General features: G+C 42.5%; 2 protein-coding genes across 6 annotated transcripts; both read left to right on the forward strand.

The window, feature by feature from the left end:
- The first annotated feature begins 1,879 nt into the window (after positions 1 to 1,879).
- Positions 1,880 to 243,234, forward strand: RAPGEF5 (Rap guanine nucleotide exchange factor 5). Of its 5 annotated transcripts, none has more exons than XM_054020202.1 (26): positions 1,880 to 2,239; positions 39,403 to 39,453; positions 39,819 to 39,925; positions 45,544 to 45,665; positions 47,267 to 47,435; positions 62,577 to 62,643; positions 78,126 to 78,174; positions 105,112 to 105,188; positions 111,489 to 111,614; positions 150,777 to 150,892; positions 151,268 to 151,356; positions 186,345 to 186,423; positions 190,415 to 190,559; positions 193,261 to 193,358; positions 195,288 to 195,318; positions 196,244 to 196,322; positions 199,600 to 199,749; positions 202,586 to 202,683; positions 204,400 to 204,522; positions 207,492 to 207,670; positions 212,537 to 212,627; positions 216,310 to 216,360; positions 217,451 to 217,538; positions 224,993 to 225,057; positions 236,491 to 236,545; positions 239,547 to 243,234. In XM_054020202.1, the coding sequence occupies exons 1-26, from the start codon at positions 2,048 to 2,050 to the stop codon at positions 239,663 to 239,665; spliced, it is 2,616 nt and encodes an 871-aa protein (XP_053876177.1). In that variant the 5' UTR covers positions 1,880 to 2,047; the 3' UTR covers positions 239,666 to 243,234. The 5 variants fall into 5 exon arrangements, with proteins under 5 accessions (XP_053876177.1, XP_053876175.1, XP_053876176.1 ...); XM_054020200.1 differs by having other exon boundaries at positions 1,881 to 2,239; positions 150,774 to 150,892; XM_054020201.1 differs by having other exon boundaries at positions 1,881 to 2,239; positions 105,115 to 105,188; positions 150,774 to 150,892.
- On the forward strand, positions 82,515 to 84,505 carry LOC128832658 (myb/SANT-like DNA-binding domain-containing protein 1). The gene is made up of 2 exons (XM_054020205.1): positions 82,515 to 83,431; positions 84,423 to 84,505. Exon 1 carries the CDS (start codon positions 82,656 to 82,658, stop codon positions 83,397 to 83,399), a length of 744 nt encoding a protein of 247 aa, XP_053876180.1. The 5' UTR covers positions 82,515 to 82,655; the 3' UTR covers positions 83,400 to 83,431; positions 84,423 to 84,505.
- Positions 243,235 to 288,358: the final 45,124 nt, after the last annotated feature.

The following is a 288,358-nucleotide window of genomic DNA, read 5'->3' on the forward strand; positions in this document are numbered from 1 at the left end:
ACCCTTAGTCATTCCTCATGACTGCTGATTGTAGGGCAGCATAGCCTGAAACAAATAGGGCACTTGTCTAGACTACAGGTTCTGTCGGTATAATTTATGTCGTTCAAGGGTGTGAATAAGCCACCCCCTTGAGTGATGTAAGTTACACCGACCTAAGTGCCAGCATGGACAGCGCTATTTTGGCTGCTGCCTCTCAGGGAGGTGTTTTTATTATGCCAACGGGAGATCCCTCTCCTGTCGGCAGAGTCTTCACCAGACGTGCTACAATGGTGCAGCTGCATCAGTGCAGCTACGCCACTGTAGTGCTTCTAGTGTAGCCTAGCTGTAGTGTACAGCCCCTGTGGCTCTTGCCAGCTCCAGGGGCAGAGTTAATGTTGCAAGATAGGGCTGGTGTGTGCCTTATCTCTATATTTCCTGGTTTTCAGAGGTTTAACTATTGGCACATTCATTGTTCTGGCAGGGCACAAGGCACTGCTGGTCATCCATAACTCTGAGCAAATAAGAAGAACCACCCTTTATCTCAAGCACTTTGCACTCTAACTAGACAAGATGGATAAGGGGTATGAGAAAGCAATTGAGACAGACAGATTAACATGACCAAGATCATGTGAGAAGTCTGGAATTGAAACAAAATTTCCTGAGTTCCAGCCTTAATCACAAGACTATCTTGCCTGTCTACAGTTAGAGCAAGTAAATTGTCACATGATATCATGGGTTCTTTTCCCATCTCTGCCAGTGACTAGTGCCTCAGTGTCCCTGGCCCTAATTCCTTTTTACAGGACATAAGTCCAATTGAAGTCAATCATTTACTTATATAGGGGAAGTTTTACTCATATTTGTAAAACATGGATAATACCTCCCTCCCTAGAGTTCTGAGAGGCTTAATTCATTAATGTTTGTAAAGTGTATTGAGATTTGGGGATTCAAAATCATCATAGCAGAGCAAAATACTCAAACCTCATTTCATCAAGGCTCCTTACTTCCCAAAGCCCTGTCTATGCTAGGATTATGCTGCTAATCTTTCCCACCATTGTCACCAGTTTCAGCTCCACCAGTCGGTGTAATGGGGGTGTGTGAGCACAGACAAAGACTCCAGGCTGCTGATGCTAGAGTTTTAAGCACTATGTCATCCAAGCCTGCTCAAAGTAGGTGAAGATGACATGGCTAGAGCTGTGTGAATAACTGATTAAAAAAAAAGTTTTAGGCTGACCCAAAATGAAAATGTTTAGGCAAAACAAAAAAGTCTAAAAAAATTCCATTTGGGTCAACCTGGTTTGGTTGACCTGAAACAAAATATGTGTGTTTAGTTTTCAAAGGGTATGGTGGTTGGGGTGGATTTTTTTTTTTGGGGGGGGGGAAATCTTTGCTTTGATAAAATGGAAGCCCTATTCAACACCAAAAGTCATTTTGAAGAGAAACATCACAAGGTTTGATTTTGAAAATGTCACAACAGAACATTGAGGCTATTTTTTTTTTTCATTAAAGGAATGGTTTGGTCAACCCACATCTGCATTTTTCAGCTGGGGGTAGGGGGAAGGGGTTTTGGCTGAAAACTTTTGCCCAGCTCTCTCTAGCCATGGTCCTCCTGGCACGGCCGCTGGTCCCTTGTCTTCACTACCATTCCCCCCGTTAGAATTGCAGCTGTGCTGGTTAATCGGCAAACCGATTGCGTAGGACAGGAAAAGGTGGGTGGACGCTGACAGCCAAGGAGTTAACAGGACTTTATTCTGATTGCTCCCCGCACCTCCTCCACCCTACCACTCACCTGCGCTTTATCACTGCCAGAGCCACTGAGCGGGCAGGGAGCAGCGTCCTCAGGGGAGGTGCAGGGCGAGAAGGAAAAGGTGGAGAGAGCTTGGCGCGGGAGCATTTCCTGCACCTGTGGGATGACTCAGCGGGCCCCCCAGCCCCGTGCGCAGCGCAGAGGTGCGCGCCGCCGGTGGGCAGGGGAGCGCCCGGAGCCGTGAGTGACAGCGGGGAGCGCCGCGCTCGCTCGCTCCGCCGAGGGGCGCGCGTGGGGAGCCAGCCCTGGCCGGAGGGCTGCGGGATGGCCGTGGGCTCCGGCAAGATGCAGCCCCCGTGCGACAGCGCGGAGCCCGCCCTGAGCCGCAGGCCGAGCGCCAGGCACCACGAGCCGCAGCAGCAGCAAGTGCAGCTGCGGCAGAAGCTGAGGGAGCTGCCGGCGCGGCTGCGGAGCGGGCTCACGCTGCGGAGGAAGAACCCCGCCGCCGGGGGCCGGGTGAGTGAGCAATCCGCTGGCCCTGCCCTGCCAGCAGCTCCCCCCGCTGACAGCTCAGGGAGACCATTTCCTGCGGAGGGGGGCTCCCACTAACTGCCCCTTTCCTCCCCCGTGCACAAGGGGGTCGGCTCGAGGGGGGTGGGGCTCTCCGGTGAGTCACCAGTGCAGGTGTCCTGCTTCTACCTAGAGAGCTCGGTGCCTTCTCCGGCTCCAGCAATAACCGGCTCTGATGCGTTTCCCCACCTGCTTCTGTGATCTGCAGAGAAGTGGGGTTTGCTGCATGCTTGAACGGCAGAGGCTGTGTTCAAATGCTGGCCCAGGTCTGGGTGTCTTGGTTTGGTCTGCCCCAGTCTGGTGTAAGCTGGGCCCCGCCAAAAGTGCTCCGGTAAGGGGGCTTTTTGGCTAGCACACTAGTCAGCGAGCCCTCTCTGCTTTAGCCCTGGAGTAATGCTTCATGGATGCACAACCAGCAGGAATTACTCTGAAGTTAGAAGTAGGGCTGCCTAGGAAATGGCTTTTCCACCCTGCAGCATTTCAAAAGATCAGAATGTTTCCTATTGGTACCAACCAGGCCTTTTGACATTTCTTGCGAAAAAACAAGTGAAGTGGCAAAGGGAGGAGAGAGACCTACTCCAGAATAGCTAATAGTCCAGTGGTTAGAGCACTTATCGGAGACTCAGGTTCAAACGCCTGGTCTGAATCAGTGCTTTATTCACTAGCTTATTGACTACTGTTGGCCCGGGTCTCTCTCCTGGAGCAGAAATTCCATCCTAGAACTGAGAGACCCTTCCTGATGAAAGTTGTGGCTTCAACCAATCAGCATGTTCTAACAACAAAGTGCTTTGCTGAAAAATTTCTGGCCAGTTCTAGATATAAGGGACTTCTGTGGCACTGGAAAAAGCTCTTAAAGCACAATAATGAATTTTCATGTTCCTAATTTAGTCTTTATTAATCTGTGAGATAAGAATGTATTCCCATTTTGCAGTTTGGGCCATCAAAGCATAGAAAAAGCTAAAATTATTTTCCGAGGTTCACTTAGCGAGTAAGTGACAGAGCCAAAAATTCATAGTCATGTTCTGCCAACTAGACCATACTCTTCTCTGTGCCAGTGGCACAGCAGGTGTTAATTCAAGTCTGTTTATAAGGTCCTAATGATACAAGCTAATACAGATGGGTGGGGAGCTCCACACATGTGCAGAGGTTTGCCTGCATGGATCAATGTGGAGAAGTGCGTTTAAATCAGTATACTTGATTACTGGGTTTGTTTACTCATTATCTGGTATGTATTTTAAAACAAACCAGCAATATATCTGAAGTGGATAAATAGGACTAGTTAGACATACAGCTATTCATGCAAATCTTCATATTTTTATCTTGTTTCCCTCTAATATGGAACCCTTGCAAAAACAATGTATCAAAAGGACACTGCTAATGTGTTCCAAACAACTTTTAGAAAGTAATTTCTAATAATTTCTTGGAAGATTTGAAGCTCAAGTCTTTTACATTTCCAGCTGTTCTTATCCTCTTTCACATAAACTCAAGGGCAAATAAGGGGTGGGAGCGGGGAATAAGGGCATTCTCTAAGGGTATGTCTGCACTGTTTTTAACTCAAGTTAGCTAACGGGTTAAAATAGTAGTGTAGATATATGGTGGCAATTTGGGTTTGCAGCTTGACTTCAACCCCGGGGTCCCCTACAGGCTTTAGTTTAGGATGCTAACCTGAGTTAAAGTGAGTTGCTATGTCTTCACTGGTATTTTAACCAAAGTTAGCTAAATTGAGATAAGAACACACACACACACACACCCTCTTTTTCTTTCTTTTTTTGCAGTGTGGATCTACCATGAGACACTGCCCACACTCTGCTCATTCATGAAACCACAATGAGATTCTACCTACAGCAGATTATGAAGATCTGTTAACATGATTTCCCTTTTTAAAATCTTGCATGCTTTAATCAAACTTTAAATCGTTAACTTACGTTGTAAATATTTGGGGATCTGAGTTCCCCACGTGTTTTCTCGTTAGGGTTTTATTTCACGTCTCTCAGCTATTGTTTCATGCTGTCTCTAGACTCTGTACCATCTAGCCCCAAACTGCTGTTTTGACTCTTGCACATACTCACGAACAGCAGAAATATACCACTAAAGAGGAGATGACACTTAGTTGTCATGTCATCAATACCTTTACATAACAATCCAAATGCTGCTGTCAGTCGGCCAGATTGCTATCTCCTTTGATTCACCTTGCAGTTTTTCTTGAGCTATCTAGCTTGGTAGAAGAGAGTGGGAGCTGTGGATTTTGGGAGTCCAGGACCCTAAATAATCCCATAGATCTCTGGGATCTGCATAGAATGGGTTCATGCTGCAAGAAGAGTTGCTGCTGCACTGTATGCAGGATGGCTCCAGCAAGAGCCATGTGGCCAGTGCCTGGGTTCTCCTGATCCCATGCAGTAGTAGTGATCGCTGTTGTATTATTTGTCTGGAAATTTCTGGGCTCGGGGGGGACAGTGTTGTTGAGGAGCAAGATAGTGCCATTCTTCCATTCCCCCAGGACTCTATGGGTGTGTCTACACTGCAGCTAGGAGTGAGCCTTCCAGCTCACATACGCAGACGTGCGATAGTGTTTCTTGAGCTAGTGTGCTAAAAATAGCAGTGTGGATGTTGCTACTGGCAGGGCCAGCTCTAGGTTTTTTGCCACCACAAGCAAAAACATTTTTGCTGCCCCCCACCCCAGCCCTGGGCTCTCACCCCGCCCCACCAGTGCTCCCCCCGCCGGTCCAGCCCATGCCCTCCTCCCACCCCACCCGCACCCCCTGCTGCCCCAGCCGGTCTGGCGCTGGCAGGGTCGGGGTAAGCAGCGGGGCTCCTGGGCCGCGCCTCAGCTCAGGGTCCCTCCAGCCAGGGCTCCCGCCTCCAGGACCGGTCGGGATCCAGGAGGGCAGAGTTAGAGGACCGCCCCGGCAGGGGACTGAGGAACTGGGGCAGGGTAGCCCCAGAGGGAACAGAGCCCCAGAGAATGGGAGGCGGGCCCCGCATGGCAGCGCTCTGCCTCTATGGCCCCGCTGCTGCTTCTGGCTGCCCTGCCGCAGCCCCTGGGAGGCTCGGGCTGCTTTGCCCAGCCCTGGCGGCGGCGCTGGGGGGGCGGCCGCCTTGTGGCACCTGCAGGCGGCTCAGTGTGCCCCGTGGGCGGCTCCCAGCGTGAGTGTCCCCTGCTCTGAGCCGGCCCAGCCATAACGTGGGGGCGCTGCTCCCCTGTGGCGTGAACCTCAGTGGCCCCAGGGCGCCCCCCCCCCCCCCCGTGCACGACGCACTGCTGCTGCCAGGGCCGGCTCCAGGCTTTTGCTGCGGAAGAAGAAGAGAAAAAAAAAGATGGCTGGAATGCCGCCCCTGAAAATGTGCCGCCCTGAGCATGTGCTTGGTTTGTTGGTGCCTAGAGCAGGCCCTGGCTGCTGGGGCAGCAGTTCAGGCTCTTAAGCAGGAGTTCTCAAACTGGGGGTCAGGACCCCTCAGGGGGTCGTGAGCTGTCAGCCTCCACCTCAAACCCCACTTTGCTTCCAGCATTTATAATGGTGTTAAATATATAAAAAAGTGTTTTTTATAGTTTATAAGGAGGGTCTTACTCAGAGGATTGCTATGTGAAAGGAGTCACCAGTACAAAAGTTTGAGAACCACCACTCTTAAGCATACCCAACCCCAAGTCTGAGCTTGGATGGCTACCCTGAGTCTCTGCTGGAGCTGCAGTGTCCACAATGCTAGCCTGAACCTGCTAGCGCGAGTCTGTCTACCCCGGTTCGGATGTTTGTAGTGTAGACATACCCTATGAAGCTCTACCCCTAAGCAGTTTCAGCAGAGTGACAAGAAAGATCCTAAAAAGGTGTTACTTACACATGTCTCCTTCTGTATAGCTATCCCCTTTCTATGTCTGGTGTGCGGGGAACAATCCGGCTTCATCAGATATAAGCAGGTGCATTGCTACTAATTTGGTCTTAGGGTATGTCTCCAGTAGTTGGGGGTCTTGGTAGACAGATATGTTAGCTCTGCTCAAGCTGCAAAAAAATAACAGTATGGCCACAGCGGCGCAGGTGGCAGCTAGGATTAGCCACCTGAGTTTATACCTAAGGTTGGTTGGGCTTGTGCTTAGGTGGCTATCTAAGCATGCTATGTCACCATGCATGCCCATACTGCTATTTTTAGTATCCTGTCTCGAGCAGAGCTGTCGTGTGTCTCTCTGTCTGCACGGGGAAGCACACTTCCAGCTACTGTGTAGGCATACCCTTAGGTATTGGGTGGAACTGTTCTCAAGTGAACTCTGACTCACTGAAATCCCTTTTTGTTTGTTGCTTACTTTTCTAGGAAGGCATCCTGTCCCACTGAATAGGGCATGGACTGGGAGTCATGAGACCTATGTTCTGTTCCTGGCTCTGACTCTGACTTGCTTTGTGACCTAAGGCAAATCACTTACTTCTCTCTGAGTTTCCCTGTATATAAAATGGGGATAATGGTACATAACCATGCTTTGCAATCTATCAGTGATAAAGCACAATATAAGTGCTAAGGCTTTTGCAGTTTTTTTAAGGTTGCACGTCAGTAAGTGCTGCTGGAATTTTCTTTACCCCAAATGCTTTTTTTCCCTCTAATTAGAGAGAAATGTATAAAGAATGGCATAAACTCTGCAAACAGATAAAAATATTGACTTTTTCTCTTATATCTTTGATCTGCCAGTCTTGTCCGTGCCCCATTTAGGCAACAGAATATTCAAGGACTAATTCCAAACTTCCAGGCTGTGACAGGAATGACTGAGAACTACTTTAGAATTACTTTGCATATGGTGATATAAAATATGCATGTTCCACTCAGTTCAGTGGAGCAAAAAACTGGACTATATATTTCTGACCTGCATTGATTCTCTAAAACCTAGAGGTTTAGATTCTCTAAAACCCAGGATTTCCCTAATTTCAGAGACTGGTAGAATTTAGAGCTGAAAGAAAAGACCTATTAGAACAAGGCTTGGAAAGGCTCGATAACCATTTCTGGACTGCAGATGTTAGTGTTTCATTGGCCTATGCAAATCTGGTAAACAACTAGGCCAAAGTAGAGCAGACTGATTCTAGATAACTCTTTTCACGACCATCCAGATTAAAGAAAAGTTTTTTCTTTGGTGAGAGGAACCCACAACTGCATTTTGCTGATATTTTGCTCTACTGGACTGAGAGGAGTCTCTCTGGGCATGTCTCCTCAGCAGTTAGATACCAGTGGCTGGCTCATGTTAACTGACTCAGGTTCACAGGGCTTGGGCTAAGGGGATGTTTAATTGTGCTGTAGAGCCTGAGCTCTGGAACCCTCCCCAGTTGCGAGGTCCCAGAGCTCAGGCTCCAGCCTGACCTGAATGTCTACACCACAATTAGACAGTCCCTTATCCCAAGCCCTGTGACCTGAGTCACCTGACTGCAGATGTTAAATTGCAATGTACACATAGCCTATGAGGCCAGTAATGTTCCTTTAGACCCAGGGCCTCTGAGAATGTTTTATCCATCTGAAGTCCCCTAAAGGACTAGAGGAAACAAAATTCAAGTCATCTCTTCTTTGACTTTAAACAAGTCAAGAAAGACATGATGCCTGGTTCAGATTTGTACAGGTCAGCTCTGACTCCTCTTTCTGCATTCAGGTAATAGGGCTTTTATACTCAGAGGTGCTGAAAACCTTACAGCCTCAGGCCTGTAAGTAGCAAAATCCAGGCCCATACTGGTACCTTTAAAGAGCACTGAATTGTTTACACTCAAGGAGAACACTGAATAGGGAAGAATGGAAGAAAGAAGTGATCATTTTAAAAAATATTGAAAGTTGAATGGTAATCCTTCCTCTTGACTTTTGAGTGCATTCTGTTTTCTCCATTCAGTGTTCTAGGGTCCAGTCCTACAACCACCTGGGAATGGAAATAACTTTACTCTCATTAATATTGATTGTAGTCAATAGGGCTACTTGTGTGAGTAAAGTCATCGCTATATCTGTTTGCAAGTTCTGGCTCTGGGGGATTTCTGTTAGATTTGGGGCAGAGATTGTACTTATTTGTACCTTGTAAAGCACAGTCACACTGTTGGTACTTAAAATAAAAATGTTGTTGGATTTTTTTTTTTCCGTATTGGAAAAGGAAAGAAAATTTGAGGGTTTTGTGTGCATAGTTGCTGGAACTGGAGGTCAGGGGGGTGCTGCCACACCCCCTGGCTTGAAGTGGTTTCCATCATATACAGGTATTACAGTTTGCTTCAATGCCGGTCAGCACCCCCATTGTACGAACAGTTCCAGCACCCCTGGCTTTGTGTTCTTCATCTTAGTTAAATGAGGCACCAAAGAAAGAATATGGTGTGTGTTCTGCACCATACAGTTTAAGGGCAAGAGTCTTCCATCCAGGAGGCAGTTCTCTATTGCATGGTTTGTATTTGTTAATTTGTAGATCTTCCATTGCATTCAGGTTATGTTATGTTCCTGGAACAAGTTCAGAACATACAGTACAGATTGTGGATTAGAGAGGAGGGGAGAGCTTTGCCCTAAATATCTTAGTTATAAACACTATTGGCTGTGTTTAGATAATTGGTGTTATTGTTTTTCTGAATGAGGGCATTAATGAAGGGTGTAAGGTACAGTATTCTGTTCCCTGGAAAAACACCAAAATCAATGTGTAAAATAAAATACTGAACTAACATTGTGGGTGATGTAACTGTCAGCATTAAAGAGGTGGAATGACTAATACTGGTGGCACTTGCTTTAAAGCCTGAATTTTACTGACTTTGAAGTTCCACTTAGTAACAATAGCAGGTATTATTATGTGACTAAAGATAAACTATATATACTGCTGATTTTTTTTCTTATACTAATTGGCTTATTATATACTCCTACTAAATGTTTCATCGTATCTTTTAATTTAGCAGTGCTGTAACTGGTGACACATGAGATGTTGAGTAATGATTAAAATATTGGTGGGCTGGTGACCACAATAGCTCCTGGAAAACTAAATCTCCAACTACTAGAAGCTGGGACTGGACGACGGGGGATGGATCATTGGAATATTGGCCTGTTCTGTTCATTCCCTCGGAAGCATCCAGCACTGACCTATGTCAGAGGCAGGACGCTGGGCTAGATGGAGCACTGGTCTGATCCAGTATGGCCATTCTTATGTAACTTCCGTGTCTATATTTTTGACTTTTTAAATACAAACTGTTTCATATTGTCATATGGGAAATATTGACTGGCTGTGATACATAAATACAGTAGAATCTTGCTAAGTAACCAGTCTGGATGCTGGGGTGATTAGTAGGGTTCCTTCCCTTAGTCGTGGAGTGGTTCCACAGCTACCTCTAGTCGCTATTTTAATCCTGAGACTGCCATAGGTTCCATAGCCATAATGTGCCCTCTCCAATTTGCAATAGAACCTCCAGCATCACCTCTGCCCTGTCCCTTGTTTGTCCATCCATACCATACCCCCACCTGAACTGGTGCTGAGCAGACCCAAATATGGGGGAGCACAAAGGCGGACTAAACCCACTTTTGTTCTCCTCACCCTAAGATTCTGACTCAGGCTGCACATGGCCTTCAGTGAACTTGGCCTCTTCATTTTTTTGCTTAAAGCAGATTTCTTTTATCCTGCACTATTAAGAACACCTTCACTTAGTAAATACATTTGTAGCATTCTTTCAGTTTTACTTTCTGTATTTGTCTCTGATTGGACGATAAAATGAAAGTGACTATATTATTTTTCTTTTAGCATCTGTTCCTAATTGACATCACCTACAGGTTCTCATGCAGTGCTGCAGTGTTTGGTTTGGAAACCCACTAGGGGAATGTTTGTATAAGAACAAAAGATCTGTTTCCATTGAAATTAAAAATAAAGTAATGGAAATTCTTTCATTAGGCCTTAACTTTTGTAGGATCTTGTTGAGTATTTTTGTTCAAATCTGAGCTGACAGTGTCCCTTAAACTACATTTCTCAAAATAAATGAACTAAGTATGCTTTGTGGAATAGTATTATTGATAATTTTTTTATACTTTGTTGACTTGAAAAATGCACAACACTTGTTAATTCATGGGAAATTTCTCAGATGCTGGTGTGAATGAGCAAGATTCTATGGCATATTTTTTTGCAACAAATTGTGCTGAGATTAGTGTTAACTCATCAAGTATTGGATGCTAATGTTTTCAGCTGGAAGTGCCGTAGTAATTCTGTATCTTGAGGAAATTGTACATCAAGATGTACATTTTTGTGCTAATGATAATGTTGAAAATAGGCAGTAACTTCTTAAAAAAGTGAAGCAGAATATGCCCCCTTTCTTTACTGAACAGATGGAAACTACTGTAATGAAACAAATGCTTTCCCCCACAATAAAGCTAGCCTATCAAAATTAAAATGATATTCACATACCAGGAACCAGTTTGTTTATGGAAAATTAGTTTTCATATCTTTAAATGCCTTATTTTCCTTGGCTGGATTGTTCATTGCAAGTTTATATGTTTGAGTTTGAATTAAAGATACTGATGTAGATCAGTAAACCTGTAATGATAACTACACCAATCAGCACGAGTTGGCTAAAACAACATATGAAGTTAAATTTGCACCCTTCCTGTGAAAACCAAAATAGGTATGTTGCAAGAAAATAAGTGGGATTGTGCTCTGTAGAATCTATGCCAGCCCCCCACATACCTATGTTCATGGGGTGGACCAGCTCTGCATTCCCTCCATGGTTTCTATGCTAGTTCCTGGGTTGGAATAGGGGCCATAAGCACTGTGAGAGACAGGGCCGGCTCCAGGCACCAGCTTAACAAGCAGGTGCTTGGGGCGGCCAAGGAAGAGGGGCGGCACCGGGGGCAATTTGGGGGTGGCAGTTCCCTCGCTCCCTCTAGGAGCGAAAGACCTGGAGCCGGCCCTGGTGAGAGATGATGTGGCCCAATGTATAGGGCACTGCCTGGCTCTGCCATTGACCTACTATTTGACCTGGGACAGATCACTTCAACTCACTGTGCTTGTTTTTCCTTCCACCCTTTGTTTATCAGTCTAGACTGTACCCTCTTTAGAGTAAAGGCTGTCTCTTACTGTATGTTTGTACATGCCTAGCACACTAGGGCCTTGATGTTGATTGGGTCCTGTAAGTGTTATTGTAATAAGAGGTTCAGATTTTTATTATTTTTATGTGGGGAACCATATAATCATGGACCCAGTGACAATTCCCCTGCCTTGGCACACACGCCTCTGCATGCTGGACTATGCAGGGATGTTCATAGCACAACTCTGCTGCATGGAAGTGGTTGAGTTTCTATGCAATTAAATTCTGAAGCCAAATTATCCGAAGTTCTGCTGCATTATGGGCATCTCAGTTTCTCATAGCTCATGGCCCATTTTCACCCTGGGCATTTTGTACTGTTTTTAGTCTGTGTTATATTCTTTATCTACATGACATTAGTTGTCTGTCAAAACATCTTTTCCAATAACTGTGCTGTCAGTGAAAGTTCCAGCATCAAAATAAAGGCAATGGTGGTGGTGAACACAAGGCTGGAGCACAAGGGCATACTGTTCTCTTTTACTCACTAGCATAAGAGGTTCTGTCTGTTAGTATAATACTGTTTATCTCAACCTAGCTTATTGTCTGTTTGTTCAGAAGAGTTTGACTTTGTCAAATGATCTAGCTGCAGCCATTTACATAAAAGGGTGTATATGTAAATAAATGAGCCTGGCTCAACTCCTACAGTACACTTTTTATTCTAACTGATTATTTTTTCACTAATTATTGCTTAGAGAGCACTTCTAATTGGTTAAAAGTCAGGTTTTTTTGTTATATTGTAGAGAAAACATTTTGCTGATTAAGAGTTTTTTGTTTTGCCAATCCATATAAATTGGTAGAAACTTGTTTATCCTACCAATAACAGAGCCAGATTCTTGTCTCTCACTGGTTTAAAACTGTGTAATCCCATTGACTTCAAAAAGTACTTTGATGCCTTCTAATTTGTCCTTTTTTTCCCCTCAAATATAAATGCAATTTCCCCTCCCTTTTTTCGTCTATTTAAAAAACAAACAAGCGGTGTCCATCTTTATTTTGGTCTTTGACTCGGACATTTATGATATTTGATACTTGGTGCATCTGTGGTATTTTTTTATGTAGTATTTTCATAGTGTTAAATTTGGATTAAATCTATAAAATAACTTCACAAATAGCCTGTGAACTTATTTTCATAAAGTAACATCACAGCCCAAACAATCACTTAATACCCTGTCCATAGACCTTGAAGTTTAGCTGTTATGCAAGATTAATAGAACCAATCATGAAGAAATATTGATAAAAGATGAAACAGTATTTTGTATATATCTTAGGACATTTTAAACCAACAGCAAGATATTGAGTCTAAACACCACACCTTTTGTTTTTATACTCTTTCTCTAAGTAGAGTAATACAAACTGTATCTCTGAGTGCTATAAAACTAATATCTAATATCAGAAATACAGGGCAAATTCCGGTCCTTGCCCTGGATGAGTTGGTCCGCTTCAGGTGCACAGTGCTGCTAGAAAACTGGCTTAACCAGCTACCTGATGTAAAGGAAATCCATAGACTCAACATAGTGGCTCTATGCCAACCCATCCTGTCCGTAATACAGGGGGTATTCCTGGGAGAAGTCCTGGCTGTGGTGCTTCTGCACTCTGGCCATTTTACAATAGGGACTGGACTATTCCAGACCAGCTATAGGATTTGGGGGCAAAGGTAGTCCATGGACTCTGACACAGATTCAGTGACCTAGGTGCCTTGGAGGTATAGCTTTCATCTCTCTCTGCCCGCCTGTCTCCTTTCACTGGAAGGGGGCTTCATCCCAAGGGAAGGCAGATAGTGCCAAATCAGGGCAAAGTTTCCAGGAAATTAGGCATGCAACTCCTGTGCTACTTTGAGCCATAGTGTATCAGATCTCAAAAACTATAGTAGGTAGGGTTGGATGAATACATATTATTTTTTTACTTTATTTCTTTAGACTTGTATCTGCATGTATTAAAAAGGAGTGCCTATCATTTGCTGTAGGTTCTCCTCAATAACTCTTATCTACTAATCACCACCACTATTTCAGCTGACTAAAGTCAGTACTAGGGGCACCATGCTGCAGAATGGGCACTATTTTGGAAAAGACTTAAAATCGAGGTCCTGACCATTTGCGATTGCTAAAGATTTCATGGCAATTTTCTCAAGAATATGGGTGTTTAACCTGGCCAAATTCTGACTTGAGTAATTGCGTTCCACCTGCCTAAAATTCCCCATGTAATTTCAGATAGTAAATGGCTATCATATCCATGATATATTGCTGTTGTGTGCTGTTAAACAGCTGCTGCATTTCCACTCATAGGTGGGTGCAATTCAATAGTGCGTGAAGTGATTTTTAAATATGAAGAGGCAGGGAGAAAGATGAGTGCACAATCAGAAAACTGTCAAGGGTGTGTGTAAGTATAAACACACACACACAGACACCTACATATAACTCTGTGCGTGCATGCATGTCCATGCATGCACATATATAAAATGAATTCGCTATTGGCAAAGGCATAGATTAGGAGAATCCATTAAAACAACCACTCTGGATCCCTCTTTGTGTATGCTCTTGCTCTCCTTTGTGATGAGGTTTAATTTTTGCATTTGTCTGTCATCCCGATGTGCGCTGGGCAACTAAAGTAGATTTCGTGATGCATGTGGCCTGCAAGTCCATTACTGAATCGAGTACAAGAGGATACTAGCTTTGTGTTTGACCCTCCTTTAAACCATGATAAGTGTAAGCTTTAAACAAACAAAAGCAGAATCTCTAGCGGTTATTTGCCAAAGAAGAACATTAAGAATGCAGCGTGTTTTTACCTAGATGAGGGATATCTTGGGTTAGGAAAGAGAAACTATGAAATGCTTGGCTATCAAAACCCTGTCCATGCTAGTTCTAAACTATTAGCTGTGATCATGTTGGGTAAATGGTTGTGAAGCAGTGCTTGACTAGGATCTTCCAACAGTATTTGCTGGCCTGGCTTGCTTTTGAAGTGTGGGCAAATACATTTAAAAAAAATCTTATTAGCCAGAATTGCCATAAATGCTTTTGAAAATGTTACCCATAGCCAAAGTCTCAATTTCAAAAGTGGCGTAGGCGTTTAGGCTCCTAAATTCTTGTCTACATGGCTCCACAGTGCAGATTATAGGGGTGTGAATTGCAGCACGTACTAAAATGTTTGAAACACTAGCTGGATCTACACAGGGTACTTGCAGCGCACACTAAAGCATTGTGCTGTAATTCTTGCCCGTGTAGCCAACGCTGCACGGCTATGTAGACAAGCCCTGTCATAAACATATAGCTAAGGGTAGCATAAAATCCCCCTTTACCCTGTAAAGGGTTAATTCCTCTTTTACCTGTAAAGGGTTATGAAGCTCAGATAACCTGGTTGGCACCCGACCAAAAGGACCAATAAGGGGAGAAGATTTTTTGTTTGTGTCTTTGTTTTGTTCTCTTCGAGTCAGTAAGGAACCAGGGCAGGAAAAATACATCTCCTTAAGCATATCTGAACTAAGCATCTAGTATTGCAGATATCGTAAGTAATAGCAAAGAAATGCGTTAGATTATCTTTTGTTTTAACTTGTGAATTTTCCCTGTGCTAAGAGGGAGGTTTATCCCTGCTTTTGTAACTTTAAGGTTTTGCCTAGAAGGGAAATTCTGTTTTTGAATCTTTTGTTGTTCTGTAAAGTACTTACCATCCTGATTTTACAGAGGTGATTTTTACTTTTTCTTTCATTATAATAGGTTTTTTTTTTTTTAAGAATCTGATTGGGTTTTAGTATCCTAAAACCCAAGGGTCTGATCTGTGCTCACCTTGTTACCTATCTGGTTGGTAGAGTATTCTCAATCCCCCCTGGAAAGGGGGTGAAGGGCTTGGGGGGATATTTTGGGGAAACAGGAACTCCAAGTGGTCCTTTTCCTGAATCTTTGTCTAACTCACTTGGTGGTGGCAGCATACTGTTCAAGGACAAGGTGGAATTTGTGCCTTGGGAAAGTTTTTAACCTAAGCTGGTAAAAATAAGCTTAGGGGGTCTTTCATGTGGGTCCCCACATCTGTACCCTAGAGTTTAGAGTGGGGAAGGAACCCTGACATGGCCCCAAGTCACTTCTGAAAATAGGACTTAAACACTTTTTAAAATTTTGCTCTACATCGGTAGGTAGTGGTACGCAATTGTGTTAGATGCGAACACAAACTATATTATAATTGTAGCTATGATTGAAAACTGTTTTAATCGATTAAGGCTCTAATTTAGAAATTGTCAAAGAGAATGCACACATACAAAGATTCTCTTACAAAAGAGCAATGATAGATGATCCTACAGGTAAGGAAAAAGTGTCAGGAGATTTGGTCTGCATTTGAGTTCTCCCACAAACTTGAGTGACTTTGGACAAGTCCTCTAATCTTCTTGTATCTTAGTTTCCTCGTATATGAAATGAAGTTGAGAATACCTCCATAACTGGAGTGTTCAGAGGCTTAATTCATAAATACTGATCTTTGAAATAAGGTGAACAAACTATATAAAATGCAAAATGAATATCTTGGTAAATGTTTTTATTGTTGAGTTGAGGAGAGAGATACTTAGCAGGTATTTAGTTGTATTATCTCATTAAACAGACAGTACTAAAACATAAATGAGTTGCAAATTAATTTTATTGATGCTATTTATCTAATTTTGTTTTTCTCTGCACTTGAATGAATCATGACAGATCAATAGTGATCCTTTCGATTAGCAGGACAGAAATCAGAGCCGTTGGCACTCTAAGGTGAACGTCAGGAACTCTGCCTGTTTTCTATTGCAGTGTCTTCTCTGTCCTTACTAGTGTATATGTAATGCCGACAGACCCCAGTCGTTTTTGTGCAGGATCGAACCGGGGACCTCTGAAGCCTCTACCACATGAACTAAAAGCCACCTGGCTGTTAAGCGCGCACACACCACGCATACTCCCCTCCCTACCTCTCTCTTCTCTCCCCCTCTCTTCCCTCCCCTCCCCCCCCTGGATGGGACTGAACACCACACCCAGAAGGTGTGTAGGTTGCATATACACTGAGAAATTATCAGAATTTCTATTTTTAAAAGAACATATTTTCTTCAAATCCATTATGCTCTAATTTAATGTAGCAATACATGTATGCATGAGACTAGGAAATTTGCTGTTCTTTGAAACACTAATAAATAACTATTAAAAAGAGGTACAGACACAAGTACTGCACACACACCTGTAATTATGCTAGTAGATAGACAGGTAACATAGGCATTACCATACTAGATTAGACTGATTGTCCATCTTGTCAGTATCCTGTCTCTGACAGTAGCCAGCAGCAGCTGTAAGGTGGTTTTTTTTTTTTGTTTTTTTTTTTTTTTTTTTTTTTTTTTTTTTTTACACCTTCCTTTGAAGCATTAGGCAAATGTTGGGTAACCTGTCTCCCACACTGTTTCCTTCTATTCTTCTATAATTAGAGACTTTCTTAAACTCTGAAGTATGATGTTAAATACCTATTACAAAATCTGTTGGCATTAGTCACTATAATTCTGGATATTCCTGTTACTCTTATAAATGTCCAATCCATTTCTGAATTTTGCTGTGTTTATGGCTTTGACCACATCTTGTGACAATGAGTTGCATGGCTTAATTATGTGTTTGTCTTTTATCAAGGTTGAATTTCCCACCTTTGAATTCCACTGAATGTCCCCTTGTTCTTGTGTTCATTCGCTAGATCATTCATTATTTTTATATAGTTTTTTCATGTTCCCCCTTATTCATCTCCTTTCTAAAGGAAGCAATCTCAATCTTTTGAGTTTTCCCATCCCCTAATAATTTTGATTGGCCCTATTCTGAACCCCCTCTAGTTCTGCAGTATCCTTTTTGAGACAAGTTGACCAGTACTGCACACAGTATTGAAGATGAGGCTGCACCATGGATTTATATAATGATAGAATATTTTCTGTATTATTCTCCATCCTGTTATTTTAGCATCCTAACATTTTGTTAGCTCTTTCTGACAACAGCTGCACAATGAGCCAAGATCTTCAATGAGTTATCTACAGTGACATCCAGGTCCCTTTCCTGAGTTGATAGTTACCTTAAAATTCTCAAATGTGTGAGTAGTTTTTCCCTCCAGTTAGTATTACTTTGCATTTATCAGCATTGAACTTCATTTGGCATCATGTTACCCATTTACCTGCCTTGGTTAGGTCCCTTTTGAAATTGCTCACAGATCCGTTGCTCTCTGGTTCTGACTAATTTAAGTAATTTTCTTATCTAAATTTTGCTACCTCACTAGACATTCTCTCTCCCCCCCCCCCCCGTCATTAATAAATTTATTAAATACACTAGACCAACCATGGAATTTTGAGGTACCTTGCGGCTAACTTTTTGCCATGGACTGTTTAATCCTGCGCAATCTCCAGTCTCTTAGCCAGTGTTTGAGGTATTACGATACTTTGCCTTCTCACCCCATGACTACTTAAAGTCTTTAGTGGCCTCTGGACAGGGACCTAGTCTAAGGAAATTGTTAACTGGTTCTCCTTTATCCACTACTTTATTGATTATATTCAAAGAATTCCAATAGATTAGTGATCTGTGAGTTTTCCTTTGCAGACACCATGATGGTAGAGTCTATCACTTCATTGTCTTCTGAATTTTTATCCTTCTATTTTTAATTTCCATTTCAACCAGTTTAGCAGGTACAGCTATGAAATGTACAGGGTTGTAATTCTCCAGATCATCCCTTTTTAAAATATAGGTACAATGTTGGAGAATAACAGCTGTCTAGTACAGTAGCTAATTTTAGCATATTTTTGCTAGCATTTCAGTTCATACCTGAGCTCCTTCAAAGCTCTTCTGGGCCTGGTGACTTATTGCTATTTAAAATAATCAATGGTATAGTAAATACTTTATACAGATAAATACTCAAAATCCAATCTCCATACATTGAAATCAATGGGGTTTATTCCAATGTAACAGACTGGATTTTGACCTTATCTGTGGTGTTCTTTCATATTTAACTTTTTTTAAAAAAAAAGTGGGAGGCAGAAAAGCATGTCTGGTTCAGCATTGTTAGAAGCGAATACGCACCTAACAATATACATACTCAGTGTAGCAGTATTGTATATTGGTAGGTGCAAAAGCAAATGGCTTGACGTTTTTAGAAGTTAGATACTTCCATGTTATACACGAGTATAAAATTGTTTAGGCCAGGGGTCGGCAACCTCTGGCATGCGGCTCGCCAGGTAAGGACCTTGGTGGGCCGGGCCAGTTTATTTACCTGCTGATGCGGCAGGTTCGGCTGGTTGCAGCCCCCACTGGCCGCGGTTCGCCGTCCCAGGCCAATAGGGGCTGCGGGAAGCGGCACGGGCGAGGGATGTGCTGGCCACGGCTTCCCGCTGCCCCTATTGGCCTGGGACGGCGAACCGCGGCCAGTGGGGGCTGCAACTAGCCAAACCTGCTGCATCAGCAGGTAAATAAACTGGCGTGGCCTGGCCCGGCCCGCTAGGGTGCTTACCCTGGCGAGCCACGTGCCAGCAGTTGCCGACCCCTGGTTTAGGCTGTGCTGTCCTGTAACAGCACAAATGCACATAGCAATGGGACTTCTTGTCTGAGTATGGAACAAATCTTACTGCCCTGAATCTGTAGTACTGTTCTACCCAGGTAAATCTACAAATTTATTTTGTGAAATTTGTGTACACAAGTAAATAAGTGGAGTAGAATCTCTTTTGTATAAAAAAGGTTGCTTAAAACAGTATCTTATTTTGAAGATCTGGGCCATTGCTGCATATTAAAAGGGATTTAGGTATTTGAAATCAATGGGAGTTAGGCATCTAAATACTTTTGAGGAGTTGGGCCAAAGTAACTTGAATGATAGAATATCAGGGTTGGAAGGGACCTCAGGAGGTCATCTAGTCCAACCCCCTGCTCAAAGCAGGACCAATCCCCAGACAGATTTTTGCCCCAGATCCCTAAATGGTCTCAAGGATTGAACTCACAACCCTGGGTTTAGCAGAATCCTCAGGTGTTGCTGAGGAGATTACCCCCGCGCCTTGGAATCCACGGTCAGAGGTGAGGTAGTGGTGGCGGCCCCCCCTAGAACTGCATGCATCTCGGCGTAGAAGCGGCATATCCGTGGCTCTGACCCAGAGCGACTGTTTGCCTCCTTTGTTTTTTGATAGGCTTGTCTGAGCTCCTTGACTTTCACGCGGCACTGATCTGAGTCCCTATTGTGGCCTCTCTCCATCATGCCCTTGGAGATTTTTTCAAAAGTTTTGGCATTTCGTCTTTTTGAACGAAGTTCTGCTAGCACTGAATCCTCTCCCCATATAGTGATCAGATCCAGTACCTCCCGTACGGTCCATGCTGGTGCTCTTTTTTGATTATTGGCCTGCATGGTCACCTGTGCTCGCCACGCTGGGCAAACAGGAAATAAAATTCAAATGTTCGTGGGGCTTTTCCTGTCTACCTGGCCAGTGCATCCGAGTTCAGATTGCTGTCAAGAGCGGTCACAATGGTGCACTGTGGGATAGCTCCCGGAGGCCAATACCATCGAAGTGCGGCCAAACTAACCCTAATTCGAAATGACAATATCGATTTTTGGCACTACTCCGCTCGTCGGGGTGGAGTACAGAAATCGATTTTAAGAGCCCTTTATTTCGAAATAAATAGCTTCGTTGTGTGGACGGGTGCAGAGTTAATTCGATTTAACTCTGCTAAATCCGAATTCAAGTCATAGTGTAGACCAGGCTTAAGAATTAGCTACCTTCCAAATGTAACCAAAAGGGGGTGGGGGAAATGTATCTTTCAATCCATCATCTGTAAGGCAGAGCTGCTACTTGAAACAAAACACACTGACACAATACAAAGATTCTTTTACCAGAGATGTTCTAAAAATATATTTCCAGACGCTTTTGTGTTGCACCACTGACAACTATTCTTTGATCTCTGTTAAACTCGCTATTAAAGTGAGAGAGACAACATGGCATATTGAAGCATAAGCAAGGTGTAGCTAACATGAGACAAAGCTGCTAATGTAGTACTTGGTTTTGTATTAAATACCAGTTGTTTTCACACTAGAAATGAATAATAACTATGAAAATGATTTATGTCTGTTCCTGAACAAAACAGCCTTTTCAGAATCTATTTACTGTAGTTGCAGAATAGACCTAATTCTGCTACTCACTAATTTCAAAGCATATTATGAGAGAGTTTATGGCAGGAAAATAGTGGTGGAGGAAGAATCCACAGTAGTAGTATCAAATATTCTCCCATGCTGTAAATTAAAGATAATTGTGGTACTGTTACTGAATCATAGAGTACATATATATTTACTGAAGACATTGTGGTAAATTATGAGATTATCAAAACTGAATTATTTTCTTCTTTCTATGGTTGTTTAAGGGAAAACACATATTTAAATTGAGAAAGAGAGGCGGTACAAGAGGAAGCTACAAATATTGGCGTTTTAGTCCTGGTTCTGATGCTCTTGATGTGGATAAGAAATTAATTTCTTTGGGCCCAGTCTTTTGCAGTGTTCATAGTTTGGTGATGAGCCCAATATAAAAACATAAATAGAGATGCTTAGCACATTCAACTTCCATTGAAGTTGCTACATAAGTAGTACTTGCCGCAAGAGGTAGTTGGAGAGATTTTTGTCAGAATATGCAGTTACATCAAAATCAAAACCTTGTGTGAAATCAGGTCGGTTTCACTGGAACTTTGTTTTGGAAGGTGGGGAGGGAATAGAGAAAATGTTCCAACAGCCTATATTTTCATTTTTGGAATGAAATGTTTTTATTATTTTGAAATGACTTTCATTTAATTTTTTTGTATTATGCAAAATTCAAAATAAAAATGAAACATTTCAGCATTGTCAAAATGGAACAGTTTGCTCCACCTGAATGATTTTTCCCTCTGAATTTTCCTTTGCAGAGAATTTAGAAATTTTAGTTTTGTTCCAATTTGGAATTAAGGAAAATGTTGAAATCTTAAATTCTTCATGAAATGAAATTTCCATTCACCACACAGCTCTACCCAGCTCTGTGCAGGATTGAGATTCTATACTTCTCTATAAAATAGGGACAATACCTGCCTACCTACTAGTACAGTTAGCTTTACATTAATAAAGTGCTTTAAAGGTTAAAAGCGCTGCCAGTGGCAAATACTTCATTTTTGCTATAACTTATTCTTAATAGATATGAGGGTTGACACTAGGTACATTTTCTGAGAACAATAATCATTTGAACGTGGTAATTTCTACTGATTTCTGAATATCTACCATTTAACTCTGACCACTAATAAACAGTAAAATTACCTGTGAGAGTAAGAGATGGCCCAAAATGATCTGAAGTCCCCAGTACTCTGGGTTTTTGAGGTTTAATAGCAAAGGATATAACTTCATTTTGGGCCCTTAAGGAAGATTTTATTTATGTATTGTACTAATGGGTGGATTTCAAAATGTTGGAGTTGAATTTCTTTCAGCTGGAAATCAGTGGAGTTGCTGCCACTTACACCAGACCTGAATCCATTTCTTAGGGTTGCTATCCATATAGGCCCAATACTTTGAGGATCTGGGTCATAAAACCATAAACCACTCAATGGCAGTAATAGTTTAAAAAACATCTTAGGAAAAGGAACATACTGTGTGCTGCCATGAAAGCTTGGAACTTTACACTCCATGCTTCTAAATATCTCAAGTTGAAATGTGAATTATATTGACAGTCCCTTTAAAAATGACTTTAATTTGATTCATATCCTACATCGAATTACTAAACACAAAAAGATTCTTGAATGTAATGTTACTTAACCCTTACCATAATATCCTAGTTTATACAAAGGTTCTGGAGCTCTGTTTTACTTCTCACTATAACATGCTTTGATATTTTTGAAGGATGCTATAAAATAAATGGTATTTATGAGTAAGTGTATGTATAGAGGTAGTCTTATCTTGATTCACATGGATTTATGCACTTATTTTCTTGCGTGTTCTGTGTTGTATGTGATAGCTCTTAATGTCAGAGGGATGCGGTGAATTGGGGCACTACAAGATACGAAGTATGTGATAGTAAAAAGTAATTAATAGTTTTGACCTTTAAAATCAGTTACTTCACTGTCTGGCTTTCTTCCTTCCAGATTAAAATGATTAACAGTCTGGATATGTAACTCTACTGTTAGGGTTCCTGCTGTGCCTGAAATGAGTGGGGACTCTCCTGCTGGTTTGTTACACTACATTATCAAGTCTTCCTTGTTTTAGCTGGAAGAATCATTTTGAGGGCTTGGAAACCAGCACGATTGACATCCTATGAAACAAGAGACTGAAATGTAACCAGTTGAAAGAAGTTTTTTAATAACTAGAAACCCTAAAAGCTTTCTCTGTGAAAGATTCAGCACAGTACTGCTGATTCCTATACTTTTTTCGTTACAAATTTAGTAATATTTAGCCTTTCCCTCAGTACTACTGTTCGAGTTAACTGGAAATTGTACTCGGGTGTCCCAAATGATGCAGTTTGCCTTTGGAACAAAGTGCCTGCTGCTCAGATTCCTCTGCCTACATGAGAGACTACCTCATTCCCTTTGTGACTGCCTCAAATTACCTGTGATGAGTCAACATACTTGAGCTGGAGTCCTGTGCTTTAGAAATGTGGGGGACTATTGGCAAATGGTTCTTCATGAGACTTTTAATGCAGGCGTTTTGGATAGGAGGAAGGAGGTGAGGGTTGATACTTGTGGGGAGGGTTGGCATTATTTCATTTTCATTTTTGGTTGGATAATACTGGTTTTATGGGTGGGGAATAGCTGGTTGGTGGTATGGTGTTCTTAAGATCTGTATTGCATTTTAAATATTTGTGAGAGGCACTTAAAGATCTGGATAGATGCTTTTTATGTTGTGTATAAAATGGAAAATAAATAAATATACATTAGGGCTGTTCCTGTAGAATGGATGTAATTCGATTACTAGCTACTAGAGCAATGTATAAAACATTCAGTTGGTGACTACTTGGAGGATGAAGGGATAATCACTTGCAGTCAGTGTGGATTTACCATGAACAAATACCAAACCAGCTTGATTTCCTTCTTTGATAAGTTAGCTAGTGTGGTGGATAAGGGGAATGTGGTGGACGTAATATATCTGGACTTCAGCAAGGCTTTTGACACAGTCCCACATGCCAGTCTCCAGGAGGGACATGGACTGATCACATTACAGGTAAAGGGGGGGGCATGACAAAAAGTTTGGGGACCACTGATGTAGGGCTTGAGCATCTACACTCATTTGTAACCCCAGGTTAAGAATTGTTGAACTCTGGTTCCCAACCTGGGACTATAGCATCTACGCTGCTATGCAGGCCCAAGTCCAACCACCCCTATCCCAGCTTCCTAGCGTCCTCCAAAAATGTGTCTGCTCTAGCCCTTTGTTTGTGGTGCAACGTGGGAAAACTTGACTTACCACCAGCTTGGCTGCCCAGAGGACAAAGAAAGTTGGCCCATGAGATATGTTTGGCAAACTCCCAGATCACGCGTCCAGTGGTGGGAGGGGAGCTGTGTCTACAGTGCAAATCAATAGGACTTCACCCCTGGGTCCTAGACTGACTCAGGCTCGAACCCTCCACCCCATGTAGTCCAAGGACCCTGGGTCCAAACCCTGTGTTAGCACAGTTTGTGTGTAGACAGAAGGGGGATTAGGCTTGAGCCTGAGTTTGAACCTTAGGCTTACATTGCAGTGTAGACATACCCCGGGAGTGCAAGGGCAAAACATGGGGGTCGTGCAAGGGAACTGTATATAGAGGTACTTCCCTTGCCCCTGTCATCCAGCACTACACCCACTTAATCTGGATTTACACCAGTGACTGCTCCTAATTTGGCCCCTAATTCTTTATTTCCCTTCTACTCCAAGGTTTTTGCTTTAGGACTAGTCTACACTGGCAACGCTAAAGCACTGCAGCCGCAGCGCATTAAAGTATCTTGAGTGGTCGCCGTGCAGTGCTGGGAGAGAACTCTCCTAGAGCTCTAAAAAAACCACCTCCACAAGGGGCGTAGCTACCAGTGCTGGGTGCACAGCTTCCAGTGCTGGTGCACTGTCTACACTGGTACTTTACAGCACTGAAACTTTACACCCCTTAGCAAGAAAGTTGTAGCGCTGTAAATTGCCAGTGTAGACAAGCCCTTAGCTTAGTGCTTGACTGCTTTGTATCTGTTTTCTTTTTTTAAAATACACTGTTGTCTCAGGTTTGGCAGTGCTTTGAAAACTGACTGGGATCTGCAGGAGCAAAGCTCCATGATTAAACACATGGGATGGTACTTGCATTAAAGTAAGAGGCTTGGCTGGGACTGCAGTTAACTTGGCTCTCAAAGCTTGATGTACCTTTTGTAAATGGGATAGTTGAAAGGTATGTCCCTGCTTTGGCCTGTTGAGATTTGGGTATGGATTTTTTTTGTTTTTGTTTTTTTGCTGTCATTTTGCATTTTAACTGAACCAAAGTCCGAAGGTACTGCTGGTGCAGGAGGAATGTAAACAGTGACATGTAAGAGCTTGTTTATTGGGTTTTTATGAAGCTGATAACCTGTGCAAGTATTTTCATTAATGAAAATGTCAGGTTCAATTTGCATAACTCATGTGTGAGCGAGTGGTAAACGAGGCTTTGTACAGATATTGCTGAGGAGACAAAAGGGATGGATGTTACACCTGTATACAATAGGTGGGGGTACATATTTGCCCAACATCCTTATAAATGCACCTATTGAACTTGGTAATCTCCTTCCCTCCCCCTAATGTGCAAGATACATCAATGCAAATCCTGCTATTTATTGGAGAGCAAGATTAAATGTAACATTCTTAGCACTGGATTGCAGCTTAGATGGTATGAGAGTTGAGAAATAATAAAACTCCACTGCAAACTACTCATAAATAAGGGGATGATTCTGTCAGGTAGGTCACTGGTTCCTGGGGCAGGGCTGCAGCAGCTGTCAGCCCCGTGGCTGCTGGACCCAGTGGCTGCTGGAACAGCTGATCGACAGCCAGCCCAGCCCCGAGGCCTCTGGGGCTGCAGCAGCTGCAAGACCCAATAGTGCTTTCTTTGTCCCCAGTCTACCCAGGGTATTTTTAGTAAAGTAAAGGACAGATCATGGGCTTCCATGAACTTTTTTGCCTGCTACTTGTCCCTGACTTTTACTAAAAATGCCCGTGACAGAATCATAGCCTTACTACACCACCTGAAATCATTGGACTGAAAATACAAATTCTGCAGTGATAAATTTCCTTATTTCAATGGACATTCTTTCTGAAAAAGGTGTGTGTGAGAGAGAGAGAGAGAAAAGAGTCATTTTTATAATTACACATTATGCTAATTTATGCCAACAGTGCCCGCCTCTGCCTTGTTTGTTCATTTCTCCTCCAATCGTGTGTGTGTGTGTGTGTGTGCGCGCGTACGAGCGCTCCATGCTGCCCTTACTCCTGGAACGCCTTGGTAGAGTTAGCGTGTTGGCCTTACTAACCTCTCCTCATTCAGATGTCTCCACAAGATGCACTAGTATTGTGAGCCATACAAGAAACTGGCCAACAAAAGACTCTAACATTTTAATTTATACTTATGTACTCACATAACTCCATGAAAAGATTACCAGAATAACAAATGTCTGTGGAGAAAAAGCTAGAATTATGTCTGAAATTAGATTGTTTACAATCTTTGGTCATGTCTTGTCCTCTGTACCTTTTTTTTAGGCACTGTAATTATTAATAACTTAGTGATTCTGCATAATATAGTGTAGCACCTTCCAGATAAAAATAAATAAAATAAATATGTATTGCAGTTCAGGTATGGGTTGCCAACCCTCCGGTATTGCCAGATTAATCTTTTTAATTAAAGATTGTCATGTGATGAAACCTCCAGGAATATGTCCAACCAAAATTGGCAACTCTAATTCAGATTAATGATGTGAGTCACTGTGTCATGACTCAGGAGACCTAGGTTCCAGTTGGAAGAGAGTCTATCGTGTCTCTTAGGTAACAAATTTTAAAAGAGAAACAAACATGGTATGCAGCAATTTTCCGAATGACTAGTGTACTATTAGCTGTTCTGGAGAAGCAGGAGGCTGCTGTGTACTCGAGGAACACTGCTGCTGTCAGTCAGGGAAGGGCAAGACTGACATTGAGCTCCTTATGCAAGATCGCAAAAGATGCAACTGTAAGCACAATCTGGGCACAATCCACTCACCTTTCATAGGGCTAGCCAAGCAGGGGGGTAGAAATAGTGGATTAAATTTGCCTGGCCAATTTAAAATCATATAAAATATGAAAAGCATGGAAATTCTTTGGGTTTTTTTCCTTCATATTTAAAGAGAATTCTTACTGCAAAAATTATGTTGGACTATGAATTTAAAAGGTCCATCTATATTTTAGGAATCATAACAGGAAGAGGCAAGAGGAGAAAATCCATATTTTGTATTTTTGTTTCTATATTGTAAGGTAATTGCCTTTTTCCAGAGCCTATTTGGTTTGTGGTTACTCAAGATTCAAACTAGGTGAGATTGACTTGCTTTAAAAAACAAAACCTAAAGTGGTTTCTGGTAACTTTGAAGGTATGGGGTTAAATTTTCCACCTAGTCTTAACTGGTTCTTCAGTTTTATACTTTCACTTTTGGCTGAAGTTATTTCACTTATGTCTAAGTATGATTATTGATAGACCATGGTAATGCCCAAGCTGTGCTGAGCACTTTCCAAATACACCTCTACCTCAATATAACACAACCCAATATAACACAAATTTGGATATAACAGGGTAAAGCAGCGCTCTGGGGGGCGGAGTTGCGCACTCCAGTGGATCAAAGCAAGTTCAATATAATGCGGTTTCACCTATAACGCGGCAAGATATTTTTTTTGGCTCCCGAGGACAGCGTTGTATCAGGGTAGAGGTGTACTGAGGAAGACCCATTCCCTGCCCCAAAGAGTGTTCAATCCTAAAAACACAGACAGATGAAGGCTGGGGAAAGAGATGTAGCACACAAGCCAAGAAGGCAGGTGATTATAGTCACATGCCTATTAGTTACAAGTTTGGAGGCTGCTTTTTTAAAATTTAAAACACAACATTTCCTTACCCCTAAATCTTTTTAATCAATTCAGTCTTCTCCTCTTTCTGCTATACCAGTTCTCAGTTTCAAAGTCTTTAACCTCTTGACTGGAAGGGAAACAGACACAGAGCAAGTTCTGGTGTGGGTTGGGGCTCTGCCTGAGGGGTGTTTGTGCTGGCTGGAGCCACATTAGTCCAGGGCTCCCTCACCCCTGCCTCCCAGTAGAGGGACATGGAGTATAGGCCTAATCCTGCAGTATCTACTCAGGTAGAAACTCTCATTGTTAACTCGTGGGGGTTTTGCTTGCAAGATCAGACCTAATATACATGCTAAGTATTACTTGGTTATTGTGGGTATTTAGCACATGTTTCTAAGTTGATGGAATATTGTTTAAAGATAACCTGCAAAGCAATAGAACAACTTTGTGAACTGACAAATATAAAGCCATTTTCAGGCTTTGGATAGGTGTCGGAAAAGCCTAATGTAGCAGTTCTCAAACTTCATTGCACCGTGACCCTCTCTGACAACAAAAATTACTATTTGCCCCAGGAGGGGGTACTTAGTCTGAGTCCACCCATGCAGGGGGGCTGACGTCCAAGCCCCATTGCCCCAGGTGGGCGAGCTGGCCAAAGCTGAAACCCAAGGGCTTTAGCCCTGGGCAGGGGGCCTGTAACCTGAGCCCAGCTGCCCAGGACTGAAGATCTTGGGCTTCAGCTTTGGCCCCAGGTGGTGGAGTTTGAGCTTTGGCACTGGGCCCCAGCAAGTCTAAGGCCAGCCTTGGCCACCCCATTAAAATGAGATTGTGACCCACTTTGGGGACCCAACCCATAGTTTGAGAAGTGCTGGCCTGAAGGGTCTCTGTTATATGGTATAAAGCTCTAATGCCTTTTTGTTTTTTGTATATCAGACTTCTTAAATTTATAAGAACCCTCTCTGCAGTGAGAACAGCTACTTTTAACAGCTGGTGACCAATTATTGAGGCCAAGAATAGTTATTTCAGTGATAAATATTGGCTTCCCAGCATGTGTAGAAGGCAAAAGAAGTCTCTTCCTCTCAGACCGCTCTCACAGGAGGAAGCCAGAATACAGACCCAGCCCCCTGGTGAGCTATGGTGTGTGGCTGATCAACAGAACTGTGTTCCTCAGCCCCAAAAGGGGATAAAGCAGCGTGTTGCTGTAGCCTGTTCCAGAGGAGTGTGCTGTGCTTTCTCATGGAGACTTCACTTTTGTTCTTCCTTAATGTAAAATGAAGTTATTTTAGAGTCGGGTCCATGCTTTGTGCTAATGAGCCACTTGATTATCTTCAGAAAACTTAAAATCTCATCTGGAAACCCTGAGTGTCAAAAACTCAGCATATTATGAATTTTTCATTTTATAGCTTTTTGGCTGCTCATGTCACACCTCAATGTGACATTTTGAAAAGTTCAAAATTTTAGAAGTAATATTTAATTTAATTTTATATTTGATTTTCAATAAATATTCACGTGGAGAACTGTTCCATTGATACTTCCTTATTATGTATTGATTTTGGAGGTGGTGTCCGTCCCCCCCGCACTTTGTTTATTATGAATGGGGGTCTTTTGGCAAAAGGACAAAGCATATTCTACAATATTGCATAAATTAGATCTTCTGAAAGCCAAATTGCTTCTGCACCAACTGTACTTGCTGTACCTTAGCAACGAAGAGCAAAATCTGTTGCCACACGAGGACAGATTGGAATTCAGGACACTGCTCTTTGTATCCTAGGTACAATTATGCAACAGTAACATTTCTTTTGTTACAAACTGCACATATCTATATATAAGCTTGTTTTGACAGACACCGTAGCAAATATTCAGGTTTAAACATGGCTATAGTGATATCTAATAATGTATAGCAATTATTTCCTCTCCCCTCCCCCCGCTCCGCGTGGCATTCGGAATAAATGAACATTTTATCGTACAGAAATTACTACCTTTTAATGTTCCCTGTTAAAGAGGGTGTGTCATGAAGATACAACAAAGCTTCATTTTAAAATTCCACCTACAGCCCTGCGGTGAAATGGAAATTCTCTAATTATTTTGGCTACTTGCTATGGATTTTTCTTTTTGGCCAATTATTCACAACTCTAGCAAACTATATTAATTAAAACCACAACTGGCTGATAATTTTATTAGTTTTTAGCATTATAATGGCATTAACAGTTTTAGGATTTGCTATGAGAGAGGCAAATCGGACTGGAATATAAAAAATCAAAGTAATTATTCTTCACAGGAGAATAGGTATTCTTGTTTTGATTTGATTTTTGTGTGTGTGGGAAGGGAGGACAGAGGGAATACCTATTTTCTAGAAGGGACCGAGGGAAAGTAAGTAAATAATCCTCCTGGATTGTGGTGTGTGTGGTTTTTTTCTTTTAAAGTTGACAATATTATGGTTGAGCGTGACTGGTAGAGGGGGGGAAAATAGCTCTAATACGTATTTGAATTTGGAAGTGAATTTTGGTTCAGCCATATTTGTGACTCTCTCTTTTGTTTGTTATCCATGAATGTCTGAACACTAGAGCATGAATATCTGTGAAAGTGAATTTTTAAGAATGAATGCTCAAATGTTTGCTGAAAGTGAATCTTGAATTTATTCCCTTCCAATAACACTAGCAATTTCTGTTTGGATAGTTGCTTCGGCTTATGTTGGACTCTGACCTCCTGGTAACCGGACCCTGCTTGCCTGACTCCTGGTTTGCCCTCTGGCCTGTCATGGACTCACTCTGTTACCAGATTTGCCCGACTCCCACTCTGACCGCTAGGTCTGACTGCTCACAACCTGGTCATGACAGTCAGTCTGCCAGAGGACTGCCAGAGCTTCCCTGTTGCTGGGAAAGGCTCCAGCATCTCCTTGTGGTGGGGAAAGGGTCTGGCAGGGGAGAGGCAGTGGGGAAAGACTCTAGTAGCTCCCCCCCGCCAGAGACTTTCACTCTTGCATGTAGCTACACACCAGTGTGGACACAGCATGCTGTTCACTGTGGCATTTAATTGCACATGTAGTTCCTCTATCCTACATGCTGCTGTCAGTGTAAACAAGGCTTTAGTGTCTCCTGCTGAAGCTGTTCCGCTTTTCATAAATAAATGGTCATTGGAGCAGGGACTGACCTTGGATCTCCCACATACCAGATGAGTGCCCTAACAACCAGGTTATGGAGTCATTCTCGTTCTATCTGGCCCAATGACAGTAGATAGTCACTTTGAATCTAGCCCTCTAGAAATGCCTGAAAAAAGTCCATTTGGGGTCAAGCAAAACCTATTTATTTGACCCAAAACCTGTGGCTTGATTTGTTGAGATTTTTCAGAGTTTTCTGTTTTGGTTTGACCTGAACAGATTTCCCCCCCACCCCCAAATCTGAAGAGCTCGATGTGGCTCAAAAGCTTGTCTCTCTCACAAAGAGAAGTTGGTCCAATAAAAGAGAGTACCTCACCCACCTTGTCTCGCTAATAAACCAGAAGAGTTATTTTCCCAACTCGGATTACCACCAGTGGAGCTGCTCTGGTGTTAGCCATGGCAGAATAGCTTTCAGTGGGGGGAAAAAAGAGTTAGAGTAGACATAGCTAATGTGAACAGACACATGGCTCCTGCCTAGAGATGAGGCCAAACTAAAACCCCATGTCTAAATACACACAAATTTTGGTTCAGCTCCAAATTGTGCAGCTCAGTTACATCAAAATATGGAGCAGAATCTGTTAATATATCTCCAACTTTTCCAGCAGATACATGAGAATTACCATAGTGGATCAAACCATCACTCTTATCAAGTCTGGTACCCTGCCACCTATGATAGTATAATACTTGCTGATTCAAAGGAAGATGCAAATCCCCTCATAATTCACCTTGGTTGTTGAGCAGTACTGTATACCTGTGGCAGGAGAATTTCTTCCCAACTCCTACAGCAATCTGAGTGCTGAAACAAGATATTCTTACCCTTATCTGCAGTTATACATGTAAAAATAATGGCTCAGACCCTCAGTTGGTGTAAACTGGCATTGCTCCACTGTCTTCAGTGGAGTGATGCTGATTTATACTAGTTGAGAATCTGGCTCATTTTTATTAGTCATCAAACTAAAAAAATCCAGCTTCAGTAAGACTCTCTGATCTCCTCTGGCAGTGAATTCCAGAAGCTGACTACATGCTGCATAAAGAAGTATTTCCTTCTGTTTGTTTAAAATTACTGTCAGGTAATTTAATCAAGTTTTTCCTGTGCTTGTGACACCAGCATGAAAACAAGGGACTTTCCATGTTTCCTGTACCCTTTGTAATCTTAAAATACCTCCCTGAAATCCCCTCTATTTATTCTCCATTTTGGGCTAAATCTTGACTGAATATAGCCATATCGTGGTAGTATACAGTATTTCTCAAAAGCTTGCGGAAGAGGTGGTGGTTCAGGACTTTAAAAGGGATTTGTTTTCTTTTTGGCAAAAGGTAGGGGACATGTCTGGGTTGACCCTCTTTCTCTCCTGATCCAGTACTGACAACCATATTACTTGTATTAACTATTGTGTATATTAAAAAACAAGAGACTTTCTCAAAGTAGACTTGCAAAAATGAAATTTATGCTGATCTATATCTATCTGTAGATATAGATATAAAACCTACTATAAAAAAGATATTTAGGTTGAAAATTCAAGTACTTGAAAATTAGGAAACACCAGAATTAGGTCTTTAATTGCACAATCTTATACTGTTTTTCCCACAGGACCCCCAATCTAACAGGACAGGCAGCACTTGGAGAACAAGACAGCTTTTAAATACTTTTTATCCTCATGATTCAATGCATGGCCCAACAACCAAAACCTTACTTATGGCACATCATCTAAACTTAGCTTTAAATACAGAATTATGCATTTCCTCTGTTTGCTGTGGTGGTCATCACCAGAGTCTGAGTGCTTCACAAACATTAACAGATCTATCTGGTAGGCTAGCTGTGAAGATAAGAATATTGTTATCCCAATTTTACAAAGAGGGAGACTGAGACAAAGACAAAGTGGCTTGCCAGATGTCACACATTCCAAATTAGAACTCTGGACTTTCTGATGCACAACCTTGTGTTCATTCCTTCTGACCTTACTGTCAGAGGTGCTGAGAATCCCATTGACTTCTGTAGCAGTTGTGAATTCTCCACACTTCCAGAAATTGGACCTGAGTTTTCTCACACTGGACACTCAGACAATGAGGAATGCACAATTACTGGCCACCTGCCAAAATTCTGTGGCAGAGCCAGGGAACTCAGTTCTGCTGGGTGGCCTTTTATTGCCTTATTTAAAAAGTCATCTTTGTCTTCAGGCATTCACCTCCTTCTCTGCACACCTTCCAGCTTCTAGATTAAATGAGGCAGCGGTCCTATAGATAACAGCCTTGCTCACTACACAATTAAGACTAATTCCATTAACACTGTCCATCCTGTGCATTGAATGAGGCTGAGGTCTTGTGGGGGGGGGAAAAATCAAATGAGCATTAGTATTGCTAACTCAGACATTCAAAAATCAGGAGTCAGGCCTCCCCAAAACATGGTATTTAAAAATAAATTAATTGCCTTTTTTTTGCTTGCCTTTAAAGGGCATTCAGGTAATATTTTAAAGTTTTTCTCTGTAATCATAAGCACTAGAAATGTCAGTGTTTGTTTTTTAAATGAAATCTGAGATTCTCACCTAATCGTACATGATGAGCTCTGGGGATTTAAGAAGGACTCATGATGAAATTGCGAGAGTTGGCAACTGTAAAGAAAGAAAGGATATGAAACAAACTTTAGTTAAACAAAGTGCTTAACTGATAACCCATACCACCTTTGTTAGGATTCTCTGAATTTTGATTGCTTAACTAAAGAAAAAGGACTTTAGAGTTAAAATTTACAGTTTTATTAACTATCCTTAGCAACAGCAACTAATAATATAGGAAATGAGAAGGTAAAAATAGTACTGGACTATGAGATTTATTTGGGCATAAGCTTTCGTGGGTAAAAACCTCACTTCAGATGCATAGAGTGAAAGTTACAGATGCAGGCATTATATACTGACATGGAGAGCAGGGAGTTACTTTGCAAGTGGAGAACCAGTGTTGACCGGGCCAATTCAATCAGGGTGGATGTAGTCCACTCCCAATAATGGATGAGGAGGTGTCAAATCCAGGAGAGGAAAAGCTACTTCTGTAATGAGCTAGCCACTCCCAGTCCCTATTCAAACCCAGATTAATGGTGTTAAATTTGCAAATGAATTTTAGTTCTGCTGTTTCTCTTTGCAGTCTGTTTCTGAAGGTTTTTTTTTTTTTTGTTCAATGCTAGTGACTTTTAAATCTGTAATAGAATGACCAGGGAGATTGAAGTGTTCACTTACTGGCTTATGTATGTTACCATTCCTGATGTCCGATTTGTGTCCATTTATTCTTTTGCGGAGGGACTGTCCGGTTTGGCCAATGTACATGGCAGAGGGGCATTGCTGGCACATGATGGCATTAGTGGATGTGCAGGTGAATGAGCCCTTGATGGTGTGACTGATGTGGTTGGGTCCTCTGATGGTGTCGCCAGAGTAGATATGGGGACAAAGTAGGCAACGAGGTTTGCTACAGGGATTGGTTCCTGGGTTGGTGTTTCTGTGGTGTGGTGTGTAGTTGCTCGTGAGTATTTGCTTCAGGTTGGGGGGTTGTCTGTAAGCGAGGACTGGCCTGCCTCCCAAGGTCTGTGAGAGTGAAGGATCATTTTCCAGGATAGGTTGTAGATCGTGGATAATGCGCTGGAGAGGTTTTAGCTGGGGACTGTATGTGATGGCCAGTGGTGTTCTGTTATTGTCCTTGTTGGGCCTGTCCTGTAGTAGGTGATTTCTGGGTACCCGTCTTGCTCTGTCAATCTGTTTCCTCACTTCCCCAGGTGGGTATTGTAGTTTTACGAATGCTTGATAAAGGACAGTAAGCTATCTAAACTAATACCTGCCACAGGGGGCTACAGTGTTGATAAAGCTAATTCAGTCAGGGGTGGATGTGGTCCACTCCCAATAGTTGATGAGGAGGTGTCAATACCAAGAGAGGGAAAACTTGCTTTTGTAGTGAGCCAGCCACTCCCAGTCCCTATTCAAGCCATGATGTTAACTTGTTCACTTTCAGAGCTGCTTTACAACAGTCTTGTTTCCAAACAAGGACACAAGTTGTAACTTTTGTCACAATCTTTAAAGCACGTATGTAAGCATGTATATTTCCTTCTAATTGGGTATCCATTTCAGGAAGTAGTTAATTGACTGATTTGGATCATCACCCAAGAGAGAGTCCGCGTGTTACTTATCACCAGACCTTTGTTCAGCTGCCAGATTTCAGCTCAGTTATTGTTCACACTAGGAGCTGACACTGCAAACATAGGTGGAATGAAAGATGGGCAGAGCAGAGCAACAAGCAGTCTTTAGCCCAAGCCTTCTGGCTCAGGCAGACAGCAGCTACAGTCTGAGCTCTAGCCTGCTAAGCAGGGCACAGTGTAAGCAATTGGCAAGTCTTTAGCCTAGCCTCCTGGTTAAGGCAGACAACAATCAGTTTAGGGGCTTGCAGCCTTCTGGCTGGGGCAAGCCACAAACAAGGCACAGGCCATCTGGCCTAGGGTAAGTAGGCCGCCACCCCAGGGTTGGGATTGGTGGCAGGGGGACCCGGTCCCACCCTACTCCACCAGGTCGCAGGGCCAGGGACCTAACAGTGGCGGGGGTCCTGCTGAAATATGCTGACTTGTATTGCGACAGCACAACCTGACTAATGTCTGGTGCCCCTGGGCTACCTCCTCCCACAGTCCATGGTTGTGGCTCCGTAGTCTGCAGGCCCTCGGTCTCTTCGGGGGTAAGTGGCAGACAGCAGTCCCAGCAACTCTTCCCACTTTCTCCTCCATGGACAGCATGCTGCATGGTGAGAGGGTCTTGTCCAGAGTCCTGCAGTGGGCTAGAGACACTTGCCTCCTTTGCTGGCTCTGGACTAACTAACCTAATGGGCCTACCTCTTATACTTCCTGTCCCTCCCCCCTGCTTCCAGCGCAGGAGGCAGGGCTGGCTTGGCTCCACCCACCAGGGAGAGTGCAGTGGTCCCTCCATCTCAGGCTCAGAGGGAGGCCATTCTGCCTCACTATAGTTACATTTCTGATTATTCCTTGTGTTCTTATAAATACACTATTTTGTTTCAGTCCCTTTCGTTTACTGTCGCTTTCAGCACAAGTGTATTACACTACCTTGGTAGCATAAACATGCTTGACTGTAAATATTTGCCTTACTTCTTCATTTTGTCACTAAACTAAAAGAAATCAATATGAACACTTCTTTCCTTAGCAAGAACAGGAGTACTTGTGGCACCTTAGAGACTAACAAATTTATTAGAGCATAAGCTTTCGTGGGCTACAACCCACTTCTTCGGATGGGTTGTAGCCCACGAAAGCTTATGCTCTAATAAATTTGTTAGTCTCTAAGGTGCCACAAGTACTCCTGTTCTTTTTGAGGATACAGACTAACACGGCTGCTACCCTGAAATCTTTCCTTAGCAGGATTGTCCATGAGGTAAATCCTGTCATTAAAGTTTACAATATTCCTCCCTTTTATACATCATTGATTCACTCAGGTTCCCTATTTTCCTACAACTGTATCTGGCAACATAATATCCCAGTGTTTGATATCTGTTTTTAAAATTAATCCACAAACAGGGAGAAAAGGGAAGTATCTTTGGTTTCACCAACAGTACACTCTTGTGAAATGCTGCAGAAATTCTGAGTTTCCTCACTCTTTGGAAAGTCTGAAGAAACCTTGCCGTTGGGGTTTTTTTGGTTTTGTTTTTTGTTTTATTCTCACACCTTTTAAAAGCCTTGATGTCTGGACAGTTCTTAAATAGAAATATCTCATAATTTTGAGGCTCTATTCATTACACAACACTTCTGGCATTTCCTAACTTTCAGGGGTTTGACTTTTGCAACCTACATCATTTTGTCTTTGCAGTGTTTTTCTCTCTTAGCTTATTGTTTAGGAAAATGGTGGATGGGAGAGATGCACTGCTGGGGCTGTGTGCTGGTTTGAGAGGTAGGGGTATAGCCTGGTCTGGCCCTGCCTTCTCTACTACAGCTGCTTCAACATCAGCTGGGCTGAGTCTCTGCTCCACCTGCTTCCCAGTGTTGTGTGCTGAATTGAGGCACCAAGGCAGGTGTGAGCACAAGACTTTAGTGTTCAGTTTTTTTGCTGTTATTTCTGACTTGTTGACAAAATTAATATGTGCAGCACAAGCTGTACATGGGAAATGGCAATTTTACCTGCATAAAACTCAGCAATATCTGCACAACATTTAATAGGACCAGCAAAATGCATCTCCATCACCCTAAGGGTACCCCCTTGCTTGTTTACAATTGCCCCCTGCAAGCATTGGAGGGTGAGAAGTTCTTTTTAAAAAATTGCATTTTTTTTTTAACATGGAAACTGTTACATGAGTTAATCATAGGGGATGCCAACTCTACTTGTAATTGTTTTGATAATGCAGAGATAATTAAACCAATCAAGTGGGCAAAGGCAGATCAGGGGTGGGTTCCAGCCCTGAAAGAGGGTGGTACTAACTGGGAAGGAGTTGTCCAAGGCATCTGAAGGGTGCATTGATCTGGTTGTTTATCTCTTTGGGGGCTTCCATTGTTGGAATTTCTTTTTCAGTCAGAAACTGAAAAGACTTTCCTCCTCCATCTCACCCTACGATCTCAGCCTGGTCTACACTACAGAGTTAGGTCGATGTAAGCTGCCTAACATTGACCTAACTCTGAAAGCGTCCACACTAAAATGTTGCTCCCACCGACGTAACTCGCCCACTACACCAACTTAATCACTCCACAAGAGTCGATGTAGTTAGATCGACATAGTGTCAGCGTAGATACTGTGCTGCTTACATCAACAGTTGCTGCCTTTCAGAAGCTGTCCCCAAATGCCCCATATTGACAGTTAAATCGGTGCAAGCGCTCCTGGTGAGAACACGCACTGCTGACGCCAGGAGCGTAGCATGGACATGTAAAACTGATTCAAGTACCGTGGTGGCTGTATGTTGATGTAACTTAGGTCGACTTAATTTTGTAGTGTATACTTGCCTCAGTGGAACATTATTGTCCTTGTCTTGGGTTGAATTTTCCTTGGAATGAAAGGAATTAGCCATCTTATGTACTCGAATTTACTAGCCAACTGACAAATAATGTTATAGTCACTGTTAACTTTGGAATACAGGGGAAAATATCAACTTATAACCTAGAATATACAGCTACAATAAGTGAGGTTTGTAGCTACTGAATTGATAAATACACAATGAAGGATTTGAGAACAAATCAAGTGAAGCATTACCACATGCTAATAACATGCATATTAGAAAGAGTAAATAGTGGTGTTATGGTGTTTGGATATGGGGGAAAGGAAAATAGATTTAGCCTCATTTTGTTTGTCTCCATACTGAGCTTCCTTCTGTCACATAAGGAGCATAGAACCGCAGTAACATTTGTAACGTTGTACTGAGCTTTGAAAATGTAAGAAGTGTTATCTAGTTGTTGTTGTAGTTGTATATTGAGTTCTATTTTTTTTATATATATATATATAAATAAAAAAAATTAGGTGTTTCTGAAATGAGTTCAATAATTCCACTGTTTTCATGAGACTTTTTATTAAAATATCTTGTATGCAAATTGGGCCATTCTTGAAGTAAGGAATTAATAATCTTGCCTACAACTTGGACTAAGATGAACAATGCAATACTTATACTGTTCTGCCAGCTCACCTTGATCCTGACCTGCTATTATTCCAGCTCTGGGATTCTTTTAGGCAGTATTTGTATACTGAGCTGAATTGTGTGGTGTTCCACTTAGAGGAACACAGAAATTGCCATACTGGATAAGACCAGTAGACCTCTAGTCCAGTATCTTATCTGGCAGTGTCCATAACTAGATGCTCCAGAGTCAGATGTAAGAAACTCACAGCAGGCAGATTTGGAATAATCTGCCCTCTCACATCTGATCTCTTGATCTCTAGTAGTTAGAGTGGGTTAAGCCCTGAAGCATTAAGTTAAATATTCCTTCCAAAATTATTATTACTGTTAACTCTGGATATATTTTATTTCCTATAAACATCCAGTCACTTTTGAATCTTGCTAATTTCTTGGTCTCTGTGTCTTCTTGTGGCAATGAGTTCCACAGTTTGTTTATGCATTTCGTGAAAAATATTTGCTTTTACCCATTTTGAATTTTCCATCTTTTCAGGCCATTGAATGTCGTCTTGGTGTGTGGTGGTTGTTTGGTTTGATTGTTTCCTGAGAGAGAGTGGGAACATGTGTTCTCTCTTCTCTATACCATCCATTTGTTTTATATACTTTCATCATATCACTCTTAATCATCCCCTTTCTAAGGCAAGTAATCTCAATTTTCAATCTCTCCTCATGTATGAGTTTCTTGTTGCCCTTCTCTAAACTCTGCAATATCCTCTTTGAGATGGGGTGACCAGTACTGCACACTGTGCTCTAGATGAGGGGATGCTATTGATTTACATAAAGCATTATCTCACTATTCACCATCTCATTCCTCATGCCTCCTGATATCTTGTTGCTTCTGTGACCACAGCTGCACATCTTCATTGAGCTGTCTACAGGGACACCCAGGTTCCTTTACTAGGTGGACAGTCAATTTAGCAATATGAGGAGTTTGAAATTTTCCCTCCAATGTGCATTACTTTGCATATATCAACAATGAACTTCATTTGCCTTCATGTTGTCCATTCACCTCGTTAGTTTAGGTCTCTTTTGAAGTTCATCACAATCTGCTCTGGTCCTGAATAACCTAAATAATTTTGTATCCTCTGCATTGTGCTACCTCATTGCTCACCTCCCTTTTCAGATCATTTAAAAAATACTGGACCTACTACAGTCTTTATGATGTGAACAAATGTGCACAAAGGACTAGAATGAGGCCACACAGGATACCTCTGGTGACTTATAAATGATTTTAATCCATGTTTCAATAGATAAATGACCTACCTTTCTCTTACTCCTATTTTTGGTTACAGATAATGACTTTATCCATCTATCTTTTACAGAATTTGTCCAGACGAATTTCAAATCCATATCTGGAAAACCCTTCAAGCAAGGTATTTTTAAAACTTCATTTTAATTCCACATGCTGAAAGACTTAGAAAGAAGAATATATATAATATATATATATATATATATATATATTTTGTTTCATTTGCTTAATCTTTGCTTTTGAGTAATTTATGAATATAGCCTGCAGTTAGAGCCACTTGTACAATTTTTGGCTTGTTTACATTATCTATATTGGTAAAAATTTTCTAAATCTATTTAACTACTGTGGTGTAAACCCAGATGTAGACTTATATCACACCACTTTTAATCACATTTATACCAGTTTAATTTAACTCAATACCTTTTTGTGTATTTAAGTGTTCTAACTTTCTGTATCTAGATAAACAAGCAATTTGTCTTTTCATTTTAGATTTATGGAGAGAGTTCTTCATGTGCTGGGAGAGCTCTCAGGAATATTTTTACAGTTCAAGCTTCTGACTTGATTAAAGACAGAGTGTACCTTACAGGAATTTGCAGGTAACAGAGTTAATTTGCTCTAATTAACTTGCATTATTTTTATGCAGGGTGGATAAAAATCAATGATTTAAAAAACATTGGATTTTTTTGATAAAATGCTTTTTGAGGAACATAAGAACAGCCATACTGGGTCAGACCAAAGGTCCATCAGCCCAGTATCCTGTCTACCGACAGTGGCCAATGCCAGGTGCCTAAGAGGGAGTGAACCTAACAGGTAATGATCAAGTGATCTCTTTCCTGCCATCCTTCTCCACCCTCTGACAAACAGAGTCTAGGGACACCATTCCTTAGCCATCCTGGCTAATAGTCATCAATGGACTTAACCTCCATGAATTTATCCAGTTCTCTTTTTTTTAAACGCTGTTATAGTCCTAGCCTTCACCTCCTCCTGAGGCAAGGAGTTCCGTAAGTTGACTGTGCACTGTGTGAAGAACATCCTTTTATTTGTTTTAAACCTGCTGCCTATTAATTTCATTTGGTGACCCCTAGTTCTTGTATTATGGGAATAAGGAAAAGTGACTTACTTATCTACTTTCTCCACATCACTCATGATTTTATATACCTCTATCATATCCCCCCCCTTAGTCTCCTCTTTTCCAAGCTGAAAAGTCCTAGCCTCTTTAATCTCTCCTCATATGGGACCCATTTCAAACCCCTAATAATTTTAGTTGCCCGTCTCTGAACCTTTTCTAGTGCTAGTATATCTTTTTTGAGATGAGGAGACCACATCTGTACACAGTATTCAAGATGTGGGCGTACCATCGATTTATATAAGGGCAATAATATATTCAGTCTTATTCTCTATCCCCTTTTTAATTATTCCTAACATCCTGTTTGCTTTTTTTGACCGCCTCTGCACACTGCGTGGATGTCTTCAGAGAACTATCCATGATGACTCCAAGATCTTGTTCCTGATTTGTTGTAGCTAAATTAGCCCCCACCATATTGTATGTATAGTTGGGGTTATTTTTTCCAATGTGCATTACTTTACATTTATCCACATTAAATTTCATTTGCCATTTTGTTGCCCAATCACTTAGTTTTGTGAGATCTTTTTGAAGTTCTTCACAGTCTGCTTTGGTCCTAACTATCTTGAGCAGTTTAGTATCATCTGCAAACTTTGCCACCTCACTTTTTACCCCTTTCTCCAGATCACTTATGAATAAGTTGAATAGGATTGGTCCTAGGACAGACCCTTGGGGAACACCACTAGTTACCCCTCTCCATTCTGAGAATTTACCATTTATTTCTACCCTTTGTTCCCTGTCTTTTTAACCAGTTCTCAAACCATGAAAGGACCTTCCCTTTTATCCCATGATAACTTAATTTACATAAGAGCCTTTGGTGAGGGACCTTGTCAAAGGGTTTCTGGAAATCTAAGTACACTATGTCCACTGGATCCCCCTTGTCCACATGTTTGTTTGACCCCTTCAAAGAACTCTCTCTAAAGATAGCTCAAAGAGATCTCATCATGGAATTGGAATTATAAATTCTAATTCTATAGTATGAGACAATATATTCATGTAAAATTTAAGAAAAGTTTTGTAACTGAGTTCCAATAGTTCATGGATTAAGGACCCAATTTTATGGGGTTCCAGGGGTTTCTGTATAAATTATTTAGGTTAATCTTTCTATCTACCCAATGGGGCTCAGTCTAGAACAGACGTGGGCAAACTATGGCCAGCGGGTCACATCTGACCCGGCCCCTGAGCTCCTGGCTGGGGAGCCTAGTCCCTGGCCTCTCCCCCGCTGTCCCCCCTCCCTGCAGCCACACTGCTGCGCGGGCTGCAATCTGGCCCGCCGCTCCCGCTGGGCAGCGTGGGGAGAGCAGCTGGCTCTGGCCGGGTGTTGCGGCTGCGAGCTCCTGCTGCTTGTAAGGGGACAGGGAGCGGGGGGGGGGGGCAGTCAGGGAGGAGGGGGCGGTTGGATGGGGCAGAGGTTCTGGGGGAGCGGTCAGGGGATGGGGGACAGGGAGGGTTGGGAGTAGGAGTCCCAGGGGCCCTGTCACGGGGCGGGGATGTGGATTGGGGTTGGGAGGGCAGTCAGGGGAGGAGGAGCAGAGGGCGGTTGGATAGGGGGTGGGAGTCCCAGGGGGACTGTCAGGGGACAGGGGTGTGGATAGGGTTTGGGGCGGTCAGGGGACAAGGAGCAGGGGGGTTGGATGGGTTGGGGGGGCAGTCAGGGGGCAGGAAGTGGGAGGGCTGGATAGGGAGTGGGGGCCAGGCTCTTTGGGGAGTGCAGCCTTCCCTACCCGGCTCTCCATACAGTTGCGCAACCCCAATGTGGCCCTCAGGCCAAAAAGTTTGTCCACCCCTGGTCTAGAAGATACACAAATTTGCAGGGGGACAATAGGGTTGAAGTCTGTTATTTCTAACCTCTATATATTTACTTATTTATTTATTTAAAAACATTTTTGCTATTAACAAGCATGTTATCTCTGGAGACACAAATCCACAGTTTGAGAACTGCAAAACTAAGCATCTCTGATGGTATCTTCTAGACTGAGCACTGAGTCCCATTGGGTAGGTAGAAAGACTAACCTAAATAATCTAGGGTTACCATACGTCCGGATTTCCCCGGACATGTCCGGCTTTCTGGTGCTCAAATCCCCGTCCGGGGGGAATTTCATGTCCGGGGAAATAGGGAGGCATAAGCCAGGGTCCGCCCAGCACAATCCGCCAGGTCTGCAACGCAGCCGCAACGCAGCCCAGCTGCCCCAGCTACAATGCTCGGGTGGGGAACAGGGGGGCTCGGGCTTCCCTCGTGGGCGGGGAACCCCCAACCACTGGGGGACCCTTCCTGTGGCCCTGTTGCCCCGCGCAGCTCGGAACTCGGCGCCGTGGGAACTGTTTCTGGAGGGGACAGACAGGCTGGGGAACGTGCTTGGCGGTAGGAAGGAAGCTGCGGCCGGGGCTGCAGGGACCTGCGCTGCCGAGCGTGTGAAGCCCCCAGCAGGCAGAGGCTGCCAGGTGAGCAGGGGCGCAGGGCAGGCAGGGGCATAGAGGCTGCAGGGGTGCGGGGGGTGCAGGGGCTGCAGGGCGAGTGGGGAGCAGGGAAGCACTTAGCAACCTGCAACCAACCTCAGAGCGGGAGGGGGAATGCAGGGTGCTCAGAGGAGGGGGCAGGGGCTTTGGGAAAGGGGCGGGGCTGGGGGTGGGGAAGGGGCGGAGTTGGGGCAGGGCCAGGCCCCCGTGGAGTGTCCTCTTTTTTTTTTTCAGTGTTGAAATATGGTAACCCTAAATAATCTATACAGAAGCCCCTGAAACTCCATAAAATTGGGTTCCTAATCCATGAACTATTGGACCTCATTTACAAAACTTTTCTTAAACATTACATGAATATATTGTCTCATAGTATAGAATTAGAATTTATAATCCCTATTCCATGATGATATCTTTGAGCTATAATGTAGCTTTAATTAAGGTATCTTTAGATAGCTTTTCCCCCCAAAAAAGCATTTTATCAGACACATCCGATTTAAATAAAATCTGATTTTTATTTTTATTTTTTTTTAAAAATAGTTGATTTTTATCCACCGTGGCAGGAGATAATGCTGCCTGCTTCTTGTTTACAACATCACCTTAAAGTGAGAACAGGCATTTGCATGGCACTGTTGTCACCGCCGTCGCAAGATATTTACATGCCAGATGCACTAAAGATTCATATGTCCCTTCATGCTTCCACCACCATTCCAGAGGACATGCGACTCCATGCTGATGATGGGTTCTGCTCGATAATGATCCAAAGCAGAGCGGACCGATGCATGTTCATTTTCATCATCTGAGTCAGATGACACCAGCAGAAGGTTGATTTTTTTTTTTTTTCTTTTTTGGTGGTTCGGGTTCTGTAGTTTCTGCATCAAAATGTTTTTTTTAAGACTTCAGAAAGCAAGCTCCACACCTCGTTGCCCTCAGATTTTGGAATGCACTTCAGATTCTTAAACCTTGGGTCGAGTGCTGTAGCTATTTTTAGATATCTCACATTGGTACCTTCTTTGCATTTTGTCAAATATACAGTGACAGTGTTTATAAATCAGACATGTGCTGGGTCATCATCTGAGACTGCTATAACCTGAAATATATGGCAGAATGCAGGTAAAACCAAACAGTAGACATACAATTCTCCCCCAAAGAGTTCAGTCACAAATTTAACTAACGCAATATTTTTTTTAACGAACCTCATCAGCATGGAAGCATGTCCTCTGGAATGATGGCTGATGCATAAAGGGGCATACGAATGTTTAGCATATCTGGCACATAAATACCTTGCAATGCCAGCTACAAAAGTGGCATATGAATGCCTCTTCTCACTTTCAGGTGACATTGTAAATAAGAAACAGGCAGCAGTATTTCCCATAAAGGTGAACAAACTTGTTTGTCTTAGTGATTGGCTGAACAAGAAGTAGGACTGAGTGAGCTTGTAGGCTCTAAAGTTTTACATTGTTTTGTTTTTGAGTGCAGTTATGTAACAAAAAAAAATCCGCATATGTAAGTTACACTTTCACAGTAGAGGTTGCACTACAGTACTTGTATGAGGTGAATTGAAAAATACTTTCTTCTATCATTTTTTACAGTGCAATTATTTGTAATTAAAAATGAATAAAGTGAATACTGTACACTTTGTATTCTGTGTTGTAATAGAAGTCAATATATTTGAAAATGTAGAAAAACATCCAAAAATATTTAATAAATTTCAATTGGTATTCTATTGTTTAACAGTGCGATTAATTGCGGTCAATTTTTTAATCGCAGTTAATTTTTTTTAGTTAATTGTGTGAGTTAATTGCGATTAATCGACAGCCCTAGTTTGTTTACATAGTGATTCTGAGTGTAATTTACAGAATATCTTGACAATGAAATTAAGACTCTCCAGCCACATCATGCTACAGTGCAAGTGTTCTTCCTATTTTTGGTTATGCAAAAATCACAGGTTTCTATTTTAATAACATTAATTCATGTGTTGTGTTTAAAAATGAAATGCAGATTTTGTTTATTTTTGTCGAATTTAAAAGTGAGGTTATTGCTTGCTAGTAATGCAGTGACACAAAGTAAATCCTAGTAAAAAGGCTCACCCCCCAGTCCCAAGTCAGGACCATTTATATAATTCTTAGCTCTACTGCTTACATCTATATTTGAAGAATTTCAAGCATGAGGTTGAAGGTTCAAATGACTTCAACTGTTAATATGGTTTGAGATGGCTATTCCTACTTTAACATTCATTTATAAAAAATATTATATATACACAGCTACATCTCACATAGCCACTGATGAGGTGAAATATAATTTTTAATTGTCATGTGACATCCTCGTCTGTTGTAATGCAAAGGGTTTGCTCATCTTAACAACTTACAGGTACTTCAGTTTGTGGAGAATAAATATATTGCTTTATGTCCCAATTGGGATGCCTCTGAGTTACAGGCAGCTATCTATGGACATCAGATGTTCATCATCCCATGAGATAGATAAATACATTTGCATGCCCAGTTAATACCTGCTGCACAATGTTATGCAGTACACCTTATGACTGATTTTATATATAGTCAAACACTCATGTTGTGGAATACAATATAAATTTTAAATAAATGCCCTGCTTTTTTTTTTTTTTTTTTTTTTTTTTAGGAGAAGCTGTGTTGGATCAGAACTGGTAGACTGGCTGTTGGAGCACTGTCCTTTTGTGAAGTGCAGATCTACAGCAGTTGGTGTATGGCAGCTCCTACTGGATATGGGAATTGTGTTATCAGGTCAGTGTTATGGAAACAAGTCCTACCAGGTCAGTAGGGCATTTGTACATAGAATGAGATTTATGTTTGCCGGGACAGAGGAGGAAAAAGAAAAATATAGATTGATTTTGATTTTTGTTTTTAATTAGGAGGTCACATCCTTTAATATTAATATGGTATAGACTTATCCATGTGATGTTTCACTTAATAAATACAAGATATGAACTAGTTCAGATGCAGTTTTCTCTCTCCTGCTTTTGGAAATGCAATTGCCTGTTTGCCAGTTTGCAGATCATGTGCATGTCTGTCAACCTATTTTTTTCTTCAGATGCTTTGCATTGTTTTCAAAAAGTCAGCAGTTGCTTTGTCACTATAAATCACTGGTTCATCAGGTATCTTCTTTAGTAACTAGTGTTTTTTTTCTTTTTTTTCTTTTCCATAACTAGAGAATACAGCACAGTAGATTAAGAGGTATTTTTCTACTCATTGATAGCCATGTTGGGCCAAATTCACCCTTCCTCTCTCTGTGTTGCCCCACTGACTGCAGATTAAGCTAGGGCAGTTTGGCTCAGAAGTCTGGGACACAGGTGTTGATGTTGATATCAGTAGCCACTCTCAGGGATTTTTCCATGGGAAGACAGCTTCACATTGCATCCAGGGCTCCATAGCCACTGAATCAACGCACCGCCAGCCCATCCTGTCCATGCGTGCCCCTTTCCTATCCATGACTGTGCTAGTGAATTGTCCCCACTCCTTTCAAAGTACAGAGGAATTTAGAAACCTTGTGTTTATGTAACCTACTGGTGAATGTATGTGTTAAAGGTTCTCTTTGTTGCCAGATCTGCTGAGGATAGGAGTCTATTACAGTGCAAGCTAGGAAGCCTTGACTCATTAGCTGTAGCAGCTCATTCTTTTAGCTGTGGAGGTCTTGGTTCATTCCCTCCTGTGTCAGTTAAGAATGATCATGCTATCATATTCTCCTGCAGGATGGGCATTATGGTGCTGAGGGCCCTGTGCCCTGGCTCTTGCTGGCAGAAGTGGCATAATGCGGGACAGAATCTAGCCTGACCTCTTTTTTAAAAAGGGGTGAATTTACAATATGTGCATTGTGAAGGGAGAATGAATATTTAAAGTATTTGACCCCTTTGTTTAACTTTAGGAAAAAAAGAAAAATCTTAGTTTTCCCTCCTCTTCTTTTCATGTATCCTCTTCTTCCTCATGATCTTGCTATACTGCAGAAAGGCATTCACCAGAAGAAATGAGCTAGAAGCTAATGAAAAACAATGCTCATAAATTTGATGGGTGAAAGACCTCTCTCATACAGCTATGTCCCTTAAAGGCAGAGCTCTCTCTGTTCCTGAAGTATCCAGACTCCATTGTCTTAAACTCCAGGAACCTGGATGTTCTGTTACTCTGAGATTTTTTTCCTTTTGGCTGCATCACCTGGATAAAATTAATTAAAGCCGGACCATATCTGATTGCTTCAAAGTTCAGTTTTAAGCATTTTGTCCTTGATGGTTGTCAAATTAAGCATTAAGTTAGTACTGAATATGTATATATAGTTATAAGTAAAGTTGATAGAAGAAACTTTAAAAGGTATTTCATTTTATTTTTTCTAACAGTGGACAGACAACTTTATTTTCAAGACACTCATGTTTTCTACCAGTTCTCAGCTGATGAATGTACTTATCTTTTCTGTGAATTCGAAAGAGATGAAGGATGGCAAAATGGTGTAAAACTCTTACTGCAGCTAGTGCCTCTTACTTCATCCAGGGCTGCTATATGCAATCTGTAAGTACCTCCTCTTTGTAACTTTTCCTGAATGTAAATGCCTGGATTATAATGACAGACTATATACAAAATTATATATACATGTAACAGCTTCCATCTGAGTGTTATTTCTTGTATCAATAGGTTTGCTAAACTCAGCATCTAGAAAGTCACTGTGGTCAAATGTGTAGGACGCCAGAGTGGGAGTCAGGAGACCTGAGTCCTAGTCCCAGCTCTGGCACTAACTTGTTCTGAGGCCTTGGGCAAGTCATTTCACTTTTTCTGTGCTTCTGTTTTCATCGTCACCCTTTGCCTGTCTTGTCTATTTAGAGTGTAAGATCTTTAGGGGGCAGAGACAGACTTTGGGTAGTCCTTAGCACAATGAGGCCTCAATTCTGGTATTTTCATTGCAAGTAAATATTATTTATAGATGAGGCTAAGATTTTGTCATGGTTATTTTTAGTAAAAGTTATGGGCAGGTCACGGGCAATAACCAAAAATTCACCGAAGCCTGTGACCTGTGCCTGACTTTTATTAAAAATAACTATAGTAACTCCTCACTTAATGTTGTAATTATGTTCCTGAAAAATGCAACTTTAAGTGAAACGATGTTAAACAAATCCAATTTCCCCATAAGATTTAACGTAAATGCGGGGGGTTAGGTTCCAAGGAAACTTTTTGGGGGCAGACAAACGGCATTATATACTGTACAGTACTGTACTGTGGTTTGGAAGTGTCCCTGGCTTACCCCACACAGGCACAGCCCGCTGCAGGCAAGGACACTAGGAAGCACCTTCGCAGCAGCGGCAGCTTCCCTGGAGAAGAACAAGCGCTGACTTTGCCAGGGGATGCTCCAGGCCCGCCTCTTCCTGTCCCCACTCCACTCCAGGCCCATCTTCTCCCACCCCACTCCACCTCCTCTCCAGAGCAGCCGCATCCTCGCTCCTTTCCCCCCGCCCCCCACAAGTCCTAAGTGCCGCCAAACAGCTGTTTAGCGGCGCTTAAGACTTTCTGGGAGGGAGGGAGAGGAGGCGGAGAAGAGGAACTTGTGTAATGCTCCCTTGTAAAGTTGCTGCTCTTCCACAGAATCTTACAAGCAGTGGACAGAGCAGTCAGCCAAAGGACATTATAAGGGAGCATTGCACAACTTTAAATGAGCATGTTCCCTAATTGAGCAGGGACATAACTTTGAAACAATGTTAAGCAGGAGGACGTTAACTGAGGAGTTACTGTATGACAAAATGGGGAGGAAGGAGGGTCCAGCAGGGGCTCCAGAGTTCTCCCCCTCCCCCCCGACCTACAGTGTCTGAGAGCGGGGGGTCCCTCCTGCTGCTGGCAGCAGCTTGGAGCTGTGGCGTCTGCTCATGGCAGCTGGGAGCTGTAGGGTCTTGCTCGCCTCCTGCGGCAGCGGCTTAGGGCTACCGGGGAGGGTACCGCTGCACATGGCGGCTGGAAGTTGCAGAGGGGTCCTGTCGGTTGAAGTGAAAATGTCACAGAGGTCTCTGGAAATCAGATTCTGTGACTTCCGTGACAAAAATCTTAGCCTTATAGTTATAACTATCCTCTTTGCTGTTAAAGAGAAACTCTTTTCTGTAACTTCTTTCCTTCCTTCTCAGATTTTAAGAGGATCTTCACTAAAGCAAATTTTTAATAGAAAATACTAGAAATGAGCATAAAGGGCCCATATGAACAGGACAAAACTTTCAAACTTATGTCCCTACATTTGATCATATACAGTAAATGTATATTTAGGCATTAAAATAAATGGCCTGACTTTTAGAGGCACTGAGCACTTCTGCTTCTCATTAACCTTAGTGGGACTTCATCTTGATTTCAATGGGAGCTGTGGTCCTAAGTACTTCTGATAATCAGGCCATTTATTCATGGTGGTTCACCTGAAGGTTCTCAGTCAAAAGGATACACCAGAAAGTTCTGATTCATAGGCTGTGTGAAGTTTGATGGGAAGGGATATGATTGGATAACAGGTAGGATCTAGCTAAGGAGGCATTCCATTCACTTGAACATTGCTAGAAAAGGCCAGTATTTTATAGTCTGCAGTTCTAGTATTAACTGTCATTTCTAGTGCAGGCAGTTACCCGTCTTGTGTTGTACAATTATTTATTAATGTACCTCTCCAGCTTTTTCCTGCTCAGATTCTTAGAATGTGGTTTTCTTTTGGGAACATTGTCACTGAAGATTATTACTCGTGCGGCTTTGCCTGTCATACTGAGGGTTTTTTTTTTCTGAAGGAAGAGAGTTTTGAACCAGGGTGGTGGTCTCCAGAGTATGATATTAAATACAAAGTAGGTTCATCCAATTTCAAAATTCTCAGTGCTTGGTGTGAGTTTTGCTAAAATATAATTGTAAAAAGAATAACATGCCATGCAGCATGATGGCCAAAGTCACTGATTATCCTAGATAAATGACAAAGTCATGTCTTGACTTGATGAAAAATAATTCTAAAAACAATAATGTAAACTGAGATCTGTGAAAGCCTTTATCTATATATGTGCTATATCCTTTTTAAAATAAATGCTTCCACCTTGCTCAAGTTGATTGACTAAACCTGCGTTTCTCAGTCTGCCACCAGGGGCTTTTCTTGAGGCTACAGCCTCCTAGGTGGTGATTGGGGGCGGAGGGAGGCAAAGGAGCGACCCCTCCCCCGGGGCCGCCAGCAGGGATTGGGCCCTGCCCACTCTAGAGCCACAAACGCTAGAGGAACAAGCAGCTGGTGTGAATTCCCCACCTTCCCGACGGTGGTGGGGCTTAGGCTTCCAGCTTGAGCCCTCAGTGGCAGCTGGAGGGCTCTAGCTCCCCTCTCCTCCCTGCATTGCCCCTGGTCCCCACTGCCTCCTCTGACCCTGGGCTTCAGCCATGCAGCAGTGGGCTGTGTCCACTGGCCACAGGCCTTTGGGCTCTGGCTGTGGAGCCACAGAATCCGGCTGCTGGGCTTTGGCCACATGCTCCGTCCCCCTGCTGCATGGTGATGGTTACTGGGCTTCGGGCTTCAGCCCCTACCCTCAGCTGTGAGGTGGTGGGTGCTGGCCCCAAGCTCAGCCCCCCTCCATCACCCCAGCCCCCAATGCCTCCTCCACCCCTCATCCATCACTCCTGGCTTCCGCTGCCTCCCCTGACATCCCCCAGCTGCATGGCCCCAGGCTTGCCCCCGCTGCATCCTCCAGACCCAGGTTTAGGCCATGGCTGCAGGGCTTTGGCCCTGGGATCACCCCTGGTCCCCACTACCTCCTCTGGCCCCTCACCCCCCCCCATCCATCTCCCCCGAGGCCCCCGTTGCCTCTCCCAGTCCCCCATCCAGGGCTTAATTTGTCAGTTGGCTTGTCAGGACTGAGTAAATCTGCTGTGAAAAGTGATATTTGTACCTTTTTTAATATCACTTTTCACTACCTTCCAGCTAGCTAGCTAGTCTGCTGCTGTGAAAAGTGATAATAACAAACATACAAATATCACTTTTCACAGAAGCAGACTTACTACTAGCAGTCTAAAAAAAAAAAACACCCCAAAACCAGGCAACTGAAAAAGCAAAAGAAACAACAACTAAAAAGACAAGAACATGCAAAGCACCTTATTTGTGTTTCTATTCTAAATCCAGTAAAAAATAGAGATAACTGTACATTATTTTTATTATTGAGTCTGCAAAAATAAAATCCCACATAAATAAAGTACAATGATTTGGACATGTATAGGGTCCTACCAAATTTACGGTCCATTTTGGTCAATTTCACAGTCATAGGATTTTAAAAATCGTAAATGTCATGATTTCAGCTATTTAAATCTGAAATTTCACAATGTTGTAATTGTAGGGGTCCTGACCCAAAAAAGGAGTTTGGGCTGGGGATCGCAAGGTTATTGTAGGGGGAGTTGTGGTACTGCTACCCTTACTTCTGCGCTGCTGCTGGTGGTGGCGCTGCCTTCAGAGCTGGGCAGTTGGAGAGCGGCGGCTGCTTGCCGGGAGCCCTGCTCTGAAGGCAGAGCCGCTGTCAGCAGTAGCGCAGAAATAAGGATGGCATGGTATGGTATTGCCACCCTTATATCTGTGTTTTTGCTGGTGGGGCGCTGCCTTCAGAGCTGGGTGCCTGGCCAACAAATGCCGCTCTCCGGCTTCCCAGCTCTGAAGGCAGTGCAGGAGTAAGGGTGGCAATGCCGTGACCTTCTCCCCTAAAATAACCTTGTGACCCCCCCCAACTCCCTTTTAAGTCAGAACCCCCAATTTGAGAAATGTTGGTCTACCCTGTGAAATCTGTATAGTATAGGGTAAAAACACACAAGCCTAGATTTCACGGGGAGGAGACCGGTCCATGATGCGTTTTTAATGGCCATGAATTTGGTAGGGCCCTATATATTTGTATATTTATTTGTTTTTCCTGAAGCTAATGAAGTATTTTAGGAAAAATTGTCACGTTTATGAGGCCACCAGAAATATTGTGTGGGAATCCCTTGACTAAACTGAGCTCACTAAAGAGAATGAAGGATGAGTGGAAGTATGGGAGAGAAGGATGAAGAGAGATAGGGAGGATAAATGGATCAACACTTTCTCCTTCCCTTGCTTCATTTGTTTTGTTGTTCATACTAATTTTGGTATTCCACATCCTATTTGTTTCAAAGATTAATTTGGTGCTGTAGCCCTACTCAATCTCTGATGTAATTCAGTTGATTGATAGCTTTGCACCAGGAATGATTTGTTCTATAAAACTTATGGGTGGGCTACTATGCTACATATTATTTTGTTGACTTATGCAGATTTGAGCCATATGTTAATTCCATAGGAAAAAAACATTAAAATAAAATGAATGACCAAAGTTTGTGGAGTCCTTACCCACCAATGTGAGCACTTATGCATATAAAAGAATGGCATTTTCTCATAGCTTAACAGCAGTGTTAGATATGCGGTCTAGGTTGGTGATCCAAAAAATTGCTTTAGGCGAGAGGCAGCTACCACCAGGATATGATCGTGTGGGACATTGGTTGACAAGGTGTTCCATAGTTTGAAGTCCATTTCCACAAACAGGTGTGTCAGTTTTAATTTATGGAGCAAGTAGGCACTTCTGTCATATGATGTATCGATGTTATTCATAATGGATCATATTTTCTGTGAAAAACCACTGGGTTCTTTGTTTGGATCCTTGATTCACTCAGGATATTGGCATGCTTCCACCTTGCTTGCCATTAATATTCAGGGGAACGCCCAAGTCCTCAAACCTTTAAACTGCAATTTAAATCCAGAAAACCGTTTTGGATTGGAGTTCTCTATATTATTTAGGTCTTCATGTATTGGGAGAGCCTTATATTCTCAAATATGATGGGACTCCCAAAGGATTCTCATGTCATGATGAATTTGGGGTGGGAGGATGTGCACCAATACAGGAAGCCAGAGTTGTGACACTGATTTTTACTATGCCTATAATGATGCACATAATGGTGTTGAGAGTTGCCAAGTGATGTGTGGAAATTTGTGTGTTCAGATGGGTGAACGGCATTCTATGGCAGAGTAATGAAGAGGTCTGTAAAGTTTGTGGCCAGTGAAGCAGTCTGTGAAGACTACATCAGCTCCCACAGGTTGTTCCTGCCAGTTTCTGCATGTATTTTTATTTTGTCGTGGATATTTTTCAGGGCCCAGTGATATGTGAGGGTTTGATCTAATGTCACACAAAGATCTTTCGCGGTGCGATCATTTCTTATCTGCTGGACACAAGTCCACACGCAGTTCTGCTGTAGCCTTTCAAATGTTTAGATGAAATACTAATGCAGTCTGAGTGGGGTTTGGTTTTAGCTGCCAATATAAGAAATATTCTTCACTGGTTTTAATGTCAATGGTTAGGATTTGTTCTGTGGTAGGTAAATCCTGTGCCTGTGTAGTCCGAGCAATGTCATCAGCATAGACAAATGTCTGTGGTGGTGTATGATGAAGATTGTGTGTGTGTGTGTGTGTGTGTGTGTGTGTGTGTTAAATAGGATTAGTGTTAGGGCTGATCGCTTTGGCAGGCCATCATTGAGCCTGTTGACCTGGTCACCAAGGAATCGCCGACAGGTCAGAACTTCTCAGAGTTTTATCATTGTATCACATGGGATAATTTTGCTGGCTTTCAGGAGGCCATCCCTCCATATGGTGGTGTAGGTGGCAGATAAGGCTAAGAAAGCTGCCCCAGTCCAGAGTTTTCATTGGCATCTCCTTGAGTGTGAAGTGTTAAGTCTAATACTTGGTTGGTGCAGCTGCACCTGGTCAGAAACCTGCTTGTTCATTTGGTAACACAAGCAGCAGGATCCTGGCCAATAATATTCTCTCCGTAAGCTTGTACAACATGTGAAGGAGTGATCTGAGCCAGTATAAGCTTCCTGGGTTTGGGAATGAGTTACCATAGCTTGGTGCCATAACCTCGTGGTTCATTCTGAGGATCATGTATTTTAATAATGTTGTCACCATTCATGTACTGTAAACAGGAGCACACCCTTCCAAAGGTGCGTTGCAGTGGATGAAGTAGTTAACTACTAAGATAATTTAGCTGTGAACTTAAGTGTTCAACCCATGCCTGCAAATTTTCACTGTTCTCCTATCCTGTATTTGCATCAGTGGAAATTATCGACATATGTTGGCGTAAGTGAGAATAGAATTTGTCCCTTAATCTGTAGTACTGTGTATCATAAGTATACTTTAGGTGAACTTGTCATATAAATGATTGATTGTGCATGGTTTGTTTACCATACAGAGTACACCAGGGTTTGGCAATGTTCAGCATGCGGCTCACCAGGGTAAGCACCCTAGCGGGCCGGGCCAGTTTATTTACCTGCTGACGCTGCAGGTTCGGCCGATCGCAGCCCCTACTCGCCGTGGTTCGCTGTCCCGGGCCAATGGGGGCGGCGGGAAGCGGTGCGAGCCGAGGGATGTGCTGGCCGCGGCTTCCCGCCGCCCCCATTGGCCCGGGACGGCGAACCACGGCGAGTAGGGGCTGCGATCGGCCGAACCTGCCGCGTCAGCAGGTAAATAAACTGGCCCGGCCCGCTAGGGTGCTTACCCTGGTGAGCCGCATGCTGAACATTGCCGACCCCTGGAGTACACAGTACTATGAGATGCTGTATACCTACAGGTGTAAGAAAAAACCCTGTATTGTCTGAAAAAAGTGATCATGTGATAAAGGACTGTATTGTAATACAAATGCACCTGGGGCAAACTCACTTCAAATTTAATTCATTTTGATCTTGACTTTTGAATTCTCAACTGGGCAACCTTGACATTTTTACTTAGTTTTGTGTATGGAATTTCCTAGATTCCTCACTGCCCTCCCGCCCCCCAGGAAAAAAAAATGGCAGAAAAAAATAAAGGAACTTCATTCTCCAGAATTTTAAAGCTCTGCTGGCTTAAAACCAAAACACACGTCCTGTCCTATACAGGTTTAGGATGTGAGGAGTCAGCCCCTGTCCTATATGCCTTAGGAAATTTGCTGTAGAGCAGTTATCCTGCAAACGTTATGAGCTGCACAGCTTCTAAGGTGTATCGGAGTAGAGCTCCCTTGTGTGCACAGGAAGCCCTTTCTCAGTCCTCTCTCTCCTTGCTAGATGCTGAGGTGATAGTTTAACTTCATTTTTTACCATATTCATTTTTAAGGAGTTTTATGGCTCCCCTGCACTCTTAACTTATATGTGTAGATGTCCTCAGATGGCTTTCCCCACCAAAATACCTATGGCACTCCAGAAATATGCAGGAGGGAAAGACCCTTTCCTACACCCCTGAGCAGCTCTGCACCAGAGACCTTGCCATACCCTCTGGGCATATTACAAACATGCACAGGAGCCTTCTCTCAACTCTGTAGCTCTCAGGGTCCATGCTAGCAGAGCCCTGGCTTTAACCCCTTCTTACAAGGTCAGCAGTAGTTGAACTGTGCAGATACTTTTTAAAAGAATAACATTTTTTCCCTCCTCTCTCATGGAACTTAAAAATATCTCAACCATTTTTACACATTTTCATAAACAAAGAAAAGGACACCGAATTTGCCTCAGGAGTAGAGGTAGAGAGGGTCTTATCTTTTTTTTCTCCTCCCCCTTACCCCTCATTAGCATCACTCCTCCCTAGCCACTTTCTGATAAGTCATAGACTCATAGACATTAAGGTCAGAAGGGACCATTATGATCATCTGGTCTGACCCCCTGCATGCTGCAGGCCGCAAGACCCTTCCCTGGACTCTACCGTTGAAGTCCCCAATCCTGTGTTTTAGTGACTTCAATCGGCTGAGACCCTCCTGCTAGTGATCCCTGCCCCATGCTGCGGAGGAAGGCGAAAAACCTCCAGAGGCTCAGCCAATCTACCCTGGAGGAAAATTCCTTCCCGACCCCAAATATGGCGATCAGTAATACCCCGAGCATATAGGCAAGAGTCTCTAGCCTGACCCTTGTTGGCCATTATGCTGTTCATGTACCATTGCTTGGTTTTCCTTGGCTACTATGTTTTATCATTAAACCATTCCCTCCATAAACTCATCCAACTTAATCTTAAAACCAGACAGGTCCGTCGCCCCCACCGTTTCCCTCGGAAGGCCGTTCCAATATTTCACCCCTCTGACGGTCAGAAACCTTCGTCTAATTTCAAGCCTAAACTTCCCCCCGGCCAGTTTGTATCCATTCGTTCTCGTGTCCACATTAGTACTAAACTGGAATAATTCCTCTCCCTCCCTTGTATTAACCCCTCTGATATATTTAAACATAGCAATCATATCCCCCCTCAGCCTTCGCTTTGTCAGACTAAACAACCCAAGCTCCTCTAATCTCTTTTCATACGACAGGTTTTCCATTCCTCTGATCATCTTAGTCGCCCTTCTCTGCACCCGTTCCAGTTTGAGTTCATCTTTTTTAAACATGGGAGACCAGAACTGCACACAGTACTCCAAATGAGGTCTCACCAGCGCCTTATACAACGGAAGCAGGACCTCCCTATCTCTACTAGATATACCTCGCCTAATACATCCCAAGACCGCATTGGCTTTTTTCACTGCCACGTCACATTGCCGACTCATAGTCATCCTGCGGTCCACAAGGACCCCTAGGTCCTTCTCCTCTTCCGTTACTTCTAACCAATGCGTCCCCATCTTGTAACTAAAATTGTTATTATTCGTCCCCAAGTGCATCACCTTACACTTTTTACTATTAAATTTCATCCTATTTCTGATACTCCAATTCACAAGCTCATTCAAGTCTCCCTGCAGAGTATCCCTATCCTCCTCCGAGTTTGCAACTCCTCCCACCTTCGTATCATCCGCAAACTTTATCAGCCCACTCTTGCAATCGGTCCCGAGGTCAGTTATAAATAGATTAAATAAGATGGGTCCCAAAACCGAACCTTGAGGCACTCCACTAGTAACCTCCCTCCAACCCGACAATTCACCCTTTAATACGACCCGCTGCATTCTCCCCATTAACCAATTCCCTATCCACCTCTGGATTTTCATATCGATCCCCATGTTTTTCATTTTAACCAATAGTTCCTCATGGGGTACTGTATCAAACGCTTTACTGAAATCCAGGTATATTAGGTCCACCGCATTTCCCTTATCTAATAAGTCCGTTACTTTCTCAAAGAAGGAGATCAGATTCGTTTGGCACGATCTGCCCTTCGTAAAACCATGCTGTAATTTATCGCATTTGCCATTAACTTCAAGGTCCTCAACTAGTTTCTCTTTCAGAATCTTCTCCAGCACCTTGCACACTACTGATGTTAAACTAACAGGCCTATAGTTACCCGGGTCACTTTTTTTCCCTTTCTTGAAAATAGGAACCACATTGGCTATTCTCCAGTCTAACGGGACTACCCCCGAGTTTACAGATTCATTAAATATAGTCGCTAATGGGCCTGCTATTTCCCGCGCCAATTCCTTCAATATTCTCGGATGAAGATCGTCCGGTCCACCCGACTTAGTCCCATTAAGGCGTTCTAGTTTTGTTTCTACCTCGGATGCGGTAATCCCCCATCCCGTATGCCCCTCTGTATCGGTGCTAGTATCCCTAATACCTTCATTGGCCTCATTAAACACCGATGCAAAATATTCATTGAGATATTGCGCCATGCCTAGATTATCTTTAATCTCCTCTCCGGCTATAGTCTTCAGCGGTCCCACTTCTTTCTTTGCTTTCTTCCTATTTATATGGCTGTAAAACCTCTTACTATTACTTTTAATTCCCCTCGCTAAGTCCAACTCTTCCTGGCCTTTGGCCTTTCTCACTCTATCTCTACATTCTCTGACTTCGCTAAGGTAAGTTTCCTTACTGATCCCTCCCCTCTTCCACTCTTTGTACGCTTTCTGTTTTTTCCTAATCGCCCCTTTCAGCCGGTCGCTCATCCAGCTCGGTCTAAGTCTCTTGCTTAGTAATCTTTTTCCCTTTTTGGGGATACAGGCCTCTGACAGCTCTTGCATCTTTAACTTAAAGTAATCCCAGGCTTCTTCTGCCTTTAGGTCCCTTAATACGTTTGCCCAATCCACTTCCCTTACCAGTCCCCTTAATTTGTTAAAATTGGCCTTTTTAAAATTATAAACCCTAGTCTTTGACTTAATTCTGGTACTCTTTCCATTTAGTTTAAAGCGAATTAGCTCATGATCACTGGAGCCCATGTTGTCCCACACTACCACTTCCTCAACAAGGTCCTCACTACTTACCAGAATCAAATCTAAAATGGCCTCCCCCCTCGTCGGCTCAGCTACCACTTGATAAAGGAATTGATCCGCAAGCACATCTAGGAACATCTGAGCCCTGTTATTGCTACTAGTGTTTGTTCCCCAGTCTATATCCGGGAAGTTAAAGTCCCCCATAATTACACAGTTTCTATTAGTATTTACCTCCCTTAATACATTAAACAATTCCTTATCCATATCCTGGGTCGATCCCGGCGGTCTATAGCACACCCCAAGCACTATCCCCAGAGAGGCTCTAGTAGTACTTTTACCCAGCTTGAGTATCGCCCAGACGGACTCTGTATTATCTATTCCATCCACTATTATTTCTTTACAGCTTATTTCACTATTGACATACAATGCCACCCCCCCACCTTTACCTTTATCCCGGTCTTTCCTAAACAGCGCATACCCCTCCATACCTGCGTTCCAGTCGTGACCGCCATTCCACCACGTTTCAGTTATTCCTACGATATCCGGTTTCAATTCTCGGACCAAGAGCTCCAATTCCTCCATTTTATTACCTAGGCTTCTCGCATTGGTGTACAAACAGCCTAATGTATGTCGTTTAGCCTGTCTCCCATTACTAGCACTGTATGTTGCGGGCCTCTTTGTGTTCGTCCCCCCTGTCCCTCCTATGTCCAATCGCATCTCCCCGGCTATGTCTCCTCTTATTACACTCAGCTTTCCAATACCGGAAACTGGCGTGGAGATTAACTGTGCATCTCCCAACCATCTCCCCAAACTTCCTAGTTTAAAGCTCTTTTGATAAGATGAGCCAGCCTCCCTCCCAGAAGTCTATTTCCTTCCCTACTCAGGTGAAGCCCATCCCGCGAGAACAGGTGTCTGTCCCCGAAAGCCTCCCAGTGGCCATACATCCCAAAGCCCTCCTTATAGCACCACTCCCTTAGCCAACTATTTATCCTCAAAATCCTATCAGCCCTTTGCTGCCCTTCCCTCGGAACAGGCAGAATCCCACTAAAGATAACCTGAGCCTCTATCTCCTTGAGAGTCTTCCCCAGCCTGGCATAATCTCCCTTGACTCTCTCTAACGAGAACCTAGCCGTGTCATTCATTCCTACATGAAGGATTATCAAGGGGTTCTTACCTGCTCCTTTTAGGATCCTTTTCAACCGCAGGTCCACATCGCGTATCTTTGCACCCGGTAGACAGCACACCCTTCTGTTCTCCGGGTCCGCCCTGGTTACAGGCCTGTCCAGTCTCCTCAGTAAAGAGTCTCCAATTACATACACCTGCCGTCCCCTGGCAACAGTGCGATCTAGTAATCTAGTCTCCGATCCCTCTAGTCCTGACCTGTGTCTGCTCCTATCTTCCCTTATGCTCCCCCTTATGCCTTCCTGTATCCTCTGGTGGCCCATAATTGGTGCTGTCTCCATCAACTCCTCCCCCCTCTCTCTCGGACTAGCAGCTCTTCTCTTCTTCCTCACCCTCCCACCTTCAGTCACCACCTGCTGCCCCTCTACCTCGTTCTCCAAACACTCAAACCTATTCCTGAGTTCTATTCCCCCCTCACTGGCCCTCCTTTTCCTTGGCTTACTTCTCACAGTCACATGATTCCACTTCCCTGGATCTCCTCCTTCCATTCCCCTCTCGCTGTCATCTACTACTGCCTCCTCCTGCACCCTAGAGCCTTCCCCTTCAGCCCCGCCTTGCCCATCCTCCATCAGCTGCTCAAACCCCCGCCTAAACTCCACCAGGGTCACTACCTGCATCTCCAGCCCCTTAATCTTTTCCTCCAGTAACACTATAAGGCGACACTTCATACACACATACCTTTGTTCCGGGTCTCCTGCTAGGACTATATACATACCACAGCTTCCGCATGCAGCCAACTGCATTCTGTCTGCTGCTGCTGCTTGGCTCATGGCTGCTGCGGTCTCTGCCCACAGCGCCTGGGGACACAGAGCACACAGCGCACCCCGCCCTCCTGCCTCCCCCTTGACCTCCCCCTGCGCACTCCCTCTCAAACTCCCCTGTTAGCCGCCCTGTTTGCTGCCGCTGCTCGCAGCTGTACCGCTGCCTGGCTGGGCGGCCGCTTTTATGGGCCCCTTGATCAGCCAAGCCCCGCCCCCTGCTCAGGGCTCGGCGTCCGTCCCAGCACCCAGCCCCTGCCGGCCCCTACAAACAAACACACAAGAACACCCACGAACACCCAGGACAGATGCAAATACAGATGCAAATACAGGTACCTTCTCCTCCAATGAGAACTCCCTCTCAAACTCCCCTGTTAGCCGCCCTGTTTGCTGCCGCTGCTCGCAGAAAGAAAGAACCATATTTCTGATTGCTTTCCAAATACAGAACAGTATGAAATCATTTTAAGCTTGGAAAGCTGGGAAAATCTTTTATTTAATTTATCCATTAGTTATTAATGATTCACAAGTGTGAGGAATGATTCACAGGTATACCTTTGGGGTATTGTTTTAAAGAAGAGATGGACTAAAATGGAAATAGCTGGTACTCCTTGATACTTTTGGTTTGTTAATTATATATACAGCCATATCTAGTGGTTGAGGCTGCCATGTTTTGGCATCACTTCTAGAAAAAATCCTCCTCTTGGAGTCATACTTCAGATAGGTCCAGTATTTAGGGGAACGCTGTCTCTCAGAAGTGTTCTGTATTTAAAAACATCGCATTTTGACTCCATTTCAAATTTGTTCTTCCATTCTGGCTGTAATACTTGTAGAAAATTTAAGTAATGTTTTTGTTGGACTTGGAATGGCAGCTTTCGGGGCCATTTTAAAAATTGTGATTTCAAATGTAGATTACCATTTTAGTTTGCACATGCTTGCCTCAAAAGAAATTCATTTGTAAGAAAACATAAAATGTTTTAATTACAGAAAAATATTCTGACACTAGACGCATCAACTACAATGTGCCATTTGCATATACTAGACACGTAGCTTCCTTAAACACATCAAAGCATAAGAGCAATTAAATTATTTACCCTAAGACAAAATATTCCAGTAATACCTGGGATCTGTGTTTATTACACCAGCTGCGGTAGTTTACAGGCACACCATGCTTCTGTTAAAGAGAATGGAAAATAAATAACTTAAGGGTTTTTTATTCCTGTGTGAATAATCCTACCAGACTGATTTCTATCTTTTTCAGTTTCCAGTAAGGCTTCTATGAGGTTCAATAGATGTTTCTGTGAGAGACCTTGCATAGTATAAAAGAAAAGTACAATTATTTGGACCTTCAGCTGGCACACAGTAACCCTTCTGCTTAAAAGGAAAAGCAATTAAATGTGTGGGCAGAGTAAATACATTTCTGTGTTTACCAAACAAATCTGTTTGTGTGTTTTGGTTTAGCAGTTATTTTTGGAACTAGAAGAATGCAAACATTCCTGCAAACGAATAATATAACTACACGTATGCTATTGTACAATAGAATCTAATACAGTGTACAATGACACAAACCTGGCACTCATTAAAAATGTATAAATGAACTAAGAACAAGCCAGCTTTTTTTTGGGGGGGGGGAGGGGGCTAATTTTAACCAGTTAGAACATTGTGTATTTGAAAGTTTAAATTAACTTTATTGGATTTGGGTACGAAAATGAAGAAAAAGAGGAGAAAAAATTCTAGTTAAAAGAGTGAAAATGTAGTTAAGGGTGAGTACTTTAGAGAACTGATAGGCCAGGCAAAATGAAAAGCAACTCTGGAGAGATTGAAAAAGGAGTGTAGAGAGGAGTAAAATATTAATGGAAAAACCAAGGGTATAGCCCTGCCCTTCACTTTTCACTGCACCCTTTGGGAAATGTGGAAGTTTTGCCTAATACTGGACCTTTGGATTATGGCTGGCCTCTGCATAGGGCCCTACGGACTAGGGAAAGGAGCTGTACACTCTCTTCTCTTTTCCACTGCCCACTATCTAGCCATGTTTATCATCTGAGTTACTGTAACGTAATCTCTTCCATACTTGTTAAATCACTGCAATCTGAATGCCATTCCCATTCACTGCTGACTTGGAGTGTCTAACAATTATTCTTTTAGCTTTCATGCTTGCATTAAATATCAGTGCTTTATGTGTCAATGATTTCTGGAATCCTCTGTCTTTATATTTGTGAACCCACAGCTCTAGAAAAGACAGAGCTTCACATTTTTAACAAAGCATATTGTTCGACAGCTGGAATACTCCAACAGTCCTTCCTATGTAGAAAATGATGATGGAATACACGTGTAGTGGATCAAAATACACATTTGAATGCTCAACTGAGATAAGGAAGTCCTCCTTTTCCACTTGGCTAGGATATAACTCTTCTCTTTTTTTTTTTTTTTTTTTTATCTGAAGAGCAGTCTTTCAACATTTTTACATGACTTCTGATCTTCATTTTGATGCAAAAATTCAAAAAAGCCCTTTTTATTTCAGTGACATGTTGTGATCCTTTGCCACCTTGCTTTCCAGGGATGAAGAGATCACCAAAGAAAATCACAAAATAAGGATAACTTTATTTATTTTTATTTTTAAGGCCTGGTCAAAAAATAGAAGACACAGCAGAGACCAATGCTGAAATTCTTGCTCGCCTCACATCTGCGGTAAGATTATCACATCAAAGTTTGTACTGATCCCATTTGAAATATTGTCAAGTTGTGGTTCCTTTCAAATGAAAACTGTGTCTGAGTGAGACAAATAGCCATAATGGAAATTACAATTTTGTATCTGGAAGGAAGTCATGGGCAGGAGGAGATGGTATTTTTGTGTTAGCTTCACTATTCAGAGCAATTGTTTTCTCGCTTACACTAAGGGCATATGTTCACTATGGCTCTACTGCAATCAATGCAGCAGCATCGATTTTTGCGGGTCTGGTGAAGGTGGGCTAAATCAATGGGAGAGTGCTCTCTTGTCAATTTCTGTACTCCACCTCCTTGCGACAAGTAAGGTAAGTCAGCGGGAAAGTGTCTCTGTTGACACAGTGAGGTGTAGACACCATGGTAAGTGGATCTAGCTACGTTGACTTCATTTACGTTATTCATTTAACTAAAGTAGCGTAACTTAAGTCTTGTCTAAACTGCTACGTTAAATTGATCTAAGTGTAAAAGAGAAGGATTTGGCCAGATCATAGAATATCAGGGTTGGAAGGGACCTCAGGAGGTAATCTACTCCAACGCCCTGCTCAGAGCAGGACCAATCCTTAGACAGATTTTTGCCCCAGATCCCTAAATGGCCCCTTCAAGGATTGAACTCACAACCCTAGGTTTAGCAGGCCAATGCTGAAACCACTGAGCTATCCCTCCCCCCATGTTTCTCTTACTGTGAGACTGGCTGTCCCCCAGGGTTGACCTCAGAAAGTTGCATCAGAGTAAGATTACAGCTTGCCCTGTCTATGCTAGGATTTTGTCTTAGCTGTCTTGTAAAACACTTTTTTTTTTTCCTGGTGCAGCCAGGAACTTGGAAGGTTAGATTGAACTAAATACCTCAAATTAACATCACACTTTTTAAATCATAATGTTAGACAGCCTGGGGCATGGACTCAGTGCCATGTATAGCCGGCAGCATGGGAGAAAGTGCATTAACCCACATTCCCCTGCCTGCATCTTAGTTTTTCCATTCACCTGCTACAACCCCTGCTCCTCATTCAGTCTCTTCATGCACGACACCAGACTCCCTGGCACAACTACTCAACATTCCCCTGCTCCTCTTCAAGCTGTCTCCTGCTTCTTATGTTCCCTTGTCTCCTCATAGTTTCTTGTCCAGCCCACTAGCCATAGAGTCCAAGACATGGCCACTTCCCTGAGGCAACATGACTCAAGTATTATTGAAAACAGTGGAAGGTAGCAGTCTTCCACATGCAAAGTCTGCATGTATAGTGAGGGAATATTGGCTTCAGCCATGCTGAAAGAAATAGAAGATGGAGGACATTTTGAAAAAGGGAAATTTCATGAGTTTTGACGTAAGGATTCTGAGGTAGTGAGACTTAAAAAAGCAACAACAAAAAACTCCCATAACACTCTCAAGGTTCACGATTAGAGCCAGAATAAGGCACCCTAGGCTCAAGCCCAGGCTCCTAGGTGCTGGAGCCATGTAATTACAGCAGGTTCTCAGTCTTCACTGAAAAGAGAGAGAGGTTTCTAGCCCTCTTTCTGAAGTTTTTGAAAATCCTACCCTTAAAGTCAGCAGGAAGCTCAAGTTGCCACAAAACTGTAGGACATTGCAATGCTATCATTCCTGCTGACTCACGAGCTCTTTATTTTAACTCTTAGTTAGGCAAAATCAACGTTTAGTTACCCAAAATCAGCCTCTGCCCTCACAGTACATTTAAAAACAAACAACAAACAAACAAAACCACAAGCACACACAGACTGATCCAAAACAGACAGAGGAAAGGCAAACACCCCCAACAGGTGTGCTACTGAGCAGATCAAACTGGGGATAAGGATTTGTCTGAGTTCACTTCTCCATTAGGAATGAGCGACAGATCATTATTTCATGTCCTGCTGAGATTAAATACAAAATTGCTTCTTTGGTGGTATCTTACATGTTGTTTTGAGCCTGGATGCCTGTTAATGTCATTGACAGTAATGAGGTGTCTGTTCTGGAAGTTTACTAGGTCTAAGAGAAGTTTTGTTTCTGCTACTGCTGTAACTGATTGGCTTTTATTTCTTGTGTCTTGCCTAGAACATGGTGGTTTGTGTGCTGTTTTCATTTTGGGTTCCTGGTCTGTTTTATTAGTGTTGTTGCCTCTTGCTTCTTCCCCTCCCTGGCCCAACACCCAAATTCCTTGCCTGCTAGTGCACTTGGTTGGTTTGAACCTGCCATGGAGCTTTTCCGTACGTTTGGGTTGCACTGCTGAATGCATTCTTCTGTGATTTTTCCCCTCTCCGTGATATTTGGTATTTCTTTCATGTAGAAAGAGTCTGTATGCAAAACAGCTTCTGACTCGCATTCAAACTGTATCTTCTGGCAGTTGGTTTTATTGGATCTTTGCTTATATTATGACCTATTACCAAGGTTGTTATTGCTGCAGGTTTTTCCCCCAACTAGAGCTTAATGAACCTTGCTCATCTGGTTTAGTGTTTCAATGAGATTTCATTTTTAAAATATCCAACAGAATACCTTCATCATTCTATTCCACTCATTGGTGTATTCAGAGAACGAGACATTTCTCCCCCTTCCAAAGAATATCCGCAGAACAGGGGTAGGATGGGGCCAAATGGGGAGTGGCCAGAGCCAGGAGCGGCGGAAGTGACCTAAAAGTGGAGGGGCCACAGGAGTTAGAATTAAAGTGAGAAAGATAGGGGAGATGTCAGCAGGACTACAGCTGAGCAGAGCCTTACAGGTGAGAAGAGGAAATTTCAGTAATTGAGATGGGGGATGACTAAGGCATGGATCCACGTTTTTGCAAAAGGGATAGAGAGAAGACAGACTGTGGAGATGTTACAGAGGAATAACTGGCAGGATTTAGTGGCAGCCTGGTAGTGCGTCCAGATCCAAAGCACTTTTCCACACCCATGCCTGAAGATGTGCTATTTTACATTTTCTATAAAGTGCTTTAGTAGTTGGTGGTAAGGAGCTGTGCTTCCAATGACATGGTGGCACAATTTGATCGTTTATAATATGCAGCCATGAATTTGGTTGCCTGTTCAATGGCATCCGGCATTGTTGCATTGATATCATCCAGCAGAGATAGGGAGCATCCAGCTTGCAGAAACTTCAACACAGTGCCTTTGCTGAGGCCAAAATAGGAAGCTACTGTATCCCAGCCTGAGAGAACATGGACAGCTAACAATCCTGGTACAATGTTCCAGTGTTGCTCTGTTACAGCTCTCTTGGATTGGGGATTCCATGATCACTAAAAATAATAGTGCAAGAGTAAGGAAAAACACACACCGTATCTGGTAATACTGATGTTCTCATTGGTTTCTCTTTTGCATCCGCTACTGTTTGTTGTACAATGTTGTCAGCTTCCTCATGCAAAGTGGACATATCTTCTCTGATCTCCACATCACCCTGGTTTATTTCAACTGGGGAGTTGTCTCTGCCTCGGATGATTAGCTTGTGCTTAACTTTCACTAATGACACACATTAGTCTTGAATGAGTTTTGTATAAATGATGTCCATCAACTATTTCTTATTTTCAGTAAGAAAACTTTTTGTTTGCCTCTGGGTGCTTAGTGGTATCTAAGAAATAGATGCACAGCTCTAGCTTCTTACCAATGGCTTCTCTTTCCCTTGCATCTGCAGCAATTCTCAACTTAATATCATCTTTGTGGTTCTCTTGTATTTGTGGCTTATTGGGTGTTTATATTTGTGATGTCTTCCACCAGCCAGATGCATATGGGGAGGCTAAGAGCCCAATTCTTGAGTCTCTGGTTGCAGGATGATCCCAATGATGCCACTATGACTGTGGCCATACTTCATGTGAGGGTGGTTTCAAACTGGCTAACCTAGTGAGGAGGGCTTTAAACTAGGTTCGACGGGGACAGGTGAGCAAAGCCCACAGGTAAGTGGGGAACATGGAGACCGGGGAAATGAGTCGGAAACAAGAGGGAGTGTGGGCTATATTGGCAGAGAGAAAGGAGAGTCAGGAAAAAACTGGGAGGAAAGATCAAACCAGTATTTTAGATGCCTATATACAAATGCGAGAAGTATGGGGAATAAGCAGGAAGAACTGGAAGTGCTAATAAATAAATACAACTATGACATTGTTGGCATCACTGAAACTTGGTGGGATAATACACATGATTGGAATGTTGGTGTGGATGGGTACAGCTTGCTCAGGAAGGATAGACAGGGGAAAAAGGGAGGAGGTGTTGCCTTATATATTAAAAATGTACACACTTGGACAGAGGTAGAGATGGACATAGGAGACGGAAGTGTTGAGAGTCTCTGGGTTAGGCTTAAAGGGGCAAAAAACAAGGGAGATGTCATGCTAGGCGTCTACTACAGGCCACCTAACCAGGTGGAAGAGGTGGATGAGGCTTTTTTCAAGCAACTAACAAAATCATCCAAAGCCCAAGACTTGGTGGTGATGGGGGACTTCAACTATCCGGATATATGTTGGGAAAATAACACAGCGGGGAACAGACTATCCAACAAATTCTTGGACTGCATTGGAGACAACTTTTTATTTCAGAAGGTTGAAAAAGCTACTAGGGGGGAAGCTGTTCTAGACTTGATTTTAACAAATAGGGAGGAACTCGTTGAGAATGTGAAAGTAGAAGGCAGCCTGGGTGAAAGTGATCATGAAATCATAGACTTTGCAATTCTAAGGAAGGGTAGAAGGGAGAACAGCAAAATAGAGACAATGGATTTCAGGAAGGCAGATTTTGGGAAGCTCAGAGAGCTGATAGGTAAGGTCCCATGGGAATCAAGACTGAGGGGAAAAACAACTGAGGAGAGTTGGCAGTTTTTCAAAGGGACACTATTAAGGGCCCAAAAGCAAGCTATTCCGCTGGTTAGGAAAGATAGAAAATGTGGCAAAAGACCACCTTGGCTTAACCACGAGATCTTGCACGATCTAAAAAATAAAAAGGAGTCATATAAAAAATGGAAACTAGGACAGATTACAAAGGATGAATATAGGCAAACAACACAGGAATGCAGGGGCAAGATTAGAAAGGCAAAGGCACAAAATGAGCTCAAACTAGCTACGGGAATAAAAGGAAACAAGAAGACTTTTTATCAATACATTAGAAGCAAGAGGAAGACCAAAGACAGGGTAGGCCCACTGCTTAGTGAAGAGGGAGAAACAGTAACAGGAAACTTGGAAATGGCAGAGATGCTTAATGACTTCTTTGTTTCGGTCTTCACCGAGAAGTCTGAAGGAATGCCTAACATAGTGAATGCTAATGGGAAGGGGGTAGGTTTAGCGGATAAAATAAAAAAAGAACAAGTTAAAAATCACTTAGAAAAGTTAGATGCCTGCAAGTCACCCGGGCCTGATGAAATGCATCCTAGAATACTCAAGGAGCTAATAGAGGAGGTATCTGAGCCTCTAGCTATTATCTTTGGAAAGTCATGGGAGACGGGAGAGATTCCAGAAGACTGGAAAAGGGCAAATATAGTGCCCATCTATAAAAAGGGAACTAAAAACAACCCAGGTAACTACAGACCAGTTAGTTTAACTTCTGTGCCAGGGAAGATAATGGAGCAAGTAATTAAGGAAATCATCTGCCAACACTTGGAAGGTGGTAAGGTGATAGGGAATAGCCAGCATGGATTTGTGAAGAACAAATCATGTCAAACCAATCTGATAGCTTTCTTTGATAGGATAACGAGCCTTGTGGATAAGGGTGAAGCGGTGGATGTGGTATACCTAGACTTTAGTAAGGCATTTGATACGGTCTCGCATGATATTCTTATCGATAAACTAGGCAAATACAAATTAGATGGGGCTACTATAAGGTGGGTGCATAACTGGCTGGATAATCGTACTCAGAGAGTTGTTATTAATGGTTCCCAATCCTGCTGGAAAGGCGTAACGAGTGGGGTACCGCAGGGGTCTGTTTTGGGACCGGCTCTGTTCAATATCTTCATCAACGACTTAGATATTGGCATAGAAAGTACGCTTATTAAGTTTGCGGATGATACCAAACTGGGAGGGATTGCAACTACTTTGGAGGACAGGGTCATAATTCAAAATGATCTGGACAAATTGGAGAAATGGTCTGAGTTAAACAGGATGAAGTTTAACAAAGACAAATGCAAAGTGCTCCACTTAGGAAGGAAAAATCAATTTCACACATACAGAATGGGAAAAGACTGTCTAGGAAGGAGTACGGCAGAAAGGGATCTAGGGGTTATAGTGGACCACAAGCTAAATATGAGTCAACAGTGTGATGCTGTTGCAAACAAAGCAAACATGATTCTGGGATGCATTAACAGGTGTGTTGTGAGCAAGACACGAGAAGTCATTCTTCCGCTCTACTCTGCTCTGGTTAGGCCTCAGCTGGAGTATTGTGTCCAGTTCTGGGCGCCGCATTTTAAAAAAGATGTGGAGAAACTGGAAAGGGTCCAAAGAAGAGCAACAAGAATGATTAAAGGTCTTGAGAACATGACCTATGAAGGAAGGCTGAAAGAATTGGGTTTGTTTAGTTTGGAAAAGAGAAGACTGAGAGGGGACATGATAGCAGTTTTCAGGTATATAAAAGGGTGTCATAAGGAGGAGGGAGAGAACTTGTTCACCTTAGCCTCTAAGGATAGAACCAGAAACAATGGGTTTAAACTGCAGCAAGGGAGGTCTAGATTGGACATTAGGAAAAAGTTCCTAACTGTCAGGGTGGTTAAACACTGGAACAAATTGCCTAGGGAGGTTGTGGAATCTCCGTCTCTGGAGATATTTAAGGGTAGGTTAGATAAATGTCTACTAGGGATGGTCTAGGCAGTATTTGGTCCTGCCATGCGGGCAGGGGACTGGACTCGATGACCTCTCGAGGTCCCTTCCAGTCCTAGAATCTATGAATCTATGAATATACATGTCACCCATTGTACCAGGCCATATTCCGGGAACATGGTGTATGACATACTCATCCTTCATGAATCACTCTAAGGGCTTGTCTATACTGCCTGCTAAATTGGTGCAGTTGCGATCAATGCAGTGGTGTTGATTTAGCAGGTCTGGTGAAGACTTGATGAATCGATGGGAGAGCGCGCTCTCATCGACTTCAGTACTCCACCTCCCTGAGAAGCGTAAGGTAAGTTGGCGGGACAGCCGCCAACAACATAGCATGGTGTAGACTGTTAGGTCGATATAAGTTATGTCGCTCAGGGGTGATTTTTGACTTTGACTTAAGCGGTAGTGTAGACCAGACCTAAGGTGTTACCTGGCATGGATTCTATGGATTTCAGGTAGTAACCCATACCAGGCTGTCATAAGGTGCTGGGCAAAGGGTTCTGATTCAGCCTTCTGTCACACCAGCTCCCATTTGGGGAATAAATTAGAGCTGGCTGGAGATAACCTGGCCCTAACTGGGGAAGCAGAGACAGCTGCTGCCTAATTAGTCTGGGGCTGTATAAAAGCCTCAGGGGAAGGAAGTCGGGGAAGAGCAGAAGGAAAGGGAAAAGGCCGGGAGTGGAAGCAGGGAGATAGCTCTTCCCACCCTCCTGCCTGCAGACGGTGAAGGGCCAACTGTACATGGTGAAACGGTGGTGGGAACAAGCTTGTGAATAAACTGCACCCGTGGATACTAACCCCAGGATCTCCGAGTGACTTTGTGGACCTAGCAGAGACAGGAGCCAAGGGGCCCTGTTGTGCTCTGCTACACATGCATTATTGGCATGTCCAGTTGCAAAGAAGCATGGTAGCGTCAGTTTCACAGCTTCAATATGCAGTGGCCAAACTCCTCCTCTCTGCTCTTACATATATCATCATCATTATGGAGACTGGTTTGGTGGCAACATATAGCCACATTTTTTTTTGTTCTGCTCTTGCTAGCTAAATCTTCTAATACCACAATTAGCATGCTCTGAGAATACAAGAAGAATATGCCATATGCCTTGGTTGGGGGGAGTTGGAGGGTAAGGAAGGAGGGAGCGTACTAACAAGTTATACCACTAATACAGACATAACATATGCACACTTAGCCAATTATGTTCCATAACAAAATATTAAGTGTGACATTTTCACTTAAAAATAATTAAAATTCATTAAAAATGGTTTCACTGTTACCTGGTTTGGGATTCAGGAGGAAGGGTGATAAGTGCTCATGTTTCAAAATGCTCAACAATGACAAGGTGTCATCAAGGCAGTTTGTTTGAATTTAGGGACTGAAAATTCAGAATATGCAAAAAACACATGCATGCACACGCATACCACTAGCTGTATGGACACTAAACAAGGTATTACCAAAACCTTGCTCTTCTCTACTGGATTAAGAGCAGAAGCAAGCCAGCAACTCCCCCGGAAGTGCTGCATGAAAAAAATGTACATATCTAGATTAAAAAAAAAAATTCTCTAGCCTCAACTGAGGTTTTTATGTCTTATAAATGGTTTGATTCTACCAGGCGCTGAGGCCCTTCAGTTTCCACAGAAGTCAAGTGGACTGGGACCATAGTCCTTAGACTTTATATGCTCATTGGGCATATTTTACATGCTATTTCAGTTTAAACGCGTTTGACATTTCTGATGGGTACCCAATTCCTGTGCTCCATTTCACTGAATGAAATCTCTGGATAACATTCATTCACCCAATACACATGGGCAAGCTATTATATTACTTCTGCATAAACAGCTTCAGGCAAAATTGGTATTTGCATGTCTTGTTGGGGAGACTAATCTGGACTTAATGTAAAATGCATGTTTCAAGCAGTAGCTGTGCCTATAAATTACCATAAGAAATTGAGCTATTGAATATAAAATTTGTGTCAAGTTTGCCCCTACAAACCAAACATGCTATCTAAATGATATCCTATCTTGGAAAACACTGCAGAGGTTAAAAAAAAAAATAGATTAGAGGCTCACTTATCCTCCTGTATGTCCCAAATACAACAGTCTAAAAAGACTGTTCTTTTGAACATGTTACTACATTATTGCACTGACTACAGTTTTTGGTGCTACATGGAAGAGCAGGAGCCTAAGTGGCCATAGTTAAAAAGGTAGTGCCTACATACATTTCTATTGAACTAAAAATAAATATTGGGTATATATGTGGGATCTTTGAGATTTAGTGAAGGACAGACTTGGGGAATCTCAAACAAAAAAAGACTGTGCACTTAAAGTCAGAACTATGAGCATTTTTAAAAATTATTCATCTATTGGACTAACACTACCACCTCTACGTCTTTTTCAAAAGTTTGAAATAGTCTTCTCTGTGTTAATGTTTTGAATGTGAGTTTAAACTGTAAGAAAGGCTGACTATTCTCTCTGAATCTGAAAATTTGCATGAAGTGTTCTCTCTCAGGTTGTCCCAGACAACAAGGCACAAAAACTCAGAAGTTTAATTTGTACTTTAAAAATCCGAAGTAAATCCAATTTGTGCTCTCTGACTTGTGCTGTTTGACTTCTCAAAGGATGAGGAAACTGTGCTTCACAGATACACTATATAAACATCCTAATGCTCTGCTCCATCACAAAACCTCTAAGAGCAGGTGGTGTAAGATCTTTGCAATGTAAACACACATCAAGATTCCCACAGTACTCTGGTTTGAACAGTCAGTGAAAGGACACAGTAGAGAATGCTTCTTTTTGGGAGCAGCATGGGACATGTAGACAGTGTTAGATGCCTTGGAATGTTTCTCAAAACTCAAAGATAATTAGCATTTTATGCTTAAATTCATGACTAAATAAGTTATACAATGTAAATGTATCCATTCAGGCACTTTAAGTGCCTGCATGTCAGTAGCTTTATTGGCTTGGCCACATTGGCAGTAGCTCATATTAACTGATAATATGAGCAAATTATTTGATAGGATGGGTTCATTTGTTTTGACAGACTCTGCTTCATCCATCTCGGAACAGAGCAATACCATGTTGGGGGGAGGGGGCGGAGAGAAGAGTGAGACGAGCAAAGAGGCCTGGTCTACACTAGAAAATTAGGTCAGTTTAACCACATCAGTCAGGGGTATGAAAAAGCCACACCACTAAGTGGTGTAGTTAAACCAACTTATGTCCCTGTGTAGGCAGCACTAGGTCAAGAGACAAATTCTTCTGGTGGCCTAGCTACCACTTTTCCGAGAGGTGGATTTACCTACCTAGCCTTATGCAATTAGTGTCTACATTGAAGCACAGATGTGCTGTTGTAGCGTTTTAAGTGTAGATAAGCCTTAAGTTAGTTTCGTGCCTTTTTACAAAGGTCTCTGTTCTTAGTTTTTAGTGTTGGTGTTTTTTTTTTTTTTTTTTTTTTTAAGTAACAGTTCTGCTGGAAACAATCATTTGCAGTTGTTTCCTGCAGTCCCACCAAACTTGGCATTCTTAACCATAGCTATCTCTACTATCTCCTACAGTTGCCTTAACCATTGTTTAAAACAAATGTGCATTTCCCTGACTAATCAGTTCCAGACTGGCTGAGTCATCAAGAGAAGGCAAATTGTACTGTAATTCTGAGAAAGCAAAAACTTCCAAAAGAAACAATACCTGGTAATGAAAGCCAATAGGGAGCAAGGAGGGAACAAGCCAAGAAAGGAAGCTAAACTGCACTTAACTGCAGTTAAGAAAAGCATTCTATGATATAAAATTTTTTATAATTAGAATTTTGCCATTAGTGAGCTTTAGCTTATAGGCCCATGCTGTTTCTGAACTATTTACCTGGTGGTAACTATTGGGTTTTATTCGGTCTGTGGCATAGCTGAAAGTCTATTTGCATTTCCAATAGCGTTAAGGATATTTCTTGCATCTTTATTTCTCTAAGATGTATAAGACATCAGGTAGGTGCTAGATAGGTGAAGAAATTGTCTTTCAATGACCACCAACTCTATAACTTTTGCCCTGTAAATGACCGACACTGCAATACCATTTTCTGTCTTTTGAATGTACAGATTCTGCCAGTCACTGATAATTCAGTTCCGTTTTTTGACTAGAAACAGGTGCTGTTCTATGCATGACAAGGCAGCTTGTACCCTATTAACCTACGACTAACAAAATTACCTCTCTGCCCAGAAGCATTTACTGGCCTAGGAACAGTTTTAATAACTTAGTCCCAGCTACAAGTATTAACTCATACAAAATATTCTTCTTCTGTCCTGTTGCTGCTCAAGGGGATTGTATATTTACAGTTTAGTTCCCAGGGTTGTGCTCTGTACATTACAGAGAATATTCATGAATTTCTTGTTTTGCTTGACTCCTTTGTGGGCTTTTGGTTAGAAAAAGGCCAATGAGTTATGTTCAGTTATAAAGGTGCCGCCCAAGCTACAACATCCATGCTGCTATTTTGAGTGCACTAGCTCAAGTCCCACTAGCATGAGTCTGTCTACTTGGACTGGTAGCTCACTCCCAGCTGCAGCATAGACACACCCAAAGTGCATAAGACCTTCCTGAAACTGACTAAAGTCCAATAGGTAACATTCACAGAAACCATTGGACATACTGATCAAGAAAGGACCATTTAAAAGAGATTCATAAGCTGTATGTAAAGTTCTCCATAGGGTGGAGGCAGAGGCTGCTAGAGAAGTAACTGAAACCGTGTGTGCTGGAGCACAGGCCAGAGTGTTTCCTGATTCTGTTCCAGCTCTTCTTTGAGTATAGGAATTAATTTGTAGACATTAACCTAACGTGTGAAGGATTCTGGTTGGAATTTGGCTTGGCTTTGCCCTATTGGGCCAAGAATATCTTATGCAAGACATATGTATTTTTCTATGGCAGTAAGGGCGGGTTGTTATTTTGTGTGTAGCCTCCCCCCCCTTCACCCAGTTACCTTCTTTAATGTTAATCTGCTTACAGGTTTTGATGGACAGGCCTGGGTTCTTCTGGATCCTGCCACTCACTCAGCAGGGTGTATCTTCATTTTTTCCTATGACTCTATTTGGCGGTGCCTCCACCCCCCTTGCTCATTCCTGGCAGGGTCACCAGGGCAGTTTGGGAGGAAAACTCTAACCCGGGGTAATCCCTACTTTCTTGCCGGATAGTTGGAGACTTCCATGAAATAACACAAACAAATACAATATATTCAATGCAATAATTCTATTGAACAGGAAACAAATATACATAACAGGGTAAAACACTATTTTTAGGGTCACCGGTGCCCATGCTGCTAATACCTGTGACTTTTCCCCAGTCACATGACTTGAGGTAGCAAATGTAAGATTAGTGTCCTGTTGGTACGTGTACTTTGTTGATGACCTATGACCACAAAATTCTTCTCTGCAGTGGTTTAGCAGTGTGGCTGACTGGGTTCACTACAGCCCAAAGGACTCACAAGTGGGAGAAGGTGTTAAGTCCTTCCACAGGTTTAATATGCAGCAGGTTATAAAATCCCCAAACCCTTACTCCTTGGCTGAGGAGTACAGTTGAGGACACAGTTCAGGGAGTAGGAGGCCCCCAAAACAAATTCCCTGACTGACTAACTAAAAGATGGTGCACTCACAAACTCCATGAATGATCCTCAGGTTCAGAGATGATTCTGGACTCCTGAGTTACTGCAGAGGGGCTGGCAGGGATCCTCTTTAGGCAGGAATCAGGCTGCTTCGGTCCCAGGATTTCCCCTCACCACAGAGGGGTGCAGGGCTCAAGGTGCAGGTTACACAACTGTACTAAAATCCAAACTGTCGTCTCCTAGCCCAGCGTCCAGACACACATGCACAGCAGGCAGCAGCCCTGAACTAGCAGAGAGAGCAGAGCTGACCATGTGGTGACTGGTTTCACCTAGGGAGCTGGAGGGCTAACTCAGCCTGGCTGGGGAAGTTTCCCAGCAAAACTCTACAAACTGGGAATCCTCAGTAGAGAAGGAAAAGCCCAGCTGAGGGATCTTGCTTTCAGGTCCCTAGAGGCCAGTTTTCAGGGAGAATCCTCATAGACTTTAAGGTCAGAAGGGACCATTATGATCATCTGGTCTGACCCCCTGCATGCTGCAGGCCACAAAACCATCCCTACCTCTTCCCTTGACTCTGCTGTTGAAGGCCTGGGACTCACCAGCTCCTCAGACAGCCAGTCCTGCCCTTCTCCTGGTTGGCTCCAGACTGACTCAAAAAATGGCTTCTCCCCTTTCCTGAACTCCCTGGGAGGGGCATCTCACTCTGTTGGTTGCCAGGCAGGCTCTGAGTTTGCCTTGGCTCCCCCTGAGTTGCCAGCAGATAGAACCCCAGGAATATAGGTAATCTCCTTGGGGGGTTACATGTGGATGAGCAGGATGAGAAGAAGGGATCATTTTCAGAACCTCTGAAGGTGCAATTGAGTGGTCTTCAGGGCCGGCGCTTCCACTAGGCGTCCTAGGCAGTCGCCTAGGGCGGCAGGTTGTGGGGGGCGGCATTTCACCACCTTCTGCGGAATTTCGGTGGCGAGGGGCTTCTTTTGCTCTGGGTCTTCGGTGGAAATTCGGTGGCGGGTCCTTCACTCGCTCTGGGACCCGCCGCCGAAGTGCCCCGAAGACCCGGAGTGGAAGGACCCCTGCTGCCGAGAACGCAGCTTCAGAGGAGGAGCTGCTGCCGATTACTGTGGAGAGCGCTGCCACCTAGGGCGGCAAAAACCCTGGCGCCGCTCCTGGTGGTCTTCATTTGTCTACAGTTATAAAAGGTCTTTTTTTATTCTTTTCCCTTACTGTGACAATCACTGCTCCAAGCTATGGAGCACTCTAAAGTGTCAATGGGACTGTTCACGTACTTATAGTTACGCACATAGTTTAAATATTTTGACAGAGTATGAGTCAGATTGTTCAGGACCTTTAGTTCTTGAGCTCAATATTAATTTCTGTTTCACTAAGTGGGCATGCTCAAACTTGTGCTTTTTATTACTTATGAAATAATAATTCACTGTTTATCTTCTGGTCTGAGGGAGGGCAAAAGGAACCTTACTGAGAATAGTGGTAATAGAGTTGGTTGAAAATTTTCAAACTTTTTTTTCAGATTGGAAACTTTTTTTGCAAATAAATGTGTTTTTCTAAAGGTTTCTATCCCCCCCGCCCCCCAACAAAACTGGACAATGGAAAATTTAGTTACTGGTTAGCTTTTGGGCTTTCCTTCCCCCCTTCTCTGTATGGAAGAGTTTAAAAAAGGAGGAGGATGTAGAATGTTCAGAGTTGACAAAACTGTGCAGGTTATAGGGTGACCAGACAGCAAGTGTGAAAAATCAGGACAGTGGGTGGGGGGTAATAGGAGCCTATATAAGAAAAAGACCCAAAAAACGGGACTGTCCCTATAAAATCGGGACATCTGGTCACCCTAGCAGGTTACAAGAACATTATGATGATTATATTGGATTGTTATAGATGCTTTTATCTTCAATGCTTTCTAAAAGAAGAGTCCTCTTAGAAGTAATAAATCTGCCTTTTGGGATCAATAAAAAAGATATAGGTAGATTTTCCTCTGTTTAATTTGGGAGGATGAGGAGAAACTGGTGGGTTTGTAGATGGAGTGGGAAATATTGCATATTTTTCTTCCTCCAGAAGTAGTAATTTCCTGCAGGAAGCTGTAAAAAATAAACTCAATAACAAATTAAACTTCACTAGTGCCTTCCATCAGTGGACTTCAAAGCATGTTTGCTTTACAAACATTGCCAGTGAATTACCTTAAGCCTCACAACATCCTGTGAAGTAGATCAATATTTCTGGCCTCATTTTATAGATGGAGAAACTGAGGCAAAGATAAATTAGGATTTGCCCTGGGTTATCCAGGGAGGATGTGATGGAGTCAGGAATGAAGCTCTGATCTCCTGATTTGTAGACCAGTGTCTTCACTGCAAGACCATCCTTTTTCTCCTGCAAGAAATCCCTGTTCTCCAGTAAGAAATAACAGCTGACAGACTAAATGGAATGAGGTAAAAATGTGAAAATACTGGAGGAGATGATTATGATTTAGATGGTGTGGTGTGCCTTGCACTGGTGTATTTCACCTGTATGAGGGCAGAAAGAAAGAAAACACCTCCCTATAATATTAATTACCATTAGAGCTTTTGTCTTAAAACAATCTTTTTGAGGTGAAGAGCTGATTGTGTTGGTGATATGAAGAGATGTTACTGAGGAAATAAATACGTAGCACATGCTTGCAAAACCCCAGCCCAACTCCAGCACAGAGAACTCACCTTAGCCTCTGGAGTCACAAAGCAAGCACAGAGTTGCAATGCAATCACAGAGGGAAAACAAACATTTGACTAAGAGGTGAGGAAGCTTTAGGTACATGCATGAGAAGAAGTTTGCAGAGAAAATAACTCATATGCCACAGTCAACAGAATGCATATTCCCTAGAGATTAAGCCAAAGTTTGCGTGAAACTAAAATGACAAAAAACTCACAGCATTCCCAGTTGAAAGAAAAATAGGTTTGCTGGAAAATGTGGGTCAGGTTTTAAAACCAAGAGAAGAAACAAACTAGTGAAACATCTGTATTATTCTATATGCAATGAATATCTGAAGATTAATGATATGCTGTATCTTGCCAATACCACATTTTTTTCTGTTTATATATTTATAACCATCATCTCTTTTTCTCATGTGTTAGGTACAGAAAGAACTGGCTGCTGTCATTGCTTTGAAAGCAAGAAAGTCAGGTAAGTACAGATAGTTGGCCCTTAATGGGGCTTCATAACATCATTCTCCTCTGTCATTTATTAAAGTATTTGATTCTTCATTGTTGACTTATTAAAATGCAGGTTCTATTAGAAAGCAAGAAATACAAAATCTCATTCCACATTAAAGGATTGTGTGGTTGAAGAGTCTCCTTGTATCAACACAATATAATTACTGTGGTGTTCCCACCATCTAGTATCCCACCTAATAAAGTGTAAAGGCAGAATAGTTGCTGAGAATGTGAACTGTTTGGGGCTGCTTTAGTTAAGTTTTTTCTGTTTGCTTATATTTATATGTAATAATGTTTATTTGTTTGTTACAAATGTACAGTTCTTGATTTTGAATTTTGTGATAGTTCTGTTAAGATTAAGATTCGTGGATTGCAAATTTCTTTGTGTATTTTCCCTATTAATGCCAACTTCATTTTGGCCCTTTTAAGAATTTTTTTTTTAAATGATTTGCTATATCCTTGTTTGCTGGGGTATATTTTGCTGCTTTCTATCCATCTCCTTTTACGTGATCTAAAGTGACCGCAAAAGTGCCATCAAGAGCATGTTGCCTTAGGACTTTTCTACACTACACTGGTGTAGTACAACCCTCCTACTGTAGAGGCAGTTATAGCTGTATAAAGGTACTTTATACTGCAATAGCTATTTGCATAGAAGAGGGGGATACCTATACCAGTATTAGCCACCTTTATATTGATATAGCAGCACCCACACCACACTCTAAGGATTTTACCATTTAAAAAAATTCGTACCCCTAAATAGGGTTGCCAGCTTCCTAATGGCACAAAACCGAATTCCCATTCCCCGAGGCTCTGCCCCTTCCTCCTCCCCCGCTTCAGAGGCCTCATCCTCATTTTCACCAGCCTGGGACAGGGGTTTGGGGTGTGGGAGAGGGCTCCAGGCTGGGGCAGAGGGTTGGGGTGCGGGGACGGGGGAAGGGCTCTGGGTGGGGTTAGAAATGAGGGGTTTGGGAGAGGGTTCCAGGCTGGGGCAGGGGTTTGGGGTGTGTGTGGGGGGTTAAGGGCTCTGGGCTGGGGGTGAGGGCTCTGGGTGAAGCCAGAAATGAGGGGTTCAGGAGAGGGCACCCCCTGGGGCAGGCGGTCTGGGATGCTGGGGGCAGGGGTGAGGACTCTGGCTGGTGGTGTGGACTCTGAGGGGGGCCTAGGGTTACCATATTTCCACAATCAAAAAAGAGGACACTGGGAGGGAGCCCCGGCCTAGCCTCGTCCCCCCCCCATCCACTCCCACTTCCCACCCCCTGACTGCCCCCCTCAGAACCCACAACGCCTCCCCGCTTCTTGTCCCCTGACTGCCCCCTGCTGAGAACCCTCCACCCTAACTGCCCCCCTAGAACCCTACCTGTCCCCGACTGCCCTGACGCTTATCCACTCGCATGGGTGGCAGGGTTGTAGAAATTTTGGTGGTGCCCAGAACCCACCCCCCACACCTGCCTAAAGCTCTGGGAGGGGAGTTGGGTGGGGGGAGGAGGTCTGGGGTGCAGGTCCTGGGCTGGGGATTAGGGTGCGGGTGGGGTGCAGGCTCTAGGATAGAGTTTGGGTGCTGGGTGCAGGCTCTGGGCTGGGGCAGGGGGTGGGTGTGCAGGAGGGGGTGAGGGGTGCAGGCTCAGGGATGGAGTTTGGCGGTGGGAGGCGCTGCAAAGGGAGGGGGTGCAGGCTTTGGGAGGGAGTTTGAGGGCAGGAGGGGGTGTGTGGGGAGGGGGTTTGGTCGGGAGTTGGGTGATAGGAGGGGGTGCAGGGGTGAGGGCTGTGGGTCTGAGGATGAGGGGATCATGATGCAGGAGGGGGCTCAGGGCCGGGGCAGAGGATTAGGGTGCAGGGGGATGAGGGCTGGGGATGAGGGGTTCATGATGCAGGAGGAGGCTCAGGGCTGGGGCAGAGGATTAGGGTGTGGGGGGATGAGGGGTTTGGGGCATTGGAGAGGCTCGGGGCTAGGGTGGAAGGGCAGGGTAAGGGCAGCCTGCCTTGCCATTAGTGGATGGGGGGCACTAAGACCTGGGGACAGCAGCAGTACAAGCAGGCAAGGGCGAGGCAGGCAGCGAGGGGTGGGGGATGCGTGTGGGGGGGATGGGCAGGTGGAGGCTGGGGATCCATCCAACCCTCCCCCAGCTCCCTCACTGCCCCCCAGGACTTCCCTTACCATGTCTATGTCCATGTGTAGGCAAAACACGCTGCAGGCAGCAGGGGGGAGCAGGGGAGGGCTCTGGCTGCTGGAGACCAATGGGAGCAGCTCAATCAGGCCCTGCCACCCAATCAGCAGCCGCACTCTGCATGGAAGGGAGGGAGATAGGGGAGGGGAAAAATCCCAGACCTTTTAACCTTGTTACCAGTTCCTCCCGGACGGTTATTTAGAGACGCAAAAGCCGGACATGTCTGGGGAAATACGGACGGATGGTAACCCTAGTGGGGCTGGGGATGAGGGCTTGGAGTGAAGGAGGAGGCTCCGGGCTGGGGCAAAGGGTTCCGGGTGTGGGGTCCTGGCGGCGCTTATTGCCACTCCCAGAAAGCGGCCCCCAGATCTCTGCAGCCCCGTGGCACATGGGTGGCCAGGAAGGCTCTGTGCGCTGCCCTTACACCTGCAGACACTGCCCCTGCAGCTCCCATTGGTCGCGGTTCCTGGCCAGTGGGAGCTGCGGAGCTGGCATTTGGGGCGACGGCAGCGTCCGGAGCCTCCCTGATTGACCATTTGCCTAGGGCTGCAAGGACCTGGAGTCTGATTCTGGGAGCTGCACAGAGCTAGGGCAGGCAAGGAGCCTGCCTTAGCCCCAGACTCCTGCTGTGCTGCTGACCGGACTTTTAACAGCCTGGTCGGCGGTGCCTTTTTGACCTGGCATTCCAGTCGAAAACCGGATGTCTGGCAACCCTACCCCTAAATGAAATAGTAATACTGGTAGAACTTTCAAGGGTAGGCCAGGCCTTTCTAATGCATTATTTTAAGCATTTGGTATGGCAGCTCAAATTTGCAAAAAGCTACTCCTTTGAGATAGATATTTTGGAATTTAACTAGTGCCTGCTTGTTTTTGTTTTTAAAGAGCAACATTGCAATTTGCATTTCTTAATGCCTTATGTTGGAGTAGTGCATGTAGAGGTATTGCAGGGTCAGGCATTATTGTAAATTTTAAATTAAGTTAACATTGTTATTGTTTCGGGGCAGAGTGAATTAGGACAGTTGTTTACTCTTATTTACTTTATTGCTGATGGTTAAGGTCACAGCCATTAGCTCTAGTCTTGACTCTTAGTTTATATTGCTAAGCTTTATTGCTTTCTCACTGTGTCTTGCCTGATAAAGCTTAGAGTATTCCAGAGAGAGAGAGCTTCTTACAGTATGTTAAGATCTGAAAGCCCCACATCTTTCCATCATATAGTTTTCTGACCTTGTTCAAAATACCGTGTTTAGAGGAAATAAACAAACAACTGCCCGACAAAGAAGATTTGTGTGCAGATTCTCTTTGGGCATAAAACCAGTGAAGTTGGCTCCTGCATTAACTATCTTTACTGGCATGTAGGGTTACCATCGGTCCGTATTTCCCCGGACACGTCCGGCTTTTTCGTCTTTAAATAGCCGTCCGTGAGGAATTGGTAATGTTAAAAGGTCTGGGATTTTTCCTTTTTCCCTCCCCTCCCTTCCATGCAGAGTGCGGCACGGCTGATTGGGTGGCTTGGCCTGACTGAGCCGCTTCCATTGGCCTCCAGCAGCCAAAGTCCATCTCCCGCTCCTCCCCTCCCGCTGCCTCAGCACTCTGCGGGGGAGGGGCTGTGCGTGCAGCAGCCCAGCAGTGTGTTTTGCCTCCACGTGGAGCCAGCGTCTGACCGGGCCTGGTAAGGGGAGTCCCGGGGGGCAGTCAGGGAGCAGGGGGAGGGTTGGATGGGTCGGGAGTTTGGGGGGGGGGGAGGAGGGGCTTATGTACTGACTGGAACTTGAACGTATGAAAGAATCTGCTTCCCATTGTAGAGATATCTTTAAAGGTTTTTAGGGATTTGAACTCCTCAAGACAGATGTTTTGCAGAAGCCCATGTGTTGGTTGTATTTTTTATTACATTATCCCTAAACAGTTCCTCTCGAGCTTTGGTTAGCACTTCTGTTTAGGGCAAAAATGGGTGTTTTGCTTGATTAAAGGACTGTGGAATTTGGCACTCAGTGATTTTAATTTCTGGAAGTGGCCCTGCAGTGGTTTAATTATATTGGCAAAACTGGCTGATTTGTGCTCTGATGTTATTTTTCTATGATACTAATAGCAATAATCACTTGGACCTGGTCTACACTAGCAGGTTATGTTGAATTTAGCAGCGCTAAATCAAATTAACTCTGCACCCGTCCACACAACAAAGCTACATAGTTCGACATAGAGGTCTCCTAAATTCGACTTCTGTACTCCTCCCCAACGAGGGGAGTAGCGCTAAATTCGACATGGCCATGTCGAATTAGTGTAGGTGTGGATGGAAATCGACGCTAATAGCTCCGGGAGCTATCCCACAGTGCACCACTCTGTTGACGCTCTGGACAGCAGTCAGAGCTCAGATGCTCTGACCAGCCCTCAGGAAAAGCCCTGGGAAAATTTGAATTCCTTTTCCTGTCTGGGCAGTTTGAATCTCATTTCCTGTTTGGACATCGTGGCGAGCTCAGCAGCACTGGCAACGATGCAGAGCTCTCCAGCAGAGATGGCCATGCAATCTCAGAATAGAAAGAGGGCCCCGGCATGGACTGATCGGGAAATCTTGGATCTGATCGCTATGTGGGGCGATGAGTCCGTGCTTTCAGAGCTGCGATCGAGAAGACGGAATGCAAAGATCTATGAGAAGATCTCCAAAGCCATGACAGAGAGAGGATACAGCCGGGATGCAACACAGTGCCGCGTGAAAATCAAGGAGCTGAGACAAGGCTACCAGAAGACCAAAGAGGCAAACGGACGCTCCGGATCCCAGCCGCAGACATGCCATTTCTACGAGGCACTGCATTCCATCCTAGGTGCGGCCGCCACCACTACCCCACCACTGACCGTGGACTCTGAGGATGTGATATTGTCCACGCCCGCTTCTTCTGAGATGGTAGTGGACGGGGAAGAAGAGGAAGGAGATGAGGAGGATGAGGCAGTCGACAGCACTTACAACGCTGATTTCCCAGACAGCCAGGATCTCCATCACCCTCACAGAGATCCCGTACCAACCGTCCCCAGGCGTTAACCTGGACCCAGAATCAGGGGAAGGATCAGACGGTAAGTGGTTTATACATGTAAACATTTATTTAGAAAAGAATATTAATATTAACTGTGGCTTTTTCATGATTAGATTGTCCTAGGCACTTAAAGTTCTAGTCTTTGGCAGTGCAAGTGCTGCAAAAAAATCTAACAATGTCCGGTATATCTTGATTGGTTTGCCCTAGGCGCTCTACTGTTTAGCCCTTGCCAGTGCAGCTACAGTAAAATTCGGTCAATATGTCCGGGGTTAGAGCAGAAATCCTCATGGGACATCTCCATGAAGCTCTCCTGGAGGTAATTGGAAAGCCTTTGAATGAGGTTCCTAGGGAGAGCGGCCTTGTTGTGTCCTCCGTAGTATGAAACGTTTCTGCGCCAGACTACCATCAAGTACTCCGGTATCATTGCCTTGCACAGCATGGCAGCATACGGCTCTGGTCTTTGGAGGCTTTCCCGAAGCATGCTTTCTTTGTCGCTGTCTGAAATACGCATCAGAGTGATGTCACTCATGGTCACCTGCTTTGAATTAGGGCAATGTTAGTATTGGGACTGCTTCCCTGTTCCTTTACAGAACTGTAACGGCTGGTTTACAGCCATGCGGTGGAGGCGGGAGAGGGGCAGCATAGAGGGATCTTTCCCGGGGACAGCCGCGAGGGGGTGGGACAGGGGCAGAGTTCATGCTTGCCGGATTGCTGGCAGCAGGAACTGGCCAGCGCTAGGAGCATTGCTTTGAACGTGAAAGTAGGGCAGTGCTATTATTAAAGTTTTAAGCTGCCACATGTCTACGGCTTACCATGTCAGCCCGCTACCCAAATTCCGCTGTGCTGTTCCGATTCCGTGATCTGCACTGCAAGACCCCAGGGACTGAATGCGAAGGCCGAAAATTCGACCTTGTCCTGAGTGCGCATGTGATAGGTGCTGTGAATGGTCTTTTTCACAGAGAGAGACTATTTTCTTTGTTCACCCAAAAATTTATCTTTCTGAGGAATTCACTCCTTTTCCCATCCCACAGCTGTAGCTGTCTTCCGACCTACCCTGTCATCAGACTCCCAGAGGCTGTCGCAGATTAGGCGTAGACGTAAAAGGACACGGGACGACATGTTCTCAGAATTTATGGGCTGCTCCCGAGCCGAGGCAACCCTGCAGAGTCAGTGGAGGGAGAACATGTCCCAATACCAGCGAGCACACAGCGAACGGGAGGAGAGGTGGCGGCAGGAAGACCAGCAGGCGACTCAAACACTGCTTGGACTAATGAGGGAACAAACGGACACGCTCCGGCGCCTTGTGGATGTTCTGCAGGACCGGAGGCAGGAGGACAAAGCCCCACTGCAGTCTGTGTAACCACCGTCCCCCGCCACAAAGTCCCATACCCCCCTCACCGAAAGTACCAAGAAGGAGGGGCTGCAGAGCCCATGAAAACTGTCACTCTACCCCTGCAGACTGCTCAAGTGGCAGAAGGCTGTCATTCCCCAAAATTTGATCCGTCCTTTCCTTCCCGCATCACCCAATCCCCCTTCCCAGTTTCATCCCCTAACTGTCCATTTGCTAATAAAAAATACATTTCTGTTAATTGCTGTTTCCATCATGTTTTTTTTTTAGAGGACAGTCTGTTTTAAGGGGGGCAAAGGTGGTTGGTACAGACACGGGGGCAGGTTCAGCAGTAGGTCACACACACAGTGCAGTCACTAGGCACCCTGGTCAGTCTGGGAGGTGGTTTTCATTGTCTGTTGGGGGCGGGGGGCTATGAGATTTTTTTGGCGGTGGGAGGGCGGTTACAGATCTTATGCAGCGGTCCTTATCTTGGATCACAGAGCCACGAGGCAGGGAATCTGTAACCGTCCTCCCCCTGCCACAAAGTCACATAGCCCCCACACACAGAGTCCCGAACAGGAGGGGTGGCAGGCTCCGTTCAAACAATCAGTCCGCCAGTGCGGATCACTGTAGAAGCAGGAGCCTGGCATTCCTCGATTTTAGAAGCGTCCTTTGCATGAGTACACTACACCCGCTCCCCACCACAGTCTGCGTCCCAGTTTCAACACTTTCCCGCGAAAACAGTAATAAAGAAAACGTTGTTCATTAACAAATTTTCAGTGATTTTATTTTTAAATGTGGGTTGGAAGGGGGTGAACTGGGTATGAAACTGGAGAGGATTGTGAACAGTCACTAGGTAAAGAAATGGGGGCAGGTTCAGCTTCTCTGTAAACCAACAAAATTGTCACAGGTTACCCTGCTCACTCAGGAACCTAGCTTTCAAAGTCTCCCGGATGCACAGCGCATCCCGCTGGGCTCTTCTAATCGCATGGCTGTCTGGCTGGGCGTAATCATCAGCCAGGCAATTTGCCTCAACCTCCCACCCTGCCATAAAGGTCTCCCCCTTGCTCTCACAGAGATTGTGGAGCACACAGCAAGCTGCAATAACAATGGGGATATTGGTTTCGCTGAGATTGGAGCGAGTCAATAAGCTTCTCCATCTCCCCTTGAGACGTCCAAAAGCACACTCCACCACCATTCTGCACTTGCTCAGACGGTAGTTGAAGAGTTCCTTTTCACTGTCCAGGGTGCCTGTATAGGGCTTCATGAGCCATGGCATTAGCGGGTAGGCTGGGTCCCCGAGGATCACTATAGGCATCTCGACATCCCCAACAGTTATTTTGTGGTCCGGGAAGTAAGTACCTTCCTGCAGCTGTCTAAACAGACCAGAGTTCCTGAAAACACGAGCGTCATGAACCTTGCCCGGCCATCCGACGTAGATGTTGGTAAAACGTCCCCTGTGGTCCACCAGTGCTTGCAGCACCATGGAAAAGTAGCCCTTTTGATTAATGTACTGGTTGGCCTGGTGGTCCGGTCCCAGGATAGGGATGTGAGTTCATCTATGGCTCCACCGCAGTTTGGGAATCCCATCGCTGCGAAGCCATCTATGATCACCTCCACGTTTCCCAGGGTCACTACCTTTGACAGCAGTACATCAACGATTGCCTTGGCTACTTGCATCACAACAACCCCCACTGTAGATTTGCCCACACCAAAGTGGTTCGCGACTGACCGGTAGCTGTCTGGCGTGGCAAGTTTCCAGAGGGCTATGGTCACTCGCTTCTGGACAGTCAGGGCTGCTCGCATCTGGGTGTCCTTGCGCTTCAGGGCAGGGGACAGCAACTCACAAAGTTCAAGGAAAGTTCCCTTCCGCATGCAAAAGTTTCTCAGCCACTGGGATTCATCCCAGACCTGCAGCACTATGCAGTCCCACCAGTCAGTGCTTGTTTCACGTGCCCAGAATCGCCGTTCCACGGCATCAACATGACCCATTGCCACCATGATGTCCATGGCGCGGGGTCCCGTGCTTTGTGACAGGTCTGTGCCACTCTCAGACTTCATGTCCTCATCGCGCTGCCGTAGCCTCCTCGCCCGATTTCTCAACATCTGCCTCTGGAAAAGGTGGCTGACAAGGTGCGAGGTGTTGACAATGGCCATAACTGCAGCGATGGTCGCAGCGGACTCCATGCTCGCAGTGCTGTGGCATCCGCGATGTCACTCAGCAGAAAAGTGCGCGAACTGATTACCTGCCGGTGCTTTCAGGGAGGGAGGGCGGGAGTGACGGTTGGATGATGACAGTTACCCAAAACCACCCTCGAAACATTTCCCCCCCCAGCAGGCATTAGGGGCTCGACCCAGAATTCCAATTGGCAGCGGGGACTGCGGGAACTGTGGGATAGCTGCCCACAGTGCACCACTTCCAATGTCGACGCTTGCCCCGTTAGTGTGGACTCACACAGTCGAATTACTGTCCTTAGTGTGGAAACACACGTTCGACTTTGTAATATCGATTCCACATATTCGATTTAAGTGACATCGAAGTACTCTCGTAGTGTAGACATACCCTTGGTCACATTGTCTGCCTTTATACAACACTCTTTGTAAAGCAGGCTACAATGTTTGCATGAAAAGGTGAATAATATTTGCTGTGCTTGGGCAGGGGAAATATTGCCTCTGGATACCTAGGGGAAATGTGTGTATTTATAAAGAACTCCACTCTTTTTCCTGTTTTTTGTTTTTTTTTGTTTTAAAAATTAAATAAGCCTTGGCTGTGGTACATGCTCAATGGTAGAAGAGGTTTCATCAACATATGAAAAGAAGTAATTATGACTATTTCATATTTTATACCCAGAATGCTTCTAGCAGATTAGAGATTTTTGGTTAGGCTCTTTCTAATAAGAAAGTGCTTTGAAAGTTAAGAGAGAGACTTGAGCTCACTTTTAGTGGAAAGGGACACTATGTTCTTGTCAATACAGGACCATACTTGATGGGGAATCTTTGTTACCAGTAAATAAATAATTCTGTTAGGGAGTTGAGAAAAGGATTATGGTCTTCCAAGAAATTACTGGGTGAAAGGGACAAAACTAGGGGGCAATTCACAAATGCCAGAAGCAGAAATGGAACCCCCCCCCCCCCCCAAAAAAAACCCACTCCTTTCAAAGCAGTGGAAAAAAGAGAAAGTTATTGAGACATTCATTTCAATATATATATATATGTTGCTCAGATATCCTTGTGACTGACATGGTACAAGAAGATAGGTATTTTGGAATTCTGCACACACAGTGTTTTAAGCCAGTATCTTTGAAATAAAAAAAGGAAGAATAAGTTTCACCACTCCTGAAGCAGCTGAATATCTCAGCAATATTGCAGTGCCCAGACACCATTGTTACAGTTTTATTTGATTAGAATAACTCATTTTAAAGGTGCCTTCCAAGTGAAAAAATGGGTTTGTGCTCTTCTTTGTGGTATATAAAGCATGCTGTTATTCCTATTAACCTTTAGAAATTGTTAGATGAATTAAGTTAATTTTTCTTGGGGAGACTAGAGTCTTCTTAGGGAGACTAGAGCAGGACCTTTCTCAGCCTTAAGTTACAGGAATGTTGGTGTTTTGAATTATTAATTTATTTAGATGATTTTTGTTGTTGGTAGCTCCGATACTGTTCTGTTTTCCAAAAATTGAAGGAGACAGTCTTTCCTCAAGAGTCTATAAGAGAATTTTCATTTGTCATAAGAACATAATGGTGTTATGTAAATAATCTGTAATATGTAATTTTTGTATTTACTTGTTAAACACAGACTGTGAGGTCAGCATTGTATAGGACCTAAAAATCATCAAGCAGATTTTCACCTATCTATTTTCAAAATGAGGTACAGGATATTGGCCAAAATAGATGACCAAAGATCAATGCACAGAATATGGAAAACTTCAGTGTATGTGCTTAGCCCTGAAACACTTTAAATTCCTTTTGAATTTATACTCTTGCAAGCCACAGTACCTTGAAAGCTAGAGACGCAAAACCTGCAGTGTGAAATTAATCTGGTTCATTCTGGATTTTTTTATGTAGCTGAAAGTCTGTGAGGATTGAAAAGATTTATTCCACTTTATGGAACAAAATAGCAGAGACATATGGTGAGTATGGTGTGTATATTGCCCTGTGGAGAAAACTGGAAAAGTTTGAACAGATGAGAAAAGGTTTAACTTGTGACCTTGATATCTATAAAACCTTACTGCCTTTTGTGGGTTTTTTTAAGGAGTCTTTTCAGTGGGCGCTCTCTCTCTCTCTCTCTCACATTTATCCAGGACCTTATTTCACTCTACCTTTCAATTCCTTCAAATGTTCAGTTCTTAAATACAATAGGATTCTCATAAAAATGTTCACTTCAGAGTAACATTCAGCACCATTTCAAAACAATGACATAGGAGTGCCCCACCTTAGGTAGGTACTGGTAGTGTTATCTTAAGCTCCGCTTCGCTGTCTGGTATTCCACTCTAATGGTTCTTACTGAACCATAACTGGAAAAAATAGCAAAATCTGCAGTTCTTTCTCAAATGCTTTGCTGCATTGTAGCTATAAGTAAAAGATGCCGCTAAAAACACTATCAACGATATTGTACTTGAAATAATTGCATGTCCTGAAGTAAAGGGCCAGCCACATTGTCTTGTCTGAAATGGCCTTTTCAAACCACCAAAGTTTTTTTGCGCCGCCGGAGCCCGGGAGGGGAAGTGCCCGGCCGGCGGCTGGGGTCCAGAGGCAAGGGGGCTGCCTGAAGTCCATAGCGCTCGGGCAGCTCGGCTCTTAAACAGAGCCGAAGAGTCAGGGGAGGAGCAGAGCAGCCGTGGGAGGGGAAGTGCCCGGCCGGCATTTTCCCGGACATGTTCGGCTTTTTGGCAATTCCCCCCGGACGGGGGTTTGATTGCCGAAAAGCCGGACATGTCCGGGAAAAACCGGACGTATGGTAACGCTAAATTAAGCCAAAAACAAGCCCAATTTCTGCATTTTTTGTGTGGGTTTGGCATGTCTCTGTCCAGCAGTTAATGATCTCTCCCCCACCTTTCCACAGTTTTGCTAAAATGCAGTCTGCTCCAGTAGCTGTCAGGTGACACTATTTTTTAAGATACAGTAGTATTCAGTGCAGTTCAGAGTTCTCTGGGTTTAAATTTAATGCTCAGGCGAATGAGAGGCTAATAGTACTGGTTAGACAGGTACGTTTAGAGTATATGGACACACAGGAATTGCTGCAAAAATTATTTAGCTATAACAGTGTGGGATTATTTAAAGTTATTGCACCTGATTCTTCACTGCTTTGCTTCTTGAGTGAAATAGGTAGAATCTTATATTTGTGCAAATCTTACACTTGGGCACAGGAAGCAATTTACACTCACTTTGCAGTGCAGTAAACAACTACACAAGGTGCAAGGCAATGAAGAATCGGACTTACAAATTCCAAATGGATCAATAATAGTTGAGTCTGTATTACAAAATAAGCATAAAATGCCAAGCTTGTTTAGCCAGAGGTATGTTTCTCAAATGAAGTCCTTGTGGAGCACAATCATATTATGTGGAATTTGGGCAGTCAAATGTGGAGCAAATGCTAAGTAATTCACCACAGAATTCAGCGGAGACTGGACAGTCAGAAAGTATTGGTAAACAAAACTTAGATATACAATACATGTAACAATCATAATGAAGCCATTTCTCTAATATGAGTGAATTCTGGAACATCATTTAGTGTACTGGATATTATTCTACTGTTGCAATAACAATAGTCCTATGATACCAGCGTTCCTGCATTTGACAATTATTTAAACTGAGATATTGTCCCTGTTGAGGTCATTCAGTTACAGTGAAGAGGAACTGAACACTAATGAACCTTTCTGTCTGTAATGTGGTGTCAGACAGACCAAGTCTACATTTTTTTTAATTGTCAGTCTGCTCTTTTACTGACACTGAGTCCTACTATAGCTGTTATCTGCTGCTCCTTGATAAAACTCTGCAGAATAAGGGGAAATATTATTGCGTTTTGGGGGGAGAGGGAGATCCTGTTTCCTATTTGAGATCTGAGAAATGGTTTCCAGCATTAAGATCCTTAGGAACTATTTTCTTTGTGGAAACTAGACCACCATAACGAGTACCTTCTGTGCAAATTTAATATTAGTTCTACACCTAAGGTCAAACAAAAGTTAATGACCATTTGCACACCAGAGATGTGAAATCAACCTTACATTTCACGGCTTTGTCATTTTAAAACAAACAAAAGGCTGGAGTAATTTATATTTAAATTGATTTAAATTACAAACCATAAATATTAAGAGCACCTTAGAACACTGTTTGGGAGGAACGAAGATCATTGTTATCAGTGCAGTAGTTCAATCCACAATTTACAAACACATTTATCCTATCTGGTGCCTGCTGAGCATTCCTAGATACAAAAAGAAGAACAGGAGTACTTGTGGCACCTTAGAGACTAACAAATTTTTTTCTAGATACAAAGTTATCAAATGATGCTCTAAGCAGGATTCTTTCTTTCTTTAATAATTTTTATGTATCTCTTTGTTTTTTTTAATTAGCTGATTTACTCAGCTGATTGCACAGCTGTCTGGGCAGCACTTTCCCAAGGGCCTGCCAACTGTTTCAGAGATATGTCTGGTACTTGGCGGAAGGAAATTGACTACAGTAATTTGCATATGTACATGCATAAATAGCAGGGAAGAGTGAAGAGGCTTAAAGGCAATTTCAGTATTGTTTCTGAAAAGAACCATGTTAACCATGAGTTTTCCAAGCTGCATATTTACAATAACTCCTGGGAATAGATCACAGATTTACTATGAATGAAGAAGTGGCCAAATTCTGTTTTCAAGAGGCTTTTTTCCTCTGGGATTATGTCAGTATCTTGTATTACAGCTTCTTGGGTTTTCATGGTGTTCAGCCATTATTTATTTATTTTCTTCATATCTATATATACGACTGGGAAGATAGATGCATGAGGGGGCTTGGACTGGCTGAGATCACTCCCAAGATCTGAGTGCTGCAAAGGTTAAATTCACCTTTGCTCCTCCTCTTCTCGCCCCCCACCCCCCGCATTTTCTCTCCCTCCGCCGTAGTCTGGCACCAAGCATGGCTCACCTAGACTGGAAGATCTGGCCTTTAGTTCCCAAAATAATGTCAATATGGATGCTCATTATCCCCGTCTGGAATATTAATATTCATCAGCAGCCATTATAATCTAGTCAGCTCATTCACAGTTGCCATAGCAACCAAGCCACTCTAGAGCTCAGTTGTCCCCTCCACAAATGCCTGGGGTAAATAGATGGGCCTTGCAGCATACCCAAAGATTAACAAGCAATATTGCAATCATGAGTCAGGCCTCAAAAAATCATGAAATTGTCTTAGAAATCATGAGATTTCTAAAACTAAATGTGGGTTCTGTTTTTTGAGCCTCTAGAGTGCACTTACGTTACATTTTTAAGCTTTTCTCTGCAAACATGAGGGCTAGAATTTTTTTTCTTTTTTATAATGAAAGATGAGAGATCCCCATCATTGCTTGTCTCCAGGAGCTGAGGATTTAAGAAAAATGCCAAATATTCTGAGATGTATAGTAACAGTGATGGCAGTTGCATGTAAACATTTAAATAATTAGCCATCAAAGTTAATACCCTACTAAGCCAAATGGAGGAAATTCAGACCTCTCCTGGTGGTGGTGTTCCAGCTGGCTGGCTGCTGAATCAGTATGACGATATCGCATTGGTTTGTGTTGTGAAGGTTATCTTTGCAACCCAGAAGGGAACTGGTTACAATTCAAAACTTCTTTTATTAAAAAAGCAAGCAAGCTGGGTTGCTGCACAATACAGCCACACCTCTGGGAAGAGCTGAATGCCCTGGGTTCCATGGATTGCTCCACACATGCAGATTTCCACGATTCTTTCCACTCTGTACATGGAAAGATGATTATGCCCAGTAAAGAGTTGCCACTGTTTAAATAAAACTGATTATTAAAAATGAAAGTGTATATATTTTTATTCTGTGCTTGTCTATCCGTCCTTCCATCCTTTATATTATCTGTGTGTTTTAAATACCGCTAACTCTACTTGACATCTGGAATTGTGCACATCATCCACCCCTTTCCCAGTTGCTTAAATCTTCCAGTGTGTTCTGTCTACTTTTGTACTGCTTTGATAATACAAGTGTCAAAGTTAGACTCAGGATTCATAGTTTGTCAGGCCACTCTGTTTTATTAGCACAGCGCTCTGCTAATACATTCAGATAATGTGAGCCCCCATGCAAGATTCAAACAGTCTTATTTATACAGATAAAAGGGTGTGAACTAAACAAAGGGACAGAGAGCAAAATTGTAAAATTTGCATAGGGCACAATATGCATATCCTGCTTTCTTATTAACTCTTATCGATCTAAAGCTAATGCTTCACCAATTGCCCTTAAGTGGGGCAATTCATTAAGCAGTTAATGTCTGCTTTCCTGCCCCCTGGCTTGCAGCATTTCTCATTTCTACTTAAAGGTACATACAGCATTCTTTAATTCATTCTATTTCTTTAATATAATTCATTTCACTTTCACAATCCCTCCTTTTGGTCAAGCTTACGCAAAGACCAACAATTACTGGGTTCCATGTATTAATCGTTCTTTATCTCTTAGTTCATCAGTGATATTTCAAAATCATCATATTAGCACTCTGTTTTGGGGCAGTCACTTGGGTGGCATACCTTACACAATTCTGGATACAATAGGAGATTAGCTGAAAACATACGAAAATCATTAAGATTTCAAACAGGATAGTCAGGGCTCCCTGAAACAACCAGTTTCCTATGCCAGAGAAATTGAACAGGTTACTTAGCCACTTCCATAAAGAACTCGGCTCTTCATGGAGAAGATATGCGATTTGTTCTAAGTGACTAGCGTGATCTATTACCTCATTGGTGTCGTCAGGTATGAACACACAACATTCTTTTCCAATGAGAGCACAGGGCCCTCCTTCGGCCGCCAGCACAATGTCCAATGCCTGACTGTTTTGGAGGGCCATCTGTCAGATCGCCCGTTTCTTTGGCCAGGGTTTTTTTAAACTCTCTCTGATTTAATTTGCCATTATTTCAACTACTGCTTGTAACCTCAGGAGCCTTTTTGCATGGTGTTGAAAGATTGTATTGTTTTCACTAAGGTTACTGTAGGGGGAACATGAAATTGATTTTTTTTCTGTTTGATCCTCAGGTCAAGAAAAAATTCATATCCCCATACCCAGCCCGCCACTTTTTAGTTTTATTCGAATAATCCCATACACCATTGGCCACAATATGCTGAAGGCAATGGCTTTTTCCCAGATCCAGCCCTGTCCATTACATACCCAACACCAATGACCTTTTCCCTCCACCACACTTATCCATTTAGACACATTTATTCCCACTGTTTCCCAAGTGTCATTGTTCCATGTTTTGTTAAACGGACGAGGTCCTCCAGTGAGGTCTGGGGAATTGAGTGGGATTGCCAGGACAGGAACACCAGCTTAAGAGTGGGCTGGGATGTGGCTGCAGACCCAGCAATTAGAAATATTAAGGGTCTGAGCTATCCACACTTGCTGCTGGATAAAAGAATTGTCATTGTGGACTCCCCAGACCTTAAGACACCAGCAGCGGAGGAACAGGTGCCACCAGAGGCGCATGTTAGAGGCAAGGCCCTTCTGGTTCTGACAACCTCAACTGAGGGAACCGCAGTCACGGTTTTACATCCACCAGGCAGCAGGCGCTAGGCTCACTACTGCTTCTTTTTGGGCCTTGCTTTAGGTCCTCGTCTGCTTCTGGCAACCCTTACGAGAGCATGGATGGTAAGGTATTGCAGGCTGTTCCTCTACATAGTCTTCTGGAGTCAAAATTGACTCTGCGTGGTCCTGAGGTAATGATTGGTTTGCTGGGGGTGGTGCCTTCTTACACTGTGAAGTATGTATCCACGCTGTGATGCCAGACAGTTGAACAGCCATCTGGATAGTAAGCAGTACCTGATGATTCTTTGATGTCCTTTAAGTCTCTTTACTTCTTCTTCCTTGACTCTGGCTATAACAATGGCCTTCACACCTTATCTTTTCCTGATGCATACATTCCTTATTCACACAGATTGAGAATACAAACAGTAGTATTTTATATAGAGCAAAAAGGCATTGCAAATTAAACCTTGCTAAGTTTTACAATCAGTAACCAAGACAATTTACATTGAGACCCAGGCCTTCAATGTTCCTCTAATCTACTTAACATAGACACAATAGAGAATCCTGTTTCTTACTTACTAAGCCTTAAAACAAAGAAATGTATATTTAACTAGAGGCCTACTTTGTAATACATATAGGAAACCATAGTAGACATTATAACTTATTCTAAAACAAAAGGGTGACCATAATCAGTCATAAGGATTGTTCTGGTCTGTCATTCCTTTCTGCTATTCAAAAAGGGTGGCTGACAGGATGAAATCAAATCATACATTAATTTTTATGGGACATTATAAAATCCAGCTCCTACATATCCCCCTTTTTGACACTAAGATTATTAATCGCCAGTGTCACTTCTTATTTAGTCCACATAATAGAAAATACTGGGAGGTGATTTGGGCCTGTGGCTCTAGTTTTGCATACATTTGTTTTATCCAACAGCACATTCCAAACATTACAATTAAACACAAACAATTTAAAACCAAAAACAATTAGAGTTAGTAACATTAGTATGCCATTAGTTGTGGGAGACCATTCAGAAAATATGTTATACCAATGGTAAGCTATGTCATGTCTTTCTGCAGTGGCAATTCTTAACATGTTCCCATTTGCGTGTATAATATGAATGGGTCGGTTTCCCACATTGCCTTTTTGTTTGTTTTAGAAACTGTTACCTTTTGACCTTTTGTAAACACAGTACTTACATTACATTTACATTTGTCTATTGGAAGGTTGCTAACACTTCCATTCTTTTAAAACACATTTCCCCCAAGAATTAACACATACAAATAGCCCATTATACAGTACTTTGGTCTCATTATTCATTTTATCCCACATACAGGATCCTAGTGAGATGTCTTTACTACAGGGCTTTGGAGCAACAGGCATGGATAATCATACCCACTTTTGTTTGTTTTTTATTAGGTTGTCCTGTAGCTGATATTAGCTTTTTCTGAAAGACAAAAATAACATTTTTCTACCCCTTTTGGGGTGGCATTTATTATTGCTTAAAATATTCCTTTCTTTTACAAATACCCTTGCTGATTGCAGGCAAAACAAGAGGAATTACCTCCATATTTTCCTGTGTTTTTGTTCTATAGGCAGGCCAGGTTTCAATGGCTTCTATCTTTTAAGAGTTATGGGGAAATTATCCCACTGTTCAGTCATTAAATCTATGAGGTGGTGTACCTCAGTTTTCCCTTTACAGCAGACCAAGTTTACAATGTCTTTCCTGCTGTTAAGCTTTCAGTTTTTGTTTACAGGTAACAGCTGAAAAGCATCATTACCATAAAGGATTTTTCCAAAAATCATACACCCTATACATTGTTACAGGGGTACTTATTAACATTAAATTTATTTTAATTAAAGGTATCTTGTTATACTGTGCCTTTTATTTAGACAATTTGTTTGCTGACCAGGTATGTTCTTTATCTGCAACTTCTTTGTGCTGGCAGATCCCTCACTTCCTTTATTACCAGTTAGGTAATTTGCATCATCACAGGTTTGGCTTTTGGATTCAAAGCCATCAGCAGAGCTCAGAGACTCTGTCTTAAAAGGAACACAATTAACTTTTACCAGAGTTTTTTGATTACTTTTAACTCTTGCTTCCAAAACACACACAGAGCTGAAAAAGAAAACAGCATATTGTGGCTCCTTTGGAGCCCTTATAGGATTTTAATTAAGTAGCATGTTTCGTTTGCATTTCTTTTACCCCCTCTATAATATACACTGCACATGTCTGCACATTCCTTCTATACTTTAACTTTTAAAACATTAGCCATATTTATTTTTACATAAGGTGTAACTGTTTCTTTTGTTCTTAGAGTTTTATGTACCCTTATCAAAGTGACAGTCTGATTACACAGAGCCATTTTAAGGCTCAGTGTTTCTAACGTTGCTTCTTTTTGTTTTGTACACCTCACCCCTGCTGTTGCTTCAGAGGGGCACTGTCTTTATTCTTTTACTACAGCTTTCATCTGCTATTTAGTTACAAAAACAAACACAAAAAATAATCCAGAATCTCTCCCTATTCTTCTGATTTTTGACTGCCCTGCTGCAGTCATGACTTGGTCTTTATTTGAAAACATTTAAATTTTGTAAAGAATCAAGTTACCCCTTAAGGATTAAATACCGAATCTCCACACCAACCAACACTGATTACCTGTGTCTGGCAAAAAGGTCTGTCAGTTTTGCAACTTTGAATTAAAGAATCAAATGGATTTTTAGAGGCATTATAAACAAAACCAAACCAATTTATCTTAAACCTACAAAAAAAGGGGTTTTACAAACCTCACACATTCCCACAGACAGACGGATACATACACATTTTCATTTACTTAACATCCCTTTTACACTGCTTTGTTTTTACATAGCTGTACATAGATTACATTACCTTTATACATTTGGGGCAGTTAAGTTCCAATAGAACCCCCCCTATGTACTTTTAGCAAATTTGACTCAATTGTCCATAGTCAAATGATTTTAATTAGATAGTCTCTTTACCTGGATTATTTACAGACAGCCTTTTGAAATTGGGCCCATTTTTCCTTTAGAATGGCTGAAAAGAAACTAAGAATTATTTTAAGAAGGTTCTTAACATTTTTACAAGGTTGAACTGCTTAATTCTCTCCAGCCTCTGTAGAGTTAACATTTCACTCTCTTTCCTTAAATCACTTGTTTATCTCTCAAAATGACACCTTTATCAACTCCGATATCACCATTTTAAGTATTGTTCCAGAGGTTCATGCTTGCACTTACTCCTGACACTATGCCCTTAGGGCTTCCGACCTGTTTTTCAGTTTCTTTATCTGTTGCTTGCCTGCTGGTCTGGGCCTGATCCTGCTTTTTCCAATGAACCGTTTTGGTGAGTGATATTGTGGTCATTTCACAATTTTGAAAGAAATGTTCAAGGAAAGGGACCAGGAAGGGGAGTTGAGGAGCCCACCCTCCTTGCTGAATTGGTAGTGGAACACTAAAGAATCAGTTTCTGAGGGGGAACAGAACAAGGGCCTTTTTGTCCTTTTTACAATGAGATGGGAGTATGGAGGGGGTTGGGATCGATCCAGGGTTGTTGGGTTTTTTTCGGAGAATGGGGTAAAGGGGAGCGCTCAGTCTGGTGATGGGAGAGGAGGCTTTTAATAAAGCTTTTAACTTATTATTTGAATATTTGAGAGAGGCGAGTTTTGATTTTGTCCACCTACGATTTGCCTCTTTCACCACTGCATGAAACAATTAACCTCTCCTTTTCCAATTTAGTTTTAGACAAACTCGGCCAATCTTTTAAGATGTCCACTCAGTCCTTGTTCCAAGATTTACAGTGGCCACTGAGTTTTGGGATCTCCCTGAGTTAGCCTAGACCATTTTTCCAGAAATTTACAGGAGTCCGGACCCTTCCTAAAACTGAGCTGGCGTTCCTTTTAGGGAACTGTCCCAACATAGACTTCTGGTTACCAATACAGAAGGACTTTACACACACCAATCACACAAGAAGGAAATTCGGGTTCGTCAGAGCGATGCCCGGTGCACCACACAAAAGGAGCCCACAGGCTACTGCCTCAATCGCCCTTGCTTTCACACCAAGGGTTTTATCCAAGGTGCGGTGCGGCTGCGATTCTGCAGATTTCACTCTCTCAGACCGTGGGGACAGGAACCCCTTGGTCGGCTGATCCCCGGACGGAGATGGCACCCAGACTCAAACACTCCACAGGAGGATGGATAGACACAGAGACAGGACAGTCCTCAGTCCAGACAAAACACAGAAATAATTACCTGACCAGATTCCTGATGTCAGATCCCAGGATCCCTACCAGAACAGAGTGGGAACCAACAGGTTCGATGGCGTAGACCTCACTGTGGTCGTGCGCCCTTCCGTTCAGGAGGAGGACTGCTCGGGCCAAATGCCCAGGTGCCGGCTGCCATGGTCATCCTACAAAAACGGTCAGGAATCACACGGCCCCAGTGAAGATGGTTGCCATCTCGGTGGAACCTCCAAATTGTCAAAGTTAAACTCAGGACTCATAGTTTGTCAGGCCACTCTGTTTTATTAGCAGAGCGCTCTGCTAATACATTCAGATAGTGTGAGCCCCCATGCAAGATTCAAACAGTCTTATTTTTACAGATAAAAGGGTGTGAACTAAACAAAGGGACAGAGAGCAAAATTGTAAAATTTGCATAGGGCACAATATGCATATCCTGCTTTCTTATTAACTCTTATCGATCTAAAGCTAATGCTTCACCAATTGCCCTTAAGTGGGGCAATTCATTAAGCAGTTAATGTCTGTTTTCCTGCCCCCTGGCTTGCAGCATTTCTCATTTCTACTTAAAGGTACATACAACATTCTTTAATTCATTCTATTTCTTTAATATAATTCATTTCACTTTCACACAAGCAACCCTATTTCCAGTTCATCCTACCATTAGAGGATTCCCCTGCCATTGGCGGTTTCCTCAAGTGGTGTAGCAGCTCCTGGACTGTGCCCCTTCGTGGCTGCTGGTGGAGGCTGTGTCTTGGGCCAGGGTATGTCTATGCCCCAGTAATATCTAACTGTGTTTGGCTAGTTTAAATTAGAGCAATCTCAAGGCTCTTCCAGCTCATGCTTTGGGTCTAGCCTTGTGCGAATTGGCTCCAGGATCAAGGGAAAGGAAAGGTGACTTAAAGCCATTTTTCTCCTAACAGTGAAATAACAGTCTGGAAACCAGATAGTCTGGAGTGCTGAGAAGCTATGATAATATGTACTAATTAATGACCAAATGGTAACTCTGAGTTGCTATGTCATGTGTACAAATGTTTCATATTAAAAATTCACATGCATGTTATGACTCATGCAGAATAGTGTTTTTTATGAATATCTATTTTTTAAAAGGGGCAGCTCTGACATTTTAAAATTCTGTTTCCTCCAAAGCTGTAGTCCATATTAATTTCAGTTTTAAAAGCAGTAAAACACCTAACTTGTATTTTTACGCCTTTACAGTGAGGGCAGCCATCTATGTGAACCTGCTCCATTAAGATGTTAGCGTGACCCATGAAACCCTCAGTGCCAGGCGGCACGGGGTTTACAAGAATATCCTGATTCTAGTATGTACATTCTCATTCATCTAAGAATGTCATGTCAGGTCTTAAATGGAAACCAGGATCACACTGGTCATTAACATGATTGTGAAATGTATGTACAGATACTATGCAAGGAATTATGTTTATGTATGTGTACTGAAAATATGCGCTGAAGTCTGTATCAAGAAAGAGATGACAAATAGGTTTTCTGTCCTATAAAAGAATTTTTTTTGCCCCTTTGTTGGCATGTAAATTAAGAATTTTAAGCCAACATAATGGAGAGTCATTTACATATGAAGTTAACGCTGGGATGTGAAATCAACAGGGAGGCAGCATACCAGAGAATAACCCCCCAGGGGATTATCCTGACTCCAGGTATGGACAATGAACTTTGGGGGATGTAAGAAAGAGGCAAGGAAGATGCCCTTTTATCTTGAGGTTGTGAAATAAATGAGTAGTGCATTTACTTTCATGGAAATGGGATCACAACCAGCCTTAGTTGAAAATGCTGCAAAAGGCTTTGGGTGAGATAAACTTCATTACACAGGAGGCTAGCATAATAGTTTAATCTCGCTAGAAAGCATGTTATGGTTTTATTTTGTATGTAACCCTTTGTTTCCATTATCCTTGCTCACTATTTCTTGAATCTTTGATAATAAACTTATTGTTATAAATATATCTCAGTGCTGTGGTATTAAGCTAGAGGCTGATCCAGAATTGAATCATACAAGGTGGTTTGTACACTGATCTCTTGGGGCAGCAGACCTCATATTTTTGAGAGTCTTCAGTGGATAAGGGGCTAGATACTACAGAGGAATACTTCAAAGGGACTCGAGGACTCGAGTGCACCTATTGTTAATCTGCATGACAAGGGTAGCCTGGCGTAGCTTAGGGGAAAATGCTTGGGTGGATCACAGGCTGATGCTGTCAGGGAGCTGACACCCAGTTAAGCACAAGCAAATCTCTCTCAACTGGAAGTTGTGGTGGAAGGTAACAAGGTGACTCACTGTCCTGGGTACCATCACAGTTAGTACCCAGCAGCTCTTGCTGACAGTTTTGGAAGGACAGAAGATACTAAGTCATGCTCCCTATGGAGTAACCCATCTGCTTTCCGGTCCAAATTTTTAAAATTGTCCTCTGAAATTGTGGCTGCAAGTTTTTGTGCTCAGCCATCAATGTGTAAGGAACCCACATTTGTGCATGCCCACAGTCATTGGAATGCACAGATCAGATAGTTAGATATCTAACAGTTTGCACTTGCAAAAAGCAGATTTTTGCATGCACAAAACTTGGAAGCCTGGAAGAATCTGGTTTGATGTCAGCTGAAAATTGATCCTCAGCTGCCAGCCATTCACAACTGAGATTCTTGTAATGGTCCAATGTATCAAACTTTGGTTAAAAGTGAAACAGAAGGAACAACAGAAATTAGGGAGCACTACCGGTGTTGCTGGCACACAGGATGCCTTATCCTCTCTTAGGGAATATCTTTGTTGGAATATAGGGACAGGCATTGTTTGGAAAAAAAAATTCAGGGTAGTCTTAGTTTTGCAAACCTTACTGGCCAGAGTTTTTTGCTTTTGAAAAATTAAGGCAACAAGATAGCTGATGTAATATCTTTCTTTGGACCAACTTCCATTGGTAAGAGGCAACAGAAGTTCGTCCAATAAAAGATATTATTTCACCCATCTTGTCTCTCTCCAATATCCTGGGTCAGACATATCTACAACAACTCTGCATACAACATTTTGAAAAATTAAGGGCAGTTTAAATGCTGCTTCAAGTAGATCTAAACTGCCAATGTTTGTATGTCTGGGGGGAGAAAACGAGTGTGGGGACAGATGGGACAGGTTGACTGAGATCAGGAGCGGCAGGAGCTTCCTAAAAAGTGGGAGGTGGGGCCACGGGTGCCAGAACTATGGCCCCGCCCTCATGCCACCCCTTCCCCCCACCCTTGTGCTGCCCCACCTCTTCCCAAGATCCCACCTGCTCCTCTCCGCTCCCTCTCGCCCCCGCCCCCCCCATCGCTTGCTGTTACAGCCCATAAAAAGTGGGAGGGCATAGCCCTCCCATTTTTAAAAGTGATGTGGCCATGGCCTCCTACCCCCACCCCCATTCTGGAGCCCTGGACTAAGATAAATGATTCTTGCTTTGGCTCGTCTCCAACCTACAATACATGTTACAGCAATTGCGTTTTGAAGTCTGTAGAAAGAAAAAATTGCAACCTATTACTTTTCCTAATGCCTCTGGCCAAAAATCAAACAGTTAATTGAAAAAAATAAACAAAAAACAAACCAGAAAATCCCTTCTGGGTTGATATTTTATATGCCAAGTTTCAGCCGAGAACTGGTTTCTCTGGATGATTGGTAGACTGTCTTGGAAGACAGGGATTTAAAATGGAAGTGCTGACCCAACTTTAATTTCAGCCATATGAATGATGCATGATTATTGTGCATCTAAGTGTATATTCCACTAAGGTTAAAATAAATTATTTCTCTCTAAAACAGCCAAAAGAAATTAAGTAAACCTTACTTAGCAAGAATAATCCCCTTTGCATGTAAATACCCACTGTCTCTCCTAGAAGAATTCTCTACTCCCACTATTAGAAAGATCCCTGCTGTAGTCCACAGGGGAGTAAGGAAATTAAATCAAGCCATGGCCTGGTGACCATTAAAGTCAACATTCTGAACTCCTTAAACTAATTTGCAAATAGCCACTTTTGAACTGCACTTTAGCAAGCTAATGCTCATTTAACATCTTCATTTTTTCATTCACAGTGACCTTTCCTGTAGGTTAAAAGAAAGGAAAAGCTGTAGGTAGAAAGGGATTGGTTACTGTACATTCATTTTGTGGGTTTTTCCTACCTCTAGTTGCAAACCTTTGATATTGTTTGTGTAGCAATCAGATATGTATAGATTTAATAAACACTGCTGCTTCATTCTTCATCCTTCATTCTTACTACTATTTTATAAGAGAGCTTTTCCTCTGGTCTGGACTACATGTATTGTGAAGAGAGAAGCACAGTTTATACTGGCATAGAAGGAAGTGCTTGGCCCGGTTCCAGAATTTGCAGATTTTTACATACATGTCACACTTCAGGAACTGTCCCAGAATCAACATTTGCTTGGGAATCATTTTCCCATCCCACCCTTACTCTCTGGTCACTTTTGCTGCAGCTGAATTTTCAATTTCAAAGCTTTTTATTTATTTATTTTTACGTGAACTTAATGAAAGGGGGAAATTATTGCCTAATTTTTTTCATTTTATGACTGAAATTCAGCTACATAAACAAAAGCCCATTAGGGTACCAGCCTTTACCATTATACAGCCATATATTTGTTTTATGTGTTTGAGTTCAAGGGGATGTTCATGAGTTCTTATATCAGCATGGAAGCATTGTGTCTGTGTGCACTTCTTTCCTGAGTGTGCGAGAACTAATTTGTACACATAGAATTTTCTGAGTTATACAGTGATATTTCTAAGACTGATCTTGCTTTTTTAAAATGTTTATAGGTGGAATATGCAGTAACTTTTTCATGCACAAATCATGATGAAGCTGTGGTTAAGGGTTGATAAACCCTCCAATTATACACTTTGATGTTGAGGTGTTTGTAAGAGTCATTGAAAAAAAAAAATAGGTTCACCTGTGGGTCAGAGGTGTGATTTGTGACTGATGTAGCTATGGCTGGCAGAAGTCCCTAGTTTAGTTGGAGTTATACCAACAAAACTGTGCTTTTACCAGTATAGCTTGGTTTGCTCGTGGAGTGGGGGGTAGTTTCTGGTACAAAGTGCGGTTTTGTCCATATAAGCTGCATGCACACTGGGTGTGCTTTGCAAGTATGGTGTATATAGCAGATGTACTCCATTACTCGTAAAGGTCTACATTCAGAGCAAAGGTCTGAATAACTCTGTGTAAAGACAGGCCCGAAGGCCAAGTTTACACTAAAAAGTTAGGTTGGCCCAGTTACGTCACCCATGGGTGTGAAAAATCCACATCCGTGAATGATGTAGCTAAGTAGACCTAACCCCCAGTGTAGACAGTGCTAGGTCAATGGTAAAATTCTTCCATCGGTCTAGCTACTGCCTCTCAGGGAGGTGGATTAACTACAGCGGGACAGGAGAACCTCTCTGCCATTGTTGCGGTGAGTGTCAGACACTCTACAGTGGCAAAGCTGCAGCTGTGCTGTGGTAGCAGTTTAAGTATAGGCATATCCTTGAGTTAAATACAGTAAAAGCTGTTTTATCCAGCATGTTGAGGGACTGGGGGGGGGGGGGTGCCGGTAAGTGAAAAATGGGAGAAGAGGGAGAAGGTTGGGTGTGGGAGGGAGCTTGGGGTGCCGAATCCGGGGGGGGCACTCACCTCAGGCAGTTCCCCACAAGTGGTGATTTGTCATGGCTACTGCTAGGTGGAGACATGGCAAGCAGCTCTGCACGCTGCCCCCGGCCTGGTCCGAGCGCCGACTCTGCAGCTCCCATTGGCCAGGAACTGCATTCAACACATTCAACCTAGTATATTTGTTTTTGCTTAAATCAAAAATATTGGCTTGCAGCTTTGTTCTGGCACAATTTACTGGTGTTTAACAGTGTTAATTGAGCCAAAACTAGTGGAAAATAACCTTCAAAATGCTCATCTTTGCAACCATTATTTCTGTGATGAATTTGATGAAAAGTGGTGGTCTTTGGTATTAAAAGATTGAGATTATTTTGTTTACATAGAACTTTCCAAAAGGTGAGGTGAGGGATATGTCTGCTTACTTCATTCTGTCAAAATTGACCATCATCAATCTAATGAAAGAAAAGGCATTAACTTTTTAATGTTGTTCTTTATGAATCACTAAGCCTTAAGTTTTATTTCTTAGAAAATATTCTTATTTCCTTAAAACCCACCATTTTGTCCAAAACAACTTAATATTATTTATTATTATGAATAATTAGTACTTTTTCATATAAATCTTACAGGCTAGAAAATGTAAGACACAGAGTGATTTGTCCAAGATCTCTCTGAGTTAATGAGAAAGCTAGGATTACAACCCTGCTCTCCTGACTTTTCCTGTTCCTTCTAACCTGGATCATGATACTGTGTATATCATTGTGATTTAAACTTGCCTGATTTCAGTACTCTCCGTTTTTGTTTTAGCAGTTCATCAAAATGAAGAAAACAGCAACCAGGAAACAAAAGGGCCAGAAGACTTCAAATATGCTTCTGATGCACAGGTAAATATATAAGAATAATATATTTGAGGGGTTTTTTTCAGACCAATAAGTTGAAGATTCCCCTTTTTTTGGGCCTTTAGCACTGGAACATAGACTTCCGCTTATGTTCTAAGTAGGTAATCTGTATGAGACCAAAACTATGCTAGATTTTGCCTCCCATAGTTATTTACACTAGACTGATCACATTGGGAATGAAACTTGTGATCTTGAAGTTGGAAAGATGTTCTTAGATTAGATAGCATCTCAATTCTGATTTTCTACATACAGGGTATTTTTTATCCCTCATTTTATTTTCAAATTGGATTTGTTTTTAAGTGGTACGTGCATATGGCATCCTGATGGAATTTTAGTATCTGTAAGTAGATGTGGATTCTGAAGACCCTTTTTATTGACCTGTCTTTGAGGTTTTAAACCCTCGAACACTCAAAATACTATATGTAAACATAGCTAAGTTATTAAGATCTACGTTGACTTATTTCTCCCAGCCTTGTTTTTCTGTCTCTTTTTTTCCCCTCCCCTTCTAACCCTAAGCTTAAGGGGTGTTAGGTATCCTAGAGATCTGCTAATACACCCAGATCATCTTTTTCTTTAATATCATCCAATTTCCCCAAATTACCGTTCTTTCTCCTCCTCCCCACCCATATCTTGCAGTTTTATTAGATCTCCTCTCTTACCCTGACTGCCAAACTCCTACTAAAGGGCCAAAAAGCTCAGACTCAAGGGGTACATCTACACAGCAAAGACAAACCTGCAGCACCAAGTTTCAGAGCCTGGATCAATTGACATGGCCTTGTGGGGCTTAGGCTGCAGGACTAAAATTAACAATGTAGACATTCTCATTAGGTCTGGAGTTCAGGCTCTTGAAACCTTTCTGGGAGGGAGGGTCTTGGTGCCTAGCCACAGCCCAAGAAAGATAATTTACACTGCAATTTTTAGATCAGCAGCCGGAGCCCCGGGAGCCCAAGTCAACTGGATATGCGCTCTGAGACTTGATGCCATGGGTTTTTCATTGCAGTGTATTCATATCCCAGAAGATCTTTCTGCACTAGTTCACAATCTGAAATCCATGTGTCTGTCTATTAGAGATGGCATTTCTAGAGTTCCCATCACAATAGCATATGAGCTCCAAATACTAAAAGTAGATGGGCTAAGCATTAATTTTAAAGGAAATTTTAAATTCTTCAAACATGTTCAGTGTTCCAATATGTCCACTATAGCGTGGAATTCCATAGCATGCATGTCTGCTATCCTGTTCTTTTATTCTTAATTCAAATCTGTGAGAGAAGGAGGCTGGGCAGCTTAAAGCTAAAGAGTATATTAGAGAGCAAGGGAAAAGACCCAGGGTGAAATTCTGGCACCAAAACTTGTCAGTGTGCATCTCTGTGTATTTCTGTCTGATTCTGCTTGGTTATCAGAATTAATTTATATGAATGTTTATTCAAGTTTTTAACAAAGATTTCGAAAACAAAAAAGTCATTATGCATGCTAAGAGCTAATAAGATTACATGAAGAGATTATAAAAAAATAATTTAATGGCAGTATATACAATTATTCAGTTCACCCAGTTTATGCTTGAGTGCAAACCTACTTCCAAGTTTGACAAACATTGTAAAGCATGTTTACAATTAAACAAATAAATGATTGGTGTACAATAAGTGTGGTAATAGAGCTTGTGGATAGTCTTTGAAGAGCAGACATTGCTATTACTCTTATTTAGGCACTTATAGTCCCTTTTAGTTCAGTGGGACTACACACTTTGCATATTACTCCAGAAGCAGAAATGTTTGCTGGAGTTGGGCATAGGCTTCTTAGTCTGCAGGTTGACAACGTTGAAAACTGTAATACTGGCGTTTGTAGGAGAGATGTAAAGAGACAGTGATTGTAATGCAAAATTCAGAAGTACGGTAATTGGGGTGGGGGGAGCTGATTCTGCTCCTGTGGTGGTGTACATCAGGAGTAATTCTAGTGAAGTCTATGAAGTTACACTGCACTGATGTAAGAGTGAGGAGGATCATGCCCTGTGACTTTTAAAATTGAGTGTGATGAAAATGATATGCCTTCCTATCCACCTAGAAATCTCCTATTTCACCTTCATCTCATGTTTATCTTATTAATTTCAGTGTTATTGCTTTTCACTAGGGAATATTTTCCAGGGTACATTTTGGAACAAATATTGTAGAGTCAACATCTTTGCTTTTCAAACCACAGTAGTGACTAATTGATTTTCCTTTTGTATAAGGAGGGACAGTGAAATCTTTGTGCTATTTTGAAAATTAAATACACACCTTTAATTATAATAATTTTGTGCCATGAACAGCATTGAGCTTAATATAAAGCTTAAATTCTTTTGATATTAATTAAACTAAAATCAGGTACAACTCACACCTATGCAATTTGCACGCAAGTAAATTGTGGGTGCAAATCTGTGCTTGCACCTCTAGCTACCTGTTAGAGGAACAAGTATCAAGATTTGCACCCAGAGGCTTTTTTCTGTAGGTACAAAATGCAGGTGCAAATTTCACTTGCAGATAGGAAGGCTGGCCTCTAGCCCTTTTGCTTAGCAGCATTAAACATATTGTTTGAAAATTAAATTTATATTGACAAGTGAAAATGACCAGGAATATTAAAATCTTATTCCATTCTCATAACCGGCTTTCAGAAACTATCAGAATAATTTCATTAGTTGACCTAGATGGATTCTTACATTAGTTAGCAGAAAAATTATTTCATGTACTATAGAAAGTCAGAATAATTGGAGAAATCACAATGACAAATGGGGGTTTTGTATCTTCTGTTTTAATTATGAAAAAAAATATTTAGCCCTTTATATTATAGCTGGCATTAATTACACCAGTCAAATTAAGGCTGAATTTTAAAACATTGTCTACTTCCAACATGGATTATGCCTTAGCTTCCCTGGGAGATTTTTAATGTTTTTCTTTTTTTCTGAAACCACAGTAAAATACATTTTATTGTGTTTGCCTTTCTACTTTAAATAAAAGAACAATAATTCATGCACTATCCATTATTTCCTTTTGGTCATTATTTGGAACTGGACCATGTAATCCTATGAAATTGCTTATGTGAACAAAGACCGCTTCTGTTGCAAAGGTAACAAGATCAGGTTCTAATCTCCCTGTGCTCAAACGTGTAGGAAGGCAGTAATTATTCTATTTTATTCCATTGAGAAAAGGTGGGAAATTTGGCAAGTTTTCTTCTTCCAAGATGCTCTTTCCACTTGAACATCGTGGGACTAATTGTCCCTTCAGACAGGAATTTTGACTTCAGTGGGAATTACATAGATATATCAGAGGGCAAAATTGGGCACACTGATTGTGAATTAAAGTCTTTATCTTTATTTGGATAATTTAAAGTCTTTGTTTATCTTTAATGTTGAAGTGTTCATACTGTGTATGTGTGCGAGTGTTAATGTCTGTTTTATTTATGAGATGTTTTTCATATGGTCTGAACATATTTACGGAGCAGAAACCATTCTAGCAATTAACAAATTGTGTGAATGTCCGTTAAGGGATCAGTGCCAGCACTACGCATAAGGAGACTAAACAATTGCTTAGGGCCCTGAGCAGCTCAAGGGGGCCCTGCTATTTGCTTTTTTTTAGTATGTGTTAGTTCCTGCTTAAGGCCCCTAGTGGCTAGCACCGCCTTTGTAAGGGATTAATTAAAAAAGGAGTAATCCTCCTTGCCTCCTAATTACTCACTCAATTTTTATTTATTTATTTATTTAATAAGTCCCGAAGGCTTGCATCATGTGCTGAAGGTCAAAAAATATTTGACTCATTGAGCGGGCATTACATTTATATTGTGTCCTTCACTAAAAATGTCCTGCCTCAATCCATAGACATTTTAAATATTCGGACTTTTACCTTGGGCCCCTTCGGTGATCTCAGTTGTTGGAATGGAACATAAAAAGGGTGGGGAAACTGCCTTTAAGGTAGTCCGGTTCAAACCTTACATGGCTTTATAGGTCATTTTTTAATTGTACCTAGGTTGAAAGGCAATGTGGACTATGGAGCATAGGTGTCATGCACTCTGCTAGAATCACTACTAAGTAAGGGGTCAGACACACATTGCATTAGCTGTAATCTCCAGGTGGTCCAGCCATAATGTATTACAGTCATCTAAACTGCAGATGGGAAAGGCATGAACGTGCTGGTGAGAGCACTTCCAAGATGAAGGGTCAAAGTCGTATTGACAAAAGCAGATGAAAAAAATTCTTGTCTACTGCTTCTACTCTAGCAAAAACACTGCCATGAAATCAGTAGGAAGCCTAGACTGTGCACCTTGTTATCAAAAGTAACGGTGGATTTTGGATCTAGACTGATCAGTGGTACCAGATGACAGAACAAGGACTAGTGGTCTCAAGTTGCAGTGGGGAAGGTTTAGGTTGGCTATTAGGAAAAACTTTTTCACTAGGAGGGTGGTAAAGCACTGGAATGGGTTACCTAGGGAGGAATCTCCTTCCTTAGAGGTTTTTAAGGTCAGGCTTGACAAAGCCCTGGCTGGGATGATTTAGTTGGGAATTGGTCCTGCTTTGAGCAGGGGGTTGGACTAGATGACCTCCTGAGGTCCCTTCCAACCCTGATTATTCTATGATTAAAAGGGTAGAGATGTTACCTCCACTGCTTCCTTCTGATGTTTTCCCCAGCTGAACAATGTAACTTCCATCTTGTCTGGACTGAGCTTCAGACAGATAGCTGTCATCAAGGCCCTAATCTCCACTTGAAGCTATGAGACTGCATCATCATTCTCAGATGAAGAGAGACATGTAGCTCAGAGTCATAAGCATATTGATGGCACAGCAAGCCTAGCTGCCTCACTACCTTCTTTCAGAGGCCCCGCAAATATACTGCATAAAAGATGTGGTATTCTCCCGAATCCATTTTTAGAGTGGGGGCATGTCCTATATTTGACAGTGACCTCTAAGGATATTTAAAATCTTTTGCTTCTTTATGCCACATAAAAAGGCCTGAAGAGTGTTTAGTGCATGGGTTTTTTTTTGTTTTTGTTTTAAAGGAGGTGGAGGGAGAGAGAGCCCTTTGGGCTGTCACATCTTAAATGATGAATCTTTAACAAAGACATCATTTTGTCCTAAATGTTCGTTAGGCATTTGAGTCAAATAGATGTTAACAAAACCACACACAAATCAGATTTTTAAATATTCTGAATATAAATCTCTCCCTCTCTGTTCATCAGCTTTCAGTCTCTCTTGTTTCTTGTAATATTATAGTCTTCCTAGTTCTCCAATTGCCATAGAGATAAAGATAAATTCAGTTTACACACATGAGAAAGGACAGGGTGTATGTGGATTTTCTGTGTTTAAACCCATACTTTCCCACCGCACATCCCTTTCAGGCTGCCTTTATACAATGTAAAAAGGGCACTAGCTCATTTTCCTTCCCTCCCTCCAACCTCCTGTCTTTGCACATCCCCTCCCTGAACTTTCCAAGGTTCATGCTGATATCCATCAGGAAACATCTGGGCTAATAATGGTCCTCCAGTGTCATCCAGCCAGGTCTCAATTACGCAAGTAAAGTCAGAGGCCCTGTGTGTGATCAAGTCATGGATGGTGATAGAACGTGATTGTCCACTCATTTTGCAGTAAGCAACACGTACCATAGAGGTACATGATAAAAGATAATATTTTACAGTGAGGGCTCACGTGAGGTCTCAGGGTAGCCATGTGTTTGAAATGTCTGTGTGCAGAGTATGTCTATGCCTTCATTATTATTATTTATTATTTGTATTATGGTAGTGTCTAGGAGCCTTTATAACGGAGGAATTAATTTTGTGTAACTTATTTTAAATGCTATAGTTTACATACATGAAGAAGTGGCAGCATTTGAGAAATGGGAGGTGCTGCTATGTTATTTTTAGGAATGACTCTATTGCACTCCATCCTTTTTTTTCCAGGGCTGTTCCTGGCTAACTTTCCCATGAGTTTTTAACCTCGTGCTATGGTTCTCTTATGTAACAGGAAATAGGTTGACAGGAACAAACAAAATACAAGTATATCAGTCACACACAATAGCAGTTGATTTAGCTAGCCCTGCCTTCAATTGCCTAATGTAGATATAGTACATAGGGTAAATCAGCTGTGCCTGAGAACTTCTTGTGCTGTTTCCCAAGAAGCAACTATTTTATTCCAGTTCAGCAAAAGGCTCAGAATTACAGTGAACATGATAGAAAAGATGTGTTTATTGTAAAGTTAAAACTTGTGGCACTGTCATGTCCTGGGATTGTGGATTTAAATATTTATTTGCTCTTTCTCCAACCCTCAAGGCAGGGGTTTTGTGCAAGCTTCAGGAAAGAGATGACATTGGACGGATTGAACTAGTCCAGAAGCTGGCAAGGGAAAACTGTCAGTTTTTGCAGGTGGATAGAAAAGAACCAGAGAAGACAGAACAAGTAAGACGTTTTTCATTTGTTTGTTTAGAAGGGAAAGGAAAGATGTTTTCTACTTTGTTGTAAACTTAAAATTTAAAAAAAAATTGATATTAGGTCCCACTGCACATTGAGCTGCATCTGTTCTGTCATGTCAAATGGGCCTCCTTCAAATTCACAAAATCAAAATGGAATAAGATTTGCGTATTATTTATCATTATTTTATTAACATTAACAATAACTGATAAACCTTGCTAGCTTATAATAGGTATGAAGCAATTCTCCCTCAGGTAAGGGAAGTGATTTCAGAGTGTGTTTTCTGACAAAATGCTGGTCATTTTTGTGAAATGCTTTTCTTTTAAAGATATATTTCTCAGATTTTTTTTTAAGGGATACATGCTTAAAGTACCATTACTTTTTTTTTAAAGAACCTGAATGAAAATTTTTCTGCTTCTATAATATTTTGGCAGAAAATATTAATGGGAACTTTCCAACATGAATTACAATTGCGTTTAAATAGTGAGTTTTTACTGTTTCTTTTTGTATTATTATTGTGTATTAAACCACAACTTACTTTGATTCAACTGAAGAAAATAGCAATCTGCTGCTCACTGCTTTTAAAATCATTTATTCAAATAATAACTATAGACTGAAAATGCATTAAAATACTAGCTGCTTTGCTGATAGCACAATGTAACCTTTTTATCCTCCTGATGCAGACTGTTTAGTTTTCATTTGATGGGAGATGCTGGTTTTGGTCATGTACTAATTTAAAACGTCTAAAGAAGGAGGAAAAAAAAATGCAACCCTCTTGAGTCCTGAAATGCAATGTGCATGTCTCCCCCATTTTTATTTACTCTGCAGTACAAAGAGACTTCTACTTAAGCAAAGAATGATTTTTCAGCTGACCCATGAGAAGTCAATCAACTCTAATGTAAGGGTTCCACAAAGCAAAAGGGAGAGATGAAATCTTACTTGAGAATGTGATTATGTTCTGTTCAATAGGCTATACACTCCTGTCTCTTGCAGTTAAATATGTAATTATATCAATGGGCATACCTGAGGGAGGACAGCAATTAGCCAGGCTCAAATTGAACTGATCCTTGGTGGATCCACTAACTGTGGGCATGTGCAAAAATTTCCACATATGTTTAAAGTGCATTAGCAAAACACAATTGAACATTTAGGAGCTTATGAAAGTCCAATTTTATACTAGTACAGGTTTATAATTGTGTTTTTAGGATTATGCAGCAAGGGTAGAGGTTTTAGGACCAGATACTTTTTGGTAATGATATTTCAGAACTTCAGTGGTATCTTGGCTGCTGATTTTGGCCATTCTACTGTCATATGCTCAGTTCTGTGTCAACTGTCATACTGGAGTCTGTGATTTCAGTGCACAGCAGAATATAATACAGTTCTAAAAGTGGAAAGGGGTGTAAGTGCTCACTTTCTCTTAAGTCATTATTCTTTGAAAGTTTTTTGCATATTTTGCAGATGCTGCCATACTTTAGCAGAGTGGCTGCTTCAGCTCATTGAGAGACAACTGCCCTTATTCATGTTGAGTAGTACCACTCTCTGCAATTAATTTTCTTGGGCTAGATTGTGCCGTTAGAGCCCAGAGCAAGGGGTGGGGTGTGTAAACTGTATAATGGGAAGAATTGTGCCTCAGGGGATGTCTACATTGCAATAAAAAACCCACATTTGGCCTGTGCCAGCTGACTTGGGCTCGTGGCCCCAGGGCTAAGAGGCTGTTTAATTATGGTATAGACATTCAGGCTCAGGCTGCAGCCTGACCTCTGGGACCCTCCCACATTGCAGGATCCTAGAGTCCAGCCTGAGCCTGAATGTCTACACCTCAATTAAACAGTCCCTTAACCTGAGCTCCACAAACCCGAGTCAATTGGCATGGGTCAGTCGTAGTATTTAATTGCCGTGTAGACATACCCTCAGAGCCTTCCCTCCTGAAGCACAGTTCACCCCTTGCTCCAGCTCCAGGGATGGGAATTTGGTATCTTACTGCTGGCCTATATGAGCAGCTACTTATGACAACTTGCTGCTGTGCTTGCTGGCATGTTAAAGGATGAAGTCAAGTTTGCGCCCATTCCCTGTCTAGGCACTCTGGCATGGGGAGTAAGTGGGTGGACAGTGTCCACTTGCTCCTTTGTGCCTAGACCTTAGGTCTAGGCAGCCCATGCAGAGGTGTAAGGGGCTTTCTCACTTTCCTTTGTAGGTATATAATCTAAGAAATCATTTAGCCAATTGGCTTTAGTGGGACTACTCACCAAGTAAGGGATTACTTAATGTGAGTAAGGATGATTAGAATCTAGCCCTAAGTAAGACTACATTATAGAAACTTATAGCAAATGAATTGCCCAGTCTCTGTTTTCATTTGAAATATTAAAGAAACAACATACATCAGGATCTGTTGTTCTCACAAAGCAATGTGTATTAAATATACATCCAGGTGCATGTCATGTTGTTTAAAAATATAGATTTACTCTAAGCAACTACTTAGAAATACACCCTAATGGGTAACCTATATAGACAGTAAAGTTGAGAGAATTCAGTTTTCCCTTTAGCATTGTTCTCTGTGTTCTCAACAAGACACCAGTTTCCCCATAAGTATCACTGCACTGAATCTTCCATTAGCCTTCTCTCCTGCTGTGCTCAACTCTATCTTCATGGATGACCTGCCCTCCTGAAATGAAAAGTGTTCTGTCTATACCTGAAATGTATATACAGTCTTCCATGTGCCTCTTCCAACACTTTTTATTGCATTTCTTCAGCAGACAGTTAACTGTGATAGCCTGGCTGTAAATGTATCTTTAAGCAGAAATTGCATTGTTAGCAGAACTGTATGTTTTGATGGGGCTTTGACAGTGTAACTTTTTGAGTTTGTTCCTAAAGATTGTTTGTCGTGTTGCTGGCAGAAAAGATACTGTTTCTAAGACGTTCTAACATCAAGGATTTTTCTCCTTGTGTGGAATGTTTAATCTGGATGGAATCCTCATTCATTATCCTATAGGAAGATACACAGACAAGAAAACTTTAATATAGTTAAGATTTTAAATATAGACACCATGTGTAAAAGGAACCTAACTAAAACAGTAGTATTTTATATTTCACATGGAATAAATATTTAAAAGTCAGGAAATCTGGAGTGAAACTTTTATAGGCAACCTTAATTGTGACTCCGTATTACCAGCAATGATGTATCTAATGGCGCTATCATAAGATTAAAAATTCCAGGGCTGTTTTAATATCATTGACAGCAAATGTTAAGGTAAAATATCCTACATGTGTGCTGATTCTAATGTATCCTCTTCTGGGAAGGAGAAGGACTCAGCTTATTTTAGTAACTCTGATACCCAGTCAACTTTGGCTTCATTGTCTAGGGTGGTCAGGGTGATGTAAATCTGGTATGCATTTGGCGAGCAGGATCTATGATGCACATTTAAAAGGTGGGTGATATGGTAGATACCATGGAGTTTTTGGTCTATCTAATGGTTGAATATGGGGTAGATTGGGCTCTCTGACAAATAAGAGACTGTTGTGCCTGCTAATGTTATGGCAGGTAAGATGTTAGCGACTATGATCTGTGCCCACAATGAGAAGGTGAAGTGTAGGAGGCTTGGGGCTCTCGCCTGAACTAGTAAATATGAGATTGATATTTCTGGCCCATATCAAACAAGTGGCCAGGAGGAGGGATATCGTGTGGTCAGCTGAGTATTTAGTCACTGGAAGGGACAGTGGAAGTCTGGAGCTCATATTAGAAACATGGGAACATAGTAAGGGGATCTTCACAGGGTGTGTGAAGCGTGTGTGTGTGTGTGTGTGTGTGTGTGTGTGTGTAACCTCAAGTCTAAATTTCCACACTTGCATATGTCACTGGTCTACAATTTTTGAGAAGTTGTCTGCTTCAGAGATAAAATGTGCTATTTATTATGTATTTTGATGTGCTGAATTCAAATATGACAATTAAAACAACTGATTGGCTACTGTTTCTAAAATATTTAAGTTTTTACATTTTATGTCTATGTATATTGTGTAGATACTAGAGTTTTAATCATAAATTGTAAACCTAGGTCTTTTCATGTGTTTATGGTTGCTTTACGTGATAATATTGCACCTGTCCTGTTTATGTAACACTTTAAAAATCAGCAAAAGGGTTATAAATAAAATTTATTATGAAACAAAAGGCAAAAAACTATTATGTACATAGTTTAGTCCTATTCAGTGTCTACTCGGCGCTTCTTGGCTTGTCTCTTGTATTCATTAAATGGAGCATCTCTTGTCACTGTCCAGCAATAGTTTGCAAGCATTGATGGGCTCCATTTGCCCTGATAGCGTTTCTCCATTGTTGTAATGTCCTGGTGAAATCGCTCGCCGTGCTCATCGCTCACTGCTCCGCAGTTTGGTGGAAAAAAATCTAGATGAGAGTGCAAAAAAATGTATCTTTAATGACATGTTGCAACCAAGGCTTTTGTCTGCCTTGAGGAGGTTTTCCACCAACAACCTGTAGTTGTCTGCCTTGTTGTTTCCGAGAAAATTGATTGCCACTAACTGGAAGGCTTTCCATGCAGTCTTTTCCTTGCCACGCAGTGCATGGTCAAATGCATCATCTCGAAGAAGTTCACAAATCTGAGGACCAACAAAGACACCTTCCTTTATTTTAGCTTCACTTAACCTTGGAAATTTTCCACAGAGGTACTTGAAAGCTGCTTGTGTTTTGTCAATGGCCTTGACCAAGTCCTTCATCAGACCCAGTTTGATGTGTAAGGGTGGTAACAAAATCTTCCTTGATTCAACAAGTGGTGGATGCTGAACACTTTTCCTCCCAGGCTCCAATGACAGTCGGAGTGGCCAATCTTTCTTGATGTAGTGGGAATCTCTTGCACGACTATCCCATTCGCAGAGAAAACAGCAGTACTTTGTGTATTCAGTCTGCAGACCAAGCAAGAGAGCAACAACTTTCAAATCGCCACAAAGCTGCCACTGATGTTGGTCATAGTTCATGCACCTCAAAAGTTGTTTCATGTTGTCATAGGTTTCCTTCATATGGACTGCATGACCAACTGGAATTGATGGGAAAACATTGCCATTATGCAGTAAAACAGCTTTAAGACTCATCTTCGATGAATCAATGAACAGTCTCCACTCATCTGGATCGTGAACGATGTTGAGGGCTGCCATCACACCATCGATGTTGTTGCAGGCTACAAGATCACCTTCCATGAAGAATGGGACAAGATCCTTTTGACGGTCACGGAACATGGAAACCCTAACATCACTTGCCAGGAGATTCCAGTGCTGTAGTCTGGAGCCCAACAGCTCTGCCTTACTCTTCGGTAGTTCCAAATCCCTGACAAGGTCATTCAGTTCACCTTGTGTATGAGGTGTGGTTCAGAGGAGGAGGAGGGGAGAAAATGTGGGTCCCGTGACATTGATGATTCAGGACCAGAAGTTTCATCCTCTTCCTCATCTGACTCAAGTGAGAATGATTCTGGTGCATCAGGAACCAGCAGTCCTTCTGTGGGGTACTGGGAGTATAGCTGATGGAATGTTTGGATAATGCACAGTCCACTTTTTCTTCTTTGACACGCCTTTCCCAACTGGAGGCACCATGCAGAAGTAACAATTGCTGGTATGATCTGTTGGCTCTCTCCAAATCATTGGCACTGCAAAAGGCATAGATTTCCTTTTCCTGTTCAACCATTGGCAAAGATTTGTTGCACAAGTGTTGCAGCATACGTGTGGGGCCCATCTCTTGTCCTGATCTCCAATTTTGCAGCCAAAATAAAGGTGATAGGCTTTCTTAACCATAGTGGTTATACTGCGCTTTTGTGATGCAAAAGTCACTTCACCACAAATCTAGCAGACGTTATCTGCACTGTTCACACAAATACGAGGCATCTCTGCTCACTTTGGCGAAACAGAAATGAGTCCCTTTGCAAAATCAAACACTGACAAATAAGAGAGCACGACACTGTATGATTTCTAGAGCTGATATAGGGCAATTTGTTCAGCAGAGTGATGTAAGCTTCGTTATGATTGCATCATCCATGACTTCTAGGAATAACATGATGCAATTCATATCATGTATGATGCAATACCAGCTTCAGATGGCATCATTCATTGTTTTGCCTAAAAAGCAAGTACTGTCCAAACCCAGTCATAGATTTATTCAGAGATCCAGTCAAAGATGTATTTTAGTCATTTCTGGTTTAAATTGAGATCCCTTCCCTTTATCCTCCGCCATTCCCAAGTCAAGGGTCGTATATACTGACCCAATAGCATATCTTGAAAACTAGAGCCCATCAACAATTTTAAGCATAATTTTCGTTTTCGATGACCCAGAATTAGTAAAGTTTGACTACATTTATTTCAGAAGCATTTTGGCTGTAGAGCAGTGTGTTTAGTTATTTTAAACTATAACATTCTATTGAGGTTCTCTGTCTCTCCCCAGTCTTAACTCTCTTAATGAAACTTTCTGGTTGTGAGTTTCCTTAGTTTGGGGTTTTTCACTGATGAATGACCATGATGACTTTCATAAAATATGTTTAAAATATAAACATTGTTTATAAAATAGACTTAATGTAACTATTTATAGACCTAGAGATAAAAATGAAAAATAAGCAACAGATATTTGTCAAATTCCTGCTCATTAATGTGTTAGAATAAAAGATTTTATTAGTGAACTGCATGCAGCATGTACTTTAGATTCCTTCAAAACTGTTTTTTTTCTAACTAGGATAGAGTGAATTGTACTGATTAAACGTATGAAACAGTAGGAATAATTTCCTCCATGTCCTACCCCATGACCTCCAATGAAAAAGGTGTTTTGGAAAGTAAATGAATTAATAAGATATTCCATAAAATCCAGAAAAATAGTGTTTTTGTTCGTTTCAAATGTAAGAAAAAGAGACCAACAATGATGGTCTAAGAGTTATATGTGTATATCAATTAATATAGTTCAATAAGACCATTAAAATGCTTTCACACATGAATGAAACTTGCCAGTCCACTAAGTATTAATATTATAGAACAAACATTTATCAATTGGTATATGTTCCTTTGAAGAAAACGCTTATACTATATGGAAATCTTGCTTTTCTGTGCATCTTTACTATTTTATCAGTTGCTTTTGACAGAGAATAACTATGGAAGTCTTTATTGAACAGTTCAGCCATAAAAATGACACTGTTTTCAAATAGTTTACTTACCGTTGGCATCAATTATAAAATAGAATATCGATTCTTATACATAAAGCTACCATCTACAGCTTTTATGGTCTAGTGTCATTAGGCACATTTGGAAGAAATGTTTTGCACTAAAACATTATTCATTATATGTCTTAGAATTTTTAACAATTACATCATCTGAACAATGACTGTACTAAGGAAAGGTTTTTTTGGTCAGCTTTAATCTGCTCAAATCTCTTTAATTTCAAAATACTGAATTAATTAGCTGTCATTTTTACATGTAGTCATCCTTAAGAGAGAACACAAGTCAATTGTATCATGTTATAAAGGCTGTGTATTATTTTAATGAAATAGAAAAAGTACTCAAGGTGATTGAAATGTTTTTATGGAAAAAATCTGGGAAAACTACTCATGTCATGTTAATAATTTCATGCAGTCTGGTCAACTGCATGTATGTTAATGCAAGTTAATATGAATATTCACAGATAATACAGACAAAGTTCTCCAGTGTAAAAACAACGAGGAGTCCTTGTGGCACCTTTAGAAACTAACAAATTTATTTGGGCATAAACTTTTGTGGGCTAAAACCCACTTCATCAGATGCATGGAGTGAAAAATACAGTAAGCAGTATATCTATTACACCACATGAAAAGATGGAGTGTTCATACTAAATAAGAAATTTTACTTTCTATCAATGCTAAATATTTCCCCAAACTACCCAATATTTTAATATTAATGCAGAACCTTAAAAAAAAGTATGAAAATGTTTTATAAATCCTCCTTCTATTCCCTTTAGAGAATAAATATATCGACCTTGGAGACAGATATTTGTTTTACTGTGTTAATTCCTGGGTATTGGCCAATTTAAGGAGGAAAAGTGTTTTTGAAAACATAGCTCCACAACAAATATTTACAGCTATTTTGTTAATTTACATGGAATTATCCTTAAAACTTTTTAATCAGCATTTTCATTAATAAGACAGATAATTTGCTCACTGAAATGGGTTAGTGTTTGGGTTGAAGCCATGAAAGGATTGACAAAAGGAGATTAACAATAGATCACTTAATATTGGGGGATTTTTTTTTAAAGGAAGTTCCAGACATGACATAATAGGATTGGTTCAGAATGCTCCCATCAGTCCAGCTGTCCACCTGCAAATGAACAAAAATGAATGTCAATACATGTCCAGAGGTGCAGTATCTGTTAGTGTAATGAAGCAGTGGCTTTGTGTTGATGTAGTATTGAATTGCCCTTTAGTAACCAGTAGACAGTTGGAAATTCAAATTTCAAAATAATGGCTTAGAATGACATCCAAATACAAGCAGTGAACTTGATGTGTGCTTCAGTTTCAAAAAGTCACTTTGCAAAATAGTGTGTTACTGTGTCCACCTTGCTTGCAATGGATACATTAGGTGAATCGGCTGCAGATTAACCCATCACTGGGGCCGAGACAAAACCTCTTGTCTGCTGCTCCCCGTCCCCTATCCACGGCTTCCTGCTGCCCTTTTTTCAGCCAACTTCCTGTGTGGGCCCTCGGTGCCCTTCCCTGTACTTCTAGCAGGTCTTGAGGCTGTCACAGAGCAAGTCCTGTGGGCAGAGCAGATGGAACACAGGCTGCTGGAAGTGGGGCAAGGCCAGGAAGGCCCTTGCGGGTGAGTTCTGCTGCAGGAACTAACCCCATAATAATGGCAGGGAGCAGCAATACTGGCTCCCCATTGCCCACTTAGGTTTTACCCTGATTCCTCTCCATCATGATGGGGGGGTGGGGAGAGAGGAGGAGGCCAAATTTGAGTGAGCGGTATTGCGACCTCTTGCATGGGGTTGCAGCACCACTCAATTTGGGTTCCCCCATGAATTGGGCCCTGGGCTTATACCTGGGTTACCTATGCCTTAATCCAGACCTGAGGTGAGTTTAATTGCTGATTTATGACTTATGAGTCCCATAATTAGTTCTGCCTTGTCCTCAGCTAATGCAGATACACCTTGGATCGAATGGCACTAATTTATGTATTTCAATGAAAACTTATTTGTGCCACCAAAGTTTTGCAGAAGAATAACCTATTACAAGCTCTGCAAAATGCACAAAGGCTTGAAAGGTCCTAGTTGTTGTAAAAGTAAAACAGTCAAGAGGAATAAAATTTGTGCTCACATGCTGTGCGATTTGCATAATGTAGGAACATGTGGAATTACAGGATACTAGGATGTACAACCTCTTCCTTTGAGTTATGTTGTATTCCCATAGTAGTTTTTCCTCCACATGTGTGATCTAACTTAAAAAACTTTTACTAATTGCTGCTATTAGTAATTTATTCCATAATGTTCAACTACTTTGTATAGAAGGAAATTCCAAATAAATACTACTTGTGCTATTCCTTCTTTTTAGTTAGTTTAGGTTGATGACTCATTGTTCTTGGATTTGACAATAGCTCAAATAGCCTTGGGAGGACGGAGTGTTGTTTAGGGGTTAAAATATTAAACTGGGAGTCAGAACTCTTTAAGATAGTACTTTGCAGAGGTACAGTGAATCTTACTGCAGTTGATGAATGTTTGCAATGTGCTTTGAGATGCTTGGTTGGGAAAGACACAGTAGAAGTTTGCACCCTGAATGGAAGAGTGTAGGGAGGAATATACAGTAGAGAACCACTCAGTTGAGAAGCTGAACAGAACTTATTGCAGTAAGAATGAAGCAGGCACAATAACTTCTCCTGCTCTTTCATTGCCCCAAGCAGGAGTCTTCCCTCTGTATAGAGCTCTTCTGAGCCTTGATTTGCCACTAAACCTTTTTGATTATTTATTTGTATTGTGGTGATGCCTGTGGGAGACCCAGTCATGGACCAGGACCTCTTTGTGCTAGGTGCTGAACGAACAAAGAACAAAACAAGTTAGATCCTCCCTCAAAGAACCTACAATCTAAGTAATTGATTGGGCTTCTCTGATTATCATGTCCAACAGTAAAGTCAATTAAGGGGAAAAGTCCTCAGACATGTTTAAGAGCCAAGTTGTTTCCCCACACCCTAGTACCTGGTTTCAATCCTTTTATTTTCTTCCTGGATCATTTTCCTCCCTTCTTCCACTTGTCAGAGTGTCATTGCTGGCCTGCCAGATGGGAGAACCACAAGGAAGAGTTTCCTACAGTGGTCCAATTTGGAAATCTAGCTCCCATTTTAACAGTCCTTTGAACAAACACTATCATTTAAAAATGCTTCTAGAATTTTAATATTGCTATACGTGAAGTAAACACCAGTACTGGAAACATGGGGGCAAATTTTCTGCTTGTTTAAATTGGCACAACGTCCTTGAATCCAATGGAGCTGTTCTAGTTTGCAAAAGCAGAGAATTTGACCCATGATCTCATTCTTTCAGAGCCCTACAGTTGCAAAATATTGTACTCCATCCCGTGTTCACCTCATAATTTTGTAGACTTCTGTGAAATCCTGTTTTCCAGAGAATATAGACCAAGTTTCTCTAAGCCTTTAAAATAAACTAAGCTCTTAAAAATGTTTAATTGTACCTTCTCCATTTAATCAGGAGCCTTTTTATAATACAGTGATTGAATATTTTCCTCCTCCTCCTTCTGTGTGAGTCATCTATTTATTCTTCCTGGAATTTTCTTTTTGCTAAATGTTTTCAAGTTTTATCTGTCAACTTAACTCCTATATCTTTCTCCAGCTCATTGTTTTGTAGGGTTTGGCCATATTACCCTTGCTTATTTTTGTCCCTAGATTCATTATCATACATCTGTGTAGACTGAATTGCATAAATCTCTTATCTGCTTATGTTTCTAATCTGATGAATTAATGTCATTTTCTCCCTCTAGAGAAGCAGAATTCCCAATTCATAAATTCAAGGTAATCTGTTTTTAAAACTGTCCTTTTTTTGTATTTATTTTTCCATCTCCATATTTCTATGATCAGGAAATTTCATGACATTCTGCATGTTCTTTCTTCCACATTTTTGATATGTTGCATAGACACATTCCTTATAACCCTGACACTATACTAGGTGCTTCCTTCCATCTTGAGTTACTGCCCCACACATGTAGGGAACTTGAACTGATTTCAGAGCAGCAGCCATGTTAGTCTGTATCCGCAAAAAGAACAGGAGTACTTGTGGCACCTTAGAGACTAACAAATTTATTTGAGCATAAGCTTTCGTGGGCTACAACCCACTTCTTCGGATGCATAGAATGGAACATCTATTGAGGAGATATATATACACGTACAGAGAGCATGAAAAGGTGGGAGTTCTCTTACCAACTCTGAGAGGCCAATTAAGTAAGAGAAAAAAACTTTTGAAGGGATAATCAAGATAGCCCAGTACAGACAGTTTGATAGTAAGTGTGAGAATACTTACAAGGGGAGATAGATTCAAAGTTTGTAATGGCTCAGCCATTCCCAGTGTCTATTGAAGCCTAAGTTGATTGTATCTAGTTTGCATATCAATTCAAGCTCAGCAGTTTCTCGTTGGAGTCTGTTTTTGAAGCTTTTCTGTTGCAAAATTGTCACCCGCAGGTCTGTCATTGAGTGACCAGACAGGTTAAAGTGTTCTCCTACTGGTTTTTGAATGTTATGATTCCTGATGTCAGATTTGTGTCCATTAATTCTTTTGCATAGAGACTGTCCGGTTTGGCCAATGTACATGGCAGAGGGGCATTGCTGGCACATGATAGCATATATCACATTGGTAGATGTGCAGGTGAATGAGCCCCCGATGGCATGGCTGATGTGATTAGGTCCTATGATGATGTCACTTGAATAGATATGTGGACAGAGTTGGCATCGGGCTTTGTTGCAAGGATAGGTTCCTGGGTCAGTATTTTTGTTCAGTGGTGTGTGGTTGCTGGTGAGTATTTGCTTCAGGTTGGGGAGTTGTCTGTAAGCGAGGACTGGCCTGTCTCCCGAGGTCTGTGAGAGTGAGGGATCATCTTTCAGGATAGGTTGTAGATCTTTGATGATGCGCTGGAGAGGTTTTAGTTGGGGGCTGAAGGTGACAGCTAGTGGTGTTCTGTTATTTTCTTTGTTGAGCCTGTCTTGTAGGAGGTGACTTCTGGGTACTTGTCTGGCTCTGTCAATCTGTTTTTTTCACTTCAGCAGGTGGGTATTGTAGTTTTAAGAATGCTTGATAGAGATCTTGTAGGTGCTTGTCTCTGTCTGAGGGATTGGAGCAAATGCGGTTGTATCTTTGAGCTTGGCTGTAGACAATGGATCGTGTGGTGTGTCCTGGATGGAAGCTGGAGGCATGTAGGTAAGTATAGCAGTCAGTAGGTTTCCGGTATAGGGTGGTATTTATGTGACCATCGCTTATTAGCACAGTAGTGTCCAGGACCGCTTGTGTGGATTGATCTAGGCTGAGGTTGATGGTGGGATGGAAATTATTGAAATCATGGTGGAATTCCTCAAGGGCTTCTTTTCCATGGGTCCAGATGATGAAGATGTCATCAATGTAGCGCTGTGTGTGTGTGTGTGTGTGTGTGTGTATATATATATATATATATATATATATATATATATATATATATATGTATATATATATATGTATATATATATAAAAAAAATATAATATCTCCCCTCAATATATGTTCCATTCTATGCATCCGAAGAAGTGGGCTGTAGCCCACGAAATCTTATGCTCAAATAAATTTGTTAGTCTCTAAGGTGCCACGAGTACTCCTGTTCTTTTTGAATGAACTGAGGTTGTCCATGTTTTTGTGTTAAGCTAAAGAAAGTAGTTTCCTAAATGCAGAAAACACTTAAACTTAAGGTTAATAAGGTTTGTAATGTGTAGCACTCAAGCCAAGCTCACAAGTACCCAACTATTTTCAAGATTCAAAAGAATTACTTTTATCCCGCACCTCACATTGGGCCAAATCATGATGACCTTTCACAGGCCTCGTCTACACTTACAGAGCTGCAGTGGTGCAGCTGTACCGGTGCTGCTTCACTGCTGCACCGCTTAGTGAAGATGCTACCTACGCTGATGGGAGAGCTTCTCCTGTTAGCACAGGTACTTCACCTCCCTGAGAGGCGGTAGCTATAGTATTAGTTGACATAGTGTCAGTTTTTACTCCTTTCTTTCTCAGAGTTGATACTAAACAAGGACGTCAGAGTTGGCTCTTACCAAGGACTAGATCAAGGCTCTCCTGAACTAAAAGCTTTAAAATGGCCAAAGTTCATTGGAAAACTCTGTGGCCTTGGGACTCATGGCTTTCTGTCACATCATCCCTTCTGGCCTATGAGGTTTGATAATTCACCCAGATGACTGGGGCATTCATATGGAGACTGGACCATGCATACTACTTTCTTGACCTTTCTGTCCACCATGGCAGTATGGCTTCAGTCTGAACTTTAGACCTTATTTACTTTGGGGATTTGACATGTTTACAGCAATCAGTGGCCAGTCACCAGTGTAGCTCACCCAGTGCGTGCTCTTAGTACAGACAGGCAACGCTGCTATAAATCAGAATTTACTCCTATTTGCAGCAGGGGTAAGCTGCACCTGTGCAAATTTGTTTATCCTGTCTGTAGTAGGATTAGTACTGCTACAGGTACAGAGGTAGCTGGCAATTGATGGCAGAAATCCTAAGTGTAGACAAGGCCTTATTTAGCCCCAGGTGCTGCCACATTGCCAATACTTTCCCCTAGGTATGTGGGTGAAACAATCTTTCTAAGAAGGTTTGAAAGCATGGATCAGGATACTTTCCTGGAGGCTAACTGGGGAATATTGCTGTTAAAACTCATTCCTTGTTCAGCCATGACCCCCTCATATTACTTTCTCCCATAACTGTGAGAACCCCAGCTACAGAGAGGTCTTTTTGGAGGAGGCATGTTGTGGAGGGACGTTAAGTCCTCTCAGATCAGCAGATTTTTGCTTCCCAGAGTGGGTTTTCTGCTTTCATCTCTTCCATGGCAAAAAATGGAAAGGCAAAGCTGGCTTTACCTTTTCCTGTTTTTCTTCCTTTTTATCACAAGCATTCCTAAAACCCCCAAAACTGTGTCCATTGCTTCATCTCTGTGGCCTCTGTTACTTGTTAAAGCATGCTCTCCTTTAAAGCCCAGTTCTGGACCCATTGAAGTTGATGGGAGTTTTTCCATGGATTTCAGTGGGAGCAGGATAAGGCCTTTGGGACCTGATTCTTCACCGCCTTGCATCATGTGTAGTCAAGGATACTTTTTGCAAAGTGGGTGTAACACACTGCCACCCCTGCGAGCCAGAGGAAAATTCTGTGACATTTAATGTCCACTTTGCACTCATTTTGCATAGATGTAAATGGAAGCACAAAGAACAAGGGAATGAAGAACCAGGCCCTTAATGAATCTTTGTTGACTCTCCTAATTTAAATCAAAGCAGGTATCCTCCTTTTCTTCCTGATTAGTATTTCTAACACTCTATACAGCACCCTCTGTATTCTAATTCACAGCACATGAAAATGAGGTCTCATGTGCAGACCCATGGGTTTCAGTTTAAATAGGCTGTAAAAAGTTTAATTGGATGTTGCATGTGAAAACATGAAATGGGGTTTGAAATTAGCAATGACCTGGTGCCCATCATGGAATACATTTTCTAAAACTGCATGCTTGGGGGTTCCAAGTTTTTTGTCCCTCACTGATGTGATCATTGTAGAATATGGAATACTCTGACTTGTGAGAATAATAGAGATCCCTACATGCAAGGAAAATACTATGGCTTCATTTGGTGACTTAGAAAAGTGTTGAATGACTTAAATCAGGAAGATCATGAATAGCAATGTTAAAGGCATCTGTTACTTCTTTCAGCAGACTGCTGAACATTAAACCTTAAAAGGATTTTCAAAACACTAAGGGCTGGATTGTACCATTTAGTTTCAGCCATCAGCTGGGGACAGTGCAGAGCTGCACTGCCCCCAGGTGAGCACTAGAGACAGTCTGTCTGCAAGAAGCAGAATGCCTCCTAGCGCTCCCCAGCGCTCAGGGGAGGATGCAAACTGCTACACCCCTTTTAATGGGTGCAGCACATTTTACCTTCTGCATGTCTGCTGGCTGGCCTGGAATCAGGGAACCAATAGCTCCACCTACTCCTCCTTCTCTATCCCCTTTGGGCTATGGTAGGAGTAATCTTGTGCTCACTGAATTCAGGGACAGCAATTTTGCCTGACCCGTAGGCATGATGCACAGGGGATTCAGCACAGATCCTTCCCTCCCTCCCCCCCCCCCCCCCTTGCTGTGCACCTGTGTCCAGGCTGGAATAACATACAGAGAATTAAGAAGCTTTATAATATTTTTGGAAATCGGTAGCACTAGTGCTGCATTTCTTCCTTTGTAGGGAAGCTAATATCTTTTTATAGGCTGTCTTTTAATAGGTAAGCTCTCTTTTTCACCAAATATTCTGAATGTTACAAAGTGGTCAGGTATCAAAAACACACAACCCACTATCACAGCAGAAACCAGTAAAATAACACACACTCTCTCTGTGTTTTAGTTTTTGCCATATAGAATCCTATGATGTTTACCTACAGTAAGTAGATAATTATACAGAGCTAGTTGGAGTAGTCTAGATCCAGGGGAAAGGAAATTATCAGAGCTGGGGTGAAGGAGACCACGGTTTGATTCTTCAAATGCAAGTTCTTGTTGGTTGATTTTTGATTTTGCAAAATCAGAAATGGGTGATTCAAATTTAGGTTTTCTTTTATCTGAAACATCAGTGTTCATGGATGGAAATTGGCTGGAGGGTCTGGTTTTGTCTCATCTCAAGCCAGGAAGCTTTGAATCTTCATAGTGCAATCGATAGATTGATTCAGCCTGTCTAAACAATCAGTGTCTATATGGGATTTATAAGGCACTAGTCACCATGCTGTATAGGTATATCTACATAGATTTCTCTTGATTTCCTAGACTTGATGGATTCCTTTTTGGGAGGAAAAAAAATCACCCTCATTGTAAATCCATCTTCCTTCACAAGGTATAGTCTACTCTATTCTGTGTCCAAGCGTCTCATTGACAGAGACAGTAGAGGCCTGCAGTGTTGTGAATGCAGCACGCTCCGTTCCAGGGAGAGGGTAGAGGTGGGAGGAGTGCCTCAAGTTGCTTAACAGCAATTCATCTCACCATTTGAATAGTGACATTAAAATACTCCATAGGGAGACTGGCTAATCCTACTCATTCAGGATAATGGTGTCCTTGATCTGAGGCTTCATGGGAGCAGTGGGAGGGATATGGGGGCATTCTCAAGATTTCATTAAGGATATGGCAGACACCTCCCCCACTCGGGAGCTTGGGGCTTGCTCTCACACCCTACTGCACTAAATACACCAGAGACAGCAAAATTTAAGAAAAAACAACCCTGAATTCTGTTTGTACAAATTAATGTACATATTAATTTACTGTACATAGTGATTTATCGGATAACTTTAGGCTTGGGAAAACACTTCTATATTGCCCAAAGCAAGACTGATCACAGTCAAGGAGTATTTATGGGCTCTTATTTCATAAAGTAGAAAAAGCCAGTAATCTGCATGTAGTCTCAGGATTGTAGTAAAAGGATAATACTTTATAAAAAAAAAAATTACACCTCCCACTTGACAACAGCATCCATCAGCTCCTCCTTGCCAAAAGTGCATAAGCTTTTTGTTCAGGACCTTTTGAATAATTTCACTTTTCAGTCTTTCAGAGCAAAAACCTGATTCTCAGACTTCATATTTGATTTCTATATAAACTTCTGTGCATATTTATCCCCTTACTGGATTGTCACAAATCTAACATTTCTGCTAACTCATTGTCCAACACACACACAGGCATTCACAGAAATAGTAAGAGTTGCATACTTTATATTCACTCAAATGACCTCGTTCGCTTTTGTAACCCTTTGAGTCTGGATGCCTGTATAGCTGTCACAAGAGGAAGGGATGGTCTTGTGGCTAAGGCACTGGACTAGAATTCAGGAGCTCTTTTCCTCCTTTTTTGACACACGCTTCTGGTGTGAACGAGGGCAAGTCATTTAGATCTCGCTTATGCTTGCGGTGGCGTGTAGGGTAGTGTAGATACATGCCACAGTGAAAAGCAGGCTGGGTCCACGCTTACTGAGGTTTGAAAGGCTCTGGAAGTAGGGAGGCAGAGGGTTAAGGCTCAGGCAGTGGAATATGACACTGCTAAAAATAGCAGTGTACAGATGGTCAGCACTGCTTGGGAGTGTAGAACTGTGTAGAGTATATACCCTAAGGTTCGGGTGTGTAGGGCACTCTACCCTCCTAAGGTATGACTCACCGTCCACACTACTATTTATACTTGCGTTACCTAGGTCTGCGGTGTCTGTACTCTACATGCTGCCATAAATCTCTGTGTCTTAATCCCCATCTGTAAATCGGAGTAGTAACATGTCCCTACCTCACAGGGGTGTTGTGAGCCTAAATCCTAAAATTCTTGAGAAGGATTCAGATAATGAGGCGATAGGGGCTATGTAAGTACCTAAATAGAACATGAGGAATGGATAAAGAGGATTTTAGTGAATTAGAGTGAAAATATGTCCTCTTCCACAAAGTCTGACTACATGGGTTTGAGTACATGATCGGTGTACGATAAGAACAAATTAAAACACTGCATTCCAACTGAACTATGAACATACTGTTAAGGGCACTTTGCCACTGTAATGTGCAAATTGACTATAACCTTTACTTGCTTTTATATAAATCAGATTTCCTTCTTATTCATTAAAGCGGAAAGTTCCTAGATTCTAGTATTATTCAGTGTTTTCTGGTGGATGGAAGAGATCTGTACAGACTGGTGGATTCACCACACCTATGAATTAACCTTAATTAAGATCTAATAATACATGTGAGCTCCTAATTCCCTGCCATACATTATTTAAAAAAAAAAAATCTTTGGGTTCCAGTTTAGTTAGTATCTTGACTTTTTTATTTGTTCACTTCTTTTTAGCACATAAACCTTTTCCATCAAATAGGTTTAATTGCATTTGAATAATAACATGGGGTTAGAGAATAATTTGGCAAGAGATTTAGATCAAAGTGTACAGAATTGTCCTGATAAGATCAGGAAAACAAACTGTAATTAATTTTCAAGTTTTTAAAAAAATAAATGTGTTGCATTTGTGGTTACTCTGAGTATTTGGAGTTCACTGAAGCTGCTTCCAGCTCACAAAAAAAAATATTTTTTTTTCTGTTGACTGTCATTGTTCCTTTTAATCTCTTGATCTTCAAAATGGGGTCAGTTTACTTCTCTTCACGTTATCAGCTCTGGAACACAGTATCATCAAAGGGTTAATTTTTTTTGTTTTGTTTTTGAAAATCTTATTTTCCTTGGAGGGAGAGTTTAAGCCATTTCTTTTTGGGGGGTTGGGAGAGAAGTGTCTTTAAATATCCTGAAAGCTGTGATGGTGGTGGCAGGGCCGGCACAACCCGTTAGGCATCCTAGGTCGTCTAGGGCGCTAACATTTGGGGGGCGGTGACCGTGGCGGCCGGATCTTCGGCCCCCCCCTCCCCCCGGTCGTTGTTGGCATTTCGGGGGCGGGACGTTCCACCACCTCTGTTGGGGTCGGCATTTCGGGGGCAGGACCTTCCGCCGCTTAGGGCCGCAAAAAAGCTGGCGGCGCTCCTGGGTGGTGGCAGTATTTAGATAACTGTCCTAAAATATAATTTTGTGCCAGTTAAGACTCGGGTAAGAAAAAGGAGAGATATCTGAAAAGATAGATCTGAAGAATTTTGTGGGTATGGAGATTCCTTAAAAGCCAACAATTAAAACATTGTTTTGCTATGCAGATGTATGCATACTGCCAAAATCTTCTCTGACCTGCATAGTTTCAGTTGGCCAAACTGAGAGGTGATGCGTAAGGAGTGTAAGTTACAGGTCAATACTTGAATATTGAGTTTAAGGCTTTACCTACATTAAGAATACGCCTATTTCCAGCAATTGATGGGCAGATTCTGAAGTAACTGCACCCAGCTACCTCTCACTTGCGTCTCCTCCCTGGACCCACCTTTAGGGCCTGCAATAATTGCTGCCCGCAGGCCCCTCTCTTAGATTAAGGGCTTTTGCTGTGGCCTTGCTCATGAGCTTTCAAGTCTGGACTATCCGCTTGTCTCCTGAGCTGACTGGCTGCCCTTTAAACCATTTCTCCAGCTGGAGCAGGCTCTGCAGCTGTGGGGAAGAGTAACCTGGGCCCAGAACTGCTCCATAACTCTTTCTGTCCCAGTGTGGGGTTTATACACCCCATAACACTTACATTTTGAAGGGCCAGAAGAAGGTATAAGTGATACCAGCCTAGACTCACTTTGGCTCTGAATCACGTACCAATCTGTCAAAACCCAATGTGTTAAAACCATTTTTCAAAATTAATCTTCAGATACCAGCTATCTCGTGTTTTTTTCAGTTTGGGGTATCAGGCATTGTAAACTTCTGACTGCACTTCCCCTGATCCCCCTTATAGCTTTGTAGAACATTCCCGTCATCCATAAATAGGGTTGGCAGGATTCGATTTAAATCAATAGATGTTGGTAAATGTAAATTTCAGCTGACACACTGAAATCAATGGGAAAAAAATTATCCAGCGGGAACAGTTGGCATGAGTGCAGCCACACCCCCACCTTGTGCCTGCAGGGATCAGGTGTCACTATCCCTGCAGCAGCACAGGGAGCCTTCTGCAGCCCTGCTGTCATGGACCCGCTCCCTCTCTCCTCTCCTGTGACACAGCATAGCTGCAGAGCAGGGCTCCCTGTGCTGCCTCACGACTGGTGACACCCGATCCCTGCTGGGAAGGCTGCAGTTCTGGCAGGGCAGAGCAGAGATTCCTGGGTGTGGTCATGGTCATGAGGAGAAGTCCCCTGCCATGCAGGAGGCCAGTCTGCTGCTAAATGGTTCCTGCCCAGAGACTGAGCCTTTCAGCACTAGGGTGGCCTCCCCCACAGCAGAGAGCTCCTCCTCCTCCTCCTCATCTCAGCAGGGGTGTGGGTGTGTGTGCCCTGCCCTGCCAGGAGTGCAGCCTGCCCTGCATCTTGTGCCTGCAGGGACTGGGTTCCACCGTTCCTGTAGCAGCACAGGGAGGCCTCTGCAGCTCTGCCCCACTCACTCGCCAGCCAGCAGTGTGGGAGCCATCCCTGGGCAGGAGCTGTTCAGCAACACCCCATGGCTGGTGGCTCATCCTGCTCCTCGCAGCCCTGGCCAGAGTTTGGTGCTCTGCTGGGCCAGGACTGCAGCCTCGCCTGCACCTTGCACATGGCCCTTGGCTATGCGGGGAGCCCCCTGCGGCCAGCACTGCACCAAACCTAGCCCTACCCCCTACACACTTAATTTCCACCAACTGTAAAAATAAACATTCATAAATCTAAAGACATTATTAAAAATAAAAATAGATATTAATACATGAAATTAGAAAAAAATAAAAACTGAATTCTGCCAAGCCTACCCATAAAGCCACACAATTCTTTTTTTCTTACCCAGTGTTATATCCAGGACAGGGTATGAAATAACTCCTTGTAATTACTATAGTAGAACCTCAGAGTTACGAACACCTTGGGAATGGAGGTGGTTCATAACTGAAATGTTCCTAACTCTGAACAAAACATGATGGTGGTTCTTTCAAAAGTTCACAACTGAACATTGACTTAATATAGCTTTGAAACTTTAATATGCAGAATAAAAATGTTGCTTTCACTTTTTTTTTAGTAGTTTACATTTAACACAGTATTTTTTGGTCTCTGCTGCTGCCTGATTGTGTACTTCCAGTTCCAAATGAGGTGTGTGGCTGCCTGGTCAGTTCGTAACTCTGGTGTTCGTAACTCTGGTGTTCTACTGTATTTCTTAGTGTTTCAAGCACTGTGATGTGTGTACTCTTTGCCATATGTTTAACTCTGCCACTCGCTTCTTGAAGCATGAACTGAAGAAGGGGTCTTCCTTCAGCACTTGGGTACTATGTGATCCTTTTAATAGAATTAAGACATGGCCGTTTGTTCACACACATCTTTTTATCATTCCTTTATTCAGCCGTTCTCTGATAGACTGAAGCATTCTGGAGCTTGTCTCTTCTTGACGCACAGTGTCTCTCCTTGTCAAAATACAGATCAAGTAGCCAATGACCAGTGGAATGGGAAAGAAAAGTCAGCAAAAGATAGAGCAAACTAGTCTGGAAAGTCATTGAGCTCAAGATGCCTAAGAGAGTGATCGAGACAGGGTGACTTTCTGAAGCATAAGACTGTAAAGATATTTAAATGTAACTAGGAAGAAGCGTGTAGCCAGGGAGACACATGTGTGGATGAGATCACAAATAGAGCTGGGTGAATTTTTTCAGACAATTAGTTTATTTGCCAAAAAATGCAGTTTTGAGTTGACCAAAACTATTTGCTAATTTGGATTGAATCATTGGGTTGAATGTTAATGGCAAATAGTTTTGGCTGTTTTTTTTTTTTAAGTCAAAACATTTTATTTAGTTTCAACTTTTCATTTTGAGAGGACATTTCATTTTGGAAATGTAGCCAGATTTAATTTTTGAAACGGTAAAACATCCAAAACTGAAATGACCCAAAACAAAAAGAAAATTTGTATTGGTGAGGAAAAAAATGAAAAAGTTCTGTTTTGGGCCAACCCCAGAATCACTTTTTCCCCATGTTTTTGGTTTGGCCACTGAACTGGAAAAATATCAATTATCCATTCTGCTTTAATTACAAATATAACAGGGGCGGGGGGGAAACGGTCTGTTGATGATGATGATGAGATCAAGGCTATGGTTGTGTGTATGGATGGGAGAGATGACAGACCTCATAAGGTTGTGGGAGGATAGAGTGAAAGTTAGAAGGAGAATGACATCAACCACTGCTCTTAACCAATCAAAATAAAAGGCGTTCAGTTCAGGAGTTCATCACAGGTCTAAACACTGTGTCATTTTGTGGTGATTGGATGCAGTAAGAGGAAGACAACGGGAACAGGAGATGATACATGTCTGAAGGAAGTTCACTTCCTGAAGCAGCCCCTTAGGCAGCCAAGCAGCAGTGTGCATGCGTGTTTATGTGGTTTGTGAAGCTGGGCAGGGGCACAGCCCTATTCCTGTGAATGCCCAAGAAGCCAAAGGGAAGTTGATATTCTGCGGGAGAAGCTTCCTCAACTAAGAAAAGATCCAGTGTGGAGGGGTCAGTAATCTATGGTGAAGGATTGTTGTTTATATTACCGTAGCACCTAGGAGCACTAGTCATGAAACAGGACCCCACTGTGCTAGGCACTGTACAAACGCAGAACAAAAAGACCGTCCCTGCACCACAGAGTAATGGATAGGGATTGATGTACTATTGACAGAGTGGTGACTGAAGACAGAGAATTAGGTAAGAGGTGAGTGTGGTGATGTGGTACAGGAAATGATTGATTGAATATTAAAACATTTGTGGGTGTGAATGACAGATGTGGAGGTATGCTTTGAGGGGATCATCTGCTGAGGGTTGGAATACACAAGAAACAGGGCAGGAAATTAGAGGCTCTCAAGGGGCTGCGGGGAGGAAGGAGAGACCCTGTGCTAACTACGAACAATAGGCTATCTGTAAGCACTGTTTCCAGTGCCACCTTGCATTATTTTCTGTTGGCAAAGGGACAATGTGATTTTGAGTGGTACACAAAATATCAGAATGCTTCATCAATTAAGTAGTTGTAGCGCACATGAATCCTAATAAAATATTGGTGAATAGTCATTTGCATTCTCCTTACTCTAATGATAAACTATCCAAAACAATAAGTAACACTTTGGATTATTTTTACCAGCTTGTTGTAGAAAACTAAGCGAAATCTGAAAAATGTCAGATTGTTACTATGCATTCCTCAACAAAAGAACATTCTAGTGTGCAGGACACACAAACACGCACGAGTGTTTACTTATGATGGCTTGCATCTCATTGCAGATGCCATGTGATTTAGCAGTTGCTATGGTAACTGCATTTTTTATTTCATATCTTGAATAAATGCTCATATTGCCTTTGTTAAATCTAACTTATCCCCTTCCTGAAGTTTCACACAACTGTGCTATATAATGAATGTAATGCCTGGAGAAAAGAAGACCCTATCATTTATACGGATAAAAACTTTGTACAGTGCATAGTTAATTTAGAAATGAATACTGCTGTATAAACAATTCTGGATGGAACAAAAGAGAAGTCCTTAAATAGGTTAATTCTTCATCATTATTTTATAACATAAAGCAGAGGGAAAATGTAAACTATTATTGTATAATAGTGTACTGTATGTTTTTTATTTTCTTGTAATTGTCAGTTATCTTTGTATTTCTTCATATAAAACATTTAATTAAAAAGAGGAAATATACTGCTACGTATAAGCCTACAAGAACAACTCTGAACTCATTTTTTATTCGGTGTAATTTTTCAATATTGTTTCTCTTTCCTATATAACTCTAACCTCTTTAAAGGAATTTCAGTCCCTGGCAACAGATGTTAACTCTTAAAACCTTTATTATTTCTTTTGTGCTACATATGACTGGCTTAGTACTCATTGGCAAAAAAAATGGGACCTCTGAATCAAGTATGTGTCTGTGTTGTGGTGGAGGTTTGATTTAAATCATTTCAGTATTCAGATAAAATATTCTGTAATATATTCAGGTGGTTGGGGGAGAGGAGTGACACCCTGCATGCAGCCTGATCTTGCTCTCATTATTGTGAGAAATCACTCATTGAAGTCAATCAGCATTTAAGTAAGAAATGTAGAATTAGGTCCCCAGATATTGAATAAAGGGAATAATTTTTATTTTTTCTTCAAGCCCTTTCTTCTATTCTTTTTGGCATACTTACTGCATCTTCTGCTCTGCTCAGGATGCATTACCAAGCCTCAAGATGACTAGTGGCTCATCTATTTTTGAGTGATTTAAATTCAAGAATTAGTTAATAAGAAAACAGCCATTAGAAAACATCAGTAAAAGGATAGTCATTTCAGGCTACGTAGGAGGGAATATAAAGTAGCCAGCATAACCAAGGAAATTACATTGAGTTACTTAATGCTCTTCTTAAAAGAAATTTGAAAATACTATCTTGCTGCGTAGGGTTAAAAACATATACTAAAGCTACCACAATAAACCCCAGGTGATGACGGCTACTGTTTTCACTGCTGCATAACTACAAGTTGAATGAAGTGATTTTATTTCAAACATTAAATTAGCATCACTTTTCACTACCATACACAATGTTTTCATACTTCTGGGTAGAAGTTTCTATTGCATGTTTTTCCATTAAGTGTCAATACGTTAGAAATTATTTGATATTGGAATTTGAGAGATTTATACAGTATTTTCATTTTTAGAATTTATCTTAAGCCTTTCATGGCTTTAAAGTCTGATTCTGGTATAGGTGTTTGATATATCTTGAAACATCAGCTACTGGCCCTCTTGAGAACAGACAGTTTAAAAAAAAACCACATTGGGTAGCGATAAGTGTCAGGAACAGCACATACGACTAATGGACAAATTCTGATCTTATAAGTTTGGAAACCTGTGTTAAAATACAAATTGTGTATTGTAAGCATATATTTAATTATTTTTCTACTGTAACAATGGAATTGTCAACCCTGAGAATGAAACATGTGTTAGGGACCAGGACATGGGCAGTCAGGTCTAGTGGTTGGAGCAGGAGTCAGTAGCCATGAAGAGGAGCCCAGGGTCAGAGCTGGAGTCGGAGGATAGATGTCCGAGTCAAAGTCAGGAATCTGAGCTGAGCTACCTGGAGTGAGGTGAGGCAGGAGCAGGGCTGGGAACAAGCAGGAACAATGACAGCTATGGGCAAATATCCTGAGTAGCCAGCACTCTGCTACTGGTCTTAAGAGCAGGTCTAATGATCCCCTCAGCCAATCAGGTGGTTTGGCCAATCAGGTGGCTCAAGTGGGCCCCACCTGTGCTCATTTGGCCATCTGGGGGCTAAACTAGCACGTAAGCAGGCTAGCTGCGGGCCCTTACTCCTGACATTAGGAGAGAAACTTTCTCTGCAGTTGGACCACAGTTGTGGAAGTCAGTGCTAAAACTCTCCAGCATCATAACCTAAACCTTCCTTTTGAGGGGAGGATGGGGGGAGAGAGAGAAACAGAATATTTTGTTTGTTTTAGAAGTTGCAAGGTGACCAGTACTAGGACGATGGGCACAGTGGAAGCATATAGGTAAATAGATTCATATATTTATGATGACATTCACCTGATTACAGATGTTGCAGAAGACCATAGCCATCACTTGAGTCCTTAAATGGTGGTGTTATGAAACTGTAGCGCATCTGGCCAAACTCATCTTTGACATCAATTGAAACCAAACTGTGAAGTGATGTGAAAGGGATATCAGTATATGTGTTGAGTTTCAGACCTCATCTGCATTGGAAATTTGCTCCAATTCAATGGATAGCATCTGCTCACTAAGATGAATTTCATCCTACGTTGAAAAATTAGACAACCTAAATATGAGAGTGTTCTCTTTTAGAGTGGCTTCCATTCATGTGTGAAAGCCAATTATGGGCTGCAGTAGAAGCCAGTCTACTTCCATTTGTAATGTTAAGTAGCTGTTTTTCCTGTTCCCCTGATACCCAAATAATTTCACTGTTCTATCTTCTGTTTTGAGATTACTCCTGAAGTGAATTATTTTATATCCAATTAATCATCTTCTGATGATTTTTTCCCCCCAAAAGAGTCTAATAGCATAAAGTTTCTCTGAGACCGGGGATAAAGGGGTATCTTCAAATCCCTGGTTTTACTGTTGAGTATTTTCCTTTCCTCCTCTTATATTTGGAGTTATGGATCCAGATTAGAATATATTGTATTTCCCTTATTCTCTTCACCACAACTAAGGTCTGATCCATTGCTCATTGAAATCAATGGAGTCTTTCCAGTCAGTGGGTATTGGACTGGATTGCTGAGGTATATGTAAGGGGGATACTCACTACTAGAGCTGGGTGGGTGGAAACTGGAATTTTTGTTCCATTGGAAATTTTGAATTTCCAAAATTCGTTTTCATTCTGATTTGGAACTGAAAGTCAGAAAAGTGAAATTTCCCATGGAACAGAAATCTTTAAAAAAGGGGGGAAAATGCTATCTTTGGACAAACTAAAATGGAATCTTTAAAAACAAAACAAAAAACAAACATTGATTCCACCTTTGCAACTCCATGCAAGTTGCCAGGAGAGCACGGTTTCCATCAAAACATTGGGATAATCAATGATCCTGCAATGTTTTTGGTTTAGACCAATTGGCATTTTCGGACAGAAAATCTATTATATTAGATAATTTCTGACCAGCGCTAATGATCACAATGGTAATTTTGAGAGGGAGCCAGTGTAGGAGGAAGTGATTGGAACCCATCCTTTTATTTTGCAACACAAATCTATCCTTCTGCGTCTCAGACTTATTTCCATGTAAAAATTGCACATGCTCAAGGTCTTTAAGCACCTTCTTACTTCAGAAGTGTTGTGATAACAGTGGCACACAGACAGCCACTAGGGGCTGATGGAGAACTGCATGAACTCTGCCCTTGCATCTGTTCTCCCCCCAAATGCCAAAATCAGCTCTTTCACCTCTAGTCAGGTTAAAAAGTGAGAGTCCCCTAGGTTGACTTTGCTGAGTTGGTATCGCATTGTCAAGTTATCAGGCTGCATCTACTAATAACAATTATATGTATGCGTATAGGAAGGGGAGAAAGAAGAAAATGCCTATTCTTCTGTTTTCATGAATAATAGCTATTATTCATCACCCAACAAAGATTGTGTGGGGTTAGGGTTGTCATACCACTATTCCTATGTTCCCTCTCATTTAGGCCCCAGTCCGGTAAAGTGCTTATGATTTGAGAGGTAACATTGCTTAGGAGATGGGGCAAAACCAAGCCTGGGACTCAGGAGATCTGGTTGTATTCACAATATTACCTGCCACTGATCTCCTGAGTGAGGTTGAGGAAGTTTAGTGCCTAGCACAATGGAGACCCAATCTTCCTTAGGACCTTTGGGCACTAGCGTAGTACACTTATAAATAACAATAAGCATAAGTTTACCCAGTAGTCTCTTTGAAAGCAGTCGGGCTAGTTCTGTTTAGTTATATGCGCAAGCACTTGCTGGACTGTGGTCTAATGGCACCATTCTGCCATCCTTACTCTTGCTAAGTAGTACTTATTCCCATGAGTAGTTCCAACAAGATATCAATAGGATACTTAAGTAAGTAAGATACTACTCAACCTGAGTGTAAGGATAGCAGAGCTGGTCCCATGATCTGCATGTAAGGAAGTAGCATGCCTTGATGGGTGCCTGTTGAGGGGGGGTTTCCCTTATACACATTCTCTCAGCTTTGTTTTGGCAGCATTATTCTTTTGACTCTTCTACAACGGCAGCCTTATTATGAATGTGCTCTTTATGACAAGGTAACTAAGGGGATAATAACATCAGCAATTTTAATAAAGTGTATTGTGTACATTATTTTATTTGACTTACAAAATCCTTCTTGGCGGTAGAATATTTTGATAATATTTTAAATAAGAATTTTGTTTTTGTTTTACCACCATTTGATGAATGCTGATATTCACAGTAGTCAAGTTTGCTCTGCAGAATGTGGGCTTCCCACTGTAGATCTTCCAGATATATCTCTGAGCACTAAACTGCAGTGAAGCTGTTAGTATTGTCTTTGAGTTCATTTTGATGGGAGCGCTTGTAGTTGCACAATTTCATCGTTCTATGGTATGTTCAGTAGTCTTTAAGAATGGTCAGATATCAAAACTAATTCACTTTATAAGCCAGCCACATTTCCATTTTTCTTTGTTCTGGGGGGTTAATGTAAGTTCTGAGGTAGGTTTACCAATTGGTTGATTGGAAACAAGCTACTACTGTATAATCCAAAAGAAGGGTATAGTTATAATGTTACTATATAGTAGGTAACATAATAAGGAATGAAAAGATGCAGATTTTTGTTCTCCTTTGGCCATCCCCTTCTGTGGTTGCATTTTGTGTGTGTCTTATTAAATATTGTGTGAACTGTTTTGGGTGATTCTGCATCTACAGATATTTGTTTTTCTTTGAAATTTGGGACAGTGGATATTTGTCTAATTGACTCATGCAAATGCGAGAAAGTCCGATTCAAATCAAAATGTCATGCTTATATTTTGAGAAGTGGAATAGTGACCATCTTTGAAATTTTTCTTTATGAAAGTGGGAGATGGTAGGAAAATGTGCTCCATGACTGTTGGTAACCCATAGGCCAGAGTATTTAGCAATTTCATAGATTATAAAGCCAGAAGGAACGTCTGTGATCATATAATCTGATCTCCTGCAGAATGCAGGCCATAGAACTTCTGTGAATTAATTCCTATTTGAACTAGAATATATCTTTTAGAAAAACATCCAATCTTGATTTAAAAATTGCTAGTGATAGAGAATCCTCCACAACCTTTGGTAGACTGTTCTAGTGGTTAGTTACCCTCCCTGTTAAAAATGTGTGCCTTATTTCCAGTCTGAATTCATCTATAGAGCTCTGCAAATCCGTGGATAGCCGCTTCATATCCATGGACCATTTTTGCAGATAGTGGATCGGATGCAGATACAACAGCGCAGGGCTCTACTCACTGGCAGCACCTGGCCTGTGGCATCTGACTTGGGTAGCCCGGGGGGTGCAGCACACTCAAGTCTGGCAGCCAGCAGCTGGGGTTAGGTGACAGGACAGTCTCGGGACTATCCAGGCCCAGCTCACCACGCTGCTTCCTGTACAGCAGCTCAGGCCCCTTGGGCAGTGCCAGTGTCCCCACCATGGCCGGGCCTGGCAGCACTGGCTGGCTCCTGGGCAGCAGGGCCTGCCCCTGGCCACAGAGATTGGAGTGGGCGGGGCCCCGGTGCCCCACCCTTCCTCCGCCCCACTGTGGTACAACATGCACTGCTGCTGCTATCGCTCCTGAGCCCCCAGGAGCAGCATGCAATGCCTCTTCCCCTCTCCCCCACATTGCCCCTTCTCCTTGAGACCCTACCCCTGCATGACCCCTGACCCCGAGTCCCCACCCTCAGGCTGCCTCTTCCCTGCAAGACCCTGTCCCCCCTCGCTCATCTCCATTTCCCCCCCCATCGCTAGTTTTTGTGACACGGCTTGCCGCTGTGGATGTGGATACACGTAAAAGATGGCCAGCGAGTTGGATCGTGGGTTGATTCTGGTGGATGTGGATTGGATGTGGATCCACATTTTTGTATCCGCACAGGGCTGTATTCATCCACTTCTCTGAGCCATTGGATTTTGTTACACCTTTCTCTGCTAGATTCAAGAGACTATTATCAAATTTTTGTTCTTCATGTGTAGGTACTTATAAACTGTGATCAAGTCACTCCTTAACCTTCTCTTTGTTAAGCTAAATACAGTGAGCTCCTTGAGTTTATCACTAAAGGCACGTTTTCTAATCCTTTAACTTTTCTCATGGCTCTTCTCTGATCACTCTAACAATTTATCAGCATCCTTCTTGAATTGTGAATGCCAGAGCTGGCCAAGTGCTTTCTAGCGGCAGTCACTCCCGTGCCAAATACAGAGGGCGTACAACAGCCCTACTACTATATTTTATACATTCAAGGATTGTATTAGCCCTTTTAGCCACAGCATTACACTAGGGATCTCATGTTCAGGTGATTATCTACCTTGACCCCCAAGTCTGTTTGAGTCACTAGTTCCCAGGATAAAGTCCATCATCCAGTAAGTATGACCTTCATTCTTTGTTCCTAGATGTATCACTTTGCATTTAGATGTATTAAAATACAAGTTAGCTTGCACTCAGTTTACCAAGTGATCCAGATTGCTCTGTATCAGTGAACTGTCCTTCATGCACTGGGTTGGTTAAGCTATGCCAATGATTCTTGAATATATTATTCTCAATGTGCTGCAGGTAAATCAAGTCTGTCTACTGTGACTTTGATATGCTTTGGAACTCCATGAAACAACAGACCTGAGACGGATTTTCCAAGATTTTATATCCCTGTTCTCATTGCAACCTCTCTTATCTACCTGATCACATTCTATACCATACTTGAATATTTTTTTTTTTTTTTATACAAGGGCTTGTCCATCCTCCAGTGCCATATTCCACACCAACAGTTTCAACTCTTAGGCCTAAATATTTAGCTCAGCACAAAGCTTAAGTAAATGGGGTATGTACAGTGGTACTCCATAGGACCTTGGGGGACACAAATACAGAGCTCTTCAGAGCACAGAGTGGAAACAGTGCTATCCCTGTAGGTAGCCTCTGCAACTACTGCACACCACGCCCAATGGATCCAGGTCATCATAGGCCCACCAGCCATGCTTGTTCCCCTTTTCCATCTCCTCATATCGTCCCACCTTGTGCTGCCATAGAAGGAGCTCTGTTGGAGCTTAGCTCAATGGTGTGGAATGAGTACTGATACCTGCATAGGCTCGCATCGTTCCCAGCATATACCTGTTCCCTTATCACTCAAGGATATATATACTGGCACCAGATTCAAAAGATGTGAAGACAGAAGTGATCAGCATTATCTGATTGTGCTGAGTCAGTTTTAACAAATTAAGTTGTAAAAACAAAATGTTCTTGCTCTTTGTTAATGTATGTGATTTAAAAGGAGATAGTCTGTGTGAAGTTTTGCTTCATTACATGTTGACCAAACGGAATTCTTTTTGTCTGTATTCAGAATCTCTGCTCAGGAGTGAGGACGTCTGAATGCAGACTTGTATTTTAAATGCTCCATTTAATAGGATCCTGTTACTCATGCCGTTTCCTAACATTAAAATCAGTGGTGTGGGATTCCCTCTGAAACTGGTCTCTTGGCTGGCTATTCTGAGCATCTGGTCTCCTTGGAGAACACAGTTTGAGGAGATGATGGGGAAGGAATGTTCTTTAATTGGAAAGTATATATTATTAAATTATGATGCAACTAGCACCTAAATACTACAGTGTAGGAGCTTTAGAAAAGAGTGAAATAAATACAACCTTTGAAACAAATGGAGGCATCCTGTCTCATAGAGGAATGACAGTACATCTCTGCAAATCACACATTAATTTCTATTCAGCTGTTCAAATAGAGCAGTATTCTGATTACATTCTTCATAATGGAACAAATGTACTGTTTTTCCTTTCATGCTAGAATAGGACTGCCTAGAGTTTTGGGGATGAAGTGACTTCAGAAAGTTCCAGGCTCTCTGACTGCCCACCACAATATGTTCCCTTATTCTCCCAAGCCAAGCTTGCTTCCTCCCCAAAATTTGTTCCCTAATCATTCTTCTCTTCCCGGTCATTTTTCTCTTTTCTTATTCCCCCCCCCCTTCATTCCTTCTTCCCCATTGACCCTCCCTTTCGTGAAACTATGTAGATTCATTTACAGCTGCTTAAGGTGCCCCTTCTGCCAGTCAGTGAAGCTCTGTGAGCATTGTTTATGCCTCTAATGCCACTTAGTCCTCTCCTTCAGCACTGGTTGTGAATGCCTGTCATTGGTGTTCCTGTCTTCACATTCTGCAAACCAAGGAAGATGGTGGCTTTGGGTCACAGACTATTGCTGGACTCAATTTGGTGGTGGCAGTGGCTCTGGAAGAGAGTGAACAGCCCCTGCAGATAGGAGCAGGAATGAGCCCAAACTGGATCCATGCCTCAAACCAAACCCACCTGATCTTTGGGGGTTTAGATTAAATGGAACCTGAATCCAAACCAAAATCCTACAGATGAGTCTTTGTAAGACCAAACCTGCCTCTGCCTTTTGAAATGGAGCTGATTCAAAGCTGAAACCATCTATCCAAAAATCCCCTCCCCTCCGATCCCTCCCCCCAAAAAACTTTGGGGGGGTGGGTTAAAATGAAATTCAAAACATTCCTTTGCAAAAAAAAAAAACCAAACCAAACTTTTGATGTTTTGCAAAACCAAAGCCTCCCTAATTTGGATGTTTTTAATATGGAGGAGGTGAGTAGTTCTCTCTGTATATGTTGGTTCCTTACAAAAATTTTAATGAAAAGCCAAAACTGTCCTAGGAGGACAGTGACTGGGTTTCTCTAAGGCACGTGGCCTTGGGAAATAATCCTGTTTGTTCTCTAGGAATTTGACTGGAGGTTGGATTGTGCCAGTGTCCTGTCAATTGCTGGTAATACAGAGAAATCAATGTGGAAATGTCTGCAACACTGAAACCTGCACCCCTTCTGTTCTTGTTTTCAGCACTGTCATTTGTGTTTGAATATCGTTAGGAATTCACACAGCTAACAGGGTCATATCCCCAGTTATGTGAAGAGACCTACAAAACTTAAGACCAGCTAAGTAGGCAGTTCCATTTGTCTAGTTACCTAACATACATAAATATTTCTAGCATTCCAGAGTTGCTGACAAGCTGAAAATAAATGGTAGTATTTTTCTATTGTTTTAATTAGGGCTGTCAAGCGATTAAAAAAAATTAATCGCGCGATTAAACAATAATATTTTTGGATGTTTTCTATGTTTTCAAATATTGATTTCAATTACAACACAGAATACAAAGTATACAGTGCTCACTTTATTTATTTTTATTACCAATATTTGCACTGTAAAAAAAATAGTATTTTTCAATTCATCTCTTACAAGTACTGTAGTGCAATATCTTTATCATGAAAGTTGAACTTACAAATGTAGAATGATGTACAATAAAAACCTGCATTCAAAAATGAAACAATGTAAAACTTTAGCGCTTACAAGTCCACTCAGTCCTATTTCTTGTTCAGACAAACAAGCTTGTTTACATTTGCAGAAGATAATGGTGCCTGCTTCTTGTTTACAATGTCACCTGAAAGCAAGAACAGGTGTTCTCATGGCACTGTTGTAGCTGGCATCGCAAGATATTTACATGCCAGATGTGATAAAGATTCATATGTCCCTTGATGTTTCAACCACCATTCCAGAGGACATGTGTCCATACTGATGATGGGTTCTGCTCAATAACAATCCAAAGCAGTGCAGACCAATGCATGTTCATTTTCATCATCTGAGTCAGCTGCCACCAGAAGAAGGTTGATTTTCTTTTTTGGTGGTTTGGGTTCTGTAGTTTCTGCATCAGAGTGTTGCTCTTTTAAGACTTCTGAAAGCATGCTTCACACCTCATCCCTCTCAGATTTTGGAAGGCACTTCAGATTCTTAAACCTTGAGTCAAGTGCTGTAGCTATCTTTAGAAATTTCACATTGGTATCTTCTTTGCATTTTGTCAAATTTGCAGTGAAAGTGTTCTTAAAATGAACAGCATGTGCTGGGTCATCATCCAAGACAGCTATAACATGAAATATATGGCAGAATGCGGGTAAAACAGAGCAGGAGACATACAATTCTCCCCCAAGGAGTTCAGTCATAAATTTAATTAATGCATTTTTTTTTAACAAGCGTCATCAGCATGGAAGTATGTCCTCTGGAACGATGGCTGAAGCATGAAGAGGCATATGAATCTTTAGCGCATCTGGCACATAAATATCTTGCAATGCGAGCTACAACAGTGCCATGCGAACACCTGTTCTCACTTTCAGGTGATGTTGTAATTAAGAAGTGGGCAGCCTTATCTCCCATAAATGTAAACAAACTTGTTTCTCTTAGCGATTGGCTGAACAAGAAGTAGGACTGAGTGGACTTGTAGGCTCTAAACTTTTACATTGTTTTGTTTGAGTGCAGTTATGTAACAAAAATACACTTGTAAGTCACACTTTCATGATAGAGATTGCACTACAGTACTTGTACAAGGTGAATTGAAAAATATATCTTTTGTTTATCAGTTTTACAGTGCAAATATTTTTAATCAAAAATATAAAGTGAGCACTGTATACTTTGTATTCTGTGTTGTAATTGAAATAGATATATTTGAAAATGTAGAAACATATCAAAAATATTTAATTTAAATTTGGATTCTATTTGTTAACCGTGCAATTAATCGTGATTTATTTTTTTTGTTAATCGCATGAGTTAAGTGCGATTAATTGACAGGCCTAGTTTTAATTAAATCACAGTGCAGACAATATGGCTTATTTCAATAGCAGACAAATAGATTCTGTTAGTGGGAAATTGACTTTAATATTGGTCAAAAGAGCTGCCAGGTCAAGTAGTTCTTATTGTTTATTTGAAACTCCTGACCATAAGTAGGTTGCGTGTAGGGGTGATATAATAAGGCAGGTGTGCTGTACTTGGATTCCAAGAGGCAATTACTTAAAAAGCACAGCAAACATGAAGTATAATAGCTAGTACTTGACAGTGCTATTGTAATGCCAACAGACCCCGGTCCTTGGCGGGCAGGATTGAACCAGGGACTTATGGAGCTCAGTGCATGAGCCTCTACAGCATGAGCTAAAAGCCAACTGGCTGTTAGCTACGGCTGTAGAGCAGACTCATTTTCTCTCTCTAAGTGGTCTTGGTGCCACTAGATAGGACCGAACACCACACCCAGCAGGTGTGTGGGTTACACTATGCAAGCACAAACGAATTAATCCTCACAGTACCCATGTAAGTAAATAAGATGCTTTGTCCACAGGGAAACAGAGAAACATTGAATCTGGGTAAGTGACTTTCCCAAGGCCACACATTGATTCAGTGGCACATCCAGATTATAGTTTAGGAGCTCCTGACTCTCCATTCTGTGGTCTATCCTCTAGCTAGGCCAGGCCTCCTCTACAAAAGCACAAAACCAAGCAAACCCTGAACCCAGCTATTACTCAGTTATTTCCCCCCCCCTTCTCCGGGGTGAAGTGAATGGGTTTTGCTTATTTGACAAAGTAGTAGCTGTGATCCTGTGAATGGAGCTAGAAGCTGGGATGCCAGGAACACCTGAGTTTTAGGGCTTGTCTACACTTAATGCTGCGGCTGTGCTGCTGTAATGCTTAGTGAAGACGCTACCTATGCCAATGGGAGAGCGTCTCCTGTTGGCATAGGTACCCCATCTCCCCAAGAGGTGGTAGCTATGTCGAGGGGAGAAGCCCTCCTGTTGACACAGCACTGTCTACACCAAGGGTTAGGTCAGTATAACTGTCGCTCAGGGGTGTGGATTTTCCACATCTCTGAGCGACGTAGTTCTACTGATTATAAGTTTGTAGTGTAGACTAGGGCTTAGTTGTGACTCTGCTGCTGACTTGCAGTGTAACTCTGGGCAGCCTCTTTGCCTCAGTTTCACTATTGATGAAATGGGGATAATAATACAGACCTGCCTAGCACACAAAGATATAGTACAGATTAGTTAGACAATGCCTGTACATTGTTTTGAAAAAGAAGTGCTAAGTGTTTGTTTTGTTAAATATTTTGAATATGAAAACTTAAAATGACTATTAACAGAAACATATCTTGACTCACACTGTTACATTCTATGAGGCATAGTCTTGCTAAGGGCTCTGCCCTCCCTTTCGAATACTTTACATTCTCTATCCTCCTTGTTCTCTTCTCCCCATGGGTGTAGGAAGGGCAGCCTGATGGTGGCCCTGGTTCAGTTTTCTTCCAACATTCATTAATTATCTCCTGGACCATACAAGATTCTAATAGGAGAAACATTCTTTTATCTTTACATAATTTCAAATGAATATCTTTTAGTCTTGAAAACACAAATGCTTTAAACCCTGGGACATGTATAGGTCCTTTCTTCATGTGATTTTATTTATTAACTGAGTCCTGAATGAATACATTTTGCGAAGCCAAAACCTGGCCCCGGGGTCATTCTATACTTCGAAATAAATATGCAAAGAAGACAGAAAGGAAGAACCTTGTTAAAATTTTACTATCTGGGCACTGTGCAGTTAATTTGCATACTCTTATCCAAGTGGTTAAGGGAGATTTTAAACATTAGTTTAGTTTATTTTGATATTGGAAATGCTTTGTGTTTAGCAGGATTTCAAATCGAAAACTATCTTCCCAGGATAAGATATTGTTAGTGTCCTGTCAGTATGATATAGCTTCTGCCTCCACCACTGCCCACTAGTGTTCTGCACAAAATGTACATGTCTTTAATACACACTTACACACACTAGAAACCCATTTCCATATATATGCGTGTAGATGGTCCACTGATGTTAATACCATACATCATATACATGCCCAATATGTATTACACCTTAAAATATCTATGGTTTCAGGGGAAATGAGTATCAGGATTAGAGGATGTCTAAGAGAGAGTTTTGTGTGTATAAACCTGTCTTTTGATGAATTGTTTGTGCTATTTTCTCTCTTTATTCTCTTTTCATTGCAGCTTAGTAAATGTATAGGCAACAAAAACACATCTGGTGAAATAGAAGATTACAGTTATGCATCAGTATTCCTGTAATGTGGCTCCTCACTAATGCCCCTCGGGAGGGTTGCAATGAATATCGGACATTAATTGGTTCAGTACCAGTATGTCTGACCTTGAAGAAATTTAATAGGTCAATTCTTCATGGTGTTTTCTAATACAGAAATCATCTTAGACAGGAAGTTCTTCGGGGCAGGGATTATGTCTTCATATGTGCAGGATCAGAGCCTCTGAGTGCTACCACAAAATAAATATTAAATAATAAGGAAATAAAAGGCTAATCATAAAGCTGCACCTCTGTATGGCATCACGAACATAGTTGCTTTCAGTAAATCTTTCATATCTTGGGATTCTCTATCAGCTGGTAGATGGGGGAGGGGGTTGGAGGGACAGAAGGAGGAGTGAGGAGAGGTACTGAGATGGGGGAGGAGTGGGCAGCTGGCTCCAGGCTGGGAAGGAGGGTCCCAACTGCTTCCAGGCATGCCCATTTCAGCCCTTCCAGGTCCTGCTCCCCATCCTGTTCCTGAGCCCTGCAGTGGCCACTCCAGTTCTTCTGAATCCTGTTCTTGTCTCTGCGCCACCCTCCATATGGTGCAGGAGTTTATTTGGGGATAGAGCCCCCAGAATATTTCCATTGCAGGGGCACTAGCAGTCCCTGCTCTCTCAGCCTCCCAGTTCTTCTGCTCCTGTGATGGATTATGGATACTGTACAGTTGATACATAAGTGCTAGTTTTATTGCTTCAAAAATAGGCTAAAACCTGTGTCTGATTTACTGAACAGTGAGACAAGGTGGGGGAAGTAATATATTTTATTGGACTAATTTCTGTTGGTCAGAGAGACAAACGTTCAAGCTACACAGAGCTCTTCTTGAGGTCTGGGAAAGGTATTCCCAGCATCACAGCAAAATGCAAGAAAAGATATTTGCCCACCTTGTCTCTCTAATATCCTGGGACCGACACGGCTACAACTACACTGCAAACAACAATTACTGAACAGTGTAATGCCAAACCAAATTACCATGAAGCATTTTTGATATTTTTAATACATTGTCAGAGCTGCAGCAGTAGGGTTACCATATTTTAAGTGTCCAAAAAGAGGACACTCCACGGGCCCCTGCCCTGCCCCATCCCCTGGACGCTTTGCCCCCTGCCCCTTCCCCTCCCCTGTTTCCCGCGAACATTTGATTCGCGGGAAGCCTGAAGCAGCAGGCAAGCTGGGGTGGGGGGGTGTGGCTCTGGCCCTGGCGTTTCCTGCCCGGCTTGGCTCGGGCCCCAAGCACGGCCCGGCCCCGGCCCAGCACCCCTGGCTGGCCCCAGCCTGGCCCCTGGCCGAACACCGCCGGCTCCGGCCCCGGTCCTCGGCTCCGCAGCCCCGGCCCCAGCCTGGCCCCCAGCTGAACACAGCCGGCCCCGGTCCCCGCACCGCCGGCTCCAGCCCCGGCCGAGCATCCTGGCCCCCGGCTCTGCACCGCCGGCCCCAGCCCAACCCCCGCCCGAACACCGCCGGCTCCGGCAGCTCCGGCCCCGGCCGAGCGCACCACCGCCCCCGGCCGAGCACTGCCGGGCCCCGGCCGAGCACCGCCGGCCCCGGCGGCTCCGGCCGAGCACTGCCGGCCCCAGCGGCTCCGGCCCCCGGCCGAGCACCGCCGGTCTCTCCCTCCCTATTTTCCCGGACATGTCTGGCTTTTTGGGTTTTCCTCCTAGACGGGGATTTGAGGCCCAAAAAGCCGGACATGTCCGGGAAAATCCGGACGTATGGTAACCCTATGCAGCAGCAGTGGCTGAAATATCTGTTTACATTTACGTTTCCTGCCTCTCTTTGTGCGGCTTCATGCACTTGTGGCAGGGTCTGCCAGGAGAATCTCACTGTGGTCAGAAGCTCTTCATCAGTCACTATGTTTCAATGCACGCTGCTCAGTCAGCAGCAAACCCTCATCTCGAACACTGCACAGTCAGCTTGCTTTAGTTGCTCTGTGCTCATGGATATAGGCTGCGTGAGCAGAAACGGATGATTGTTCAGCTCCCTCCTGTTTAAGGGAACCTAGATGAAGAAAATCAGTGCACTGACCCATAATGTCCAAATCTCAGCTCAGATTTAGCTCAGATTCAAACTATGGATGCTCATGGGGCTTAACTTCCTGTGTTGTCTTGTTTTTATAATTAAAAGGTTGTTGAGAAGGAGGGAAATTTGAATGTAAAATACAAATAGAGGCTTAGAAACATATATATGATCTTTGATCTCACTAGTTTTATTGCCTCTGTTTAAACATACAAGAGTAGTTTTACAGCATGTACATTTTGTTTGAGTAGTAAGTTACCTACTGTTAGAGTGCTGTGAAAGTGTTTGCAATTCTGTGACTATTGTAAGCAGTCTTCCAGTTTATTAATTAAAAAAATAGTGAAACATGCATTCTTCAAATGGAAGATGAATACATCACTGGTATTGTGAATAACCCTCTAATACACTGTGCTAAAAACTGGTAACAAAAGTCACAAAGGGGAACCTTTCTTCATTTCAGCTGTCCAACCAGATGTATTGACCCTGTTTCTTAATTTAAATACTTCAGCAAAGGGAATTCTCCCTCATTTCCAGCTCTGCCTAATATATATAAAAGGCAAGCAAGAGATCTGCCCAGATGCCTGATGCATTATGAAGCTTTGGAGTATAAATTATGGGCAGAAATTGCAGTGTGTAGCAGCTTCCATAGGGAGAAAATGTAGCTCTAATCAGCTCCCTCAATTTTTTTCCAAATCCCATGAGAATTTACCACTTTCTTTTTCTGTTATTCCCTCCTCCCCCTCCAAATTAAAGCAGAATGATGAAGTATCTACTATTGAAGTGAAGGAACAAGACCAAGATGTTCTGGTGCTTAGGAAAGTGTCGTCACATAGCCCTGCCCCCACATCAGGGAGTGCCGAGAATGATTGGAGGTAAGAGTTTTTTCCTTGGGCGCTCAGAGAGAGAGAGAGAGAGAGACAGACACGCACACACAAGCTGACTGCAGAGCTTTCAGCAGCCAGATGGACTCAGTTACCAGCAAGAGAAATAAGATGGCAAGATATTGTAGCATTTAGGGAATGTCTTTGTTATTAACTCTACACTATGGGAAGTTCCAGGCTGAGGATCTTTGACCCTCATTTAGACAGGAAGGATTCTGCTGCCTTTCTAGGCAGGGAGCTTCCCTTGCCTACATTTGATGTGCCTTATTTTAAATATATTGATGAAGAGGATGAGGAGGATGAATGGAGTAGCCGCTCACAGTCTTCAGTTGAGGATGATTCTGTGGACTCTCTGCTTTCTGATAGATATGTGGTGGTATCGGGGACTCCAGAGAAGATTTTGGAGCACCTTCTGAATGACTTGCACCTAGAAGCAGTCCAAGACAAAGAGACAGGTAAGGTACAAATTGGATTCGGTTCCTAAAACATAGCTTTCTGTGTCCTCGGTTACTGTTTGTGATACTGTCTGCATATTTGGCTGACAAGCTGGCGTGTAATAGTGCATATAATGACCTCCGCTGTTAAGGGTTCTAAGTGCTGTATTTAAACTCACATGCTGGATCTGTCAGGTGATATCTTAGCTATGTTTATCAAAAGGAAATCAAATCCAGGCCATTGGGGTTTTGTTTTTTGGTTTTGTTCCCTCTGAAATTCTCACTAGTCCTTGTTGAAAGCCAGCTGACTAATGTCACTGCCTTGGTACCTGATGTCAATATAGGGAGGAAACGTGAGAACCCGACAATAAGAATGTGTTGAACTGAGGCACATAGCCTCTGGGCAGAAGTGTCAACAATTTAATGAAATTATTCAGAAGCTACATGCTTTGCAGCAACTTCTGCTTTTTTCATAAATGGCTTTACATTGTTGCCTACGTTGCACAAGCTGCAGTGTCTATTATACAGTACTTGTGTCTCTTCAACCAGAGACTGTAATTCTTTGTAGCCTGCAGCTATTATATTGATCAGACAACTTGATTCACAGTTTATGTAGCAGTTCAATCTTCTAAGTAAATATAAATTTTGCCACCATCAAAGCATGTTTGGCATATCTGTTGCTTCATAAAAAGTCTTACAAACTTCCGTCAAAGCACAAGATATAGCATATAAGAGAATGTAGTACTTGTGGGTCTTCAACTAGAGACTATAATTTGTTCCAGCCTGGAGCAAATTATTATATTGATCAGGCTACTTGACATGTAGTGTATTTTTCAGCTTGGTCTCCTGGCTAAATGCACAGTTTTCTGTCACCAGAGCTCCTTTGGTAGTTTATCAGGAGTTCCTACAACCTGAAATCTATTTACAGTTTTAGTGAATGTAGTTATGCTGGTGAAGTGTCAGCACAAGATCAACCCTTCAGAGTTTCAAAATGCTGCTGAAGGGCTATGAAATGTAGCTGACTGGAAATGGAATTGATATTTTTTATTGTTCCCAATGGGGTTAAACTGCACATTCTCAATGCTTGTGTATATGCCCCACTACAAATGAGATTACTAAGAATAAACACGTTTAAAAGGATTAAAGTGACAAAAAGTATAAATAACATCTGTGACTCTCATAGGAATTTTAGTGTCCATTCTCAGAACAAGTCAGTAGTTTATTGTTGGACAGAATTTATTTTCTTACCAATGATGCATAATTTACAGAGAATAATCCAAAAGAAATGCAAACTGTCTGATTATGATGTTCCCTGTGCTGCTTCTGTCTGCCTAGAGATTAATATTTTGTGCAGAGAAAGCACCGCTGTCTGACTGTTCTGTTTCCTCAGGTATAATATAATAGTGCTGTGTATAAATGTACTTGTACCAATTCCCAGGCTGAATTACAGAAGTGGTTCATGAAAGGATGTTGCTGGCGGAGTAATTCAGATCAGGGAAAAGTTCACTTATGCATATTAGCATATGTAGATTTGGGGAGATTAGCTGGTCACTCCTATAAACTGCTGTTAGTTTTGTTTATAACCTCGTAATCCTACTGGAGAATGTTGAGGTCTTCAGTAATGTTCTGCATTATTTTTTAAGTACAAACAATTACTGGCTTGTTTAAATCAGATATCTAGTATATCTTGACATTTTATTATGTCTGTTTTACCTCCCTGCTTATTTTTTCCCATGGGGGTCCCAGCTCAGCTGCTCTGGCTTGACTGGCTGTAAGGAGATGATGATGTATCCTTTTAGGTAGAATGTCTCAGCTCTGCAGTGTGGTCAGTAGAAGCTGGGTACTGTTCAGAAAACAAGAATTTAGAGTCTGATGATGGATTCAGATTTCCATAAAAACAATGAAATGGCTGGCCCTAAACATTACCAGTTGACCTGCAGTTACATGACACCTGTGCTGCTATTGTTTTCCTTTTAATTGTACAGTAATATGGGGCTTATCTTTAAAAAATTGACTTTATGTGCTACATTTTCAAATGAAGGCACAATGGAGTCACCTGTCAAAATTCATGTAAGTCCATTGTAGAACCACTTATTTCCTCCACAGAGAGGATAAGAGCCTACTATTGCTATCAGCTAACAGTCCTTTACATAGAAATACTTTCAGTTGATATTTTGAGAGACTTTGGAAACTTCCCCCAAAACTCTGTGGGGGAACTTGGTAAAGTAAAAGAGCAAAATAAATGACAATTTAGTTTTTATTTTCATGTTCATAGGGAGGAATAAGAGTTTAGCAGAGTTAACATGCAGTAGAGCATGTAATATAATAATGTTTTTAGTTGTTGAGAAAGATAAGCTCCAGTATTAATGCCCTCTAACCCTAAAAACCCACTAATTTCCTTCACTTATATAGATTGTGAATGTATGTTTTCTGATCTCTAAAAGCTGGAGAGAAGAAAATTAAATATTGTAACAGAATTTTTTAAAAAATAGACTGTAATAGAATATGTTACAATAGCCAACATGAGTTGTTTGCAAATAAATTTCAATGCTAGGCTCAAGGTTAAAATTTTACAGGACCTTTAGCTAGTAAAGTACTGGTGGTTTTTAAGTTATTGGGTCAGCCGAAGCTACAGAATTAATAGAATAATCTACTTGAGGGGATTTAAACTGAATAAAGCTAGCTAGTTTCACAGACAAGACAATTGCAGGGAGAATATTCCCCCACCCCAGTCACAGAAGTCTACTTGGTACTGCTAGAGAAAAGGAAGAAATATAGGAAGCCAAAGAAATGTTTTTTTCTTTTTTCTTTAAAATGTTTAATTTTTCCATCTGAAGCTCTTACACCACCAGTGATCTATTACAGAAGGGGCTCAGTCCTGTGTTCCTTGAGTTTCCATAACTCCCATTGATGTCTGTGGGAGTTTGGGGTGGGCAAGGAAAGCATGATTGGGGACCATAATGACTAAACACAAGTTATTGTAGTTTGTATAACTAAATGGTAACCTTGCATTAAACGTGCATTACTGCTACCGTGTCACCTTCATATATACTTTAGTAGTGCAGCTCACCTGTTAATATCCTGATGTTATAAATTTGATGGTATAGCATAATTACTGCACCTGATGAAGTTTGAGTGACGGGGTAGTGCAAAACTGCCACACAAAAAATTGTGCAAAGTACAATGTACCATGACATTCAAAAGGAAATGCACTGGTTCTGGAGTCTAGAACAGGGGTGGGCAAACTATGGCCTGGGGGTCACATCTGGCCCTTCAGAGTTTTAACCTGGCCCTCGAGGTCCTACTGGGGAGCGGAGTCGGGGGCTTGCCCTGCTCCGGCACTCCAGCCGGGGAGCAGGGTCGGGGGCTTGCCCCACTCTGTGTGTGCTGTGGCTTCTGGAAACAACGGCACATTCCCTCTCCAGCTCCTACATGTACGGGTAGCCAGGGGGCGCTGCACGCTGTCCCTGCCCCAACCGCTGCCCCTGCACCTCCCATTGGCTGGGAACCAAGGCCAATGGGAGTTGCAGGGACGGTGCCTGTGGACGGGGCAGTGCACAGAGCTGCCTGGCTCCATCTCCGTGTAGGAGCCAGAGTGGGGACATGCCGCTGCTTCCAGGAGCTGCTTGAGGTAAATGCCGCCTGGAGTCTGCACCCCTGGCCCCCTCCCATGCCCCAATCCCCTGCTGCAGCCCTGATCTCCCTTCTGCCCTCCGAACCCCTCAGTTCTAGCCTGGAGCACCCTCCTGCACCCGCAACCCCTCATACACAGACCCACCCCAGAGCCTGCACCCCTGGCCGGAGCCCTCACTCCCCTCCCTGCACCCCAAACTCCTGCCCCACCCTGGAGCCCCCTTCTACACCCTGAACTCCTCATTTCTGGCCCCACCCCAGAGCCTGCACCCCCAGCCGAAGCCCTCACCCCCTCCCGCACCACAACCCCCAATTTTGTGAGCATTCATGGCCTGCCATACAATTTCCATACCCAGATGTGGCCCTCGAGCCAAAAAGTTTGCCCACCCCGGTGTAGAAGTAAAACCCACCGTGCAAACTAAATTTCCATAGTATGGACCCAATTGTCCAATCTGCTTGTGTGCCAGAAAGGATAAAATCCTTTATGGATCTGGGCAGGTGGTAGGGAGGGAAAGGCTTAGAAGAGGGCAGTGCCACCTCCACAGCATCATTTACTTGTTTCCCCTGGGCCTGCTGAAGCTGCTCCAACAGGATCCCTGCAAGGACTGGGCTCTTTCTGGGATATAGGCCCAAGATCAGAGGGCCAGCATTAGGAGAACTGCTGTTCCACCCTACCTTGTCTCCACCGTACCTCACCCCAAATCCATGGATCTTACTTGCTGTTTTACTCCATACTGTGGCTCCCTGTGGGGAGTTCTGGGGCAGTGGCTGATGATGGAATAAGCCATGCTACCAAGGAGTTGGAGAGAACTGAGAGTGATTGTAGGGGTTCAAACCTCCTTCTCCTTTCCTAGGAGTAGAAGACAAACCCCAATCCCTTTGATGGAAAAGTGGAGAGGAAACTGTGTTTCCTGCCAATTGTGTCAGAGTTGCTTAGTTGGGAGATGATAGGCCCCCTGTACTTGGGACTTCTGAGAGTCAGATTTGCCACAGAAGAAAAGCAACCTACAATATGTCATTAGGCAATAATAGTACATCATTCCTATTCTCCCCTCAATTTTTCCCCATTGTAATGAATTCCTTTATCCATATTAATTGCCACCTCTTGCCCTGTTAAGAGGGCAATTGCAGCCTTCAGAAGGGTCAGTTCTATAGTTGTGTGTTTGTGTTTGTTTATGCCTAGCTGCAGTATTATTGTAAATGGCTCACAAAAACACTGCATAGACTATTTAAAACGTTAGCCCTTAGTCATCCCGTGCTTTGCTGTACATTGGGCTACCCACATTTGTCATCCTTGCCTATCAACTGCCCTTCTCGCTAAATCTTCCCATTTCATTTTGAGGTGCTTGATGTCATTCAGAACTGTTCATGTCCATGTTTTTCCTCTTTTTCTTCTTGCGTTTTCTGGTTTCCATTCCAGGGCGGTATTTGGTAAGCATTCTTTTTCCATTCTCCGCACATGTCCCAGCCATTGATGTCTTCTTTTGTAGATTATTTGTGAGAGGGTGTCTTGTCCAGTAATTTTTCTGACTTCTTCATTCATCTTCCTATCTCTCTGTGTTGTTCCCAATATTCTTCTCAGACATTTGTGATAGAATGCATTCAGCTTTTGCGTATCTTTCTTGGTCAGTTGCCATGTCTCACTGCTATATGTGATGGTGATAACAATTGTTTTGTACACGTTCAGTTTTGTCTTGAGGGAGGCGTTTTTGAGTTGCCAGATGTTTGTCTTCCAAATGCAGCGTTTGCCTTCCTGATTCTTCTTCTTCTTATTATTATTTCCTCAGAACTGGTAAGATCAAATAGATACAAGGTTTACAATCTAATCAATATGCCATGCCACTTACCTTTCCAAAAAGTAAACTCAGATAGTTTTTTTTAAATAGGCCCATAGCACTCCTTAGTTTAAGGGTTTAGGACTTTCCCTAGACACAAGACAGTGGAGCAAAGATATAAGTTGCAGTTTTGCACAATCTTTGGACCTCTCGGATTCTTCCTGAAATGTAATATATGGAGCTAAAAGCTCAAATATATCAGTAGGATAAAGTCCATTTATGGCTTTGAAAAATTACAATGAAGGATTTGGATTTAGTTCATACACCAGCTGCTGGTTCAGAGGGGCAAAGTGGTGGATAGGCAGATTCTGTTCTGCTACCCCCAGCTTAATTCTCATGGCCACATTCTACACTAGCTGCAGGCCACAGATCAGCCCCTTATAGAGCCCTATATGCAGCGCATTGCAGTAATACACACAGACAGGCATTATATTTCCTGTTCAGTAGAGCTGGTTTGGACATTTTTGACTAAATGAAATTTCAGCTAAATATTCTCTTTCAATAATATATTCCAATATGGAATGAAAACAAATGTCAAAACCTCAGAAGTGGCCACAAAATGGAACTGTTCTCCTCTGGGGGGGGCTCTACTGATGAATGCAAGGAAGAACCACCAAATACACCTCTACCCTGATATAACGCGACCCGATATAACATGATTTCGGATATAACGCGGCAAAGCAGCACTCCAGGGGGGAGGGGCTGCACGCTCCAGTGGATCAAAGCAAGTTCGATATAATGTGGTTTCACCTATAATGTGGTAAGATTTTTTGGCTCCCGAGGACAGTGTTATATCGGGGTAGAGGTGTATTGGGCCTTAAGAAAGTAAAACAAAAATATATGGCCAAACTCTGAGGTAAATCAGAAGTGTACATTTTACCTTCTGTGTGCCCCTTGAGGCCTGGTTCTCCTCTCACTGGATCAGTGTAAAACCTGTGTGAGAGGGGTTTGAGGCTCTCTGTACTTTCTTATATTCCCTTAATCCTTTTCCTCCCACTTATTGTTATGTAATTTACAATTCCTTATACTTAGGTCTGGATTTTGCTCCTAAACCAATAACGATGCATTACATATCACATTACACATCCATAATACATACAGTGGATTTAATGCTATCAGTCCTACTTGGGAAAACATATAGTTGCCCCTTTCTTGACTAACAGCAGATTCTGTGGCCTTGCAACTCAGTTTGCTGTTAGAGCTGAAACTGGGAGACACAGCAGAGTAATTCTTGGTACAATTCTTTTATGTGCAGAATGTACACAAGTCTTGTTCCTTGAATGGAAGAGGTCACAAACAACACACTGACAATTCCCTCTTTTAGTGTCCTCAGCCAATCTTTGCACCACTGCACTTTACCAAGAGGCAGCTCTCTTGGGCCCAGGGCCGGCTCCAGGGTTTTGGCCACCCCAAGTAGCCAAAAAAAAGCCGTGATCGTGATCTGCGGCTGCAATTTGGAGGGAGGTCCTTCGCTCCGAGTGGGAGTAGGGACCATCCGCCGAATTGCCTCTGAATAGCTGGACATGCCGCCCCCTCCGGAGTGGCCGCCCCAAGCACCTGCTTGCCAGGCTGGTGCCTGGAGCCGGCCCTGCATGGGCCTCTGTTGTCTTTGACTCTCCCTCCAATCTAACTGCTAAAACAGTGTTTCTTTCCTGCCTTATCCTCTGCGCTTTTTACCTGAGAAACCACCTGTCTGAAGCTATTCACCCAGGAGTGCATGGTCTTGAAAAGCAAAGCCTGCTCATCAGTTCTCCTTTTGTGTTGCTCCTGTACAACGCAAAGGAACCCTAGGAAGGTTGATGGCCCATTGAGACAAAAGAGGGTGAGTGTACATTGACTCATAGAACATGCATGACTTTAGCACCTTTTGCCGTGGCTATTTAGTAGGAAGTCATTTCATATAAAAGAACATAGAGCTTCTTCCTAAGGCCTCCCTGTAATGTTATATAACTTGAGAATTGTGCCTTCTTAGAGGTTAATTAGAAAATAAGTTTGTGATTGTGGGAGAGTGGGGAGTTGGAGTTACATAAGTATGCTGAAAACACACAAAACTATATCATGAAATACTGAATGTTGCTTTCAGAGAATACAGCCCATGCACTGTACTCAGGGAATTCCAATGTTTCCAGTGTAGTCTGGGTTCAGAGTTGCTATAGTACAATGATTTTTTTGTGAGATTAGAGTTTTCTGAGAAATGAAAAAGAGCACATTCATTACCCACCCACAGCATGTGAAGGAAGGACTCACTCACAGAATAAGGATCTGCATTAAGTTCATTAAAAACCTGAAACAAGTCTGTTCTACAAAGATTTTCTATAAACTAAATTTTCTCCCCTGCTATTAATGCTCTCCACCCTTTCCTCAGCAATTCCTCATAAGGAGGCCACAGTTCGAACAGTTTTGTGCTATGCAGAAGCCAGAATCCTCGCCTTTTGTGATTAGGAGCAGCGCTGTTTTTGATTACAGCCAAACTATAATTCACAGTTACGTTAACAGATCTGCATCTTGCAATCTATTATTACTGATCTTTGTGATATCTTTGTGGATACTGTACTGGTGCAATTGCTTTCTTTTCCAGCCCTCACTTTAGCCTTTCTATACTAAGACCTTATGCTGAAACTAACCTAAAAAGAAGTAAAAAACAAAAACAAACCAACAATTTTCCCTCTCTCCTCACAAAACCCCCCACTGCTCACAAATAGTTTGAGATTATTGATTAAAATGGAGTTTTAGGTTAATTCTGTATGTGTAATTTGCAAATGAGTAGTTAGACCTTTTACAGTTTCTTTAGGATCCCCCAAAAGTAACTGCAAAATTTCGAATTGCTCTTCAACACTAAATACCTCTGCTGCAGCACACTCTGAAACAAGTGTACAAATACAGCATTGCCTACAAAAGCCCTACCATGGCTTATGTAAACTAATGCAAGAGAAACAGACTTTAATTTAAAACATCCAGCTTGGACACTGTAGAGTGGTGGCCATAGGGAACCAGTCCTGATCCTCCACCACCTGATTCCAGTGGAAGCAGGGCCGGCTCCAGCATTTCTGCCGCTCCAAGCAAAAAAAAATAAAATAAAAGCCGCGATCGGCGGCAGCAGTTCAATGGCAGATCCTTCGCTCCTAGCGGGAGCGAGGGACCTGCTGCCCCCGAATTGCTGCAGGTGCTGCCCCTCTCCCTTGGCCGCCCCAAGCACCTGCTTGTTAAGCTGGTGCCTGGAGCCGGCCCAAGGTGGAAGCTAGCAAGACCCATTGCTACTTTCTAACTTCCACCTCTAGCATGCACTTCAGAGCTTATACCAGCTGAGCATCAGCTGTAATAGTGCTCAGCTCCGTTGTGCACTGTCCCCTGATATGCCACTTCCTCTCTCTAATTGAGGGGGCAGCTGACATAGGAAGCAGCAACACAAGCAGATATTTCTCCTATGAAGGGGATAATTCTCCTGTGGAATCTCTAGCCAGTTTAAATTGAAATTAGGCAGATGGTACAGACCAGAGAATTCAAACACTGTGTTTAATTTTGGATGGTTCTAATGGGAACACTTTTATGAAACTTCAGATGTTTCTGAAAAAAGGAAATATTTGAGCAAGATGCTGTTGGCCCAGTGCAAAAGCTTTGTGAATTAGAGGGCCATCAGAAACCTACGTATGTTCACAATGCATGCTCTAGGAGCAGAGACTTGATCCTCAAGGGGGCTAAGCACTACTTTAGGGTGCTCAGCATCTCTGAGGAGATTCTATAAGTTGTGCATTTAGGGCCCAGACCTGAACCACTGAAATCAGTATGAGTTTTGCCACTGATTTAAATGAGAGCAGAGTTGAGCTACTTTGACAGCCAGAAATAGTGCCTTTTGAAATCAGGGAGTCCAAAGCATCGCATGCTCAGTGTCACCAACCTTTTTGAATGTTACTAGTTCTAGTAAAAGGAAAGATTTGGAATAACATCAGCTACTGAAACAAAATAAATTGCATATCTCGTTTTTCATTATTTTTTTTTAGACAAGATGGAAAAATAGCTGCTCGACTTGTGATTGTGACAGCAGCTCCAATCGCAGTCAGTGGAGTGTCACTGAAGTCATAAGATGACCTTCTCTCAGTTCAGAAATATCTGTCACATCTTTCCAAAGTAAACTCAGTATCCTGTCTCTGCAGTTAAAAAGTTATGTTAAGGGGGATGAAGCCAGAGAAATTTTGGGGCAAAGTAAATGGTGCAAAAATCAATGTAGACAAGAGGGGCCATTGAGTGATCTCATTTTGATGACTATTAATTACAATAATTTGCTGCTGATTTGCTGCGACAGCATTTTGAACCAAATTGTGATTTTCTTTCGTTTGAACTTGAACCTTGATAGAGCTGCAAATTGCTAAAATTAGAGATGTAAACACCAAGAGGTCACACTGCTCACATGGGGAATGATATGTGGCTTTTTATTGACCTTCTTAACTCTATTTCTTTTTCTTTATGCCCCACCTCCTCCATATTCCATTATCCCTCCTTTTCCTGCCCTTAGAGCCTTTTTCTGAATTCAACAATCAAAGCTGTTCTTTCAGCTCTCCCCATCCTCTTTATTACCTAGCATTTGTGGGTATTTGTTGATCTACTCGCAGAGATCTCTGAAATGGACAGAATAGATAAACAGAAAAATTAAGTAGATAGAAAGACAAATCCTGATGTCTTTTTTGCCCTTTCCAAAATGTGTTTTTAGAGCTCAGTTGCAAACAAAATAATGAAACCTTTGTGCTTGGAAACTGGCACTCCCTCCCACTGATCAATGTAAAGCCTTGTCTGTGTGATTTTGTTTGTTGTTGTGGATGTTGGTACATCACACTGACTACACAGCCATAAACTGGATGCAAAAAACCTGCTCCAAGTAGCATTAGTCAAATCCCTGGTGTGCACTTCATTAACATTCTCCAAGCAACAGTAAGTTTGCAACATTTTAAAAAAATATCCTGGAATAGAATGGAAATCTCTAGCTATGGGCAAATGATAACATTTACAATATTAAACTGACCACTGCTTTACCTCATCTCCGCACCTAAACCCTGCTGTCTCTAAAGATAACTACATAATAGGCAGTTAGAGAAATTCTGACTTCCTATTTGAGTATATACCAGCAAGAGATCTGCAGTATTGATAGGTAACAATTTGAGTACCTCAAAACTCCGCAGAACCCACCTGTTTTCTAATAAGTTAAAATACCTCCATTGTCATGCCTCTTTCTGCTTCAGTTATTAACAAAGAACTCTTTTTCTGAAGGGGGCCTGGGTGATTCCTGGAACTGGTAACTAGATACATAGCCTTTTTCTTATAGGTCATTGGTTCAATTTGTGATTGTTAGTGTTAGTTCATGACCATTTGATGGCCCATGTGAAATGAATTCATGGAGGCAGGTGTCCATGTCAAACTACCATCTCACTGGGCAGTAAATACATCCATCTTGTAATTCTCAGTACAAAAGGACTGACTGACCATGGAGACTGCCCCTTTACCCCAACCGCTAGAGCTTGTCCTCCAGAACAGGGCAGAGATACATTGCTAGGGGCAGAGTCATATGGTTTCTACCCATGCTGTCCTTGTGATTTCTCGGATTCCAGTCTCTACACCTGTAAATAAGACACTTTTCACAAAGTGGCACTTTCTACATTGCTATTGTATTGAATTTTGGGAACATTGGCTCTAGGATGGAGTGAGGCTATAACTACTTATCTTCCAAAACCACCTGTAGAGCATATGTAAATAACTTTTTAGGGAATGGGGGTGGGAGGTTCACTTTGTGAGGATATAGCTCTTTTTAGCACCAGAGAGTGTTATATCTGCATATCAAGCTAAGATTAGTGTCCCTTAATTAATCTGCACTTACATAGCAATCTGTCATATTTAAGGAGTTCTGTTGAAAGCCAGTTATTTAAAAAGGAGTCTTAGGGCTTGTCTCCACAAACTTTTAGTTTGTGGCAAGCTGGGGTGTGAATTTATTTTGTAATAGCCAATTGTCGGTGTGGACCCTGCTGACATGCATTAACAGTCCCTTTGTGCACTTTGATCTGCCCCTCTTTGAAGGGAGTAGATCAAAGAACAGTAAGGAACTATTAGTGTGCATTAGCAGGATTCACGTGGACAGTTGGTCAGCAGCAGGCTCGTGCAGGGTAAATTCGCACCCTAGCTTGCCCTGAACTAAATGTTTGCGTAGACAAGCCCTGAAAGTGCACAAGTCTAATGCTTCCTTCTGTGAGAGAGAAGCAACTGCAAATTTCAACTTGGGGAATTTCCTATAAAGTCTTGGCAGGGGAATGCAGTTTTTCCTCGCTGCTGCTGTTGTTAACCATCCTCCTAACCACTAGATACTCCAAGGTAAGCAGGAGACAAGAGGCTTCTTCGTGGACATCCCATGTCTCTGCCCTTCTTGCTGACTTGTGTTGACTCCCAGGAAACATGGCTACGGTAGAAGGCATATGCTTTCAGGGGCTCCCCCTGCCATGGCTTCTCCCAGAATCCCGGTGGTGGGAAGAGGGGCAGGCTATATCACCGAGAGAAAAAGCAGCACAACTTAATAAAGCCTCAGGCTGTAATGACTCTGTTTTCCTCCGTGGGAATATGGAGAAACCCAGCCAGTTTCCCTATTCCATGCCTTCTCCAGCTCTATGGTGCTGGAATCCTTTGGAGCCCTGTAGAGAGGTTTCCACAGGTTTGGGGGAAGTATCATGTACAGAGATGGAGGGAGGTCCTGGGCCCTTTATTTAAAAATCTCTTGCTGAGAGGATTGGAGATATGTACAGAGAAGTAATTATATCTTTATCCTCTATTTTTCCTCCTTGCTGACAAGACGTTTAGAAAGATTCAATGTGGTATCTTCTAATCACTGAATCTAATTACAAAGAGGAATAAATCACTAATAACATTTTTAAAGTGTCTGAAAACCAATGACATGTTAATAGTTATGCAAGAAGCTGTCACCTTGGATCTCATGATCCAGAGAAAGATGGTGAGAATTGAGTTCCCACTAGAAGGCACTGACTGTCTTCTCTGATGTGGATCAGTGTAAAGGGCCTTAAAGCAATTGGTGGAACAAATCCCCCAAAAGTACCCCATTTCCTTTTTGAACCCCGCTACCTTAAGGAGTGTCAGGGTGGGTAGGGGAGAGGGGGGGGGGTCCAGCTATTCTTTGCCAGCATAATGGCCCACAGAGAGCCATTACAAACCAGTACAATTTAGAGCAGTCCTGGGACAGAATTTAGAAGGTTGAGATGCATTTTAAAGACATATTTCCCTCCCTACTTGCTCCATTTCCTGTGTCTAGCACAGGTAAAGACGAAGAAACAGGAGAACTGCAATGGGAGGGGCAGGGGGCCATGGCCCTCCCACTTTTTGAAAATGGATGGGCCTAGGCTGTCCACTTGAGGATCCACCCTCCCACCCCCCCATCTTGGCCAGGCCGGCAGCTGGACCGAGGCTGGAGAGCCTGGGTAGCTGTGGGGTGCCATGTTGTGAATCCGCCACCTGCCTGGGATGTGAGGGTCGAGAGTAGTCCTGGCCCATGTCCCTTCCCTGCGTGACTGCCCCACCCTCCAGGGCAGGAGGGTCCGTGGCTCACCACAGCTGCCCGCAGTTCTTATTTGGACCCGGCTCTGGCTGGAGGTGGCGGGGGGGGGCGGTGTCGCAGCCCAGCCATAGTAAGAGCTGCATGGGCTGCGCCATGGACCTTAGGAATATTCCGTCTTGCACTGCTCAAGAAGTGCAAGTTTATTAATTGGTTCACCACTTCATCAATGGAAAGTTTGATTTACCAAACACTGAGCAGATTTACCAAATACTTTAGGCAAACTCACTGGTAAATATAAACAGTAAAACAAGTTTATTGATTACAAAAGATAAATTTTAAGTAATTATAGGTGATAGGCAAAAAGTCAGAGTGGTTGCCAAAATAAAAAATAAAATATAAGCACGCAGTCTAAACTCTCAACCCTATTAGACAGGGCAACATCTAGATTAAGCAATTTTTCTCATCCCGCTGGATATTGCAGTTCATAATACACGTTTCCCCAGGGCCAGCCCTAGACATTGTGGTGCCCTACACAGCCCCCCCAACAGGGGGTTGGGAGGGGCTGGCCCTGGGCCTCGGTGGGGGGAAAGATGAGCCCAAGGTCTGTGGGGGGCAGGGGCAGGCTTTGGAGATGGGGGGGGGGGGAAACTGCTCCCCAGCACAAGCCGGCGGAGTGGAGTGGGCTGGGGCCAGGTCGCTCCACTTTCCGTCACCCGGTGAGTACAGGGTGAGCCCGACCCCTGCTGCAGTCCCCTGCGATGTAGTTCAGGGGAAGGGATGGAGTGGGGGCAGGGTGGGAAGAGGCAGGGTGGGGGTGAAGCAGGGGTGGGGGCTTTGGGGAAGAGGTGGGGTGGGGGCTGTGAGAAAGGGGTGGAGTGAGCACTCAGCCAGCCAGGGGATCAGGCTGGTCGCTGGAGCAGCATGCAGCTGCATAGGGCACCAGGAAATTTGGGGAATTTGGTGCCCAAATTTCCTGGTGCCCTACACAGCTGCATAGTTTCCCTATGGGTAAGGACGGCCCTGGGTTTCCCCCTTGAAACCTGGGCCAGTCTCCTCCGTTGGAGTCTTAAGTCTTCTGAGCATCCTTGTTGCTTGCAGAATTGGTGGGGGGAGGAGCAAAGGCCAAGCATGTGTTCTGTTTTATACCCTTAGTCCATGTGTTTGGAGAACATAAATCCAGGCAGATCTGGTGGGCTGAGTCACAAGGAGAAGCAGTATCCCTGTTTGTCTCCTGTGAGTGAGTCATTGAATTATAACTCCTCTGCTGGACAATGGCTGGTGATGTCCGTTCAGCACCCACCCGGGCACTGGTTACCTCTTCCCTTGTTGTCATCTCTGGAGAGCTAGTATCTGGGCGCTTCCCAAACCCACAGCCTATTTTAGTGAAAACCATACAACACAATTCTTATAATTTAATATGTATTAATTATATACCTATTTAGATGGAACAATGGCTTTCAGCAGATCATAACCTTTCCCATGATACCTCACATGGCATTCTTTATATGTAATATCACAATTATATGTAAATGAGGAATATGCGGCTATAGGGTGCTTCCCCAAGTTATAGAATGTCATAGGGTATTCTTATGAAAACTTTATAGTTATTTAAATAATAGCTGAGTATTTTGATGCCAGCTTCCCAAACTATACTATAGCAGGTTTTTCCTGGGAACATAGGCCCCCAATCCAACAAAGATTTACATACATGCTTAACTTTACACACTATGATAGTGCATAAAGTTAAGCATGTGCATAATTCTTTGCAGGATTGAGGTCCTAGTAGCACATGGGTCTATCATAGTAGAAAGGCTACTTCAAAGACAACTTTTAATAAATTAAAGTGCCCAGGGTGAAATGGCAGAAGCAACAAAGCAAATTTAATGTTGTATTTGGTGAGGAGGGTCCTACCTTTACCCGTTCAAATGACTAATACTGGATTTTTGCAGTCCTTGGATGACAACAGAGTCATTGACAAAGCTTCTTTAGTGTAAGAGAAGGGATAAATCAGCCTAAACTAACCCAAGGTTTATTAAGAACCGCATCCAAAAGGGAAATCCTGATTCAACATTGGTAAACTATGGAAGTCACCAGATGGCCTGCACTTTCTGCAGTGTTTTGTTTTGTATTACTTGGGTGTGTTTCCTGTTGGAAACAAGTAACCCAGTATAGGCAGAACAGCCAAGTCCCATTCAGGACCTCAGAAAGGGCTCGGAGTGCAGGCAGTGTATTGGAAAAGGAAATGGCACAGTGATTGCTGCATTGAATTATCAGCCTGTCTGACCAGTCCTGAACCCCTACTTGTTAGCTTACTTAACTTTCTCAGTGTGTTGCTCAAGGAGTCACCAGGCTGGGAATGTGGAGGAGAGCTTGGAAGAAAGACTTGAACAGCCACAGGAAATCTTGTGGCATGGCAGCCTCATCCTCTACCACGTGGAAATCAGCATGACTGGAGCTTTAATGTCAGAAGAGGCAGATTATGCAACCCTTTTATATGGGTTGCTGTCAGTCAAGGGAGTAAATGTGTGTATGAGAGCTATGCGTACTAGGCAACAAAGTCTGCTATGGCCAAGCATCTCAGAAGCCATGTGAGGAGGAGACCGTGACAATCAAGAGGCAGAATGGTATTCCGGCATTGGCTGTGGCACCTGGAATGCTGTCATTGATGAGGGCCAGACGGTCCAGGCAGCTGATGGCTGCTTTTCTTTGAATGATTTGAGACAAGAGTGGTGGCAAGGATCTGGTGAAGTCCAGGTGCAAGGCAAGAGTGAGAAGCTGCCCTGCACTCACTTTTATGACTTTCATAGAGACAGGCTGGTGAGTAAGGAAGCTGGTTTACCCCCTCTACATGGTGATCAACAAGTGGGGGCAAGCCATCCATCCATGCTGTTATTGCCATTTCTTTATCTCTTCTGCACCACCAGACAGATGGACTGCAGTGGGAAGATAAGAGGGAGCCATATCATTCTTTTGTCTTCTTTCCTGTTGCCCCAGGCCTGGGTGTAATTGGGGGGGTGGGGAGGGAAGGAAGCAGGGGAGGCGTTGCTCTCCCAAACTGGGCAGGCATTGAATTCCCTACACACACGTACACAATCCTGTTGGCCTGACTGGAGCTGCCTGCCCCAAATATTGAAGTCAAATTACACCTTTGGCCCCAGGCAAACCTGGCTTGGTTGGCTTATTATAACCAATCAGTGAAAGGTGGAGATGCACATTGTTTTCTTGCAGTCTTTTGCAACTCTTCTCTTCTGATTAAGTTTCCTCTGTGTTTTGTAACTATGGTAGTATATTTACTTAGTGCATGCTTTAAAATATCTCAGTTTCATGGCAATTAAAGTTTGTAAATAGACTGAGAACTTCAGTGTTAAAGTTGCTATAGTCAACATTAGTTAATAGAAAGTGATACTGGCAGTATCTCGGCATGAATACTATAGACTTTTTTCCCATTAATACTTCAAAACCTATATGAAGTAGTAGATTTGTCCAATAACTTCAAAAAGCACTATTGTGTTTGCATATTAATCACTGGGTCACATCCTACTTTCAGAAAAGAAGTCTAGCTGGAAAAATTAGTGCTTCATTAAAGTCAGACAAATTTGACATTTTTGCCATCTGCCTGTAGTTTCAGTGCTTTCTCTTGCTCTAACAAAATAAGAAACAGATGTGATAGCTGCAACTGGAATGCAACTTTAAAGTGATATTTGACTTTACCAGACAAAATAAGTTTTGATTAATTCTTCATACTTTAAAGTAATGCCAGAAATAATTTGAAGATGACCTTATGAATTATTCCCTGTTCTGATTTTTGTATCATTAAAAAAATATTCTGGTGGTATATGTTAACATCATGCCCTGATATTTTTTCTTCTCACTAATGTCAGAAATAAATGACTTGCTCATTATTTTTTTATGCATTGAATTCTCAATGATTCAGTGGTTAGATGACATAACTACTGTAATTAATGTAATACATTTTCAGTAGATTATGCATTGATGTTCTTTTTCCACTGACCTTTCTTTCTCAAGATAATTTTCATTTTTGCTTTATACTGTGTCTATACTGGCATAGCATTTTTAGACTGTTTGATTTTATTTTAGGGCATAATCCTGCAAGGTACTGAGTGCCTTCAACACTTGCTGAGCTCAATGAAAGTTAAGAATACTCAACACCTTGTAGGATATGCTCAGCGTCCCACCATATCAAACTCTAACAGCATTCTGCATTCACCACTAACATTAAGAGACAAATGTAGATCTATAATAAATTACTGTGGAATTACAAATTATCCAGAAGCTTCTACTGTGCAAAAGAATTGCTCTCAAATTGTTTTCCCATTTCTGTAGATAAGTCAATTTACTGACTTCTAGCTCCAACTTGCTGGACATGCATTTGCACTGCTGAAAGGTTTCAGAGCATTGCATGATATTTTCTAAACCAAAACTCTGTTTGACAGATTCTGCCTTGAGGCATGATTATAATTTTTTTCATTTTCTGGAAGAGAGTTAGAGAGGTGACAAAAATCTATCAAGCTTGAAAGTGCTGCAAGTCTAAAAAGGTTTGCTGCAGCCCTCATCTAATTTACTTTCAACCCAATAAGTGAATATTTAAAAGAGCAAAAAGGATTATTCCCTATAGAACAGTAAGTAATCAGCATCATTTCTACTGAAACACAAAGATCTGTTTGCTCAGCTGTAAATATACCACATGTAGCTGCAAAAGACCAGCAAGCTTAAAAAGTTCCTGAACAATTCTTTCCTAATCCTAGGGTTACCATATTGGAGCCCCTGAAAAAGAGGTTTCAGAGTAGCAGCCGTGTTAGTCTGTATCCGCAAAAAGAACAGGAGTACTTGTGGCACCTTAGAGACTAACAAATTTATTAGAGCATAAGCTTTCATGGACTACAGCCCACTTCTTCGGATGCATATAGAGTGAAACATATATTGAGGAGATATATATACACACATACAGAGAGCATGAACAGGTGGGAGTTGTCTTACCAACTCTGAGAGGCCAATTAAGTAAGAGAAAAAAACTTTTGAAGTGATAATCAAGCTAGCCCAGTACAGACGGTTTAAGAAGTGTGAGAATACTTACAATGGGAGATAGAACACTCCAAGGGGCCCTGGCCCCGCCCCAACTCCGCCCCTTCCCCAAAGTCCCTGCCCCAACTCCGCCCCCTCCCCCGAACGCTCCTCCCCCTGCTCCTCCCCCTCCCCTGCTTCCCGCTAATCAAATGTTCACGGGAAGCCTGAAACAGGCAGGCAGCAGGTAAGCTGGGGCTGGGGTTGGGGGGTGGTGGTGGTGGCGCGAGGAGACGCGGCCCAGTCCCCCCCATCCCTGGCCAAGCGGCTCCCTCCGGCAGCCGGCCAAGAGGCTCTGGCCCCGGCGGCTTGGGCCCTGGGGCGCCAGCCAAGCACCCCCAGTCCCAGTTGCTCCGGCCAAGCACCCCCAGTCCCAGTTGCTCCGGCTTGGCTCGGGCCCCGGTTCCAGCCCTGGCCGAGCACCCCCAACCCCGGTTGCTCCGGCCCATCACGGCTTGGACCCCGGTTCCAACCAGCGGCCGAGCACCCCCGGCCCCACTGTGCCCAGCCGAGCGGCTCCGCCCTGGCCCTGGCCAAACAGCGCTGGCTGACGGCATCCCAGCTTGCAGCCGCCTCCTCCCGGGCTCCAGCTGCTGCTGCGCTGGGGAGAGCGGCGGGAGCCAGGAAAGTTGAACCCCGGGGAGGAGGCGGTTCCCTTACCATGCCTCTCTATTTTCCCGGACATGTTCGCCTTTTTGGAAATTCCTCCCGAACGGGGATTTGAGGACCAAAAAGTCGGACATGTCCAGGAAAATCCAAATGTATGGTAACCCTACTAATCCAAACCTGAATTCCTGTAAAGGATGAACTCCCGTTCACTTCAGTAGAATTTTTGTCTGTGTAGGGCTGCAGACTCAGTCACTAAATGTGATATAAAAATTGCTAATTCTGCAAGATAAGGGTGATATACATTCTTACTCAACCCTTTTTCATTCAGAACTCTAGCTAGTGCTGATTGGAATAGCAAGTGCATGAAGACATCAGGATTTGACACATACTCATCACTTTTAAGTGTCTTCGTCATGAAAAATAAATGTCATGTTAAGTTCCATAAGGACCTACAAGTGAATGACACTTTTCCCGTGGAATTTTACAATTTTCATAATTCAATAAACTAAGTTTCCCTAAAGATTTTACACATCATGAAATTTATGAGGAGAATGGCATAACTCCAAAGAGTTTTTGAATATTTGCACATTTTATATAACAGGTTTATGAGAACACTAATTAGGAAAAAAAAAGAGTGAAAGCACAGGTATGAGTTATTGCAGCACAATGGCATTATGTGGAGTTACTCTGAATTTGCACTGAAGTAAACGAGAAGAGAATTTGGCCCTTGGAATTAACATAAAACAATTTCCAAAATGATTATTAGCAGCTAGTATTTGTCTCCAGTCCAAAAGAAGAAGAAAAAAGCAAAGAAAGTAAGTGTTATTTCAGATTAACATTGCATGTGCAAGAACAGAATTTGGCCACATATGTTGAAAATGTGACCAGTGCATGTACATTACAAACAAGCAGCTATTTCCCTTGTGCCATGTAATTCCTGAACAACTAAAGGTGTTTACATGACCCAGTTCACATGCCAGTACATTTTTTTTTTTTTGCCAAAAAATATTTTTATACACTAGGGGCCAAATTGATGCTTATTCTATACATAGACCCGTATCAACTTGGAAAAGGGTTCTGGGCATCATTGTTGACAGTTTCTGTTCAGTGTGCAGATATAGGCAAAAAAGCAAACAAGGTGTTAAGAAGCATGAGGGATGGGATGGAAAAAAACACAGAAAATATTATAATGCCATTATGTAAAATCAATGCTATGCGCTCACCTAGAATTCTGTGTACGTATTGGTCACCCCATCTCCAAAAGGATATTGCAGAACCCAAAGAGATTTAAAGAAGGGCAGTGAGAATGATCAAGGGCCTGGAAAAACACTTACATGAAAAGAGATTTAAAAGGTTGAGATTCCTTACCTTGGAAAGCAGACAAATCAGAGAGGAAATAATAAAATAATGAATGGCCTAGAGAAGGGAGTTTGGGAGCCTCTTCTCTCCCTGTCTCAGAACCCAAGAACAAAAAGGGCCTTTTAATAAATTGAAAGGTAGCAAATACAAAACTGATAAAAGGAAATAGTTTTCCACTCCAAATGTAATGGAGACTGGAACTGATTGCTGCATGTCATAGAGGTCAAGAATTTAAGATTCAAAAAGGGACTGAAGGTTTATGTGGATAACAAGAATATCCAGATTTGTCATAGGTAATGCAAAAAAGTTGTACAAGGGGTGGGAACCTCATACATCAGGGTTTAAACCAATCTCTAACCATTAGGGATTAGGATGAGGCCCATAATTATACTAATCAGTCTACTGCCAAGTTTCTTGTACTTCTTTTTCACTGAAGCATCTGGGGCTGGCTACTGTCAGAGACAGGATACTGGACTAGATGGACCAGGGGTCTGATCCAGTATCTAGAATCTTTGAGCAATACTCTTCCATCACAACTCCAGAAGCAGCGCACATTTTTCTTCTACCACCTTGCCCTGTCCCTGATGAATGATGAATTGTTATTGGCTGCCTGTTACTCAGCAGTGAAAAAGAACCAAGATGTGTATAAGAGTCTAGGCAACATTGGTCCTATTTACATAGTTGAATGGGGGTTTGGCAAACTTTTTTTTTATTTATTTAAACATGTAAGGGGGAAAATACAAGTCTTGACAGAGACTGAACATTTTATATGGTATTTAAAAATAAACAAAGAGCCTTCACCAGTGCATAGGGCTCAGGGACTGCTTGGCTTCTTATTACAAGTTGGGAGAACTGATGCAGTTTATCATGTTGATGCTTTTGATACTGCTGCTTTTAGGAAGCTGCCTTCATACTTTCTGCTGCTGGAATCACAGCACAGTGTAGCACTGTAGCACAAGAGTCATGCTCTGGAATTGCAAGTGTGAGGATTAGGAATATATAGAGCTGGCTCAAAATTTTGGATCAGTTTTCAGGTGGAGGGAGAAACTGATGAATTAGTAACATTAATAATTACCTAGGCTTGGGAAAATAAGATTTTTATCTTTTCTCTCTCTCTCTCAAGAGCCAGTTGTGCAACTAAAGGGGCTGAATCTGCATAGTTTATTCAATATAAGTAGCATTTACTCACTAATGAGTACCCCTACTCAGTGTGAGTAAGAGTTGCAGAATTGGGACCATAATGTTGTCTAAGGACATTTTTAACCTGTGAAGGAGAAAAGTTTTAATTTTGTGCCTGTGAATTCATGCAGCTTGCTCATTTGGGCAATCTCTTTACTTTTTTGCATTCTCTGTGCAGTTTTGGACTCTTGCACTTTTCCTAAGACCCCAGTCAGAGGAAGCTGCATATCTATTTTGTATACATTTGAAAAGTCTCAAATTCCAATACTTTATCTAAACTTTCTGATAATCCATCTTAGTGTGGAGTACAAGTCTAAATAAAGCCCTAAATCTTTTGTAATTCTCGCATAATTATTCACAATGGAATTCTTCGGTGTATAAAGGAATTGACTTGAATTCAGAATAGTGCTCAGTTTTCAAAGAAAACTGATAAGATGAGCAGCTATTCTTCTCAGTAAAACACTATAACATAGGCAATCTTCAGAAAAAGTGTACAGATTTTTTTATGTATTGGTGGAAATTATTTTTTAGCATTCAAACTATTTTACTACAATAAAAATAAAGAGAACCAAGATTTTAAAAATTGTGTATGAATAGAAAGACACAAATAATAAGGAAGCTAAGAAAAAGAAAATAAGAGTCCTATAGAGGAAGCTGAGAAAAGTTGCTGTGTCAAGTCAGATACTGTTTTAAAAAGCAAATGGCCCATCATGCTCACTGTTATAGAGTAAGAAATGATGAGCCATTTAGCATATTCTTGATACATATCTTCTTCACAGCTACTTTCTCCAGTTTATAATTATAATTTAAAATGTTGATTTAAAAAATATTGACAGTTCTTCCAACAACCCATTATGGATATGATAGTAACATTAATAAGAAAGTTAATTCATTTCCCTAGCCACAATCACTAGGAGGCATCAGTAGCCACCATACTTTGGCAGGTTTGGATTGATTTAGGGAAGAGATTGTCCCAAGTTGAATAATTATCAAGAGTGAAATCCATAACAGTTCCTGCTATAAATTTACTAACTTCACTATCACATTGTCAAAGTTATATGAGTACTCTGTGCCAAATTGTGTCCTTGTTCCTCTCTGCAGAACTAGTTGAAGCTGTAGAAGCCAAAGAGAGGTGCAAACATAGGCAGAATGTCTCTGTGACGGGTTGCTCCCTTAAAGATGCCACTTGATGTGTTGAGCTACCACTGAGCCCGCCTGTTCTGCCAGCATGGGCCCCCTTTACCCAGTCTTGCTGAGCCAGGCTCTTAAGCCTCCTCTAGCGCGCGCACACACACAGGCAGGGCCACATCCCACTGCAGAAAGACAGACACTAAGATCAGCTCTGGAAAGACTCAGCTTAAGGGACTTGCCACCAGCTCTCAGGTGTCCACCTCCCTTGGGGTGCAGACCCAGAGATATATTGTCTTGCGCTGTAGAGAAATCTGTACAACGTAAGCTCATAAATTCGCCCCTTCCCTTAACGTGGAGGAAGATATGCACAACTTCTCTCCCCTCCCCCCCGACGCATTAGAAATTACAGAAACTGGGTTTAATAATAAACAAAACAAATTTTATTAACTATAAAAGGCAGATTTTAAGTGGTTAAAGGGGTAGCAAACAGAACAAAGCAAATTACTGAGCAAAATAAAACAAAACACACAAACTAAGCTTGATTCACTAAAGAAATAGGTTACAATATGTAATTTCTCACACTAAATGTTGAATTAGGCAGGATGCAGAGTTTCTGTAGCTCCGAGTTCTAGTTATTTCTTCTTACAGACTGGACTCCTGCCTCAATGTGGACTTACCCCTGCCTTTCCCTTCAGTTTAGTGTCTCTTGACCCTTCAGGTTCTTTCAGCAGTCCTTCTTCTTGGGTAGGCCATGAAGGAGAGTCTGGAATGCCTTCTTTCCCAGCCTTAAATAGAATTTACATAGGCGGGAAGCATTTTGTTTCTCAAACTTGACTTCCCCCTCCTATGAGTGGAAAATTACTTGAAGTCCAAGATAGTGTTTAGAACCAGGTGGCAGGACCACCTGACCTAGGTAGTGTCAGGGAGGAGAGAGATTAGTATCTTCACAGTCTTGTTGTTTCTTCCTAATAGGCCATCAGCCCTGTCTGGATTTTTGATTGTTGTATCTGAAGGACTAGTTGTGGGCGACACCCAAAGTAGCACATTTGAAATACAGATACATGGTCAATATTCTTAACTTCAGATACAGAAATAATACAGGTATGCAAATTGGATAATCACATTCAGTAAATCACAACCTTTTCAATGATATCTTACATGCGCCACCTTGCTTAACGTATATCTGTTATGTCATATATCATAAGCATATTTTCATAAAGAATATGGAGTGTAACGTCAGTCTCAAAGCAAGTGAGAGAGTATGCAGTATGACATTCCTTACGCTTGGTTGTGAAAGGAGCAGCATGCACTCCCCAATGTCTATCATCAGCTGTTTGGGGGAGGGAGAGGAAAGAAAAAGAGCCCTGGCAACATCAGTATTGTTGGCCACATCCCTTTGTGACCATGCTGGTCGTATTAGCCAGCTCCAACTCAAGAAAGCTAGGTCTGCATTGTTTGGATGCATATGCCAGTTGGAGAAAGAGGTTCCTTTCACTCTCTTTCAGTTGCTGTCTAAGTGTGACCTACCTAGGAATAGCCAGTACTTAATTTTTAATTTTACCTGATAGACAATATGGGGTTTAAAAAAAAAAAAGAATTGGACAAAATTTCTCAAATTAAAGCCCGGTATTCCAAAGAGGCATTGTCTGTTTGGTATCAGCACAATAAAAAAAGCAATGACAGTGACTCCTGTGTATTCAAAGCTACCTCGCTGAGGGACTAGAAGCAAAAAAATGCTCCTGTTTTCTTCCTTCCAATAGCTTTGTAATGGTGAGATGGTCGTCTTGCTACTGTTTAAGAACAAGACAGGACTTTATAATTTTGAGTACTGTTTGTAGCTGGTGTTGGCTCAGTGTTAGAAGCTGCTGCTTTTAGAAGAAACATTCCTAAAAGCTGAATTAATTAAACACAAATATGTTTTTTTTATCTGACTTGTATCCCCAATAATTAAAGCTTCCTTTTGTTTATTCCTGTGTGGCACTGACATTATTCTCAACTATCCAATTTAATGCCATTGTGAAGAGCAGAAGCAGAGGAGGTGAGAAGCAGAGCAAGGCAAATTATTCTCTGTAAAAAGTGATTACCAAAATACAAGGGCAAAATGTAATGGATTTTCAAGTTATCTCTTGTTGCATTTAAGACCATCATATTTGGTTAGAAAGGGGATCTTTTGAATAATGTTATCAGTAACAATGAAGTTTTGCTTAACTTGATAAAGTTGTAGCCTTTCTTAATTCTGGTGTGCTGCCTTCTTTACATATTTATAGCTATATTTTATTTCAGCTACTTAGCAGAGTGCTTTGGTTTTGGTCGGGATGAAAGTAACTTACAGGACTTACCGGTACTGCTGGAGTCCTGAGAGGGCGTGGCCTCACCTGGAAGAGGCATGGCCTCAACCGGAAGAGGCGGGGCTTCTCAAGATTTAAAGGCCCTGGGGCACTGGCTGTGGCTGGGAGCCCCAGGGCCTTTAAATCAACCCGGGTCTCCCAGCTGCAAAGGTGGCTGGGAGCCCCCAGGGCTCAGGGACAAATTATAGGGCCCTTTAAATCCCAGCCCCAGCCCAGTCGCTGGAGCTGTAGGCGGGATTTAAAGGGCTCTGGGCTCCCCGCAGCCACGGGAGCTCCGAGCCCTTTAAATCCCGGCCCCAGCCCGGGCACCGAGCTGCTTGGGCAATGGACGCTGGGTCTGGGCCCCAGTAAATATCCCAGCTTGGAGCTGCTCCATGCACTGGCCCTGCTTAGCACCGATTTGGGGCCCTGGCCAGCCTGGGACCCCTCCCTGGAAGGGGTGAGCATGGTGGCACCCTGCAGCGATGCAGCCTCTGGCCAGGGCTAGCAGTTCACGCTGCCTGCAGGGATGTGGGGACTCTGCAGGCTGCCCTTGGTGGGCACAGCTTGGGCAGCTCAGTCCTTGGGCAAGGCAGCCTGACCCCTATGCCAGACCCAGCCCCGCTCACACCGGCACAAGCAGGGCCAAGCCCTCGTGCTGGAAGCAGAAGGGCCCAGCCCAGAGCTCCCCTGGTTCCCCCTTAGGAATGGACAAGCTCCTGGGCTTTGGACCCTGTTCCAGCGTGGGCCCGGGGTTGCCCCGCTGCTGGGGCTCTGGGTCCTGCCCCAGCGCTCCCCAAGCAGTGATTGCTCCAGTCCTGGCCCAGCCTCTGGCCTGGCCACCAGCCAGGCTGCCCCACGGCAGCTGCCTCCCTTGGGCAAATTGGACTGCCCCCCTCCTCCCCCCCCCCCCCGCTGGAGGGGCTCGGAGCGGCTTCGGGAGGAAATGTGCTGGGGCAAAGAGGGGCTGCTCAGCTCTGATCGGGGGGCTCTGGCTGCCCCTAGAACACCTTACCCCCACCCTGTCCAAGAGCCGGTTCAACTCCAAAGGGACCATTCAGTCACTGAACCCGACCCCCACCTAGTCCAGGGCAGAGCCCCTGGGAGCCCCGTGTCCAGCTCACAAGGGCTGCTAGCGCTCGGCCAGCCCCTCGGGGTACAAGCCTCTGGCTGGGGGAGCTGGCCCGGGGCCAGAGCCGCTCTCTGACTGCGTCTGCCCTGAGCTCCCTGCTAGCCACTGCTCCCTGGGGCGCTGGCAGACCGGGACCAAGCAGCCCATTCCCGCCGCGGAAGCCGGTGCGGTCCAGCACGGCGTACTGGCTCTTGCCGGTACACTGTACCAGACCAGACTGGCTTACTTTCACCTCTGGTTTTGGTCTATTAAAAATTACTGTAACATAAACCTTTGGGCAATATTTCCCTGCATATATTCCTCACTTTCTCCTCCTGTATAGCTGTAACTGTATTGTGGGTTATTTTTCACTCAGTATCTTCAAATTAATTCAGATTAGTAAATAGAAACTGGTAACCATTTAACAGGGCCATCTTTGCTTTGGCTGAAGTCTTTTCTCATGTTTATTAAACCAATACCTGTGCTCCACTGGTGCTTTGGGCTGCTTTAGTAGCGTGGGGAGACATCAGAGTTCAAGAACAGCAATGCGTCTCAAGTCTTGGAGATAGTAATAAATATAATCTCTATCACTAATTGTGTGATCTGGAAGTTTTCAGGCTACAAAACTATTCATTCATTTATGTTTAATGCCTTAGTAATTGATACCACATCTATTAAAGGGATTGGGGAAGAGATAAAAAATGAGTTGTTGAAAAAAGAACTGAAGTATACAGACCCCATGTATGGGTCATATCCTACCCTCTTATCCTTCAAACTTGTGGGAGTGAAAAACATGTGTCACCATTCCTCGAGTTAAAACTTGGGGAGTTGTCTCCTCAAGTGGGAAGAGTGTGGGGCGCCAAAGGAGGAAGAGGACACAGCTGGTGACAGCAGGGGATTCTGTGGATTCTCTAAGAAGTCCATGGGGGATGATCTGCAGCCTATACTTGTGAAGGGTCATCCACTCCATGAATGACTCTGGGCTCCTCTTCTCCACTAAGGGAGCCATGTTGCCATTGGCTCTAACCCTATGCCTACAGACTACAAGCTTGCAACTCCTCTTGTAGAGGAGTTATTGCTAGTACCACTAACAGTAACCTGGCACAAATTTCCACTAGAAAATTCCTGTTCCACAAAGAGAAGCATCCCACATCCAACTGCTGCTTCTTGGCTCTCCTCAATTCCTGTGGAGTTCCAATCCTGTGTCTCCTATGTGGAGAGACTGTGGTGGTGCAAGGAGCCAAGGGAAGCATTTTGCTCTTCTCTGAATCACATAACCAAGGCATCATATGGGACTCAGCCTCAAACAGAAGTTGGTTTAAACAGATTGATGATTAGTACCAAAACACATAATGCTTTATTTTATATTCTTCTGCCTCAAACACCATATTGAGAGCTTTAGTTATCATGCACATTTACTGAGGTGTGCTTATTGCTTATGGCAGCTCCCAAGGAGCAGCAAGAGCAGTACCCCACTGAACTTAGGCCAAGTCTATAGTAAAAACTTGGGTCGATCCTGCTATGTTGCCCAGGGGTGTGAAATAGCCATAACTCTGAGTGATGTAGGTAAGCTGATCTAACCCCCAGTGTAGACAATGCTAGGTCCACTCACCCAGCTACCACATCTCACGGAGGTGGATTAACTATAGTGAGGGGAGAACCCCTTCTGTTGCTGTAGTGTCTACACTGCTGCAGCATTTCTAATAAAGACATAGCCTTATGCTTTTTCTGTTGTGCATCTTAATACACACACACACACACACACACACACACACACACACACACACAGAGCTTGCATTGAAAGTAGTCTTTCTTTGTACAGAAGTCTGTGATGCCATTTCTTTTGAAGTCTCTTCGTGAATTTTTTATTTAAACATTTCCTTTTAGCCGTCAATCTAATTTTTCTTTGTTCCTCCCAGTTTTCCTTTATTTGGTTAGGCAATTATTACGAAGTATGTGACTAGTTTGCAGCTACTGAAATACTTAATTCTGAAGACAATTTCAGGCCTCTTAAAGCTCCATTAAGATGCACAACAGAGAAAGCATAAGGCTATGTCTTTACTAGAAATGCTGCAGCAGTGTAGACACTCACTATATATATGTATATAAAAAGCATCCTTTGAAAGTAGTCCCTCTTTGTCCATAAGTCTGTCATGCCATTTCAATTATACATCTCTACCCCCATATAACGCTGTCCTCAGGAGCCAAAAAATCTTACCGCGTTATAGGTGAAACTGCATTATATCGAACTTGCTTTGATCCTCTGGAGCGCGCAGCCCAACCCCCCTGGAGCGCTGCTTTACCATGTTATATCCGAATTCGTGTTATATTGGGTCACGTTATATCGGGGTAGAGGTGTATATAGCATGTATTTTATTTTCACTATTTGCTGCAAATCTTAAAAAACATTTTTTTGTGAGAACCAGGGGAAGGTAGCAGCTCCTATATGATCAGGATACAAAATGTTGGAAGTATTACAAATTTATGCAGAAACTGGTACATAGAAGAGTGAAAGTTAAAAGCTGTGGTGTGTATTTCAAAGCCAAGTATCACTGTCTTTTAGAGGTGTATGGAATATAGTGTAAAAGAAACAGTGCTTTGATTGGCACTGCCTTTTTTATAATCAACTGTGATTCAACTAGAAAACTCTGAAAAGATTTCTGTTCATATTTGATCAAACTGAATTGCACACTTAGAACCCTTACTCCTTCAAAACTGTACTCATGTAAATTGTCCTTAGCAGAGCTGAACAAATACTTTGCAATAAATAATTTATGTGACAGACTTAGCCTCTTTTTCTGCTTGCAGGTTATCTGCCAGCAGATCATTGTTTGCTCGAATGTACTTGTTTAAAAGTATTCAGAGAGGTGTTTTACAAATATGGTTTTCTCTATGGACTAATTGTGAACAGATCACTGTGAATATTTTATATTTGCTATCTGAGCTGTCTTGGGCCTTGTCTAGACTAAGCCCAGGTCTACACTAGTGTGTGGGGGGGTGGTCGACCTAAGATATGCAACTTCAGCTACGCGAATAGCATAACTGAAGTCGGCGTATCTTAGGTTGACTTACCTGGCCGTGAGGATGGCAGTGAGTTGACCGCTGCCTCTTCCCTGTCAACTCCGCCTCTGCCTCTCACGATCTGGAGTTCTGGAGTCGACGGGGAGCGCAATCGGGGATCGATTTTATCGCGTTTACACTAGATGCCATAAATTGACCCCCGGTAGATGGATCACTACCCACCGATCCGGTGGGTAGTGATGACCTGCCCTGAGAAAATGCATCATGTTAGAAACTATGTTAACTAACATGATCTTAAATATTAATTTGTCATTAGTGTGGACAAGGGCAGTCATGTGTTTAAAAAAATGTAGCTGGTTGTGGTTAACCCTAGATGGGACTCTAGGACTAACCCTGACCAGCTACCATGTTTTTTATACATTACTTGCTGTTTACACAGGATGCTCATATTTTCCTAGTGTAGTCGTGGCTTTGTCTAGTTTTGATTATTCAGGTTAGGCATTTGACATAGCTCAGACTTCTGTTTCCATGAATACTCATGCATGCAGTAACATTTGCTTTTCACCACCATTCATGCCAATAAACTGAATCAAACAAATAGTCACAGAAAGTGAACCACAAGGGATGTGAGCCTGGTCAAAGCAAATTATTTCAAAATCCAAAAGGTTTTCAAATAAGATTTTTTGCAGTGTTCACCCAGATGTGGTCCTTACTCAAATGTTAGGGTTCCAAAGGTAAAAGTAATTTAACTTCAAGTTCCACTAAAGCCTGTTGTTACACACATTACACTGCTGTGCATTTATTTCTTGGGTCCCTGGGTATAGTGTTTGTGCACTGTGTAAAACCCTTGCAGAACTATTTAAATTACAGCACATCTGAAGAGAAAATATGTAGTTATAGTTAATGGTGATATATTGGGGAATTTAAGTGATGCAAAGAGTTTTAAATATTATCATTACTGTTCGGTACTTAGATTAAATTACTATTCTAGGATGTTGGCTATCAAAAGCACTTTTCCTTTGCTTACTTGTTTTAAAGTAATTTAACAGATGAGCGAATCTATTACTGGATCACATGTAGCATATAGACTCTTTCTTAAAAATATTCCTTTAGGGGGTTTAATTTCTAAACAAGTTGAGACACAATTTAGAGAGGCTTAGCCTATAGATGCATTACAATAATCCTATTTTATGAACTTTTCTTGTTGTCGGTGCTTGTGGATTGCGCGCACACACACACACACACACACACACACACACACACACACACACACACACACACACACACACACACACACACACACACACACACACTATACACCTCTACCCCGATATAACGCTGTCCTCGGGAGCCAAAAAATCTTACCACGTTATAGGTGAAACCGCGTTATAGCAAACTTGCTTTGATCTGCCGGAGTGTGCAGCCCCTCCCCCCCGGAGCAGTGCTTTACCGCGTTCTATCCGAATTCGTGTTATATCAGGTCGCGTTATATCGGGGTAGAGGTGTGTGTGTGTGTGTGTGTGTGTGTGTGTGTAATATATATATATATATATATAATATAATTAATTAATTTGTTTGGCTTAGTGGTATATCATCTTTTTGGGGCGGAATTAAAAGATAGGAACTACCCAACTACCCACATAAATCTCTTCTGCACGTGGAGAGAAAAGTAGATGCTGTATACTAGGGGCAGACCCTTAACTGGTATGAATTCCCCTGGTTCTGTTGAGGTCAATGGAAAAGGGACAGTTTACACCAGCTGAGGATCTTGTGTATCATAATATTGTATTGGATCTCCAAGCAGCCATTCAAGAATGTTATGGAATTGAGGTGGAAGCATGTCTGTCCCATGTATGTTTATTTTCTTGTGTGTAGATTAGATGGGAATCATAAGCTTTAAAATGTATGGCGAGATTATAAATAGTTTTAAGCTATTCTAGGAAGGGTCAAGGCAAGCAAACTCAAATCTTCCCTGCAATAACTCTTCAATTTAAAAAAAATTTCTACCCAAAAATATACAATGTATTTCTTGCATAAAGTTAAAATATAGAGCTGATGATCCTGGAGAACCTAACAGGCAATGAAATGTCCAGAACAATATCTCAAATCAATGGTTTTAGTGCTAATTAGTACAATAAAGTTTACAGCATTTTCTTATAATTACATTAGCCCAGTAAAAGCTTATAGATACAAAGTTCATTTTTTTAAAAATGTCAGTTAGGTAGTATTTAATTCTATTTTGTCTCAAAGCTTCATGGTTGTCAACATGTTATTTACATATTGTAGGAACTGATAAGTTGCCTGTAGGTATAACTGTTCATAAAGTCATTGTGGAAATAACCTGTTGCAAATGCATTTTTTTATTTTTCATAAAGCTCATTGCACAATTGAACCATTGAACCTAGTAAAGAACTAGGATATGGGATTAGATGTAGTTCTTGATGCCACAAACACCAGTTTCCAAAGAACTGTTTTTGAAAACCACCTTTCAGATTAATAGTTGCATTATATCGCCGAAAAGAGATGGAACAGATTGAATGATGTCCTTTTTATCTAGAGTACAAGCTCTGTATAATGCCTTTTTGTTTGGGATATGTGCTTCCTACACAAAAATAATATTTTTTACTAAGTTTAACAAATGATAGAAATAAATATTCTAAAGAATTGCATGGTTTTAATATGCATGCAAGTGGTTTTAAATGTGTAGCTTTTTATCAGGAGTCTTTTTAGACCAGCTTCTGAATTGAATGGTAAATGCATTGATCCAGTTAGACTTTTTAAAGAAAACAGGAATATTTTGTACACCATGACTACAGGATTGGAGTCATTATCTATTGATTGATCTATCTATTCATCAGAGATTAAGTAGCAGCTGTTGCCATTGATGTCTCTGTCATGAGTCTTTTTCAAATTCTATTCTTCATTCAATAAAGAAGTAAATACAAATGATAAATTAAGAAAGTAAAACTGGGTATCTGTATTAAGAATGTCTCCCATTTAAAGTATGCTATAATAGTTTTAATGTCAGAGGATGTATTCCCAGGACAGCACTGGGAACTTCTTGAATTTGATCTTAATTTAGTGTTTGATTATGAAAGAAGGGATAATTTTATGTTAAATATTGTGCTCTGTTACATCAGACTAATACTATACTTAGACAGGTGCTGCTAGTTACTGTGAAATATGATGGTGATCAATACAGAGGGGTACTACAGCACAGTTAGAGAGGCTTTAATATATTGGCCATATCTGTCTGTCTGTGTTCTGAGCCATGTCATGTAAAATGATCTGGATAAACTGGAGAAATGGTCTGAAGCAAATAGGATGAAATTCTATAAGGACGAATGCAAAGTACTCCACTTAGGAAGGAACAATCAGTTGCACACATACAAACTGGGAAATGACTGCCTAGAAAGAAATATTGCAGAAAGGGATCTGGGGGGGGGGGGTCATAGTGGATCACAAGCTAAATATGAGTCAACAGCATAACACTTGCAAAAAAAAAAAAAAAAGGAAACCTAATTCTGGGATGTATTAGCAGGAGTGTTGTAAGCAAGATACAAGAAGTAATTCTTCTGATTTCCTCTGTATTGATTAGGCCTCAACTGGAGTATCTGGGTACCACATTTCAGGAAAGATGTGGACAAATTGGACAAAGTCCAGAGAAGAGAAACAAAAATAAATAAAGGTCTAGAAAACATGACCTATGAGGGAAGATTGGAAAAAATTGGTTTGGTTAGTGTGGAAAGAGAAGACTGAGAGGAGACGTGATAAGTTTTCAAGTACATAAAAAATTGTTACAAGGAGGAGGGAGAAAAATTGTCCTTTTTAACCTCTTAGGATAGGACAAGAAACAATTGGCTTAAATTGCACCAAGGGAGATTTAGGTTGGACATTAGGAAAAACTTCCTAACTGTCAAGTTGATTAAGCACTGGAATAAATTGCCTAGGGAGGTTGTGGAATCTCTGTCATTGGAGATTTTTAAGAGCAGGCTTAAACACCTGTCAAGGATGGTCTAGATAATACTTAATCCTGCCATGAATGCAAGGGACTGGACTAGATCTCTTGAGGTACTTTCAAGTCCTACGATTCTGATACTGTGTACTCAAAAATCACGAAGGACTTGGAAATAGTGGAATTACTGATACATTAAGCTTAAATGGGCATCATTTCCACCCCACCCCAGCCACTCAAAAGCTTATGTCCGGTGTATCGCCCTCAGGCTTAGGAGATTTCTCAGGAATGACTGGAGAATAGCCATTCTGCTTGGTCTAATCCCACCTCTAAAGAGCAGGGAAATAGCTGTACCAGATAATGTTGATTCTCTCATCATTATCTTACATGGAAATCCCCTTCATGATGTTTGGTTTTTAACGTGGTGTAAGTGAATAGACGTACTTGATTCCCCATGACAGCATATCTCAGGAAGGTAGTCCTTATTTACTCTCCTCCACCTTACATCCTGGCAGCTGTGTGGGCATGCCTCAGAACACTTAGGAGCATTCTGCCCTCCTTCTGTACTTCTGAAGACACACCACTCCAAGAAGGTATCCTACTAGTTGGGATAATGATTCAGAAACTGAGTTTAAAAACCCAGGAGACCCAAATATCCTGTCAATTGCACGCATTCACGTTGATTTCAGTGGGAACTGGCCATGCACAAGTGATGGGAGAATCAGGCCCAGGGAGTTTCTTGGCTCTGCCTTGTCTTTTTTTCTGGTTAGGGATGATTTGGCCTTCAGTCCTGATATCAGGAAATCTCCCATTTGAGTCAATATGCATGAAGGAACTGCCAAAATACTGCATGCTGTACATATGACAGGAGTGTTCTATTCAACTTGTATCCACTTTCATATCCTCATGTGGTAAAATAATTGATGCTAGACTGATTTATTTTTAGAAGTGAAGCAGTACATTTGCTAAAACTTTAGAAATTCTTAATATCTAAAATCTTATAAAAGAAAGACTTTCATTTTCACATTAAGCTATGAAGGGCAATAGGCTCTCTTGTCCATTTTTAGACTAGTAATGATTGCTTTATTAGTTTGTACAGCAAATATGTTCCTATAGGATGTATTACATTTGTGGATAACTTATGGGAATAGGAGATGAACTAGTTTAATTTTGTTGGATGCCCTAAAGTTTTAGAAAAATCCTGAGGTTCATATGATAAGTGAGGGGGAGGGAGGAGGAACAGAATTTCATGTTGTTTTACTGAGTTGTGAACTAGTACAGTTTACTACCCAAAGACTTGATGCAAAACAACCGAAGTGGATAGAATTATTATCTAAACAAATTACTTAGCTTGCTTTGGTAAAATACCACCAAAGCCAAAAAGAGGAACGTAAGAGACAGAGAAAGCTTTTGTTACATTATTAAATAAAGTTTAAGAAAAAATTCCAAAAGGTTAACACTGCGAACAGAAGCTTAAAATTACACTCAAAACTGGTGTACTACCAGTTGCTTTTCGGATCCCAGTCAATGTATATACAAATTCACCTCTACTCTTTCAAATTCCCCAAAACAGTTTAGTCAAGCCTGTGGTAAGGTTGCTTTGCTGAGATTTAGGGTGCCAATTGGGATGGTTACTTTTTTGTGTGACGTAAACACCTGTTTACTAACTACGGGATAGAGACTAGCTAGCATATTTCACATATGCTCCTGCTTTAGAAGGATGAGTCATTCACTATATACCTACAGTACCAGCAGTCTAGAAAAGAAAAGATTTTTTAATGGGCTTTTGTAGCCTCTGACTGTCCATCTTCTTGCCATAAACTTAAATAAACTCTTTTGGAAATGACCTAACTTACTAAATTGATGAAATGCCATTTTAAAGCTCACAATGTGAGAAAAGATGCATAATGGAAGCGTTATGATTTTTATTTAAAATCTACAATGTATAGCATTATCCAAAGGGCCTGATTCAGTCTTTTCTGATTTACAAGTAATATAAACATTTAGGGTGCCACTGTGACAGAAAGATCTCATGTTCTCAGTGACAGCATATTGTGAACTGTTTCAGATTTACACTAACTAAATAAATAATACCTTTATTGGGCTTGAATCCTCTGAATATTTTAACAAGTCATATTCCTGACATGCACACTAGCAGCAATAGGTGGCTGCCTCCTCACCTATGTAACTTACTGTACTTTGGGATTCTTTTGTTTTTTCTCTGCAGAGACCCTCCTTGATGACTTCCTTCTCACATACACGGTCTTCATGACGACAGATGACTTATGCCAGGCATTGCTGAGGCAATATCCTTCATTAACTGAAAAAGTTATGTATTTGTAGTCCTCATCATCTTTCCTACAGGAGTCACAACCACTCCCAGGGCTCCAGAGAGTGCAATGTGGGTATATTTGTACACCTTGCCAAGGGAACACTGCAGCCTGTTTCCCTTCATGCACCGAAACAGCTCCACTGATTGATTTGCCAGGAGAGAGCTCTGAGCCTCATCTCCTACCTATCTTCCTTTGGAAGTTTTATACACCCTTTGGTGTGACTATATAAAAGACCCTAGCTCGTGTGGAGGAAGCTCCTTTTACCAATCATTATGCCCTCACTCCTGATATGTATTTGCTCAAGGGCAAGTGTCAATCTGGTCCTAATTTGCGATACAGTATTGTGTTAAGTACGTTTGCCTCAATATTAATCCATGTATAAGAAAGGTTAAAAATGAAACTGGGATAGGGACTTTTAAAATTGTGGTTGTGGAATATGCTATACATTCAAAGAATTGCTTAGTAGATAATATATCTAGTTTTTATTGATCCACAAGCAGTGACCACATTTCATTTTCTTCCTTAAAAATTAGTAGCAAGCCACCACTAAGAACAGAAGGAAGGAAACCCCACCTTAAAAATGTATGTCTCAGACACTTAGACGGGATGAAAAATGAAATACTGTAACTAAGCCATATAATCAAACACACAGAAAGTTTAGACAAAGTTCTAAAACAGTGTTATCTTCAGAACTCCTTGGGGATATCTGCGTGAGATGGATCTTAACAGTTCATTGACTGTCATTTTCTTGGAACCGAGGAAATGATGCAATAAATGACATTTCATATTTCCCATTATATCTCATAATGAAATGTGCCACAAGAGGATAACATTTTGTAAAGTTTTATCTTATTAAGACTAGCCATCTGGATGTTTGGAAGGATAAATTATGCTTTTCACACACACGTTAAATTATAAACTATACAGAACGTATGCGTGTATAGGGGTTGCACATAAGAATGCTGGAAAAAGTGGACTACTGCCTAATATATAATACTCAGACACACAAAGAGAGGCCTGAGCCGTGGAGTTTATATTGGGATATGGATACAAAACTGAAATCTCCCAAAGTTCAGGTATGTTTAGGTTGGCATTCTGTTCATTATCCAGAGAGAAACTCAAACTAGAAATTTCAAATCTAGATTAGGATTTGAACTTCCCTAATATTCAAGAAGTTTCAGACCAGGTGCTTTGTTTCATCTCTGTTACACACATCCCCCTCCCCCCCCCCCCCCCCCCCCGCCGCCGCCAACACACACATTATAGTTGTATGGCTAAGCACCCAAAAATCAGAAATTCCAGTACTATGGTTGAACGTGCAATATTATTTCTGTCCCGTATACCGTGATACAGTCTTTAATTGTATGATCACATACATACACTTGTTACTTCTGGGGGAATTTTGTGCCACTGCTCGTGCACAGAATTCATGTCTCCCACAGATTTCTTTGATTTCCCGCAGAAATAAGACTTTCTGATAGGGAAGCAGCAAGAGCAGTCATGCACCATTCCCTAATAGAGCAGGTACATCATTTCAGGCACTTGGAGCAGCCGGCGGAGAGGTAAATCACCACGGGGTTGGGGACACCCCAGCCAGTAGCTCCTACCCTGAGCCAGGATCAGCTGCTAGTCACGGCTGGGCTGGAGGCAGGAGAGGACAGGACTTCCTCTTCCCCTGCAAGGAGTGTCTGGAGCTGTGTCAAACCCACCCCCAGAAACTTCCCCCAGCTGCAGGAAGCTTAGCATCCTCCCCTGTTTCCTGCCCCCATCACTCCTCAGCTGTGGGGGCAGAGGTCACTGTACAGATAGTTGCTCCCCCCATGCATCCAGACCTCTCATATCCAGACACCCCTGCCAAGCCTCACCGGATACATCCAGAACACCCCTAGCCCTCCATACCCGAACCCCACCCCACTGAACCTCTACCCCTGTATCTGGAGCCCCTCTGCACCTAGACCCCCTGCCTTCAGACCCCCACCCCTGCACCCAGACCATACCACTGCCCCCCAACTAGCTTCTTCCAGACCCCCACATCACCTAGCCCCACTCCCCCACCCCGAGCCCTTCCACACTTGGATCCTGCCTGATTGAGCCTGTCCCACACCTGGTGTGCCTGGCACAGAGGGGCCCCAGGGTGTTTCTGGGGCAGGCCCAGGCCTTGTGCCGTGTCAGGGTCACGTGCAGCCTCACCACTGAGTTCGTGTCCTGGGAGTCGGGGGTGGAGAGGCTACAGGGTGATCTCCCACCTTTGTACAGCCAGTGGCCTGTGCTTCCCACTGCCATGCTGGAGCCTCTGCATTTATTTATTGACAAATAAAACTTGCAGAATTTTAAAATATTGTGTGCAGAATTTTTAATTTTTGGTGCAGAATGCCCTCAGGAGTAACTTGTATTCAGAACTGCAAAACATAACCTATTCCATTGTAGTATGTGACCACATAACCAAAGATTGTATTGTAATACAAAAGTTTATTAAGAAAGAGGTAAGATTGAGTTCAACCTCAACATGTTCATTTCCTTATTCTTTTTATTGCTTATCTGTGTACAATCATCAAATTAATAGTTTTTCTTGTCTCATGTAAATACACACATGCACATATATAATATGCCCGTTTACATTTATACAGATACATTAATTTAGCTTCTTCATCTTCTCATAGTCCTGATTTGAATTAAATGATACAATTAGTAGTTTTTATAGAGAGTACACTTCATTATGAATTGATTAAATCCTACTTTCTTCCATCTGTAAATAGCTATACGTCGTGTATTCACGACAACAATAGTGAACATCCGGAGGAGTTAAATTAAAAGGGTAGTTAATATTCCTATATCTACAAAAAATCAATTATTATTTTAAAATATAATGTTTGAAATAGGAATGAAACCAAAGTTACCTACTCCTCCTTCCTCCCCCTCCCCCTAGCAGCCATGGGACAGTTCAACCCAGTGCTTTTTTTGAAAAAAAAATAAAACTTTTTTTTTTTTTTATGTTGGTTTATACTGATATTTGCAAAATACCATTACACAGTTAGATTTAAACTTACCCAGACTGTGCTTCCTCTGCTATAGACAGCTCCCAAAAATACTCATATCTATATAATTTACGGATTTTAATGTGTGGTAAGGGGAAAATAAGTGGTGTATATCTTACAATGACCAACCTTTTAGAGATATGGTACAATATATTCTGTATCCCACTTTAAAGATGGAAAACATGTTTTTCAGGAAAATGTTCCACCTACCTCCATATGATGTGGACTGTTTTGTTTTAATTAGCTTGTTGCTGTAAAATGAACTGATTTGTCAAGTTTCAGTTTTTATAACATGATGTGCAAAAGTGTGCAAACAAATGATTCTCTATACTTGAGGAAAGAAAGAATGGGTAAGAGGCAGAAATAAGTAGATTGTGTGACGTGGCAATTTTCTCCTGTTGCTTTTATTTGCATTGTGACAGAGGGAAAATGGTCAAAATTGATCCCTTTTACTTTTTTTAAAATAATGTTATTTCCACTGATGCATAATTATATATTGGTGAACAGAAAGAATGCCTATCCTCCAAAATGTAATGTTTGTATTTAATGATTCATTGTCCTGCTTCCAACAGTAAATCATGTTTGCATCTATATCAGCTGCACAGAAAAGATATGACTCAATATTGTGTAATTCCTTTTAAATTGGTTTTCCTTTTATAGAATTGTGTCCCCCGTCTATAAAGGAGAAATATATTCAGGTAGCAATGAGGTTCAGCTGACATTTCTGTAACTGTGTGTTTCGTTCCTAAAAGTCGATAACCCTTCTCAATTTCCTAAACTACACAGGATAAAGTACTTAAGACCATATGGTATAGTGAAAAATTTGGCACTGCCAGGAGGATGGATTACATGACCTAACCATTCTTTCCCCCCCTTTAATTTCTAAATTTTAATGATACCCTAGGCTTTTGTTCCTTAACCTATTGTACCTATTGTGCTAAGAATGATCAAGACAAGGAAGAAAATGCAGATGTTCCCTGTAGAAAACGAAAAGTCTTGCATTTGGTATCTCAGTGGACTTCTCTCTACAAAGACTGGTTACATGAAGATGAACATTTAAAGCAATTTTTAAAGGTACTGTAATACTCACTGATGCACTTTAATACTCTATAAATAACAGATTCTCAGGTATATGTGTTGAAAATCCCAAATGAGAAAAATATTGGGCATAATTTTTCTTACCTTTTGAACTCTTTTATACTAGGTCAGTGATTAGGACATAAGTCCTCTCTGCCAATAGATGGAAACAGTATGACTAAGCAACCTTCTACATGTAAGAGGCTTAATGCCTCATTGATTTTTAAGTTTCAACTGAATATCTGTTATAGTAGACACTGGAAATATACACTGAGTTCTGATATGATATGAAACTTTGTACAAAGGGTGGGTAATCTTTAAAGGGAGGAGCTCTACACTAAAAAATTAACAGGTAAAGGAAATATCCACAGATGTACTCATGTTCTTTACCAGTCTAGAACTTCCAGTCTGTTATTTGGAACACTGATTTGGGAACAGCATTTTATGCCCCTTTCAGCAAACACTGAGCATCTATTCTGTAGTGTTTGACAGGTGCTAGTAGATACCCTGGTAGTTCCTTTATGCATTTTGAGAAAGAAAGGGCCTCTCTACACAAGCACTTACTGTATGGCACATATGTCAGTGCACACTAGGAACTTTTAGTGCAGATCAGGAGGGCCTACATGGATAGTTAGTGGGCGGCATGCTGGAGTACTGTAGATTTACATTCCAGCTTGGTGTGCAGTAAGTGCTTGTGTAGACATGCCCTAAATTTTTGCCTTACTTATGAGCAAGGAGTGTTCGGTTTGTCTGTGTGATGCATTCATCTGCACCAGCAGGGTGTAACTTCTAGTGCATATTAGTGTGTCACACATTAAGTAGCCTATGTGAACCCTCCTGCTGGGCACTAAAAATTCACTAGTGCATGTTAATGTAATTGCTGTTTGAAATGGAACTATATTAACACATACTAGGGACCAGCAGAGTCCCCATGGGCTGGCTAGTGCATGATACAGTTTTGCACACTAGAATTTACACCCCTCTGATGAGGACTAACTCACTGTGTAGACAAGCCCTTACTGTCCTGTTTCAGTGATTTCTAAATGCAACTGTAACTTGATAGCATTACTATTTTAATGACAATGTTGGGTCTAGATCTGTCCATTTCAGGGGTGGGCAAACTTTTTGGCCCGAGGGCCACATCTGGGTATGGAAATTGTATGGCAGGCCATGAATGCTCATGTCCCAGCCAATGGGAGGTTGGAGTGGCACTTGGGGCAGGGGCAGCATGCAGAGCCCTCTGACTGCCCCTATTCATAGGAGCTGAAGTGGGGACATGCTGCTGCTTCCGGGAGTCGTGCAGAGCCGGGCAAGCCCTGGACCCTGATCCCCGTTGGGAGCTTGAAGGCCAGATTAAAACGTCTGAAGGGGCGGATGCGGCCCCCGGGCTGTAGTTTGCCACCTCTGGTCTATTTCCTACTTCTGATGGAAGGAAGGAATTCTCTTGGGAGACTGCCTGAGCTCCTTCTCCTTTCCTGAAATAACTCTTTACCTTCATTTAGGGACCTGGTTGGGGGCACTTTCTGTTATGGATTCACTCATGGTAAACTTAAGAACCCTGCAGTGCTAAACTAATCTTGGAGAAAGTTTTGGGCTTCTTTGCTATTTGAGTTCCTTGTGACTGATGCAGAGCACATAGAAGTAGGGGCCCAGGGCTTCTGCTCTAGGGGCATTCCATGTGTAAAACAGTGCTAGGAGTTGGGCACCAACTGTGCCAACAATGGGGGATTTATATTTTATTAAATGGTGGTTTATCTTGTAAGCCCATGGGGGCAGAGCCAAGAACTTTGGGCCCCCATCCCTGACTGTGGCTTAAGGTACCACCACAGTACCTCTACTACTACTACTATTACTACTACTACTAATGTTCAGTTAGTCTAAATTGCACCTGAAAAAATTGCATATGAAATTGTAGTCCAAAATTATTTATGCCCACAGTTTGTAAAGTTGGGCTCATAATTTGGCCTTTAGTATATGATCCCCATTTGCTAGCCAGGAAAAACTCTGGGTATAGAAGATCAAAGAGAAAATGTTCACCTCCTTAATGACTTCAAGCATCAAAGTCAGTATAATTTGTTTACCTTTATATCTAAGGTCAAATGTCTTCCATAATTAGTTGAGGTTCTCAAAAGGGTTTGAATAATGACATTCAGGAAATGCAAAAAATCAAGAACATAAGATTTATTTGTTCATTAATTTGAGAGTAGGAGCATCTTGTCATTTCTGTGTGAGAGATTTTGGGACTAAAACATTTTTGGATGTAAATGCAGAAAATAAATGAAAATACTCTTAACCTTAGTAGTCAGATCAATTGATTAATTATTATTACTGTCATTGTTTTGATCGAGTGATGATGGTGTGATCTGTTTTCATGCTTAACAGTAGATTGTTCTGAGCTAAACCAGGTTTGAAGTAACAAACACAAGTGCCATTTTAAATCTTTCCACAGACAGATGAGTGCTGACACCTTAGTGCTATCCTTTGGTGATGGTGCAAAGAGCACTTCTCTGTACAGCAACCAGACACTGACTGGTTTAGTTATTTAAAGAGGAACTGTCTGGATTACAGGACCCATTTTAAAACATTCCTGGAATTTATTTTATTAGGGTAATGCTTCATTTGAGGGAAGCTGCTGATATGATGTATAATATTTATTTCAGTCATCAGATATGTGCAGATACCCTTTTTTATTTTTCAGACAATATACAGAAATGTGTTAGATGATGTATATGAATATCCCATACTCGAGAAGGAATTGAAAGAATTTCAAAAGATACTTGGACTGCATCGTCGTCAGTAAGTATTGATTATTTTGGTCAACCCTCATTTTTTTGGGTATAATTTACTTTTTTTATTTACATTTTTCTTTAGCACAGAGAAAGACAAAAGGATAAGTAATATAACTACAATACAAGGGGAACAACCTTTACATATAACCTTACAAATAACCTTTCTTTTTACATAAAGCCAGATTATTCCAATTTTTCTCATGATGTAGAGTAAGGTACTATGCAATTACTCCCATTAATTTTGGTGAGACTACTTGTGAAGTAGAGTACTACTCAGTGTTAGTAAGTATGGCATTTGTCATGGTTATTTTTAGTAAAAGTCACGGACAGGTCACGGGCAATAAACAGAAATTAATGGAAGCCTGTGAGCTGTCCCTGACTTTTACTAAAAATAACTGACAAAATGGGGAGGTAGGAGGGTCCAACACCCACCGCTCCTAAAGCTCCGGGATCCTCCCCACTGTCCAAGGTGGCGGAGAGCACCGGGGTGCCCCCTGCCACCCACAGTGGCTCGGAGCTCCTGGGTGCCCTCTTCCACCCTGCAGTGACCAGGCGCTTTGGGGCCCCTGCCGGCTGACCGCTCCACCCTGGCTGCCCCGGGGCTGAAGTGGAAAATGTCACAGAGGTCTCTGGAAGTCACGGATTCTGTGATCTCCGTGACAAAATCTTAGCCTTACCAGTAATTAGCAATGAATTATTTAAAATAACTGATACAATATACTGTATTGTTTGTGAGTGGGCAGGACTTTTTACCATGAAACATTTACTCAACCCTCTTTTGCAACTAATATAGCAAGTTTGTTCTTTAATACTAATTATGTTTTTTAAAGACATTTTAATGCATATGTTTCAAGTAAGTAGAATTTTTTTGTTATTTGATCATCTTGAGATCAACGAGAGCTTTGACATTGACTGTGACCCATTCTTATCCCTAGGGATGAATCTCTTATTGGTTTTCTGTAGTATCAAACAAGTTTGTAGCATTTATATTTTCATCCCAGATTATATGATTAAACAAATCGTTTCAATCTATTAAAAGCAAGTAGTTATCCAGCAATTGTTACTCTTATAGCCTCAAAAGTCTGTTTTGCAATCGCTCATACCATGCAACTTTCACAGTGTGTTGTAATTAGGTATTTTACATTCAAATCTGTGAAATCAGTGTTTACATGGACTATTTCACTCTTCCCAGGGTTTACTACGTTTCTGTGATTGGGTAGGCTTGCTAAGGGAGTCACTAGGTGTCAGAGGTAGCCTGAGCACTTGTCTACATATGGAATTATTCAGGAACAGCTATTACTGAATAACTTCATGTTGTGGACTCTCATATTCTAAAACAAGAATGCCTTGCTCTTATTTAGCTTAACTGTTCTAGAATAAGTGTGTCTACACATGGAGTTATTCAGGCATAGTTGTTACTGAATAGCTGCATGTGTAGACAAGCCATGAGTTTAAAGAAACTTTAACTTTTACATATAATCTTTGAATTTGGCCCTCAGTGTCAGAAACAGAAATGGGTCCCAGAACTCCTGACTCACGTTCCCTGATCTGACCACTAGTCCATGCTCTGTCTTGTACTGGCATAAAAAAATGTGAATGTTCATAGTGAACCAATTTGCCAACTACACTGTGCGCACTGAAATATGTTAAAGGATGTTGACAGAATACACCTTTTGTAAATGTACACCTCAGCTGATGTAAATCAGCATAGTTTCACTTTACATAAGCTGAGGAATTGGCCCTAAGGTTTTTAGTGTAGTATGCTACGGCTTGATCCTGTGACCTACTAACTTCTTCCTGGGTGCAATTGGGTACTGAAGGAACTCTGCACTTACTTTATAGTGACTATATTATGTTATAAACTTTTGGCTGGCTGCAAATTCCTTTTCTAAACTTTGGATAGAATGAATAACTCAAATTATCTCTTTTGTTTCAGCACCGTAGATGAATATTCACCTCACAGAAAGGTAATACAGGGTACATATATTTGACTTTTACATTGATTTCTTGCTCATAACCTCCCCTCCCCTCTCTTGGCTTCTCCTCTTAATTAAAAATGACCACTGGCCAAAAACATGACAGGACACATCTGAGAGTCTAGGCCTGCAATGTTGCTAAGAGCTTTTTTTCTCCTGCCAGCACAGCTTTGGTTTCAGCTGTGTGTGCTGACCTGAAGTGGCTGTGACATTATTAGCATTTTAACAACATGTTTTGAGATGTCAGAATTCAATCGGAGCCTAACAACATACCTCTTCCTGGCTGGATAGATACAGGTTTGAATTCAGGAAGACAGACACAAACAAATCTAGCAAAGACAAAGACTACAAATGTCAGGTAGTCAGTCAGAGTAAAGGGAGTTGTGCTGACAGGGACACATACAAAAAGAGAGAGGGAGAAACATGAATTTGTGCCTATTTAACTAGAAGGAAAGGATGCAAAAGGGGGATGTCAACATAAGAGCTACATGGCAGTGAATTGCTGTGCTCATGAAATTCACTGGACTGAAGTTGAAGTGTGTAATAAGCTTAAAATTGTTATTTTGGAAATGTAGAAAGCAGAAAATGAGATTGTAGAGAAATCGCTGACTAGGCCAACTGACAGTTGCTATTTAGGACAGTGTGTAAGAAATGAACTGTGAATGTGATTAGAGTCCCTTGCAATGTTTGCACTGCTTAGCCTAGACATGTCTAATTTCCTCAGAATTCCCCACCTCTACTGTTGTTAAATAAGGCAACTCCCACTTTATTTGTCCAAGGATGGATGGGTGGATTTCCTATAAATACATTTTGGCTGGACTTCTCTAGAGCATTCTACATGCAGTTATTGCTTTGTAAAGGGCAGGAACACATACATTCATTGTTCGTTTTTTGTTATTTATTTATCCCGTTTTAGAATAAAGCCTTTTTCCACCAATTCAGTCTCAAGGAGAACTGGCTCCAGCACAAAGGAACCATGAATGAAACAGAGGAAAGTAAGTATGATTTAGAAGCAGTAGAGGAAAAGCTCAGTGCAACACCTCTAAATATTGGTACAAGAATATTTCTACATAAAGGCTTCCCTTAAGGAACACTTTCAATTACAAACTTACAACTTCTGAATAAGAACCTGGAGCTATAAAAGAAGAAAGATTTAATGCAGTGAGAATACAGTTCTATCTGCTGCCTTATGCAGGGCTTCAACTGTAAAATGATGTCTCAGGGGCTCTTTTTCCTCTCTTCCCTCCCCACCCCAACATCGTAGTAATAAAGGTATGTGACTCACAGGAGTGCTGGAAAGAGATTGGACTTTATTTCCAGGCTTTTTATATGGCTCCAGATTGCAAAAGGTTAACATTCCTGTCACCTGAGGGCTCCTGGCTCCAGTATCCATTGTTACAATCTTCTCCCTCCAAACTCGTTTGCAGGTGGAATGCAACACGCCCCTTCACGTTAATATCATCCATTACAAAATGCACTTCGCCTTCATTGTTGGTAATGCAATAATAAAGTGAAGCATTACACATTGACAGCCTTTTGGGAGTGAGGGAGAGAGGACAATTGTATCATGGCTCCAGATTGTTGTGTGAGCTGAAACTAGTGTGTATAGAGACACTAGACCCGTGCTTAAGCAGAGAAAACCAGAGTGAAGTCCCACACTTTATGAAGTCACTCCTGCAACATTTTCTAGTGCACCACGGTAACTGAAGGCCCAACAACTCTACAAGTTCAACTCAGATCAGAGTATAATTAATGCCCATTTATGGTTATCATAACTGTGCTCTTTAAATATTCAGATAAGTATTTCCCTGTGGTGCTCTCTAGGGTTACCTTATACTACCTAACTTTTGGCTTGAAGTTCAGATTTGTTGGGATTTCAGGCCCACGAGACAGCCCCTAAAAATTTCACGGTGAGATCCTCACCCCTGCTCTGGCTCCTTTATGACATATAAAAGGGCCAGAGTGGTATAAAGGGACCCTCAAAGCCCCATATGCAGCTGGAGGAAGATTCCCTTGAAGTAGGAACTGAAGCAGAAAGTCATAAGACTTCCATCCTTGGCGTGCCAGGATGCGGTGCTGTGGTCAGGAGGGACATGTCAGGGCTGTGGATGCTGCAGGTAGTGTTGCAGTCCATAGGGCATCCTGGGGAGGCTGCTGTAACTTACACAGACCTCCAGCTCGGTCTAAATTATGCTGGAGGCATCTTCGGCCTGGGGACCAGCCCAGGATCAGAAGAGTGCAAAGGTGATTTAAAACTAACTTAGTCCACACCCTACTTCCCCTAGACTATGAATTCAGTTCTGCGCTTCTTAGAGGAAGTGCAGCATGGCATCTCTAGACTTTCAGTGGTTCCATAACAATAGCAACCACAGATCTGATATTTAAAATACGAGTGGAAAATAGAGTTTGGGCAGGCCATAAAGATGACAGTTCAGGAGTACCTCACGTCTAGTGTGGTCCAGGTCCATTTAAAGTAAGGGAGATGTTATTGGCCCAATTTAAAATTAAAGATTGTGTTTGCTGTTGGTCCCCCCCTCACTGTCTCTCCTCCCCTCCCTCAAATGGCAGAGAATCCTGGAGGAGGGGAAGACATTTCAGCCAGGAGGAAAATCACTGGCTTTTCTGGTAACCATTGTAGGCAGGTCTGATAACACTTTCCATATGAGAGCTAAATAATCCGGTCAATTCCCACCCCACCCCTAGGGTGACCAGACAGCAAGTGTGAAAAATCGGGACAGGGGTGGGGGGTAATAGGTGCCTATAGAAGAAAAAGCCCCAAATATTGGGACTGTCCCTATAAAATCGGGACATCTGGTCACCCTACCCGCCCCCCCCCCCCCACACACTTTTTTTTTTTTTACAGCTGGTATCATAAAGCCAACGTGTACCTTTTCACGACTTTTAGCTATTCCAAAGAGATTCTGTCACAGGATGAACCCCTGATTTACTGCCTGCCAACAGAGACAAGCTAACAAAAAATTCTTAAATCAACCGACTGAGATTTTTTTTGTAAGGGTTAAAACTTAAGGTTCTCTCTCCTCCTCTACTTCAAAACAACAAAATTGTGGGGGGTTTTCACTAGAGTAAAGTTGCTGACCAATGTCCTGTAGTGTAGCGTAAGTTAATGAAAATGCCTTGCAGTTGTAAAGGTTTGTAAAGCAGAGGCAGAGCTATTGTTGTATACATCTGTCAGTAGAGACAAAAGAAATCTCATTTGTAGAGGAGAGAAAGGATCATCTCTCTACTTTTGTTGTCTCAGTCTGTCTGTAGGAAAAAAAACTAAATTATAGGTTAAAAAAAACAATGTTTAATGAAGCACCAAAGTGACTACAAAATAAAGACCATTCTGGTAGTGAGCTTCATTGACAGATGATGTCATTTCTGAAACACTGATTATACATGTCTGCTGCTATGTTTCTCCTCTCTTATATTACTACCACAATCCACATGACTGACTAAGATTTCAGTTCTGCAAAACCTGGATGCCTGAACTTTTGTAACAGAAACAAAAAAGGTGCTAACTGAGCTGATCATATGATGATGCGGTTACTGTCATGCCAGACAAACCCATTTCAATATAGACCTTTGAATTCTTTCTCCTTAGACCAGCTGAAAGGTTATAACTGAGTTATTGAGTACCTGAATCTCCCTTTGACTTCAGTGGAAGTTACAGGCACTTGGGCACTTCTCCAGATCAGTCCCTTACAGGTGTGAAGCACATGTTCCAAAAAGGAACTATACTTGAACTAAGAACAGGAGTACTTGTGGCACCTTAGAGACTAACAAATTTATTTGAGCATAAGCTTTCATGGGCTACAGCCCACTTCATTGGATGCATAGACTGGAACATATAGTAAGGAGATACATATACACATACAGAGAACATGAAAAGAAAGGGAGCAAAAATCAACAGCTGAGCTTGAAAAGGAAAAAGAGAAGAGGAAACCTGTCTTCAACATATCCAAAATAAGTGATAGAGAACACCTGCTCTGCAGTAAATGCCTACAGGAATTCTAACTGTATGTTGGTGAAGCACTATACTGTTCTTTATTATGTCCTTGAGATTTCCCAGGAGAGGAGGAAGGGAAAAATGATGATGTTTGTGTTAAGAGGTTATTGTGCCTGTAGGTCAGTGTACAGCAACTATCAAAGATTACTGTCAAACAGAATAACAGCCAAGGCGTTGCCACAGTTTGGTTTGTTAAATTCTTCCACAGCCTAGTAGTATGTGTTCTCATCTATTTATGGACATTTCTTTCTTCCTTTGTGCAGTTTTCTGCCGTGTGTATATAACAGAACATTCCTATGTCAGCATAAAAACTAAAGTATCCACTTCAGCGCAGGAGATACTGAAAATTGTAGCAGAAAAAATCCAGCATGCAGAGGAGGACCTGACTCTGGTTACTGTCACATTCTCTGGGGGTAAATAATTTTCACTCATCCTACCTTTTACTGTATCTCATCTATAAAAAGATAGTGGACATTTTCAAGTGCAAGGATGTAACTGTTCCAGTATGGGTCCACAGCTGGATGACCATTGTAACAATAAGGAGCTGCCTACCAGAGAGTTGTTTCCATGACAACAGCTAATTCTTGGGTACAGTAGGTTATTGCATTTCCTCACCAGGATTGGAGTGCAAAGGACTTTCAAGTGATTAGAAATACGTTATAAGGTTTTTCCACAGATAAGCCTCCTAGTTTCATATTTAAATGAACTTGGGAAGGTGCTGAGGTCTGACTTGCCTTAAAATGAGGATGAGTAGCATTGTGTGCTAGTGGGATAAGTTATGAATTTTCTGTAATGGGTGGATGGGGGAGGGGTAGAAAATGTGTAAAATATAGCTATTCGAAGCAACCTACGGAATATTTTCTCTGATTAAAGGCTGTTGCGATTATTCTAGTTTGTAGCTTTTTTCTTATTATTATTTTAGTCTTTTTTGCCTAACAAAGAAAGGTTTGTCTCTTTCAAGGGAGATCACACAAATTACAGGCTGACACTATTGATCTATTTGACCTGCCTGGCCCCATCATTTCCTTTGGTGTCTGTCAGTTCTTAAGATCTTTGGGAAGCTGTTTTGCTTATAGTTAGGGCCCTACCAAATTCGTGGCCATGAAAAATACGTCATGGACCATGAAATCTGGTCTCCCCCTGTGAAATCTGTTTTTTTGTGTGCTTTTACCCTATACTATATAGATTTCACGGGAGAGACCAGTGTTTCTCAAATTGGGGGTCCTGACCCAGAAGGGAGGTGCAGGGGGGTCACATGGTTATTTTAGGGGTGTTGCAGTATTGCCACCTTTAGTTCTGCACTGCCTTCAGATCTGGGTGTTTGGAGAGTGGTGGCTGTTAGCCGGGCACCCAGTTCTGAAGGCAGCACCCCGCCAGCAGCAGCACAGAAGTAAGGGTGCCAATACCATACCATACCACCCTTATTTCTGCGCTGCTGCCTTCAGAACTGAGCGGCTAGAGAGTGGCAGCTGCTGACTAGGACCCAGCTCTGCAGGCAGCAGTGCAGAAGTAAGGGTGGCAATACCATACCATGCCATCCTTACTTCTGCGCTGCTGCTGACAGCGGCTCTGCCTTCAGAGCTGGGCTCCCAGCCATCAGCCGCTGCTCTCCAGCTGCCCAGCTCTGAAGGCAGTGCCGCTGCCATCAGCAGTGCAGAAGTAAGGGTAGAAGTACCGCAACCCTTCCCCGATAATAACCTTGTGACACCTCCCCACCTCCCCCTCAAATTCCTTTATGGGTCAAGACCCCTACAATTACAACACCATGAAATTTCAGATTTAAATATCTGAAATCATGAAATTGACGATTTTTAAAATCCTATGACCGTGAAATTGACCAAAATGGACCGTGAATTTGATAGGGCCCTACTTATGGTATCCCTTTGTTACTCTTAGTGAATAAAAAGATGGTGATTTAACTAGTTGCATAAAAATAAGAAGCTGGATCTACAAAAGAGGCTAATGAATAGATTTAAAATATATGGGCCAGGTCCTCAGCTGGCATAAATTGGTGTAGCTCCATTGAAGTTGAGGATCTAGTCCTATAATGTACACACCTATATTTACTTTTGAATAAATCTAAAATGGATAAATACAATAAATTATACATTAATTTATCTGATTCAAAGCATAAGGTCAAATTCTCCTACGCTCGTGCAGATCCCAAACAAACAAACTTTGTGCAGGGTACCCATGTGGGTGATGAGAGGATGGCATCCTGCCCCAGCAACCCAGAGCCTGCATGAGGAGCAGCCATGCTACCACATTTAAGTGGGAGTTTTGGCCAGCAGATCCACGTAATTTCCAGACATACTTGTCATGCCCCTGCCTGTGCCCTAACATGCCTGCAGTGCCTTCTTAGAACTGCAAAACAGTGGTTCTGCTGCTTTTCAGGTCTTGTTCATCTGTGTAACTAGGAGGCAGGATTTGCTAAAGGATAAATGGTGATAACTTCATTGCTAGCTTTGATAGCTAAAGAAAACCAGCAATTCACAAATAATGAAGCATGGTATTATCTAACAGCCTATGTATGCTGGTTTCTAGAGAAAGCACTAAAATAATAATCACTACTACTTGTCAAATTTCAAAACTAATTAAAAACCAACAACAATAGGAATGTCACTTGTTCATTAACATTTGTAAGCCACAAATTGTTACCTCTTCTCCTTGATTAATTCATTCAGTGCTATCAAAACTAAGGTGTCCTGATTGTTGTATACTATCAGTAGCATAGTCTGTACATAACTCCCATGTATTTCCCTTTTGTGGTTGTAATAACATTTGCATGAGTTAGAGATCTGCTGCATCTTCGGTTTGTGTTAGCAATGTAAACATTAAAGATGTAATTTTTATTAAACCATTTGATTGAATAAACTAGGATGTTTTCATTCAAAATGATTTCAAAATATTTTACTTCTTGTAAATAGTGGTTCAAATGTAAATGTATCATTTACTACTAAGGAGCTGAAAGCACTTGTGCAGATGGCACAGACCTGAATAATTCAGCTTCAGGGACATCTTGTTTTGATTGTATTTACTGTACACCACATAGACAGTGGTATCTCAAGCCTGGTGGATAAAGGGGAACAGGTTGAGTAAATCATTAAATACCATGTACAATATTTGGTTACAATTGCTAAAGCAAATTTTCCTTTAGGCATTTGTTTGCATGTGGAACTTGTTATTTATGTATCATGTAGACTTCTATTCTGCGGCTTCTGACTTTTTTTTAATATATCTATTTTAAAGAAAAACATGAACTACAACCAAATGACCTGGCTATCTCAAAATCTCTCGAGGCAACCAGTCGTATGTTTGTCTACAGAAAAGATCTGACTGATACTTTGGTAAGACTGTATGATCTAAAGCTGTATAATGGTTGATTTGTCTGATTCCAAGTCTAAGCCTAGTGGTTTTTCAATAATACTGTTCAATGTACAATTTATTTTTCCAATTTCCTTAATAAAACTTGTCTGGACTTATTTGCAAGATGTCAGCTGTAGCATAAATAACTGCCAAAGTCTTTTTCTGTAATTTATTGAGCTAATTGTGCCTTTTAAAATAAATATTCCTGAATTTGAGTGTCTTTGCTAAACAGCAGGGGAAGTAGTTAATGTGTCAAATAGGCTAAAGTTTTTATATCCGTTTAAAGGGTTTGGTCAACTCATTGACATTTGTTAAAAGAGAAAAATTAAAAGTCAAATACTGCTTGGTCCTGGGGTGGGGATGGAGAGAGCCAATGTAAGGAGCCTTATTTCCTTGTGCTTCTCAGCCATTTTGTAGGGCCAATGCATACTAGCATTTTTCATGCTCTGCTGAGTTCAGCATCTGTTCCTCGCTAGGATGACTACTGCACAAAAAGGCTCATGTCAGACAGGGGAACTAGGCAGACCCACAGAGTGAACTATGCTCCAAGGTGCAGTCCCTCTCGGAGTATCTCTTGGGGTGGTGCTACTATACACCACCTGCAATGTAGACCAGCATCTGTCAGGCGCAGTTAGATCCTCAATAAATGAACTTTTCAACAATTTTTTGCCAACATTACAACTATGTAGAAACAAGTATATGAGTATTCCAACTGCTATGGTACATTATCAATATAATTAGACTTCATGAATTTGCCTTATGCAAGAGAAATGTCTAGTTGCATTTTATTGGATGAGTGTGTCCTTAAGAGCTGACATGCTGTTATTATAATATATATTCCACATTGTTTGCAGACTAGTAGCCACCTTTTAAAAAAAAAAATGTTAATAGCAAAACCTCCCCAGCAAGCGATAAGCAATAGTTTCATTAGCTACAGAGAGTTTTGTGGAGGGTTTTAAATTTTATTTTGTATCTGTCAAAAAAAAGAAAAAAAAGCACTAAAATAATGGCTCAACTGATCAAAATCAGCTTTCATCTGGACAGATGACATGTGCCAAATTTCAGACTGATGACATAAAAAACAAGAGAAACCTTTTTGAAAATCAAATGTACAATAGAAATGGCAAATGATCCTTAACTCCACTGGTATTAATGAGTTCCACAATAATATGCTAAGTAATTTTTGTGAATTAGGCCTCGCAATTTTTTATTGCTGCCTGACAGCTGCATTCAAAGTAAGCCATTTTTCATCACAAAATTGATGGTTTTATGTAACTTGTAAATGTGCATTCTGGGATACAGGTAAATTATATGTATATTCTGTACTATAAATCTGGTCTGTTTCCTTACTGGAACTCCCCATAATATTGCCTTTATTTTTAATACAAAACTTGCTGGAGCATTATTTCCGATAACAGGCCATAGTGATTTCAAGGATTTTACTTTCATTATGCTGTCTGCCTGGTCAGATTTTAGAGAGAGAGGGCCTAATGCAATAAGAAGACATTGATTACATTCTCCTGTTTGTTAAACAGGCTGTAACTCATTTGAAGGTGAACAGTGTGATGAAAAACTTAAGTGCATTCAGGGAAGATTTACTTTTTCAATGTTGGGTTTTTACTTCAGTGCAGTAGCTAATTCAGGGCGGAGTATCTGGGAATTGCTCAGGATCCTTTTGTTTCTGTCCATTGACTTAGAATCCATATGCTGAAAATGAGGAATCACTGCAAAGGTCTGTGAGAATTTTGGGAATTAACACCTGGGATCTTGCCTTAGAATTAACATACTTTGATTGGAGTCTCTTCAATTCAATTCACGAGGTAAGAAGCAGTAGCTTTAGTGTTACTGTATCCCTATTTGTCCAAGTTGTTGTGGGGTTTATTAATCAAAGGTACAAATATGGGTAAAATAAGTCATTAGAAGTTAGAATATAGGCTACAAATGGGAAAAAGATTGTATCATTTAAAATTCATGCTGAAAGGCCTACTCTCTTTCATGAAGAGGAAACTGATGCAACATCATATCATTGTCATGACTTTGCCATGTCCTGATGTTGCATCATCATGTTTACATTGGAACATAAGTATCACAACATTACAGTGCATCAGTAGCCTATTTAATGCAACAACACTGAATGGTGAGAATATCACATAAGTCCCAGAAGATGTTTTGGTAACCTTTGATAGCCTGTAAATCTGTCCAGGAAAAATTAATGCCCCAACATAGGGAAGTTGTATGCATCTTGTGTTTTCTTTGATCATATATGAAATTTTAAATTTGTATTGTTTTATATCTGAAAATAGAAAAGTAAGAAGAGTCTGTCTTTTGCACATCGTAATATTTCAGTAAACTTAAGACTTTTTGATTGAGATCATAAAAGCCATACAATATGGGGCGTGTGTATACACACCCACATCTCCTGTGGAAGGGACTCCATTAATTTGTATCAAGTTATCAGTTTAAGCACAATGTAACCTGTGATTTTAGCAAAGCCACTAGATGCCAACCTAGTGTGGAGGACTTTAAACTAGGTTCAGAGGGGGCAAGTGCTAAAAGTCCACAAGTAAGCATAAAAAAGGGCTAGATGGCTGGGGTGTTGGTGGAGGAACATGGAAAATTACTATAGAATCATAGGTCTTATTATCTATCCCTTTCCTAATGATTCCTAACATTCTGTTAGCTTTTTTGACTGCTACTGCACATTGAGCAGATGTTTTCAGAGAACTGTCCACAATGACTCCAAGATCTCTTTCTTGAGTGGTAACAGCTAAGTTAGACCCCATCATTTTATATGTATAGTTGGGGTTATGTTTTCCAATGTGCATTACTTTGCATTTATCAACATTGAATTTCATCTGCCATGTTGTTGCCCAGTCACCCAGTTTTGTAAGATCCTTTTGTAACTCTTTGCAGTTTGCTTTGGACTTAACTATCTTGAGTAGTTTTGTATCATCTGCAAATTTTGCCATTTCATCTCCTTCCTGACCTCAAACCTTTCTGATGGTATAGTGAAACACTTCCTCCCTCCCCCCCCCCCCCCCCCCCCGCCGGCCTGTTCTTCCTGAACAAGTTATATCCCTCTATACCAATATCCCAGGCATGAGACTTATCCCACCAAGTTTCTGTAATGTCAATTAAGTCATAATTTAGGTCATGGATTAATACACAGGAAGAACTGGAAGTATTTCCCATACTCCTTGTATTTGTATATATACATTAAGATGAGCAGATTCCCCTACTGAACATAAGAACGGCCATATTGGGTCAGACCAAAGGTCCATTTAGCCCAGTGTCCTATCTTCCAATAGTGGCCAATGCCAGGCACTTCAGAGCGAATGAACAGAACAGGTAATCATCAAGTGTTCCATCCCCTATTGCCCATTACCAGCTTCTGGCAAACAGAGGCTGGGGACACCATCCCTGCCTATCTTGGCTAATAGCCATTGATGGACCTATCCTTCATGAATTTATCTAGCTCTTTTTTGAACCCTGTTATAGTCTTGGCCTTCACAACATCCTCTGGCAAGGAGTTCCACAGATTGACTGTGCATTGCGTAAAGAAATACTTCCTTTTGTTTGTTTTAAACCTGCTGCCTATCAATTTCATTTAGTGACCCCTAGTTCTTATGTTATGAGAAGGAGTACATAACACTTTCTTATTTACTTTCTCGACACAGTCATGGTTTTATAGACCTCTGTCATGTCACCCCTTAGTCATCTCTTTTTCAAGCAGAAAAGTCCCAATCTTATTAATCTCTCCTCATATGGAAGCTGTTCCATACTCCTAATCATTTTTGTTGCCCTTTTCTGTACCTTTTCCAATTCCAATATATCTTTTTTAAAATGGAGTGACCACATCTGCATGCAGTATTCAAGATGCGGGTGTACCATGGGTTTATATAAAGGCAATATGATATTTTTCTGTCTTATGGTCTGTGTTTAATTGGTCCTACTCAGTACAGGTGGCTGGACTTGATGACTTCTCGGGGTCCCTTCCAGCCCCACATTTATGAGATTCTAAAATGGCACAACCACTTAAGGCCCATTCCAGTGCCCATGTGCCTCTCCACTGACTTTAATGGGCATTGCAACGGGCCCTGTAAAGCATAGTCCTGAGTAATCCAGAAGTCTCATGTGAATAAGGTGGTTGGAGGGAATAGGGCCAGTGCAACAGAAATGTCAAAATCAAAATAGTAGTGAATGATCAACTGAAAAAAATGTGGTGCCCCATTGAGAATAAGGGGAAGAATGTGACATCTTCCATGCCTTTCATCTTAGATCTGTTTTCTGAACTTTTCTATAAATTCTATTTAGAAATTTTAAAACTACAGATGGGTGAACTTGTTCAGAAAAAAAAATAAGAGCCTTCCCCTTGCTCCCTGAAGCATTGGCTATTTTTAGAACCAAATCTGAAATGAAAATTTTTAAGGCTCTGGGGAGTTGAGATATGGGTTGTTTTTTAGACTGGAGCTAGTAATGATGAAATGTTGAGAGAGACAGACTATTCTTGTCCTATTTCCAGGCCAGAAGTAGAGCTGCAGAAAATCTCATAAAAACACTTATTGCAAGATTTCCAACCCACATACAAACTCAAGGGGTTCCAATAAGCCTCTGAACTCCAAACCAGAACTTTGAACCATTTGAGATTCTCATCACTGATTCAGACACCCCTTATAAATTGCAATGATTTCTTACTTAATATAATTTTTAAAAATATATTAAGTTTTAGATCATTTTAACTTTATTTACAGTTTTTAAAAGCCCTACTAATACAATAATTGTGTTCCAGCAAGAGCTGATATACTTCACCTTCAGCAGACAGGGCAGTGGTGAAAACACTGTGAATCTTAGTCTTCTGCTTCAAAGATGCAATGAAGTACAACTCTGGGTGGCCTCTGAAGTACTCCTCTGCAGCCAGCTCTGTAAACGTGTACAGCTAGTGAAAAAATTCATCAAGATTGCTGCCCAGTAAGTAACTAAAGTTGAAACTGGAATCCTTCAACGAACATTTTATCTTTTCATTTGTGGGGGAGAGAGACAAAGTGGCGAAAGGGAATTTGTTGTTTATTATCCCTTGTCTTTAAATGTTTAGTAAGTGTGATGTACACGTAAAATGGTCTATAAATAACAATATTAACAAACACTGGCCAAACCCAGGCATAATTCAGCTGTATGTTGTACGAGTCTTCATTTATATGGCTGTCCTTTGTATCAAACAATGATGTCATGGCCTCTTGTGTGTTCTCTTGTGGCTGTGTAGTTTGATCTGTGAAGATCAAAGTCACAAGCAGATATCACATAGGAATGCACAAGCTCCCATTGAAGACTTGGCATGACATTTGGCCACTTTTTCAGTCAGTTTTCCATCTCTGTCTTTCTCAAAGTGTTTACAACCTTTCTTGATAATTGCTCTCCATTCAAGTCTTTCTCTTCAGCTCAGCCAATGCACTTACAACATAACCTGCAAAATTCAAGCTATTTCATTAATGTCTTTTGATGAGACCACCAAACTCATTTGCAATGTTAACCTTAAGCCCATACCTCCAGAGATGAGACTACTCATACTGAGCTATTGCACAATCTACTCCCCTTGAGTGCGCTTAATTTAACTAAATTGTTATATTATTTAGCAACAGAGGGTCCTGTGGCACCTTTAAGACTAACAGAAGTATTGGGAGCATAAGCTTTCGTGGGTAAGAACCTCACTTCTTCAGATGCAAGTGAGGTTCTTACCCCCGAAAGCTTATGCTCCCAATACTTCTGTTAGTCTTAAAGGTGCCACAGGACCCACTGTTGCTTTTTATAGATTCAGACTAACACGGCTACCCCTCTGATACTTATATTATTTAGTTATATTTGCCAAATTTTAACTGAGAATACTGGATGGGCAATTCCTGCTCCATTACTAACATTATTAGCCTTTACTGTATGCCTGTGGAACATAATACAAGTAAATACTGTACATGGAGAGTTCATTTCTCTTTAATCATGACTGTTTTAGCAACCCAGGGAATGAAGCTATTGAAACAAATGCAGCCATTCTCCTCACCTCTATCATACATTTGTTGGTCTGCTGCAGTATGTGAATATTCATGTTAATAGAAAATGTATAATTTGTTCCCACATCTATCCCTTTGCCGATTGACTTGATTTAATTTGTTCCAAGAGAGGCAATTATGTACAGAAGGCCATTCTCTGCTGAACCAATGTCTTTGGTGAAGTGCCTTTCGTTAATCTAATACAATGTACTTACAAATGCAATTTGTTTTGGTTTGCAAGTTTTGTGCTATCCAGCAACGCATTCATTTCCAGGCTTATCAATTACTAACTTTGTTCTTATTCTGTCTGAAAGGATTGATTTCATGTGGCTCACTGGCTTCCCTGGTAACACTAATTTGTATTCCTAGAAGAGTTTCATTGCTGTTTCCTAAGAATAGGGATATATATGCCCCTAAAGTCAGAGGTTGCTATGTCTGAGTTAACTCCATCTCTTTTAGGGGAATGTGAAGTTAAAGTTGTAGAAACCAAATATGGTAACTGGCAAATAGAAGAGGGCATTTTATATTTGTATTACTGATGTGCTCATCATTGTAGTATCTAGGAACCAAAATATAGATGCAGATTTAGATGAGCTTGTAGTTCATTCAAATGCTGCTCTACTCAGAAAAGTGACTCTCAGAAAGCAGCATTGTAGGGTTCCATTTTTATTGTAGCTAACTGACTCCCAGAACAAATTGGTGCCTGGGGAATGTTTGGGGTATGGTAGGGAGGGGAGCTTAGGCTGCTCTAACTCTTACCAGGGCAGAGAGTTAGAGAGCCATAACCAGCTCTCAGATTGCCCTCTGTTCTGCTGCTCCCAGATGCTGGATGTAGCAGAAAATCTGACCTAACATCTTCCTGAGCTCCAGCTGGGTCAATGTAGGGCCATAACTTCAATCCCTGTGTCTGGTGCTCTTACACTGTACTGATGAGTTCCCTAGAAATACCCAAAATAGATGAACAGGAGAATTTTATTTTAATGTAGAAAAAAGCAGAGAGAGAATGTTGTAAGAACATTGATTCCTACACTTTTACAAATTAGAAATTCTACCCAAAAAATTAATGTTAACAAAGAAAAAAGGAACCACTATTCTGTTTATACAGGAGAATTGTAGAAGCAATATTTAAGGAGAGTAGGTGAAGTAAAGGGAATTATTGATCAGTTAGTCTAATATAGATGCCAGGTTATTTCCTTGAGGAATACACTTAGAAGTAATCCTCTTGATATGAGAGCGAGAGAGACAGGTAAGCATGAATTTGGAAAAAACAGATAATTTGATATTGGATATAATTACAAGTTTGGTAAGCAAAATAGTTACAGTGGACATAAACTCTTATCCAAAATTCATTAAAGTCAATGGAAGATTTGTAAAACCCAGTAGCATGAGACATTTCATGCCATGAAGAGTTTAAGGTCAATCTAAGGCCTGGATCATGCAAACACATAGGGTACGTCTACAAAGCTATAACAGACCTGTTGGCCCAGGTTAGCTGACTCAGGCTCACAGGTTTCAGGCTGTGGGGCTATAAAATGGTAGCATATACATTCAGGTTCAGGCTACAGCCTGAGCTCTGAGACCCCTAAGGGTATGTCTACACTGCAATGTAAGCCCAGGGCTAGTAGACTTGAGTTAGCAGGCTCTGGGTTTGTTAATCTAGGGTTTGAGTGTCTAATCCTAGAGGTTAGGAATTGTTGAACCCTGGGTTCCAACCTGGGGCTACAGTGTCAATTCTGCTAAGTAGGCCCAAGTCCAACCACCCATATCCCAGACTTCCTAGTTCCCTCCCAAACTGTGGTCGCTCTAGCCCTTTGTGGTACAGTGTGCGAAATTCTCCACCAAACTTGACTGTCCACAGGACAAAAAAAAGTCTGCCTGTGCGATTGTGGAGTACACTTGGCAGACTCCCAGAGCACTAGTCCTGTGGAGTGGCCTTTACACTGCAAAGCCATAGGACTTGAACCATGGGTCCAGGCTTGACTCAGGCTCAGAACTTCCACCCCTGTGTAGTCCTATTACCCCGGGCCCGATCTCTGGGTTAGCATGACTTGTGTGTGCAAGAAACGGGGGTTAATCTTGAGCCTGAATTCAAACCCTGAGCTTACATTGCAATGTAGACATACCCTTAGGCACGTACTAACTTTACTTAAATGAGTAATCCCATTGAAGACAGTGGGACTACTCATATGCTTAATGTTAATTTAAGACACAATCCCAGCATATCTAATTTTTTATAGTTGAACTTCAGATACAGTCTTGCTTGAGAATCTGCTTGAGAAAGTGGAATGATACTGTTTGGATAGCATACTATGGTTTGTGATTACATATTTGCTAATGGACTAAAAGTAAATATGGAATAATCATATATTAAAACATAAAAACAGTCATACTGGGTCAGACCAAAGGTCCATCAAGCCCCGTATCCTGTCCTCTGACAGAGGCCAATGGCAGATGCCCCAAGGGGAATAAACAGACAGGTTATCATCAAGTGATCCATGCCCTGTCACCCAATCCCAGCTTCTGGCAAACAGAGGCTAGGGACACCATTCCTGCCCATCCTGGCTAATAACCATTGATGGACCTATCTTCCATGAATCTATCTAGCTCCATTTTGAACCCCGTTATAGTATTGGCCTTCACAACACCCTCTGGCAAGGAGTTCCAGAGGTTGACAGTGCGTTGCATGAAAAAATACTTTCTTGTGTTTGTTTTAAACCTGCTACCTATTAATTCCATTTGGTGGCCCCTTGTTCTTGTATTATGCGAAGGAGTAAATAACACTTCCTTATTTACTTTCTCTATACCACTCATGATTTTATAGATCTCTATCATATACTCCCGTAGTCGCCTCTTTTCCAAGCTGAAAAGTCCCAGTCTTATTAATCTCTCCTTCTATAGTAAAACATGAAATTAGAGAGGTATCCAGCAGAATTTCACAGTTATCAGTAATAGGGACCAGTATTAACTAATAATTTAATCCAGAGAGATATGTAAATTGAACATTTGCAGACCATAACAAATTGAGGGACTGCAAATACATTGGAGGGTAGAAAGAAAATACAGAATGACCTAAAGTGTTTAGTGTTATGTGCAAACAACGAGAGATTTAATTTAGATAAATGCAGAGTAATAAAACTAGGGAATACTAATACAAACCCAAAGAAATATACAAGAGATTGTTTAAGAGCAGCATTGTGGAGGAGGTCCTTGCGTGATAATAGATGACAATTTAAAGGCAAGGTCAAGGTGTGATGTTGCAAAAAATACATCTGATGCAGGATTTGTGTTTATAGAGGAGTAGCACATGAGAAAATAGAAAAGTAAAGGTAGAAACTGTCCCCCTGTTTCCTCCCTCCCTCCCTCCCCCCCAATTTATGCATTTCATTGGTAAGGTCAGAATTCAAGTACTGTGTACAGTTTTCCTTTTTTTGCTGTGGGGGTGTAGTGTGGAGGGGGGAGTTGATAAATTATGACAAAGAAGGATGACAAACATGAAAAAAGGATTGCAGGCCTTGACTGTGAAGAGAAATGAATATGTGTAACTTACAGAAAAGATGATAAAGGAAGGTGAAAATATTTATATAATAACACAATAGAGGGCAAGGAATCATTCTGTGAGATAAAGAACAGGTAATCATTTTAGTGTAGAGGACAATCTTATATTAGTGCAGGAAATTGGACTTGATAACCTGGGATATCTTTCTATCCCAATTATCTATTATTCTCTGAGGACAGGAAATCAGAGTGTAATGTTCATTTTCTAAAAAACATTATTATTATTATTATTATTCTACAGCTGCAAAGCCCAAAGAAACCTGAATTCATTCTTTGCCATTGTTATGGGTCTCAATACTGCATCTGTCAGCCGGCTGTCTCAAACCTGGGAGGTAAGCCATGTCTTTGTATCTTTTCAGTCTTGTCAAAACTATATTTTGTACAAGTTTTTGATTTTTTTTTTTTAAATACTAGCTCTACATGCTGAAATCAAGTGTAAGGAAAATGGTGTGTGTGTGTGTGTGTGTGTGTGTGTGTGTCAGTATATGGATGTCTACATTACCTGTAAATGCAGACCACCTGAGAATACTAAATTTATTCTTGCAGAAGTTTTAAATAAGGACAAAGCAAACAAAGGTCCAAGATCAGATGAGTTATCCATAAAGGTCCAGAAATTGTTATTAGTATAGTTTTGAATTGTAGTGGAGAACACTAGCTAAATTTAAATAAGGAATGGATTCGAAAGAAACAGAATCATTACATATGGAAGAAGTTTCATTTAAAATTTTACAAAATAAAGAGACCCTCATAAGGGTAACCCTTGATTAAACTCTTGCCCAGCTGTTTATTTTGAACAACAAGTTTAGGAAACGGGAAATGAATAAGTAACATATTTAAAAACCTAGATTAATGGTTAAAGAAGCTACAAGTTACCAAACAGAGGAGGGGATATTAAGAGGGGGATTCCACTGGGATCTGTGTTTATACTGCTACTATTTCCATCAAAATAAATGACTGAGTGGTAATACCAGAAAACTAATTATATTTGCTGATGACCCAAAATCAGGGAAGTGTTGACTGGTATTACAGAATAAACCACAAGCAGGTGATAATTCAAAGGATTTGAATCTGTAATGCAAACAAGAATAAAGTGCCTGCAATGGACGCTATCAAAAATACCATCAAGCACAACAAGAAGAATTCAAACAGCAGAAAGGGGCTTATACTCAGCCATATTAAGTCTGAAGTCATCTCCTCCCATACAAAATAACATGTGTAACCCTTCTGCCCATCTGAGTTGGCAGCAACAAGGGCCGGGTTCAGTGTCTAGGAGTTCCGTTTCAATAACGCAATGCAAAACTGGCTCAAGCCCCCACTCAGTGACCTGGGATAATTATATACCACCTCCCAGGTGCCTCTAAGAGGCAATACTTCCCTTCTCGCAAGCACGGAGTTGGAGTGTAGCAAAATCCTTTTAATAAAGGGGGGAAACAACGCGACATTATGTTGGGGAAACACCACAAACAGGATTCATAACACAAACAATGAGCAAAAGTAAGTTTGGCAGTGTCCTTTTCCCCTCAGGGTCTTAAGTCCAACAACCCAAAGTCTCTGTCCTTGGTCGGTGCAGCCCCAGAGTTCAAAAGTTTATCTGCAGAGTTTTACCTCCCAGCCTGGGTGGAAATGCGCCCCCCTCTGGGGTGTTAAGAGGCACCTTATGTGGTCCAAGGCCAACTGCCCCACCTCTCCATGGGGTTCTGCTGCAGTCTTCACCGTGAGCCGCTCCGCTCCACCAGCCATCCTGTGAGCCGCTCCGCCAGCTGCTCTGCTCCACCAGCCGTCCCACAAGCCGCTCCAGCTGTTCTGCCAACTGCGCTGCTCCACCAGCTGTCCCGCCAACTGCACCACTCCACCAGCTGCTCAGCCATATATCTTTAGCTCCCCCACACCAACCCCACTTAACACAGCACTCAGTGATTTCAGCTCGTTAGTGAATTCAGCTTGAAGTAGAGGGAACTCCAGTGCTAGTGCACCATTGGCCCAAGATGAATTCAGCCCAGCAGCCTGTAACTAGACTCCTAATAGAATCAAGATTAGCTCTGATATTCCACAGAGGAGAGAGAGAAGGAGGTGCAATTGATGTCCGAGGCCCTCAAAATGGGTCCATGCCATCAGGTACAAATACTTGTCTCCAGCCTCTCAATACACTGGGTTTTGGAATCCATGTCCCTTGTCTTGCGAGTGCTACTAGGTTGATGGCGAGTCCCTCCATCATAAAATGCCAAGTACAGTTCTACTGCCCTTGATTGACATCATCAGGGTAACAACACTTTATTCTTCCTGCCCCAATAACAGAGAAACTGGGGATCCCACAGCAGTCAAAGTGACCATTTGGGCTGCTATGGGTTCAGGCTAAGTGGGGTGGGTGTGCCTATGCAAACAAGATCATCCCCTGAAGTTCTTTTCCACAACTCGCCACAATTCACCACCAGATGTCAGGGTAGAGCTCATTCTGACTCTGCTTACTCATGGAAAGAAAAATGAACTGAATATGTCAATGACTAATGCTGTGGGGAAACAAGAGACAACAATTCCCAGTATGGGGAGGAGCTTGTGTGAGCCCAGAAAGGCAAAGGGTAGGAACCAGTAAATGATTGGATGGCTCAAAATCTTCAGAGACATCTGCAAATCTTGGGGCAATCTGTCTGCACAGAAAGCAAGCCCTTCTGCATTACTTTCTAAACCACCCTCCACACCAGCAGTGCTGCTCACTCAGGAGCTAAACTACCATTGCCTACCTGTTGGCGCCTGCCTTCATCCCACTCTTTGAGGGAGAAGGGTAAAAAGGTGTGGACTGGGAGTAAATACTGTAGAAAAGGTACCCTATTAGTCTACTTTGGAGCAGCGGAACTGCAGCAGTTTTGCGGCTTTGGGAATGTGTTCTGTGCCGCTGACGTATTTCAGCCTCTAAGAATAAAATGTGGTGTTTATCTGAACAATTACAGTACTTATTAGTGGATCAGCAATGGATAAAGTGTCTTTCTTATACACTCTTCGTGTGCATGTGAATAAATATAATAAAATACACACACACACTTTTTCCTTTTTGAAATGTATGTAGCCACAGTTGTTTGCCTGGCATTCTTAAAATTTACTACAGAAAAATTTCAAAATCCAAAAGCTTGTATGCGTCAGTAATTTGAATTCTAGGAAATAGAGAGCAATGCTTATAAATTAATCATTATTACTTATATATGCAAATTAAGTCACCTAAGTTCAAGCAACCAGTTATATACCAACCTATGCTGAATATGCACTTGCATTTTTAAATAGATGGCTGCATTCCCAGGCATGCCCTACTATTTTTGCGCTCAATATACAATGTTTTAAGCCATCTAACTTCCTCTGGTTGAAGATATTAAAATCTGTGCAAGTGCAATTCCACATGCAGTTCTTTTAGGTGTGCAGTTGCTAGTGTTTTAATCATACAGCACAGGTAAATCTTTTAAAAATTGAGGGTATAATCCTGCAAAATGTACTTATATGAGTAATCTCAGTGGGCCTGATTCTCCTCCCAGTTACATCAATGTATATCAGGAGTAACTGAGGTTAGTGTGAGACAAGAATCTGGCCCATTGACTTGTAGGATTGGACCCTGAGCCCACATTTTAGGGAAAGAGTTAGGAGATTATTGAAATTGCATCTGAATTATTGAGTATCTAAATTGTCAGCCTGTGTTGTTGTTTCCATCTTCACAAATGTATTAAGACAAATGGGGCAGACATGGAAGTTAGTGAGGAAGATGAAAACAGATGTTCAGAAGCAATTTTCATAAAAGAATCATGAATGTATGGAATCTCAAAAGGCAAGACTGCTAAATCTAATAGGCTGGTATTGCTCTAAACATTATTCATAACTAGAGATTTTAGTACTGGGAAAAGAATGATAATTGACTGGGGAAGTGGCTTGGTGCTATTTGACACTTTAAACATGACAGACAATCTCAGAAAGAAAACTGTATTTTTCTGCATATTTGATTTCTTTAGTCCCATTTCCTTTTTTCCCCCACCTCAGAAAATCCCTGGGAAGTTTAAGAAACTCTTCACCGAACTTGAAAGTTTGACAGTAAGTACAGTGCTTGTGCCAGAAAAAATTAGCTCCCCAGCTGTGCCCCGTCTAACTTATTTCTTGTGGAACTGACTGCCATTGTCTAAAGTTAAGACTGCCTTTCTCTGATCATGGTTTGCCACAGACTGCACACATCTCAGTAGTGCTGCAGTGGTCTCAAAAAAGAGTAAACACACTCATTCTCATGGACTTTGCACAGGGGGAAAATAAAGACCCAAAACCTGTGCTTGGTTTTCCTGGTGTAAATCTGGAAGTAATCCCATTGCCATGGTAGCTAATCACCAGTCTCGTGGTACCCAAAAAAAGATGCTCAGAATCTGTCTTATTTAATAATAATTAATAATAAAAGGCTGTAGAAAGAGAGAATAGGTATGAAAAAAAAGGGGGGGGAATCAAAAGTTGAGAGCCAGACTTTGCCTCCCTTACTTGTGTTGTGAGATACTGCTCAGCATGAGTATTTCCTTTGCCTTCCCTGAGGCTAGCAAGGTTACCACTGAATTGAGTAAAGATGGCAAAATCTGCCCCTTAATGATTTTCATTTTTACATAATTATCACAATTGGAATTCTTATACAGTAATTACATGGCCTCAAATGTTTACAAAAACATTTAATAGTATGTACTATTTTAGAGTTTTAGAATTACTGTACTTACATTGCATAGAACCGCTCGGCTGCCTTCTATTATTTTTTTCTTTAAGATGTCTGATATGTGTTGTATTGTTTGAGTTAATTTTTCACTGGAAAAATGGCACTTTTTAGGACAGATATTAAGATGTCGAGATAGTGCTGATAGAGATTATGTGGGGAAATTACAGACCAATCAAATGGTGAATTTCTCATATAGCTATCTCCTATTTTGGAACCATTTCATGTACAGGAATATAATCATTTCTATTTCCTTCATTGTTTACATTTCCTATTCAGTTTAGTTTGTTTCACCTCTCCTAGGAAACCTTTATCTACCTCATTTCCCAAAGAACCTTTTATATCTAAATCACGTTCAGTTCAGAAGCCTATAATGGATTTAGAATTGCACTTTTTATAGTCTATTGATTTTTCTCTTTTATTACTAAAATGATTTTGCAGGACCCTTCTCTGAATCACAAAGCCTACAGAGATGCATTCAAGAAAATGAAGTCTCCGAAAATTCCTTTCATGCCCTTACTTCTGAAAGGTAATGTTAAATGTTGTCTGCCCTTTTTTGCCATGTAATTCCATCTACAGAAATGTGTAATGGTTAGTTACAGTAAGTGTAAGGTGATTTTTCCCACATGTTGTTTCATAAGTTTAGATATAATATGTATGAGACTTCAGCAGCACTTGCTTTGGATAATAGAGTAGCCTTTTAAAAAATAGGTAAGAATCACATTTTTTTTTCAAATGCTTTGAAACTTTAGAGCCTTTCTAGTCTAGGGTGACCAGACGTCCCGATTTTATCGGGACTGTACCAATATTTGCTTGTTTGTCCCGCGTCCGACCAATGTTAGGTCAGGTCACTGGACAAACAAGCAAAGGCTCCGGACCCCGGAAGGGCTCGCACCCGCCCCCCCCCCCCATGCCCGCCCTCTGTGCCCCATTGGCTCCCTCCCCAAATCCCCGCCTCTTCCCCAAGCACGCCATTCCTCCTCCCTCCGCAAGCGCTGGAGGGAGGCCCGGGAGACGCAGGGGAGCGCGGGGCCGAGGAGAGTGTGAGTCCGGCCTGGCCCCGAGCACAGGCTGGACTCGGGCGGGGCGGTACCTGGAGGGAGAGTAAGGGGGTTCTCCCCACCTGGGCAGCGTGAGTCGGGAGCAGTCGCTGCTGCAGCTCCCACTGCCGCTGTGGGAGGAAGCGGGCAAGCACTTGGAGCTTGGCGGCTGTGGCTCTGGCGCCTGGGCCCGAACCGCCCGAGCCTGCTGCGGGGACCCAGCACGCACAGTGTGCCCAGCCCCTGGCCAGTCGCGTCTGGGCTGGCTGCCCAGCTGGTGCAATCCCGCAGGCAGCGGCAGCCCCATTTGTTCCCCTGCGGGACCCGAGCAGGACAGGGGGACTGGGGCCTGTTGCCCCCACTCCGGGGCCACCCGCGGGATTGCAGCAGCCCAGACGCGACTGGCCATGGGCTGGGCGCGCGCAGTGTGCACACTGGGTCGCTGCAGCAGGCCCGGGCTCGGGGGGTTTGCGGGCACCAGAGCCGCAGCCGCCAAGCGCCACGTGCTTGCCCGCTTCCTCCCCCCGCATCAGTGGGAGCTGCAGCAGCGGCTGCTCCTGAGTCCTGCTGCCCAGGTGGGGAGAACAGCCGCCGCCTGGCCCCGCAGGCCGCCCCCCTACTCTCCCTCCAGGTACTGCCCGAGTCCTGCCTGTGCTCACGGCCAGGCTGGACTCACTCACCCCGGCCCTGTGCTCCCCCTGGGTCCCCTGGGCCTCCCTCCAGCGCTTGCAGAGGGAGGAGGAATGGTGTGTGTGTGGGGGGGGGGTTGGTTTTTTTTTGCTCTGCCGCCGTTTTTTTTCTCCCTCCCCCCCCCCTCCTGCCCCCCGCGTCCCAATATTTGACCTGGGTGATCTGGTCACCCTATTCTAGTCACCTACTGATAATACAGTCCCTCTGAGCTGTGAGTGTGAAACCTTGGGGCTGGGGAAGATAACTTGCATGTCTCTTGAGTGGCACCACCTGACTGTGGATGATGCATGAAAACAACATTGATGGGTACCAAAGGGAGAAAAGTCAAACCTTACTCAGCCAGAGGAGAAGTTATGTTTGATTTAATGGATATTGAACTGGATTTAATTGAGATCAGAATCTCTCCCATTTATCTATCAAACATACATGGTGCTTATGAATGGGGAGGATTTTGGAGTCAACCCCTTCCACCCTGTGAATTCTGAGAAAGACAATGAACAGCCTCAACATATAGTGAGTTAAGTAGCCAATTAAGTGGCAGGTATTTCAAGTATCCTATCATCTTGGATTCATTTATTATTAATCATCTTGACTTTGATCATGACAAATTCATTTGATGTCCTATATTCCAGAAGTGTTCTCTTTAGTACATTCATTAAAACCTGGTTACAGCTGCAAACATGTAAAATGTTTTCAAGGGAAAATTCTCTAAACAGGCTGAAAATGTCTGGGAGTTGCCAGGTCCCTAGTCATCTGAGGGGTTTGTATATATACAGGAGAATTTTAGTTTTGTCGTCATATTTTAATGGATGACAAGATGGGAGTTCTTAAACAGAGAGGGCAAAAACAATCAAACAAATCCACCAAACTCTATGGTCCATTCTCTGTCTACTCTCTGCACTCTGCCTCGGTACATTATGATGTTTGCACAGCAATACAACATTGTATATAAGACCATGTACATGAAACCTAAAAAGGTTAATTGTGACCAGTTACATACCACAGTTGTCAAGGATAGATTGTCACAGAAGTCATGGATGCTGTGACTTCCAGAGACCTCTGTGACATTTTCTGCTTCAGCCCCAGGGTGGTGGGGCCACAGCTGGCTGGGGGCCTCCGCAGCTGTCAGCTGCTGTGGGCAGCAAGTACTGGAAACCCCTCACCCCCCCGCCCCGCAGTGGGGCTCAGGCTCTAATTTCCCCCCCCCCCCCCAGTCAGCCCCAGTTTGTCACAGTTATTTTTAGCCAGGGTACTTTGCTTTAGCTAGTTCCCAATCTCAGAACCATTAATGATTATCTCCAGGAACTCATGGAGGATGGGTGAGGTCCCAGTGGACTAGGAAAGAGCAAACATAAAACCTGTTGTTAAAAAGGGGAACAAAAAGGACGTGAACAATTATAGTCAGCAAATCTTTGATAACTGGAAACATACTGGAACAAATTTTTAAACAATCAATTTGTAAGCACCTAGAGGAGAATAGGATGGTAAGTAATAGCCAACATAGATTTGTCAAGAACAAATTATGCCAGACCAACCTCATTTCCTTCTTTGACCAGGTTACTGGCTTAATGGAGGGGGAGGGGAAGCTGTACATGTGAAATATCTTGATTTTAGTAAGGCTTTTGACATAGTCCCAAATGATAATCTCTTGAGCAAACTATGGAAATGTGGTCTAAATGAAATTACTATAAGGGAGTGCACAATTGTTTGAAAGACTGTACTCAGAGTAGATATCAATGGTTTGCTGTCAAACTGGGAGAGTGTAACCAGTGGGGTCCCACAGGGGTTTGTCCTCAAATGATACTATTCAATATTTTCATTAATGACTTGGATAATGGAGTGGAGAGTAGACTTCTAAAATCTGCAGATGACACCAAGGCAGGAGGAGTTGCTAGCACTTTGGAGAACAGGATTAGAATTCAAAACAACCTTTATAATTTGGAGAATTCAACTGAAACCAACAAAATGAAATTCAGTAAAGATGAGTGAGAAGTACTTCACTTCAGAAGAAAAAATCAGATGCAGAACTACAAAATGGGGAATAACAGTCTAGGCAGTAATACTGCTGAAAAGGATCTAGGGGCTCTAGTGGATCACAAATTCCATATGAATCAATAATGTGAGGCAGTTTAAAAAAAAAAAGCTAATATAATAATGGATATATTAATAGTAGCACTTGTGGCACCTTAGAAACTAACAAATTTATTAGAGCATAAGCTTTCGTGGACTACAGCCCACTTCTTCGGATCCATACAGAGTGGAATAAATATTGAGGAGATATATATATACACATATGTACTCCTGTTCTTTTTGCAGATACAGACTAACACGGCTGCTACTCTGAAACCTGTCATTAATAGTAGCGTCATATGTAAGACATGGGAGATAATTGCCCCACTCTGCTCAGCACTAGTGAGGCCTCAGACGGAGTACAGTGTACAGTTCTGGGCACCACACTTAAGGCTTAACAGACCTGACCTATGAGGAAAAATTAAATAGAACTGGGCATGTTTAGTGTTGAGAAAAGAAGTCTGAGGGGGAGGACTTGATAAGTCTTCAAATATGTTAAGGGTAGTTTTAAAGAGGACTTTGATCAATTCTTCTCCATGTCCACTGAAGGTAGGACAAGAATTAATCGGCTTAATCTGCAACGAGGAAGATTTAGGGCAGATATTAGGGAAAAACTTTCTAACTACAAGGATAGTTAAGTACTGGAATAGGCATCCCAGGGAGGTTGTGAAATCCCTGTCAATGGAGGTTTTAAAGAACAGGTTAGACAAGCATCTGTCAGGGATGGGGTAGGTCAAGGTATATTTGCTCCTGCCTCAGCACAGGGAGGCTGGCACAGATGACCTCTCAAGGTCCCTTCCAGCCCTCCATTTCTGTTTTTCTATGAATAGCAAAGTAATGTACTCCGATAAAGAGGAACAAAAACAATATGGGGAGGAAGCAGATTTAAGTCTGAATAGGTAAGAAAAGCAACAAGAATGTTTTCTCATTCTAATAATGAAAAATACCTTGACAGAGTCTCTTTTACGTTAATTGAATGTAAACACTGGGCCTTGTTACTGCACAGACACGGCTTTTGAAAATCAGGCTGATTTTTCAAATATTTAATAAAATCCAGTGTTTCACCCTTACAACATGGCTTGAATGCAATTTTCTGCTCCACTGAATTTATCTAGGCTCTTAGCTGTTGGCAGCAGAGCTGTGCAGTCTTCACAGAACAAGTACAAAATTGAACTCTCCTGGCTTTTCTGTTTTCAGTACAAAGCCTTTCTACATTAGCACTGACAGAAACATAATCTGTGTTTTTCTTTTTCCTGTGATCATAAATATATATACCCATTTAGGGACAGATCATGCTTGGTCCTCATGCAGGTGTGCAGTAAGTGGAAGTACAAGGGTAGAGGAAAAGGTGTTTCTTTAAAACTTTCTTTCTCCTGCATGTGAGAAGTGGTCAGAATTGCAGTCAATGCATATAGGAACTGCTCCCTCTTTACTCCCTTGGGAGGGCAGGGTACTCCAGAGCAGAAAGGGAGTTGACGAGGGCCAAGTCCCACTCACAACCTCCTCACTGGCCCATTGAGTGGGAGCAGCGTGCAGAAGGGAGCAGCCTACACACCATGAATTAGTTCAGTAGTAGGTGGGCTCAGGGCCATCCTTACCCATATGCAAAGCACGCAGCTGCGTAGGGCACCAGGAAATTTGGGGCAAATTTCCTGGGCCCTGTGTAGCTGCGTGCTGCTCCAGCCCCTACTCTGGCTCTTCCCCAGGCCCCCGCCCCTGCTCCGCCCCAGCCCTGCCCCTGCTCCACCCGATCCCCATCCCCACTCCCCTGAAGATTGTAGCCAGGCCGGACCCTGCACTCACTGCATGGTAAGTAGAGCAACCAGGCCCTAGCCTGCTCCGCTCCCCTGGCACCCAGCCGTGCCACCGGCGAGAGCTGGGGGGTGGTTCCCCCCTCCCCCCAAGCCTGGCAGCCAGGGGAGCAGAGCATCCTGGGGCCCCAGACCTCCACGGGCGGGAGCAGGAGGAGCTGGCCCCAGACCTACGGGGCGAATGGGGGGGCCTGGCCACTTCCTGAGGGAAGTGGAGTGACCGGGCCCCAGCCTGCTCTGCTCCCCTGGCTCTCAGGCTTGGGGGGAGGGGGAAAGGCAGCTGGGAGCCAGGGGAACAGAGCAGGCAGGGGCAGGGTTATTCCACTTCCCGCAGGAAGTGGCCAGCCCCCCTGTCCCCCACGGAGGTCTGGGGCCAGCTCCCCCTGCTCCCGCCTGTGGAGGCCTGGAGCCCCCCCCCACCCCTTCCTAGCGGGGGGGCTGCGTTGGGCACCAAAATAGCTAGGGACAACCCTGGGTGTGCTTGACCTACTCACTAAGAAATTCAGGCAGGCATCCTGCTTCCCTGAGGCAGAAATCATCCTAGTGCTTCCCTTGGCGTGGGCATCTTTACATCTCTCCTAACACAGGGTGCTCTGCCTAGTAAATTGTAGCTCAGAGTTTTTACCAGCATATAAAGCAGCTAGAATTTCCATTATAAGTAATTACAAAATCCCCTTCAGGCTGATACCTGAGAGTGAGTTTTTGAAACAAAAGGAAGTAAATCAGTTTGACTGTTTTTATGTTCTGGGATTGTCAAAAAGAAAGATGTTCATTGCTTCATCTGCAGATTTTCAGTCCTATAATCTAATTGTATTGGGACTGAGGTTCTCCTCCACCTACAGTGGCAGAGAGGACCAAATGGGGCAGAACGGGGATGGGTTGTTCAGATACCACAACAGTGAGCACGCTATAAATGCCATGATACATAATGGCAGGCAAATTGCTTTGTTGTCCTTTTGCATGGGATCTCACTGCATTCCATGGAAAGATGAATACAACCCAATTACCAAGGGCCATTTGTCAATTGGAAAACATGGCCATTACCTTCGGAATGTATTTGTGACATCCCATCGTCTTACTAAAATGGTGCTACAAAAGCATCTTATCACTGCAAGCACCAATATGTATGTTTCTTAGGTAGATACTCTTCATGATTAAACAAGCAGTTCTACCATATGGTCTTGCGACTGCTGTTGTCTCCCCTTTTTGTCTGAAGTTAAGGTTTCAATATGAATTTACCTTAGCAACAGTTGTGTTGCCTCTTTCCTTCCTTATATATACTGCATGCAGTTTGCATACTGGTGCCAAGTATAGTCAGGGCCGGATTTACACCTTACGCGCCCCTAAGCCCAGCACCTTCAGCATCCCCCCTGCTTACAGCTGACCTTCGTGTTTTCTGTAAAAAATGAAATGAAAAGAAATATAAATGGTAATTTAAATATTTATTCAATACAATACCAAAAAAATTACATAATAATTAAAACATAACCCACTTTTAACTTTTAGGCACCCCCCTAGAACGCTGGTGCCCCTAGGCACGTGCCTACTATGCCTAATTGGAAATCCGGCCCTTAGTGTAGTCCTATACCTCCCACGGACTTCTTTTTTTTCCATTAAAAACTCTCCCTAGTACTGCTTTGTGGAACCAGAAATAACTGTTTTACTTCCAAAGAGCTAAATCTTGGTATTTGCTGCAAGATGATTTTTGGCTTAATGGATTGTATTTAATGTTTATCTATTTGTGTGCCCATCATTGTAGTAGGCTTTCATAGTAATCAGGTGTGTGGGGACGGAGGGTGTTTCAGAATTACCTAAGGAAAACAGTAGTCTCTGCAACTTGTTTGTCCCCTCCTCCTGAAGAGAATTTAGTCAGCAGAATTCTGTGTTCATCGATCTACAACAGCCCTGCCTCAACCACTCTAAAATCTCTAGCAGCACAGATAGATTCACAGTGTGCAAGGAAGGAGGGTGGAACCCATGCACAGACAATTACTGTGCTCCCCTTCCCACCATCAACTTTTGATTTGAGCCCTGGATAGCACAGTGTATCATCTGTCTTGTTTGATGGAAAGAGTGTTATTTGTGAGTCCCTAGATTATGTTTAGTGAGTAACAAATTCACATTCTGTATTTGAAATTTCTCCCGATTAATGTTGCCACAGAGGTGTAAATTTTCTGTTTTTTAATGAAAGAACCAGTGATAGTTGTTTGTGCCCTATAAATAACACAAACATGTGGCATTGTAGCAATACTTATGAGACTGTTTTGTTCCTTATTTTGTTACTCCTTTGTCACCATTCCATTCCTTTGTATCTAAAACAACTGAACAAATGCTGTGGCATTTAATAATGTATCTCTTTTTAAACTTTGTAGATGTAACGTTCATCCACGAAGGAAATAAAACTTTTCTGGATAACCTTGTTAATTTTGAAAAGCTGGTATGTATATTTTCTCTTTTACAACTTCCTCTTTTTTGTGGGAAAATCCATCTCTCTCTCTTTTTATTCCCCTTCTCCTCACCTCTTGTGTTAAATGTATCATGCTTTGATAACCATGCACAGTATCTCTCAGCCTTTTCAGTTCTCTCCATGAGCTCCACCTCCTCACAGCATCATATTTATCCTTGACTAAGGGTTTGTCTAAATGGTGGGATAAAGTGCACTAGGGAACCTTTTATGCACACCAGCAGGGTCTAAATGGACCAATTAATGCACAACATATTAGTGTGCTTTACAAATTACACACCCGTAGTTTGCATTGCCCCACAATCTAAACAAGCGTAAGTTCTCAAACTGTTGTTGCCTCTTCTCCCTGCTCAGCCTCTTCTCAGAGTTTAGTTTCCCTTCCCTCCCCACCCCCACTGTACACAGCAGCAGGTCACCCCAATTTAACAGTCATCACTGATTCCAGGTATTTTAAATGAAAGTAAGTTCATGATTTGGGTAGGAGATAGAGGAAGAGTAGACACAATGAAAGCTAAATATTAATACAGCTAAACTAATCTTTATGTAGAGGGTAGTGCAGGGGTCGGCAACCTACGGCACGCGTGCCGATTTTTAATGGCACGCCGAGGTCCCTGCTGCTGGCCTGGATGGATGGAACCCTGGGCCGGCAGCGGGCTGAGTGGGGCCAGCGGCTGGAATCCCAGCTGGCAGGAGCCGGTGGACGGAACTCCAGACCGGCAGCGGGCTGAGGCTGAGCTACTCTGCCTGTTGCTGCTCTGGGGTTCCGGCTGCCGGCCCCTCTCAGCACGCTGCCGCTCTGGGGTTCCGGCTGCCGGCCCCTCTCAGCACGCTGCCGCTCTGGGGTTCCGGCTGCCGGCCCCTCTCAGCACGCTGCCGCTCTGGGGTTCCGGCTGCCGGCCCCTCTCAGCACGCTGCCGCTCTGGGGTTCCGGCTGCCGGCCCCTCTCAGCACGCTGCCGCTCTGGGGTTCCGGCTGCTGGCCCCTCTCAGCACGCTGCCGCTCTGGGGTTCCGGCTGCTGGCCCCTCTCAGCACGCTGCCGCTCTGGGGTTCCGGCTGCTGGCCCCTCTCAGCACGCTGCCGCTCTGGGGTTCCGGCTGCTGGCCCCTCTCAGCACGCTGCCGCTCTGGGGTTCCGGCTGCTGGCCCCTCTCAGCACGCTGCCGCTCTGGGGTTCCGGCTGCTGGCCCCTTGCCAGCTGAGGTCCTGGCCACTGGGACTCCGGCTGGCAAGGGGCCGGCAGCTGGAACCTAGAAGTGAAAGTAAGGCGGAGCATGCACGCTTGGAGATGGCCGATGCTGGGGCGCTCCGCTGTGGGTGGTGGCCCGGCGTGTGGCACGCTCCAAGCTGGGGTCCTGCTGGCTGCCAGAACTCTCCTGCAGGCTGGCGCTGGCGGCCCTGTGCACCGGACTAAGCAGCAGGCAGTCAGGGAAGTGAAAGGGGTCGGCGGGAGGCGCGGTGGAGGTGTCTGCGTCCCAGCCTGTCCTGCTGCCCCTCTCTCGCCACTGTGGCTGGATACCAGGGCACTGCAGGCACGTGCTGTCCCTGCAGCGTGCACAGCTGCAGTCCCTGGGTGGGAAGGGGAAGGGAGCGGCAGGCCAGGGGTCTTCTGCCGCCACCCCCCATTTGCCTGCAGATGCAGTGCCCCCACACAGCTGGCCCACAGCTCCCTTGGCAGGAACAGCATGGGGCAGGGACCCATCCACCATCCATGTAACCCTGCTGCAACCGGGACTATCCCAGGCCAGCCCCAAGCCCCTGCCTCTCCAGGACTCTCCCCCCCCCCCCCCCCCCCCACATACCCCAACCTCCTGCCCTGAGCCCCTCGGCCACCCAACCCTGACTCCTGCACCCCCCATGCTCCCAGCCGTGACTCCTGCATCATCCACATACCCACCCCCTTCCCTGAGCCCCCCGCATCCCAACCCCCTGCCCTGAGTGCTCCCCCACACATCCCCAGCCCCTGAGCTCCTCCCCCCAAGGCGGGTTGCAATATGACAGTGCCTGTAAGAAATTTAAGTTACTTTCACCCCGCTGGAACCCCAGCCCAGCAGCAGACTGAGTGGAGCCGGCGATGGGCTGAGCGGCTCATCCCGCTGCTGGTCTGGGGTTCCGGCCGCCAACCCTGGTCAGCCCACTGCTAGCCTTGTGTACCGGCAGCCAGCCCGGGGCTCTGCTCCTGGCCTCGACCCAGTGCTCTTCAGTCACGCCCTGCTGTAGTCCGCATTGGAAAATTCAGCAAGGAAAAGCGAGGGCCAGGATCACACTAAACTGATAAGATCTGCATTTTAATTTTATTTTAAATGAAGTTTCTTAAATATTTTAAAAACCTTATTTACTTTAAATACAACAATAGTTTATTTATATAATATAGATTTATATAGAGAGAGAGACCTTCTAAAAAGGTTAAAATGTATTACTGGGACGCGAAACCTTAAATTACAGTAAACTCGGCACACCACTTCTGAAAGGTTGCCTATCCCTGGGGTAGTGCATTAGGCTTTTAGCTTAGGCCAGATCTACAGTAGAAACTTTTGCTGGTATAGTAATGTCAGTTAGGAGTGTGATTCTTTACAACATCTCTATACCAACAAAAACCTTAGTGTAGACACAGTTATATTGGTGGGGAAAGTGCTTTTGTTAGTATAGCTTATTTTATTTGAGGGACTGGTATAAGTTATACCAGAAAAAGCACTCTCTTGCCAGTATAAGCTGTGTATGCTCTAGGAGGGTTTGCTGGACTAGCTATACTGGCAACCCTTTTCTAGAGTAGATTAGGCCTTAGTTACTTTAGTATGGGTAAGCATGATACAAAGTCTACATATTGGAGTGTCATGTTTCAGCAAAATATCATCAGGCTTGTCCACCCTTTTTAGGTATGTGATATGTGTCAAAAGGTGATGAGGCATATCTTTCCTCCTGATCTTAATCTTTTTCTCTCCTTGTTGTGGAAACGACTAGTTTACTGTATTCAGTACCTATTGGTTGAGTAAACAGAGAGAACAATTCATTTCTCCCAGTTACATCCCAAGGTAACTTTATAACCTAGGTGGTCCATTCTTTGTATGTTCAATTCAATTCTTGTACCTTTTCTTGTTGCAGTGCTTAGAAGAACACTGATTTGCATTTAATAAAAGGTTTTCTTGTGCCTAGTCCATTAACTGTTTGACCTTAGATGTTTGCATATAAACTTATTAGCATGTTCTTCCTCAAGCGCTCTCACAAGTATATCTCATTAACATGTAAATTGAACTAGTCCTTGATGCACACTGATTGTTAGTAAACGTCCCTTACAGGCTTATATATTAATTTATTGGAGACAAAGGGTCTGATTTTCAACTCAGTCTTAATCAGGCCTTTGTTTTTTTGTAATCACATGTAGGCCTTGGCTATAGTAGACTAGTTTTGTAAAAAGAACGAGGAGTACTGTTGGCACCTTAGAGACTAACAAATTTATTTGGGCATAAGCTTTCATGGGCTGAAACCCACTTTGTCAGATGCATGCAGTGGACAATACAGTAGGAAGATATGTATACACAGAGAACATGAAAAAATGGGTGTTGCCATACCAACTCTAATGAGACTAATCAATTAAGGTGGGCTATTATCAGCAGGAGGAAAATAAACTTTTGAAGTGATAATCAGGATGGCCCATTTCAAACAGTTGACAAGAAGGTGTGAGTTAACAGTAGGGGAAAAATTAGCATGCGGAAATAGTTTTTACTTTGTATAATGACCCATCCACTCCCAGTCTTTATTCAAGCCTAATTTAATGGTGTTCAATTTGCAAATTAATTCCAGTTCTACAGTTTCTCATTGGAGTCTGTTTTTGAAGTTTTTTTGTTGGAGAATTGCAACTTTTAGGTCTGTAATTGAGTGACCAGGGAGGTTGAAGTGTTCTCCAACTGGTTTTTGAATGTTATAATTCTTGACATCTGATTTGTGTTCATTTATTCTTTTGTGTAGAGACTGTCCGGTTTGGCCAATGTATATGGCAGAGGGGCATTGCTAGCACATGATGGCATATAACATATTGGTAGATGTGCAGGTGAACGAGCCTCTGATGGTGTGGCTGATGTGATTAGGTCCTATGATGGTGTCCCTTGAATAGATATGTGGACAGAGTTGGCAACGGGCTTTGTTGCAAGGATAGGTTCCTGGGTTAGTGTTTTTGTTGTGTGGTGTGTGGTTGCTGGTGAGTATTTGCTTCAGGTTGGGGAGCTGTCTGTAAGCGAGGACTAGTCTGTCTCCCAAGATCTGTGAGAGTGAGGGATCGTCCTTCAGGATAGGTTGTAGATCCTTGATGATGCGCTGGAGAGGTTTTAGTTGGGGGCTGAAGGTGACGGCTAGTGGCGTTCTGTTACTTTCTTTGTTGGGCCTGTCCTGAAGTAAGTGACTTCTGGGTATTCTTCTGGCTCTGTCAATCTGTTTCTTTACTTCAGCAGCTGGGTATTGTAGTTTTAAGAACGCATGATAGAGATCTTGTAGGTGTTTGTCTCTGTCTGAGGGATTGGAGCAAATGCAGTTGTATCTTAGAGCTTGGCTGTAGACAATGGATCGTGTGATGTGGTCTGGATGAAAGCTGGAGGCATGTAGGTAAGTTTAACGGTCAGTAGGTTTCCGGTATAGGGTGGTATTTATGTGACCATCGCTTATTAGCACTGTAGTGTCCAGGAAGTGGATCTCTTGTGTGGACTGGTCCAGGCTGAGGTTGATGGTGGGATGGAATTTGTTGAAATCATGGTGGAATTCCTCAAGGGCTTCTTTTCCATGGGTCCAGATGATGAAGATATCATCAATGTAGCACAAGTAGAGTAGGGGCGTTAGGGGACGAGAACTGAGGAAGCGTTATTCTAAGTCAGCCCTAAAAATGTTGGCATATTGTGGGGCCATGCGGGTACCCATAGCAGTGCCACTGACTTGAAGGTATACATTGTCCCCAAATGTGAAATAATCGTGGGTGAGGACAAAGTTCAGCCACCAGGTTAGCTGTGACATTATTGGGGATACTGTTCCTGACGGCTTGTAGTCCATGTTTGTGTGGAATGTTGGTGTAGAGGGCTTCTACATCTATAGTGGCCAGGATGGTGTTTTCTGGAAGATCACCAATGGATTGTAGTTTCCTCAGGAGTCAGTGATGTCTCGAAGATAGCTAGGAGTGCTGGTAGCGTAGGGCCTGAGGAGAGAGTCTACATAGCCAGACAATCCTGCTGTCAGGATGCCAATGCCTGAGATGATGGGGCTCCAGGATTTCCAGGTTTATGGATCTTGGGTAACAGATAGAATACCCCTGGTCGGAGTTCTAGGGGGTGTGTCTGTGCACCAGGGCAGCTCTACCAGTAGGTGCTCCAAAGTGATAGCCTGGTTCCAGTGAAGTCAGTGGTGCCAGGATTTTGCCCCTAGTGAAGGAGGTTATCAATAGCCAGCAGCATTTCAACCACCATGTCATCTAGACTTGCTATGAGAAGGGTCAAACAACATGGTTGTTAATTCTCCTGCCTGCAGCCCTGTGTGCATGAGTGCTCCCACCAATGGTAGCAAGGATGAGAACTCTTAAGATAAAGATGCAATGTAGACCCACCCCATATAAGTATTATTCTAGTTCATTTGGATGTTTAAGTATTTGATTTGTTGCTATGGAATTAGCAAGAAGTGTGTTAATCATCTTTGTGTTGTACTCCAACCACTTTGTGTTGTATTCCTTTTCCATCTTTTCTTGCCCAATGCCCTTGTAGATTGTAAACTCATCAGCACAGGGGAGGTATTTTCCTCTGTTTGTATTATGCCTAGCATATTCTGGGCACTCTGGCAAAATAAATAATAATAATATTCTCATTGACTTCAGTTGATTCAAGATCAAGCCACTAAACTGCACCTGCAAATAACTAAGTTCAAAATTGTGCTAATGAGCATTAGCACTTGAAATTGATCTTGCAAAAAAAAAAAAAAAAAAAGAGAGAGAGAAGAGGAGGAGAAAGGAAGGAGGCCTGAATACTGAATTTGCTGTTGCAGATAAAATCTTCTGTAGGGAAGCAATAGACCCACCATCACAGTTGTACTGGAATTTTCCTTATGTGACAGCATCTTTGCTTTGAAATTCATATCTCCATTAGATTCAGGATTTTCATATGTTTATTTCCTGCATTCAATGTGATATGAATACAATGAATCAGAAGCTTGTTCAAAAATGCGAAGAAATAAATTCACTAAGGGAAGAAAAGCTACAAGCTGTTGAGTCAGTTAGGAAAGTATATCATAATAGACCAGACTTAGCAAAAGCTAGGGGGATTGCACTTTTTAATTTAACTTTCTATTTTGTAAGATCTAGACTACAGTTTTTTAGACCAATATTTGTGTCCCTTGCCTTAACATGAGAATTGCAAAGTAATATATGGATGGAATAAGGTCTAAGGCCTTGGCTACACTGGCAATTCACAGCGCTGCACTTGCTGCGCTCAGGGGTGTGAAAAAACACCCCCCCCGAGCGCAGCGAGTGCAGCGCTGTAAAGTGCCAGTGTAATCAGCGCCTGCAGCACTGCACGCTCGCTCGCAGTGCTGCAAGCTATTCCCCTCGGAGAGGTGGAGTACTTGCAATGCTGCAAGACAGCTCTCGCAGCGCTGGCGGCGCGACTACACTTGCGCTTCGCAAGTGAATCTGCAAGTGTAGCCAAGGCCTAAATTAGGGTTACAGTATTTCATTTTCTGGAAAAAGAGGAGGGGAAGTATGGGGTGGGGTGGGAAAGGGAGCTGTGGGGGGGGCACCTGTGACAGGCATACTCAGTGGAGGTGGAGGGCAGTGTCACTCCTTGTCACAGTGGCAGGGCAGCTGGCGCAAGTCCAGGTTGCAGCGGCAGCCATCAATCATTGCTTACCTGCAAGACCCTTTCCCCAGAGAAGAGAGCCAGGGCCTGAATGAGTGGAAACCAGCAGCTGTGGCTTGCAGAGGAATGGACCAATCAGTTGCAGATGCAGGGAGGGACCAATCTGAAAGTGACCCAGTTAGGGCTCTTTCTGAGCTTCAGCTTGTCTGCTCTGCAGAAACCCTGGACATTTCCTGAAATTTGAAAAAAAACAGCCTGGACAGAGAAAAGAGGTTCAAAAAAGAGGTTATATCGATATGATAACCCTAGTCTAAATGTTACCATTGTATTCTAAATATCATCATATTCTTTGCTGACATCTTTTGCTGAAATATAGCTTCTTCCATTATTCTTCTGTCAATCACAACCACCATCTGTAAATCTCTTATAGTAATAACATGTCTTGGCCACCACTGCTACTTTATTGCACAATCCTGTAAACTTTAACACATCGGTATTTATCATCTTACAGGCAGTCCCTTTGTGGACTAGTAGTAAGAACTAGACACATAATGTAAATAAGGGTTTTCAGGATCATGCCCAAAAATATCTGTGGGACTTCTGAGCATACTGATGAGCTGGATTGTCATAAACAGTGGAATTATTGCTAATGATCATGTGCTAAGAGTGGTTACCAGTCAAGTCTCAGGTCTGGTCTATGCTACAAAGTTAGGTTGATGCAAGGCAGCTTACGTTGACCTAACTACAGAAGCATCTACAGTTAAATTTTGATCCCACTATGCTTAATAACTCCGCTTTCATGAGCAGTGTAGAGTCAAAGTCAATGTAGTTAGGTCAATGCAGTGTCAGAGTTGACACTCTGTTGCTTATGTTGACTGTTACTGGCTTTCAAGAGCTGTCCCACACTGGCAATACACAAGGAGTAAAGCGTACACACGCACAAGCAATGTAATTACTATGGTAGCTGTATGCCGACATAAGTTAGATCGACTTAGTTTTATAGTGTAGACATGGCCTCAGTCACTGTATGCATTCCTACATATTTATCACACTCTGGTATGCAGCCATCTATTAAAACAATCAGAAAATAGCAGTCCATTTGCAGGTTTCAGAGTAGCAGCCGTGTTAGTCTTTATCCGCAAAAAGAACAGGAGTGCTTGTGGCACCTTAGAGACTAACAAATTTATTTGAGCATAAGCTTTTGTGGGCTACAGCCCACTTCATCGGATGAATTTTTTCAGATGAATTAACAGGTTTTCTGTATTGTAACTGGGTCAGGCAAGTCAGAGGGACAGTGTGAAATGCCTATAGAAGGCACTAAAGAAGGAAGACTTGTGATCAATCCCCATGAGAATGGAGCGTAAAATGGTCCAGCCAGTTTCCCTGGGGCATCAGCCACAGAAGCTAATTTCAGATGGATTGAGCCCATACTGAGTAACAAAGGGAGACATTGTGAGTGACATAGTCGATTCTCCTTTACTTGTGAAAGTCAAATTCAAAATATGGGATATAAACTGGAAGATGCAGCTGTGACGGGTTGGATCACAGAAACCCCCTTGGGAGCTGCCACTTGATGTGCCAAGACTACCTCTGCTCCTGTTTTTCCTGCCAGTTCAGGACTCCAGCACCCTGTCTTGCTGAGCCAGACACTCCTGTCTGGCTCCAACACAGACCCAGAGTCTGAATCACTTGTCCCAAAGCTGAAAGTTTACCTGAAAACAGCTCACAGTAGTGTGCTTGTCTTTAGACCCCAACTCCCAATGGGGTCTAAACTCAGGTAACTCCGTTTTACCCTGCATAAAGCTTATGCAGGGCAAACTCATAAATTGTTCGCCCTTCATAACACTGATAGAGAGATATGCACAGTTGTTTGCTCCCCCAGGTATTAATACATACTCTGAGTAAATTACTAAATAAAAAGTGATTTTATTAAATACAGACAGTAGGATTTAAGTGGTTCCAAGTAGTAACAGACAGAACAAAGTAAGTCACCAAGCAAAATAAAATAAAATGTGCAAATCTATGCCTAATCAAACTGAATACCGATAATCTCACCCTCAGAGATGCTTCAGTAAGTTTTTTCTCAGACTGGACACCTTCCAGGTCTGGACACAATTCTTTCCCCTGGTACAGCTCTTGTTCCAGCTCAGGTGATAGCTAGGGGATTCTTCATGATGGCTCCTCCCCCCTTTGTTCTGTTCCACCCCTTTATATATCTTTTGCATAAGGCGGGAACCCTTTGTCCCTCTGGGTTTCCACCCCCCCCCCTCACTGGAAAAGCACCAGGTTAAAGATGGATTCCAGTTCAGGTGACATGATCACATGTCACTGCAAGACTTCATTACTCACTTGCCAGCACACACATATACAGGAAGACTCACAGGTAAATACAGCCATCTGCAGACAATGGGAATCATCAAGATTCCAAACCATCATTAATGGCCCACACTTTACATAATTACAATAGGCCCTCAGTTATATTTTATATTTCTAGTTTTAGATACAAGAGTGGTACATTTATACAAATCGGATGATCACACTCAGTAGATTATAAGCTTTGTAATGATACCTTACAAGAGATCTTTTGCATAAAGCATATCCCAGTTACGTTATACTCACTTTTTACCATATTTTTCTAAAGCTATCCCAGTTACATTATATTCACTTATTATCATATTTTTATAAAACCATATAGACTGCACAACGTCACAGCAACAACAGCAGAAGAACACAGGAATGTCATAGCTCTAGTGGGATTTAAGAAATTGGTCATGCAAACCTAGGATCTCTAATTAGAACTTTATTTTAATCAGTGCAAGGAAATGATGTTAGCGTAAGAGACTGAGAGATTTCATGGTAAATGGAACACAGATGAAAAAATGATTTTGCTTCACTGATTTATTAAAGAACATGAAGTCTTCATTAAGCATATACTCAGTTGTTCTCACGATAAGCTATTCTGTGAAGGAACATTGTGAACAATTCATATTGTGGTTGTGGAGAGATGAATTATGTTACATCATTCTAAGCTATACTTTGCTCCGGGCAGCTAATCCTTTCCACTTCTGGCTGGATTTTGAAGGAGGTGTGAGAACAGACTGTATTATTTCCATAAAATGCCATATTGCTATTGTTAATTGCAGGCAGGTTGTTTAAATTAGTCACCATATTCCGTCAAGGGCTTCTGGCCCAATTCAATAGGCTCTTTTCTTTGGATTGTTAGTGCAATCAAAAGAAAACATGCATAAACAGCATTATGGGCCAGATTCTCCACTTGTGAAAACCAATGTAGCTCTGTTAACTTAGACATAGCTATTCCAATTAATATCCAACTAAGGATCTGATGCTAAAGGTGAAACAAAATTCTAAAGGTTTTTTTCTGTTTAATCTGAGCAACCATCTGCAGCCTATTTTGCCTAAGGAAAAACAGTACAGTAAAAATCTTTTTAAATCAACAACAAATCAAATCGTTACCATGCCATAGACTTGTAAAAACTGAATGAAGGGGTAAAAGCTTGCTGAAAACTTAGCCCATAATGTAGTTTTAGCCTTTTAATAAGAATACAAAGGATGCTTATGACTTATGAACGATTTACTCCCATTAAGTACATCTTCCTCCTTTGGAGTTTTTTACTTTAACAGAAGTCACTTAAAAAAAGAACAGGAATACCTGTGGCACCTTAGAGACTAACAAATTTATTTCAGCATAAGCTTTCATGGGCTACAGCTCAGAGCTGTAGCCCACGAAAGCTTATGCTGAAATAAATTTGTTAGTCTCTAAGGTGCCACAGGTACTCCTGTTCTTTTTGCAGATACAGACTAACACGGCTGCTACTTTGTAAGAAGTCACTTAATTTTTCACATACATGAACACAAATCTGCTCTCCCTGCAACAGTTTAAAACTATTGTCCAATAGTGCACTTGACACACACTACTCCACTAAGCATGAGGGGGAAAGGGAGGGGGGATTTCAAACATCTCCTTTGAAAGAAGGAAACAGAGAGAAATGACCCTTTTTCGTTGTTCATTTCCATTGGCTCCTAGGAAGACCCCCTCTATCTGTAGTGTCAACAAAATCCTTATGTAAAAGGAGTCTGAAAGAACTAACCTTGTTTCAGGATATGTTGACACCGAGCCACAAACAAACAAAAACCTTCTTCCCATCTAATCTAAGGGCTTGGCTACACTCGAAACTCCAAAGCGCTGCTGCGGGAATGTTCCCATGGCAGCACTTTGAAGTGCGAGTGTGGTCGCGCGCCAGCAGTGGGAGAGAGCTCTCCCAGCGCTGCAGGTACTCCACCTCCCCGAGGGGATTAGCTTACAGCACTGGCGCACTGTTTACACTGGCGCTTTACAGCGCTGTAACTTGCTGCGCTCAGGGGTGTGTTTTTTCACACCGCTGAGCGAGCAAGTTGCAGCGCTGTAAAGCACCAGTGTAGCCATAGCCTCCATGTCTCCAACTCCTCCCTCCTTCCTTTCTCATCATTGCTACAATTGTTGTTGCAAAGTGTGAGGCTGGGGAAGGATTTTCTAGCAACAGCCCCCGTCAGATTTCTGCACTGATATATTGTACTTTTTATTTCACAGCACATGATTGCTGATACTGTCCGATCACTGAGACATTGCAGGAATAACCAATGTGGTAAGTAGTAGTGAAACAGTGTAATTACAAAATTACATTTCCCTTGTTACTTGTCTCTCATTAGTTACATACATATCAAAAGAACTGTTTCCCGGTCTCTCTGCCTCCTCTCCCATGGCGTAGGTTTACTTTTAGAGTAAAACATACTTGCCATTTGTTTTAACCTAGAAGAGGGGAAGAGTGTGTTGTGAAAGACACCTCAGCAAACAGAATGTAATTACAGCTACTTTCCAAAGATTTTCACAAAATGCTGTGTTCTCCCCAATCCCCAATATCTCCCCTACCTGTAACGTTACACAAGATCTGAGTTTTATAGACCTGCATCAGAAGGGGGGGAAAAAACGTAAAGGCCTCTAATGAGCTTGTGAGGAATCCTACAGCTTCCAATAACTAGTGGTGTATTTAGGATGGAGATGTAGTGCAGTCTCCTACATGAACTCTCTTTAAGAAACTGATTCAAACTTGTATTGGCATCTCACTAGGTGAAAGGTGATATATCACTGTGGATTTTCATAGTGTTCCATTGAGACCAATTGGGTATCTGTAAACTTTTTTTCTTATTCTCTGTATGACTTGCACTACAATTATACAAGGGAGGGGAAGATAGCACAATATTTTTTTTATAGTGGTAGGGTTCTAATTTTAAACACACTAAAATAAATGCCACATCAAGGCCAAAAACACTCTACCTGGAGGGACTTCAGACCTGTGCTTTAGCCTTAACCTAGAATTTTTTTGTTTTGAAGAATAAATGTTAGATTTTTCCCCTCCTAATGATGTCTACAGGATTTACAGTTTCCTATGGGGGCTTATATAAAAACTTGCATGTGGGCATACAAAAAGGGTAATTGTAGCCATAGTTACCCATTTTGGGTGTTCAAATAGATAAGTCTGCAAGGACTGCATATACAGCTAGGGAGTTTTGCTGAAAATTTGGCCCATAATGTGGCCTAATATAGTTGCAGTCTTTTAAGAATACAAAGGCTGTTTATTAATTATGAACCAATTATTCCCACATGCACTGAAAGGAAAGCATGCAGGTAAGTACATCTTCTCTTACTTTCACTCTGTTAATCCAGACCCTAAAGGAAGCATTGATTAAACCTGAATATTTACCTGTAAATCTCATTCAGCAGAGTTAATTTATTTTTGTCTTTAAGCAGATCTTTTGCAAAATAAGTTAATGAATTTTTAAAGCCATCTTTGCTTTTTTTCTTTTTTTTTTTTTTTGTAAATATTTGTGTCATGACATAAATCCAGGTTTAATACCCAAGATTTATCACACAATCTGCTGGTTTGAAGTATGTTGTTGTTGTTTTATTTTACCACAGGCTTGGCCTTATTGTGAAGCTGGCATTTAAAAAACAGTTTATGCAGATATTCCTGTAGGCACTGGTTTTTGTTAAATTCATTTAAGCATGAAATGAATTCATTGAATATTTATTGTGACTCTATGGACTGCTTCCTTTTCCAGTGGATTTATTTAGCTTTCAGGAATGTTAATCTTTCTCCTGCATTAGTCTCTGAATTGGACTAAAAATAGAAGGCATCTCACCACAGGACAGAATCCAAATAAAACTAAGCAAAAGATATTTTTGTTGCTTATAACTATATCTTAAAATTAAGCATGCAGAACAAAAGCTTTATGGGTTAGAAAATGATAGTGTAGCTAAATAATGCTGAAATGCCATTCTAATGGAAATAATAATTTTCCACATTAAATCCAGAAAACAAATAATACTCTTTCAGAAATCTGGCATAGCAGCTTTAACATTTGTATAGTAATTCAGCGTAATTTCAGGTGTTAATGAGACTTTGAATTCTGAATAATTTTCAGTGTATTTAGCACAATTGCTGAAAACATGGAATCTGTTCCCTGAGAACTATAAGGTCTCCTATAACATCCTACTCCAATTTTTCTCCTGTTCATTTCTGCTGCAGTGTTTTACAAATCACCCAAGTGCTTGTGAAGAGTGTGTGGACAGGTGCTGCACAGTAATGTTTTTAATAGTGCCATACAGAACTGGCTGAACTCTCAATGTCATGTCACTATTTACATAGTGCTAAATTTGTGCTAGGCATATTATAGACAAATAGGACGACAACACTAGTGCCCCAAAGAATTTACATTCTAAATGGATAAAGTATGGATGGGGATGGATGAAACAAAAGCAGCTAAGAGAGCAGTGATGTTAAGCTCGTTGGTTCCAGGATTTTTGTTTGATTTTTTTTTTTAATGGTAATTTTGTTAACATTGCTTTGAGGACATCGACTAGAGTTTGTGGCAGATAACGTCTCAGTTTTCTCTTCAATCCACCCTTCAGTTTTCATCTGACGCATGGTTAAAGCCATTCTGCTGTGGGAACTCCTGTGAAATAACAGCATTTCCCTTGTTTCTACCGCCTTAGCTGAAATCAAAAGCATAAATGATCAAAACTGGATCAAAAAAAAAAAAATCTTTGAAGAGTTGTCCTCTGTCTATTCTGCATTGTCCCATTTCACCTGATCTAAAAAAAATGGTTCAGGGGTCTACTTGCTGATGTACATTTGTGCTACAGCTATTTAAACACTCAAAGCTAGATCCTCAGACCCTGCTCAAAGTTTGTTTGTGCTGACAGACTACAGAGTAGCACTAAAAAGTGGCACTTAAATCAGCCTCAGAGGGACTGCTGAACATATTCCCAACATGAGGAAATCCAGCTTTATGCCTCCCGCTTTCCATCCCTCTGGTGTCAGAAGGATATCAAGAAAGCAGGCAGACGAGAGGGCAAAGCAGCAGTTTCAGAGCATGGTGTCTCCATGGCTTAAAGCTTTCTTCCCTTCCATTCCCCTTTGAGGATAAGGATCTTCCCACCTGAGCATCTGGCCCTCTGCAGATGCTTTGGACCATCACACTTCACCTGCCATTTTTAATGGCATGTTTGGCTCATATTTGGAAAAAGTACGGATCGGTCAGAAAACTGATCTCAGATTAATTTCCTTTTCTCCCTATAAACTTTAGGCAATGAAGTTCCTCCAAAGGAGAATCAAGAGCTGAAGCCACATGTCTATCACCTGCACATCATTGACGACCAGCAAACGCTGTTTGAGCTTTCTCACCGGATAGAGCCTCGAGCATGAGTGCCCACAGCTTCATGTAACCTTGTAACTGCAGCACTTTTAATTAAGTGAATGTTTATGCCAAGCATGTTGCTTCCCTATATGAGAACAGTTTACTGAGTTTTATCAGTAGTCACATGATACACACAGGAAAATCAAGCAAAGCAAGAAAAAGACCTGTTCACAGCATTCCAGGGCAAGGATAGTGCCATTTTCACTTACCAGAAAAGGAAGGCGAAGAGCAGCATTGTTTAAGCTAAGAAGCTTGGTTTATGTGACCGTATTGGTGGTCCAGTGTAGCTTTCAGTCGAGACTCCGCCAGTATTAGAGGGAAAGGAAGCATCATGTCACCGTAACAAAACATTCCAGCAAGCAGCACTGTGTGACATGGGGGTTCACAATTCACCATACAGTATGTACCTCACTAATCTGAGGCTGCCAAAGTATTTATTGTTGCGCCAAAAAAAAAAAAAAAAAAGTGCAATCCATGTTGCTGCTCTGGCTCCAGGGGAATGTCTTATTCGAGACAACAGCAAATGCCTCAGAATGGGAATATAAAAAATAACTTGTATAAGACAATGTTGCATGTTAATGCAATTGTGTGTCCTGATTGGAGGTCATAAGTCAACAGAAGCTGATATCTGAAACGCTCCTAAATTCACTTTCTCTTAAGAATTTGCTTTATAGCAGACAGTAAAAAGATAAATCTAATCTTGACACAGTTTATGAAAACAAACATGGCATTTCCCCTTTTGAGAGACCAAGAGGGTTATCCTGCAACTCAATTAGAGCAGTTCTTCCTCGATCTAAAAGGTACAGGTTAAAAAGCCTTTATTACTTGCTCCCATTCCAGTTATCCTTGTTTGTCACTAACTTCTGCTGTTAGTATGCTATTGGTTATTAAAAAGGGAGCTCAGTGCTTTACTGCTTGGACTGTAGTCTCTTATACACCTTCCGGAAGGCCATCCTAGTACTTAAAAAAACAACAGGAAATATCCTGTTACAGACAGTAAAATCTAACCTGCTGAGTGTATGCTTTAAGTTTTGAAAGAAAAAAATAGCATAATTCATGTATTACAGGTTCTCATTCTCCATATGTATGCAACCTGAATAGGCTTTCAACATTATTTCCTTCTAACACTTCTCTTCCTCCATCCCTGCCCCAATTTTCATTTAGACAAATCAAGGTAATATTCATTGGCATTACTGAATATGTTTTAAGTCACGTTCACAATGTATTCATGTCTCCAGCACCCTCTCATCATAATATTGTTTTTCAGGGCTAAGGAATGGTCTTGAAATAATCTAGTATACACTATAGATGATGTAATGTGCTTCACAGTAAACACAATTTATTGTAGAGGGCCTTATAGCAAAATCCTCTTTGCAGTGGCAGTGAAGGTGTACTGTCTGCCTGCCTGTCTGTATTGTGTCTTTATCACACAAGAAAGACTTCCAAGAAAATGCTCCTTTGTTGACATTTGGGTCCACCAGAGTGTCTGAAGTAGCATGCTCTTCATCATATTGTGATCTGTGGTTTAAAGGGTCAGAAAAGCAGCTTTAACAAGTAGTTTTGGGGACATTCTGTCAGATGCATTCAGGTTTCCCCATCTGTGAAATATTGTACAGTTATAATGTAAAGGAAACAGAAGTTTCAGAAATGTATTTGCTTGTACTTTGGTATTATCAAATACGATATGATTTTTCTTTTTTTTTTAAAGAAATCTTTTTACCCAGTAAAAAGAAGAAAAATAAACTCTTGCTGGCCATGGAGTAAAAATTTCTTATGTTTTTCTGTAGATGTGCTTGCACATATTGTAAATAACTCTTCTGTGCAAACAGACCAAAACTGTTCAAGTCAGGACACTAGCTTTAGTGGACTCATTTTTGCAGTATAAAAACATAAATCACAAATAATGCTTGTTTTTTGTTTTGTTGCAGTTTGTAAATTTCCACTGAGTCCCCTCCCTGGGTTCATTAACTGAAACATTCACTGATTCTTAAGCTTCCCCCTTGTTGAGATCTTTTCATTGTGGCACAACTGTAATAAACCTCACTGTAGACCTGATCCAGTACCCTAGTTCATAATGAGGAGTTCTTTTGAAATCAGCAGGACAAGTGCGTAGTAAAGTACTACTCAATATGAGTAAGGGTTTTAGAAATGCACCTCTCTCTCAATTCTCTGCAACTTTTACCCTACAATAGCCTTCTTAGTAGTAGTTTACACCTCTCTGCTGGTGAAGCAACAGTGAGAGGGGTGGGGGGGAGGACGAGTGGGGGAAGGGGAGGGAATGATCCTGCTCTCCGTACTCAGGTTTGCAGTCAGACTAAAAATTCTGTCATCTAAATACCAAATTTCAAATATTGTCATGCTATGTAATTTTGTATGAAGTGCTATAAACTGCAGCAGTTTACACAGAGGTCTTTATTATCTGAATACATCTTCAGCTGGGAAAGGCAAAGTATGTTTAGTGTATGCATCCCATGCAGAGAATATTCACCTTGTATCCACAGTATTAATAGGAAGGCAACTACCCTGAACATGCAGCAAAAGTTTTCAGCAAATAAAGACCGTCAGGGTCTTCATTTTGAAGTGGAGCCTGCCTTTAGACTGGCAAACATCTGAGGGAAAGATGGTTGCGAGGATGACTAAAAAGGAACACTATGAAATGGAGGGGACTGGGTGTAGCATCCATCCCCCAGTTTCTAGATCTGGCAATACTGTGATCTTTAATCACTATCCCTCAAAATAGTAGCATTGTTAATACCATTTTAGAATAGTTACCGAAAATCTTAAATCTCGGCCTATCCCAGCCACATGCCAGATTAAACTGTGTCTGTGTGTTTGTTAGTAGCTCAGAGCAGTTTTTAGATAAAACAAGGGAAGAGCGGGGTCACTCTTCAGATCTTTGATTTGGGATTTTGGCATGTCACATCTAGATACTTCTGTGATGTGTGCTTCAGATTTCAGCCCAATTCTAGATAGTTAACAAGCTGTGCTTTGATGCTAGGGGGAAAACAGGATTACATGTTGCCAAAACCAGATCAAAACAGTTCTGTTGGGGGAAAAAAATACAAAGAAAGCTGTAAATACTAAACTTTTTAGCAGATTAATAATATTTATTTGCATAGTCTATTTATTGTAGTCTTCATCCCAGTATTTCTTAATAGGGTAATAAGTCAATGAACTGAGGTAAGAACACTTGCCTGTTATATTCTCTTTAACTGGAGTGCCATAATACTGTCAGCCTGCATTAACAATAAAACGGTAGAAAACCCCAAATCAAGGTATTTACCTAACTTCTCAGGGACTACAGCTAGTAGTTATCCACCATTATGAGAACTGGTATGTATGAAATAGTCTGATTTACCAAAAAATTCACTGTTGCCAATGTTTTCTTTTTCATATTTCATGCTTGTACATATTATTGTGTTGTGTATTTATGAGAGAGCTAGTAAGCAATAATTTATATGTCAAAATGGCCAAGCAATACAAGGTTAAAACTTGTAGAAGCAACTGTCTCATTTATCTTGCATTTTCAAGTGTTTTTTAATATTCCTTTTCAAAATATAAAACTACATTAATGAAATCTGGGCTCTGTGCCTTCGTGCCTACCACATGCAGTTATTGTTCCCAAATGGAATATTTTATGCTCATACTTCTGGTCATTAAATTGCACTGAACACATACTGCATTTATGAGATTAACTGCACTCTAGTGGGAGCCTGATTTGAGCCTCAGAAATCTATTTTCATTCAAATGTATTCACTCTTATCTGATTAGCAGGACTTGCTAGTTCACAAGGTACCGAGATGTAATCCAAACAGCCTCAGAAGCAGAAATAATGATAACATAGGCCTCAGTCATGCCTTGTCATCACAGCCCAGCTACAGGAGTGGCCTGGATTCACAGTGCAAGTTCTTTGAGAAATTCTGCCTCAGATGCGCCGGGAGAGCTTGCCTGCTGATGCCCTGCTTCGTGGGGTGTAGTAAACTGTGACAGGGTGTATTTGGCCCGAAGGCCCCCTGCTGGAGGCCTCACAGTCCTACCACACCTTGCCCCAGGGAAAAAGCAGAAGAGACGAATCATCCAAGCTTCCTAGAGAGGCTGCTTCCTCTGCAGCTAGAGAGGGGTTGCAGGGAGCAGCCCATCAGAGCCCAACATGCTGCTATATAGAAGTTGCTGCTGGACAGAGTAGATTCAGTTGCTTGCTGACTGGAGCCAGAGGAGTTTGGAAGGTGCTCGTGGGTGGCTGCAGAACTGGACAGAGCAGTTGCCAGCAGGGTCTGGGTGAGCAAGAAAGGAGCTCCTGGCTGGCTGCTGGGACTCAAGCAAGACTTTACCAAAGGTAAGGGTGAAGCTGAATGTGCTGGGGCTGCAGGGAAGTGGCCCAGGGAACAGCAGCAGGAACAAGTTTGCTAAAGGGAAGCAGCAGGGTCCCTGTGTTGGGACCTGGTGTAGAGATCAGGCCTGCATCCCCCAACCAGCTACAGGCGAAGGGGCTGAGTGCCCTAATAAAGGACTGAGCTCAGGGAGGGCTGCAGAGAAAGACACCAAAAAAGGGGACTGGGATAGGTCCTGTTGGACTGATAAGTCTCCAGGGAGGAAGTCCTGGGGGCACTGCTCCATTCCAGAGTAGGGACTATTTGAGAATTAGTCCAGGGAGGGCTGCCAAAGACCAGCCAGGATATTGGGCCCTGTTTGCCGTGGCACCCCGGAAAGAGTCTGTTTGTGTTTCACACAAGGACTGTGTGTGACTCGGCCAGAGGGCTGAGTCACTGAAATTCCACTTGAAAAAGAGAGACTTTGGTAGGAAGCACCGCAAAAGCTGAGAGCAGGCACACCTGCTGTGAGGCGCTTGCCTGAGGTGAGTGGCCCCATCACACAAACTCTCTCCCAGGCCCTGCTCACCATTCTTAGCTCTCTTTGGTGAGTGTTGTACTTCACAGAGAACATAAAAGGAGCAGTCCCTGCAGCGGTTTGGGTAATGTAATAGTGCACAGTTACTGTACTAGGTGTTGAGGGGCATTGTGCCCTCCCATCCTCTGCCATTACATGCCCTTGGAGCAGCTCAGCATCATCTGTCTGCTAATAAAAACAATAAATACTTACCATTTATATGGTATTTACATGTACAAAGTGCTTTACAAACATGAAGTATTTAATCCTCACAGTGCCTCTCTATGGCCTGAGCTGCATTTAAAATTGATAACAGCATAACTATGTTGGTTATGGCTGAATATTTTACCACCAAAGCTGTGTTGATATAAGCCTTGTTTCATTTCCAAAGAACCTGCATTCAGCTTTGCTAAGTTGAACAAGCGAACTTTAAACCCTATGCATACTCTGTCTGTGGGACTGCACTGCTTCCAGTCTAACTCCCTGTGTTCCCTGTTTTCCTGTTGTCCCATCAACTCCCACCAGGGAACATGGTTGCTCTGATTCCAGTTCCACTGATCATGATTCAAGCACTAGTATGGATCCACTTCTATGCTAGTATAAGTGCTTTTTGCTGGCATAGTTTGTCTTTTAGGACAGTGGCTCTCAACCCTTCCTACTGTACCCCTTTCATGAGTCTGATTTGTCTTGGGTGCCCCCAAGTTTCACCTCACTTAAAAACTACTTTCTTACAAAATAGACATAAAAATACAGACGTTACTCACAGCATACCTTTACTGAAAAATTGCTTACTTTCTCATTTTTACCATATAATTATAAAATAAATAAACTGAAATATAAATATTGTACTTACTTTTTCAGTGCGTAGTATATAGAGCAGTATAAACAACTCATTGTATGAAATTTTAGTTTGCACAGACTTCGCTAATGCTTTTTATGTAGCCTGTTGTAAAATTAAGCAAATAGCTAGATGAGTTGATGTACTCCTGGAAGATCTCTGTGTATGTCAGGAGTATGCATACGCATGGTTGAGAACCACTGTTTTAGGGAAATTGTATGAGAGATGCTGGCAAACACACTTTTATGCCAGAATAACTGCATCTATCCTAGGAGGGTTTAACAGGATAACTATGACAGCAGAACGTTTTTAGTGTAGACCAGGCCTGAGGTAGGTAAGACCTTGTCTATGCACAGACTTGTGGTGGTTTTAGGCCTGGTCTAAACAGTTTTCGTACTGATTTTACTATTTCAGTACAGCTCCTGATTTTACTATTTCAGTACAATTATACTGGTATAAAGCTGTCTTAGACCAATATAATTTATTCCCTTAAATGTACAGGAATAAACTATAACTGTAAAAGCATCTTTATACTGGTATAACTGCCCCAGACTAGAGGCTATACTGCTTACCTATATCCGTTCCAAACCAACATACTTAAAGCACACAAAAAGGGTATGTAGACAAGACCTTACTTCAGTGATACTCAAACTTTTGTACTGGTGACCCCTTTCACACAGCAAGTCTCTGAGTGCAACTCTCCTTATAAATTAAAAACACCTTTTTATATATTTAACACCATTATAAATGCTGGAGGCAACCCGGGGTTTGGGGTGGAGGCTGACAGCTTGCGACTCCACACATCATAACCTCATGACCCCCTGAGGGGTCCTGACCCCCAGTTTGAGAACCTCTGCCTTAGTTAAACCAGGGAGCAACCCATTGTGTGGACACTCCTATTTCTGTTTGAGTGGATTATTTTGGTTGAGGTTTAAACTCAATTTAATAGATTTAAGATAAACCAAAATAAGACTGGTTTAAACCAAGAATGTCCACACAACCACTTGTACCAGTTTAAAATCAAGCCTCAGATTAAACTAGTATAATTCTGTGTGTAGGGTAGGGTTACCATTTGTCCAGATGCTCCCGGATATGTCTGGCTTTTTGAGTTTAAAAATAGCTCTGGGGGGAATTTGTAAATGTCCGGATTTCCCTTCCTTTCTCTCCGCGCCCCCCCCCGCCCCCCGCATGCAGAGCGCGGCACGGCTGACAGGACAGCCAGCCGGATCGAGCCACTCACACGGGCTTCGGCAGCCAGAGCCCTTCCTCCGCTTCCCCCTTCCTCTCCCCTGCAGCTTCAGATCACTCCCTTCCTCTCTCTCTCTCCCCCTCCCTGCATTCACAGATCGCCGGCCATTTGCATCGGGCCTCCAGCAGTCTGGAGCTCCTTCCCCTGCTGCCCAGCGTGCCGCTCAGCAGCACTCTGCGAGGGCGGGAACCGGGCTATGCGCTCCGTGGGGGAGCGTGGCAGCGTGTCGGGCTTCGCGTGGAGCCCGACATGCTGTTCTGAATGGCACGGTGAAGGGGCAGGGAGGTTCTGGAGGGGGCAGTTAAGAGACAGGGAGCAGGGGGAGGGTTGGATGGGTCGGGAGTTCTGGGGGGGTGGCTGTCGGGGTGGGGGTGTGGATAAGGTTTTGGGCAGTCAGGGGACAGGTTGGGTCCTAGGGGGGCAGTTAGGATGGGGGGTCTCAGGAGGGGGCAGTCAGGGGACAGGGAGCAGGGGGGTTGGGAGTTCGGGGGGGGATGTTGGGGGGCGGAGAGTGGTTGGATGGGGTGTGGGAGTCCCGGGGGTCTGTCAGGGGGTGGGGGTGTGGATAAGGTTTTGGGCAGTCAGGGGACAGGTAGCGGGTAGAGTCCTAGGAGGGCAGTTAGGATGGGGGGGGCCTTAGGAGGGGGCAGTCAGGGGACAAGGAGCAGGGAGGCTTAGGTAGGGGGTGGGATCCTGGGGGGCAGTTAGGGGCAGGGGTTCCATGAGGGCGCAGTCAGGGGACAAGGAGCGGGGGGGGATTGGGGGTTCTGAGGGGGGCAATCAGGGGGCGGGAAGTGGGAGGGGCGGGGGCGGGGCTCCCACCGTCCTCTTTTTTTGATTGTTGAAATATGGTAACCCTAGTGTAGGGAAGTTATTAGTTCAAATATTCTCCCCACTTTACAATAAGGAAAAACAAGACAAATATGGAAGTGATTTATCCAAAATTAATCCTGGGCAGGGACTAGATCCCACCTTGTTACTCTGATCAAGTCCTATTCAGTCACATGTTCCATTAGAGGTTATCCTGGATTTATGCACTATTTCCAGAACCAGTTACCATGCTGAGATTAGAGGCTTGCAATCACTTAATGGAAGAAAATAACAGGAAGGAAATGAATTAAAAGGAAGCTGGAAACAGTTGGTATTTCTGATCAGCCTGTTATAGGTATCTTTCTATTAAGAGGCATCATTTGGGATTCCCAGTATCAGAGATCATAAAACACTTCTCAGCTCAGTATACAATAGTGTAATGAGAAAACCAGTGTTTGAGCATGTTTTTATTCTCTCTTGCACAGCCACTAGCCCCACTTCCCAGATTTGACATACTTCCCCCGGCAATGATCCCAACTCTCAACCACACCTCACCATGACACCCTGTCTTTCCTTGCTGTTTTTTGGCCTGAAGGAATGTTTGAAAAACAGCTGCAAAGGCAGCAGAGTCATGTAAACTGTACAGGCTAGAGGAGGAGGGAGATTCTCAGGGAGCAGTTCCCGAACCACTCCTCCTCTGAAGAATTCAGACTTGGCTGAGCTTCCCACCAGCTACAAAAAGAAGAACAGGAGTACTTGTGGCACCTTAGAGACTAACAAATTTATTAGAGCATAAGCTTTCGTGGACTACAGCCCACTTCTTCGGATGCATATAGAATGGAACATATATTGAGGAGATATATATACACACATACAGAGAGCATAAACAGGTGGGAGTTGTCTTACCAACTCTGAGAGGCCAATTAATTAAGAGAAAAAAAACTTTTGAAGTGATAATCAAGCTAGCCCAGTACAGACAGTTTGACAAGAAGTGTGAGAATACTTACAAGGGGAGATAGAGTCAATGTTTGTAATGGCTCACCCATTCCCAGTCCTTATTCAAACCGGAGTTGATTGTGTCTAGTTTGCATATCAATTCTAGCTCAGCAGTCTCTCTTTGGAGTCTGTTTTTGAAGTTTTTCTGTTGTAATATAGCCACCCGCAGGTCTGTCACTGAATGACCAGACAGGTTAAAGTGTTCTCCCACTGGTTTTTGAGTATTTTGATTCCTGATGTCAGATTTGTGTCCATTAATTCTTTTGCGTAGAGACTGTCCGGTTTGGCCAATGTACATGGCAGAGGAGCATTGCTGGCACATGATGGCATATATCACATTGGTAGATGTGCAGGTGAACGAGCCCCTGATGGTATGGCTGATGTGATTAGGTCCTATGATGATGTCACTTGAATAGATATGTGGACAGAGTTGGCATCGGGGTTTGTTACAAGGATAGGTTCCTGGGTTAGTGGTTTTGTTCAGTGATGTGTGGTTGCTGGTGAGTATTTGCTTTAGGTTGGGGGGTTGTCTGTAAGCGAGGACAGGTCTGTCTCCCAAGATCTGTGAGAGTAAAGGATCATCTTTCAGGATAGGTTGTAGATCTCTGATGATGCGCTGGAGAGGTTTTAGTTGGGGGCTGAAGGTGACAGCTAGTGGTGTTCTGTTATTTTCTTTGTTGGGCCTGTCTTATAGGAGGTGACTTCTGGGTACTCATCTGGCTCTGTCAATCTGTTTTTTCACTTCAGCAGGTGGGTATTGTAGTTTTAAGAATGCTTGATAGAGATCTTGTAGGTGCTTGTCTCTATCCGAGGGATTGGAGCAAATGCGGTTATATCTTAGAGCTTGGCTGTAGACAATGGATCGTGTGGTGTGTCCTGGATGGAAGCTGGAGGCATGTAGGTAAGTGTAGCGGTCAGTAGGTTTCCGGTATAGGGTGGTATTGATGTGACCATCGCTTATTAGCACAGTAGTGTCCAGGAAATGGACCGCTTGTGTGGATTGATCTAGGCTGAGGTTGATGGTGGGATGGAAATTATTGAAATCATGGTGAAATTCCTCAAGGGCTTCTTTTCCATGGGTCCAGATGATGAAGATGTCATCAATGTAGCGCAAGTAGAGTAGGGGCGTTAGGGGACGAGAGCTAAGGAAGCGTTGTTCTAAGTCAGCCATAAAAATGTTGGCATATTGTGGGGCCATGCGGGTACCCATAGCAGTGCCGCTGACTTGAAGGTATATATTGTCCCCAAATGTGAAATAGTTGTGGGTGAGGACAAAATCACAAAGTTCAGCCACCAGGTTAGCTGTGACATTATCAGGGATACTGTTCCTGATAGCTTGTAGTCCATCTTTGTGTGGAATATTGGTGTAGAGGGCTTCTACGTCCATAGTGGCCAGGATGGTGTTTTTTGGAAGATCACCGATGGATTGTAGTTTCCTCAGGAAGTCAGTGGTGTCTTGAAGATAGCTGGGAGTGCTGGTAGCGTAGGGTCTGAGGACAGAGTCTACATAACCAGACAAGCCTGATGTTAGGGTGCCAATGCCTGAGATGATGGGGCGTCCAGGATATCCAGGTTTATGGATCTTGGGTAGCAAATAGAATACCCCTGGTCGGGGTTCTAGGCATGTGTCTGTACGGATTTGTTCCTGTGCTTTGTCAGGGAGTTTTTTTAGCAGATGGTGTAGTTTCTTTAGGTAATCCTTAGTGGGATCAGAGGATAATGGCCTGTAGAATGTGGTGTTAGAGAGCTGTCTAGCAGCCTCCTGGTCATATTCCAATTTATTCATGATGACAACAGCACCTCCTTTGTCAGCCTTTTTGATTATGATGTCAGGGTTGTTTCTGAGGCTGTAGATGGCGTTGTGTTCAGCATGGCTGAGGTTGTGTGGCAAGTGATGTTGCTTTTCCACAATTTCAGCCTTTGCACGTCGACGGAAGCAATCTATGTAGAAATCCAGTCTGTTGTTTCGACCGTCCGGAGGAGTCCATGCAGAATCCTTTTTTTTGTAGTGCTGGTAGGGAGGATTCTGTGGGTTAGTATGCTGTTCAGAGGTATGTTGGAAATACAGACCCTCTTGCCTCCCCAGGACATCATACTTCTTCCAGTGATCACTCCTTAGGACTGGAAATTAACCAGTTCCCACATCACATCCACCTTACAGTACAGTGGGAGCCCAGAGACACTGATGAGCACTGTAGAAATGCATGCAATAATAGTAGATTCCAAAGGATTAAGGGAACATGCCAGAAATCCTGGGGAATTGAGGAGGTACTTGGAGACTGGACAAATGCAAATATGGTACCAATCTTCAAGGAAGGAAAGAAGTGTTTCCCTCCATAAACAGATCATGTCCTCCTGTGCAGAAGGGAGCTCAGTGGATTACTCAGCAGTGTCCCCCTCCTCCATTTCCACCGGTCCCCACAGAGAAGGTGCTTCCTGGATCCAGGAGTCCATGCAAAAGAAGTACAAAACCAGATGCTTTGGACCTTCACATTTCACCTGCATTGTTGTCTCTACAGCCTTGCAGACATCAGGGTATAAAGGTAATACAGCCTAGGCCGGTGTTACTTTTCACAGCTCCATTCCACAGAGTTACTCCCCTTTTAAGTTCATTCTGCAAGCAGCTGCAGCCGGGAGTCTCTGGCATCAGAACCACTCCGCCGAGGAGAAGGATCATAAGCTGCTGCAGAGGCACTGAGTCTGCACAGAGGATTGCTTAGGCTCAATGCAGATCTTGGGTGATCTCTGGAGTTTAGCCCTAGGGCTAGAGAAGGACAGAAACCTCATTCCTGACAGTGATAGGGGAGGAATCTCCATGATAAGCTTGCAGAGATTTCTTCATTTTGATGCATGTTTCTGAACCCTTCAGAACCCAAGAGGGAGCCCTGCGGTCATGAAGCCCCATGTCCCAGCTTCTCTAATGAGAAGAGGTAACATCTGCATACAGTGTAGGAAATCAGGACCCAGAGGAGTTTCCTTAGGAGTTCAAGGGCAGGAGGCAGGACAGCTGCATCTAATTTTCAGAAGCTCATATAAAGAGATCAAGCTCTTAGGAAAGCTACTGCTAGGTGAAAATTCCTGTGCATTCCCTATAGGACTGTGGCAAATGTATGTATCTTTGTTTATTCGTTTTGTCTATAAGCCTTTTCTGAATAAGCAGCCTGTGAAATAGCCTTTCTGAAGGAACTTAATTATGCTGGCTTGAAAATAACCAACTAAGCTCCTTTCTCAAAAAGGGGCTCCGGTTTGTGGGATGGACTTTATAGCTGGACCTGCTCACAATCCCCCTAGCTCTCCAGAGTCCTACAATGGGTTTTCCTCTAAAAAGGATGATAGAGCCCATTGGTATTTAGTCTGCAATAATTTCTGGATGCAGGAAAGAAAAGAGGTTTTAGGATGATAACAGATGGTAAATCCAATTCAAGCTTACAATGTGATGGTACCAGAAAAAGATCCCAATGCAAAGTCATAGTCCTTCATGACTTTAAGGGTCCACTCAAAATCTTGAACAACTCCTGCATTTCTTTACTAGAAAGGTGAAGAGTAACTAGTGGGATTACAGAGAAATATACACACACACACACACACACACACACACACACACACACACACACACACACACACACCCCCCCCCCCCAAAATGAGAGGGACTGCAGAGAGTTATTTATGAGGCAAGATTAGCAGAGCTCACTATTGCTAAATTATAACAAAGAGGATTGTAGTAACGGATAGTTGTTACAACCTGTATATTTGTGGGCAAAGGACGGGGAGGGAACACTTAACATGGGGTAAGTTATGTCTATAACTATATGGGCTTTGACTACACTCTGCTTTCTCTTAAAATTCCCCCACCATTGCATTACTACCATTACAGATCTATTGTGTTACTAATGGTGAGAGAGCTAGTGTAGAGCAGCTGATGGTGTTTTTTAAGATTTTGGAAAAAAAGTATAGTGTAGACACAACCTCTCTGTAAACAGTAATTGGGCATGCTGAGATGAAACTAAGAGCAGGGCCAGCTCTAGGTTTTTGCCGCCCCAAGCAAAAAAAATTTTGGCCACCCCCCCTTTTGGGGGGAGGAGGGGGCAGCTTTTACACATGTTTGCACTTTGCAATGATTTTTTTTTTTTTTTGGCTGTTTAAAAATAAAAAAAAACTGAAACTAGAGAATTTGTAGTTAGTGAAATAAAACAATTTCCTACTAGTGTACTCATTTAATTTAATTTTAACAAAATCACAATTACAAATGTTTTTGTCCTGGCATTTTAGCCCTATAACCACTGGCACTGACGCGACACAGAAATTGGCGCGAATGGTGCCAATAGGGCAGCACAGTAGACACAAGTAATCGTGATTCCTGATTTAATTAATCAATAACCATTAACGTTTACACATTTATGCACGTTCACATTATGCGTGACCGTGTCACAACATGACACGATATTTTTCATGTCACGCTCCTATCGCACTACTGGAGATTTTTTTGATCTTCATGTAGTATTTTTTTTCATACATTGGTGGATTTTTCCGGAAAAAAAAAAAAAGGATGGCCAGAAGGCCACCCTGGAAATGTGCCGCCCCAAGCACATGCTTGCTTTGCTGGTGCCTAGAGCGGTCCTGACTGAGCATGAAAATCTAGACTAAGGAAAACTTCCTGACAGTGAACTCTATTGGAGTGTGGAATTGCCTCCCAAGGGAAATGGGGTAGGGAAGAATATTAGTTAGGATAAAAAACTGATGCTGAAGGAATTCACCCATTTAAAGTGAGTGGTGAAATGTCCCTTGAGACAGTTATCATGAGCTGGGACAAATTACTAGAAAATGAACTGTATGGAAACATGCTTCACTGGAGGGGAACTTACTGGGGAAAGTAATCGTTTTTTATCTTGAATTTTTTTTTCTGATTCAGAAATAGACGCAGGGGCTCAAACCCCAAACACACTCCGAAGCACAGCTGTGGGCAAATTATACTTACCTCTGACAGATGCCTGAGGGATCAATCTCCCTTTTTACACTTTGACACCACTTGTGTTTGCTTGGTATGCCAATAAAGTGTTATCGAATTGAAACTGATTCTAGTACTGGCTTGTCTCCAACAAAGAGTCTCAATTGGTTAGGGATTAAACTGTGTTATGGGCAAACTTTCACTGGGGGTTGCAATAAACTTGAATCCCCAGATACTTTCACTTGTAGTTTAAGTATTGGAACAGAGGTGAAACATCTTCTTAACAACGATAGTAGTGAAACCACAGTGCAATTCTTTCAGATATACCATTTGATATTTCAGTTGATTTTCAGCATTCCAGAGAATTCTTGCTAGTATAATTGGTACAGTAGTTATCTCCTTTAGTTGGAAATATTTGATCAAAGACCTGCCCTCCCTACCATGTAAGGAGACTTACTTGTGCGGGAAGGTGTAATGTGCATCTCTGTGCCATCCGCAATGTATCTGGCTCTTCAAGAGAAAGTCGGTGACCATTTGCATGCACAAATCAGGAAGCTGAATGTAGATAGGGTACAGAGGCAAAAACTCTATATGTGCAAATGATTTCATTCAAAAGTAGGCCCTGTCTACAATACAAAACTGAACGTGATTTCTGAACACAGCTTGTCTGTCAACATTTGCAGCTGAATTGTGTTCAGCACTACCAGCTTTACCCGTTACTGACATCAGTTGTCAGCAATGGTGAAGTTCTATCATGCAGACAAGGCTTGTAGGCCAGACTGTGGCTACTTTCAGAATGTGTTCCTTCTTGTTGTCTATCAGGGCAGTGGATATTTGTGGCTTCAACTTGCTGTGTTTTGTTTATAGGTCTTATCTGTAATCCAAAAGATAATAGAATGTACTATCTCTTTGTACGACAGTCTACCTGCACACTTGACTCCATACAAAAAGCCAACAGCGAAATGAGGAAGATCTGCCAAAAGTGCTGCCAGGTGGTGGTCAGAATTCATATAGCAGGGGCTTGCAAATAGTCTGTGTGCTCAATTCCTTAAGTAGAGGAAAGTGTCTGTTCATGATGGGGCTCAAGAACAAGAGCAGGTAGGACTGCCATCTGTTATACAAATCATGACATTTGTATATATGACAGCCCTTTCAAGACTGCTGCCAGCCTAGCTGGGTCCTTGAGCATCCACCTAGGCTGTAGGCAATGATTGCAGTTATTCCCCTGGCTACTGTGGTAACTTGCCTTTATGCAGCCTGTTTCTTTCCCTCTCTTTCTGCCTCCCCTCTTGTAGGAGGTCAGCATGGAACCCCAAGGGGGGAGAGAACAGGTGGTGACAGCAGCAGCAGCTGGTAGGGCGTGGGGACAGGAAATAGGGGTATGTTTGGAAGAGGCAGAATGGGGGCAGGGAAATAATATACAAATCTTATTAAAATCTCCATAAGTCACATGGAGCAACACAAGACTTTATAGGTATGAGATGGGGCAGAGTAAGGGGAAGAAATGACCAGTCCTGAATGAAACAGTTGGGGGGTGGAGGGGGGCACCTGCTCTCACTGACACGGTGTAAATCCTGAACAACTCCATTGACTTCACTGCATTATTCCAGATGCATACAAGTGTGAAAGGAAGCAGAAGTTGGCTTAACAGTGGCAGCATATAGGTACAGGAATGACTACCTGGCTTGACATTTTAAAGAGAGGGCTGGATTCTGCTCTAACTTAAATCAATGTAATTTGAATGACTTCAGTGGAGCAACTCCTGATTTGCAAAACTGTGAATGAGAGCAGAATCAAGCTCCGGTTTTCTAAATGTTAAGATTTCAAAGGAAACTGAGCTAAACTAATATGGCAAAACCAGGTATTGGCTACTTCTTCCCAGCAAAACTAGAAAGACTGGGCTGTATGTTGCATTTTATTTTTAAGAATAAATCATTTACAGTGCTTTTATCAGCTGATCTCAAAGAGTTTAGGGCAGGACTCCCACAGGGAAGTCCATGGTGAGCCCCTCTGAGGACCAGATGCATCAGTTGAGCTAAGGAAAGCTTTCTGTTGACTGAGCCACTGGGGATTGTGCTAAGGTTCTTTCAGAACTAAAAGCTCCTCTTGGGGTACGTCTATACTTACCTCCGGGTTCGGCGGTAAGCAATCGATCCCGGAAGTGCTTGCCGTCGACACCGGTACTCCTGCTCCGCGAGAGGAGTACGCGGAGTTGACGGGGGAGCCTGCCTGCCGCGTGTGAACCCGCGGTAAGTACCTTGTAGTTCGAACTAGGATACTTCGACTAAGTATCTTAGTTCGAACTGGGGGGTTAGTGTGGACCAGCCCTCACAGTTGCATCAAAGTCGGAGCTTCTGGCTAGAACAAATCTTCCAATAATTAACTTGTTTGCAGTGTTGTAGCTATCTTGGTCCCAGGATTTGAGAGACGCAAGGTGGGTGACATAATATCTTTTATTGGAGCAACTTCTGTTAGTTGGTGGAGGGGACAGCTCTTCCTCTCTGTGACACTTAAACTTGTCCTCTCCATCAACTAATAGAAGTTGCTCTAATAAAAGATATTACCTCACCCACTTTGTCTCTAATTCTCTCTCCTACTCATATGCATTTTCTTGTGGCTGTTAAAACTTCAGACATCAGTGACATCTAGTGGTCGAACCTCATGCCTTGTTTATTTCATTAAACCTAAAACTGTACCAGTGTGATGTTAAGGGATTGAAGGGGAAAAAATGCCACAGTAAGAGGCTATTCTATGATCCATTGATCTCGGTTTATTAGATTTGTCTTGGATTCTCATGTAAATAGACTGATGGAAATATCTGTTCAGTTTTTTTGTACACTTTTCCCTGTGGATTTAGTTTTCTGTTTTTATGATGGAAAGTGCATATTCACTTATGATAGAAATGGTCTGTGCCCATTAGCTTCTTTCTGCTATGTTATTCTCTTATATGGAGTCAGCATCTCAGCAGAGTTTTGCTACAGTATGCTCATTTGTTCTAGGACAGCTCCTTCAATCGTGTGCAGAATTGTCTGGATGAGTTGGACCAAAGTAACCAAATCCCTTGCCTGCTGCGTTAGTGACATGATGCTGAACTGACACCGTTTAATCAAAGTTACAATCTTGTGTGCAGTGGGAATGGACTTTCTCAGAAGAGCATTGCAATACGTGTGTTCCTTGTTATCATTTGGATGTCTCTGAGCTGATCACCTATACTCATTTGACCCTTGGAAGTAAGATTGTTGTGTGACAAACTGTTCTGTATCAATAGTGGACAATAATTGCAAAGGACTTATCTAATACCATTAAGGGAGTTTAAATGAGATGCATCAAAAATGATCACTTCTGTTTTTACAGTCCTAAATCAATAGGTACCAGTGAAGAGTTGAGAATCCAAAATATTTGAAGTCAATAGGAACTTTCAGGTGCTCAGTAATGGGGGATTTCCACTGTCCCCATATTGATGGAGTACGTGTCACCTCAGAATGGCATGCAGAGAGAATGTCTAGACACCATTAATGACTGCTTCTTGGAGCAGCTAGTCCTGGAACCAACGGCAGAGACAGTACTTGATTTAGTCTTAAGTGGAACAAAGGATCTGGTGCAAGAGGTGAATAATGCTGAACAGCTTGGTAATAGTGAGCAAAATTAAATTTAAACTTCCATATAGGGATGACAATACCAAAGAAACCGACCACCGTAGCATTTAAGTTCAAAAAGGGGAACTACAGAAAAATGAGGAAGTTAGTTAAACAGAAGTTAAAAGGAACAGTCACAAGAGTGAAATGCCTGCAAGCTGCATGGAAACTATTTAAAAATGCCATAATAGAGGCTCAAACTAAATACATGACCCAAATCTAAACAAGATGATCAAAAAATTGCCACCATGGCTAAACTGCAGTATAAAAGAGGTGATTAGAGGTGAAAAGGCATCCTTTCAGAAGTCAAATTCTACTAAGGAAAATAGAGCATAAGCTCTGGCAAGTCAAGTGTAAAAGTATAATTAAGCAGACCAAAAAAAAAAACTTGAAGAGTAACTAGCAAAAGACACAAAAACTAACTGCAACATTTTTAAATACATCAGAAGCAGGAAGCCTGCCAACCAATCAGTGGAGCTATGTGGATGATCAAGGTGTTAAAGGAGCAATCAAGGAAGACAAGCCTGTTGCAGAGAAGATAAATGAATTCTTTGCACTGGTCTACACAGCAGAGGATGTGAGGGAGATTCCCCACCCCTGAGCCATTCTTTTTAGGTGACAGATTTGAGGAACTATCCCAGACTGAGGTGTCAAGAGGAGGCTTTGGAATAAATTGTTAAATTAAACAATAAGTCACCAGGACCAGATGGTATTCGCCCAAGAGTTCTGAAGGAATCCAAATTTGAAATAGCAGAACTACTAACTGTGGCATGTAACCTGTTGCTTAAATCAGTCATTGTAACTGATATTTTTTTTAAAAAGGCTCTAGAGGCAATCCTGGCAATTACAGGCAAGTAAACCTAACCTCAGTGCCAGGCAAATTGGTTGAAACTGTAGCAAAGAACAGAACGATCAGACACCTAGATGAACACAGTATGTTGGAAGAGTCAACATGGCTTTGGTGAGGCATGATTTCCCTTTACAAATCTATTAGAATTCTCTGAGGGTGTCAACAAGCATGTGGGTAAGAGTGATCGATTAGATATAGTGTACTTGGACTTTCAGAAAGCCTTTGGCAGGATCCCACACCAAAGGCTCTTAAAGTAAGCAATCATGGGATAAGAGGGATCCTGTCATGGATCAGTAACTGGTTAAAAGATAGGAAAAAAAGGATAGGAATAAACGGTCAGTTTTCACAATGGAAAGAGGTGAATAGGAGGGTACCCTAAGGATCTGTACTGGGACTTGTCCTGTTCAGTATAGTCATAAATGACCTGGAAAAGGCGGTAAACAGTGAGGTGGCAAAGTTTGCAGATAATACTAAATTACTCAAGATAGTGAAGTCCAAAGCTGACTGTGAAGAGTTACAAAAGGATCCCACAAAACTGGGTGACAGGCAACAAAATGGCAGATGAAATTCAGTGCTGATAAGTGCAAAGTAATGCATGTTGGAAAACATAGACCCCATCATTTTGTATGTAATTAGGATTAATTTAGGTGTTACCCAGAGCTGACCCTAGGGTATGGCAAATAGGGGTGACTGCTCCAGGCCCCATGCTTTGGGGGACCCTGCGGGCCAGCATGATTGGCTGGCGTGTGAACCACTGGCTGGGGGAGGCTAGCCCCCAGCCCTGCCCCTTCCACCCAAGGGAGAGCGCACCGGGAGGGAGAGCGCACAGCGGCGCCGCTGCAGCCTCTCCAGCCCCAGAGCACTGGGAAGGAGAGTGCTTGTCGTCGTCGTCGTCATCCCTGGAGCCCTGGGAGGGAGAGCACGCGTCGTCATCCCTGGAACTTCCCCAGCTCCGGAGCGCCGGGAGGGAGAGCACACATCGTCATAATCTCTGGAGCCTCCCCAGCCCTGTAGCATGGGGAGGGAGAGCGCCATCGTCGTCGTCCCTGGAGCCTCCCAGCCTCCTTCTGCCCTGGGCCCCGCACCGCTCTAGGGACAGCCTGGTTTCACCACTCAAGAAAGAGATCTTGGCATCATTGTGGATAGTTCTCTGAAAACATCTGTTCAGTGTACAGCAGCAGATAAAAAAGCTAACAATGTTAGGAACCAGTAGGAAAGGGATAGATGATAAACCAGAAATGATCATAATGCCACTATATAAATCCATGGGATGCTTGCACCTTAAATACTGCATGCAGTTTTGCTTGCCCAATCCCTGAAAAGATATATTAGAATTGGAAAAGGTACGGGTCAGAGCAACAAAATGATTAGGGTATAGAACAGCTTCCATATGAGGTGAGATTGAAAAGGCTGGGCTGTTCATTTTAGAAAAGAGACAACTGGGCGGGGGGGGGGGGGGAAGGATATGATAGAAGTCTATAAAATCATAAATAGTATGGAGAAGGTGAATAGGGAAGTGTTGTTTACCCCATCACATAACTAGGGTTGCCAGGTGTCCGGTTTTTGACCGAAATGCACAGTTGAAAAGGGATCCTGGCAGCTCCGGTCTGCACCGCTGGCCGGGCCATTAAAAGGCTGGTTGGTGGTGCAGCGGGGCTAAGGCAGGCTCCCTCCCTGCCCAGGTTCTGCACAGCTCCCCGGAAGCAGCTGGCATGTCCGGCCCATAGGTGCAATCAGGGAAGCTCAGTGTGCTGCCCATGCCCCCGGCACCAGCTCCACAGCTCCCATTGGCTAGGAACTGCAGCCAGTGGACGTTGCGGGGGCGGCGCCTGCGAGTGCAGGCAGTGCGCATGGTGCAGAGCTGCCTGGCCACACCTCTGCCTAGGGGCTGCACTCATCTCAGCAGCAGTTTGTAAATCAGGCAGCAGGAAGTGCTGGGACTCCAGCAGCAGGGAAGGAGAAGCAGTCCTATGTGGCAGAGCGGGGGTTGGGAGGGGGGGAAGAGCTCAGCCAGCCGCCCTGGTGCTTCCTCCCTCCCCTCGCTGCATGGACACACGGTAAGTGCTGCTGCCAGGGGGAGCTGCTGCTGCCTCGCTGCTGGGCATCCCAGCGAGAGGTGCCCAGAGAAATCTGGGAGGCATGTGACCCTGTGTGCCCCCCACACATCACCTCTGTGGGTGTCCCTAAACCTCTGACTGCTAGAAGCTGGGGACTGGATGACCGGATGGATCACTCAATAATTGTCCTGTTCTGTTCATTCCATCCGAAGCAGTAGCCCCTGTCGGAAGACAGGATACTGGGCTAGATGGACCATTGCTCTGACCCAGCAAAGCGATTCTTATGACCATAAAGTTGGACTAGATACAGTCTAGGTGAGATTTACAGAAATGCTCAGTGTTTGCTGCTGTTGAAATCAGAATTAAGCTGAGTTAAGCCAACACTAAGCACTTCTGAAAATCCCATACTATGTGTATATTTCAGGATTGGGATGGGGACTCCAGCAGGTTTTAGGATATAATTTCAGTGCTAAGAAGAAACTTTCTCTAAAATTTAACTTTTATAAATAACTACTCCAATGGAGCATTTTAAGATTAGGTACCATGGGTCATATATATATGTATCACATAGAACTGGAAGGGACCCTGAAAGTTCATAAAGTCCAGCTCCCTGCCTTCACTAGCGGGGCCAAGTACTGATTTTGCCTCAGATCCCTAAGTGTCCCCCTCAAGGATTGAACTCACAACCCTGGGTTCAGCAGGCCAATGTGCAAACCACCGAGCTATTCCCCCCCCCCCCCCCCATTTTTTTGCCCTGACATATACCTTGTACAACCCCTTTGGTTTCAGTGGCTGTGCACATGGTTCAAGTCATGGCAGAATTTGGCCCATAGCACATTTGGATTCCTGTACAAACAGATCGGCCTTATAAATGTCTACATGATAGTTAATTCCTATTAATTAGTAGACATAGGGAAAATGTACATTCCACGGTATGGCAATTTAAAAAGAATCTCAACAGAAAGTAACAACTAATATTTTTCATTGCAGTTGCACCTCCCTTCCAAGATCTCAAAACATTTTGCAGACATTAACTGGCTAAGGTCAGGTCTATGCTACCACTTAAGTCGATCTAACTTCCATCACCCAGGCATATGAAAAAAACACATGCACCCCGAGTGACGCAAGTTACAGCAACCTAAGAGCGTCCACACCAGTGCTCTCGCACTGACATAGCTTCTGCCTCTCATGGAGGTGGAGTAATTATGCCGAAGGGAGAGTGCTCTCCTGTCAGCATAGTGCATCTTCACCAGATGTGCTACAGTGGCACAGCTACATTGGTGAAGCTGTGCTGATGTAGCATTTCTAGTGTAGACCTGCCCTAACTCTGTCAGCCACCCTGGGAGAGAGGTGGTTATCCCTATTTCACAGATGAGGAAACAAAGGCCTTGTCTATACTTGTGGCAGAGTATAGCATACATATAGCTACGTGCCGCAATGAAAAGCAGGCAGAGTCCACACTGCAATGTGTAGCTGCACACAGCAGTGAAAGACTCTGGTGGGAGAAGGTGGTGAGGAGCAACTAGAGCAATGGTGGGCAACCTGCGGCCCATCAGGGTAATCTGATTGTTGGCCGTGAGACATTTTGCTGACGTGGCTGTCCGCAGGACGTGCTGGCCGCTACTTCCCACAGCTCCCATTGGCCGGGAACAGCGAACCGCGGCCACTGGGAGCTGCGGGAGCCCGTGCCTGCGGACGGCCAAAGTCAGCAAAATGTCTTGTGGCCCGCAATCAGATTAGCCTGATGGGCCTCAGGTTGCCCACCACTGAACTAAAGCCTTTCCCTGCTGTTGGAGTCTTTCACTGCAGTGAGGAAAGACTCTGGCATGGGGGAGGCAGTGGGATATTTTTAGCAGTGTAAACATGGAAGGTATTGCTTGGGTTTGTAGAGAGCCATGTGCAGTACGTTCCCTAATGTTCTGGTATGTCTGTCTACTCTACTCATCTAAGCAGTGCCTCATAGTCTATACTGCTATTTATACCCATGAGTCTGTATCCACATACTGCCACAAGTGTAGACCTTCCCTATGAGGCAGAGGCAAAGTGACTTGGCTAAGCTCATGCAGAGCTAGGAATAGAATCCAGATTGCGTTTCTCCTAGACTTGACTGATATTAGACCACTGGTGGGTGTCTCATGCCTGCTCAGTAAACCAATTATAAAGTGGACAAAAGTAAATGAAAGCAAAAGAGGCTAGAACAAAATAAAGACAAATGCTGATCTGAGATACACAGAGCACCAGGCATTAGTCATTGTTCCTTTCTGGCTGGCAGTGCATGGCCTCTGTGTCTCCAAACAACTGTTCAGTTTTCTCTTTAGTACAGCAGCTTGGTCCCCTAGCATTACTTGACTCTGTTTATTCACAAGGTTTAAATTCCTTCCTATAACAAAAAACTGGCATAATTTGAAAAATCTTCTCTCGGGATTACAAATTCCATTGTCAACCACTGTTGCTCTTCCAGTCACTGAACTTTCAATGACCTCCCTTTCTGCTAAACCACCTTTCATTTCTTTTCTTCTGGTTTATATTTTTTAACTGAATCTGGTGCTCGTGAAATGTACCAGATTAAGACCCCTGGAAACCTAAGTTCTCATACCCTTTAGAACAGTGATACTCCAACAGGCTCACAAGCTGCAAGTGTTGCTTTAATGCGTCTCCTGCGGTTTTTTGCAGCGTGTGATATTAAAACACTGATTTAATTATTAACTGATCTAAGTTATTAATCAGGAGACTTTTACTATGTTAACCAACTGTAGTTGATGATATAATAATACTTGGTCAGTCATTTTGTTGTGATAATTTTATATAGTTTAAATTAAATATTTCCCATCATACAATTTAAATATGCATATATATTACTATAGTAAATGAAACGATGAATTCACACTACTACTGTGGCTCTTTTAGGTAATATTGATTGCTAATTTGGCTCCTGAACCACTGAGGTCTGAGTATCACTGCATTAGAATAACATAGTGGGCACCACCTGGCCTAGAGAGACCATCTTCATAAGTGAAAGAGTAGTTCAGCATCTATTCCCTTCCTTCCTTCCAAAGCCTACCAATAAGGATAACTTCTGTTTACATGGCTTCAGCTTATTCTATATCATTCAAATAGCTGTTTGATAATAACTTCAGTCCTATTACCACCACCCTGTGCTTGATCTGACTGTTACCTGGAGACAGAAGGATCTGTATTCCATCATGACTGTCCTGAGCCATTCAATACCCAACTTTCCATCTGTACGTTTGGTACAGCATTAAAAGGTGGCACTCAAACTATTGTTAATATGGGTAGTGCTCTGGCTATCTAAGAAAATGGAAACCATTGGTATAGTACAAAGCAAAGAAACCCTTAAATGTTAGAGTGTAACTAACATAGTGATGTTTCTAGGCAGGCTGAGGCCTGGTCTACACTTTAAAGTGTTACCCTTATAACAATGTATGTTAGTGGTGTGGGGATTAACCAAAATGGGTATATTAGTACAATCCCTAATGTGGATGTGGTTATACTGTTAGTGCCTTATACTGGTATCATTAGCCCCTTTCTTGAGGGTCTGTAGGTGTTCCTATAAGCCTACTCGAAGCAAAGTAGCAGCTGAAGGCTGGAGACCTGGGGTCTCCAATCAGCTCTTCCACAGACTTCCTATGTCATTTTAGGCATGTCACTCAATACTTCTGTTTTCTCATTGGGAGAATGGAGATTAAGTGATGACAATGTACTCAATCCAGTCCAAGTTAAACTAGACCCTTTCCTGGAGATTTTACAGTCTAAAAGATAATACCTTACAGGGGTTTTTTGTTTTGTTTTGTTTGTTTGTTTTTGAGACTCATTTAATGAATGTGCATAGAGTGCTTTAAGATTCTCATTTGTAAGGAGCTACAGAAATACCTCATATTACATTGCCAAGCAAATGTTCTCTGAGTATAACAGTGACCGGCTTCTTGCCTATAACACAAACTACAATAACATGGAAAGGCAATAATACAAATGTGCTTTATATACTGAGACATTGATTTAAAAAATAACTTCACAAAAGGTGCTCCTAAATGTAGTGGGTCTGAAAGGGATGAGATGGAGCATCCTATCTTGATTTGAAGAGTTTTGCATGGAGAAGGGAGACCTACACTGTGTACCAAAATTGGAGTGATAGTTTTCTGTCTTCCCTACTTTGCAAAAAGAAAACAGAGGCAAATCTCCAAGCTATAATGTACAACTTTCACCTGTGCAATAGGAGTCTTCTAGTACCATCTAGTGGCTACTGTGCTTATTACTAGAGCACTTTCTTTTTACAGAGCAGTTCTTCTACCAGCTAGTAGCTGGGAATGCATTCTAAACACACTCCTCCCTGGCCAACAGCAGTCCAGCAAGCCAAAGACCCCCTGTTATTACTTGACCAGATCTCCTATGAACAGCTGTAATGCTGACCAGTAGGTTATATTACAGCATTTTTAGATCTTGGGAAGTATATCTAACACTCTAAGATAGTGGTCCCCAAAGATTTTCTGTTGAACCCCTCTTACCCATAATGGAACCTGTCCTCGCTACCCCAGGAGCTGTGGCTGGGGATCAGGAGCAGTGGCCAGGAGCAGAGTTGCAGCTGGGAACTGGGGGCTGAGGCCAGTGCCAGAGCTGCAACTGAGGGCAGAGCTGGAGTGGAGCTGGGTGGCATTCCCTCCCTGCCCCCCATGGGGGCTGGCCGGGCCTCACTGTGCCCCCTGAATATTCCTCTGTCCTCTCCTAGGAGGTGTGCCCCACAATTTGGGGACCACTGCTCTAAGATCTGTAGCATGTTCCATGTATTAAAACTACTTGTATCAATGTCATTTTTCAGGAAACCCTCTGAGTTAGTCCTATACTCTGCATGGGAAGCCAAGAGCAACCATTCAACCTTGGTTCTAGAAGGCATCATTACCAATCATTTCTCCTTCCTGATGTAGAGGCAAGACCTTGTTTTTTTTTTTTTTTTTTTTTTAAAGTCACCTATTTCTCTCCATTGAGGATACCCTGAGCCTGATTCTAATCCAATTTACATTAAGGAAAAACTTTTCAACCATACGGTTGGTTAGTTAAGCACTAAAACAGGTTATCTAGGGAGGTTGTGGAATCCCTATTACAGCGTATGACATTATAGTAAAATCATTATCTGTCATTATAGACTCATTCAAACAGTCCTTAACACTACAGAAGCAGGTTCAGCTCTCTCGTTTTATAAATTAGGGATTTCCCTTTTGTGACTGAGTGTGCACACCCCTGCATTGGATGAGATAGGATTAACCCCACAATATGGGTAGTGGAAGTCCCACCCCTCAGACTGTGCTGAGCATACTCCAACTGCTGCCTCAGTATAAAAGGGAACAGCTGACCACCGAGGAGGAAGGATGCTCGATGGAGGCTCCAGCCCAGGAGCTGCTTCAGCCCCTGACTGCAGAAACCAGAGATCCCAAGGCCCAAACCAGAGACCTATTGCCTACGTCCGGCTGACTGGAGTCGGAGTCCCAACAAGCTACCTGTGCCAAGGAGCTCGGAGACCCCGACAACCAACAGACCTCAGCTTCAGGACTCACAGTAGGAAGTGGCCCAGGGAGGCAGGGTGAGTGGTATCTCCCACCTGAGGAAAGTCAGCATGTTGCAGTAGGATCCCTGTTGACTGGGTGGTGACCACATTCACCGCTGATAGGGCCCTGGGCCAGGGCCCAGTGGCGAGGAGGGCCTGGGTCCCCTTACCCCAGCCACCACCCACCCCTAGGTGGCAGCCCACTTTCCAGATTCTGGCCACTAGGCTGCGCAGACCTGGCCTCAAGGGCAGTGGTATTGACTCGGGCCACCAGGTCACATGACCCTTCCCCAGAGGCAACCATCTTGACCCTGACCACTGAGTCATGCTGCCTTCAGTCTAGGGATGGTCTGATAGACGGTAATTGCGGTGGTATCACAACTCCAACCAGCCCTAAAATAAGATGGGGTGGGCATACCCTGTGACATCTTTCTGTGTACGTGTTCTAAACATGAGATCCTGGACTGTGGTTTGGTTTACTACACTTTAGTACTTATGGGACTTTCAGTGCAATGCAGCAGTGTCTACATGGGATGTTACTGTGTGATGAGCTGGTGCATTGTAGATTCACCCCCTGGCTTGGCACATAACAACTTGCCCTGAAGACAAGCCCTAGTGAGAAAATATTTAATACTGGTCTTAGTATGAGAGAGGCTGCAATCTAAGGCAGAAGAATTAGCTTTCATATTTAATGGGCTGGATTTAACGGATAAAACAATAGAACAATGAAACCTATGGAATATGGTAGAAATTCCATGTCTCATCATTCAGGTTCTTGTCTTGAGATATTTCCGTCCACAAGCTGGGGTGAATGTACTTCATGTTTCAGAGATAAAAAAGCTCAGTTCTATTCCATCTCTTTTTTCCTATATAAAGACAAAGCTAGTCATATGATGACTGGATGGCTGAGGGGGAGATGCAACATATTCCAGGGGCCGGAGCACAGGTCTAGCCGTCAGAAGCTTCTGAGTTTTAATCTTGGCTATGCTGCTGATTTACTCAGGGCCTGGGGCAAGTCCCTTTAGAATAGTTCAAATCAAATCTTGTTCAAAAATTACCAGCTGGTGATTGTCCAGTGGCTTATGCAAAGTGAATTAGTCTCTGTTCAATTCCTAGTGGACAAGCCTCCATATTCTAGAAACCATCACAATTGGTACCCTTACTAGCAGTCTAAAGAGAAAGGCCAAGGACTGTGTAGACATATCAATTACTGCTAATAATCAGAACTGATACTCTAAAAATACCTAACTTTGTGAGCTCCATAAGTCAGGATTGAAACTAATAATGAAATGGCTAGTCCAATGCACTAGAGATGGCATTCCCTCTTGCCAGCTTGTGGAGAAGGTGAAGACTCTTCCTTTTCATTGAGCAGGAGAAATTATAGTTACTATGCAACTTAAAAGATTGGAACTGATGAAGCTAGCTACTGAATGGTTAGATGTCTGTTTAGCACCTATAAAGATTGACCCCAGTCTTTCAGAAGATTTATATACCGCATATTGAGACTGCCAAAGACACGAGTGGTATTTCAGTTCTTTGTGGATAACAGTGTTTATTAGTGAAGGCTTGGCAACGATTAGAGTCCTTTACACACGGGTAGGGCTAAAATGATAGGGGGTGATGGTAGTGGCTAGAATCACATACAATGGTAGGGTCTCAATCCTACATCCACTGAAGTCAATAGGAGTTTTGACATTGATGTGAACAAGATCAGGTCCTATAGCACTCAGTAGGAAATGCTTTTCATAAGGTACAGCTTTGTACAGGCTGAGGACACAAAGGGCTAGATTCGCAAAGAAACTTCGGTGTGGTGATGCCTACCTTTAGGCATCTAGAAAAATCACTAGGATTTACAAAGCCTCGGTTTGGTGGCTAGGCTCCCTATACGGTGATGGAGAGAGAGAGAGAGAGAGGGCCTAAAAATGGCATTCCCAAAAGGCAGGGAGCCACCTAAGCTAGCCAATGGGAGATTCTATGGAGAGGGGGATATGCTGAGCCCTGTGCTTCTCTGAAGAATTAAGCATCTATCTCTGCTTGGCATTCGTTGCTGGGTAGCCTCTCCTGGAGCCAGGTGGCTAGGGTGGAGAGGAGGGTGACGATGATGACAATGACCTCCCTCATAACTTTTAGCGTAATGATTACAGTGTTCACGGGGGAAGTGGGAGACTACCAGTTCAAGTACCCTCCCCACCTGAGAGGGAGAAGGGACTGGAACAGGTATCTGCCCCCTCCGGGGAGTGCCCTAGCCGCTGAGCTATGGAATATTCTGATGTGCGGCTCCCTTAGTCTCTCCACTTGAAGTTGTTCCTCTTCAATTAAATAACTGAAAAGTTAAATATTAACTGGGCCAGAGCAAATGCACCATAGCCATGGGGTGAGGCACTCACTCAAGAGGTGGCTGAGCCCTGTTCAAGTCCCTTCCCATCAGGCAGAGTACCCTTCATCTTGGGTGAGTAGCCTAATCATTGGGCTAAAAGTTTTGAGGGAGATCCTCCTTTTCTTCCTCCTCCCCTCTCTGTTTTCTGTAGAGCTAGATGGCTTCTGAGCACACCTACCAGGTGAGTTAGGCTCCCCTTTGCTTATCTTCCCCTGGCTCTTGGATGGTAATGGGGCTTAGGCACCCAGGCATACAGCATGAGGTAGCAGTGCACAGGTCCAGAGGCAGCAACATAAGATACCTAGAGAACTAGACAGTGTGTGTTTGGGCCCTTACAGGTGGCAGCTGAGCAGGGTTTTGTGAATATCAATGATGCCTAAATCTGGGACTCAGGTGCCTAATGTGGCAGTTAGGTAACTTAGGCCCTTTGTGAATCTAGTCCAAAGATGCACACATGGCCAGTGTCTTGGAAGCTTTGCTTAGGGTGAGATGCTCTGCCTCCTACTTTAGAAGCTAGTCACCCAGTGTCTAATCCCATAAAAGGATTCATGAGGACAATTTAGGACTTCCCATTCTGAATGAAATCACTGGGGCAGTAGGTTAAGAGCACCACTGGACAACAGTGACCCAAAGATTACTGCACTACTAATGTTATGGGTGTGTGTGAGTGCGGGGGGCTCTTGAGAGCCTGAAAGGGGCGGGAGAATGGCACCTTCATTAACTTGCCGTACACAAGGGCAGTGAGGCACCAAAAGAGATTTTGGCTGGTGGCACCACAAACATCAGGATCCCTTGGCACTTACTATGACTAACTTCCTTAAGAACACCTTTCCTTTCTCACCACTAACGTTTTGAAAATACCTTTTTCCCCTTTCTTTTCTCTTTCTCCACTGATCGGATTAAACTATCTAGTCCCTAGGGTCCCAATTTATGTCAGAGTCCCATTGTGCTCAGTGCTGTTCATACATATAATAAGAGAGTTACCGCCTAGCAATCCTCATTGTATAAATAAAGACCAAAAGGGTGGAAGAAAGGAAGGAAGTATTATCCTTATTTTATCTTCTGGGTCACACAAAGATTAAAAGACTTGCACAAGGTCACCTCTGAAGTGTGCGGCAGAGCTAGGAGCTGAACCTCACTCTCCTGACTTCTAGTCTGGCTGGTGGCTTAAACACTGGATTATCCATCCTCTCCAAGAATATCACAGGAGCCATTTTTTAGGACCTATATACCTTCTGTAAAGGTAGCGCCTAGTTCTAGGCATTATCTGCTATGTAGCAACTGTTACGCTTCCCCTCTTTATATTTTGTTCAGTAATTCTGTTCTTATCCGTTACTGTGATATAGTAATAGAGGATAAAGTACTCACAACAATGTACAGGATGTTTCTGGGTGAACACAACAGCTGTGGTTCTGTAATGTACTTTACAGCCTATTGTTCTGTGGAGAAAACCGTTATAGTGCAACTCCGGTACCATACAATTTCAGCCAGTGTCACTGTGGTAGGGGAAGTGCCAATTAGTTAAACTATGGTCACTAACTGCAGCTGTGAGAGAATGGGGGAGCAGAGCTAAAACGAACCACAGTAATACAACATAACTGAAATTCTAAGTGTTCCAAAAGATAATTCTTCACATCTCATATCAAGTTATCGTCATGATATTCATAGCAGTGTATGTAGCTACTGTAGTTAACTATCTTAAAAATAAGAAAGAATAATGATCACTTAAACCACCCAAGTTTTCATCGGTCAGTTAATTTGAACAATCAAAAAGCTCTGACAACCTTCAGAAATATGGGGTGAAATCCTGGCTCCATTGAATTCAACCATAGAATTCCCACTTCCTTCAATGGGGCCAGGATTTAATCTACGTTTTTTTCCTCTCACTGTCTGTCTTTAAACAGAGTGTCATACGCAGCCCTGGTTGGAGAACCCTCCACTAGCAGGCCGCAGCATGACCGGCACGCCTATCAGACTCAGACCCAGAGATAGTCCAAAGCATCTTTCTGGATGCAAATAACTCTTGTGGGGTTAATTTATTAGAAAAGAAAACTCCACGCACATGACAGATCCCAACACCATAATCCAGGCAATATATCAAATACAGTCCTGATGTCCCTTGGTGCACCCTGGGTCTCTGGCTCCAAAAGCCAGTTAATATCTCCCTCTGCTGCTCTCAGCCTTCATCCTTTTCTGGCCATGGCTCTCTGGCTCAGGAAGGACAGCTGGCTAGCCCCTCTGCTGTCTTGCTAACTCCCCCTTTTCAGCCTCCTGGCACTGGTTTTGACTCAGGAAGGGCAGCAGGTTAACCCTCTACTAGCTCCCTGATAATTCCTCCCTGGATTCTGCTTTGCTACCCCCCTCTTGCCAGGGGCTGATTTGAGATGCCCATTCTCCACCTCAATGTCACAGGTGGCCCTGCCTGGTGCACTGTCCTGCAGCAGGCCACAGCACAACAAGCGTGCCTGCCTCAGGTTCCCTCTTTGGGAGTCCCAGAATTAGCCCAAATAGTCTTTAAGAACAAATGTAATCCTTGTGGGATTCATTTATTATAAAAGCCCATGCACATAAACTATAAGAAAACAAGTCCCAACACCAAGTCCCACAACCATAGTGCAGAGAGTGCATCGAGTAAAGCCACAGCATCTCTCCAGCGCAGCCCAGGTGTCCCTTCAGCCCTCTCTGACCCTCTGGCTTCAACTCTTGGCCTGCCACAGCCAGCAGGTATCTCCCTCTGCCTTCAGACCTTTCCAGCCGTGGCTCTCTGGCTCAGAACGGCCAGCCAAATAGCTCCTCTCCTGGCTAGCTTCCTTATCCCCAGCCTTTTTCCAGACAGTTCCTGGCAGTGGTTGTGACTGAGGAAGACCATCTGGCTAGTCCATCCCCTGGCTTCCTGATAATCCCTCCCTCTTTCCAGGGAGGACCTGTAGAGAGCTCTCTGCAGCTTTCACCAGAGATGACCTCCTCCAGGCTCCCAAGTCTGGTCTTCTATAACCCCTAGGTCTGCCTCATCCTCTTAATTGGCCAAACTGGGAGTGCTTATTCTGGTACATGGGAGCTGGACCTGCTTCATTTACAGGGGCCAGCCACCCAGTGACAGAATTTATATGGGAATAAAATGGAAACCTATGTAATCCTAAGAAACAAAACTTAGCTTGCAAAATGAGCCACTTCTCCCTCCCTGCCTACTGTAGGGCACATCTGTCAGTGAACACATTGCACCCAGCGATTTGGGATCTGCCCTGCTGATTAAATACCAAGTAGAAATTAAGACGTTGATTTTGATGTATCAAACATGGGCAGATTCCAGTCCACCTGTTTAAAAGATGTCCTTTCTCCCTATACCATACTGCCACAGCTGTGATCAGCGGAGGTGCCTGAGCAGGAGCCTCATTGCTATAAAAGAGAAGGAGCTGCTAGCAGGACATTACACAGTGATTGAAGAATGAAGGGGCTTTGCCGCTCTCCCCCTCTCGAATCATTAGCCGCCTTGCTCCTTCCAGCATCTCTTGCTTCTGTGTCCCCACCCCCAGCATTTCTTGTTAATGTGCTTTCTTGCCCAGATGCTCTTCCCAACACCCACCTGGCCCAGCTGTGTCTTTCAAAAGCATTTGCACATTGCCAAGCCAGCGTTTTAATCTTTCACTTTTCCATGAGAGCTAAATTAGGAGTTTATAATGAACCTCACTTATCTTGATTTCTTAGCTACAGTATTAGAAGAGTTAAGTGCTTTGAAAGGCCCAGCTGCCAGCAGAGAGTGGGTCTGATTCTCCCAGCGCAGTTGAAGGCACAATCCTTCCATGGGCTTCACTGGGGCTGGGTAGCTCTGCACGGCCCTTAATGTTGCCCAGTGCTGTACTGGTGCTATCTGGCCCTATATAGTCCCTGGATATCAAATAGGCAGATACTGGAGTATCTTTGACTGTGTCTACCCTACAGAGCCTACGCCAGCATAGCCCCCAAATTTTCCTGTCGGCTCAGTGACATCACCTCCCTGAATGACGTTTGCTGTGCTGCCAGAAGCACTCTTCTGTCCGCATAGCTGTGTCTTCGTTGAGGGTTGGCATAGCTATATCAGTAGGGAGTGTGGGGGTTTTTCACCTTCTGACATTAGCTATGCCATTGTATGTTGTAAGGGTAGACCAAGCCTTTATCTCAAGTATTTTTAATTCATCAGTCACCCGAATATCTAGGTGACCACTAAGCATCTTTGCAGATCCATTATCCTGGTTTTGAGGGTTATTTAGGAGGTAAATCTAGGGGATAGTTTACTCTCTTCCTTGCATCTCTCATCTGTAATGCGGTGCTTGGTATGTTGGGATACTGACCTTTCCATCCTCACTGAAGGACAGACCCCCCCCTGCTCTCCTGGGGAGTTCTCATCAGCACAAGAGCAGAGCATACCCACTAGGAGGAGAAGCTGCTGCACCCCTTGGTTCATGCCAGCAGGAAGCCAATGCCAGGCTAGTTGAAGATCCTGAGCTGGGAACTGTGTATCCTATACTATAAGTAGCACGTCAAAGGAAGCCTGGCAGGCTATCTGCAGTGCTGTGTTGCTGAGACCGTTGCCCCAAGGCAAGCTGAAGCTCAAAGGCTTTCCTAAGACTCTTTTTGCCCCAGTTTGAGAACTATCTTGCAAATATTCCAGACAGTCTTGAAGACGAGAATGAAATCTTTCTAAAGCTGAACAATCCGCAGCATATTCAGAAATTTGCCTTACACACACACTATATTTATGCCTAGATGTATATCTCCTCCCTATCCAAACACAACACACAGGCGCACTCACAGCTCTTTTATCTTAATAAAGAAAGGGTGTTCTATTCATAGGAAAATAGTTGGGTCAGGCTCTCTGGGGCTTTTTGTTTGTGCTCCACAGGGTGCCTAATAGCACTGCAGGGGTAGGAATCCAGTCATGCAAGCAACCTACAGTACATAGTGCCAACCAAAAAAAGAGTGTTAATTAAAGGGTGTCATGACAGGATTCAGGGAGAGAAAGAAGAGGTTTTTTTAGGGGAGGGGGACACAAATTTTGGAAAGAGAAGGAAATAGAGAGATGGCTTGATCCAATCTTTATTTTTTGGAGGGAATTCTCTATTTAGAATTGTATCTCGACCCTTCTGCCCATTGCTCTATAATAACTATGAAGCAGTGTTTTAGCCATGACAAATATAAATCTGTGTGATTTATTTTCTTTAATATAGCAAAAATAATGTTAAACACATGGAAGACACCCCACTGCTCTCTATAAAAGTCACACACAGCTGCATGTAGGATTTTCAGTATTTCATGTAAAATCATGGTTCGGTTATTGTTTAAAATTTGGATATCTCATTTTTTTTTTGTTTAGGTGATTTGATACAACAGCTATAGCTTTCATTTTGAATTTCATGCCACTATGCAATATTTTAAAAAGAACGAAATCGAACAAGTGTTTCTGAGTCTCTCGTAATGTGGCATAAATCAATATTGTACAGAGCAGTAGCAAGTTCCTGTAGAAGAATATTAATTCTGCAGATTGATTATTTTCTCTTTAAACCAGTGAGCTGAAATTACTAGGATTAACTTTCTTTTTGAATAAAGACAGAGGAAGTGGGACACACATCCACGGAGAAAAGGCAATTCCACTTTGTGAGAGATTCATAATATTATATCACATATATTGTAGTAGATAGTAAGGGGGTTGTGTTTACCCTAGAGAACTGAGCTGTAAATTGAACTGATAGGATAGCATCAGTGTAAGGACCAGTGGTGCAGTGTGTTCATGTTTCCCATGGTTTTCAATCTGTTTTGCCCCATAGCCACACTTGTGTTGTGCTGTACCATTGCAGTTGCATTGTACTCTGGGTACCTATCCCTCAGTTCCTGGCACTCATCCCTGGCAGACCATGTGGGAGCCTGTGAGGAGCATAAACAATGTCTTACGATATCTGGAGTTTCACATGGTTTCCTTATTCCTGCCTCCCTTCTTGCAAATTTTCTTTTTTTCAATATGACCATCATCCAATAGTCTTAATGGGCTAATATGAGGCAATATGGCCACCACTTCCTGCAGTCTCTGCATGTGGAAATTAAGCTGCCCCAGTAAAGTTGGTCACCAATTTCCATTTTTGACAATAAGACTGAAACCAGGGTTTCATCAGGGAAAAGTGGCTGTGACTCTATAGTTAAGGGGCCTGCCAGGACACTGAGGAGACAGGGTAATGTGAGGAGCTGAAGAGAGGCTGAAAAGCTGCAGAGGGAAATGGAGAAGGGGGAGGTGAAGGTGTGGTGTCAGGGCAAGAACAGACAAGTGGGGCTAAGGGATCATGGGAGTGGAGACTGGGGAATGTGAGTATGGGAGGGAGACTGAGGGGCACGCAGCAAAGGGTAGTGATAAAGGAGGGGGATAGAGAAGGTAAATGGAGTTTCCCTTTGAGGAGCCAGCAGGGAGACTTGCATTTTTTGTACATGCACTGAAGATTGAATAATGAAGCTGAAATGTTCAAAGCACTTCGGAGGCTTGTGGTATCTCAATAAAAGCTCAGACCACCAGGCAAACTTTTAAAGAAAACAAATACGAATTTAGTATTTTTTTTAAAGTCATGATTTTTAAGATAACCTTGTGGTTTGTGTAGACCCGACTCGTGATTTTTGAATGCTTGGCATTGGCAATACTGCACAGGGGAATTATGGGAGGGGAGCCTGAAGCTCCAAAAAAAAAGTCCAGATACTAGCACCATTTCCTAGCCCTCTCAAAATGGAGCCAGCCAAGATGAATACTCACTTCTTACTCCTTGCTCAACAGAAGCCCTTTTTGCTGGAGCTATTGAATAGCAGCCAGGACTCATCTGAGATGGCGAGGATGTGAAGGAAGATTTGGCACTTCAGTACCTGTGAAGAGATTAATCAGCTCAGGGGTTTGAGTTTTTACTGCAGCAGTCATGCTCCCTTTCCCCTTGCAGATGCTGGCTCCAGGGGGTGCCTGAATATGATGACCAATCTAGTGTCTGGACCACAACCATAGATTGAGTTGTACTCAAGACCAGAAAGGAGTAGCTGCAACTTCAACACTGCAGAATGAGAAGGAGGTTTCCCTATATCTCCTTGATGAAGTAGCCCCAACACTGCAGTGCTAGCACTCCAGGATGAGCGCTATCGTGGGTGGGCAGGGTCGGGGGAGAAGAGTGTGGCAATTACCTTGTGGACGCTAACTGTGCTGGATAGTTAGTAGTTTGTTGGGTACTGGACCACTTTGGGGTCAGAAAATCCATAATGGGGATGCTGTTATCCTGGATTTTTTTAAGTTGCTTTGCCTTTAGTTTTGGTGCATCTTTGACATATAAAGCAGGCCTGAAAAATTTATAACATCTCTTTACATTTCTAATGTTGAAAAAAGCCTGTTCTCTTGTCATCCTTGGAGGGCTTCATACAGATCTCAGGGGTATAATGTGAGTTTTCTCTCTCTCTCTCTCTAAGTGAAGAGGCAGGATGTCAATTTTTTTTAGCAAAGACATACTTTCTCCCAAGTGACATTTGTAGTAAGAAGGTGTTAACAAAAACAAACCAATCGAAGTATTAATCAGGCTTACTTTCTTCTCATGGTTCAGTTGCTGAGTTTTCCATTTCTAGTCTTTTATCTCACTTGTGATATCAGTCCCAAATGATAAATTTATGAACCAGATTATACCAGGGGACTGGACTCGATGACTCATGAGGTCCCTTCCAGTCTTATGTGCTACAGTAGCAAAAAACTATCTTCATACTTTCCTTATACATTAGAAAGAAGGAGAGGTCACAAGCCCATTTACCTTCCTCCCCACTTCACAGGTCACATTTAACATGGCCCACCTAGCACCACTGTGATCCATGAAGAGTGAATAGATGATGGTAGTAGATGTTCTCCGTTATTTCTTTTTCAAAAAAATTCATGTGTAGGGCCTGAATCTGCAGTCCTTTATTCGTGGGAAAGCTCTCACTGACGTACATGGGCTTAGTCACATTCAGATAGGGTTTGCAGGATTGGGCCATTAGTAATTCTACTAAAAACTGTAACATAAATGCACCACATTCAAATCCCTCCTAAAAATGCACTTATTAGATAATGCTCACAAACTGCGAGTTCATAATCGCAAGAAAATAACTTGGTGTTCCCTGCTCCTGATTTCCCAGTGTGTCCTATTTTCTCTTTCAATCTTCTAGTTTATAAACTCTGCAGGGCAGAGACTGTCTTTGAGTCTTATACAGAACCTGCTGAGGACATTGTTGGTGGTAAATAATAAGCAATAATAGAATTATATTTTAACCCCAAAGCAATTGGAAGGGCTGCAGGGATAATGCTAAATGACCAGTAAGAGTGGCATAGAAAAGGCTGAAGATTTTTCAACTTGAAACTGTATTTATTTTATCTGCTTGATTTCAGTAGGTCTTTTCTAGAAAATGTTGGTCTAAATTGAAAACCTAGAAGCCTAAAATATGTTATGTTGTAGTTGCTTGCTAACTGGAAAAAGTGTGAGACTGATTTCTTAATGCCCTGATTTATGAAGCTGTTGCAAGTTTCTTCACTCTCCACATCTAATCTGCATAGATACAAAGATCACATAGCAATGTGGAGACTTCTTGTTTAACCAAAGGGGAAAAAAACAACAAAAAGATGGGAGTAATTAAACCACAAAAAGTATATACAAATATATTATTGTCTGAGTGAAAGCCATAGGGGCATCTTCCTTTGTATTTCTTGTTTTAAATTGCAGTAGTTTTAAAAGGAAAGAGAATGAAACAGAAGACTTCTGGAAATGTCTGAACATTGATCTGAACTTTGCAGTCTTTTTGTTTAAAACAAACAAACTCCAACAGATCCTTCATTGTCTTAGTCTACTATTCTGTCTCCTTTAGCTCCATTACCATTCTCCACATAAATGTACCAATGAGTTCTTGGTACAAAGCTGTGGAGCAGATAGAAAGTAATGCTTCCTGTAACTTTCTATCATGCTCATTAACTTTAGATTAAATATTAATAAGTGCCCGAATGGAAAAGTGTGTTAAGATCAGCAGTAAAATACATTAGAGGGCATGCAAAATACTCCCATATAAAATCAGAATATTTTGGTCATTGCAACGCCTTTTTTCTTTGGAGGAGGAAACAACTAGTATAAATATGAAATCCCATGTTACAGAATGTTAAGGAAACAAAACCTTCAATAGAAATAGGCAAAATCTCTTTTTCATTTTTACCCCAACTACACAACTATTAACAGCAAAAACATATTTTGTAGCATCACTATTTGCGCTGTAGAGAGTGTCTTTGCCCAGCTTTAGCTCAGAGATCACTCATAAGCCATAGAGTCAAAACAAGAAAATGTCAGCACTTTCAAACGTGGCTGACCAGCTCTTAAATCTAAATTTAGGCACTTAAACAAGTTACCTGATTTTCAAAGGTGCTGAATAACTGCAGCCCCTCTAATTTCCATGGAACTAGACATATGCTTAAAATTTAGCATGTGCTAAATGTTTTGCTGGAGCGAGGCCAGAGTGCTTAGCACCTTGCAGGATCGAGCCTTCAGCTTCTCCTTCTCATCTGCCCTTTCCTCAGCTCCCATCCCCACAAAGTGCCCTTTGCATTGTCTCCCCAGTCAGTAACCTAATGTGTGCAGGAATTTATTTTGTGTATTTCAGTGATGAGGGTCTACCGGTGCATTATGTAGAAATGGAGGTACTGACGTTACTTAGTAAAAAGGATCAAATCAGCAAGGCGTTAGACTATCTGTGTTAAGAGCCAGCTTCTAATATTGAGGCTGAAGGCAGTGCCTTCAGTTTCCTGAGACAAGCACTAGTAGTTTATTAATGCACAGCCTGAAAGGGTTTAAATAATCTATTAATTTAATAGCAAAAGTCAGAAGGGACTATTGTGATCATCTAGTCTGACTTCCCATGTAACACAGGACATAGGACTTCCCTGAATTAATTCGTGTTTGAACTAGAACAGGGGTCGGCAACCTTTCAGAAGTGGTGTGCCGAGTCTTCATTTATTCACTCTAATTTAAGGTTTCGCGTGCCAGTAATACATTTTAAACGTTTTTAGGTCTCTTTCTATAAGTCTATAATATATAACTAAACTACTGTTGTATTTAAAGTAAATAAGGGGTTTAAAATGTTTAAGAAGCTTAATTTAAAGTTAAATTAAAATCCAGAACCCCCCGGACCAATGGCCAGGACCCAGGCAGTGTGAGTGCCACTGAAAATCAGCTCGCGTGCTGCCTTTGGCACGCGTGCCATAGGTTGCCTACCCCTGAACTAGAGCATCTCTTTTGAGAAAAATGTCCAATCTTGATATAAACATTTCCAGAGATGAAGAATCCACCAAAAAACCTTGGTAAATTGTTCCAATGCTTAATTACCCTCATTGTTTAAAAATCTCCACCATATTTCTAGTATAAATTTACCTGGCTTTAACTTCCATCCATTTGATCTTGTGATATGTTTGACTGCTGTATTGAAGAGTCCATTATCAAATATTTGTTCCCCATGTAGGTACTAATAAACTTTGATCAAGTCACCCCCTTCACCATCTCTTTGATAAACTAAATAGATTGAACTCCTGGAGTCTATCACTATAAGGCATGTTTTCCAATCCTCTGATCATTCTCATGGCTCTTCTCTGAATCTTCTCCAGTTTATCAACATCCTTCTTGAATTGTGTCCTTATTTACCACTTCCCCAGACTTTATGACATCTGCAAACTTTATCAGTGATGATCATATCTTTTCTTCCAGGTCACTGATAAAAATATTAAATAGGCTAGGGCTCTCCCTACTCTTTTGCCTCAAAAATATCTGTTAGAACTCTTTTTAACATAATGAACTGAAAGATTTTCCTGATCTTCTGGGCCATGAGTTCCCAATTGGGCATAGTTATGACATCACCAAAGCAGTCCTGGTGGTCAGTCAGAACATGGTTTTGGATAACCACTGCCTCTATTAATATTAGCAATATTCTAATAATGATGGAATTATTCCATGAAACTCTAACTTCAATGGATGTAAACTATTGATGTTATTATTTTTAATACTATTATTTGGCTTTATTTGCCAGGGGAAAAACACTTCATTAAAATCAGTGGATGAGGGTTTTGGGTGTACAAGTAAGGCAGGACTCAACCATTACATTTTGTATGTTTAGATCCATGCCAACACCAAGTAAACGTTTGCAATAATTTGACTTACCTAATCTGTCTTTATACTTCTATATTAAATATGCATATTCAGAGACCTTGGTTTAAAGTATTTCTCTTCTATCCTGATGAGCTCTGTATATGTTCTTATGTTTTGGGCTTGCTAATCCAATAGTCATTTCTGAGATCCATACAAACGAAAATCTTACCAATAAGATACCAAACCTTCAATTACTGTAATGTATGTACTGAGGATTTCTTCTCCTCCCCGTTTCCCTCTACCCAAATCTTCCTTAATTCCCTTGGGCACAGCCTACTAACTGAAGCATCAGACCATCACAATGCACTTAAACGGCTGCACGAAATTTGTTTTACAAGGCTGGTTTTAACTGAACTACCTGCTGTGCACCACATTGCTACTGTTTGTGAAATGAATGATGGGAAAAGCAAGTCTGTGATTTCATTTGTTCAGACCGATTAGTCACACGTTGCATACGGTATCATTTGCTTGTCACTTAATGACTGACCAGCCTGCCTGAATCATTAGTGCTGCAGCGCAATGAAAGGAAGACATCAGCATAATGATGAGCTGAAGGAAGCGGAGTGCTGTTTTACCTAAAAGAAATGGTGCGCAGAAATCCAGCACAGCTGCAGGTGTTCCGATGACAATGTGGGAAGCAGTTAGCTTCCAATTTAGCAGAAAATTAAGAGCGAAAAAACTGTTATTTGTGAGAGAAGATACTCATGGCAAGCAATCATCCATGCTCTGTATCCACAAGATGAGCATTCAGCTGTCTTTGTCGTGACTTAAAACAATTGGTATCTTGGGCTGCATTCAACACCAGATTGGTACTTATTATCTGCAGTTTATTCTTTCTTCGAATATTCCCCCCCCCACCCTTTATTTTATGGTTAATTTGCTTGTTTGAATGTAAAGCCATTTAAACTGAAAAATCTGGATTGTGGTTTATCATTGTGCCAGTGCTCTGAGCTGTGTGATGCAACATAATTGGCAATTTTCAAATTCATAATCCATTTTGTTTCATGCATCCATACACACCCCACCACATCCCCTCAAATTGGTAACAGGCAAGATTGGAGCATGCAGATGCCTTTAGTCAAATAACATGAATCACTGAGAGCCATGTTTTTTATGAAGTTTAAATTATGAATCCAACAAGCCAAGCGTGCACCGCTCCCAAAGCAAACCAGCCCCCTGTTCCAAGAACTAGGAAGAGAGAATCTGGGCACTGTCCCATAGTCCTTCTGCTGGCAAGACTTCCATTAACTTCAACAGGACCTTTCCTGAGTAGAGAGTGATGAAATCTGGCCCAAAGGCTGGAAATTAACAGTCATAGAAGATTAGGGTTGGAAGCGACCTCAGGAGGTCATCTAGTCCAATCCCCTGCTCAAAGCAGGACCAACACCAACTAAATCATCCCAGCCAGGGCTTTGTCAAACTGGACCTTGAAAACCTCTAAGGATGGAGATTCCACCACCTCCCTAGGTAACCCATTCCAGTGCTTCACCACCCTCCTAGTGAAATAGTGTTTGCTAATATCCAACCTATACCTCGCCCACTGCAACTTGAGACCATTGCTCTTTGCTCTGTCATCTGCCACCACTGAGAACAGCCGAACTCTATCCTCTTTGGAACCCCCCCTTCAGGTAGTTGGAGGCTGCTATCAAATCCCCCCTCACTCTTCTCTTCTGTAGACTAAACAAGCCCAGTTCCCTCAGCCTCTCCTCGTAAGTCATGTGCCCCAGCCCCCTAATCATTTTCATTACCCTTCGCTGGACTCTCTTCAATTTGGCCACATCCCTTCTGTAGTGGGAGGACCAAAACTGGACACAGTACTCCAGGTGTAGCCTCACCAGTGCCGAATAGAGGGGAATAATCACTTCCCTCGATCTACTGGCAATACTCCTACTAATACAGCCCAATATGCCGTTGGCCTTCTTGGCAACAAGGGCACACTGCTAACTCATATCTAGCTTCTTATCCATTATAATCCCCAGGTCCTTTTCTGCAAAACTGCTGCTTAGCCAGTCAGTCCCCAGCCTGTAGTGGTGCATGGGATTCTTCCATCCTAAGTGCAGGACTCTGCTCTTGTCTTTGTTGAACCTCATCAGATTTCTTTTGGACCAATTCTCCAATTTGTCTAGGTCACTCTGGACCCTATCCCTACCCTCCAGCATATCTACCTCTCCCCCCAGCTTAGTGTCATCTGCAAACTTGTAGAGGGTGCAATTCATCCCATCATCCAGATCATTAATAAAGATGTTGAACAAAACCAGTCCCAGGACCGACCCTTGGGGCACTCTGCTTGATACCGGCTGCCAACTAGACATCGAGCCGTTGATCACTACCTGTTGAGCCCGACGATCTAGCCAGCTTTCTATCCACTCCATTTATCCAGCCCATACTTCTTTAACTTGCTGGCAAGAATACTGTGGGAGACCGTATCAAAATCTGTTATTGTTATTTTACAAAAGCACCATAGAGGGCTTCTTGGGGAGAGGAAAATTGTTGGAGGGAGGGATTTAAACTATATAGAAGAATTTTAAATCTCTTACAAGTGTTTAGGATTAAAACATGATCCTTTTAAATATGTATAGCTCTTTACACCTGTGCAAAGTGGGTGTAAAGTGCTGTCATCCTGGTCTGGCAGTGTTTTACACTCACTTCCTATCTTGGGCTGCATTCAACACCAGATTGGTACTTATTATCTGCAGTTTATTCTTTCTTTGAAATTTATCTCCCCCCCCCCCCACACACACACCCTTTATTTTATGGTTAATTTGCTTGTTTGAATATAAAGCCATTTAAACTGAAAAATCTGGATTATGGTTTATTATTGTGCCAGTGCTCTGAGCTGTGTGATGCAACATAAGGCTCAGGCTGTGTGTTAACATGGAAATATCCACCTTTTAAAAATCCACCACTGTGTTCTAGCCAGGTCTGTTCAGCTTGATTCTAGAGAATTTCTCTGTCATGGTTACAGTGTTCTTGTCTCAGCTAGTCCAACCAATCTTACTCCCAAGGCCCTTTAAACATCTTATCCTGACAATGCATCCTCAATGTGTCCTTTCTTTGTCTACTGCTATAGGACAAGGCACTGTCTCAGAACAGGACACCTGGGGTGAAATATGAAAGGTTTCCTTCTTATTTACATTGTCTACAGTAGAAGAAAATATGGTCTATGCCTTCCACAAAAATACATTAATTGCTTCAGAGCTCAAGGAAATGCCACATCTGGTCAAGAGCCTTTTATCTTGCAAATATTACAGCAATAACCTCCTTGTTCTCTTACTTTGATGAAAAGATGTTGATCTAACATCTGTTGGATCCTTCTCTTCTGTTCTTGATGACTGTCTCAGTACTGGTTACTGTCATCTCTCGGCCTATCCCTCTTATTTCTCTGGACTTCTTCCCAAATTTCTATTTTCATACCTGCCACATGTACTGGTACAGTATGGCATTTTCTCATTTTAGTACCACTTACCATTGGGAGTTCAGTGCCATGCTATTTATTTCTATAACAACTTGTGTTTTCTAGATATGACCATCCCAAAACACTTAGACTACCTGAATTATGTCAGCCACACGACAGCGTGGCAATGCGGGTGCAGGAATAGCAGACCAGGGACAGGATAGTATTAGCAATTCTCAACAAAAGATACTATGTTTTTGTTGTTGTTTTTTCAAGTAGTGAAATTTGGGAAGGGAAAACCGAGTAAGAGCGGAGGAAAGTATAATGGAAGGGGAATAGGGAAACAATAGAGGAGAGGACAGAGGAACAGAAAATGAGAGCAGGGAAATGACAGAAAAGAGAGGAAGGGGAAATAGATGGATAAACATTAGGGAGGAGAGGGGAAAATTGTAAAGCAGAGAGAGAAACAAAAGGAAGAAGGGATAATTGGCTCATTCTCTTCCCCCTTGCTTGCCATCCTTTTTTCTTTCCTTCTTAGTTTTTTATCCCTCTTTTGGTTCCAAGAGATGCTTTCACTTCTTTGTGCTGCATTGCAGAATTTGTAGGTTAAGGGAGTTTGTTTCCCTTCACCTTCCAACCGACAACTATTTTGGCAGGGTCGGTTCAATACACGTTACTTTTTTGAGTTAGGCTTCCCCACAACCTCCATCCTGCCTGTGCTTTTCATTTCACTACTTCCTTTGCTCCCTTTCTGCTCTCACCAGCTGGCCAGAGAATACACTCAGCTACACTCGTTACCCCTGCCTAATCACTCAGTCTTCTGTGCTGCCAATTTTGTGTTATGATGATTCCATTTTTCTACATTCATTTCCAATACTCTTGTCACCTTACAGCCTCTCCTTCACTAAGCATATTCTCTAATTTATCAGCAAGGAAGGATCTTCCTTTATAATGCTGGGGTAGAGTTGATCCTGCTCCAATGATCTATTTGCCTACAGTACCATACCTGCCAACTCTCCAGTATTTACCACAGGGCACATGGTTGTATGGAGGTCGCACTGGACTGTTTCCCTATCTGTCTGTCTTCTCACCAAGCACGCACTCTTTTATATTTATGAGGACACTAGCTTCACCAATAATTGTAAAACAAAAATGCTAATGGTGTTAAGAAGATTTAAAGCCAATATTTAATTCTTGGAATACCAGAAGGTTGGTTGACAGATGAGGACAGCTGTGCCAAGTGCTGATCTGTTCTCTGCTAGGGACAACCAGTCGCCTTCAAATGGTAGATAGTACGTTTTGAAAGAAAACTGCAGTGACTAGTTCAAATACCATTGAGAGCTGACTATTCCTTTATCACTGTAGAATCCAAGGACCTCACAATATTAATCTTTTCAAACAACTCTGTGAGGTAGGGAAGTATCTTTATCCTCATTTTTATAGTGGAGTGGAGGAGAACGGTCACAGAGAGACTGATGCACATGTCCACAAAGGGACTTTGGCACCTAAACCTGATTTAGGTGCCTATTCCCAGTTTTAGGCACAACTAAGATCTGCCAAGCCCCCATTCAGCTGCTGTCTAAGCCTGTAGGCACTTACACTCACTCAACATCTAAATTTTTGCTGCAAAAATTCTTGAGGTGCCCAAGTTTTGCCTCACACTAGGCATCTGGATGCCTGTCGCAGACTTGAGCCCCAGCAAGATACTCACGAGGAAAGATATGCAAGGGAATGCCTGTCTTGCATGCAAGGCCCAGTACAGTAGGTGTATTCTGCACACACCTACCAGATAGGGCCCCATTCAAAATCTGGAGAAGGGGATTGAGCCTCCCTTATAACTTTTTAACTCAGTGATGTGAGCACTCCCCCAGGCTGAGGGAGACACAGTTTCAGTTCCCCTCTCTGCCCGAGGGGAAGAAAGGATTTGAACAGGGGTCTCTTACCTCTCAGCAGAATGCACTACCCACTGGGCTGTGGAATATTCTGATGTGGGACTCCCTCAGTTTCTCCCTTTGAAGTTGTTGTCCTTTGAATAAAGAGTCATTGGTGCAAGGGCCAGAACCCTAGGTCTCCCACCTCCTAAGTGAGTGCTCTAACTACCAGGCTATAGAGTCATTTTCACCATATGTGCCGAGTTTCTAAAATGCCGGGGGGAGGGGGGTGTTCCCTCTCCCATCTCTGCTCCACCTCTTCCCTCCACCGCCTCCTGCATGCTGTGGAACAGCTGATCATGGCGGGCAGGAGGTGCAGGTGGAGAGGGGGAGGCGCTGATCAATGGGGTGGGAGGCGCGGGGGGTGGAGGTGCTGATTGGCAGGGCCACTGGCAGACAGAAGGCTCTGGGGGGAAGGGGAGGCGTTGATAAGGGGGGTTGATGGTTGGTGCTAAGCACCCACCATTTTTTTCCATGGGTGCTGCAGCCCCGGAGCACCCACAGAGTCTGCACCTATGATTCTCATGCTCTCTCTGGCCCAATGATCATTTAAGTATTTATCCAAAGTGGAATAGCTTCAACAGGAGAGATTGTTAGAACATGACTTTGAAGAGTCAAGTTACTTAGCACAAGGCTGACCATGACTTTTCAGTCAGTGCAGACAAGGGCAAATCCTGTTAAGCCTGGTGTCAATTGGTCATAAACCTTCACTCCAGTAGGCTTTCACCACAAGTAGCTAAAGCGATACTGAACTCAATTTGCCCTTGTCTACACTGACTGAAGTCATGATCAGTATTGTGCTAGATAACTCTTCCAAGTTGCAAGTAACAAAAGTTTTGTCTTCACTGCAAAAAGGGAGTGGGCGGAGGGGGATTACATCAACCTTATTCTACCTGTGACGTTGTGCAGTCTATATGGTTTTATAAAAACATGATAAATAAGTGAATATAATGTAACTGGGATAGTTTTATAAAGATTTGATAAGTGAATATAATGCAACTGGGATATGCTTTGTGCAAAAGGTCTCTTGTAAGGTATCATTACAAAACTCATAATCTACTGAGTGTGATCATCCTATTTGTAGAAATGTACCACTCTTGTATCTAAAACATAACTCTGAGGGCCTATTGTAATTATGTAAAGTGTGGGCCATTAATGATGGTTTGGAATCTTGATGACTCCCATTAACCAGGACCATTGTCTGCAGATGGCTGTGTTTACCTGTGAGTCTTCCTGTATGTGTGTGTGCTGGGAAGTGGGCAATGAAGTCTTGCAGTGACATGTGATCATGTCAACTGAACTGGAATCCATCTTTAACCTGGTGCTTTTCCAGTGAGGGGGAGTGGAAACCCAGGGGGACAAAGGGTCCCACCTTATGCAAAAGATATATAAAGGGGTGGAAGAGAACAAAGGGAGAGAAGAGCCATCATGAAGAATCCCCTAGCTATCACCTCAGTTGGAACAAGAGCTGTACCAGGGGAAAGAATTGTGACCAGGCCTGGAAGGTGTCCAGCCTGAGAAAAAAACTTACTGAAGCATCTCTGAGGGTGAGATTATCTGTATTCAGTTTGATTAGACATAGATTTGTGCATTTTATTTTATTTTGCTTGGTGACTTACTTTGTTCTGCCTGTTACCACTTGGAACCACTTAAATCCTATTTTCTGTATTTAATAAAATTACTTTTTATTTAGTAATTTACTCAGAGTATGTGTTAATACCTGGGGGAGCAAACAACTGTGCATATCTCTCTATCAGTGTTATAGAAGGCGAGCAATTTGAGTTTACTCTGCATAAGCTTTATGCAGGGTAAAACGGATTTATCTGGGTTTAGACCACATTGGGAGTTGGGCATCTGAGTGCTAAAGACAAGCACACTTCTGTGAGCTGTTTTCGGGTAAACTTGCAGCTCTGGGACAAGTGATTCAGACCCTGGGTCTGTGTTGGAGCAGACGGGAGTGTCTGGCTCAGCAAGACAGGGTGCTGGATGAGTCCTGAGCTGGCAGGGAAAACAGGAGCAGAGGTAGTCCTTGCACATCAGGTGGCAGCTCCCAATGGGGTTTCTGTGATCCAACCCGTCACACTACCCATCTGGGTTTGACCTCAGTTACCTACTTGGAGGTAAAAACTACTTTTCTCCACCTGGATATTACATTGAGATGATTGTCTCAAGTTAAAAAATGGACTTTTTTTTCCTGTGAATACAAAACCATTTTAGTGAAGTCAAGCCCTTAACTGCACAATCTGCCCCTTAAATAGATATTGCACTGACTTTAGCTAAGAAATGTAGAGGCACTGATTTTATTTCTTTATATCCAAGAATTTCTGGCCATCCTGGCCTTGAAACAATAATGTCAATATGATGCCCTCTGTGTTTAAGACAGTGTGCACTTAAACAACTAGTTATGTAATGTGCATTAGGGGTGTTTCTTTTTATTATGATAGACATTCAAAGGAATAATAAATTCCTCTGGGAGGTGGAAAAGGGATGGACAGATGGACAGGGTGTGGTTGTCCAACCAGCCAAGAATATTGAAACTAGATAAAAACAAACCTCAGTATTGGCCGGGATACTGGAATATCCCTCAAAATAGGTCTTTCTTGGTAAAAAGACATTTGGCACACTATATTCCATACAGGGGTTTACTCTGCCTAGGAAATAGCCACTTCCTGGGCACAGAGCGAGGCAGTTTCAATGGAAGAGATGCACTATGTGAAACCACAGTCTCGTCCTCCCTACCTTCTCTCACTAGAAATTATAGGATTGACATTAATGCCCCTGCAGACGTGGCTTAAAGTTTTGGCTGTATGCTGCTGAATGGATGTTCCTGAATTATCCCTCTTTTGTCCCCAACAGGGGTTCCAGAACAGGGGGTCAGGGCGCCAGGGTCCCATCACTTTTCACCTACCTTAAGGCTGAGTGATGGGGGGGTGGGGTGGAGAGGAGTGAGTTGTGGGGAGCGGCCTTGGGGAAGGGGCAGAGCGGGCTCAGGAGGGAAGGGGCAGAGTGGGGATGGGGCCGTGGCTCAGGCACCAATAGCTCCCCCACTTCTAGGGAGCCTCTGGTGCTCCTGGTCCCCAAACCCACTTTCTGTATGAGACTGACACCAACAGTTACAGGCTGGTTTATTAGAGTTGCAAATACTAGAATTATGGTCCCTTTTTATTCAGCCCCTCCCCCCCAAGTTTAGGGGAAAATGTTGAATAAATGGCTCCTATTTTGTCCCATTTCTACCTGTAAATGTTTCTGCATCTTGGCTACATCAGTTTAAAGTGGTATATCTATAAAAGTTCTTTGTATAGTGTGCTCATCCCCAAAGTATCTGGTCCTCACTCATACTATTGATAGTCAGATGTTAGTTCTGGTGTCCATATGTTAACTCTTATTCTTGGGTTTTAACAACTGCTGGTCTATTTTCCTTTATTTCGCTGAAAAGTAAGAGTAACCAATAATTATTTGACGTGTTAATGGTCTTCCTTTCATACTCCTATTCCTGGCGATATGGAATCTGAGAAACTGACACTCACTCAAATTTTTGTTGCCAAAACTTTTGCTGCTATTTGTTAGGTGCTTCTCCCTTCCATTCTGATAATGACATTAACTGATCCAGCAGTTCCAGACTGCTGAATCGGAGAAACTGTGGCATCATTCATAGGTTAAAATTCCAATTTTCCTTATACTTTCCAGCGGCTACTCTGTGTAATCAGTCAAAAGGGAGCCCCCCTTGTTTCACTTGCTGCCAGAGTGGTAAGAGCTGTGCTACAGAACAGTGCAAACAATAGATTTTTCAGTTCTGAGAAATAGAAAAAAATTAGTTGTGGGTCAAAAAAACCTTTTAGTTCAACCCAAAACAAAAAGTCTCATTTTGATTTTGAGCATTTAACATTTAAAAAAATAATTTTAAATAAAATTAAAGGAAATTTTTAAGCAATTTTGAATAAAAAAAATTGAAACATTTTCTTTTGAAAACACTGAAACAAATATTT

The sequence above is a fragment of the Malaclemys terrapin genome, chromosome 2 (genome assembly GCF_027887155.1).
Source record: "Malaclemys terrapin pileata isolate rMalTer1 chromosome 2, rMalTer1.hap1, whole genome shotgun sequence".
Taxonomy (NCBI): Eukaryota; Metazoa; Chordata; order Testudines; family Emydidae; genus Malaclemys; species Malaclemys terrapin.

What these genes read in the sequence shown, in the direction of transcription:
- RAPGEF5 (XM_054020200.1), top strand. Translation starts at nt 2,048, where the DNA reads ATGGCCGTGGGCTCCGGCAAGATGCAGCCCCCGTGCGACAGCGCGGAG. An exon ending in CTTGGACTGCATCGTCGTCA is followed by an intron (nt 193,359 to 195,287) that starts GTAAGTATTGAT and finishes CTTTTGTTTCAG; the next exon opens with CACCGTAGATGAATATTCAC. An exon ending in GGCTGTCTCAAACCTGGGAG is followed by an intron (nt 212,628 to 216,309) that starts GTAAGCCATGTC and finishes CCCCCACCTCAG; the next exon opens with AAAATCCCTGGGAAGTTTAA.
- LOC128832658 (XM_054020205.1), top strand. Translation starts at nt 82,656, where the DNA reads ATGGAAATCGACGCTAATAGCTCCGGGAGCTATCCCACAGTGCACCAC.